Source organism: Typopeltis vanoorti, chromosome 5 (genome assembly GCF_054136105.1).
Source record: "Typopeltis vanoorti isolate ZY-2024b chromosome 5, IOZ_Tvanoo_1.0, whole genome shotgun sequence".
NCBI lineage: Eukaryota > Metazoa > Arthropoda > Arachnida > Uropygi > Thelyphonidae > Typopeltis > Typopeltis vanoorti.
The window spans coordinates 33,284,143-33,527,935 of NC_143553.1; the positions used below are offsets into that span (position 1 = coordinate 33,284,143).

A 243,793-nucleotide genomic window follows, 5' to 3' on the forward strand; every position below is an offset into this window, starting at 1 on the left:
CATTTCCTGTCGTTGTTCCTGACATAGGCACTATATCCAATAGTTCTTCAGTCACATTCATATCGTCATCAATGCCACGAATAAATATTGCTAACTGGGAAGTATTAATAATGTCTGTACATTTATCAACTGCAATGGAAAACGCTACAAAACTTTATTTTTTCGCGCAATATATCTTGGAAGTTCTCTGCTATATCTTCAACACGCTCTGTAACTGTATTTCCTGATAGGCTCATACTTTGAAATATTTGCTTTTTTCCGGACATATGATTTCGACTGCACTTAAAATACAATTTTTAATAAATTCTCCATCAGTAAAAGGTTTCGAAGGCGAGCAATTTTTTCACTTATGACGTAACTACATTTAAACAGCAACATCACTTGTGATAACATTCGAAAATATCCTCTTTTGAAACTTCAGTTCATTTTTTAAATCTTTGTCATCCCGCATCTTTTCTGTATATTTATCACAGCTTTTATGGTTTGTTTCATAATGGCGTTTTAGGCTATATTCTTTCACCACGGCGACGCTTTGTCTACATATCAAACATATTGGAATATTTTTTACTTCCACAAAGAAATATGCCTTCTCCTATTTTTCTTGAAAAGTTCTGCTTTCTTGATCTATTTTTCTTTTTTTAACTTTAAATTCAGACATTGTTATGGGCAAAAAAATATAAGTTATTGAGGTAACTTTTTATTAACACACTGTCATATTACAATGGCAACCTGTAACTTATTGACATTGTATCACGTGGCTTAAAATGGCTGCGTGACAAGTAACTTCCATTCAGTGTTACCCACATTTGATGATAGAAACATTATTATTATTATTATTCCTGGCATGGTACAAAGAATTTCAAAAAATTCAAACTTTTAAATGTTTTATTTAAAAGTTTGAATTTTTTTTCTGTTTTAATCCCCTCAAGATTTAAATTTTAGAAAAAGTTAGAAACATTGATTTTTAGAAAAGAAATCATTAAGGTCGCGGGCCGCCAGTTTTCGACCCCTGGTCTAGAAAATTAAGTTTTTTTTTATTATTATTATTAAAAAATGAGTTAATGCAAGAAGGTATTTTGAAGGTGACAATAACATTGTCAAAATAAAAAAATGCAGTCCATAAACCTTACAAACCAGCTGAGCATATATATTTTTAGGAACGTTTTTAATATGATCTTTCCTCCTAATCCATAACGACGTTTAGCATACGGAAGAAAATCTTAAAATCCCAATTCGACTGTCACACACTAATGACACTCGTACATTTCGTTTCGTATCAGAGACTTTTCTCGCGTGACCTAAATCTTCTTCAAGTAGGTAATGGGATAAAAACCTTCCGCCACGGATGTGCGAATGGGAAGATCTAGAAGCGAAAGCAATGACCTCTGTAATTTTTCCATATTGTGTATTTAAATATGGATGAAATTACACAATTGCCGTCGGAGTAATATCGACCTGCAGACCATATTCTGGTTTTGGTAAATGCGGAAGTGGGCGTGGTTACTTGGAGAAAGAATAATGACAGTTCTAGACTGAAATCTCGTATTTAAGTATAGAACTTTCAGATGGAGGTCTTTGAACCGATACTCAAGAGCAGCGAATCTCATTAACAATAAGAACATTTCATGGACAAAGATTTTCGATAAGTTCTTTTTGTTTCAAAACGAGCCAACAACGCCATTTTTCTGTATTTGTCGTAGTTTGGGCACCAGTGATAGATGATTTGCTTGGCTTGCTCTAGTTCTGGGTTATTACAAAAAAAAAAAAAAAAAATCAGGGAATATAATTATTCACTGATACTTTTTTTTTTTTTGTATTATAATATGAATAAGTGATAAGAAATCAACACTTTTCTCATGAAGTGCAATCTGGTACAGATATTATACAATGAGTAAGTGAGATCTTAACAATCGCTAGACCAACAGTGGGCAAAAAGTGGTCGCGGATCGAACCCGGTAGTAGTTCGATACAATATATTATACGGCTTAGCGTCATCTGAATATCTCATACAAAAATTAATATCTTAATATTGTGATCAAAATATACCATCCACAAAATAATTTAGCATTTTTTTGATACACAAAAATCTATGTACTCATTTTTTTGTAATGAGACATGTTGGCTCCGTATATTGTTTATTGTGGAATTATATGCGACATGCTCCACATGAGGTGCCCTGGTAAAATTCCGACTCGTGAGTAAAAATAACTGCCCACTTCTACTGTAGACAAACAACAGAATGTTATAGCATTTTAGCTGTAGTAGTGGTGGACGTAGCACCTCGTTGGGTGTGTGTGACTTGGAAACAAACCTTTCAGCTATTGTCATGTTTTGTAAAGGATATCATGCAAAAAAAAAAAAAAACTATAGTTTCCAATTAACTACAAGCAGATAACACTAAAATCAAAATAAAAAGCCTAAACGTAACTCCATTTGGCAAGAAGTATTTTGAGTGTAAACTTAGTTTAGATGTGACTTCCTCATTCCATTAAAGGAGAACCAATACGCAGAGTTGGAGGCAGGCTGATTTTAATTGTTCGGGACTTGTTCTATTATTTTTTTTCGGGGGGGGAAGGGAAGCTGATTTAATAAACGAAATAATTTGTAATTATTTTGTTTATTAACAAATTAGAATTAATATTATTTATTATAATAATGTATTATATTATTATAATAATGTATAAATTAAATTTCATTACTAAAAGTAATGAAACATTAATAAGAAATGGTTTATAAGCAATACAACCGAATAGGAAATTTTCATATAAGGCAGGATATATTTGCGAACAATGGATGCACTCAGTTATCCTTGTAGTGGGAGTGGAAACATTATGAGCGTCCTTCCAACGGGAAAGGCAAGCGGGTAGTGCAAATGGTACAATATGAAGGTTGTGGAAAGAAGAGAATTTGTGTTTGGGAGGAATTCGTCAGGAAAATAAGGGTCCGCATAAGAAGGAATGCTTGGTACATGAATGGCTTAATATTATGCATTTGGAGAATGCTAATGAAGAAATGGGATGAATTACAGGGAACAGGTAAAAGTGAGTGAGGTTCTGTCATCCAGAATTCACTGAATGAGGAATGAATGTCAGAAAACGAAGATATAAATAAAATCAATGGTTCTGAGGGGATCGTAGTAGATATTTCTTATAGGAGTAGGGAATAGTGGTTGTTACTTGAGAAAAGGAAGTTTAGACAAGTTCATTAGGATTAACTAATGAGCAAACAGGACATTGATCACCTTAAATGATATTTTCCCCTCGACTTTTGCCCGCAGCATTGGGCAAAGTGCATATGAAGCTTCCGACCCTCCATATCACACAATAGTTTTTTAAAGTACATAAATGCAGAGTGTTTCTTTTTAGTTAATGCCTTGTCTTATCTTTCTGAACTTCCATCAGTGTTAGATGGTCATTCAGTGTAAAACTACCGCATTGCTTATTGGAAGCTTGAAGTGACGACGAAGTTTCATATTTTACAGCAAGTTATCCGGATTATCCGATCCTTAACCTTTTTTAGGGTAGCTAAAAATTTGTATAGTACCAATACAAATGTCTAGCCTTTGTTACTAGCGAGAGAATACCAGCATTTCCTGAGTAGGATTAGCATAAAAAAGCCATTTTTAAAATTTTATTTTTACGTAACGATAGTGCCCTGTAGCTTTTGTGAATTTTTTTTTGAATTACAGTATTTGTTTCAAGGATTGTGAACAATTTACAAATAAATTTGGAGTAGAGAAAAATATAATCAAATATCTTCGCTGTTCTCACAAAAATGAAGTCTGCGAAATAGCGTGCGTGTTATATTTGAATAGCTTCCCTACGAATGGATAATCTTTAATTAGCAAAGCTTGTTAGAACAGTAAGCTTTCCTAATCGAACTCTTAACAACCAGCATCGAATTGCTGTCTTGCAAGTAAACTTCAGTTTTTTAGTTATATCGTATTCATATATACTCCATACATATTTGTGGCTTGATAGAGGTATTCCTTTTATATATTTTATATAAAATATTTATATTTTATCTTCTTTTATACATAATAGGTTCATCTAATCTTGAATTTTTCATGTTTATGCTGCATAATTGTAGTGATATTCAATAGGGAAAAATATCTATTTTTAAGTAAAATTAAGAAATTATCTCCATTCTTTTCAATCTAGAACTTGTCATTTTCTATATTTATATATCTTCAGAATTAACTAATAATTAATTGAGTTACTGGCCTTGACCATAGGTAAATGAACATTATATTCAGAAGCACATGGCACATACCTATTTGTTAGCAGGAAAAATTGCACTTAGTACATTATCAGAAATGTCAGTAGTCACAGTCGAAATATGAAATTCTACCTGTGTTTCAGAAATTCAACGCTAGCTAATATATGATACATTTTCGCTACATGTGTAAAGAATGTCGCATAGTTCGAGTTAAATTCTGTTGGGTAGCTAACTTGTGTTATACAATATGCACGATGAACCTTATTTGGAGCTTAATGTTTCCATCTGCAGGTGTTAGAATGCGCAGAATTGCAGCAACGCGCTTGTGGTATGTGAAATGGTGCGTGTCTGTCCTTTCGTTAAGTGACACCACTTCTTGCTTTTCTCCGTGTTTCGCTCTTCAAACCAGTATGGTTTTAGTTTGCACCACTTGTTTCCAAGCACGTGGTAAATATTGCTCAGGGAAGAGCGACAGTTAGCTAAAGGGCATCACAATCAGTCCCTTTAGAATTTCAGCTAGCAGAGCGTAAAGACATTTCTTTCGTGCCAGCAGAAACCGACTGTCATTTATTGTTGCTCGGGTTCCCATAGAGAAGAGGTGAATGGCTTTTGTTACGTGGACACTTCAAGTGAATTACTGTGATATCACTTAAAGAAGAATGAACTCGGACTGAGAGCTTACATTCGGAATTATTTATACGGTGGGAACAGATGATGGCAAAAAACGGTTGCTTTCTGTTTTGTCGACAGCATTTAAGCGGGTGAATTCATTTAAGTTTTATTTAAAATGTCTTCTGGAAAATACAACGTAGTGAGAAGTGAGTCGTTGCACCGAGTACGCGATGGAATACCAGGTAAGTATCGAACCATTTGTGCATCTCCTCTGCCACCAATTGGGAGAGACAGGAATGTGTCAGGCATCCATTTAAAGGAGTGGGACAAATCTTTAGTTACCGAAGGTGTTCAGACATTTGCAGGACGACCTTCCCATCTGCAAGAAGAAAAGGGAATTTCTCGAGGAAAATTTAAATACCGGATACGGCATAGGATTCCTATGGAACTGTTCAACAGCCCTCAAGAATCGCAAATCGATCCGGAAGAATGTAGCAGTGAACGAGTTAATGATCAGGATAATCGCGTTGGTCGGACTCAGAGTTTTACATACAATTCACAGGTGACTCAAAATAATCCAATTTCCGGTGCTAAAACAGTGTCTCGAAATGGACCAAAGTGGTTATCCCGGAACCAGCTAGCAACCTCACCAGGAAATAAGCGAATACCTCGTATCGCTGTTAAAGGTAGAATACTTAAAATAGTAGTTAAAATTACAACTTTAAAAAATCATCACATTAATGTTATTATTTAGTCAAAGTTAAAAATGCACTCGTTTAATTTTCTTTTAAGCGAAGTTTAATCTGGTACTTATTTTTCTTTCAAGCGAAGAGGTACTATTGCTAGATGGATGTATACGCATCCGCACGGATACGCAAATTAAAATTATCCGGTGAATTTATTCAAGGTTTCGTAATTACATATAATAATAGCCACACTAATACAATTGAAATAAGATAATTCAGGAATAGAATTTTGTTCGTATATGGAAATTTTTCAAGAATTTTTAAGCTTTTTTTTAATATATTAATCGTGCTGTATTTTATGAATTGGGAATCTATACATACCTGCCAGTATGTACTTCCGTCACCAAATGTCATATTTTCCAAATCGACCTCATTAATGAGTTGTGATGCCACTTTAGAATTACTCCTAACCCTCTTATCTGAATTACCAAATGGATCAGTTCAAATAATTATAATCGTAATGTTATTACTATTGCACTGATTCTGATTGTTTTTTTAAAAAAACTCATTTATGAATGTATTTTTGATTTATGCCTCGATAATTGTTAGTCAACAGTAATTTCACAAGTCTCAAAGGAAACATCGTCTTGGAGACAGTACGCGTTCTCAAAGATGGCATCAGAACGAAAGAGAGCGAGAGAAAAAATCTTTTTGGATTTTTTTTTTATCTTAGAAAAATTGAAAAATTAAAAATTAGGTATATGTATATTACGTTAAGGGAAAATAAATGAATACGCTCGCCTACAGATAGAAAAGACTTATTATTTCTTGCTTCTCTATCAAATTGATTATTTTAATATTTTGAATAATCATAACAGAAGTTAATTAATGTATTATTATTTCTCATTTAGTCAGTAGATTAATGTTATGTATTAGTACTAAAAAATGAAGTAACTTTCTAACACACCTATAAGCAGCGATCGTTTGATCTCGTTTAATTGTAATTAAATTACATTCGAAGCAACAAGTCATGAGGCCAGCATTTGTGCTGTTATCACAGTTGTCCGGTTTGCTTGTGCAGCCGCAAGGATGTTGCGAAATTTGTCCTTCGATTGAAAAGACCTACATTCGAATCTAGGATCTTTCATTTCGAATTGGCTTAGTCGGTTTAATACTGAAGTGGTAAGGTTTATTATTATTATTATTATTATTATTATTATTTTAAAAAAATCTCTCTTAATAGGCCAATCAGCCAGAAGAATACGCGCAGCTAAGATGCATAATGCGTTAATCTGTTGTTGCTTCAGCATTCCAACCATTTGGAATGGGGGAAAAAAGTTTCTTGGACCAACCAGAAGGATGAGAAAAACTTTGCTATGAAAATAAGAAGTATTTCAACAGGGAATAAAGTTGGGTCTTTTTATTTTTCAAATAATTTTTATACTTCCGTCTTTTATACTATCAACCTTGTAAAGAACAGAGAGAAATTAGCTGAGTGGATCATGCTTACGTAAACGCTTTGAAGCAGGGGTTGTGTTTTACGTATTATATTTTAAATATAATTGGTGTTAACGTTTATAATATGGTGTCGTACGAGAATCAACACGCCGCGTGTACTGAGGATTCACTTCTGTTGAAGAATGGGTGATTTTACTTCAGTCTGCTTGCTTCTGAAATTCTCTATAATCGCCTTGTAGGGGTTTCGTAATAGCTTGAATGGTATTTCTTAAAAATGTATTTCTCTCTCCATTTAAGCAATCTTTTAGACAAAAACCATCAACGATCGTCTGCATTTAAAGACCTTTCACTATGCTTTGAACTAAGACAATCATTGTTGGTTGCAGTTACTGCCGAAGTGAGTCCAGTCTACAACGCAATCTATGTGATGGATTGTGTTATTCTTCTTGCCAATTGGGCTGTTTCGCAAATTGAAAACAAGTTTCCCTGAAGGGGTAACACTACCACATCCTCAGGAAACTGGTTGAAAGTTCGCTTTCTAGATGGCATTCGAACTGAAGTCTTTCCACTTAAAGGGCATTCAATACCGACTAAACTACGGAGGACGTGCCAAGACTACTTATTTACTCTCGCACTCTCTTAGCATTGCCAGTTGCGGGAGATCTTTTCCATTCAAATCAGTTGTGTCAGTCCATCAAACAGCCGATGCTTCCTCTTCATCTTATTTAACAATTAGATACATCAGAAATGTTAGAGAATCCTGTGAAAATATAAAATATCTTAGGCCAAAGTTTCTTTTAGCATATATTAAGGATGGAAAGCTTTTATCTCTTTCAAAAGATTATTGAATGTCAGTAGTATTTCCCACACCGACTTAATGTGTACATCACTGATTCTTAATAACTTTCAGTAAGCGAAACGCTGCTTGATGGGTTCGGATGTGATCAATCGACCGTGAGATGCGGTGATTGATTCATTTAATCCAATACCCTTGGAGGGTAATGGATGGCAATGCTGTAGCCAGTGAAGTTCTAACTGAGGCGCGGCTATTGCTGTTACCCTCCTGCCATGATCACAGCTTTAATAGCTCAATAACACCTTATCCCTACACTGTCCTCTACAGATAACGGGGAATATGAAAAGCATTCTTGCTTCGCCCCTTTAAGCCAGTCCTTATAAGGATAAGGACGCTGCTTGATGAAAAAATGGCGGCTCGCATTGTAATCTCGCACGATGGTTGTTCTTGCGAAGAATGTTTTTTGATTTAAGTGGTGATTAGTGAGTTTTAGATATTTTGAATCTGCTTTATTTGCGGAATACGAGGTAAGTCTTTGACTTTTGATACAATTTTCTGGCCCTAGCCTGTTCTCTTCGCCATTGTAAATATTTTATACCTATTCAAGAATGGAGAACGTAAACGATATCAAAGACGCCACTCAACAGTTAAACAAAGATATGTCACTTGACATTCTCAAATTCCTCCTAAAGAAATTTGAAACAGATTATCCTGGTTGCTTGAATCTCTTCACTCAAGTAAATGACACTGAAGATGATGATTTGGACATTGAAGAGGACATTACACCTATTCTACCTACAAAGACTCCCCGACAGTTCGATTGTTCTCATGAAGAACATTCTAATAAAAGACGCAGAACATCGGAAGGTGGATTGGAAGTTGATGTAACAACTCAACAAAATCAGACCACCCAAGATAGAAAAGAAAAGGTCCCTCCAGTCATCCTTCGAGATAAAGACAAATGGACCTCAGTCTCAAGATCCCTAGGAGAACAAAATATCAATTTTTCCTGGGCAAGAAATACTGAAGAGAGTGTAAAGATTCACCCCTACCACTGTCACTGATTATCGCTTGATGACGAAAATGCTTGACAACTCTAAATTGCCCTTCCACACATTTGCGCTAGCTAGCGAGAAGAACTTAAAAGTAGTTCTAAGAGGAATGGCTGAGGGTATCACAACTGATGAGATCACAGTTGACCTCATCAATCAAGGTTTGACTCCAATCAAAATGAGTAGAATGTTGAGGTCAGATAAAACACCAATGCCACTTGTGTTGGTCGAAATCTCCAACACACAAAAAAGCATCTATGAAGTTATGGACATTTGTAAGCTTAAAATTACAATCGAACCTCTAAGGAAGAAGGCATCGGCAGGGCACTGCCACAGATGCCAGAGATTCGGGCATGCCCAAAAACTGTGCAGAGCTGCATATAGATGCCTAAAATGCGGTGAGGGTCACCAAACTAACTCCTGCACCAAACCCAGATCCACACCTGCTTGTTGTGCCAGCTGTAGAGGACCACATCCCTCTAATTACAAGGGTTGCCTTTTCCATCCAAAAAACGGTGGATCAACAAGAACTAACCACGTTCCTACAAGCAATGACACAACACACAACCAAGCAGTTCGCCCTCCAGATCATAATACCTCACATTCGACAACACAGGAAGGCACTCGACTCTCATCCATGTCCAAATCATATGCGGAAGTGGTAAGAACTCAGACGTTTTCATCACAAGAGCGAACAAGCTCTAATCTCATATCAGCTTTAACCTCGTCACTTGCAACAATGCTACATGAATTCAGCAAAGCAAGCACCTCACCATCCTCCAGAAAAAGATTCTACCTAGAAACCCAATCCATATTAACAGCTCTCTATAATGTTTAAAAAATTTAAACCAAATTCTCTCATGATAACAGTATGGAACGCCAATGGCTTAACAAATAAAATTCTCGAGCTGCAAGAATTTGCAAAAAGATACAATCCAGACATAATCTTGATCAGTGAATCCCACCTCAGACCATCAAACAATCCAAAACTAAGAGGCTATATTTTATACAGGACAGACAGACTTAACTCTAGTGGAGGTGGCACAGCTATTTTTATCAAAAATTATTTAAGCCACAACGCACTGACTAACCCCCAAACTCTAAACTTTGAGGTGATGGGTGTGAAGGTGCACACTAATAACGCAGGCAAACTCAAAATCTACGCAGTGTACAACCCTCCCAGTATTCCACTATTGACAGCAGACTAGACTCCATCCTCGGCTCCACGAATTCCATAATTATAGCAGGAGGCCTACACTCCAAACACACGGCCTGGTTCAGTTCGTCAATCAACTCCAAAGGCCGTACCTTATTCAACTATACGTTACTCAACTCATCAATAGTAGCTGGACCCACTGAGCCCACACACTACGGCCCATCAGGAAGTTCTGATGTATTAGACATAGTTATCCTCAGAAACATCAAATATCAATACAAGCTGGAGACAGTAGAAGAGCTTAACTTAGATCATAATCCCATCCTACTCTGGTTAGGACTTCAAGATCAGCTCTCCCCATCATTCTTTCATACCATGGGACAAGCTCTTTACGGTTCTCCCAGTCCACATCGGTCCGCCCCCTGTCATTCGTAAAAAAGAAGAAATAGATCAAGCTGTAAACAATTTAACTAGGCAAATAAACTCAGCAATAGCATCAGTCACTCAAACCACTGTCTTCCACGCTCCTAACTGGATCCCAGATGAGATAATGGACCTGATCAGGGCCAAAAATAAGGCCAGAAAGCGATATCACAATACTAGAGCCCAGCAGGACAAAGCAACCTTAAACACTTTGAACAGACAGGTTCGAGAAGCCCTCCAGATCCACAGGAACTCCAAATGGGAAACCAAACTCAAAGAAATCAACCCAGAAGATAACTCCATGTGGAAGTTTGTAAAATATCTTCGTACCAAAAGACAACCTCTTCCTTCTTTAAAAACCAATCTTGGAATTGCACACACACAGATGATGAAAAAGTAGAAGCCCTAATTGACAATCTGGAAAATCAATGCAGCCCATCTTATGCAAATTTAAATGTCAATCTTATTCACAAAGTTCATCGTAAAGTTAGAAATGCACTAAGTCAGCCTAAGGATGATTCAGAAACCATCACCAACAGAAATAATAAATATCATTTCCCATCTGAAGGATAAAAAGGCCCCCGGCCCTGATGGCATTACTTATAGAATAATAAAGCTTTCCCACGGAAAGCCATAACTCATCTAGTTAATATTACCAATTCCATTTTAAGATTCCAGTACTTTCCCACAGATTGGAAAATCGCGGACATTATACCTCTGAAAAAGCCTGGCAATAACCCACAACTTCCTCAAACCTACAGGCCCATCAGTCTTCTTTCCTGTCTTGGCAAAGTAACAGAAAAGGTCACTCTATCAAGACTACAATCAGCAGTGGACCAACAGAAAATAATCCCAAATGAGCAATTTGGGTTTCGCAAAGCTCACAACATGGTGCAACAAATTCACCGACTAACAGAACATATCACTCATGGTTTTAACTGGCACCTTCACACTGCTGCTGTGTTTTTGGATGTTGCCAAGGCCTTTGATAAGTTTGGCATCAAGGCCTTATCTTCAAACTAATTGAAAACAATATCCCAATTAAACTAGTGAAACTCATATATTCATATATCAATGAAAGATGCATGCAAGTAAAACTCAACGGAATTGTTTCTTCAAGGCGCAAAATTCTGGCGGGAGTACCTCAAGGTTCTCTTCTGGCACCAATACTTTTCACAACTTACATGGCAGATATTCCTCTCAATCCAAGAACAACTACTATGGCCCTTTATGCCGACGACACCGCTATTCTAGTTAGATCACTCAGCCCTCACCTAGCAATCACTAGACTCCAAGGAAGTATCAATGAGCTAGCAAACTGGTTCACCAACTGGAGGATTCAAGTGAACCCCCCTCAAAAGCTCAGCCATAATGTTTTCAAGAACAAAAATCTGCAACAAAGAAGGACATCCTGCTCTCTGGTCAAAAGATCCCATGGCAATCAGAGACCAAATATCTTGGGGTATTAATGGATAAGAAACTCCTTTTCAACCAACACATCAATCTCATTTGCTCCAAATCTTCCAAAGTCATAGCTAAGCTCTACCCATTGATCAACTGTAAGAGCAAATTGAACCTACATAATAAATTGCTTCTTTACCGGATGGTAATACGCCCAGTCATTACCTACGCCTCACCAGTATGGAGTCACACTTCAAGATCAAACATTTCGAAACTGCAGCGAATCCAAAACAAATGTCTTAGGATGATCCTGGATGCACCGTGGTTCGTCAGAAATTCACAGATTCACCGAGAAACCGGCACACCATACATCTCCTCCCTTCTTCGTGATCTTGCAGAAAAATTCTTCGTGAAGTCAAGTTCACATTCAACCCACTAATAGTACAAGCTGTCAATTACAACGAGACTGATTACTACAAACACAAAAGACCACGGCTATTCTTCTCTCAACCGACCATAGCTAACACAACTGTCCTCAGAGGGCGAGCTTAATTGCTCACAAATCTTCCACTCCCAAACAACTCTCATTACAGATAAAGGGGAATATGAAAAGAACTAGTGCTTCACCCATCCTGTCAGTAATGTTATTGGTATTAGTATTATTGGTAACGCTGCTTGATAAGCCTGCTAATACGCAGTCTTCCGAGAGAGAGAGAGAGAGATTGATCCATTGTCCAACGATAATTTTTTTTTTTTTTATTATTGTAGGCTTCCTATGAGCCCTTTAAATTCAACTTATACTCTATTTATAACTTGATATCGCGAAAAAAGCGGCCTAAATTAGTGCACGATGTTCTAATCTGCAGACTCGCAACCACTGCCAGAAATTGAATCCTCCGCAGTGCTTATTACACAATAAGTATTGACTCCAAAAGTACTCAGAGGTGTCGTTTCAATGTTGACCGCACTGAGTACAGTGCTTGAATGTTCCTACAATTCCATTGTTGGGTATTATTGCTAACATTGTATATGAACTGTTTATATGAATCAGTAGTAACATTCAATCCAGACGTTTGCCGAAACGCGTATTCTGCACATGCTCTAGATCTTCATTTAATATTACTAAATGGATTACTACTACTCCAAAAGTATGATTCTTCCAAATATCATATCATGTCCTACGGCGTTTACCACATTGCAAATTCTGATTTTGAAATATACCGAATTAGTAAAAGGCTCCATATTTAAATTACCCCTCGCCCATCTTCGAAACAGCAATATGTCCACACAAACACACGCGCATTCCCATTTTTTTATTTATGCAACTGTTAATAAGCATAATCACATTGAAGGAATCGTCTGCAAAGTAATACGGGAGCCAAATACTATATACAGTAAAACCCCGTTTTTACGTTCCCGCAATTTACGTTTTCCTGCCATATACGTCATTTTCCGTTGGTCCCGTCGTAAGGCCTATTCTTACGATATATTGTTTTCCCGCAATTAACAACTTGATGTGGACGTTATTTCCCGTGATTTGCGTTTTTTTTTTCTCTGGTGGCAATACTGATTTTCGAATCGATTTCTGCGGAAATATGCGCATTTCTGTTCCCAGATGGCGTTGCTTTCGGTTGTAGTTTCGTTTCCACCATCACGGTGACTTGCATGCTTGAAGCAGTAATGTAGTGATGAGCGATACCGTGCTTTTTCAATCACAGTACGAATTGATATTGCAGAATTTCAGCTACGTAATTTAGCGTGTGAAAATTGCTTTCAAGTTGCGGTGGTGGTTTATCCATGTTAGTAACATGGAGAAAAAAAGAAAAGAAAATGTATTTCGGTAGAAGAAAATATGATTGGACTCTCCGTGTCCACTTTGAACTCAATGCAAAGCAATCTGGCGCTATGTCAAAAAAAAAAAAAAAAAAAACGAAAAGCAAAAACAATCAACAATTAAAGATTTTTTTAAATAGATAAATGTAAGTAATTCTAGATTCATTTATTTTCACTTATTAAATTTTGTAATCGAGTATGTAGACTCACATACTGGCAGTAAGTCATCTTTTAGCCTTTTTTTAAATGTTTTTTTTTTTTTTTTTTTTACATTTCCTGCTATTTACACTTTTTTCCATCAGTCCCTGAAAAGTGTAAAACAGGGGTTTTACTGTATATGTATATATATATATATATATATATATATATATATATATATATATATATATTTCTGAAAGATAAGAGAGAAAATTGCCTATTTAATCGATCTTTTAGGCAAGTAGGCAGAGCTTCTCTCTCTCTCTCTCTGTCGCAGACGAACATTTTTATTTACTCTGATATATTCAGGAGATATTCAGTTTTTCTAGCAGCTGCTCAGCGAAATCGATTGTATAACGCACGAGTGCATACAAAGAAATACTTGTAATTATGACCATTGCCTTTCCTCTAGCAGAAGTGCACTCATCTCTGATAATAACAAAAGTTGAGTGCATTTTTACTAATAAGATGCCGCCCACCCTTTTAAGCAACGAGAAAGCGTTAGAGAATTTATTTTTAATATATTTTTATATAAACCTATTTCTGAACTTAAAAGTGATAATTCTGAAATAAATATTATTTAGTGAAAAGTTTAAGTAAATTATATTAATGAAATAAATCTTAAATGAAGTATTTATGAATAACCTGTGTGAGTGGGCGCTCTTAATACAGGATAAAATGTAAACTAGTGTGTGTGATTTATTTATTTATTCGTGTGGGGGTTCCAGCCGTTCCTCGACCACCCCTTAGGACTGGTTGAGCTCTCCTAATGAGGGATTATGTATTTTTGACTGTAGCCTATGTGGTCACGGGGCTGGTTTGCCTGCTTTCGGGATAAAAACTCCCAAGACCGGCTAACTTGGCTATGGCTGAGGAAGATCCGTCAGCTCCTCACGTCCTCGACGGGAATCGAACGTAGGACACTCCTTCCCCAGGCATATGGTTGCGAAGCGCACAGCCAATAGGCTAACTGCGTGGACAGTGTGTGATGATTGCATTTTACTTAGGGAAGTTTGCTAAATAATTTGAATTTATAAAGTTATTACTGTATAGTTGGAAAATGTCATATGATCAGTCTCATAATGATGATGATAGTAATAATTATTATTATTATTTGACACCTGCAGGGAGTCCATAGACTCATCGAGGGAGGGCATTTGCTCTACAGCTCTCTCCACCGCTCAATCCACCAACGTCATCTACCGTCGACCACCACCACTAGTTTTTCACAGACAATCACAAACATTCATGCACACGGCGGGATTCGAGCCCGCAGCCTTTTGGCTGGAGAGTGGATACACTAACCACTCGATCAGCCAGGTTACCGTAATTCTGTAATCCCTCTGGATACTATCAAAGAGCTCTGGTAGACCTCATTAAAATAATTTTACCGCTTTTAACTATACGAGATATTAATCGTATTTATATTCGCGCAGCCATTTATTACGGTATTTTAGAAAATGTTACTAAATTTGTTTGATTTGAGTGAAAATTTTATTTTTTTTACTAGAATTCTTGTTTATTGAGAAACGCTTAACAATTGCAAAAAAAAAAAAAAGTGACTTGGCATACCCTCCCTCGATGAGTCCTTGGACTCCCTGGAGGTTATGTAATTGTTATTATTACATGACACTTTCAGGGAGTCCAAATACTCATCGAGGGAGGGCAGCTACTCTACAGCTCTCCGTCTTCACCACTACTTTCATCATCTACATCAGTGATGGCGAGCCTATGACACACTTGAGGGTTTCAGGTGACACACCTTGGATGTTGAAAAATATTGGTATTCTGAAATGAAAAAACTAATTTCGATAATTTCAGTTTATTAAATTAATTGTATAATATGAATTCATAGATTGTATATCAATGTCCTATTAAATAAATAGCCTAATATGATATGTATTAAGTCACCATCTATGATTAAGTAGTTAAATTTATAATGCACGTATGCAAGTGGCACATCAACAACTTCAATATTTAAAAAAAAAAGATGTTTGACACACCTGGGTAAAAAGGTTCGCCATCACTGATCTACACCAACGCCACCGACCACCATTGGTATTTTCACAGACAATCACAAGCATCCATGCCGGGATTCGTACCCACTGCCATTTAGCTGGGGAGCCGATACGCTAACCACTCGGCCAACCAGGCCAGCTTCATAATTATTATTATTAAGAATTACAGCTTGCTGTTTATTATGTCATAATATAATCCTCCATGTCTATAGTTTCCCTTTTGTATATATTTATCTTCTTGATTTGGTGAGTTTTTTATTTTTTATTTTGTTTCTTGTCAAGCCCAGTCTTAACACCCAAGTGGCGATATACACTGTAATATATTGTCCTAATTCTTTTTTTACTCTTATTTTAGTATTGAATCGGTTAAAACGGTTCTGCTTTTCATTTGGATACTTTTTATTTAGTCGGTTTTCTTACAAGAAGAGGCTAGCAGTCATTTGCTTAGTTTCTAACCCGAAAGATCAGGGTGTCTTCTCTCTCTCTCTCTCTCTCTGACACTTCTTTGAGTTGTCTGGCTACTTCTGAATTTGTCTGTTTTTTTACAAGAAGAGGTTACTAGTTTTTTGCTCAGCTTCTAACCTGGAAGATCAGTGTCTCTCTTGCTCTGGCACGTCTTCCTTGACTTGTCTGGATTCATCTGAATTTGTCGTGAAGCACAGGACTGGCTTTAACTTGGTTGGATCGTTGGACCTATAACAAGCAATTTAAATTTTGATAAAATTTTACAAGATTTTGCTGAACACTAAGAAAAAAGAATTCTTTATAATTAGTTTTTCTCTTTCCTTTCCCTCACACGCAGAGGGGGGAAATATTTAATTTACATAATTGTTAGAACGGAAATATTCTATTTTTCCCCCGTCCACGTAGCATGCTGTAAATTTGCTGATTACACCTAATTACAAGAATGTATAAGAATATATTAGTATTTTAGGACAATGGTTCATCGAGAATCGTTTCAGTAGCCATAACACCAGTATGAAATTATTAACTAATAATTATTTTTCTTGAAAGACAAACGTATTAGATGACAGATAAATATACTTCTTTTGAATTTTCGATTTTGTATCCTCGCTGAAGTAATAATGCTTTTTAATTGCCGCTAATAGCAGCGTCCATCCGTTCTGCCTATTCTTTCCTGCAAGCAGTTTAATAGACGTATCTCGCTTCAGAGTTCGAAACCCTCCATTAAATTTGTTAATACTAACCGTAGAATAGCTCACATGATTGATTTCCATAGCAACCGAACAGCCGTTGATGTCAGGATTCACAGTCAGCAGCCCATATTTCCGTTTTGCCGCCAGTTGAGAAGTGTGTTAGACGGACGTTTGCGAATGGATTTCCTGTTGAAAACAAAAAGATGCATTTCACAGAAAATCGTGGTATGTGTTTTTTATTGTTGTTGCTGCTCATTTTATAAATTTTATATATCATCTGTATTATTTTATGAAGATTCCCGTATTAAAACTAGCACTTGGAACCTGAGTTAGGTCTATTGTTTCTCCCTCTGTCGGAGAAACGTTCCGTAACACGTTCAAAAGTGTTGCAATACTTTCTGAAGTATGAGAGTTTGGTAAAATGTTAATGAATATACAGGGTGTTTCAAAAAGAATGACCCGATTTCAAATAATTATATTTAATAATGAAAATGTGGTACAGTTACTAAATAAATTACCAAGTATGAAGTAAGGCCTAAAGTTTCACTCGCCACAATTACAAATGCTGAATGTCGCATTCATTTGTGGTTCGTGGTTGCAGAGATATACAATTTTCAAATCGGGACATTCTTTTTGAAACACCCTGTACTTCAAAAATTAATAATAAGCTCTTGTGGAATATAGTTATGTTTTACTAGAAGTAAAGCAAGCTTTTATCATAAGTATGTAAAACGTTTCTTCGTATTCATAATTTGGCTCCTCTTCAATTCTTTTTTATTAAATCTGGGATATAAATTACGTTATTCATCATCTGTATGAATATACGTATTCTGCAAAAGCACTTGAAAACTTTCAGTGATGCATTTTTATATCCATCCCTGCATGAGTGATGATAATAACAACCTCTAGACAGGGTGTTGCGCTACTTTCAATATCTCACCCACAGTATGGTTTTCCTGATTACGGCATGGTAGGACTGTGGCTGCCATTCCGTATTCAGTTATATATCCGTGGCATCTTGAAATCATTTCTCCATCTTTAGACAATTTTTAAGCCCATCACCCTCCACTTTCATAATCGTGTTCGTTGGCATTTTAAATGCCAAGTGGAATGATTTTCTTATTTCTGTACTTGCACTGAATGCATCACCGCAACAATTTTTATAGGTATAGAAACATTCACTCTTCATTCCCGTTTAGGTTCTCATCACTTTTCTTAGCCTTGACTCTTCGAGGAGTGTGCCAAGACTGTTCAAGTGAAGAATGAAGCGTATCACAACTAGCATTTGTCGAAATTTGTCTTTTTTTTTTTTTTTTTTGCATATATTAAATCTAAAAATACAGTCGTTGCAAAGCAAGTTATCAGTACTTTCAAAGCTGATTTTCAAAACTCCAAAATCAAGAGACGTGCTTCATGAGTAAATGATAGTCGTATTTTCTAATCCCCTTTCCAAAACTTTGGTCCGTAAAAAATAAAAATAAAATAATAATAAATGTATGGCATCTTATTTTCATCTGATTCATATATATAAATGTTCTCCTATAATTCATCTTCACAGCAGTCATTTTTTTAAGTTTGATTCTTTTTTTTTCCACCATAAAAATCAGGACACACAGAGAAAATAAAAACATGGTCAGGATCTGATATTTCCCTATTTGCTCCGTGGCTTTTGACTTTTTGTGTGTGTGTAGCATTTCAATTCATTTTTTCGCTGGTATTTACACAATAGCTCTGAAATTAAGCCAACATTCAGCCTGTTCCTAAGAAGGGCAACAAATATATATTTACCATTAAGCCACCATCGTGTGGATCTCATTTCATTCCTCTCTCTAAAGCAGTAAAGAAATCCTGTTAAACATGCTCTACCTGGAAACGGATATAAAGAAATTGCCAGTATGAGATAATCTTGCTTTTAGACAAATGCCGTGAAACGGTTGGAGAAACTTAAGTGGTTTTCCTCCGTAAAGAATTCGATCGAATGAGACACAAAACCTATAAATTAAGATCCTACTTAGTGGTTTCTTTACTTTATTTACTATGTTGATAGCTTTCTCTCTGGCCACATTATCTGTGATGCTGGCAGACTAATCTTTATCGCTCGACTATGGTCCCAAGGCTGCTTTCTTTCACTTAATCTCTTCCTTGTGCACATCAAGACTTGATCCCTTTGGCTGCAAATTCAACTTGCATCAGTAGCGTCATCAATTCTACTAATGCGAGTCCATTGCATTTCCGTTTCTTACCCGTGAAATCTTGCTCTACACAATGAATAAAACTTGCAGAATATCTACTCCTACAACTCTAAATCTAATCTTTAACTCACTCTTCTCCTCCATAATTCAGTCTGTTTCGAGGAATCCTTTTGGTTGGAAAATCCTTGGTTTGAATTCCTTAGGATTCGAAGAACTTTTAGTAGGGCTTTTCAACTGAAGGTAAGTCAGTTGGTTTCATACGGATGTGGCAGGGTTTTCCTCCTGGAAACACGAGTTTTTCATCTGGCATCCAGGCAAACCGACCAAAAGAACGCGCAATTTACACACAAAACTACATATTTAGGTATAAGCCTAACTACCTAATCCTAAAATTATAGTTACGAAAACTGCGTGAGCCCGAAGGACCTGTAAATATCCCTTTATCATCATTAACTCATTCTTCAATAGGGGACCTAACAGTTTTGTAACTAATCTGTAATCTGTCGTGACAAACACATTCACTTTGTCATCATCCAAGAAATTGGTTTTCCTCTTTCGCTTCAGAATTGCTTTGCTTCTAAAAAGCAGAATAAATGAATTCGTCCGGTTTATATATATATATATATATATACTAGGGGGACTCAGTGCCCCCCCCCCGAGTTCCTGACTGGTAGGCCGGTTCTCCTCGAATTTTGAAGAATCGAAAGGGGGCTTCCCCCCCAGCGCCTGCAGTGTCCCCCCCAAGTTGAGGACTGATAGGCCAGTTCTCCTTGAATTCTGATGACTCGAAAGGGGTCCCCCGACGCCCCGATATTTATATTATAGGGTGGATATATATATATATACACACACACATTTGGAGTCCATCTATTCACTCAACTCTTTTCAAACACACATTCAACTTTTTTCTTTGTATATTTTCTACAGATGCTTTCATGTTTCTTGGTCGTTGTTCATCGTAATCTCTTGCTTTCCTAAAAATTTGTTAAGATACATACCCTGCTTAGTTAGAGTTCGTGTAACTAAGCAGGGTATTTTTTTTTTTTACTTTGATAATTTCTTTTTAATTTGTTATCCTTTAATTTAATTTATTTTATTAACTTAATTTAATTTGTTATCCTTCAACAATTTACTTTCTTATGTGTTTTCTATAAAATATAATCTACATGTCTTCAAATCCAATTCTAACAAGTCCTTTCTCCTCAGCTTTCTGCCTCGCCTTGGTATAAACACACCGTAAAACAAACTTTGTGCCTTTCAATGGGTACTCCAATATTTTTTCAGTAGTCTGATATTGCAATAATATTGGCTGAGAATCCTAATATCTCGACTGCAAAATCGTAGAGCTAACACTATTATTTTACTTCAGGCTTAGTGATTCAAGTTGAAATAAGGAGAGATTCAGCATAATAAGCATAATTTTTCAGCGATATGTTTTCCCTATTTGCTGGAATTTTCCAGCAGGAATAAGAAATAAAGACTGTGAGCTATCTTCGACTACATTTTTTTTAAAGTAGTATTGTTAATGCAAATATAATATCACCCACTTTCATTTTAGTGAACTGATATTTCGGCTAATGTATATCCTTTTTGTGGGTGGGGAACAGTGGCGGTTCGTACATAAGCACTGCGACACTGCAGCACCCCGAAGGAAAAAACGAAAAAATTAAATTTTGTTTGTGTTTATAAATAATAACAATGCTTACAACATTATATAAATGCAATTTAGATTACGAAACAAATGCACTGCGATCTAACGCAGTATCAGAATAATCACGTTAGGCCAATTATAGCTAGCCAATGCGCTTCTCTTGCACGTTACAAGTGATTCCGACACTGCTCGTTTGGGCAGTGTATCGTATGCTTGCGCGCGTTATTTCTGTGAGATACGAAACTTTTATTATTGGTGTTTGTTCGTGGTGAGGGTAAAATATTTTTAATAAAGCAATTTTTTAATATGTAAATTTATTTATTAATAAATTGGTTACTGATTAGGAAAAAAAGAATTTTGTATATGGGGGTGCTTCGTATACAAAATTATTTTTTTCCTAATCTTAAAATTTTCGCCGGCCGCCACCGGTGGGGAATCTACTGGAAATACTTTTTTGGGAACCAACAGTCGATGCATTTAATCAACATAGTTTGAGCCAGGCACAGATCTGTTGCTCGCTACGCTGATTTCTCAGGGTTAGTTATGCACAGATCTCATAACGAAGCATTTCTTGATTTTTTTAAGGGGAATTTTCGTGAAATATTGATGTTTTAAATTATTGTTTAATTCTTTATCTAAGTGTAGTTAAAGTTTTTCTCAAATATCTTCACGACTAGGCTAGCTGCATATAAGGCTTTTGAATTCCCACCAGTTGTGCCTCGGTATCATATAATTCAAAGCACACTTCCATACAGACGTGTATGACTATGCATACTTGATATGAAGTCAACAGCCTCTATATAAGTAGCCTAATCGTGAAGATACTTCACGTGTAAACTTAGTTTACACTTGTATAAAGGATAAGAATATCATTTCTCGGCAAGTATAATTTACTTTGTAACCAAGCGGAGGGGAAAAAAAAAAACTTTCTTTCCTAAAACATAATATTAACAGTAATATGTATTACAAAAGAACTATTTAAAAGGGATGTCAACTGACGCCACTTTACTTTTTCAATGTACCTCACAAATCCTTACCAGTCTGCATGCTGTTATTGTTCCGTAGAGCCATTGTCTTCATTTTTACCTCTTGACCTCTTTCTCGAACTTAGATAATGTCTTAGTTCAGCTCATTCCCTACAGTCATTTTAGTTTGGTTTTAGTATGCCAAGTGTTATTACTTCCTGTTATAGGTGGGGTTAAACGTCAGTAATGCACATGTTTAACGACGTGTTGTTTTCGCACTCCCCCCCCCCCCCCACTTCACTGTGTAGGGAAGCAGTAACGTGAACAAACTTCGTCCTGTAATAAGGTTGAACCTTTTTGATGTTACGCATTAAAGATGTTCAATGTAAAAGATAAGACGAAAACAGAATTCAGGTACGCTAACGGACTACCTACTTTTAGAATATCTGTGTAATTAATCATGAATTCAAAAATTGTTACTCCACGGGTGAATTTCAATCATCTTGTTTATGATTGCATTCTCTTTACTTCTCTGTCAGAATTTATTGATATCATCACTTCACTGCTGAAAAGGAAGGCAGCTCTCATCCATCTCGATGATCCCCGATTGCTTCTTCAGGTAGATTTTTGGTGAATCCCACTCAAGAAAAGCCGTCAACTTATTGTAATTAAAAAGGGCAGATAATTTGGAAATCATGCTCTAACTATTTAATATCGCTCTTAATGTAGTCATTGGATCGAGAACTCACTTCACTTAAGCTCTCATTTGTTTAGTTATAGCTTTCCGCAAAATGAACATGCACGCCGAATCTAGAAACGCTACTTGTAAAACCCTCAGAGCCAGAATCAGATGGACAAACTGAAATCTTAATAAATATACATACCAGAGCGGGCTATTCGGATTAGTTCAGCATTTTAAGCATCATTAATGCGCTTTGTATATTTTACATCTACAAATTATACGTTGCGAAGGTTGTTAAATATATAAATATGTAAATGAATTTGCGATGGAAATAATTTATCTCCACCATAAACACGCTAATAAGTACTTGTGAAAAGATATCTAGATTAAAAGTTCCAGCCACGGACGGATTCTAATCTTGAAACCGCTCCACAGACAGGAATGTTATTACTGAAAAGACAAGAAATTGCAAACTCTAAAACAGCATACGTCAAAAATGAAGTTTACATTGAGATGACTTGACTTAAGTGAAGAGAATCTTATAGGTTGTATTCACTCGGTCATGCTGCATTTAAGGCTGTTTCTTAAAAATTTGGAATGCCTGCCTTTAACATCAATTTCAAAATGTAAAGCTATAAAGAATGCCTGCACTTATAAACATATTAAACGAGTTTATTTAAATTAAGGGGATATTAAATCCCATATTGTTTCAAAACCGAATAAACTCAAAGATCGGAATCAAAAGAGTTTCATGCCGAATATAGTAAACTATAACAGTATCGGCGAATACTAGCGTAAGCCAAAGCACGTAGTCCAATACTAGAGCAACTCGTTGCAAAGGTGGGGAAAAAAGTTCTGGTCACTATTCTTAGTATTTCCCATAATGTAAAACCCATCTCCATTATGGGAAATTAAAGTTCTGATCACTAAGAATAGTGATCAGAACTTTTCTTCACCTTTGCAACGAGTTGCCCTAGTATTGGACTACGTGCTTTGGCTTACGCTAGTATTCGACGATACTTTTATAGTTTACTATATTCGGCATGAAACTCTTTTGATTCCGATCTTTGAGTTTCTTATTCGGTTTCGAAACAAGGTGGGATTTAATATCCCCTTCATTTAAACAATGTTACTTCGCCGAAGTGAAGAAGCCTATTGGCTCTTTATATTTAAGTAATATTAAAAGAGTATCTGAACTTTGTGGCAGCATTTTCAGATAATTTACAATTAATCCCCCCCCCCTACCTCCTTCCAAATCAGACCTACTTGTTCTTGTCTTATGACAGTCCATTCAGAGGTGTAGCTGCTTTGGGCAGCACTTGGAACCTTTTTGAACTTTTGCAATTAATTCTAAAATACAGTCTCGAGAACTCATTTCCAAATATTGTAATCCTACTGCAAATTTTCCTCATAATTGCTGTAAGTGTTGCTAGTTGTGAGAGGAGTTTTTCTAAATAAAATTGATTAAGAATTACCTACATTACTATGAAATAGACTTCGCCAATGTCATCGACGATTTTGCTAACAGAAAAGCGAGATAAATAACATTTTAGAATGTTGGAATTAAAGTTTTACTTCAAAAATAAACAGTGTTTTAATTTATTTCCCTATACGTCGTTTTGACTTTTTGATTGTATCGAGAGGGGCGGCAAAAGCTCTAGCTACACCACTGAGTCCATTCCACCTTCTTCATGTTCCGTGCATTTTTAAGTGAAATTTCAAATAGAAAATGATTGAGAAAGCTGTGAATTGGAGCTTAAAAAAAAACTCATGGTACAAAATAAATAACATTTACAAATGATAAGTACATTAAAATAATTAGCATAACGAGGTCTCATGTTATTGCATTTTCCTCTTCAGGGTTGTATTGATTTACATTAGCCAACCACGCCAAAATGGGTAGTCAAATTAACTTACAGAATTCTATATGTTTTTGACTCATTAAGCCTCAAACTTTTCCTGAACTTCACAGAAACTATTAAGCTCTTAGTTCAATTTTAATCTTACTGTTTAAGCAGTAATATGAGAACCTTGAGATAAATCGCTTGCAGGTTTGTTTGGAAATTCCTTTTAAGAACAGAAGAGACGATGGGGGGGGGGAAACAGTAGAACAAACATGCAAGGGAAAGTTCACCTACAATGTCTAGCATTCTGCGCTTTGCGAGTTACGGTACATGAACGTACCTGTTTCTCGTGCGCTTTACATAAGGAGGTCATGCTTCGGACTAGAAGCTTTACCACATTGTTTGTTTCGCCAGGCCCGTCAGCATCCTGGGTCATTTGCTGGTTCTATAAGCTACTGAGACGCCGAGTTTGTTACAGATATGCGCACGCAGATGTGTCTGCTAAACAATGGACGGAAGGGATGTTTGCTGACGTGCTCCATGTGCGGATTGTTTCAAGTTTAATAAGTGACTAATAATTAGTATCGATGGACACAGTCGGGGACCCGTTTGCTATGTCAGCGTGACGAATTCAGTGCATAATACCGTCTCTGCAACGGTAAACTAAACTCCTCGGCGGAGGTCCGTGCATTAAGCTCAAGTCACCCATCTGGATAACAAGTGGTTGTAATAAATACAACATGAACGCTAGCCCAAATCAGGTAAGCTTGTACTTGTAACATGCGATTGAATTAATTGGTATCGAAATGGAAAGAAAAGCTGTATTAGATATGTACGCTCTCTATTTATAGTTGAAAATATGTTAGTGAAATAGCTAATATGGTCTTCTTAATTGTAGCATTTAGTAACAAATCAATGCAGTTTTATGCCCTTCTTCCCTCTTCTTCGAGTTGGACAGGTGTTTTTAGACGTTTCTTCGCACTTGTTTAAATAGCGCGGTGTGGCAGTATCTGTTATAACGCACGCCATTTCAAAGTTTTGTGATGTCGGGAGAACCTTTTGGAGTATTATGTTAAATACTTTATTTAAACACACACAAAATAGCCCTAAGGGGGCGTTAGCTTTATGAGTATATTTTTTTTTATGAAATGTCATAATCATACAAAAAAAAAAAAAAAATTCAAATCTTGTCTCATATTAGTGCCATGAGTAAACTGAAATTTAAGTAATCCGGTAATCTTCTAGAAACCAAAAATATATTCCCCCCACTCCATAGTACTTTGGACATGAAAATATCAGAATTGTGGCGTTATCCAGTACGATGAAAATCATTAATCACCTACAGACTTTGATAAAGATCAGTGGCCCAGCAGGATTCGTGTCCCACAATATGTTGGCTGGAATCACCTAAAGCTATCTAAATCATTGCATTGCGTGTGCGTCCGGCATGTTGCTTGGAAAGCAAATATGCTATCCATTCAATTCAGCGAAACGCTGCCTACTAAGAGCATCAATCATGATATATATAAAAGCGGCACGAATAACAATGAAATGGGTTGATATCGATAACTTTCAAGCAGGATTCCTTGCGTGTCGTTGTTGTATTCTGCGCCAGATAGAGAGAATACCTGAAGTCCTTTTGCAGGAATAACGAAACGTTGGTAGTGGAATTGAATCTGTCGTCCCATTGCTCAAATAATATTTGAAAATTATATATATGTGGGAAGTTTATGGTCCGTGGCACTTTAAATATAAATGCAAGTAATGATTTATTGGGATCTAGAATCAGATGTGATTAAAAGATGTCATGTGGAAAAAAGCTGCTGAACCTGACAAAAATGATGAAATATAGATGTGTGTGTGAGTAAGGCCACGAACGTTAGAATTGTCGAAGCAGTGGTATTTCTACTAGTGATGTATGGATGCGAAAGCTGGATTGTCAAGAAGAAAGACGGAAATCGAATTGTTTTATTTGAATTATGGGCGTGGAGGCTATTAAGAATCACATGGGCAGCAAAAATTACTCATAAAAAGGTTTTAGAGAGTATAAAGACAGAATGCTCCTTGGAGGCGATGATCGCTAAACAGAAGTTGATATACTTCGGGCATATTATGCAAGCAGATGAATCATTGGAAAAGGCAGTTATGTTGGAAGATTGAGGGAATGAGAAGAAGAGGAAGACCGCAAAAGAGTTGGATGGACAACATAAAAAAATTACCAACTTAAACTTAAAATTGCTGAAAGAAAGGACAAGAGGTTGAGTGGGATGCAGAACCTTCGTTCACAGGATCATCAAGAGTCGAAAATGACTAGATGGTACATAACAAGTGGTAATAATAATCAAGACGAATTTTCAGTTGAAGAGGCAGAAAAGGAAAATCATTAAGAGTACATTAAAAAAAAAAAAGCTATACTATTGAAGGTGTGGGAGGTGATAAGCAGAAATTTAATTGTGTAAAACTTTCACCTGTTTTTGGTATCACATCATATATTATGCTTTAGATTGCGTCCTCCACCCCTGCTTTGTCTTGATTTATAAAAAGAAAAAAAAGAAGCCCACTGCATGTTTAGAGGCCATAGCAATGAAATTCCTTTGTAATATAATACAGAAGGCCAGTGAGTTGGTGAAGAACTTGTTTACAGCAATTAACTCTGTTTGAAAAGGCATTCGTTGGGCAGTTTTGGGTGAAGGCTGTACAAGTTCTGTATGGCTGACAGTCATTCTGCTCCGAAGTAGCATGACCTTAAGCTGGCGTTACTTCTGACGTGGGCTAATATATTATTGAGGGTTTCTACTTTCAAGAATATTAAGCATTGTTTCGTTCCATGCTTTGTATATTTCAGAAAGTGTTAAAAAAAAGGTTTATAATAATACAAACTTCAGTTTTTTTCATCATATGGGTGCAAAATAAAAAGATAAAAGAGGTCAACTTAATCTCTGAAGCCTACAATGCCCTATCTTACGCTTCTTTGGGATATCTTGTAAATATCGTTCCTATCGGGTTGTCCTTTGTGGGAGAGCTAATTACAGTTATTTAGAAGATTATTGTAGTACTTCTTCTCTCTCTCTACATACAGAAACGAACCTCGCATCGTGACTTCTTGGCATGCTTCGGATGTGAAGCTTTGACCTCGAGGCTCAGCCGTCTTTAATGTGTCGGTAGGGTCGGTTGAGCGTCCCGTGTGATTTGACTTTGATACGTGAACGCTCCTAATCACTAGACCGAGCACGATAGATTAGCCACGCCGTCTTCTTGATGGTAATTATCAATCTGTGCTAGTAAGGGTCTCATGCTGGTAAGAAGTTCTTAAACCATCGAAAGCGACAACGCCATTGTCGTGAAAAAAAAAACGTAATAAAAATATCCCTAACTACTTAAGATGGTGTTAGCACTGTGCCCCCAAAGATGCGAGACTCCTCGACACTTCTGCGCATGCCAGAAGAAAGAGAATCCATTCCGATAATAGGGTAATCAATGCGTTTCGTGGGATGAGTGTTTATTTTTATACGTCAGACAAATAGCTTTTCTTTTATGAAAATTCTAGTCTTTAAAATTCTAGTTTTACAAGCAAAATAGAATTTTGCTTGTACAACAGTCGGAAATTTACGTATAAAGCACTTGATTTTGCGTGTGGGTAACGAATTCGTACCAACAACTTATTCCTTTCTACCCTTCAACATGAATTAACTCTTCTTGGCACATTGCCAGCCGTGGTCTCGTATCTGAAATAGTCAGACAGTAATGATGTCAGTGCTAACTATAAGCAAATATTGAATAACTCTTTAAGAATCCTGCTGATTAGTAATCGTCAAGTGTTGATCCCAATGGGAAAAACAGAGGATTTTTGAGAATTCATTAAGGACTTATTGTGGGTGCCCGTCTGGCTGAAGCAACGATTTTTAAAACAGCAGAACTGACTGCTTTCTCAAAAGGTGAGATATCCTGAGTGTTTAATCAGCAGAAAAATAACCTACATTACTTCTCTAAGAGACGTAAGTGTGGTCCTAAGACAGTCTGTCAGTAACGAGATCGCCGTCACTCAAAAAGGCTTGTACGGACAAACAGAACTTGCTGTGTGCAGCAGTTGAACCGATGCATTTAATGAAGGCTGTTCCTGAAATGCTCGCCGAACTATGCGCAGGGAATTGAAGAGGATCGATACTGGCAGTCGCATGCCTATACGGAAACCAGAGATTTCTGCGAAGAACCAGAAAATTCGTCTAACGTGATATCAGAAACACCGGCACTGGACCCCAGAAAACTGGAAAAAAGTCATGTGGGTCCGGCGAATCACGGCACCTTGTTCTCTACCGACGATAGGCAGAAGGTTTGGTGGGAGCCCATAAAGCTGTGAATCTAGCTTGTCTTGTAAACACAACTCAACGCAATATCGGGTCCTCTGATATTGCTTGAAGGTTGGGTGTCCTCCAAGAAATATCAGAATATTATTGCCGGTCAAGTCCATCCTCTAATTTTGACTTTTTATGCAGCAGGTGATGGTTGTTTCATGGACGACAATGCAACTGTCCAGCAGTGGTTCAGCGTACATGAAAGTGACTTCCATCATTTTTCTGACCATCACAAAACCCGGATCTGAACCCCCATTGAGAATATGGGACATGTTAGGAAAACAGATCCAGGAGCAAAGTCCTCTTCCGTCAAATCTAAGCCAGTTAAAGAACCGTCTGGTGAACGTTATGTTATAGAAGTAGATGCAGTGGCATAGCTGGGGGGAAGAGGAGGGGGGGAAGTCTGCCCCGGGCGGCACTTTTCACGTGAGATACAATTTTATTTTTCGACGATTCTTTCATTTATGTTGGCTTAGTAATTTTTATTACTTAATTAATAATTAGTTTTTAAAATTATACTTACAACTAAGATAAGCATAAACACAGTGTTTTTAATTTATTTCGGTATACGTAGTTTTGACTTTTTGTAGTATTTTTGGTGTATATTGAGAGGGGAGGCAAACGCAGGAACCGCCCGAGCGACAAAAGCTCTAGCTACGCCACTGTGTAGTGCAATCTGACATCTTGTGGAATCTATACCAAACCACATAGGTGCAGTAATTCAAGCTAAAGGTGGTCCAACACTGTATTAAATGTTTTTAATTCAGTGGCCTAGAACCTCCGTAGCTGAGTCGGTATAGACGAAGCCATTTGGTCGGAAAGATCTGGGTTCGATTGCTGTCCATGACGTGGGGAAACCTTTATCTGGTCTCTTTCGACTAAAGGTGAGTTAGCCGGTCTCATACGGAGGTAGAGGGTTTTTTCACTCTGAAACTCGAGTTTTTTCATCCCTCAGAACAGGCAAACCGGCCTTGAACACACGTATATACAGTTATAAATATATACTTAATCCCTCATTAGGAGGGATCATTAACACTTTCATTGCCAAGCTGAAAATTGGAATTTCGTGTGGTGGGCAAATTTTTTTTATTTTTGTATTTAGTTAGCGCCGTTCACGCGATAACGCGTGATCGGCCGTTTAGTGAGAGCTCGCATCGCGCGATATCGCGTGATTGGCAATGAACATGTTAAGGGATTTGTTGAGGAAACTGGGGAATCCCACGCGAATAAATAAAAATAAATTCAGTGTCCGTTGTATATAAAATTTAGCAGAAACGTATTTCATTTTCTTGCAGAGGAAAAATCTCAAATGTCTCGAACTACTCAAACATCGTTATATATGCGCGCGTGCACACCTACACACTGTTTGTGTGTGTCAACATACTGTGTATATACATACAGTGTTGACAAAAGCATTTGAACACCTTGCATAGTATGCAAATTTCGGATCCTACCACATGCGAATTCTCTGCATAAGTCTGGTAATAAAAGGTGGGATGTGCGGCATGTTTTTCAAAGCGGCATCTTGACACTCAATGTCAAGATGCCACTTTCAGCTGAATTGACAGACTTCCAACAAGGATTATAGCTGCGTGTCATCAGTGGTCTTTCTGTCTGTGACATTGCTACCCTTCTCAACATACCGAAATCGACCGTTGCTTATGTCATTTGTAGATGGATAGTACAACATAGCAGGAATGTTCGAGCATCCCGCGCGTCATCAGTGGCAGACTACTCAGTCAACCTGGAAACTGCTGCAAGGACATAATGTCTGCACTAGAACTGTTCTTGGAGACTTGCATAGGTTACCACAGCAGAGCCGCTACGAACAAGCCACACATCACCTCTCTCACCAGTCCAAACGTCGTTTGGACTAGTGTCTTTCACATCGTTCCTGCGCTGTAAATGATTGGAAAATAGTTCTGTGGAGCGACGAATCACGCTTCCAGATGTTTCACTCTTATGGTCGTGTTTGGATCTGGAGATTATCTGGGGAACGGTTCTAGCAGGACTACATCATTCCAACTGTCAAGTTTGGTGAAGGCTCGGTATTGGCATGGGGATGTTTCACTTAGATGGAGCTTGGTCCATTGGTGGACGTGTCCACAGCCATGACTTCTGATCGTTACCTGACATCCTGGACAACTTCATGATTCGGACGCTGTGGAAGTACTTCGGTATTGACCCTCGCATGTTTCATCACGATAATGCTCCATGCCATACTGCACTGTGTGTCCGAGGCTGGTTTCCACAAAACAACGTTGAAGTGTTGAACTGGCCGGCTCAGAGTCCAGACCTCAACCCCACAGAACATGTTTGGGACGAATTAGAACAACGAATTCCTTCCAGATCACAAAGGCCGTCATAGGCAATGGGGATAGCTTTGCGCGAGGAATGGAAGAATATTCCTATTGCGACGTACTAGAAATTGATTGCAAACATGGCCTTCGAGTAGTTGCTGTCATTCAGGCAAAGGCGATCCCACTCGGTACTAGATATGTAATTAAAACGCATTTTTTGACCACAACTAGGTGTCCAAATACGTTTGTCAACATTGTGTGTGAGTTAGTGCAGAGCAAGTAAGATTTAAGAAGTGGATGTGTTCTCAGATTGCTTGTATTTCTGTTTATAACAGAGACAAAAGGATCAAAACTCCTTTTTCATGAATGGCCAGTCATCTCCCTTGAAAAAGTTATTAAAAAATTCGTTGCATTTATGAAAGGCAACTCGGGTCTTTCCACTTGGGGGCATGAGTCTATTTCGAAAACGTTGTATAAAGATTCATTTTGAAGAATGTCACATTGTTAGCATAAGCGTCAAGTCTGATGCTTATGTTAAAACTGTGTGGGGTATTAAGGTACTAATAAACCACGGGTGGTAACATTTCATTGAAGATGTGTTTCCTTGATTTGTATCATCTGGATTTCTTCCGGCCCATGGCAAAAAGTCCCTTCGAAGGACATGGCCATCATGAAAAAGTGGTTTCAAGGAAGATGAAATTAAATATTGATAACCTTTTTTAATCCGAGAGATTCCAAAAGGTGCTTAAGCGAAACACCTAATTTAAAACCTTTCTGTTGCATAATTTTGTAATTGCCACGTTTTTAGTTTTTTTAATAAAATTTTATTTGTATGTTAACTATGCTATTTCCCTTAAAAAATGGTACGTTATAGAAATTCTAAAATTGGATTTGAATTCAGCGCACCGAAATTTATAAAAATCGTTGTAATAATAATAATGTATTTTTACTAACTGGAAGGTCGACGATAAATAGCTTTCTTGATAAACAGTAAATTGATTTCTGATTGCAAGTTCCAGTATGCGTAGCAGTGCCGTTCACATTAGAAAAGTGTTTAAATATCAAGCATCGTTCTGTCTGTTCTAAGAAGATGGCAAATCAGTAAAATTTAAAAAAATCGTATTTTTTAAGTACCTTCCAAGAAACGTAGTGTCCTATTTCGGATTATAGACTGTAATTATACATTTAGTTTAATTGTTTTCTGTGAACTGTACTACTTCAAGACCGGCTGTTAACATTCCCAACGATTTTTTTTCCCGCTTCTGTTCTTCACTATTATTAAAGTGGTCAATGACATCTCTGTACCACTGAACTACTTAGCACGCACTCTATCAGTCGCACTTCAGCTTATAAAAAATAAGCATTTGTATTCAGTCAGAACTGTCATCAGCTTTATCACTAAGTTTAACCATTCGTGATAAAAGAAATAAAATTGACCATTTATGGGCATTTATTTTTATATGTGGAAATGAGAAATATATAATTACAAATAATAACTTGCGCAATTAGTTATTCGTGGCGAATTTCCTTTGACTCTGATTTCAGGTATACAGATAAGTAATGCGGCTCTTCTTGATCGGCTGATAGTTCCAAGCTTTGCTGAGCCTTTGAACGTTTCTCGCGAAAGAGATTTAAAATGAGGTTGACGTGTGATTTAATAGTTGCAGAAGCCATAAGCTGAGGCCTGCAGATAGATTGTTATGCTGTAGTGTGTAATTCCAGGCAATGAATTAAAGATTGTCGTATCAATGTTAGAATTACACACAAATAGAATCCTTAAAAATTAGATCCTTAATCATCTTGTGTGTCAGTGATAACCAAATGGTGAAAATCCGATCTTGATAGCCCGAAGAACAGTGGAACGGTGCGTTTTTGTAAAAATTGTTTTTTATAATAGGTATACAAACATTATTTTAGCAACACTTGTTACAGAAAATCATATTTCTGTATGAATATTATTATTTATAAATAAAAGTCGTCCTGTGAGCCGTCTCAGTTTTTGTTTCAGTCGGACCATTTGCAGGCAAAAGACGTATCGAAATTATATATAAAAAGTTTCGTTTTGGTTGGATGGAATTTAATAAACTACTTGAGATGTAAAATAGAATACGTTCACGTGGTTCCAATTGCTTTCAACAGGATAATTTTTATTGGCAAAATTTGACGAATCAAACTGATTAGTGATTCAGCTCTACTGGTTAGATGAAAGCTAATTACATTTGGTTTAATTAAGAAATGTTAAATTCGTCGAGTTGTATCTATTTCAATTTCAGTTGATCATCTTGTGTTGGTAAAATGAGATAAAACTGAACAGCACAAAAACGGCTCCAGATTTAATTGATCACGAATGAGGTCATACACAAATGAGGAAATGATTGTTTTGCAAATCGAAGGAACAATACGATTCTTACTTTTTTCCAGTTTGAGTATCCATAATTTCTCTCTCTCGACATTCCTGGATAAAATGTTCTTATATTAGTATGCTTCAATACACTTTTACGAATTTCCCTATAATTTTTATTTGCCACACGCATATCCATTTAGCCTAATTGAGCTCAACACTACTATGTTCATTTCCCTTGCTATCGATTTTGATTTGTTCTTAAAGCGATAATATTTGACTAGTGTAAAGCTATTAACAGTTGAAATTGCAACTTCCTTCACTTCTCAATCATCGTTAACGCTTAGACCGTGCATTATCCTTACAGTATCTTGTTAATACCCCTTAGGTCTTTTCCTAGTCGTAATTTTCCTAGAAGAAAATTTTTCCTTTAGTTTCGTAACACATTCTAGAGTAAAACATTATGATCAGCACTTCCTGCAAGCAGCTCTATGACTGAAAATTAGACACATCAGACGATTTTCTTATAAGCACTGAATCTAAAATACTCTCCTTTATGACCTCTCTTGTATATTGATGTTAAAAAAAAAGGGGTGGGGGGGAGACGGTCATCTAAATAGATTTTTAAACAGTCTATGAGCAGAATATCCACCATGCCAGATTAATATTAAGGAAGTTGAAATTTTCCATAGCAATGCATCTGCTGTTGCTTGTCCATTTGAATTGCTTGTACGCCTCCCTTTTTAACCAGCTTTATTCAAATTCAGATTAGTGAATGTGAGGTTTTACCTATTGTGTCTGTCAGACCTACTTATATCTGGATTGTGTTTGATTATTAGCTGAAATTTATTATTCTAATTATATCTCTGATATTTCCTAGTCATCGCCTGCATTCATTTCCTTGTTTGTAGATATACAAACAAGGAAATGATTGCAGGCAATCATAAGGTACGTGTCATAATAGCATTTTTGTGTAGTTGAGAATTGGTTCACTATACCGCTTTTTTTTTTTTTTTCATTAATTCATTATCACAATCACCTAGAGCAGTGGTTCCCAACCTTTTCCCACTTGCGTACTCCTTTTAAACCCATTTCTATAAATTGTATCCCTTATTTTTAAAATAGCTGTTTTTAAATACTGACACTTTTGTTCAGTGCATATCTTAATGTAAACTAGTTTACTTTACTTGTTTTTCTGGCATTACTGATTATTTTTCGCGTACCACCTATTGGGAACTGATGATCTAGAGCAGGGCTGTTCGACCTTAAGTAATCCGAGGGATGCATTAAAAAAAAAAAAAAAGATTTATCCGAGGGCCGCATCCAATGCGTATCTAGTAATTAAGTGAGCAGCAGCGACACAACCTCGAAAGCTGAACAAACGAACAACATTAATTGCACATAATCGCGCTCTCTCGTTCCCCATGAGCGCCCGAAGCATGCGCGTTAGAACAAAACACTGTAAGAACTCTACTTGACTCATCTAATATCTGAAAAACATGTATTGGTATATAGTGATGTAAAAATACCAAATAAAATTACCAGCATCGAGATTATCGATTAGTAATAGAATTAAAATATCTAATACGCATTCGATTCAAATTGTCATTTTATTTTTTCGCTCGTGAAAATCAAAACCCACAGGTGGGCCGCACAAAATCGCTCCGCGGGTCGTGTTTTGGACAGCCCTGACCTAGAGCATTTTCTGCCACATATATTGCAGACATAATTTTCTTTTGGCTAATTTTGCCATTTAAATGAGTCCGTTTGAAACGATTCGAACAAATTTTAGATCTTAATTACCAAATTTCAATAAGTTCCATCATGTCAGGGAGGAATTGTCATTTCGAATTGTTTTGCCAAGAAAAACAGTGCAAATGTAGCGGGGGGAAATACAGATATAAAGCATAATTATCATTTCAAATCATTTTACTGACAAAAATGGAATGTAACGAGTAAAAAATCTTTCATTAAAGTCGTTAACTAAGAATTTAGCAAGGAAAATTATTGCGCAGTACCGATCAAATAAACATTAAAATGGGCAGCGCTTATACACAGCTGAAATTGTCCGGAGGTGAATGTTTAGTTGTCAATATTTTTGTTGATTTCGTTGGAACCATCGTGTAGTCTGTAACGGATTTACATTTATTCAAAGATCGAGAGGTGTACTCTGATTAAAGGGGAGGAAAATCCATCGTTTTTGTCAGAAGTTATAGTGAACCTGTCGATCTGTTTTTGGTTTTTATGTATTCCAGTTGTATAATTTTGCCACTACCCATGGTCCGAGAGAAACACTTCGACAACTTCTAACGAAGAATCTTAAATAATAAATTTCATTAAATTCCACTCAGTCACTGCGAACTTATCAGTTCAATTAATTTTTTCAATAAAACATAAGATCCGACATTCCCAAATGCTGTTCTCTCAGAACGAAGTTTACAGTATTATTGTATTTTGATGCTTCTTCGCTCCTTTGTGTCCATACAAATGATCCGATTGAAACAAAAATTGAAATATATCAGATAACTTGCGTATAGACGGACGAAACGATAAAGCTTACGCATTTTGCGAAGCAACAAACAAGTGAATGGTTTCCAGTTATCTATAGGCACACTCGTTATTAAATCCACAGAAATATTGTTCGCTGATTAATTTTGAGGTTCTTATTCCATCACTGAGCAGATTACAATAGTGCGTGTTTAATTTTAAATGATCTCTGTTTACTAATATACCTTGCAATTTAATTTTCGGTACATGGCTGAACCGCAAAGTAAGAAAGAAAGAAATGGTGGACAGTCCTTTGTCCATTATTTATTTCTTTTTTCAAGATTTCCACAATTTTCAGCTCAACAGCGTTCTCTTCATTTGCCAATTCCTCTTCAGTTGTCCATCGTTATTGAAGAATTCACGTCTATCAAAATATTATTTTCACCCTGTCGACGGTTCTATTCCATGTTTTAAGCGCGCTTCCTTCCTCCCCTAGAATTAATTAACAGATAGGACCAGGGCCGATCCGAGAGTATCTGATTCCCCTAGGCAAAGAAAATTTAGGCGCCCCTATACATTGTCTCTATATATTTTTCCCCGAACTATGTAGCAAAATGTGGTGCCCCGAAGTATAGCGTCCCTAGGCGATTGCCTTGATTTGCCTAATGATAAAACGGCCCTGGATAGGACCCTGAAACGTTTTTAGCTAGATTTCGCCAAATAAGTAAGCAACTGTTACATTCATTTTGTCTATACATGTACGCAGTTTATTCCTGGATTTTATTGAAATTTCGTATTTGAAAGAAAAAAAGAAATTTAAAAAAAAAAAAAAGTGCCCACTGCCATGCCGCTAGCATGCCTAGTATTACTATGGATCTGTAGGGTTTTTTAATTTTTTAAATTCTTATCATTTTTAAATCCACTTTTATTACCTTTTTTATTTGTCCCAATCTTCGTATTTTATCTTATTTATTGGTTCCATATCTTCACATCATTTCCAGTCTAATACTGTTTTCCGCACCATTGTCAAATCCAATATCAATTGAGGAATATTTTAACTTCATACCCTATCTCATACAAGAAATTCATTTAATTATGCAATTTTATTACTTGTACTTTATTCATACTCAGTAACAAGCTATTGACACGAGGCCTACCATTGGAATTCATAACGGCAGCTCCATTACATCTAAATTGACAATTGACATTTATGTCTTTAGGGGTGAAGCAAGATGCTTTTCAATTCCCCGCTGTCTGTTGGGTTACAGTGAGGGTAAAATTTATGGGCATGGAGATTATGCATCGCTATAGGAGGCTAATATAGCTTTTGGTCTTCTATATTTGAATATGTCCGTTGCCTCGTATGCTGCAGCTTGCTGAACCAAATCGTTGGGGTGTGTGGACGTCTTTAGGAAAAACTTGGATGCTAAGGATTGTAGAAAATATAAGGAATATTTGTATCTCTATGAAGTTGATTGTTTCTAACATACCACGGAGCGTTCAGAATCATTCGCAAGCACTTGTTCTGCACTCACATCTTGATAATGTTAGTATTAGAGGTGTGGCTCCAGGCTGGAGAGGCATAGGTGATTATAGGACGAATCGTCATCTGGTATAGCTGCAATTTGGTTCTGTTGATGAACTAGCTATTTCAATTAATTAGCGGATAGATCTGAACTATGGCTGTAGATGCCTTTGCGTACGTAGACTTCATGTGTTGGTTGAAAGATAGCTTTTTTGTCGAGAATTACACCCAGGTAATTTGTTTCTGTCTGCCACGGAATTTTAGTATTGAATAGTAACACATCTCCTGCAGGAGACATTGGCCTTTTTGAGAAAAGAGCTACTGAGCTTTTCTGGGGGTTGACTTCCAATCTCCATTTGGAGAACCAACCCTCCAGCTTTAGGTTTTCTTAAAGCTTTCTGGTAACGAAATGGGGTCGGAGAGATCTGGTTACTATTGCTGTATCGTCCGCATACAAGGCCAAAATGGAAGACATCGGGTTGTGCGGGATGTCCGACATGTATACAGAAAACAGCAATGGAGCCAGTAGAGATCCCTGCGGCACTCCAGCAAAGATATGGCGCTGGGACGATGTAGAACCGTTAATTTTTACTTGCATTGATCTATTCTGAAGATATGAATGGATTAGATGAACCACTTTTAGTGAGGTATCGGCTGAGATAAGTTTGTGTAGAAGTCCAAAATGCCAGATTTTGTCAAATGCTTTGGATAGGTCTAAGAAAACAGCTCCTGTGTACTGGCACCAGTTATAGCTGGTGGTGATGTATTCCACAATTCTGTGAATTTGCTGGGTAGTACTATGGTGTTGTCGAAAACCAAACTGTTCTTTAGGGAGAATGTTTAGGTCATTTACTGAGGTTTGGAGTTGAGAGGACGACCTTCTCCGCAACCTCACCCAGATTAGAGATAAGACTGATTGGACGATAATTTTACGGTAGGTGTGGGTCTTTGCCTGGCTTATGTATAGGAATTACATCAGCCAGTTTCCAGTTGGAAGGAAAAATAGTGAAATCTTAAGATTGCATTTATTATACTGGTCAGGTGCACTACAGCTTTCCGAGGCAGCAGCTTGATCACCCTGATTGAGATGCCGTCTGGTCCAGGAGCTTTATTGTTCTTAAGTTTTTTAATAATATATAATTCAACAGGTGATGTGAGTGCAATATGGTCAGCGCTGGTATCTGGGAGATTTAAAGCGTGTCCGACCTGTCTGTTGATTTTGTACAGGTGATTGAAATCTAAGTTGTTATAAGAGGGTTTGCACTGCTCCTCTTTAATATGATTCTTTAATATGGCTTCTGCCTTATCTACAACTGTGTGAACCAAGCCCTGGTTTGAGATTATGGGGGGGGACTGTTTTTATTTCTGATGTTTCTCAGTATGTTTCTCAGTAACTCCCAGATAGAGTGGTCAATAGGTGAGATAGAGGATAACTTTTTATCCCAAACTTGGTTTCTGAGTTTTAAGTGCATCTCTTACTGCCTCATTTATCCTGTTTAACACGTTCATTGCCAATCGCGCGATGCGAGTTCTCACCAAACGGCCGATCACGCGTTGTCGCGTGGACGTCGCTAACTAAATAAAAAAAATTTGGCCACCACACGAAATTCCAATTTTCAGTTTGGCAATGAAAGTGTTAAAAATGTTTTATCTTGTGGTGCACGCGTGTTACGGAATCTTTTCCTAGCTCTGTTTTTGTCTCTGATCAAGTTCATGATGTCTTCAGGCAAACGATCTGGCTTGCGGGCAGATTTGTAGGAGGTAGCTATCTTTATAGCAGAATTAATTTGTTGTGAGATTTGTAACTGCAGTTTCTACTTCTTCTTTTGTGCGTATGTGAAGAACAGGTCCAATATAATCCTTGAGTGCTGTTGACAGTCTTTCCCATGCAATATAGGAGTGAGAAGGAGGATACAGGTATCCTTGATTTCTCAGCTGCAGTAGAATTGGATTGTGATCGGATGATAGTTCATCCATAGATATGATGCTGTATTGAAGTTTGATATCCTGCAGGATAGCTATATCCAGGATGTCAGTAGTGCCAAACGTACTGAGATGAGTTGGTTCGGTGGGGCCTGCCACAACAGCGTTGCTTGATCCTAAGTAATTGGAAAGGATGCAAACATTCTTGTTGGTGGTTGTGCAATTCCACGCAAGGTGCTTGGAATTCAGATCTCCGGCTATAATGGTGGGCTCTCTGACGCATAAGATGGCATTTAGGTCAGAGTGAAGTAGAGATTTTTGGGGAGGGTTGTAAGCTGAGTAGATTTTCAATTTGCCAGTGGAGCTTATGACTACTTCCACGCCTGTGATCTCAAGGTTAGTGGTTGAAGGATTGCTCACAGAGTGGTGCTTAATATAGTTTTTAATGAAGATGGCAGTGCCGCCGCCTCTGTAGAGTAGTCTGTCATTTCTGTATAGGTGATAGCCCCTTATTGTAGAATTGCCTGAGGGTCTTAAATGAGTTTCACTGATTAATATAACATCTGGTTGATACCTATATGTGAAATTTCGGAGTTCCAGAATTTTGTTTTTGAGGCCATTTGCGTTCCAAACAACTATTTGAAGTGATGCTGGAATGAGTTTGTTACTATTCATTTATGAGAGCTGTGAGGATGACCTGAGTTTCACGAAGCAATCTTTTAGTGGAGATTGCAGTAGGGTTTGACAGGCTGAAATCTTGTAGCATGCTTGTTAGTGAGGCCGTAATAACAGCTGTTAGGTTTTTAGGTGCTATTGGTTGATTTTGTTCTGGTATTGGTCTATTTGTACGGGTCACATCGGCATAACTTCTTGTTTGCTTTTGGGTGTCTCTATTTTTGGAGGTTTCCGATTGTGGACGCTGAGTCTCCGGTTTTGATGCATGAGTTTCTGGAGTTCTTATACTGTAGGAGGAGGGCTGATTGACTGCCTCCATCCGTCTGTTCTTTGGGTGCTGAGTACATCCTTAGTAGTTCGCAGGATGAGGGCCACCGCAGTTGGTACATTTGGCCGAGGTGGTCCTCGGCTTTGTGCAGGTATTGGTTGGGTAGCTGTCCCCATCAAAACATCTATATTCTGCTCTACATAGATTCTGGGCATGGCCAAACTTCTGGCACCTGTGGCACTGCCCAGAAGATGATCTTTTCCGGAGTGGTTCTGATGTGACGATGAGTCCACAGACTGTTTTTAGATTGTAGATATTTTTGTAAATTTTATGATTCTCTACTAGGACTAATGTCATGGGAGTTTTGTCTGCTTTGTACATTCTGCTGACCTTGACTGGAAGCAGATCCTGAGAATTAAGATCAGCAGCTATTCTACTGTGTCAATGTCTTCACAGATACCGCGAAGGACCACTTTTAAGTTTTTTTTTCGAGCTGAGCGCAAAGGTATGATACTGGATGCCTCTATCGTCCAGTTCTTTGGTCAACCTTCTATAGTCTGTCACTGTCGCTGGCTGTATCTTTATGCCTTCATCCATGTTTTTGGCCTTAATGAAGCCAATGTGCAGATTGGACATTGTGGATCTTAAAGCTGCCCATTTCAGCTTTTCTCTAAGGATGATCGGAGGCACCTTTTCTTTAGGAGAAATAGCGGCGTCCGAACTCTGAGAATCCTGTTCCGTTTCGTTGTCATTGTGCGGTTCTTCTGTTGTTCTTCGCTTTTTGCGTGCACGCACTTCTACAAAATCTGAAGGAGTATAAGGCACCGATTCTGACTGATCTTCTGCGACAACGTCTGTGACACTTTCCGGGGGAAACGTGTCGTAAAGTTTCACTTTCCCCGGCCAATTGTTGTTAAGTAGTTCACCTAGTCAGAATCGGTGCCTTCTATTCCTTCAGACTTTGTAGAAGTGCGTGCACGCAAAAAGCGAAGAACAACAGAAGAACACCCGTTCTCTATATACCTCCTCAAATATTGTCTCATTTAGCTGTTTTTGCATAACTATCAATGTCAAGTATCTAAAGTTGATATTAAAAAAAAAAAACCGCTTACCACTGCTGCTGGACTTTGAACTGATTTGGTAAGAGAACTGATTCAAAAATTGCATGATCTTCAAGACACATAGTGTAATAAATGCACCACAATTCCAAAACTGACAAGTCGATCCTCCATAATCAATCCATACGACTACCTCGTGATCCATGATAATCTGATTACCCTCTACATCTAAATAAGCTTTGTTACATGTTTATATCTAATTTTTGGAGAGACGCGGGCTGTTTTTCAGACTCTTACTTTCGTATTTGAAATTCTAAAAATAAAAAAAAATAAAAATTGTTGCCCCGTTTCGATGTTTTCAATCGGATCGTTGATAGCGGATTCAATAAAACTTGGATTTCTTAAAAATTTGAACTGATAGTATTAAATTCATATGCGATGGAGGGGACTAGGGGCGGGAGGATATTGGACCTGGGCATAGGATCAGAAGAGCTATCCATAACCAAGGTGACCATAATCCATAACCACATTGCCTCCGATTGGTGAAAGTGACCATGCGGTCTTGACTTGGAAGATTTGTTCAATATGAAGAATATTCTGTCAAGAAGAGGGATATGTGGAATTACAAGGCAGATGATTATGACAAACTTAAATCTGTGCCATGACATAAAACACCGCAGGGTAAGGATGTTTGTATTGCAGGATATAGTTAAGGGTCATCTAGAGGAAGCAGTATTAAATTATATACCTAGCATAAGGAGGGTTAATCGGGTATGAGTTAGATGAATGTGTAATATCATTAAGCATGAGTTGCAGAAGAAGAAAATGCTGTGGCAGGTGTTAATATATAAAGAGCAAGGTGAACAGTACAAGGCTCGGGCAAGAAAGGTGACCTGCAAACTCGTGAACAGTACAAGGTTCAGGCAAGGAAGGCAAAATTAGATTATAAGAATTTAGCTGAGCAGGCTAAAGGAAATCCCAAAGAGTTCATTCGTTATGTGGCAAGTAAGAGGAAGAATGAATGACTATGAAAGAATAAACTTAATGAGCGATGATGGTCACGAGGAGACAGAAGCGGATAAAATAGTTGAGTTACTGAGCGACCACTTTGCAAGCATATATCTTCCTTGTGAGGTTATTGCTTTAACCTATGTGAGAGACACTAATATGGGAACAGAGGTGGATGAATTGGAGGTTCTTAGGATATTGCAGAATCTGTGTAAATACAGCTGTGGGTTTCATGGGGGATATCAGCTCAGGTCTTGTGAGAATGTGCAAGGGAACTGGAAATGACTCTTTCCAGGCTCTTTAATTTAAGTCTTAGCTCTGATAGAGTTCCAAGGGAGTGGAAAGAAGGCAAAATAATTCCCTTGCAAACGGGAGGTTCTAAGATTGCAGTAGCAAATATAGATCAACCAGTATCTCAGGAATGGTGGTACTAGAAAAGTTGGTCAAAAAGAGAATTCAAGAATGGGTAGATAAAAAATATAATACCATATGAGGGTCAACGCATGGCTTTGTGAAGGGTGGATCATGCTTTAGTAATTTACTGACGTTTTATAATAGAGTAACAGCTGAGTTGGATAAAGAAAATAGCTACACGATGATTTTGCAAAGGAATTTTACAAAATACCACATGGAACTCTGTTATGCAAATTAGAACAAATGGGGATGTATAAGAGGGTGGATGCTGGACAGATATCAAAAAGTAGTATACGGAGGGGCAGAGGAGAAAACATGTGGTGTCCAGCAAGATTCAGTGCCGTGACTATTGCTGGTTAATTTGTACATAAATGATATAGGAAATAACATGAAAGGAAATATTCAGTTGTTTGATGGTGATGCGAAATTACATAGAGTAATAGTTAATCAAGGCGACGTGGAGAGCTTTCAGGATGATTTTAATAGGCTGTCGGAGTGGGCAAAAGTTAATGAGTGTCAGTTTAATGTGGAGAAATGTAAAATTATGCATTTTGGGATAAATAGATTTACAAGCAGTGTATCACATTGATGGCACTGTACTCCAGGAAATAAATGAAGCTAGAGATTTAAGGGTGGTGGTAGAGAGCGAGTTGAAGTTTAGAGATCACACTGCTAAGGTAGCTCATAAGATTACTTGGCTGTTGAAGAACACATTAACAAGTAGAGATAAGGAAGTTGATTTTTCCATTTTATAAGACCTTGATACGCCCAAATCTGAATCATTGTGCTCAAGTCTGGTCCCCTGGGTTTCTTAGGGATGAGGAAGCGGTGGAGAGGATTCAGAGGCGAGTGACCAAGATGGTGAGTGGCCTGTGGAATGTTTCTTATGAGGATAAATTGAGGGTGTGTGGATTTCAGAAGTTGGTTGATAGGAGAAAAAAGGGGGGGGGATATGATAGAAACATTTAAGTTGCTTAAAGGGTTTTATAGGATAGATGCAGGGAAAATGTTTCTGCACTTGGCTAGAGGGACTAGAACAAGGAGGTCATCCCTGGAATTTGAATAAAGGTGTGGTTAGTGGGAGTGTGGCGACTAGATTTTTTGCTTGGAGTCAGTTGTGAGTGCTTTGGCTGTTAATGGATTCAAGGAGAGGTATGATAGATTGGGTCTTCCGAGATGAGTCTTCGGACTCCATGGAGGTGCTCGTATAATTATAATAATAATATTGTTAGTTAACAAATGAAATTTGGCATTTAGAATCTCTGTCTATTAAAATTTGTCGAGTTATTTCGATTTCAGAGGTGGGAGTATTCTATTCCTAGAAACCCCTGTTTGTCTTTACGCAAAACAGGCAACTATGCAAGAGAATACATGCAATTAACAGACTTGAACTGATCTCGTAGCTTTAATTACTTCGGCCGTAATTCGAAAACAAAACTACATTTTTTTTTTGTTGCGAGTCGCACCCACGAAGAATTGGGAATGTGAAGCACGGTGTAGCACCGTGTTCGTGTTCCCACGGTGCTACATCTATCAGTCAAAAATATCTTTTGACGAATTACTAAACAGAATAATAAAATAATTCGTAATTATTTTTATTACTCTGTTCAGTAATAATTTGCTATGAATTGTGGAATATCTCGAAGTGTATCACTTGTACTTCTAACTCTGTTAAGTATTTAATTGTGTTTTTGAGCTACATTATCTTAAGATCCTCGATATCATCACTAGCAGTAGTTGCATTATTTGGGCAAATGGCGTTCACTGTCATTCAGGACAATTATCATTGTCCTCCCCAGGACAATGATAGAAAGCGACAGAATTCATTTTTGCTAATAATGCGACTTGCAAAGGAGTTTATTAAATAAGTTTTCACCTTGTTTTTGCTAATACTTTTTGTTTATATATTTTCTGTAACCCAGACGCTATTCCTTTTACAGTAGTATCATCCAAATTGGCTGAATAATATCACTTTCGCGGTATATTTGCTTGTTCATTTTACGAAGCAAAGATCAGTCGGATCATGTTGCAGGAAACCATTCTAACGTCGTATATCAAATGCATTTGTTTCAGACACTCATCTAAGAATCCCGGAAGTTTTTTTTTATTATTATTTATTTCATGATCTCTGCATAGTAATTAAGTGGTGATTTAAAGCACGCTGTGACGAGAAGCGTGCGCACATTTTTTTTCCTCTTTTTTTTTTTTGTGCGAGTACACGACAGGTAATAACCATGTAGAGCAATCGAACGAAAGGGCAGTTACATTTGCTGCTGTCTTTAGCAGTTCGAAGAAGTTGGAAAGAGTAAATTGCTCGCAGATGTGCATCTGTATTTCTGTCTTACTAAAATTGCTCATGTTTCTATTAACAAAATAACAAATGAGTTACACAGATTTACTTTGCTGCAATATTTCGGAATGCTTTTACTTTTTATCATGGAATAAGTCAATTTTACATTCTCTAACTTTTCTACCCCGAATTGTTTTTTGCAGATTTATTACATAACTTCAGCCAGTGACCCGAAATCTTTCTTTAAATTTTCGAGTACTTCGGGCCTTAACATTTCTTCCTTTTGATTTCTATTCTGTAAATGTTTCTTTCGCAACTACCAGTAGAATAGAGAAGTCGCAATTTTGATAAATAATTAACAAGTTTTTACATTTGGAGAGAGAGAGAGAGAGAGCGACGCGTATAAAAAATTGATAAAAATAATTGGGCATGGATGTTTGTGATTGTCTGTGAAAATACTAGTGGCGGTAGATGGCGTTGGTATAGATGATGATGGTAGTTGCAGTTCATTGTAGTTGGTGGATTGAGTGGTGGAAACAGAGAGTTGTAGAGTATGTGCTCTCCCTCGATGAGTCTTTGGACTACCTGGAGGTGTCAGGTAATAATAATAATAATTTTGAGTGACCGAATGGATAGCATTTACGCTTTACTGTCGACAAGTCAGTATGAATTCGTATCAGGTAATTTGTGAATGTTCACAAACATTCATGTATATGTTTTGTGAATATTATTAGGTAGCAGATTTCATAGTGCACTGCGAGATTACAATGCTGTTTTATGGAATGCGTGAAATAGGCCTAAAAACCAGTTTGATTTCTAGAGCAAAGTTCCCGGGTTATTTAATTCTTTGCCATCCACGCTACAGATGAGCTGTAGATTTACATCCTTTTCGTGGATTAACCTCCCAGTTTCCAGGAAGCTGGGAGAATCGCAGTGGGAAGACTCCCTGGCTTTGACATCTTCTCTAAGTTGAAATACTGACCATAGCAGTGATTTTATGTAGTAGCTAATATTACGGATGTCCTCATTTCAATGTTATCTTCTGGCTTCGGTTGACCTTAATCCGTTAATTATCATAAAGCTGCAGAGGGGAAGTTTTGCTTCTTCTAGGATATCGGTTTCATCGTAAATAAATCACAGAAGCCTCGTGTAGTTAAAAAGTGGTTAGCTCGAATTACTGCCGCATGAACTAAGGCTATGAGACCAATCTGTTATTGTCTGTTAATTGCATGTGCTCTGCCGTTTGCTTGTTTGGCTGGATGAACTACTTAAAAGAAGGCAGCATGACATTTTCATGAAACCGGCATATAAAGCTAAGGTGACTGCAGACCATGAAACGATTCTGTGTTGCGAAATAGGGACTCAGGTCATATGAGCAATCTCCAGCAGTTTTTTTTTTTTTTTGTTTGTTTTACAATTAGAGATCGAAGGTTGGCGATCGTCTGCTGCCATTATGTGCATATCTTTTGTTTATTATTATACACCATGGACTGGCAGTTGGCTTTACGTATCTAGTAGTGAATAGAGAGCATCATTTTGAGGTCTTTTATATCAGCATCACCAGGGGAAGTAAAATTTGTTCTAGAATTAGAATTCTTAATAGTCAAGGATTTATTAAGCTATTTAAGCTTTTTTTCCCCATCAGTTTTTGGTATTTTATGTGGTATTGAGACTTCGATCTTAATTACAACAAAAAAAAAAAAAGAGACATCTTTTTGTCTTTGGTTCATGGTTTCTGGTAGATATTGCATTGAAACAGTGCTGGATTTTTAATAAAAATAATTAGTGTTATTCAGTATAATTGTTTAAGTTTAATGACATGCTGCTCGCGTTAAGAAAAAAAAAAGTTGTAGTGCTATTACGCGTATTGTTATTTTTCTTAACTACCTTGTTATTTTTGTGAATTACATAAAAAAAAATAATAATAAATATGATGATAATACCATAGATTGAGAACCTGTGGCGTCACCAAGAGGAAAGAGGGTTCAGGATCTCGAGAAATAATAAAATTGAAATAAGTTGTGAAATATTTTAGATTCACGACACAACACCTGAAAATGTCTTAGGCACGGAAATCTAATGGAACCTTAATGCACTTGCAGTGCTCCTCCATCACTGATTACTTCAATTATCTGTTTACGTACAGCTCTTTGCCTTCAAACTTGTCCTGTGACTTACGTTAATCTCGATTGGATATCCGGTATGCGAGATTGGTTTAATATGCTTTGTCACGTAATCGTAATTGTAGCATGAAACCACTGCCATGACAATGGATGACCTATAAATTGCTGGCTGGAGTTCTTAATCACCTCTATCTGTTTCCTCAGTTCTCAGAATATTTGATCTGTCATCTTCTGGATGTTGAAAATAACCGATTGCAGTACAGTAGTATGTTATATAATGAACGGTCATTTAATTATACTTGGTATTTCAAGCGGTTACTAACATTAACCTACATTTACAGACAATACTTCTTAGAAACTAACCTTGTTATAAACTGTAGACAAATCCTACAGTTTATAACAGATTAATCCCTTCGGATATTCCAGTGTAGCTTCTAAAACTTTATTTTATTATTATTTTTTGTGTGATTATTTCTATTTAAGAAAACTCTTAAAATCTTCAAAAATGTAATGCCGTAAATAATCTATGGCTAAGGCAAACAACTCTACAACCTTTATTTGTGACTTTTATTTATTATAGCCACCTCAAATTTCATACCCTGTTGTTTCTGATGTTAAAGAAAAACTACTGCTATGACCTTTCAATCTAACCTTGATTTAGCTTCTACCGAACATCGTCAAGCAATTCAACTACAATTTGCTGACTCGGTGTTCTCCTAATTCAGAGTAAGACGATCGAATACAAGCAGTATGTACGCTAAAAAGTATGCGCAGTCTCGGTATAATTTTTGTGTATTATGCTTGCTTGGGAATGCATATTCTCCACTCAATACATGAATGTTTCAACAAAGTGGAAAATCTTCGTTACAGATGTGTTTTGCAAAGATTTGCACAGTATTTCTCTACTTCAGATTACTGTGTTCTTTCAGTAAAGTGCACAATTTCAATCAACAGTCAGACAAAGACCGAATCTTTATCTGAGCCTATTTGCGATGCTGAAATGAGTTAGGCATTTATTTAAATTTTAAACTACTATTCACAGAACTGATTTTTGATTATGCGCTCATTGTGTAACCGTTATTTGGATTACAGAGGTATCTTTTGGGTTGAAAGGCGAATACGATTTCAAATTTTAGGTCGTTGACAAAAAAAAAAAAAAAAAAAAAAGTATTAATTGATCCCAGTATCACTAGCGATTAGAGATCAACAGATCATAGCCAATCTTCATGATGTCTGGAGCAAGCCCATAAATGTCAGCCTGAAAAGTTACATACGTGTTCAAACACCTAATGCGACGACAGCACAAACAGCCCTCTGAAGGAAAAAAAACCAAAAAAAGCTTGAACTTACAAGAAAATTAAAAAATTTCTTCAGTAGGCTTCGGTTTACAACTTGCGTTACCTTTTTGGCGACAAAAGGAGCGACGGAAATGTTGCCTTCCTTTTGTTGTTTTCATTTTCTCCCTCTCCCCTCGTCACAGCACCATTTATGTAGATTTCAGGATTATTGTGTGCCATTAAAGTATGATGTTAAGCACAAATCTCAGTAACAGAAAATCGAATGAAACATTCACGTTATTATCGCATTTCGAATCCTGTGGCCTACTCCTTTAACAGAGTTGCAGCTGATGAACAGTCCGCTTCCATGCCTCTCTGTCTTGCTTCTAAGACTCTTGCCCTTCCAGTCTTTGATGTTTCGGGAGATCTTCCTCTCCTTCCCTCTACCATCCCCTGCAATACTATTCTGGGGAGCTCTTCCGAAGAACCCCCCCCCCCCTCACCAAATGTCATGCAAGTGCTATTTTGACAATTGACAATTCACATTTATGTCTTTAGGGGTGAAGCAAAATGCTTTTCATATTCCCCGCTATCTGTTGTGGTTACAGTAAGGGTATGCTCGCCCTGAATGGGCATGGAGATTATGCATCGTTATAGGAGGCTAATATGGCTTTTGGTCTTCTATATTTGAATATGTCCGTTGCCTCGTATGCTGCAGCTTGTTGAATCAAATCGTTGGGATGTGTGGACGTCTGTAAGAAAAACTTGGATGCTGAGGATTGTAGAAAAGAGAGAATATAGGGAATATTTGTGTCTCTGTGGAGTTGATTGTTTCTAACAAACCACGGGGCGTTCAGAATCATTCTCAGGCACTTGTTCTGCACTCGCTGTATCTTGATAATGTTGGTATTAGAGGTGTGGCTCCAGGCCGGAGAGGCATAGGTGATTATAGGACGAATCGTCATCTCGTATAGCTACAATTTGATTCTGTTGCTGAGCTTGCTATTTCTATTAATTAGCGGATAGATCTGGGCTATGGCTTTAGATGCTTTTGCGCATGCAGACTTGATGTATTGGTTGAAAGATAGCTTTTTGTCGAGAATCACACCCAGGTAATTTGTTTCTGCCTGCCAGGGAATTTTAGTATTGAATAGTAACACATCTCCTGCAGGAGACATTGGCCTTTTTGAGAAAAGAACAGCTGAGCTTTTCAGGGGGTTGACTTCCAATCTCCACTTGGAGAATCAACCCTCCAGCTTTAGAAGGTTTTCTTGACGCTTTCTGGTAATGAGATGGGGTCTGAAGAGATCTGGTTAGTATTGCCGTATAGTCCGCATACAAGGCCAAAATGGAAGTCATCGGATTGTGTGGGATGTCTGACATGTATACAGAAAACAGCAATGGAACCAGTAGAGATCCCTGCGGCACTCCAGCAAAGATATGGCGCATGGACGATGTAGAACCGTTTATTTTGACTTGTATTGATCTATTCTGAAGATATGAATGGATTAGATGAATCATTTTTAGTGAAGTACCTGCTGAGATAAGTTTGTGCAGGAGTCCAGAATGCCAGATTTTGTCAAATGCTTTGGATAGGTCTAAGAAAACGGCTCCTGTGTACTGGCGCCAGTTATAGCTGGTGGTGATGTATTCCACAATTCTGTCGATTTGCTGGGTAGTACTATGGTGTTGTCGAAAACCAAACTGTTCTTTAGGGAGGATGTTTAGGTCATTTACTGAGGTTTGGAGTCTCGTGAGCGGATGACCTTCTCTGCAACCTTACCCAGATTTGAGATGAGACTGATTGGACGATAATTTTGCGGTAGGTGTGGGTCTTTGCCTGGCTTATGTATAGGAATTACGTCAGCCAGTTTCCAGGTGGAAGGAAAATAGTGGAATCTTAAAATTGTATTTATTATACTGGTCAGGTGCACTACTACTTTTCGGGGCAGAAGTTTGATCACCTGATTAGTAATGCCGTCTGGCCCAGGAGCTTTTTTGTTCTTTAATTTTTTAATAATGTCATATATCTCAGCAGGTTATGTTGGTGCAATGTGGTCAGTGCTGGTGATAGGAAGTTTGAGTGAGTGTCTGACCTTGCTGTGAATCTTATATATGTGGTCAAAGTCAAGGTTTCCATACGAAGGCCTGCATTGCTCTTCTAAAATGTATGCTATAACTTCTGCTTTGTCTACATCTGTGTGAGCAAAGCCCTGGTCAGAGAATATTGGGGGAAGGTATCTGTCTTTGTTTTTGATATTTTTCAGTAGTCCCCAGATGGAGTGATGAGTAGGTGAAATGGAGGATAACTTTTCATCCCATACTTGGTCTCTATGAGCTTTGAGTGCATCTCTTACTGCCCCATTTAATCTGTTTAAATTTGTTTTATCTTGTGGTGCACGCGTGTTACAGAATCTTTTCCTAGCTCTGTTTTTGTCTCTGATCAAGTTCATGATGTCTTCAGGCAAACGATCTGGCTTGCGGGCAGATTTGTAGGAGGAAGCTACTTTTATAGCAGAATTAATTTGTTGTGTGAGAGTTGTAACTGCAGTTTCTATTTCTTCTTTTGTGCGTATGTGAGGAACAGGGCCAATATAATCCTTGAGTGCTGCTGCCAGTCTTTCCCATGCAATGTAGGAGTGAGGAGGAGGACACAGGTATTCATGATTTCCCAGCTGTAGTAGAATTGGATTGTGATAGGATGATAGTTCATCCATAGATATGATGCTGTATTGAAGTTTAATATCCTGTAGGATAGCTATATCCAGGATGTCAGCAGTGCCGAACGTACTGAGATGAGTTGGTTCGGTGGGGCCTGCCACAACAGCATTGCTTGATCCTAAGTAATTGGAAAGGATGCAACCATTCTTGTTTGTGGTTGTACAATTCCACGCAGGATGCTTGGGATTCAGATCCTCGGCAATAATGGTAGGCTCTCTGATGCATAAGATGGCATTTAGATCAGAGTGAAGTAGAGATTTTTGGGGAGGGTTGTAAGCTGAGTAGATTTTCAGTTTGCCAGTGGAGCTGGTGACTACTTCCATGCCTGTGATCTCAAGGTTAGTGGTTGAAGGATTGCTCACAGAGTGGTGCTTAATGTAGTTTTTAATGAAGATGGCAGTGCCGCCGCCTCTGTAGAGTAGTCTGTCATTTCTGTATAGGTGATAGCCCTTATTGTAGGATTGTCTGAGGGTCTTAAATGAGTTTCACTGATTAATATAGCATCTGGTCGATACCTATATGTAAAAATTTCGGAGTTCCAGAATTTTTGTTTTTGAGGCCATTTGCGTTCCAAGCAACTATCTGAAGAGATGCTGGAATGAGTTTGTTACTATTCATTTATGAGAGTTGTGAGGATGACCTGCGTTTCACGAAGAAATCATTTAGTCAAGGTTTCAGTAGGGTTTGATAGGCTGAAATTTTGTAGCATGTTTGCTAGTGAGGCCGTAATAACAGCTGTTAGGTTTTTAGGTGCTATTGGTTGATTTTTGTTCTGGAATTGGTCTAATTGTACGGGTCACATCGGCATAACTTCTTGTTTAAGCGCTATTTTGCTTCTTCGAATACTAGCCATATAGTTTATTTATAATATATATATATATATATATATATATATATAATATAGGGGTGTATATTCAGAGTGTGCGGTGTACAGCCGCGGACTAGCAATATCACTGATATATTTTTGCATTTATTCCTGTTAAAGGCTCCCCTAAGTGATTCCTAAAATTAAAAACAATATACTAATACTTTATGAAGAGGACACTTTCGACGCGTAAACTTTGCACCGCATTCGCCTTAATAGCCCGTGTGTGCGGTCACAAATACAGACACCTTTGAGCCCTTTGAATAGACAATACAGATGGTGCAGCTGGTCAAATTCTTAGTGTTCTGGTGGATGTAAACAACCCAGAAGGCCAGGCAGGATATGCGTCGATATAATAGCACCAATAAATCAGTGGCTGTGATTGGCTTTTGTGTCAAGCAATGTAAATCGAAGGTTGTCATTTGTCATGAGTTGCTGTTTTTTTTTCTGAGTTTCGTCTATTTTGGGTGTGTACTGACATATTTACACACCTATACAAGTACTTTTCTATAAATAATTTATAACTATTTGCCCCACATTTACAATGGGAATAGTGACGATCTACTGAATGATCCGTTTTCTGACAGCGCTTTTGCGGATTGTATGATTGATTATGGTCGAAGGAGGTTGGAACTTATGTATAAATAAGTAAAACGTTATTTTAGCCTTTGTTTGGTTCAATTCGGGAAAATAATTTCCCAAGCGATTACTTTTCCGATTTCTGTGCGTATTATATGGCTGCATTTAAAAATCCTATCAGAATTCAAATTATCCATGTCTCACTCTAGTATTTGCCAATAATAATCTAATTTCACCACGAAGCGTAAGCCCTTTGTGCTTCTCACAAAAACAGCGCGCGTGCAGCATAGCTATTTATTTGACCTTTACGCTTTCCATATTTAAAATTATAATAATTGATAAAGTATTCAAAGTTATCCTCAATTAATTGCATCGAACCAATTAAGATGAGCGCTGATGCTCTAAAAATGCAATCATGCGGTCAAATTGACGTGAATTTTTGTCGTGCGGGTTGTAAACCACATGCCAGCACACCCTACATGGGCACGCGACGCCGCTGATATATATATATATATAGGGAATCAGGATGGCGGAAGATCAATACCGGCATGATTGTTGTTGCGAAGATTGTTTTTGATTTCAGTGGTGATTGGTGAGTTTTAGATTTTGTGAATCTTCTTTGATAGCGGAATACAAGGTAAGACTTTGACTTTTGATGCAATTTTCCGGCCTTTGCCCGTTCTCTTCGCCATTATAAATATTTCTCAGGTAAGCATATTTGAATACTTTTAAACATGAACAGTTTAAGTCCCGACGACTTTGTCCAATCTCTGGATAAGAAGCTGGCGCTCGACCTCCTCAAAAAACTGTTGAAGAAATTTCATGTAGAGTGGCCAGGGTTTCTAAACCTATATTCAGCGACAGAAGGGGACAACTCAACACCAGGGGAAGAAGGGAAGACGAACCTGATAATCTCTGCTCCCACTCCAAAACATGATACAGAAACCCATGCTTGGAAAAAACGTAAAACAGCGGAGACTCAGAGAAACGAGGGATGGAAGACGATAACCCCAACACTGACCTCCCCACACCCAACAACGAAAAAGTTACTCCAATTGTTCTACGGGGAAAAAAACGTTGGACGGCCCTTAGGCCTATTATGCAAAACCACCAAATTGCCTATTCTTGGGCAAAAAACGTAGACGACGGAGTTAAAATCCAGCCTGCCACAGTACGCGACTACAGACCCCTCACAAAAACCATGGATGAGTCAAATATTAAATATCATACTTATTCACTGAAGTCGGAGAAAAACCTAAAAGTTGTACTCAGGGGAGTAACAGAAAACATCTGCATAGATGATATAACTGAAGACATCCGCCTCCACGATTTCCCATCTGTCAAAGGCAGCAGAATGTTACGGGCCGACAAGAGTCCAATGCCCCTAGTACTCATAGAGATACCCAACACACACACACAAGAACATATACAACATAACAACGATCTGTGGTCTGAAAATCGCAACTGAGCCACTAAGGAAACGAGCCTCGTCGGGCCAGTGCCACAGATGTCAGAAGTACGGACACGCACAGAAACTCTGAGAGCAGACTACAAATGCCTGAAATGTGGGCAAAACCACCCCACAGCAACTTGCTCAAAACCCAGGACCTCACCAGCCAAATGCGCAAACTACAGCGGCTGCAATCACTACCCTAAGAATAAAACAGACAACAAAAGGAAACAGATCTCTCAACCCTGCCCACAGGCACCAGAGTTGAAGGCTCCCCAGTTGCCTGACACCCAACAAAAGACAACAAAATACCAGCTCTCACAAATGGAAAATACCAACAGTCTGGAAAGCCACCGTCGAGGCAGGACATACGCCGAAGTAGCCCGCTCATCCAAGGATATCCAGCAGGACCAAATTCTTCCAAACATGACAACAGTCATCACAGCCTCATTGGCAAACATGCTTCAAGACTTCAGTAAGTCAAACCCTTCACCAAACTCCAAAAAGATTTCTAAAAGAAACTCAAACCATATTATCAATGCTTGTTAATGAATAAAACTAGATTACTCCCAGACTCACTACAGATCGCCTCTTGGAACGCCAATGGCCTAAAAAACAAGACACTGGAGCTACAAGAATTCTATCACAGATACAACCCTGACATCATCCTAATTAATGAAACTCATCGAAGACCTGCAGACAATCCAAATCTGAGAGGCTACACACTATATAGAAATGACCGACTGGACTACAGAGGCGGTGGTACAGCCATATTTATCAGGAACAATGGAATACTCATCCCCCCCCAACCTCTAACCTAGAACTCACCAGTGTCAAAGTCCACACAAACTCAACTGGAAGACTTAAAATCTACGCTGCTTATAACTCCCCCGCTAAGACCCTGCTATTTTCTGACTTGGATGCTGTACTAGGCATAAATGAATCCATCATCGTCGGTGGGGACTTAAACTCCAAACATCCCTCCTGGAACAGCAGAACCACAAATAAAAATTGCCGTATCCTCTTCAGCTACACAGGATTAAACAACGCTGTCCTAACAGGACCCACCGAACCAACCCACCACAGCCCAACTGGTACAGCCGACATCCTAGACATCGCTATCCTACACAACATCAAATACCAGCACAGCATTCAAGCACTGAACGAATTATCATCAGACCACAACCCAATCCTACTTCACTTAGGGAACAAAGACCAGTCACTCTGCCCCCAAACCTCCATTGTCTGGGAGAAACTTAGGAAAGTGCTACCAGAACACATTGGTCCGGTTCCCCATATAAAAGCCAAGGAAGAAATAGACATGGCAATAAAGAACCTCACCAATCAAATCAATAAAGCCATAACAGCAGCCACAGTATCCACGATTACCCACAAACAAAACCGTCTCCCGGAAGAAATGATGGACTTGATAAGGGAAAAAAACAGACAAAGAAAAAGATACAAAAACACTCGTGCTCCCCAGGACAAAACAGCCCTCAACAGATTAAACAAATCTGTCCGAGAAGCTCTCCAGAACCACAGGAATCAACAATGGGACAACAAGCTCACCTCCATCTCCACAGCAGACCATTCCATATGGAAATTCCTAAACAACCTCAGGAAAAAGCGCAAATCCCCCCCCCCCTCTGCAAGCAGAACAGCACTTTGCATACACAGATGCTGACAAAGCCGAAGCCATAGCAAGAAACCTAGAGAAACAATGCAGTCCTGCATATGAGAACCTAAACATCAGCCATGTATACAAGATCCATCGTAAAGTCAGGTTCACAGTAAATCGTCCCGATGTCAATCGAAGCCCTATAATGCCTACCTAACCTACCGAAATAATCGGCATCATCAACCATCTCAAGATCAAAAAAGCCCCAGGTCCTGACAGCATCACTAACAAAGTCATCAAGGCACTACCACGCAAAGCCATAGCACATCTGGCAAACATCATAAACTCCATCCTCAAATGGCAGCACTTCCACCAGTCATGGAAAATAGCTGACATCATCCCAATTCACAAAACAGGCAAAGACCCACACCTGCATGTAAATTACCGTCCCATCAGCCTGCTATCCAACTTAGGGAAAACAGCAGAAAAAAATCATTCTCATCAGGCTCCAAAATCATGTCAACCAACTAAATATCATTCCACAAGAACAATTTGGCTTCTGTCAAAATCACAGCACCACCCAACAGATCCATAGACTGGTAGAATACATTACCACAGGATTTAATTGGAATCAGCACACTGGAGCCGTCTTCCTAGACTTCTCAAAGGCCTTCGATAAGATCTGGCACCAAGGCCTCCTCTACAAACTTATCATCGCTAACCTTCCACAAAACATGATACACCTGATCAAATCATACCTCTCAAACAGGAGGATGCAAGTCAAATTCAATGAAACAGTCTCAACTCAACGGAAAATCCTCGCTGGAGTTCCTCAAGGATCACTGCTAGTCTCGATCCTGTTCAACATCTATATGGCAGGCATCCGTCAAAATCCTCTCACATCCACCATCGCTCTTTATGCAGATGACACGGCTATACTAGCCAGATCCCGCCAACCACATCTCGTTACCAAAAAACTACAAGACACCATCCTGAATCTAGAAAAATGGTTTACCGACTGGCGACTACAATTAAATCCCCAGAAAAGCACAACGATACTCTTCACAAGAAGACGAGTATCCCACAAAGGAGACATCAACCTGTTCAACTCTAAAATTCCCTGGAAAACTGAAGCTAAATACCTCGGAATACTTCTCGATAAGCGATTATGCTTCAACAGCCATATTAAGAGCACATGCACTAAAGCTTCAAAAGTTATCGCCCAGCTATATCCCCTGATCAACAGACACAACAAACTAAGTTCAAGAAACAAAATTCTACTGTACAAGACAGTGATCCGTCCCACAATTATATACGTCTCCCCAGCCTGGAGCCATACCTCCAAGACAAACATCCTCAAGCTACAAAGACTACAGAACAAGTGCCTGCGAATGATACTGGACGCCCCGTGGTTCATCAGTAACGCCCAGATCCACCGGGACATAAATATCCCCTACATCCGTCCCACAATTATATACGTCTCCCCAGCCTGGAGCCATACCTCCAAGACAAACATCCTCAAGCTACAAAGACTACAGAACAAGTGCCTGCGAATGATACTGGACGCCCCGTGGTTCATCAGTAACGCCCAGATCCACCGGGACATAAATATCCCCTACATCTCTGCACTACTGCGCTCCTTAGCAGAAAAATTCTTTATGAAGATATCTACGCATCCAAACCAACTAATACAACAAGCCGGAAACTATGACGGTAATGACCACTGGAAACATAAAAGACCGAAAACCATCCTAACACTCAACGACGAATAACCACTTCTGCCCACTCAGGGTGAGCTAAAATAGCTCACAAATCTCTCCCATCACTGCTCCCGAAACAGACAACAGGGAATATGAAAAGCGTCAAGGTTCACCCTCTGCGCCATATATGTCCTGCATATATATATATATATATATATATATTTCATTTTACTAATCACTGAATAATTATATTTATTATATTGTAAATAAAGCATTAATTAATGAGATAATATGGGTAAATTATTGCCAGAAAAATCAAACTAGAGTCAGATTAATTCTCAGATATGTACGGCAAGACAAAATTGAAATAATTACAGTACTTTAAATTTACAAATTAAATTAAGTTCAAATCATTCGCCATTTGGTAAAAAATCCTTTAGCGGAGTTAGGTACGTCACATGCTGACTCTCTATTCTATAACTGCGGATTATTTTACTACCTCCGTAATGGCAAAATTGTACGATACCTTCTGCTTCGTTTAAACAAATTGCATATACATTCCTCTATGTATATATACAAAAAATAATAATAAAGGGATATATACCATTTAGTATATTATGGATTGTCATTTAAAATGTACTCACGCATATTTTAAGATTACATTCCCATATATGCATGCCATACCTGTGTTCTTATTCATACAGTATTGGTGTGTGTGTGTGACCTAGTTACATGTAAATAGTAGAGTTGTTTATAAACTATGGAACTCTAAAAAGTTCCTTTTGAAAGAAATCCTCATTATCTACCGAAAAAAAAATTATAAACCTGTTTTCAGGAGCTAGGGGGAAAAATACGAAACAGTTAAAGGAATTCTGTGTTAATAACAGTGTTGGTCGGCCTTGGATTCTGTCTCGTACTAATGAATACAGTAATATTCAGTCAGTTTGGCGAAACTAGTTTGCGTGAAGGAGGGAACAACCTCACTCGGAAAGTCAGTATATGCGTGGGGATGCGGGGTGCGTTGAGAGCTAGCTTAAAAGATGTTTTTTTTTTTTATTGATATGCAAAAGAGATCAGATCAGATCTATGGTCACTAAGTCAGAAATATGTAGATTTGAACTCACGATTGTGGTTTTATTTAATTTGAACCTATCTGACCATGAGCGTCCGCAGAGGGGGAAAACGGGACACTTCCCCCCCGGGATCGAGTAAAAAATTTCACAAATTATAATCGTAAAAGTGATTGAGATATATAACCTTACACCTCGATCATGGGACGCTTTGTCTGTCTTAAAATTTTATTAAGGGTTGGCCGGTTTCGGCCCTCAGCGGGGCGACCATAGAACACGTGAAAGAAGTTTCAGCACCTTGAGACGTGTGAAAACATGGTTAAGGTCCACTATCTCAGAAACGCGCTTATCAGGTTTATTTATTATTAGTGTGCATAGGAAGAAACTAGAAGAGGAAGCGGTAAAGAAGAAATTTATTGAAAATGTCATCAATAGGTTTGCAAGCGATAGACGGAGAATTCCATTCTTATAAGATACGTGATTACTGAAATTATATATAAATTCTTGTTTCCTTTATATTGTAAATTTATATACATTATCATGTGTTTTTGTATTGACGCAATACTGTATTCTATAATCTACTTGCCAAAAAAAAAAAAAAAAACAGAAAAATTAAACAAAAATATATTGCTGTAATTATTTGTCTCTAAGCATTGCCCTCCCCTCCCCTAGAAAATTTTCTGCGGATGCCCATGTATCTGACAAAATATTTTGTGCTTATTTTAGGTGTTTATTATTATTAAGAGAGACTTCCAGGGAGTCAGACTCATCGAGGGAGGCCACATACTACATACACCAGCTATCATTCTTGAATTCATTCACACTGCTTGCACTCACAATATCCAATGGCAATCCATTCCAATCACGCACCACCCTATGAGAGAAAAATATAGTCCTCACCCCCTTCATTCTCAGTTTCCAAGGATGCCCTCTCGTCCTTTCCGAATCCTCCATAAATTGAAAAATACCATCAATTGAAATCCTGTATGATTCTTTCATAAGTTTCTAAGTCTCAATCATCTCTCCCTTCTTTCTCCTGTCTGCAGTCTACAAATTCTCAATCTATCTTCGTAATCAGTATCCCACAATCCTGATATCATTTTTAACACTCTCCTTTGTACTCTCTCCAATACATTAGAATCACAACAGAAACCAAACCTGCGCACAATAATCCAAGTAAGGTCTTATCAAGGCCTTGAGATTCAAAATAACATCCTTATCTTTACATGTGAACGTTCGTTTGAGCATTGCAATTATCTTTTAAGTTGTATTTGCAATCTTTGCCACATGGCCCCTAAACTTTAACTTCCTATCTATTAACACTCCAAGATCCCTAGCCTCGTCAATTTCTTCTAGCCTAATCCCACAATTATAACACGACATTGGATATCTAATAACGTTGAAGTGAATGACTTTACATTTACTGACATTGAACTGACACCCATTTTCCCATGCCCAAAATTCCAGCCTATTCAAACCATTCTGCAAGTGTTGCATATCAGTAGCATTCCTGATTATCTCACCTATCTTTGCATCACCAGCAAATAGCTGTATGTTGCTTGCCAAATCCTTCCCAGTATCATTAATGTGAGATTGAATAACAATTAACCAATAACTGATCCTTGTGGTACACCACTAGTTACCTTAAATCTTGCGCGCGCACACACACACACATCCCCATAGACCACTATTTGATATCTGTTAATCAGCCATCTTCTTATCCATGCTAATATTCTATAACCTAGACCCATTTTCTCCAATTTATGCAGCAGTCTGCCATGCTGTATTTTGTCAAAAGCCTTAGCAAAATCCAAAAGTATCAAGGTGTATCCATTCCCGTTGTCTAGTTCAGTGGTAACATTTTGTTTAGCAAAATGATCAGTCCTGCCGGATTTGTTTTGATCTGCCCATACACGTTATGACATTCTGGCAGAACGAATTTCATCGAAGTTTGGTATTTGAGATTCGTGCATTTAAATCAGACAATTATTATTAACAAAAGTTTTTGACGCGTTACATAGTAAAGTGCTTTAACTTCTTAGAAAGAATTGAATACAGTGCAGTATTTAAACATTTATACTAAACTTTTGTGAAGTTTATTTCAATTTTGGTTTCAGTCGAATATTTTTAGTAACAAATATGAAATTATAACTCCACTCTAGCTGGACGAATTTCCCCTTCCCCTAAAAAAATAAATAAAAATAAAAGCCTTATGAACCCGAGAAGTTGTGTATCCAGCGTATTCTTTTATAAACGCACAGGTTTTAGGGGCCGAATCCACCGCCTTTTCAGTAAACAGCAATGCCTTTTACCAGCTTTCTTACGGAGGTAGGCTGTTTGGGATTGTAAACTACTTGGGTCTCATTTAGGCTATTTTAAGTGAAAAGATTGGCAAAGTGAATTAAATCGATATAAATGTGTATGTTACAAATTGTAGTTTGTCACATATAAATTTGCATCGTAACAAGTTAGATAATCCTAAAATCTTACTCGAAAGACAAACATGGAACTTTTTCAACTATTTTCCGGCCTCTAGTAATCAAGTGGTCTTTACACCGACAAAAATTCATTTACCATACTTCAAAGATACAGTTAAGACTTCTGTTGTGCGCGTATTCAATATACGCGGACTCTGACTTACCGCGACACAGAGTCGATTTTATCATTCGGCGAACCTAGGCAATCGCCTAGTGGCGCTAAACTTCGGGGCACCAGATTTTGTTACATAGTTCGGGGAAAAAATGTATAGAGCAATGTATAGGAGTGCCTAAATTTTCTTTGCGTAGGGGCTCAGATACCCTCGGATCGGCCCTGTCGCGACGCGATATTTAGCCATTTTTATTTTACGTACTTGCGCGCCCAACTCGAAGTCACGTGCTTAGAAACATTCCAGAAAACCAGAAACCGTTGAGCGCATCAGGCAGATGACTCATTCTCTCCACCTGCGCCCGTGTGACCTGTCCAACGTTTTCAGTTTTAGCTTCTCGTGCTTGAGCTGACGGCTAACGCAGTGTTCATGTGATTTAGTGCGACTTCATTTCACATAAACTAATAGAGGCTTATAATTGTGTACAGTTAATTGAATTAATCTATTAATAATTCACTAATAGTATTATTAGTATAAATTAATAAAAATAAAAATTAAACTGATATTTTTTTTATTCATATAACGTAATAATTAATATCGTTTTTCATATTAAGCTTAATATAAAGTCTTATGTTTGGCAGTAACTAAGAATTTTTGTTACTAGTCGATAGTCTTAAAAGTCACTTTAAAAAGCTCTTCGTATTGACATCGAAGTCTTGAGGCTAAAAGATTGTATACCGCTGCGTATTTGTGGTCTCGGTTCGAATCGCTCTTCTATCCAAGGAAGGGCTGAATTTCCCCGTTTATTATTATTATTATTATTTATGGCGTTAACTTCTTGCCACTCCTCTGCTTCTTTTCTCAAAGGCGAGTTATGTAAACGTGTGGATTTACGGGTCAGTTTGTCCGTTTGATTGGATGAAAAACCAGAGTTTCTGGGAGAAAACCTTTTCGCCCCAGTATGAAACCACCTTACCTTCACTTAAAAAAAAAAGCTCTTAAAATGCTCTTCCAGTCCCACTTGTTCGTTTGGTTGAAAAAAAAAAAAAAAATCAGTACGCAAAAAATCTCTTAGAAATAAGACTGCGTGTCACTCGTCTTTCCACTCATGTAAGGCTGTCCGTCCGTCCGTCCATTCCTATTCACCGTGGATGGATTAAAGATTAAATAACCCAGAAATCTTGCACGTCACTTCATGCTTCCAATAGGCAGGGTGATGGTCTCCCATTGAACAATGAAATTTTTCTACCACCTAAAAACATTTACAAAACTTCGATGCCCGCAGTGGGATTCAAACCCACTTGGTTGACTGGTTGGGTAGATTTCCTGTCCAGCTGGACCAGCATTTACGTTACTATCTAGATCCTATAGCTTCTTATTTAGTGAACTAGTTTATTGAGCTTTCCATAGTATATGATCAGCTTCCCTCTATTTCTTTCAATCAATTAGGATATGCAGCAGCGGTCTGTCCAAATTCTTAAAATTAAGCAATAGGAAATGCATTCCCCTCAACACAAACCAATCTAATTATTTTTATCAAGGGTTTTTTTTTTTTTTTTTTTTCGTATGTGTGTGTCTTGTATTAGGCACAGTAAGGCGATCTTTACTGTCCGAGTGATCGTCTCGCAATAACAGGCTCTCAGATTTGTGGTAGTTTGAAGGAGTTTTAAGCTGTCAAATTTTTAAACCTATGATATACTCCAGAACAGCCTCTTGAATTTAAAACTTCATCTGTATAATGATGTTTTCGGCCTTTCTTCTTTGGATCCATTGGGCTGATTCAGAGGAATGATTTACAGCACCACTAGCTAATTTAAGAACGATGTATTTTTTTTAAGTTCGTCCATAGGATGTTAGCAGTCCTTCCAGTCTTGCCAAAGTAAGCTAGCTTACATCACCAGAAGATGGAAATGACTAAACATGTATAGTTGCTCTCACAGTAGCAGCAATTATAATAACAAACTGCCCGAAATTCCTATCTAAAGAAAACTCCACAATGTTAAAGACAATTCGCTGTTACAGACTATTCACTCTAAGGTTTTTTTTATTTTATTTTTTATTTTTTATTTTTTTTTTATTGGAGTTTCTTTGGTGTTTGCTGTAGTCTGATTTTCAGCATATGCGTGTATGACAAGGCCTGAAGACAAGCTGAACGCCCTCCTTTTATTCTTTCTCTATTCACTGAACGAAATCGTAATAGCAGATCAGATGCACTCTTTTAGGGTAACCCGAGCACATTCTAATGTGAAAGTCTAATTTGCGTTTTGCTAAGAATGAATTCATATCCATAAATTTCCTTTTAGTTTGAGCGAGTCTCTTGATTTCTAAAATTTAGTGATTCGTATCGAGTAATCTTTCCATAGATAAAGGGTTCTTTACCGCGGTTGTGTTTTTAATCTTGGACGTATGCTTTAGTCTTGTTGATATTAATTGAGAGGCTTATCTTCATTATGATATTGATCGTATCCATTGGCATATCTTGTTCAGATATAACTAACAGTACCATGAAGTGAGCACATCGTAAATTATTAATAACAATGCGATCTACTTTGGTTTCTAACTGCAAGTGTTTTGTCGAAAATCTGTTATGAACAGAGTAGTCCCATTTTGGTCCAGCCTGTCTCCTTTTCATTAATTCTAACCTTCGTTTCATTCATTTTTAAATCGTGGTTAGCAGCATTCGTAACTTTTCTGACAGGACGCTCCCTCTGCATTCAATGCTCCAAGTAATTCACGAGAAGATCTCTTCCTTGTACATTATCGTAACTGTTTCATGAGATTTCTGTGACCGTCAAATAACTAGGTCACTAGTGCAGGTGTGTACTTACTATCAATAGACTGCTGCAGTCACGAACACTCCTCCAAAGCTTCAAAAAGTGTTGAGGGAATAATGGAACACAGCAGTTACTTCGCGTACTGCTCAACCAGAGGTGAGACTAATCACCAGCAACCCAGTCAAACTCGTGGTTACCACTGACCCCAAAAATTCCCAAAATACCCTTAAAAGCTTATCTGCAGCATAAATTGCTTTTGAATCGAGGAAATCCAGTGAGCCTACTCCTTCTGTGTAATGTCATTGCAAATCACTTTAGATAAAAATAGCAAATTCTAAATAATTACCCAAATAGCTAAGGCCATGAGACAATTGTTAATATTGTCTGACAACTGAATATATTCACCGATGATATTTATTTCTCTTTTGGCTGTAGAAAATGCCCACATTTTCAGAATTAAAAAACGTTTCTGAAATCGGTTAACGTAGCTTCGTTTTATGTGAAAAGAAACCGCATCTCATTTACTCATCCCATCTAATGATCTCCTTGAGTATTCGTGTAAAATATTTAGTGACTATCCATTTTATCTAGTCCTTTATCGCATCATCTCTTGTCATTAGAAAGTATCATTGCTTTGAAATCTATAAGAATACCTCTCGTATCCTTCCCATATAATAATAATAATCGTATGATGATACACGGCCGTGAGTCTCCTTTACGGGGAGGTACGGCACCATCTCAGTCCCACCAAATTTTATCCGGGCTCCGGAACCGGCATAGCTGACAAATCAGATCTATGGCTGGGTCAGTATTCCTGACTATAATCCGTGTGTCCTCAGACCGGTTTGCCTGCTTGCGGGATGAAAAACACCAGATAAACTGGTGGAAAAAGCCCTACTGTCCACGCCCAAGACCGGCTAACTTGGCTATGGCTGAGGAAGATTCTTAAGCTCCTCGGGTAGTCGACGGGAATCGAACCTAGGACACTTCTTCCCCAGGCATAATAGCTGACAAATCAGACCTATGGCTGGAAGGATTGTTTTAGGTATCGGTGTGTGTTCACGGGGCCGGTTTGCCTGTTTTGGGAATGAAAAACCGCAGCTAAACTGTGGAGAAAACCCTGCTGTCCACGCCCAAGACCGACTAACTTGGCTATGTCTAAGAAAGAGCCTTAAGCGCCTCACGTCAGGGACGGAAATCGAACCCGGGACACTCCTTTCCCAGGCATATGGTTGCGAAGCGCATAGCCACTCGACTAACCGCGCGGACATTAAGTAAATGAAAGTAAAATTAAGTAAACAAAACGACTGTTTCATCGATCGACTGCCACTGTGTGCGCACTAATAATTTTTTGTCGTTCTACCTCCCCCCTACTCACGAAGGTTGCAGACCCAGAGTATATTATTGTCGTGGGTGGGCTAAGGATTGTTTATTTTTTAAATAAACAATTATTTAAATTATTTACTGAAGCCACGCTCTAGAGCCCAAACAGGAAACTTTTTCAAGTCACTGCAGGCTTCTAATAAGTGGGGAGGTAGTATCGACACGCGACAATGACATTCATCTCTCACCTAAAGACTGTCACACACTTTCATGCCTATGGTGGGATTCGAACCCTGCCTGTGGTTGTGGAGCAGTTCGTTAATCAGTTGGCAGTCAGGCCGGCCAGATACAGAATAATTAGCATGCAGTGGCCTACCCAGAGGGGGGGAAACTAGGGGGCCCTGTCCCCCCAAAGGAAAAGGGAAAAAAAACACTACAAAATTTTCCAAAAATCTTTTCCTAATGAATAATTTATTTTTTATTTATGTCGTGTCGTGTCTTCCATTTCTATACTACTTATGAATTAGCGATCATCGCAGTTTCTCACGTCATAGGTCGTATGCGATGCGTAGTATGTATTCTCAAATCCCCAAGATTAAATCCTGAGTACGCTACTGTTATAATACAATATACTATAACAGATTAGAACAATTTAATTTAGAACATCAGCATCAGTCACGGTTATTTAAAATCATTAAATTGTTATATCTCGAAAGCGAAACCTAGGTTGTGAATCAGCGTAATTTGTTAATTTGAACGGCAGTACACCTGTTTTACGCTTGTTGGTCATGTTAACTGGTCAGCATTAGTTGTTCGAACCAAGTTCATTCCCCCTTTAGTTTCTTTCAGTCATAAAGAAATATGAAAAAGGATGAGTTTTATATGAACAAGTCTTTATTATGAGATTCCTATTAGAATCAAATAAGATTACAAATTAATATAGTACCACTTTTCACTTATTTAAATGTTTACGTTGCGTGCGCCAAAAGACATTCTTTACGGCAGAACTAAGCAATTAGGAATTTTCATTGCCATTACTAAACATCCCAAGGGTGAAAAGTTTGTTACGTAACTCGCTTGAGTTCAGTTGTTCAGAAGATTCTCAAATCATCTTGAATTTTAAGTTTCTGGGAAAACATCGAGACTTCATTGAAACAGTCCGGTCCAGCCCAGTTGGTTTTGGAACTACCAATATTCACAACAAATGTAGTCGGCATTTCTTTGATAGCCGATCATTTCGCATGACCGCACATCTCCCTCAGTCATGTACAGTTCCTTCGCTTTCTTTTTCATATTTACATTTTTAGTTGTTTTTTGGCTGTAAGAATTCTATATATATATTCCGTGTTTCATCACCACTCTTATTTTAATTTGAAAGCTGTCCCTAGTTACCAGTGGCCCGTAGACACTTTATGGCACGAAATACGTGATCTGAAGTGAAGGCCAACTGGTGAGCCAAGCCAGTGAACTGTGATTCACGTGGGAACGAGCAAGGGCGTGTGAACAGGGCAAGGCAAGTGAATTAAGTTGCTACAACAATATGTTCATTTCCACGCTTCTGAACATAAGGAAACCAGTCGGCTAACAGAAGCGGAGCATGTCGCTGCTAATGTGTGCCATTCATTGTGCTGATTGCGTCATATTTACTATTTTCAGCATTGTTCCATTAACGTTTTGAATACTTTATTGATCGAATCTTGCAAGACCGATTCACTTGTCGCAAAAACGGGGCCGTAAAATCTGCAGACTACCGCCTGAGGCCCTCGACACTCATCTGCGGCCCGTAGGAAAACATAAACCTTCAGTAATTTGTGTCTGGTATTCTAGTGTGTTCAGTATCAAAGTAATGAATTCATTAAGGTTTACTCTCCTGCAGCGAGGATATTCCAAATCACGTGTGCCAAAACTTCACACATCAACTCCGACAAAGGTTGGGAAAAGACTGAAGAAAAGAGAAGCGCCTCCGTAGCGCAATTGGAAGAACGACGGTATATTGCGCCCTTCGATTGGGAAAGGCCTAAGTTCGATTCTCGTCATAACGGGAGGAATCTTTATTTGGACTTTTTTAATTGAAGGTGAGTTAGCCGATCTCATACCGAGGTAGCAGGGTATTTTCTCCCGGAAACTCGGGTTTTTCATCCCGCATACAGACAAATCAGCCCTTCAGAACACGCAATTCACAGACAAGAAATACTAGCGGTGGTGTTGGTGTTTGTAGGCGGTAGATGTAGGTGATTGTAGTAGTGGAGACGGAGAGCTGTACAGTTGGTGTCCTCCCGCGATGAGTCTTCGGACTCCTTGGAGGTGTCATGAATAATAATAAAAAAAAAAGGATATGTTGCTCTGTAAGGATGCCCAAAGGGCATCCTTACAGAGCAACATATCCTTTGTGTAGTGTAGTGTACTGTAAGGATTGTAGTGTACTGTAAAGATCCTTACAGTACACTACACAATATACACGATCTCTATACACTACGCGGTATTTTTGTCTTTTAATTGCGTTTGTTCTCTGGCCCATTTTGTCTCGGGAGAAAAACTTCTCTGTAACCGGCTAACTCGCCTTCAGTTGAAAAAGCCCATATGAAGATGTCTCGCCTCATGACAAGAATCGAACCAAGGTAGTCTTTTCCAGTCGAAGGGCTCACGTTCGGCTTTCTTCGACCTAACCAAGCTATATGTGGATTTTTTATCGGCATATTTGTTTCTGGTCAGTCTTGCAGAGCGCTAATAAACAATTACAGTTGATCATCCATTAAAAAAAAAAAAAAAAGGAAAATCCGAAAACGTGCTTGTAGTACATTACAAGTATGCTTGCGTGATTAGATATATTAAATTTGAAATTCTACCAGTTTAGAAGACTTCAGCACCCAAGAAACTTTTTAATAAGGCAATACAACAAGAAAAAATGATCCCTTTTTCAGATTCACCACACAGTATGCTATAATGATATGATTAAATTATATTATTACTAACGTCCTACTTGCAATTTTCTTCCTGATTCTCAAATTTTATTATCTTATTCGTCATGTCTTCAATGCCGTTATACATTTAGTAATGTCATACCAAGAACCCTCCCCCCCCCTTTTTTTTTTTTTTTTTTTTTTTTTGCTATTCGGGCGTCAAACACCAGCTTATGTCAACTTTACATCACCCCTGCTCATTCTCTAATTTCACAAATAATTCTTCCTGAATAACTGAAATGCCTTCCTTTGGTTCGCCACTGAGAATGTCTTCCATGATCCTTAAAGTTTTTTAAGTTTATACCTATTTCATAGTTTTAGTAGTTTTTTTCATACCAATTTTGTTAACAGACTAATTCGATTTAATTAGATTTCCGAGGGCTCGTAGATTTATTTAGACATCTAACGTTATCTGCATAAAATAAAGAACTAAGTTTAATATATCTGATTTTTATAAGTTTGTAATTTTTCTTCATAATCTGAACCATATATGTAGTGTGCACTTTCTTCACATCTAATTGTACATCATTGAATTCTAGATGCTGATTTACAAATTAAGTGTGAAGTTTTTTATATATAGTATGCTGGCTTGGTTGGCCAAGTGGTTAGCATATCCGCTCTCTCGCCAAAAGACCTTTGGTTAGAATCACGCCATGGGCATGAATATTTGTGATTGTCGCACTAATTTACCCATGCATATATATACAAATATACGCTCTCCCAAGATGGACTGGGTCACCATGGGAGAAGTAAATCCAATCCACCTGCATTTGGTTATTGTGTCAAACCAATCCAATTGAACGTTGTCACGAGTTGGGCGATTATTGTATTCGATGGCTTTATTACAAACAACTGTTACACGTTTTCTGGAACTGAAAATTGGAAGTGGATGTTAGGAGAAAAATGCTAATTGTTTTTTCTTTTGCTTGTGCAGTATAATATCTGTTGAGGTTGCAAAGTTTTTTAACGGTATAGAGACATTTTTATTCTAGTTTTCGGAAACAACAGACAGTAAAAAATATCTATTCCTGAATAAAAATTAATATTCTGTGTATTATAAGACGTTATTGATCTACAAAAAAATACCAGCATATGTGAGATTGATAAGACAGATAATACTAAAAAAAAACCTAATGATGAATGTAGGATTCCCGAAAGTGTGGATAATTCCGATAATGATCGGATTTATAATACACTGAGTCTCAGTAAATAAACGAAAATTCTTGGAAAATGAAGCGAAATATACACATAACAGGGGCAGTGAACTTTATGAAATGATTTGCTGCTCCATCAAACCATATTTACTCCTGCCATACTCTGTCTCCTCGGAAGTTTTTTTTTTTTTAAATTATGCCATCATAAATTCACTTATTCATGTCTAGACTTTATAGCTTGATAGGATCATGCTATTCGCTCCGCCCAGCAACTTATAGGACACACACATATCGCAAATGTCAATTATTAATAATTCGTTTACCATTAATGAAAGTATTTATACTCAGTTATTCTTTCATCTCCTATTCTCACATGTCTTATAAATGATGGTTCACATATTTTCATCTTTGGGTATTTCAAATACACCAACCAAATATTTATTAGAAAACAACAATTCTCCTTAATTGTTGTTTTCTAATAAATCTTAAAACAAACAGATTGTTTCCCCACTCTACACAGTATTCAAAGTTATCCTGCAATTAATTGTATTGGACCAATTAAGATATACACTCAAAACTTTCATACATCGATAAAAATGCAATCATACCGTCATTCCCGTTAAATGTAGTGTGGCCATTGTGGAATTTTTTACTTGATCCCGGGGGGGTGCCCCGTTTGTCCCTCCGCGCACGCAGAGGGACAAACGGGGCACCCCCCCCCGGGATCAAGTAAAAAATTCCACAAATTATAATCGTAAAAGTGATTGAGATATGTAACTTTACACCCTCGACCATGGGATGCTTTTTCTGTCTTAAACGTTTATTATGGATTGGCCTATCTCGGCCCACAGCGGGGTAGCCATAGAACACGTGTTTTATTGCAGCAATAAAACAAGTGTTCCTGTTTTTGGTTCATCTTCTAATTTGTGAAGAGTGACTGGTTAGTTATCCCTCTGTGTCTAGTGAGTCACTGAGTGAAGTGTGAATCGTAAATTTATAGTGAAACAACTTTAAACAGAAAAATACATTTTTAAAAGGCAAATGTATGTAATTTAATATTATTATTATTTTACTTGTTAGTTTTATGACTTTTTTCTTTTAGACTGAAATAATTTAATTTAGGATTTTGGGATTAATTAATTTGTTGATTTTTAATAAAATATTCCGGTCAATTTTTTTTATATATGAAATTTTGCTAAAAATTGTATTAATTCCGAATACTTTTTTTCCAAGAATGAAAGATCATTAAAATCGATGTAAAATGAAAATAACGTATTTATAGTTTACACTAACAAATAATTACATAAAAAAAGCTAAAAGACGTTTATTGATGTAATTATAAAAAACTTATTGATTTAATTATTTGTCTCCAAGCTTCCCTCCCCCCCTCCCGGAAAATTTTCCGCGGATGCCCATGCATACGGTCAAATTGACGTGAAATTTGTAGCGCGGGTTACATAACCCACACGACAACACACCCAACCGAAATGGGCACGCGATGCCATTGATATATATATATATATATATATATATATATATATATGTATGTATGTATGTATGTATGTGTATATACATATGTATATATATATCATCCTGCATGGTTTTCGACTATTTATCCTAATAAAAAAATCTGGTTCCTTACAACTCATATTTGGCGAAAATTCGATTGTTTCCCTAAAGCTTGTTTTCCACTGTTTTTTTTTTGTCAGCTTTTCATGAGCATGATTGCATAAACCACCTGGAATACTATGTAAGGAAATTCCTTGTAATTCTCACAATGCCATTTTACTTGTTTGGTTTTATGAGAGCTCTACTCCAGTGATCTGGGAATTCGACCTTTTGAATTATGTAGTGCGGCCATTGTGAAACCTTTATACCTCCATATCTAATCATTTCTGTTAATTCCACATGTTAGATTTCTGATAGCATTTTCTACATCTAGTACTGAAATGTACTCATTACTACATCCTTCCTGGATATTTTCCTCCGCTGTAATGTCACTACTGGTTCCCTTTAAATTTCTCGAGGTAGTTTTTTTTTTTTTTTTTTTCTGTGATTCCTAACTAACCACTAAAGGTCTGAAACCTTGTGGTACCTCACCACTTTGAATGGGCTAAATGTTCTTGTTTTTTGATGAAACATGAAAGTTTTTTCCAAATGACTTCTGGTCTCCTGTAAGTGTGGTGGTCTCGCACTGAAAGATGAAATTCGTCTACCTGCGAAAAGTATTCAGAGACGTCTGCATGTGGATTGGAGAGCGTAAACTATTCAGCAGTTAGACCGAAGAGATGTTCAAAATATGCTTGTCTTCAGGTTTTATATCACTTATCATCTCTAGTATTCTTACAGTACATTGTCCTCAATTTTTTAGCAGTTTCAGTTGCTATCAGAATATTTTTCTGTCTTCGGGATATTTCTCACGAAAGTGAAAATTCTATGCTGTGTGTATATTCCACCAAAATCCTTCATTGAAACTTCCTTACATTTACACTCAGCTTAGCTTTCTTAGTTGTCACTAATATTCTCTCAAGGCATCTTGAAAATCCTATAACTACTTCTTGGATTCAAACGTTCCCAATATGTTTTCTTTTCAACGTGATGCTCAACTTAGTGGGGAAAAAACAAAACAAAAAACTTCGCTACCGATACCTTCATTTGGGTAAACACAAATAAATGGCAGTTTTCGATACTTGCCCACGTCCCTTTGCTTGAAACTTTATCCTGCTCATATCATGACTTCCTGTTTCAAATTTCTCCTCATAATTTTGTGACCTGAATCAGTATGAAGATACCACAGTCAAGAATAACATAAGTGATAATACGTCTGTCATTCATATTTTGTTATCTCCATGTGAATTTATTCATCTTTGTTAACAATAGAGTGTCATCAATTAATAGTCAATGTGCTGGACAAAAATCCTGCATACTTACCATTGTTATTAGCTTTGCTGTTTTCTCTCAACTCTCCAGAAGTATTTTTTCCATGCTCTGGAATTTATTCCCTACTTTTGCTGCTCAGATCTCCAACAAGAACCAGCATTTCTTTGTTCTTTGTCAGCTTTGCTGCTTTAGTGAAAAAAAAAAAATAATAATAATAAAATACTAAAATAAAATAAATACCGTACTTCGCTACCGATATCTTCATTTGGGTCAACACAGATAAGTGGAAGTTTTCGATACTTTGTCCACGTCCCTTGACTTGAAAGTGCCGTTCAAAAAGTTTATCATTGTATTTACCTCTTCCTTTCCTGAAAACAAACTAACTAGGCACACTCTTATTTTACGTTTTGGAGTTGAGCGTTTCCGTTCCATTCATAGAAAGGGGAAACATCCTTAAAATTCGACAAATTTTTTCTAAGAACATGCCAAAATACTGAACAAAATGCTTATTTCAAAGCCTGCTAGAGGATATGAACGCACTTTGAATCAAGCGAACTTCCTCATCATTAGGCTTTCATTGCACCAGGAAACGAATAACTATGTTGGTATATGTAATCTAAACCAAATATAAATATTCCGATAGGGTAGCCAGATTCTTTTTTTTTTTTTTTTTTTAAGTCTATAGAAATTAAAAAAAAAAAAAAACTTATGTGATACGATATTGAATTTTAATTTAATACTGATTGCTTAATACTTATGTTATAATAATAAATCAACCAAAAGAAAACAGTTGCATGTCAAAGTTCTAATCCAAAAGCACTCTAAGATGTTAATATTTAAACTCATCCAATGACAGAGCAAAAAATGGCAACAGAGAAATCTAAGATTGTCAACAAAGTTGATGGAATTGAGCTACATTAATAAGTTTTAACGTTTAAACGTGTTTCGTATTTTATGTTAATATAGGCACTGTAGATGTTAAATCTCAAACGTCCTTAGTAATCTAGGAATTGTTAATTGTGCACTACCAATTAGCTTTTGTGAACGGGATTGACATTCACCCTTTGCGTGCAGACAAGACCAAATACGAATTATGTCTCACTTCCAGCTAAAAATGCCTGTCATCATCAAAATTTTGATATATATATAATATATATATATCTTAAGGAGTGTACAATCTGTTATCTGTCAGGATTCTAGTATTCAGAGATTTCATATTTAAGTCTTCTAAAGCATTTATAACTATATCCCCCCCCCCCCAGATCTTGATCTTCCTCTGGGACTTTTTTTTGCCATGGTGTATCAAACACCTGTTTTTGTTAACCTTTTCTCTCCAATTCTGTTTAAATAACCATGCCATCTCAGATTAGCTTGAATCATATACACTGTCTGATCAAAACTATCTTGATAGCCCTTCGTAATAGTGGATATGAATCATAACCATGGCTCATACAGGTATAAAACGAAGCAAGCACACATTCTTGCAGTCTTCTTAGACAAACATTAACAGTAAAATGGGCTCTGCTGAATTCGGAGTCCGATGACTTTCGACGTGGCACCATCATAGGATGCCACCTTGGCAACAACCCAGGTTGGGGAATTTCTGTCCTACTGCAGCTGTTCCGTCAATCAACTGTAAGTGATTGTCGTTGTGAAGTGGAGACACTTAAGGCAACAACTGCACATTCGCGACCTGGTAGGCCACATAAAATTACTGAGCGGGACCTCGAAGTACGTGTGGTGACACAGGAAACACACTGTAGCTAGTTCCGAAATGCCTCTGCAAGCATCGCGAGCGCCACATTCGTCAGTGGCGCAGCCACACACAAGCCTAAAATCAGCAAGCAAAGAGCTCTGTAAACTCTTCACCATATAGCAGCCCGACGAACCAGTCTGAGCTGGCGGATGCCAGAACACTACTGCCCAAATGCATTGGGCCAACTGTAAAATTGGTGAAAGAGGAGGCATCATGGTCTGGGATCGTTTTTCAGCTCGGACTATGTTCTCTATTTCAGTAACGGGGAATCTTAATGCCTGCCTATAATGGCATTCTAGACAATTTTGTGTTTTCAATGTTATGGCAGCAGTTCGGTGAAGGGCCCTCTCCTATATCAACACGACAGTGCCCTGGTTCACAAAGCGAATTCTGAGCAGCAATGGTTTGATGAGATGGATGTTAAAAAACTTGACTGGCTTGCACAGATTCCCGTTCTAGAACCTGTCGACCTGTGGGATGAATTGGAACCCCGATAGGAGCCAGGCCGAATGGCTCAACATCAGTAACCGACCTCACTAATTGTCTTCTGGCATTAGTGAGGTCAGTTACAGCAACTTACCAAAATCTAGTAGAAAGCTTCTCAGAAGATTTGAAGGCCATTTTAGAAGCAAAGGATGGACTCTATATTAGTGCCTTTCATATTAGAGTGAGAGTTAGAATTAGCGGGCACGTGGATATTTTGATCAGCCACTGTCTTCCTGAATACTAACAGTGTCAAGTTCCTTCCTGATATCTTCATTTAGAATGAAGGAGGTACAGAAAGATGGTCTGATGTAAAGCCAGGTATGAGACAATGATGCACACTATTTCCAGCCTTGCTCATGATCTATATGGATCAAAATAGTGTGCATCATTGTCTCATACCTGGTTTTACATCAGACCATCTTTCTGTACCTCCTTCATTTCTAATTGATGATTTAAATTTTTCAAATTTAAGAAAGTGAACGATGGTGTAATGTTGCCATTGATACCATCGTTTACTTTCTTAATTTTTTCTCAGAACTTTGATATCTGTGGTTTCCAGTCTTTGATCAGCTGCTTTATATGTAACCCTGCTCACCTGTATGAGTTAAAATTGATTTGAACACTATCTTATATTTGATATTTTGGTGTTTTACAAATTTCTCTCTTATTCCATATAAATAATTAAATTTAATTAATAATAATTTAATTAAGAGAATGGGTAGACTTGTATTCGATTTATTTGATTATGACATAAAGTAAGAGATGAGATTAACATCTCCAGTTTTGATATCAAGTTTAATACCTCTTTCCTTCATATTATGATCCATATAGCAAGGCTGGAATAGTGTGCATCATTGTCTCACACCTGATTTTACATCAGACCATCTTTCTATACCTTCTTCATTTCTAATTGATGACTTATAACTCAATTATAAATTATATATTGCTTATTATGATGGCCTGATTACCACATAATTGTAGTGTTCTGAATGGCTTTTCTCTTGGCACCTTGTCACATGTTTTTTTTTTTTTTTTTTTTTCAGATCTACAAAACTTAAATACAGATTCCTGTTACGTTCCCATGATTTTTCAGTTATTTGTCTTGTAATGAAAACTGACTTGACAACTTTTATTTGTCCTAAACTTGGCTTGTTCTTAGCTGCTTCTCAAACATGCTTTCATAAATCCTATACAGGGACACTCAGTAGGGGAACATTACTCTGTAATTCTTACATTGAGTTTTATTTCCATTTCTATGGATGGGTACTATGAGAGCTCTACTCCAATTATCCGGAAGTTGATCTTCTGAGAAGTTTTATACCTGGAGGTATATATGAGCATTTCTGGTCGAATGCCATTTGCTCCAGCCGCCGCATTTCCACATTTCATTTTTTTTTTTAACTTGAAATATTGATATGTCAGGGCTTCACTTCTTGTTTCATGTAGATCATTCAAAATAAATTACTCTAAACATCAATCTATAGTCTTCATGTTATGTTTGATATATCTAATTCCTTTTGTAGTACTCATTTTTCCATGTTTAAGCAGTTTCAATACCTTCAAGAAAATTTTTCCACCTTCCAGATATTTATTTTTTATGTTCGTACCAAAGCCTTCCTGTGACTTGTTGCATTTTTCGCGTTCTTAAATGTCTCTCTGTATTCTCTCAAAGTACATGCTGACTTACTTGACAGTAAAACTTTCTATACACTTTTTATTCTTTTCCACGACTGCCTCATGAATTTCTGAGTTCTACCTTGAAGTTCAGATTTTTCTAGCCTTGCAGGTAGCTTCATCATTCAATGCGGCCGCTAAAAGTTTTATACTTGGAGGTATATATGAGCATTTCTGGTCAAATGTCGTCTACATCCCTCGCTGACTCATCATCTAGTTTATCAGTCAGTGTTTTCTTGAATCTGTCAGCGAGTCTCCAAGATTTGATTTCTATTTTCAAACTCTTATAAAAGCAAGAAACGCTCAAAAAGAAAAATAAAATTCATCAAACTTTTAAGAATATTTTTTCTTCAATATAATAAATATAAATAAATAAATACGTTCTTGCTTTCTCCACTGGACAAATTTCTCTAATTCTTCCATAGTAGAAGACGTTTCTTAGGGGTTTTAATTTTTATTTATCCTTTCTCTAAAAAACAGTACATTAAGAAATGCTAATAAAATGTCAAATGAAAAAAATATATATATATTTGCGGCTCTGCCGCCAAATGCCTAATTACAAATATTTAGTCAGTGGTAACCATTGCACCCGAACTGATTCTAATAGCAGGCTTTGTTAAATGAAAATGAAGTTCGCATTTTTATTTATTATTATTATTTTGAAGCAGCGTATAAGTCATCGGATGTTTTACATTTTTGGTGAGCTACTTGCCTTCATGTAATTTTTATCGACAAATCTGTCTCAATAATTTTATTAATTCGAATTAATACTGATAGCTTGATCTGGCGTAAGTATCTTTTTTCAGTAACTGACTAAGCAATTATCTTTTCATAATTACGCAATTGAATATTTGGATGGTTTGGAAAAATTGTAAATACGAGTACCCAACAAAGCGTTTTCAAATGTGTATTATTTCTGTAGTGGCATATTTCGTTAAAAAAACAAACAAACTTTCATAGTGTATCAAGTGTTCCTTAGTTGCCGACGTTCGTTCATAAGATGTAAACTATGCAGTTACATTATGCTCTTTTCCTAAAGAACAGACTTTTCTCATTTCTGGTGTTCGTTAAAACCACTATCTACTATAGCCAAGTCCAAGAAGTATATCAACGCGCCCTTTCACCATTAAATTACACTCATCAGTGACGTTTTTGACTTCCAGAAGGAAGTTATTTCATGGGACATTCACACAAGATAACAAAAACCTGTTGCATTTATGTTTGCCGACGCCTTCTGTTATTGTCACGTTCGTTTACCTTTCCCGCAACCCCCCCCCCATCTGTCCTTTCTTTTTTTTTTTTTTCTTTTTTTGTTGTGGGATAACTTGTTAAAGTGGGTAGACTTTCCTTTGTACCAGTTTCCAAGCGTACGTATTTTGTGGTTATTTGTGATCATAGCAATATATTCGTTTTTACCGCTTCGAATTCTGAAATGTGTAAATCAATCCTTTGTTCAGGGCTGTTCAACGTAAAGGTTTTTTTTTTTTTTTTTTTAAATTCCATTTTTGACAAATTGTTTGTCAATAAAAAATGAATTTTAGTGTGTTTTTCCTATGGCAAAACAATTCAAAATGATAATTTAATTTAGCTTTAGTTTCAAGACTGATCGATGAAAAATTCCTCTATTTTTTTTCTCGTTATTATTCACAAAAATGTTGAATTTTTTTCTCTATAACTGGACTGTTTCCCAGCAAAACGATTCGAAATAATTTTTTCTTCATATTATAAAAAGAACTAATTCAGAACTTGTGTTTAAAGCTAAATTATTATAATTTCGAATGGTTCTGTCAATCAGCGAAAGAAAAATGACTATTTTAAATTGTTTTGGCAGTTATAATTATTTCAAACTTCTGCCAATAAAAATTGACTTAAAACGTTTTTTATGTTTTCGTGTTTTTTATTGTGATAACAAAAAATACGGCAATGAAGTACTTATCAAACAAAACTCGGATCAGTTAGTATAGCACCCTCTTATGATAATTTACATACAAAGCAAGCTGAAATGGTTCAGAACTGAATTTTTGTTTACTGACATTTCCATTTTGTGAGAACTATTATATCTGCGAGAAAATTAAGTTATTCAAAGATCTCTGCCGAGTAGCAACAGTATTGCTGAAAAAATATCTGAGTATGTTAAAAGTAACATGTTTTATTAAATTCGATCTGTTTTTGGCTAAGGTAATCTGAACATAAATAATTTTGTTTGCCACTACAAATAACTCGATTATAACCAAAATTGAAATAACTGAATTAATTTTAATAGCAATTCTAAATAGTAAATTTCATTAAATTCCATCCATCTAGTTGAGTTCTCTGCTAGTTTACGGAAGGAAAAACCCTAAGCTCCATATGAAACCAGCTAACTTATCTTCAGTTGAAAAGCCGTAATAAGGTTCCTTTTATCCCAGATGGTATTCGACCCCAGTCTCTTTCCAAATGAAGTGCATATCCATATCTGATATCCAATTATTCGAACTGATATTCATAAATCAGCCAGCGCTGATTTATGAATAGCAGTTCAAATCATTGGGCCATTAAAACTGCCCCGATTGTAATCATAATTGAGCCAAATGTGAATATCTCATGCCTTAAATTTTCTTAAATTCCATCCAGCCAGAGCGGAGTTATTGCAGTATATAATTTCAACACGTTTTGTTCCTTTGTGCCATTAATTGATTCAACAAATAATAACTCGACACATTTTGTAAACGTTCCATATTTCACATTTTAATAAAATCTGTTCAATTTGTCCCAAAATAAACTTGTTTTTGAGAAGACGAAGCAAGTGAATATAATCTTACGCATTTTGCAAAATGTTTAAAATGAGTCAGAACTAGTGAGGAACTCTAATTTTGTACATAGTATTGTGAAACCAAAAGTATTTTGAAAGTTTTTTTTCGTATAAGTAATCACAGAACACGATCAGAGGATAAAATTATGGTTTTGAGATAGATTATTGCAGACGTTTTCAAAATACAAAGTTTTAGCAGTTTTTAGAAGCTGGAAACCTCTCTAAAACGTTTGAAGGTGGACAGTGAAATATTAGGAACCAAACAGGATTGAATTAATATCTCCAGCATAGACATTTCAAATGTGGTAATGACAACTAGGAAGGAATGTCACATAGGAGAAACACAACGGAAAAATGTTTCGGTCGCCTAGCCTTGCTATATGAATCAGTAATCATACTGTTAAACTGTATTTTATATGTGCTGCTCAGTTTCCTTTAACACGCGTTAGTAACATACTTAGCCCGAGCTGTGAATAAAATACGTTTCAGAGAATATCCTTAAAATCGAGAAGAGAAAGAAATCTGGTGAATTCAACTCGACATAGTAGATTATGTGACTTTGTTTGATTGGTTTAACACTGGGTAATATGTAATATTATGCAAATTACAAGTGTCCAAATGCAAAGAGGAACGTTCTTTTTTATACACAGATCATCTGAACATGGCCAAATATTGCTTAATAATTATCCAGGTCGTTTTTGTATTTCAAGACTCAACGGTCTAGTAGTTTCTTCTCATATCACTACTCATCGTTGAACTTGAGGGTCACACGTCCTATGGGCTCGAAGATTACTGATGCGTAAATGGGATACACCAGACTTGACCACCTGCAGCCACCAGTTTTCAAGGGAAAAAAAAGTCAATGTTTCGGTGATGATTTAATGGGAAAATGCCAAATACAGTAGAATCCGCTTATTGTGACGGCGGATAATATTATCAATCGACTATTGTTATCAAAATCAGTCGGTTCCAAAACACATTATTTCAAATGAATTAAAAAATAATCCATCTAATATAATTACGGTGACCATACATCCTTTATTTAAGAGGACAGTCCCTTATTTCACTGCTCTACCCTTTAGATTTATTTATTTTTTATCTAAAATGACCATTTTGTCCTTTATTTTGTGAATTGAAATAGTAAATTGAATATTGGGGCGCAGCACACGGATTATAGAAACATGAAACGGTCATTTCACCGGCACTCGCTGGTGGCGCGTCATATATGGTTGCGTCGTTTATGTGCGTGTGTACATATTGTACTTCACCGTGAAGCTGTGGTAGGAGTGAGTGGATGTAAACACATATCTTTTAAAAACATTTTAAAAATTGTTGAATTATGCTTATGTCTCCCTGGATCGAATGCCCCCACTGAACGAGTATTTTCATTAGTGAACAATATGTGGATCAGTGAAAAATCCCAATTAAAAATCGAAACAGTGAAAGCATGCATTTCTACCAAATGCAACTTTGACACGAATTGTGTAGTAATTTTTAAAACACAAACCTGATTTAATAATAAAAAAAAAAGTTCATTCTTGTGAAAAGTATCAAAATTAAATTTTTAAGTGATTGTTTTAATATGATTGTTTAAAATGCTATGCACATGCTTATATTTTATAATAAATGTTATAAAGCTTTTTAGTTTTAGTGAAACTAATAAACGCAACCTACTTTTTTTTTAATTATGAAACAATTTCTGATTTGTCCTTTATTTTCTCCAAAAAAATATGGTCACTGTAATTATAATCAAAGTTCCGGTTATTGTTATCAAAATCCTCGAATGTTTAGCCTTTTGCATCTCAGAATTAAGAACTTTAAGGGTTAATCAGGAGAAAATTTGACGAAGTACATTTGTCGAAATCTGACTTTTGTGTTAATCTTCTTTTAATCTTATTCTTCCGTAAATTTTATATCTTCCAGGCAAATGCAGGTAGGTTATCTTCTTATAATTTTAATCTTCAATAAATCTTAACTCTTCCAGGCAAATGCAAGGGGGGGGTTATAAATACAGTCGAATTGTGATTTTTCGAGTTTGTTTTCGTTCTTTCTTTCAGGAAGTGAATTTGACTTTAAGTGTTCGTTAAAACAGTCTTAGCATTATGGCAGAAGCAAGTAAAAAAACGTGAAAATTTATATTTTCAAGAAAACCAAAGAATTTTGGAGTGATATGATAAGTTGCCCAAAATGAGTCAGCGTAGTGTGGCTGTACATGTAAATATTTTACAACCACTCTTGGGTAAGATCGTAAAAAATAGATCAAACATTGAAACTTCAGCTTTTACTAATGAGAACATGGATTGTAAGAGAGTCCGATCTGGTAAGGATACTCAAGTTGAATCAGCATTAGAAATTTGATTTAGTAATGTTCGTGAAAAGAATACCTCCATTAATAGGCCTTTGATAGCGAGTAACAGGTCTTTGACGCATCAAACGTCAAAAAGCAGAACTTGCAAAAACAATGGGCAAAGAAAATTTCATCGCAACTGATTGATTGTTTAACAGGTGGAAAAAGTGAGAGAATGTTGTGTACATGCGTATTCATGGTGAAGAAAAAAGTGCTGATTTTTTATCAGCTGATGCGTGGATTAAGACCGAGTGGCCAAAATTTATTGTTGAATATTCTCCCAAGGATACAATGCAGACAAAACAGGACTCTATTTTCGTGCAGTGCCTGAACATACTTATATGTTTAAAAAATGTAAGTACTAAAGGATTCTTCAAAATTCAATCTTCAAAAGAACGAGTGACAGTTCTTTGTTGTGCTAATATGAAAGGTGAGAAACCAGAGCTCCTAGTGATTTGAAAAAGTAAAAATTCTCGGTGTTTTGAAGGTGTCAAAAGTTTGCATGTTGACTACTGTTCTAGTGCAGATATTTTTTAGGCCACAATTTCCTGCTCTTCAATATCGCAGAGCAGAACCTGAAGCAGAAGCAGAACCTGAAGCTGAAATCTTGCCTGCCAAATTATACAGCTAACAAAGCAAGCAGGGTAAACATATAGATTCTAGACCAATGATGAGCGGGCCGCATTCGGCCCTCCAACTACTAACCTGCGGCCCGAGCGAAACGTTGCACATCATTTAGCTGAACTGTAAAAATTTTAGCAAAAGACACAATGTGTTATCAATAATGAAGCACGCATTAAGAGATCACGTGAAAAATATTTGCTGGCGACGACAGTTCCCACGATTATTCCATTCGACTTTACATTTTCAATCGCGCACGAGCGATCGTACTTTAACGATGTATGAAAGTAGTTGCATTATTCTTGAATAAACTTATTGACACAAGTTCTTTCAAAACCTAAGCAAATTATAAATTTATAATGGTAATATAATTTTTTTCTTTTAAAAAATTGCGTGATTACATTTTTTTTTTTTTTTTTTACAAACAGAACTCTTTGTTTAATCAATGAGTTCAAAATCTAGAAAACGCAAAGTTGACGAAATTCGTCTTTTTAACGAAAGATGGACACGAGATTTTTTTTTTTTACTTGCATAAAAGACAATGCTGTTTGCTTGATATGTTGTGAAAAGATATGTTCTCAAGGAATATAACATCAAGAGGCATTATGAAACTAAACATTCTTCAAAAATTTGACAATTTGCAAGGACAGTTGCGCAAAGACAAAGTCTTTGCGCAATTATCAAAAAAAAATCAAAGAAATCTTAAACAACGGCAAAATGTATTTAGAACTGCTTCATTAAATGTAGATATTGTAGTTCGTGCAAGCCATTGTTAGTCAAATTTTGGCAAAAAGAATGAAATCATTCTCTGATGGAGAAATAGTAAAAGAATGATTGCTAGCGGTAGCAGATGCCGCTTTCCCTGATAAAAAAAGATATAATTTCGAAAATCAGCTTGTCACGATCAATCGCAAGAAGGATTGACGATCTTTCGCAAAGTATTGAGGAAATTTTGCAGGGACATATTTATAAGTTAGAATGGATTTCTTTGGCTTTAGATGCAAGTGATACGACACAACTTGCTGTCTTTTTTGAGAGGAACAGGTTCTAGTTTTAACATTACCGAAGCATTTGCATTTTTAGTTCCATTGAAAGGAACTACTACCGGAAAAGATATATAGGGAATTGAAAAAACTGTTCTTAATCAATTAAATATCCAAATAGAAAAGATCGGTATAACAACAGACGGAGCTCGAGCCATGTTTAGTATAAATGCTGGTTTGTGATTATTATTCAGAGACATAAAAAGATTAACAGGACGCGAAATAATTATTTCTCACTGCATTTTGCGCCAAGAAAATTTCAGTGTAAAATGGTGAGCGGTAGATGGCGTTGATGGGGATGATTGGTAGTAGCGGTTCGGTGTAATGTCTGAAACAGTTGTGTAGTAGGTGTCCTCCCGCGATAAGTCTTCGGACTCCTTGGAGGTGTCACGAATAATAATAATAATAAAAATTTTGAAAATGTCCAGTGTTGTTCCACCTGGAGATCTAATAAAATTGTAAATTTTATTAGATCTCCAGGACTGAGTCATCACGGATTTAAGGAATTTTTGAGCGGTATGGAAAGCGAATATGGCGATAACCTTTTTAACACCGAGGTTCGATGATTAAGTCGTGGCACAATGCTTAAGCTTGTGTACGATTGGGAGAGCGAAATTCAGTTATTCTTAGAGATAAAAGACAACCCGTTTCCAGAATTTAATGACAAGGACTGGATGTGCGACTTTGCATTTTGCGTTGACGTTACTCAACATCTCTTCAAGGACAGAACAAACTTATTAATGAAATGTTCGGTAAAATAAAAGCTTTGAAAATAAACTAAAAATTTGGACTCTAATAATACGGCTCCTTTTCCAATTTTCAGAAAAGAAAATCCACCTGAAATGAAAAAATATGCAGAGAAAATACAGACTACAAGAAGAATTCAGTTCGCGGTTCAAAAGCTTACGCGAAAATTAAACTAATTTTGATATGTTCTCATCACCCTTTCATATAGACGTTGAAAAGGTTCCCGAAGAATTTCAAATGGAAATAATTGATTTGCAGAGCAACACTTAATTAAGAAATAAGCTTCAGAATGTTAGTCTTATTGACTTTTATAAGTTACTTTCCAACTGATAAATTTCCATTGCTGGCTACCCATTCCAGGCAAATAATGAATTTATTTGGTAATACTTATCTGTGTGAGCAACTCTTTTCGAAAATGAAAATTGTAAAAAATGATTGGCGAAATCGCCTTGATGACGAACGACTAAAAAATGTATTAGAGTCGTAATTGCAAACATACCTCCCAATATTGAAAAACTTGTTGATGAGAAACAGAGCCAAATATCTCATTAATTAAATTTCAGTAGCTATTTAATTTCTTTTGATTAAAAAAAAACGGACGTATACCTGTGTGTGTATATATATATATATATATATATATATCATGGAGGCACCTTATATAATAATAATTATTACTAATAAAAAGTAAATGAAATTAAAAAAAACTTTTCATTGTAAAACTATGTCGAAAATAACGGATTCCATCCCATAAATTAAATTTCTTTGATTAATATATTCAAGTATTTAATATTATGTTCGTTGCGGCCCGTATGGAATATTAGGTTTTCAGTTGTGGTCTACTGTCTTCAAAGGTTGCTCATCACTGTTCTAGACTAGGGGTCGGCAGACTTTTGAGACGGAAAAGCCAAACCTGTCCCTCATAACAATTTAAAAATTATTCAAGAGCCATAAATATATTTTTTCAAATAAGGAAAATTTATAGTAATATATAACAAGTTATAATATTAATTATATCTTTATTAAATGAAAAAAAAATCGCACAAAAAATTGCTTTCATTGGTTTTAATCAGTGTGAGCAATGAGCTTGCATTTCCTTACAAAGTTTCTGTATGTCCGGTTTGTAACTAGTCGTTTTTAATTTAAGGCACGATTCCAAGTTGGCATCAGTATTTGGCTCCTCAATTTACATTTAATGAAATTCATGTTAGAAAACGATTGCTCACATAAATATGTAGAACCGAAGATACTGAGAACACCAAATGCAATTTTTTTCAACTCATGATATGAGTCCGGAAGACTATTCCAAGTATTGAAAATCATTGAGTCTGCCTGCGCTCACTTATTAGTCACTCTGTTACTCTGCAGATGACCTCAGATGTCGAGGTATCCTAAAACCTAATCCTAATTAGTTACATTGTTTAGGTACTCTGTCTACCATGTGCTCAACCATCCCCTCCCTCTGTATACCCCCCCTCCACGCTCACCTTCCCCTCTCTGACATCGCGCAGTGCCACAAAGTTTTGCGAGACCTATAAAATAAATGAAATCGCCATTATGTGAATAAAATCCTTTAAAAAAAAATTTATAAATGAAACTATGATAGTTTTATTTTCATTTTCAATTTTACTTCAGTCACATGTACGTACCCAAAGAGCCGCAGTTTGCCGACCCCTCAAAGCAAACGCTGCTATGAGAGCATATTCGATTTCCTAAGAACAAGTGAACCACAACTAGGGGGAAAAAATGCCATTCTGTTCTCAAATCTAGCAGAAGCCAAGCGCTACCCAAGTAGGAAAGATCTGGCATAGAGAATTGCGTATGGAAAATTACCAGTTAACGCAAACAGATGGCGGTACACACGTTACGGAGACTCTAACTGTGAGGTATGTCCTGTACTAGACACTGTGGAACATGCCTTCTTTCAATATCCTTGGGCCATGAAGATCTTCGTGACCAAGGGCTAACAATAGAAAAAGTGCTCTATTTACAGTTCCTCCAGCCATTTTAAAAAGCAGACAAGATTAGAATAATCATTATTAATGAGTTGAAATTTCATATCTGGAAAATCCGGAAAAAGTCTCCCATCTTTTATAAAGATGCCAACATCCGACAAGCTTTCACCATTTACATTACGGATGTTCTACAGTTCAGTTAAGCAATTTTTACACGTAGAAAGAAGTATAGGAAATGAGAAGTTTAAGAAAATGTGGTGCATTTCCCCGACACTTTGTACAATAAGAAAGGGTGAAACAAAATCTGCTTACTCATGTTCTGAAAATCCCAAATATCGCCAGGATTTAGCTTTCCGGGGATGATTGGGTTACGAACCTCGACAGCGCAGACCTACTCGACGCAGTTGGTCCGGAAGGGACCGATCACTCAGGAGCCAACCATTCCCCAGTTAGGGTAAGCCCACCTAAAGACAAAGCGGGAAAGAACACTAATGTGACAAATACAGGAAACATAATGGCAACAGGAACAAACTGAGAAAAGAACGGCGAAAAATCGACTAGAGAGCAAGGTAACTTTGAAAAAAACAACAGGGAACTGACGGGGTTTGAAAGATGCGTTGTGATAGGATGCCTCGTCAACAATCAGTGATACTATACTGAGATGGAAGCGCAGGAGTCAAATGCAAGTGTTATCCGCAGTGGACGACTCATCACACTCACTGAACGTGATCGTAGGATGCTACGAAGAATAATATGTAAAAACCGCCATTCGTAGGCCGACACGTTGAATGCAGAGTTCTGGGCATCGTCTGCAACACGAATCTGCACAAAAACATTCAGAACCGAGGCTCGCTACATGGGTGTCCATCGTTGGTCCTGAAATATGCAAACCGCACATTACCCTAACCAGCATGCAGGGTCATCTTCAGTGGTGCAAAGTGCACTTGACAGTGGGATGGGGAAGCTTGGAAAGCTGTATTATGGAGTGATGAGTCATGCTACACCCTCTACCGAGCAGATGAACGGGTGTGAGTGTGGCGGATGTTCGGTGAACGTCTCTTACTAGAGTGCGTAACTCCAACTATGAAATTCGGAGGTGGCGGTGTGAAGGTATGGTCCTGTGTTTCCTGGTTTGGCCTCGGATTTCTGTGTGGTGCCACGAACATTGAACTCTGAGAGGCCTGAACATTTTGGAAAATGCAGTGCTTCCTATTTTGTAGAGTTTCTACGGAACTGATCATTGTCTCTTTCAGCAAGACAATTCACTATGTTACAAGGCTGCTGTTGTGCGTGGTTTGTGGTCATGAACGTCACCTCACTCGACTAGCCTTCACAGAGTCCTGAACTCAATCCCATTGAACATTTGTAGGATGAACTGGAGCATCAGGTGAGGGCAAGGGGAACCATCCCACAACAGTCCAGGACCTCATTATATGCCTACAGGAAGAATGGTCCAAAAATTCCCATTGATCACTATCGTACGTTGTGGAAAAATGCCCCATAGGATTGCTGCATTCATCGCTGCGAAAAAATTCTACATATTAAGATGGGCGCTATGTCTGTTTGTTCCTCACACTATAGTGTTCGTTAACTTCTTTCCAAGCAGTGTATATTCCGTATTTAGGCTGAAATAGGTGAATGTAGAATGTATCTCACAAAGAAAAAAATCGGTGCTTTTATTTTTAAGGCGCTTTTCGCATTTTCTAAAGTGTTGTAGTATTTTCATTGATTGGATTTAATTCAAATTTGGCATGTCTTGTTAAATACTTCCCTTCGAGTAAAGACAGACCAATAACTTTCAACTTAAGACTGGGGTTAGAGCAAGTCAATTTTACTGTCATAATAATGCTTGTAATAAGAACTGTCAGTGACTCTACAGTAGTTGGCTTTCAAAAGTAACTGCCACAACTCTTCAGGAATTAAAAAAGTTTTATAATATGAAAGTTTTATACTTGTGACACTACCTTCTCACCCTGTGGTAGTGGTCTCACACTGGGCGATGAAATCTAGCTTCCACCTAAAGATAATCGCAAAACATCCATGTCCACGGCAGGATTCAAATCATCAACCTATTTAAAGAGCGGATACACTAACTATTCAACCAACATGTACCTATGGTAAAAGATAATTATTATGCGGAAAGGAAACTGTTAATGGCACATAAATCAGCAAGTGAGGAAATGATCATAGACAATAGTAAAAAAACCGAGGAATTTTTGGAGGACCGTCAGTATTACATACATGCATTCGTGCCAGCCTGGTTGACGAGTGTTTAGCGTATTCGCTTTCCAGCCAACAGGCTGCGGATTCGAATCCTGTTATGGGCATGGATGTTTGGGATTGTCTGTAAGTTGGTGATGAATTTTATCGCTCGGTGTGAGACCCCCCCCCTGCTTATTGGAGGCTTGAAGTGCCTGAAGAAGTTCAATGTTTGGTCTCTAGAGTAGGGTTTTCGGACTATGTAAAAATACAAATTGTGCGTCACGGTCCGGAAAGAAAACGACATTTCCGGTATTCACAAATAAAAACAAAATAAATAAATTATAAAAATAAAAGTCCTTAGCCTGGTACCAAATGTACTATAACTGACAGCTTTTATGGGTGGGAGGCAATAAAAATTAACACCATATTCGTAATATCAATATGAGATTGCAATTGTTTATTATTATTATTACATGGGGCACCTACTCTACAACTAACAGCAACTACACAAACCGCCCACCACTAGTATTATTCTTTTTTCTTTCGAAAGACAGACTAAACGATCAACCAAGCCTGTCAAAAATGCTACACACTAAGCTCCTAACAAAATATTATTTTTTTATGCTTTTATGAAAAAATATTTGCTATTCCTGCAGTTTAGTAGTCTGTTTGTGCATCAGTACAGTGTATTGGACTGTGATGGCACACCACCAGATATTCTTTAGATATATGAATCATTGCGATCAATATAGGTGAACATAGTTACTGAACGTTCGCTGTGCCAAATTTTATTAATGAGCTAATGTAATGAGATACTGTAATTGCCAGAATTGGTTGTGAGTTGCCGGATGGTGAATGGATTTAAGGAGGTATAATGAGATTTGTGTGTATGTTGGTTGATGTGGGTCTCCCGCGATGAGTCTCTGGACTCCATGGAGATGGTAAAATAAATATATAAAAAAATAACAATGACATGTTTTCATGTTTGTATGTGTTTATTTGTTCAAATTCGATCCATAACTCACAATATGAGTTACTACGTATACCAGCCAATGAATTAGAAACCTTTTATGCAGATATACGTAAACATCACTTATGCCGCGTATATGCAAAACGCTTGATCACATGTTTCTCCAAATGTTCTTAGGCAACTCTTTAAGAGTGCTGCTGGTCAGTAATCATCAATAGTGTTGGTCACAATGGAGAAAAACAAAGGATCTTTCGGAGTTTATTGTGGGTGTCCGTCTGGCTACAGCCACAACTTTGAAACCAGCAGAGCTGACTGGTTTCTCAAAAGGTGAGATATCAGGGTATTTAATCAGTGGAAAAATAACCTACATTGCTTGTCTAAGAGGCGCAGTTATGGTCCTAAGACAGTCAGACACGAGATCGCCGTACGCGTCTTCTGAGAAGGCGTGTATAGACAAACAGAACTTCGTGTGTGCAGCAGTTAAACGAAGCATTTAATGAAGGCTGTTTCTGATCCATATCTCACCGAACTAAGATTAGGGAATTGAAGATGATCGGTATTGGTTTATAAGTTTATAATTCAGTGGCGGGTATGTGTATCTAATATATATAACGGTTTTGTTTATGCCAGAAAATCTATCAGCAGGCTTATGCTCTGTGTGACATGTATCTTGTTTCACATTTCCGTCTGATGCACTAGTACGATAAATGTAAGGAAATTACAATGTGATTAATATTCATACAATTTCCAGCGGAGTTCGCTGGATATTGTATGAAGGTGAGGAATAATGTTTTACTTCACTGATGGATAGGTAAGTGGAATGCATTGCCAGAGAAAATATTAAGAGCATGTAATTTAAGACAAGACACGGTACACAGATATTGTACCTACTAGATTTACAGTTTCTTCCCATGATAAGCTTTCAACTCCAAGTGGTGTGTTCTTTAATGATATAATAAAGACTCTTATTAATTGTAATTATTTCACTTCAGAGATATAATCAAAGATTTCCAGTTATCTATAAGGGGTTCTGTTGACTTAATTGCATTTATTTGTTTTATAGTTAGAAAAACCCATCCTGATAGGACCAGTCCTCACCCATTCAGTTATGGGGAACATCTTGCTGTCGAAAAAAAATGCCAGTTAAATGATACTGAAACTGAGTGCCACTGCTCACTCAGGCGACAGAGTAAATCATATCCCACTGTGTGTGCCACCTGTCAACATACTAGGTTGCACCAGCAGTGTGAAGACTCAGTAGAAATCAAGCAGCAAAGAACTGCCATTTTCGAAAATGAAAAGGAGTTGCTACATATTTCTGGGAGGCTAAATACTTCACCTCAATCACGCTCAGATAAAACTGTGCTACCCTCTGACTTGACTAGCAGAAGTCCGCAGGTTTATGGTAATCATTTTGTTTCAGTAATACAGGACGTGCACGGAGTTCACTACCTCTCAACACGAGGCTCCCACCGGTCTTCCATGACATCACAATCGAATGTTGGAGGAGTGACCCCAAAAGATTCAACTGTTTTTAATTCTAGTACTTTCGTACCCTCTCAGTTGTCTGATAATTCAGAGTTAATTTCTTATAAGTTTAGAAACATAAGTGATCCTGCATCATCCTGTAAGCCCAACTTATTTTCCAAGAGCAGTACCATCCCTTCTAGTGTGCACAGCAAGTTGCTTTCGTTGGAAAAGCCTACTTATGAAGGTTTCACAAATGCCATCTCATCACGCAAACAATCTCTTACTGAATGCCTTAAAATTGTATCCAGTGGGATAGCTAGGATTCATGTGAACGACATTACATCCTCTGAAAATGAATTGGATTTCGGAGAACAACGGCCATGCACATCTGTAGATTATAGCCATAGCGATGACATTAATGAATGTTATAACGTCAAACTGAATGCTCCACAAGAAGTAATTGTAGCTGGTTTCCACGATTTCTGCCATACAATGTTATCTATAGAAGACACAGCCACGGATCATTCAGAACAATCAAATAGGTCCAAATTAGCCTCTGACAAAGAAAATGCAAGTTTAAATGGTAGCATATCAAACACAACAGGGACATTTTATCTAGGAGAAGAGTTCTCAAAAAAATCACTTTCGCAATGCATATCAAGGATACCAATCCGCAGTTTTAAGAAGTTTGGAGATTTAAAGAAAGACGATTATAATCCTGGTGATGAAGAAGTGATGGCAGTTATTCAAGAACTGGATAACTCTCTTGTAGACACGACAGTAAACTGCGATCAAACTTATAACGAAAACAAAATATCACTTTGCCAAAAGCAGGAACACTCTGCCCAGATGTCTGTGCGATGCGGACTTTCGAACTCGACATCTGCCCAAAAGATCCAGGAACGTGGAATACAAAACGATAATTTAATTGAAGAAGTCGTTTCTCATAATAACCAAAAGTTGCACTCCCCCTTGCCAAGTACTACTTATTTAACAGGAAGACTCAAGCAAGAAATCGATCCTCAGTTATCCACATCCAGTATGTTTCACAAAAATGTCATTGAAATAGGAATCAACACTGAACTCAATATGCTATCATCAGCAAACGAATCACACATGTATACTCAAGCTGCTCCCGAAATTGTATCCAGACATTCATCATTCAATTTAGGAGAGACGCGCTTTCCAGAAAAGGAACAAGAAGAACTTTCAGATTGTTCATCAACTCGTAGAATTTCAGCAATAACTCCGCTATCTTCAGGTAAGTAAATCTGCAAGACTTTTTGGACTTTTTTTAAAAAATGCTTAAATAAATAAATCTATTTTATTTGTTTGTATAAATTGTCAGAAGAAGAATTTATAAAAATAGTGTCTTTATGGCAAAATTTCTAGTACCATAATGCTAAAATCGCATAAAAAACCAGTTATAAGTCTATTTTGGTCACTGACTTCAGGAATTCTTTCTAAATCGTTTTTTTTTTTTTTTAGTCCCTTCATGAGTCATTTTCTTGCAGAGGCAAGTAACTTGTCAATAAATTATATTCTTTAATCTTTTATCCAAGTTTAATTTAATTTGCAACCAAGTGAAAAAAACTTTCTACAACTTTCTCCGATCCAGATTATTTTAATAATAAGAGGATCATTTTTACTTCTTATATATGGGAAATTGTCAAGCATCTTAACAACAAAAAAGCTCCAGGTCCAGATGGCATCACAAACAGAGTCATCAAATTGCTACTGCACACAGCTATAGTGCATCTCGTCAACATCATGAATGCAGTCCTAAGAATACAATATTTCCCTCCTTCCTGGAAAATCGCTAATATTATACCAGTTCACAAGTGGGTCAAAGATTCACATTTGCCTCAAAATTATTGTCCAATCAGTCTGCTATCCAATCTAGGAAAAATTGATGAAAAAAAATTATCCTTTCCTGACTGCAAGAATCGGCAGACAAATTAAATATCAACAAGCTACAGATTGCAATGAATATGACCTCTATAAACATAAAGGGCCTAAATCCATTTAATTTCCAATGATATCATTTAATCCCTCAGCCTCCACAGGGTGAGCTTAATGCTCATAAATTACTCTGAACAACACATCTTCCGTATATACTCAGATAATAGGGAGTATAAAAAGTGGCAAGCTTCACCTTTTGCAACAGTATCATTATGTGTGCGTTACTTTGGTGCAGATTTAAAGATCAAAACAGAAACAGACAATGATAAAATTATAAAAGTAACAAAATAAGACTTACATTAGGAAAAAAATTAATATTTGTAGAATTTTTGGCTAAGTTTCCTAACCATTGTTAAGTTGAAAAGAGATAAACACAATAAGAACAACACTTAAAAGTACAAGCACATGACAATATATGCTATCAAACTACAGTAGGATAACTCCATCTGCAACTATTAGAATTGAAAGAAATAAATTTAAATAATTACAGTTATCTACAGGATCTATTAGCTCACTAGACATCACTAGACTATTTGAGCATTGTTTCCAGTCAGACTTCTTTCACAGGAACATTGGTCTTCCTAGACATTTGGACTAGTAATGAGCTGTCTCTTATCCCCCCCCCCTTTCCTAGTGATCACTTTAAGGAAACCTTTGAGATGCATTATCAAACTACAACACCTACTATATGGTCGAAGTATGTTGATGACATTTTCATAGTCTGAAGCATGACATTTGTTTTACAGCTGTTTCTCCTTTCTCTGAATTTCTTCTATTCTAATGTACATTTCACATTGGATTAGGAGAATGAAAGCAAACTTCCTTTTCACAATGTTTTAGTTACAAAAAACAGATAATAGCATTTTGTTAAAGGTTTCACATAAACTCACCATACTAGTTGCTATCTTCATGTTTCATCCTTCCCAAAAACTGGGCATATTCCACACCCTGAGTAGTATCTATTTTAAATAATCAAGACAAAAGAACTTCAAACTCTTCTCCACCATTTGTTCTTAATCGATAAAAACACAGTTAAACTTATTAATTTAAAATAACCACCAAAATCTAGATAACCAGTAAAGAGATTTGGTTTCAATCCCATATATTGGTAACCATCCCTCAAGTCTGCTATCGTTCTCAAAAAGCATGACATTCAAGTGGCATATAAGTGAATCCAAACAGGTTGCAGATCTCAAAGACAGTATTCTCTTTTACAAGAATCCAGGTTAGGTATTTATAGAATCTCATGTTCTTGTGGTGTATCCTATATAGCTCAGGCAGGCTAGTTTTGAATTGAGAAGAAACTGCAGCATTGATCACAAAAGAGAAGAAATGTCTAGCCTAGCTCATCAGATGTTTGTGAAACACACTACTGATTAGGGTATAGCCACCATCTTCTACTTAGAAGAGAACTTTTTTTTTTCCCTCACCAAATCAAGGAATCTTCTGCAGCCATTCACTGATATAGCTGCCTTAATAAAAACCAAAGCCTCATCCTGAATGATATTTGGAAATCGCTGCTTAGATGTCTTGACACATCAGAATTTAACTTTAACAACCATCTACAGACTCTCCAAGGAGATAGCTGGTGCATGTCACAAATTACTGCCATCTCATTTAATTTCTTTGATTTTTTTTCTGTTCTAATGATTTATTTGTGTTTTAACATCAGTTGCATTCATCATTTTTCCTGTTTATAGTTTTGCAAAAGCTACCAAAATATAGATGTGTGAAACTAGTCAGTATATACTCTACACCATCCAACAAATATAAAATTTTCTCTATTACTTTTATGTATTTTAGACAATAAAGTAACATTTAAATGTAAGATTTTTTGAGATTAAGAAACATTAAGGTTGCACACTGCTGCAGATAATGGAAGTGTCATATTGTGAGACAAGAGTTTACATGCTGTTTTTTTCATTTAAAGGTTATAACAGTAGTGGCAAAAATAGTGCAAAATGTATAGTTAAAATATTCTGCACTATGTTTTTGTGAAAAGCAAAAACAAATAAGAGCTTTGATCAGACCATATCAGAGCTACTGTGTATATGTATATATATATATATATATATAATCTGATTTCTTGGAATTCACGATGAGGAAACTGGTTCAGAGAGTTGTTGTGAAGAGCATACCAGATATGTTGGGGGATATATTTCAGAAGATATTCCTGCATGATTTAGTCCTATTGAAATTATTTCTATATAATTATCAATAGGATTGGATTTAGTGTATTAAATTCTTCAAGGAGTAGTTGTTGACAAAATCAACCTGCAAAAATCGGATTTAACAAAGAACATAATAACAAAAAAAAAGTTTAGAGGGACTTGTGGATGCCAATAAATGACAGAGAAAATAGGTGAATTTGATAGAACTAATAAATTATACTTAAAATAAACTCTAAACTTAAAATCTGGATCATCCAAATATATGCTCCCACCTCATCCCACACTGATAAAGAGATAGAAGCATTTTATGACTCACTGCAGCACACTCTAGACAAAAAAAAGAAATAGCAATCAAAACTTTATTATAGTAATGGATGATTTTAATGCCAAAGTAGGTCACCCCATTCATCAAGTAGACACAATAGGACCATACATATATGGTACAAGCAACAACTTAGGAATGGCTCTTACAGAATTCTCTATTAGTAACAAGCTTTATATTATGAATACATTTTTTAAGAAAGCCCTCAAAAGAAAATGGACATGGAGAAGTCCAAACAGAGAAATAAAAAATGAAATAGATTATATACTGTGTAATAATAAAGAAATAGTTCAAGATACCTCACTACTAAATCAAGTAAAAACAGGAAGTGACCACAGACTGGTCAGAGCCAAAATTAAAATAAATCCCAAATTGGAAAGAATAAAATCACTAAAAACAAAAAATCAAGAAGTTTTGACTTAAAACCTATCGAAAACAAGAAGAAGGATTACAAAGAAAAACTCAATCAGAAACTAGACAATAAATATATTTGAAGAAGACATAAATAAAATAAGCAAAAACCTAACAGAAGTAATAATCTTAGCAGCCAATGAATTCAAAAGCAACAAAAAGACCATAAACTTTCAGAGGAAACCTTACAACTACTAAAAAAGAGACGAAATATGAAACAAGACAAAAACTTAATTTCTAAAATAGAATATGCAGAACTATGCAAAACAATAAGGAAAAAGATAGAAAAACAACAAGGAAATGAAATAAGATCTTATAACACTAAAAAAATAAAAGAAAGAATTGAAAACAATAAAAATATGAAAATACTAAGAAAACATTTATCAGTGGGCAAAAGTCAAATAACTCCAATAAAAGATAAGAATAGAATTACAATAAGGAACCAAGAACAAATCCTAAGCAGGCTAGAAGAATTTTATAAGAACTCTATAGTGATCCTTCAATAGATAAATCAAATATAAATAACTCTTCTCCATCGCATATGGAATTCATCCCCCAATTCACTTCAGATTAAATAAAACAAGATTAAAACAAATGAAAAATGTCCTGTTGAAGAGCTAATTTAGATAGAATTAATTAAATGGGGAGGAAACAATATAATTCATCATGTCACAAACTTACTAAATCTATGCCTAGAAGAGGGGAAGATACCAGAAAATTGGAAAAACGCCACTCTGATACTGTTATTTAAAACAGGGGACAAAGAAGAAGTAAAGAACTATAGACCAATTAGTATTCTCTCTAATCTGTACAAAATTCTCACAAAAATAATTAAAAAAAACAGGTTAACCCCTCTTCTAAACTCAAATCAATCAGTAGAACAAGTAGGATTCCATAAAGGCTTGAACACAATTGATCATATTCATGCAGTAAAACAAATAATAGAAAAAGCAGAAGAAAACCAATTGCCTCTCTATTGATTATGAAAAAGCATTTGATTCCATCAAAACTAATGCAATAATCAAAGCACTCCAGAATCAGGGAGTTCCTGGAGAATATATGGACCTCCTCCAGGCAATATACCAAACTGCAACAATCCAACTTCACACGAGTAGCAATAAAATATCAATTGAAAAAGGTATCCAACAAGGAGACTCTCTCTCACCCAAAATCTTTACAGCAGTCCTTCAAGAAATATTTAATAATATAAACTGGACAAACCTTGGTATAAAAATTAATAAGAGAAACTTGACACACCTAAGATATGAAGATGATATCATAATTTTTACAAACACTCCAGAAGACCTTAATATAATGATAGAAGACCTATATCATGAAAGCAGAAAAGTTGGTCTAAAAATAAACAGAGAAAAAAACTAAAATCATGTTTAATCATTTTGTAACACCAAAAAACATAATAATAGAAAACAATTTCTTGGAAAGAGTCTCTTCATATACATACTTAGGGCATCTCATTGATCTAAACTGTGGACTCCAAAAGGAAATAAATAGGAGAGTTCAACTTGCCTGGAGTGCATTCAGAAAATTGAAAAGCATTTTTCAAAACAATGATATCCCACTCTGTTTAAAAAGGAAGACATTTACCCAATGTATACTTCCAGTCATCTGATATGGTTGTGAAACTTGGGCACTAACAAAAACACTGGCAAATAAATTGACAACAACTCAAAGAAAAATGGAGAGGTTGATGCTAGGCATCACATTAAATGATAAGTGAAACACCTGGATAAGAAGCCAGACTCGCATCACTGACTTCATTCTTCACCATAAGCGACTAAAATGGAAATGGGCTGGACATCTATCCAGAAGAGATGAGTGATGGACCACCATACTAACGAACTAGATTCCGAAGGAAGGGAAACGAGGCCGAGGACGTCTTAAAAGAAGGTGGAGTGATGAATTGCCAAATTTTGTTGGGGAAAATTGGTCAACCATTGCCAAGAACAGAGAAAGGTGGAAAGAATTAGAGGAGGTCTTTGTTCAGCAGCAGACAGAAAATGGCTGAAAAGAAGAAGAATAGAATTCCATAGATTTTCAATAAAAAAAAATTGCAACTTTACCATATTACATTGTCATCATCAAATTCCTGATATGTAACCCTGAAGGTTGAACAAGATGCCATGATAGTATTGCATAATAAAGTAATATAAAAAAAAAATCTGTTAAAGACTTTTATTCCCCAAATGGAGTAGGCAGAGTTCCTTTAGCACTTACTTACTTTTTAAAGACAGGTGAGCAGCCAATTTCTAAACTTCAAGTAATTGCTGAGTATGAGCCAAAACCACCAGTCAATCAAGACTTTTCAGGGGGGGGGGTCATAGACAAACTACTGCTATCCCATGGCCCTAAATTCTAACACTCAAATCATTGTCTGCAATAATGAGTAGCACTGTTTATAATGGTCAGTTTTTAAGGTGCAGAGCAGTGGCAGCCAGTGAAAATTTTAAGTAAGGGTGCTACATATAGAAAATAAGAAAAAAATTCATTTTTTCCTTATCAGTAACCAATTTATTAATAATTAAATTTACATATTAAAAGATTGCTTTATTAAAAATATTTCACCCTTACCACGAACACACACCAATAATAAAAGTTTCTTACACAGAAATAACGCACACAAGCATACAATTTATCTGTAGCAACACTGCTCGTCAAGCAGTGTCAGATTCGACATTCCGACGCATTACTGATGCAGTACATTTGTTTTTTTCATATTTTCAACAGTGACACTAGTCATAATTCAGCCTTGTATCTATAATAAATAAATATGTTATTTTAACAGAATAAAATAAGATTTACCAAAAATATTTCACCCTCACCACGAACACACCAATAATAACAGTTTCGTATCTCACAGAAATAACGAAACGTAAAAAGTGCAAACGAATGTCAATGAGTCTAGCCGGAACTGACTGAACGTGATAATTCTGACACTGCGTTAAATCGCAGTGCACTTGTTTCGTAATCTAAAGCGTTAATCAAACAATTCCAATTATTAACTATTCGATCAATGTTGAAACATAAGCTGTAACCTTTAACATGTTGTATTGCATTTATATAATGTTGTAAGCATTGTTATTATTTATAAACACAAACAAAATTTAATTTTTTCGTTTTTTCCTTGGGGGTGCTGCAGTGTCACAGTGCTTATGTACAAGCTGCCACTGATGCAGAGTTAAAAACCCCAGTTTCAGAGAGAGAAAATCCCATTTTCCAGTGCCAAAGAGTAATTGATTAACTCGAAGCTGAAGAAAGGCCTAGAAAACAGTTTCTCTAGTTGGAGTCTAGATTTGACCCTATTTATTATTATTGTTATTATTTGGGTATCTCCATGGAGCATCAAAAAGAAATCATTGTGGTAGGCCAATACTTACTATTCCTCTCCTTAAACTCATTCACAACTAATTCTGCGATCTATTCCACTCATTCACCGCTCTCGAAGAAAAAATCTAGTGTGCACATCCTTACTAATCACACTCTTATTCAAGTTATAGGGGTGATTTCTGATTTTCTCTCTCTCTCTCTCTGTTCTTCATGAAGTGACAAATTGCCTGAAGGTCATATAGAACCCCTTTAATGAGTTTCTATCATGTCCCCTCTTTTTCACCTATCAACTAAATTTTTCAACCAATGCATCTTTGACATATCCTCATGGGGGAGCATTCCACATAGCTCGATCACTTGTCTATTAAACTTCTCCACCACCTCCTAATTCCCAAGAAACCCAGATGACCAAATCTGTGCATAGTAGTCAAGATGCAGACAAATCATAGCCTTATAAAGGAGGATAATAAACTTCCCTATCTTTACTTATTAGTGTTTTTTCAACATTGAAGTAATCCTTTGACCTATTTTGCCAAATTTTGCAATGTGTGCCCTGTGAACTTCAAATCTCTGTCCACGATTACCTTCATCAATTTCCTGCAATCCTACTATCAGTGTGATACACAGTATATAATCTTTTCAACCCGAAGTGCATAACATTACATTTTGCAACATTAAATTGACAACCACTACCCTTCACCCATGCCAATTTATTTTAATCATCCTGTGAAATATATACAGCACTTTTATCAGCTATTGTCCTCGTCAGTTTTGCATCCTCAGCAAACCATGAATATCCCCACTATAGACCAGTATGTATAACTGCAGACTGCAGTTATAGTCAAGGTGTTGGAGAGATTAATTATAAATAGAATTTTGGTTTATAAATAGAATTATAAATACAAGATTGGTTGATGGATGTAGTATTCTTTATAATGGTCAGCATGGATTTTTAAACATTAGGTCTTGTTTTAGCAGTGTATGTACTTGCATTTTATGATAAGGTAACAAACATATAAGGACAATCATATACAGTGATATTTTTGGACTTTGCAAAAGCATTTGAGAGATTATCACATGATAAGTTGGTATACAAGCTGCAGAGGATGGTAATAAATAGTATATTGGTTCGATGGATTGGTGATTGGTTCTCGGAACAATATCGGCAAGTTGTGTATGATGGAGCAGTGTCTCAAAAAAAAGGAGGAACCAGTGGCGTGCCCCTGATGTTTAACTTGTTTGTAAATGATATATCATTTACAAACATTTTGGAGTGCAGAAATATAAGGCTGTACTGGAAGCAGTGGATGAGATTAGAGATTTAGGAGATATTTGACAATAGACTGAAGTTCAGAGGGAATATTGCAAAGACTGCACATCGTAATGCTACTATGATAAGTACACTGACATGTAGAGATAAGGAAGTTGTGCTGCTGTATAAAGCACTGGTCAGACCACACTTAGACTATTGTGCTCAGATTTAGTCACTTGGATTTCATTGTGATGTGAAAATTTTGGAGAGGATCCAGAGATGAGTGACTGACAATATCAGGACTGGAATGTTGGCTATGGAGAGAGAGGTTGAAAGAATGTGGATTTCAGAGTTTTGTGGATAGGAGGAAAAGAGGTGATATGATAGAGATGGTTAAGTTAGTGAGAGGATTTTATCAGATTAATCCAGAGGGGATTATAAAGAGTAGAAGGTGAGAGGGGAAGAACCAGAGGCTATCCCTGGAAGTTGTGTAAGAGTGTAGCGAAGAGGGATGTGAGGAGTAATTTTTTACATGGAGAATTGTCAGTGAATAGATTACATTACCTGAATATGTTGTTAATGCAGGGAGTGTTAAGAATTTTTAGATTTGATATGTTCAACATGTTGTCAGTTGAATGTACCTTGCACAGTGAGTCTGCCAACTCCATGTAGGGTGTAACAATAATAATAAATCATTCCCTGTATCACTAATATACAAATTAAAGAGTGGTAGCCCTAGTACAGAGCCCTGAGGCACTCAACCAGTCACTCTCATTCTCCAAGATTCCACTACACCATATACTGCTCTGTGGTGTCAGTTACCTACCTATCCATGCCATCAGTTTATATCCATTCTCATTTGCTCCAACCTCTATCCTGCACCACACACCTTCAAAACCATTGGTGCTATTTCCTTCTAAATTCTCCATTCTGAGAGGATTCAACTCATCATATATCATAACACTCTCATTTTCCCTCCCTATCCTGCCAAAATATGCTATACCCTTCTACTTCTATTTCCGTCAGTATATTACCTTGATGGACTTGTGATGTGAGTCAGGATTTCTCCATGACTGCAGGTCGTAAAGAGTCCAGCTGTTTCTGTCTTGGGCCTTTCTTCTCCATTTTCTTCCAACTTTCTTAATCATCAGGTCTTCCCACCTTAAGGCTGGTCTTCCAGGTTTCCTTTTGGTATCTCTAGGATACCAATTTCTTACTCTGACTGTCCATCTGTTGTCTCTCATTCTGGCGAGATGTCCTGCACCTTTGAGTCCAGACTTCTTCCTGATTTCTGTGTGTCTTACGTGGTCTATTTTATTTATGTTGCACATTCTTCTTTCTATTGCACGTTGAGTTGCTATTAAGTTTTGTTCTTCTTTTAAAGTTGTGTTCCATGTTTCGCTGCCAGAGGTTAATGCTGGTAGGATGCGACTATTGAAAAGGTGGGCTCTTATTTCTATATCTATGTTTTGGTTGGTGATGGTTGATTTTATTTTGTTGAAGGCTATCCAAGCAGCTCTTTTTCTCCTTGCTATTTAATTTTGATATGTTGTTATTCGTTTTTATGGACTGTCCAAGTAATCTTCAACTTTTTTGATGGTGTGAGATTCTAGAGTGATCGTGTTAATCTTTACAGTATTCGTTTTTCATCCACCTTGTTTTGTCTGGATGTATTTCCAATCCAATTTTTTGGCAGTTTTGACTTATGTCATTCAGCATTGATTCTAATAGCTCGGGAGAGTGAGATATTAATACCACATCGTCAATGAATAATAGGATATTTAACATTTTACCATCAGTGTTTATTCCACCTTTCATGTCAGTTTTACGAATGATGCTGTCCAGAGTAGATGTGAAGAGATTAGGTGATAAGACATCACTCTGATGTACTCCTCTACTTAAGTTAATTTTAATTCTACTTAATTTCTTTCTTTAACTTTAATTTCTAATTAAATTTCTTTTACATAAATTTAATTTTACTTAAGTTAAAATTAAATTAAGTCAGTATATTTTCTATCAACCATATTTCAGTTATTCCAATATTTATATTTGGACAGGCTTTCACTGCCACCAGTTTCGCTCCCTTTATTCCTGATAATCCTGGATTTCCATAAAGAAATGTCAATGCATTGCTGCTATTTCTATACCTATTGTTATTCTCTAAAAACTGCATTTGACTCTGCAATATACTATACATTCTCTCATCTTTTGAGTTATTATCCACCCTGGCAACTCTAGTTTTCCTAGTCCTCAATTCTGAATTATCATATCTAGACAGTACACTCACTGTCTTCCTCAACATTTTTCTCAAATCTCTTGCCACCCAATTCACACTACCTCTCATTATTTGTAACCATCACTGTCAACTCATCCACATTCTGCCTTGCTTGCCATAGAGATATACTCTCTATCGCAAATTCTTCATACTACGTTGTACCATTCTATTTTGCATACCACAAATCACTGAATCTCCATACATCACTCCCCCTTCATAGATCCATTCATTCCCTTACCTACATCCCTCTCGCTCTCCTTCAACACTCCCCTTCCTTGCTCTCTCATTAATCATCTGCCATCCTTTCATCTCTTTTTTCCTTGCTTATGCACTCACTCTAGACTTTCTCTCGTTCCCAGGTTCACCTATTCTCTCTCTCCTTGTTCCCATAACTTTCTCTCACACCAGTTATTCATCTGACATAGTCAGCATTTTCATGTTTTCTAATCTCTTCCTTCACATGATAAACTCATTTTTCATGCCTTCCACTTCCTTTCTCGGTAGCTCTGTCTCCCTCTCCAACTATCCTAGAACTATGAAAGAAAGGATGCTATATTTTTAAATTTTTTTTGTTGGGGTTTTGTTTTTTTCTCAGTTTAAATTATTAATATTAGCACTCCATGCTGTCAAAAGATCATTGCAGGTGTTATCCCTGTCACACACACACACAAGCTCGCTGAACCCTGCCTCAAGCTCATTTGCCATTTCCGCACTTACTGTATTCTTAGGTAATGCATTCTACTCACTTACCACATGCAAACACCTTCTCCATACTCCTCTACTAACACCCTCCTTATATGGCTTCCAGGAATGTCCCCTACTTCTACCTTTGCCTCTCTCCATTTTATAAAAATTTTTCTCTGGTAATAACTTGAAAAAGTTATAGTAACAAATTTAACCAATAACAGTTCCTTACTAACTTATATGTTCCAGTTATAAATCATATTCCCTCCTTCTATTCAGAAGGTTCTGAATAGAGGGAATGCAAACAGCATTCCCTCCATCTGTGTTATACCTAGAATTCCTGAGACCTGGCACCATCTTATCTTATTTTCAGTAGTTTTTTAAAAAAAAAAAAAACCAGAGCAATATCTGTACCTTCATTTCATTAAAGTTAATTACTGTAGTTATCGTGTAATTTATTATTTATTGACACCATCTTTGTTAACATTCTCTGGGCCTCATCCAGTATATCCTCATCTCCTTGAAAATCAGGTGCCATCTGCACACATTTCTTTAATTTACTATTAATTATTTATCTAGAAAAAATTCCACAATGCTTACCATTGTTTTTTTTTTTTTTTTTTTTTTTTTTTTTTTTTTAAAAAAACTAGACTGCAATTCTCCAGTGTTGAAAATTTTAAGTTTGGATATTGTGTAATCTTGTAGGGATTGGGATTAAAAATTGAAAACTTTTCATCTAATATACAAATGAATACAACTTCAAATTTTCAGATGCCAATGCAACTTCCAGATCATCTACTGATGACTGTGATATATCCATTGGAATTCATTCAGTATCAAATAATCCTCCTAATATGACTTCTTACCATCGCATCAGTCCTTGTTCTGTTGATTCTGGAAATAGTTCTCATCATCAAGGTTACTTTGTTGTAGTGGCTATAGACTTTGGTACAACATATAGTGGTTATGCCTTCAGTTTCACTCGAGATCCAGATAATATTCATATGATGAAGAAGTGGGATGGTGAGTTGACTTTTATTTTAATATTAAATTTTTTTCAGTATTTATGGTAAATGAAACTACAGCTTATAACAACAGAGTAATGCATCGTTGGCACTAATAATAATGAGATTTACTATTATACAGGTATCAACATGGAGTCAGATGACTCTTTGCAGGAGATCCATTATCACACACATAGCAATTATTCACACAATATCTATCACAGTGCTCCTTAAATTCATTCACTGACAAAGCACTCACAGCCACTTCTGGCAACCCCTTCACTACCTTCCATGCAGAACATCTAGGTCCTAACACACTGGCTGTTAATTTATTTTCACAGTATTAATTATAGCACAGAAAGATAAGAAAATAATTAATATTTATTTGCTGTTATTTTGCTGGTATTATATCCAGCATCTTCAGAGCACAAGAACAGTTGTCATAGTACACAAAACAACAATTTGGTATAACAGTGGGACTATTTTAAAAAAAATTGTAACAGACAACACAGAGAACTAAAGTCCTAATTAGGTACCATCTGTGTTAGAAAAAGAGAGAAAAAAATATTAATTAGATCTTAAAATGACTGTCTCCCAAATTTTTGGTAAATTTATGCAGCCATATGTTGAGGTTTGGAATATGGTTTAAAGCTGCTGTTGACTCCAAAAATAACCTCTCTGACTTATAATGACTTTGTGTAGCACTTTTGTTTTCTTCCATTTGATCCTGTGTGAAGGGATATCCAAGGCATGGTCTGCTAGCCCTGGATGAATTTCTATGTTCACCAAGGCAGATGTCAACAGTTCTTCTTGTCTGTCCACAGTAAGCCAGGTCACAATAACAGGGCACTTCATAAACTCCTGGAATCTAAATACCATTTAATAAGGTCATCATCACGAACCATGGGCTCACTGCCTGTTGGTGTCCGATGCCTCCTTCAGTATCTTCTTCCACCTTTCTTTGTCCAGTGCACAGTGTCTGTACACCCATTCCACACCAATCCTTTATGTTGTCCATCCATTCTCTGTATGGTCTACCTCTTCTGTTTACATCATCCATAATACCAAACGTGAATATCTTTATCTTTCGGTCTTCACTCATTCTGCAGATGTGTCCAAATAATTGCAGCTTCCATTTTATAATCTTCTGCATAAAGTTCTCCTTTGGTTATATCTTCCAATAGAACTCTTCATTTGTGACTTTCTGTACCCATCCTATTCTTAGAATCTTGCTGTAACAAGTTCTTTCAAATGCCGCCAAAATTGTTTTTCTCGATTCCTCACTTATTACCCACGTTTCAGATGCTAAAGATGCATGTTTCAGCACTCTTAGTTTTGTTTGCGGGCTGATCACTTTACTTTTCCAGATGTTATCCATGGCCTTCACATTTGTTCTTCCTTTTACAATCCTAATTTATTTCTTTATTTCAGTACAAGTCATATATCATTTTACTCCCTAAATATGTGAATTCTTTTACATTTCCTATAGCAGTTCCATCCAACCACATTGTAACTTTTGTGTCATGTTCTTCTCATCAAATACCATTGTCTTCATTTTTTCCAAGTTCATAACAAATCCAGATCTCTTTCCTTCCTCATTTAACAGTTTCAATGTTTTTTGTAGTTCTCTTTCGTCTTCTTTGATAATAACAATGTCATCTGCAAATCTCAGATTGTTAATTCTCATCCCATGCACTAATATTCCTTTTGTGTCTTCCTCATTTTATCCATTGCTCTTTCTAAATGTGCAATGAAAATGCTTGGTGATATTGGATCCCCCTGTCTAGTACCACTGCTTTGGAGTATGTTTTAAAGCTGCTATTGACTCCAAAAACAATTTCTCTTTGTTTTAAACCATTTCCCCAAATCATCACCTATTCTAGCTGCTGCAACTGCATTCTTATATCTATTAATATAGCTATTAGTTTTCTGTCAATTCCATAGGATTCTAGCACACTACTAATGTCACTTTCTCACCGATGCTGTCAAATGCCTTCTTAAATCAACAAAGTAAGTATATATGTTTTTGTTTTTTTCTCCTAGCTTTCTCTGCTATTAACTGCATTGTCAAAATCTGTTGAATTGTAGTTCTATCTTTCCTAAATCCTGCTTACTCATCTGCAAGGTATGCTGCCAATTGTGTTCTCAATCTTTCTGTCAATCTCATCATCATCACCTTACCAAGGTGACTTGTCAAGGCAACTGTTCTATAATTTTTACATTCTAGCTTATTTCCTTTCTTGTATAATGTCACTAATATCAATTTCACCCACTCTGGCATTTTCCTTCTTTCCATACCATATTACATAGTTGGTGCATTTCTGTAACCATACTTTCGCCACCATATTTATTTAATCATTTCTCCAGTGATGTTATCATCACCAGGACTCTTGTTGTGTTTTAGCCATCCTATTGCTTTTTCTACCTCTACTCTTAAAATGTTCATATTATACTGATTACATGGTGGTGATATCTGCTTCAATTCTTCAGTCAGTTTCCCAACTCTAAATCTGGTTTTTCTTTATATAACTCACTACAGTATCTTGTCCACTGCTGTACAATTTTATCTTTACTCATCAATACTTTGCCTTTTTTTCATCTTTAATTGTGGTCTGTTTTGGTTGCCACCTTCTATTAATGGTTCTAATCATTTTGTACACCTCCCTAGTTTTATGCTCTCCATAGTGCTGTTCTATATTATTGCATAGAATGGGCTATTAACCATTTCATCTTATCCATTCTGACTGCTTTTTTTCACCTCATTACGCTTTCTTCTATATTGCTCCTCTATTTGTTCTGATGTATCCCTTCTTATCTTCAACATTCTTTTCTCCTGTACTAACTTCAATGTTTCTTGTCTAATCCACTTCTTGATCTTCTCTTCTTCTGGTACTGTTTCTTCAACTGCATCTTCTATCGCCTTCATTACTCCTTTCACTCTTTGATTCAATTTTTTTTTCTTTGTCCACACTTTTAAGTTTCTCTTCTAACACTGTTCTGTACCTTCTTCCTATTTCTGCTAGAGTTATTTTTGCTGTATCTATTCGTTTCTGATGATGGGGTTTATATTTTCTTTTTAATTTCAACTTGATGTTTGCGATCACTAAACTATGATCCGAGTCTATATATGCTCCTTGAAAAGTTCGACACGGCTGTACTGATGTTATCCCAAAGTCCTAATTAGGGATAACAGCAGTACAGCAGCCAATAAGTTACGAAATATTAATTATTTTCTTATCATTCTGTGTTATAATCAATACTATGAAAATCAATTAACATGTACTGCCAACACAGAAGCCTTTCCACGTGTTTAACACACTGGCAAACCACACTCATACATAATTTTCATGGGTGGCCCTTGTTCTCTCCCTTCTCTTCCTTTCCCTTGTTCTCTTCAGTGTCAATCCTATGAAACCTTTAATAATTTATATGCTTCTATCATGTCTTCTCTTTTTCACCTATCAGCTAATTTTTAAAGTACACAGATCTTCAGTCTGTTCTCAAAGGGAGCATTCCATAGACTTTGTCACTTTCCTTTGGATCCTCTCTGCCACTTTTTCAACCTCACAAAATCTGGGTGACCAGATCTGTGCTCAGTAGTCCATATGTAGCTTTAAGCCTTATAAAGGAGAACAATAACTTCTCTATCCCTGCTTGTTAATGTTTTCTTCAACAACCATGTCATCTGATGTGCTGTTGTGACTGCTTTTGTAATATGTTCTCTAAACTCCAACTTCCTGTCCATAATCATCTAAAATCCCTGGCTTCATCAATTTCCTGCAGTTCAGTTTTATCAATATAATACATAGCTTGTGATCTCTTCTTCTCAAAGTGCATCACCTTACACTGGGCCACTAAACTAGAAACCATTTACCTTTGTCCACACTGCTAGTTTATTTAAATAATTTTCAGGATCTCTACATTACTTTCATTTACTATAACTCTTTCCTGCATCATCAGCAAAAAACTGAATATATTCCATGAAATCATTTTATTATTATTATTACCCAAGACCCCATGGAGTCAAAGACTCATCTGGGAGGTCCTTTTATCATACACACAGCTCATTATACTGTGCTTTAAACACACTCAAATTCTCTGCAGACACCACACTCTCAGGCAAGGCATTCCAATCATTCACAACTCTGCATGAAAAAAAAAACCTGCTTCTCACTCCCTTACTCACACCCTCTTTATATAGTTTCCAGGAATGACCTCTGGTTCTCCCCTGATCTCCAACTATTTTCTGTAGAACTTCTCCAGCATTGACCCTATAACAACCCCTTACCAACTTGTAGGTATCTATCAATCTCCCCTCTTCCTCCTATCCACCAGACTCTGCAAGTTGCATCTTCTCAATCGTTCCTCATACTTGACATTCCAAAGGTTAGAAACTACCTTAGTCAGTCGCCTCTGGACCCTTTCCAACATCTCTTCATCCTTCTGAAAACCAGGTGACCAGATCTGGGCACAATAGTCCATGTGTGGCCTAATTAAAGCCTTATACAATGAAACAAGAATCTCCCTACTTCTACAAGTCAGTGTCCTCCGCATCATTCCCAGAAGCCTTTGTGTTGTCTTCACAATTTTGGCTATGTGTCCCCTAAATTTCAGATCCTTATCCACTATCACCTCCAGATCACTTATTTCCTCCACCTCCGACAATATATAATTCACCAAGCATAAATTCTGCATCCCATCTTTGTTTTCCAAATTTTCAAACCTTACATTTAGCAACGTTGAACTCGCATTCCCATTCTCGCGCCCAATCTCTCAATTTATTCAAGTCTCCTTGTGAGGCCACATCTTCAGTGATCTCTTCTTATGAATATACAAGTTAAACAGTAATGGCCCTAAAACAGACCCCTGAGGCACACCACTAGTAACTTTCCTTTTCCTGGATATCGCTCCTTCTTTTGGGAAGAGACAGAAGTCAGCAGGAGCCAAATCTAGAGAATAGGGTGGATGTTCCAACAATTCATAGTGTAGATCCCTTAATTTTCCCATTACCAAAACACCTTTGTGGGCAGGTGCCCTGTTGAAAGATAATTTTTTTCTTCTGCAAACCTGGTCTTTTCTCATGAATTTTTTCATCTAGTCTGGTTAAAAGATCGGAATAATATTCACCGGTTATTGTTTTACCCTTTTCAAGATAATTAATAAATAAAATGCCTTTAGCATCCCAAAACACCGATGCCATGACCTTGTGATCTTTGGCGTTGAAGTTAGGTGTTGATTGGGTGTAAAGTAGCCTTTTGAATGAAAGAGAATGCCTAGTTTCTTGGATGCCGAGGAGACTATTGATGTATGTATTTATGTCAGGAGAGACTGCAAGTACACTTTAGTCTGCACAGAGAGAGAGAGATCTGATCTTGTCTGATGATTGGTGTGTTACTGAGGGTAAGGGTAGGTAAGTTGAGTTCTCTTTTGTGAGAGAAAAGGTAAGACTGTGTTTTGGTGGTGTTGAACATGATAATGTGTCCTTACCCCATTGAAGAACAGTATGAAGATCAATGTTTAAAGCACTGGTTGAATATGAACTTGTAGCCTGAGATGTCAGAATATTGCATGGTTCACAAAAAGTAGGAATGAGAAAATGAAAACTATGGCAGAATGAGAGGGAGTGAGACTACGGGAGTAACAGAGAGTGAAATTACAGGAATGCAAGATTTGAAGAAAGAGTTATTCAAAATGAAACGAGGAATATGCAAAGTGATATTAGCCATTTAGTAGAAACAAAATAAGAGTGCAAATGGATAGAATGAAAGAATAAAGAGGTGATGAATGACTTGAGAATAGTAGCATATGGATATTGCATTATTAGAGGATTAGTTAATGAGAGAGTCCATAAGGTCTGCTTTCCATGAGGGAGAATGAGCTAGATAATTCATTATCTGGATATGAGTGAGGAGGAAATGAGCAAGAGAATTAGTGGTGGTTATGGGAACAAATATTTAAGTGGACATAAGGAGAATGTAAGGGTGAATATAAGGTTATTGAGGAGAATGAAAGATAATAGTATAGTGGGAAAAACTGTCAGTGTATTTGTTGCTGAGGTCAGGGCCGCAACGTGCGGTTGTGGAGATTGTGTGCTGCACAAGGGCGCTTGAAGATAAGGGTGCCATTTCACCACGGGAAATAATAAAAAAAAAATATAAATTTTCTTTTTCTTGAATTATATCGTACTATATAAATTACACAATTACAAATTATAGTTAATGTAATAAAAATGAAATTTTAAATCAGTCAAATTATTAAGAATTCTTAATAATCTAACAACATTTTTAACTTAATACATCGTCAGTTTTATTATATGTTTGAAGTGAAATGTTATAAATATTACCACAGATTTTATTTCACAGAGTAAGTATCGACTCAGCGAAAATTTTATAAATATTCTCGATTGTTTATTATATTTTTAGTGGAAATTATTAATTTAAGACAGACCGTGAATTCATTCTTACACTGTGCTTTGCCCAGTACCGTTGACAGGATGTAGCAAAGAGGCAGCCTGCCTCATGGCGCTGCTTAATAAGGGCGCTTGTTCAGCCGTATTACGGCAACAAAAACGGCAACAACAAAAATACAGCGTTTAGTTTACCAAATAAAAAAGGTGCCATTTCCCATTGACAGTTAAATATGTTCTTATTATATTTTATTAATAAAAAATTATAGTCATACATACTAAAATTAAACATTTTAGAACCCACTTATTAGATACTTAAGGAAACAACCCATAAAGTATCATACGATGTGAATTTCATAAACTTTTATAGTCTATATATATATATAAAATTATATTATGCATGAATTCTCCTACTCAAATTGCGCGTCTCTATCGCCCCGAATTTCACATTGGGTAAACGATTCTGCCATCCCCAACAGTCATTATACTGTAGAAACAGGAAAACCAATTAGTTTTATCATGTCACTGGATAAGGTTCACAGATATTTGCCGACTGTGTAATATATTTCTCAACAAATAATGCAATTACAGACAACTGGGAATATAAACACTAACTAATGAATCACATCTTCCCTCCAACAGAAACTGCTATATACACTCAAGCAAACCACATGTTGCAGGTGCTACATATGGTTTTGCTTGATGCTACCCTGTCATGAACGTGTTAAAACTAAGAAATATATAGTGAATGCATTTCAGATATTATGGAAATCGGTTTAAGAGAATTAGCATTTCAATTCAATTGTCAGCTTGTTTTGTTTGGTCGCACGATCTTTTGTTAATATCGCACCAATCATATGCACTTCTTAATAGTTGCTTTTTCTCTACTGTCCTACAATCGTGCACACTTTCACTTCTCATTAGTAATTTGTCAAGGATTGTTCATTACATATCTCAAGTCTTAAATTACTGGTAATTTTTGCTTGATATAATGGGAAAGAAGATGACTATTTGGTTAGATAACTTTGATTGCACACAAGGAAACTGCTATTGAGGACAGAAGAAGTGATGGAGAATAGAAGCTTCTTGGTAAGTCATACCCATTTTCAGTTTTTTTTTCCTGAAAACTTTAGTTTCCAAAAATCCCTGCATATATCTCGCAGCATGATTTTTTAGCTTTAATTTTGGAATAATTTTTTAACTTTCAAATTGTTAAGTATGGATCATTTGGTTAAAGACTGGATTTATAAAACTCACAAAAGAGAGCAATTATTTCTATATAGCAGATATAGAAATAAGCAATTTCACTCCTCTCATTGATGATAAATTATTTATATTAAGTAAAAATGTATAGTATCTTTATAAATTTTGTTCTATTAAAAATAAATCTTTTTTTTTTTGTTTAAATGTACATCTAAATTCAAATAAAACAGACATTTACAATGAAATATATTTTTATTTATTATTATTATTATTTTGAAAAGGTACTTGGTAATAATGAAAATTAAAGAGGGGTACACGATATCTGAAGTTTCAGAAAACTGATCTATCCAAAAATATTTAGTCTGAAACATGTTTTTTTCTTAAATTCCGCTTCGAATTTGGATGGCATCTATCCAAATATGCACTTCTTACATTTTTTTCAGCATCATTTCAATTTTGAATGTGAAATGTATTGAGTGTATTGCGTATTCTGTGTATAAGTGACTTTGGACAATTTTTGACTTTGATTTTAATTGTGGACTTATTTTTGGATTTTTGATAGACAAATAAAATTTTAAAGATAATAGTTTATAAATTATAAACATATTAACCAGCTGAGGAACCATAGCTAAAAATCCCATATATATGCGGGATAGACTATTGGCGCGAATTAAATGAATAAATATAGGTTATTTATGAGCTATAAAACTCTTTAGATGGTGTAAGTTTGTTTACACATACTGCAGTTGGCCCTTTCTTGATACTTTTTTGGTGTATTTTTGCATCATTTCATTTTGTGCGTTACAGTAACAGTGCTACTGTGCAGTTGCCTTTTGTTTAATAAATTTTTTGTGAATTTGGATTATTATTCACATAAAGTAAGTACATCTATTATTATTATTCCTGACACCTCCAAGGAGTCCGAAGACTCATTGTGGGAGGACACCTACAACTGTCTCAACCACTATACTGAGCCTCTACTATGAATCATCATCAATGCCATCTGCCACCCACCTCCACCATCACCATAACTAGTATGCTATGTCTGTATGCAGGATGAAAAACCAGAGTTTCCAGGAGAAAAAAACCCTGCTACCTCCATATGAGATTGGCTAACTCACCTTTGATTGAAAATGGGCCAGATAAAGATTCCTCCCGTTGCAACAAGAATCGAACTTAGGCCTATTCCAATTGCGCTACGGAGGTGCTTTATTTTATATTTTTGTTAAGTTTGAAAATCAGTTAAATTGTTTTCATTTTAGATAATTATCTTATTTCAAAAACAAGAGATTTTTATGTTATGTTGGTAGACGTCTAGAAAATAAATAATTTTCAATAAAAGATTTATATATTTGTTCTTGTTTTGGTTGGAAGACATCGGGGTTGGGGTCCTTTTACTAATTACTTTAATAAATAATTTTAATATTCTAGAAATTTCTTAATTATTAAACAATTACCAGAATGCAAAAAATATTAAATGAATATCACCGAGAAATCAATCAGTGACTAATATCTCTACATGTTAATTTTCAAAAAATACCTAAAATGTAAGCATATTTATTATTCAAAACATCTGAAAAAATCAAATTCTGTAATAAAAAAAAAAGATAGTCAGTCTTGGACCTTAAAAATAATAGTCGGTTAAGGGGTTAAAAAATAAGTTTAAGGGAAAATATCAGAAATTATTATTTATTTTGGTGGACAACTTTTAACGCTCTTCTTATTTTAAAGTCTAACCAAGTGTGTTAACCCTTCGATGTCAGGGAAAAAAAGCCAAAGAAGTTATCTGGTGCACAAAACAGGAAAAGACAATTGCAACGAGAACAACTGGAACATAAATTGGTTGAATCGCTGAATAAATTTTTAACTTCAGGACCACATAAAAAAACGAAGAACAGAAAGTTCTGACGAAGCAAGTACTCCATGTAGCTCTACTACAGAAAAAAGAGAACACAAGATAACTATGAAGAAACAAATGTTACATGTGAAAATGAAACTGGCCTGACTGGACTGTCTACAGAAGTTGCAGCAGAAGAAATATTGGATTCCGATTCAGTGAAACACAAAACTTCAAATTTTACTATTAATGATCCAGGCACTTGGCCTAATCATATAACTACCAAAGTTAGAGATTGTTTCGCTGAGCATTGCCCATGTCAAGTAGTTAATAAAGAATCTCCCAAAGATGAATCTGGCCGCAAGTTTTCCGATTCATACTATTATCGAACTTTAGCAAATGGAGAAAAACTTTTACAAAGTTATTTAGTTTATTCAGAATAGCGAAATTCAGTTTTCATTTATTATTGCAAAATATTTGGTAGTCAAAATTCCCAACTTACGAATACGGTTGTAACGATTGGCAACAGTTGAGTCATATATTAAAAATACACGAGACAAGTTCCACGCACATTAAAAACTGTTCAAAATACAGCAAACTTAAAATGTCATTGATTAAGAAATGCATTATTGATTGCACACAATAAAGATTATACAAAACTGAGAAAAAATATTGGCAATCTGGTATAGAACAGTTAATCTACATAATACAATATTTATCAAGACGGTGTATAGCTTTTAGAGGTTCTTCACAAAAACTTTTTGAAAATGATAACAGCAATTTCTTAAAATTAATAGAAACTGTCGCTAAATTTGATTCGATAATGGCAGGACACTTGCATCGCATCCAAACATCACAAAAAAGAACATTGCTCATTATTTAGGTGATAAAATACAAAATGAAATCATCCATATAATTTCTGAAGCTATAAAACAAAAAATTTTAGAAATGGTTAAAGAGGCAAAATATTATTATTATTATTATTTCCCAAGACCTCATGGAGTCAAAGACTCATCTGGGAGGTCCTTTTATCACACGCACATCTCATCATACCGTGTCTTAAACACACTCAAACTCCTTGCAGACACCACGTTCTCAGGCAAGGCATTCCAATCATTCACAACTCTGCACGAAAAAAACCTGCCTCTCACTCCCCTACTCATACCCTCTTTATACATTTTCCAGGGATGACCTCTGGTTCTCCCCTGATATCCCACTATTCTCTGCAGAACTTCTCCACCATTGATCTTATAACAACCCCTTACCAACTTGTAGGTCTCTATCATATCTCTCCTCTTCCTTCTCTCCACCAGACTCTTCAAATTACATCTTCTCAATCTTTCCTCATACTCAACATTCCAGAGGTCAGATACTACCTTAGTCAGTCTCCTTTGGACCCTTTCCAACATCTCTTCATCCTTCTGAAAACCCGGTGACCAAATCTGAGCACAATAGTCCATGTGTGGCCTAATCAAAGCCTTATACAATGGAACAACAATCTCCCTACTTCTACACGTCAGTGTCCTCCGCATCATTCCCAGAAGTCTTTCTGCTGTCTTCACAATTTTGGCGACATATCCCCTAAATTTTAGATCCTTATCCACTATCACCCCCAGATCTTTTATTTCCTCTACCTCCAACAATATATTCTCACCAAGCATAAATTCTGCATCCCATCTTTGTTTTTCAAATTTTAAAACCTTACATTTTGCAACATTGAACTCGCATCCCCCATTTGGTTGCCCTATTACTCAATTTATTCAAGTCTTCTTGCAAGGCCACATCTTCACTACTCTTTATGGTTCGTCCCAACTTTGCATCATCTGCAAACAACTGAATATCTCCATCCAAATCTTCGCCAATATCATTAATATACAAATTAAATAGTAATGGCCCTAAAACAGACCCCCTGAGGCACTCCACTAGTGACTTTCCTTTTCCTGGATATTGCACTCCCATACACAACTTGTTGATAACTATCAGATTTCCAGTCTCCAATCCAATGCACTAATCTAATATCCAACCTCATATGCTCTAGTTTGACTGTCAACTTATCATGAGATACTCTATCAAAAGCCTTTGCGAAATCCAAGTATATTACTGTGTATCCTTCTCCTCTGTCCAAGGAAGCAGTCACTTTATTGTAATAAGTAAGTAGATTACTAAAACATGACCTCCCTTTAGCAAATCCATGCTGTCCATCAAAGATTATACTACTGTTGTCAACCCAGCTCTGGATCCTAGTTCTCACAAGCTTCTCCAACAACTTAACCACAACACCTGACACAGAGACCTATAGTTTGATGCTTGAGTTCGATCACCTCCTTTGTGAAGTGACACAATCTTGCCCTCCTTCCACTCTTTAGGAACTTGACCAAGTGCAAGACTCGTATTAAAAAAATATGTCAAGGCAGGTGTTAACTCTCTGGCACATTCCTTCAGAATACGCGGTGATATATTATCAAGTCCCACAGCCTTATTTACATCTAGTTTACTCAACTCCCCATACACCTCTTGCTCACCTACAGTCAGTCAGACCTCCTCCCCATCATCAACTGCTCTCAATCTCTCCACGAAGTCACATTCACAAGATTGAAAGATCTTTATGAACTGCTCATTAAGTATCTCCACCACACATTCTGCAACAGCTGTCTTTATACCATTTCCTCCAATCAATGTCATCCTTCCATAATCATTCTTTCTTTTGCTGGCTACATATCGAAAGAATTCCCTAGGATTCTTTTTGGCTTCATTAGCTAACTGCTGTTCATACCTCTCTTTAGCTACTCTCACCAACCAAGTCATCCTCCTTGCCTGGTTTTTGTAGACCTCATGAAATTGATAATTCCACTTCTCTTATGCCGCCTCCACAATGCCCTTTTTCTCTGTATCGCATGCTTAATCTCTTTATTCATCCATCTCACACCTATCTTATTTAACCTTCTCACCCTTGGAATACATTTAGACATTGCATCTACTAAATAGTTTTTGAAAATCCCTCAAACTGCATTGATCTCTTTTCCAGCTAACTCCTCATTCCATGCTACACTTGCAAGCTGTCTTCTGAGCTCTCCATAATTACCCCCCTTGTAGTTCCTTGATATAGGAAAAATTACAGAAAATCTTGATTATGTTGTACAAGAATTAACTACTCGCCAAACAGACCAATATTTTGAAAATATTATTAGAACTGCAAAAGAAGTAGCAAACGATCTTAATATTGATCCTATTTTTCCAGACATTTGCAAAAGAACAAAAACAAAAATGTTTGGTTACGAAGCATCAGATGAGACAACGCATGATCCTAAAAAAAATTTTTAAATAAATTTTTTCTTTGTGATTTTAGAAACGACAATAACTTCAGTCACAGAAAGATGCATACTCTTAAAACAACATAGCAAGGACTTTAAAGTTATAAGAGCCATTAGTAAATTAAAAGATTGGAGCGATGAAGATTTAATGAAACATTGTAAAGATTTGCACTTAAAACTGAGTGACAATCAAGATTCTGACAATCGCTATATTGATTTTATGACTTTATTTGAGGAATTAAAAACTCTGCAATGTTTTATTAAAAAAGAGTTGGCTCTTCAGGATGTTTTACAGGGGCTGTTCAATAATTAATAAGACTAATTTTACTGTGGTGAAACCACTACATCACAATATTAATTTCTATGGAATAAAGAAATGTTGCTGTCTGTATTAACAAAAGAGGTTGATAGATGGCGTATACGGGTTGATGTGCCAGTGTCACGTGACTAAACGCAAGCTTGTTTCAGAGTACCTAATAGGCACAACCAGTCTTCGAAATGAAAGCATCCTTGGAACAGTGTTATGCGATTAAATTTTGTGTGCATTTGCAAAAATCGGCATCAGACACGCGAAGCTTTACACGATGAAGCAATGTCGAGGGCAAGTGTTTTTTGCTGGCATAAAACTTTTAATGAAAGGAAGGCAAAATGTAGAAGATCTTGAACGTGAGGGAAGACCTTCAACGCCCATCACAGAGACAATGATCAACACAGCAGCGATTATCATCAAGCACGTCAAAAGGAAGCGTCCATTGCTGAAGAATGGCTTCTTACTGCACTGCGATAATGCAAGGCCACATATTGCTGGAGTGTTTTGCAGAAGAACAACACAGGTATCCTACCACACCCTCCATACAGTCCTTATCTCGCACCGTGCGACTTCTGGCTGTTTCCTCAGCTCAAGAAACCACTAAGAGGCTGCCATTTTGAAAGCAACAAAGCATGTGTAAAAGCTGCAGAGGCGGTTTTTTGAAAGAACTCTCAAAAAACCGACTTTCACATGTGTTTAAGAAGTGGACGCAACGTTGGGACAAATGCATCGCGTCTCATGGTTTTCTGTATAAATATAGTCTTATTACTTATTGAGCAGCCTACGTAAATTATATATATGAAAATAAATTAACCGACACGTTTCTGAATACTGTGATTGTGATGCATATTTATTTAACATTACCAGTATCCATAGCATCAGGGGAAAGAAGTTTTTCAAAACTGAAACTAATAAAAAATTATTTGCGGTCAACAATGTCTGGAGAGCCTCTAACGGATTTATCAATTGAAAATAATATTATGGATTCATTAGATATTAAAGTTATTATTAAAAATTTTGTGGCAGCTTAAGCAAGACGGATAAATATGTAAAATAAATATATATTTATACTAATTGTTATATAGTTAAAAAGCATATATCCAAATTATCTTTGTTATGTAATATTTCTTTTTATATTAAAATAAAAGTAATTTTTGTTTATATATATATTCTGTTGTATTTATATATTAAGGAATAAACATTTTTGAAAATTTTTATTATTAAAAATTCCTTATTAATGAATTTCAGTGATTACAATTTTTACAATTTACATAATTTTAATTAATTTAAATTTCAGTGATTACAATTTTATTTAAATAAACTGTTTTGTACTTTTAACAAAGTAAAATTTTTCATGGAAGCTTATTTTATGAGGGTGCTGAAAAAAGTTTTGCACAAGGGCACCTCCTACCTATGGCACTGGCTCAGGTAAGACAGTGATGAGCTTAAATGTAGAGCAATAATCATGAATGTTATGCTGGAAGATCTGTGTGAGGAGAAGGGAGTGCAGTTTGTACATATGTGGATGTATTTGGGAGAATAGTGAAGCGAGAAATTGCATTTGAATGTCTTTGGAGTGAGCAAACTTGAGACACTCTACTCATTTACTCTACTGCATACTATGATTATCCACCTTCTGTATTTACTAGTCGAATGCCTATGAATACTGGAAATTTATTTTGTGAGACTGCGCCACCAATATATCATTTCATTGGCATAAGACTAAATAAAACTTCCGGTAGATTTCTCTCTCTCACGAGCGAAGTTTCTTTCATCAAAGTTTACTTTAACAGTCGTGGTTCATAAGTAATTGAACTGCGTTTTTGTTGCCTTAAATTATTTCCCACTCAAGTCCGATTTATTTAAGAACAGTGCAGCTGTAAAATAAAAGTTCAGGCAGCACTCTTTTAACAAATAGTTAAAACACATTTATTTACAAATTATACATGAATTAAACAATAGGGAGATTGCTTTCTCTATCCATTTATAACATCTTTAGTATAAATTATAACCTATTTACTTTAACCCTAATTAACTTCTTTAACTTCTAGTTTACTTGCAAAGAGGTTAGCTAACTCTCTGCTAAGTTATCTTTACAAATTTTATATCAACTTCCAACATGCCAATTGATTCTTTTAAAGACACTTATTACTCATTACTTATTTTTTCACGGTATAAACAACACCACAAACACTTTTATCAACAAGGATGTTTTATTAACACTAATATTTCGCTGATTTTCAAATCAGCATCATCAGAGCACAACACACATGTAAACGCGACAGTGAGTGAAACAATATAATTGCAGAAAGACAAAAGATCTAAAGTCCTATTTTTGGCGCCCTCTAACGAGAAAAAAAAAAAAAAGCAGCTGTGACTGTGACTTGGCCTATTATGGGCAAACAGGAAGATCAGTGAACATCCGCCTGGAAGAACATGAAAGATACATTCGCTACTATTACTATGGCAAGTCGGGACTGGCAGACCACGCTTTGGACACTCCTTCACACAGGATTAGATGGAGAAAAACGAATGTGCTATTTAGGAGTCGTTATAGATCTGAAAGACTATTTTTTGAGTCAGCAATGGCTTTGAAGAATTCTCCCAACCTTAACAAATATGGTTGCATTAATTTGCCAAAAATTTGGGAGACGGTTATCCTAAGAAAAAACTCCTGGATAACTGCTGCTTTTTTTTTTTTTTTTTTTTTTTTTTTTTTTTTTTCTTGTTAGAGGGCGCCAAAAATAGGACTTTAGATCTTTTGTCTTTCTGCAATTATATTGTTTCACTCACTGTCGCGTTTACATGTGTGTTGTGCTCTGATGATGCTGATTTGAAAATCAGCGAAATATTAGTGTTAATAAAACATCCTTGTTGATAAAAGTGTTTGTGGTGTTGTTAATACCGTGAAAAAATAAGTAATGAATAACCAGCAACGCCTAAGCTTATCAGTTAGACACTTATTACTATTGAACAATCTCTTAAAAGTCCATCTTATGGCATTTCTTTCATCTCAGATTACGAGTTTCCTCCAGGAATGTCTGGCATTCAGCAGTATCTCATTGGGAAAATAGTGGGCTGTGGACTGTGACCGGCAAAAGGTTGTTCTCCCATGGTGTAAAAGAAAATCTTCCGTGCGAAGTTACCTCAGGTAATTTACATTGCCTTTTCTCCTCTGCTTTGGCTCGCCGAAAATGCCTGGATGACTGCTGTCTCCAATAGCTAGAACTGCCGCCTCCAAAAAACTGAAACTGCCACCAACTCTCAACCAGGATCCCTCTCTCCTCTCTGGCATCTGGAAGCCTTTCCTTTTTTGACAACGTCTGGAAGCCCTCTCTCTGGCCTGGAAGCTCCTCTCTTCTTGCGACTGGAACCGGGAAGCCTCTTATGCTTGGCTCAGTCCCTTTTTATTCTGCGATCTCGGAACCTTGCACTAAGGGTAGTAAACCCTGAAGAATTCGGCATGACTCTTTCATTTTCTTTTAAGTTTGACCTGATCTTTGTTCTTCTCCATGCATTCTTTTGATCGTATTTTGCTGGCGCGGAAACTTGTCTCTAAAACTAGCGGACCTCTTTGATACTTTGCTTGTCCTTTCAGGCCTGCAGAAACTTCACTAAACCTAGCGGCACTCTTGAAAACTAACTTTAAAGGTGTTAGCACAGAGCATGTAAGCCTTTCCCATACACAAAACTAATAAACAACCTTCCTGCGCTCTTAAACATAATTATATACAAACAAAGTTCCGATGGCAAAGCATTGCCTTTGTTTTCGATGTTAAAACAGTAAATACATTCACTTCTCACAGGGTTAACTACATTAATATTTTGCAAAATATACATAGAAACAAACAAGATTATTTAGTTCTCATGGGACTTGACCTATGTAAAAAATCGATGTAAAGCGCTTTGAAAATTTTTTTTTACAGTAATAGTAGTAGTAGTAGTGTGAGTGATGAATAGGGAATGGGAATGAAAGTGTAACAGGGAAACGGGTGGAGCCCAGGCAGACAGAGAGACATGGCATAGGGAGAGTGGATGTTGGAAGTAATAGAAGTAGGGGAATGTGTCTATGGGGAGGATAAGCATAGAAATGGAATGAATCAGGATATTATAGGGGTAGTCGATACTGAGGAGATAGATGGGTAAGTAGTGATCAAGTTAAGTGGGCAAGAGCAGGTATGGTTCAGAAATCGCAACCAACAGGTGGTTTGGATAGAACTGGTAGTAGACATAAAAGGAAACTAATGTGTTTATTTACAAAAGCCTCAGAAATAGGGGATGAAATTGTTTCATTGTTTGTGTTTATTCACCCAAAAATTGTTGGAATAAGTGAAACATGGTTGAATGTAGATATCTTGATAGGAATAGAAATGTAAGGGTGCACTATACGGTATTATTATGATCACTTCCAATGTCAGCACCTGGTAAAGATCTAGTTCTCTGAGGTATACAGGTTTTATATTTAGTTTTTATTAGTACATAATAAATTAGGTTCTGAGTTCTTCTAACTGGGGAGAACCAGGTCCATTTTCATGATCTTTTAGGAAAGTGTGTTGGATATGGTATTACAAACTCCCTAAATGAGACAGTTATTTGCTATAAAGAAAAATGGAAAGAACACATACTGAGAATTAATAGAAGCAGAATACCTAAACAAATTCTAAATTACCACGCAAAAGGTACCTGATGCAGACGAAGACCTTTAAAAAGATGGAATTTAGTTTGGAAAGGCCACTTAGCCTATAAGCCTGGAAAGGAAGAAGAAGTGTTGGAGATGGTGAGATCATTCTGCAGAGCAAATTCTATCAGTTTTATACCTAGTCATTTGTTTCTCCTAATCCAAAAGGGGAAACAGTTCTTGAGATCCTTTCTATATCTATTCTGATTTTTGCATTCCAATCTCCCTGTACTAATAGATCAGTCTATCTATCAGACTATCTACTAGCAAACCAGTAATCTATCAAATGCTTTTGCAAAGTCTAAGAATATCACTGTATATGATTCTCCCTTATCTAATACACTTGTCACTTTATCATAAACCAACTATCATAAACTAACTATCATAAACCATGCAATGTCCATCAACCCAATTCTGTATTCTATTCTATTCCTTCTCAGTCTCTCCAACATCTTGACCACAACTGCAGTTATACAGACTGGTGTATATTGGAGACTTCTGTCATAGAACTATGCTTGAGGAGTGGTACTATTTTGCCTTCTTTCCACTCCTTAGGAAACCTATCCACTGCAAGACTTTCATTAAATAACCAGAACTAAATAAACACACGTAAAACCACAGTAATAGGTTTTTTTTTAATACGTAAATATAGGGGGTGCTTAAGGGTCAAAGCTGTATAACTGAGAGGAGACCTCCACATAGCCCTTAAAGGAATGCGGAGAACCGACCAGGGCTTCTGACCTAATGTCCAATCCTCACCTTCTCGTGGTGCGCCCTGTTGGGTATCTACTTGGATACTGAACGAACGAGGATGGGCTGGCAATTTGGGATTTAGCCGACCAAATTGTATTCTTATTGGTTAAACCAAAATAAAAAATCATGGTACAACATGACAAAATTTCATGCTGGCTGGGGCGTCGCCCGGTTAAACAAGGCCCTGGTTGTTTTTGCCAGGGAACCAGGGCGAACAGCGATAAGTCAGCTACCAGAACAAATCTGAAAACAAACCCCAACTCAACATCACCAGAGTTAAAGATCGGTACTACTATCAACGTAAGAAGCCTGAATGGCAAAGAAATGGAGCTAGCTGAGGAATTAGATAAGTACCAGATCGACATAATAGGAGTGACTGAAACAAAAAAGACCAAAACTGGTGAGATCTTTCTGAGCAATTAATACAAAATGTTATATTCAGGCAATGACAATCAAGGAAAAGGAGTAGACATAGTATTCAACACAAAATACGAGGCTAATCTTCTTGAATGGCAGTCAGTCTCAAGTAGAGTAATGTGGGCAAATATGAGAATGGGAAACTGGACAATGTAACTTATTTGTGCCTATGGTCCCACAGACGGTTCTACTAAGGTAGAAGTGGAGGAATTTTTTGAGGCTTTAGAAAAAGCAACTGACACAATGAAAAAGGAAAAGTTGGTCCTTGTTGGGGATCTAAATAGCAGAGTAGGAAATGATTGTGAGACATACAAAAATATTTTGGGAAAATTTGGAGAAAAGAGCAAAGCTAATAATAATGGCAAATATCTGTTGGATTTCTGCTCGGGACATGGACTGGTTATTACTAACACCATGTTCCAACATAAAAATGTGCACAAATTCACGTGGAGAGAAGAGGCTAGGAATAAGAAAAGTCTCATTGACTATGTTATTGTTGATAGTGATGTTTTCTCCCTGGTGCAGGACACCAGTGTACAGAGGATTTGAAATTGGAAGTGATCACTATTTAGTCTTGAGCAGGATAAAATTGAATTTCATATTGAAAAGAATAACATGTAAGAAAGTTTTAAAGCGAATAAAAGTTGAGCAGCTCTCAGATGTGAACTGTAGACTAAAATACACAAAGATTATTGAAGATAAAATGAAAGAGTCTGAGAACAGGAATCAAAACTTGGAGATTCAGTGGCAAACTCTGAAGAAAACATTGATTGATTCTGCCAGAGAGGTATTTGGTGAGGTTGTCTGCAAGGATAAAAAATTCAGAACTTCCTGGTGGACACAGGAAGTTAAAGAGGCAGTGAAGGAAAAGAAGAAAGCATATCAAAAGTTCCTGGCAAATAAGTCAGCTTGTGCTCTTAGAGAATATAGAGACAAATGCAAGAATGTTAAACACTGTGTAAAACTAGCTAAACAAAAGTCATGGGAGGACTTTGGCAAGAATATAGAAAATAAATATCAAGAGGGTGGCAAAATATTCTGGAGGTTGTTGAAGAAGCTTAGGAATGGAGGAAAGAGTGCTGTAAAAGGAGTTAAAGATGATAAAGGTGACATGAAAACTGGAGAAAAAAGATATCCTTGAAGTATGGAGTAATTACTTTGAAAAACTGCTAAATGAAACAAGCAGTGATGACAGCACAGTGTTAAAAAAACACTGACCAGGCATGCAGTCAGGAATACATATCCATACTTGAAGTAGAAAAAGCCATCAAAGACTTGAAATGTGGAAAGGCAGCAGGAGTAGATGATATTCGACCAGAAATGCTGAAGTATGGTGGTATAAGAGTCTTGGAGTCTTACAGTGGCTGCACTGCATAGTTCAGAAAGCCTGGACAGAGGGACGAATTTCTGATGATTGGAGTAGAGCTCTCATAGTACCCATATATAAAAAGGGAAATAAAACTACATGTGAGAATTACAGAGGTATTTCCCTACTGAGTGTTCCTGGCAAGATCTATGCAAGTATACTTGAGAAACGGTTGAGAAGAATTGTGGAAGAAAAGCTTGGTGAAGAACAAGCTGGATTCAGGCCAAACAGAGGCTGTCAGGAACAGATCTTCACTTTACGACAAATAGTCGAGAAAGTATGGGAATATAACAAAGATCTGTATTTAAGTTTTGTCGATTTGGAAAAGGCATATGATAAGGAGCCAAGAGAGAAGCTATTCAATACGTTGCAGTTATATGGTGTCAATGGGGCATTATATCAAGCAATACTTAGTCTTTATTTGAGTTGTAAGTCAGCAGTTAGAATTGAAGGAAGTACAGGAAGATGGTTTAATGTTAAATCTGGTGTGAGACAAGGATGTACGTTATCCCCTCTGTTATTCATTATCTATATGGATCACATTATGAAGGAAAGTGGTATTAAACATGATATCAAAATTGAAGATGTTAATGTCAGCTCTTTGCTTTATGCGGATGATGTTATACTTCTAAATAAATTTGCTACAAGTCTGCAAGATTCTCTGACTAAATTGAATAGTAGTTGTAATAGATATGGTATGAAGGTCAGCAATAAAAAGACAAAGACAACGAAAATGTCAGCTGTGTTTTGAATGGGGAACCTGTGGAACAAATAAAACATTTCAGCTACTTAGGCACGGTTTTTAGTGAAGATGGAAATTAAATATGGAAATAGACAACAGAATCAGCAAAGCTGGTATGGTGGGAAGTCAATTGAATAAATTCATATGGAATAAGAGAGAAATTAGTCGCAACACTAAATTAGCTGTATACAAGACAGCGTTCAAACCAGTTTTAACTTATGGATCTGAGAGCTGGGTCAGAAGTAAAACATTTGACCAAAGACTAGATACTGTAGATATGAGAGTCCTGAGAAAGATTATAGGCGTGAACAGATGGCATCAATGGCAATATCATATTAAAAACGAGAATAATAGGAAAGAACTTGATATTGTCAGCATCCAGGAATGCGTTAGCAGAGCTAATCTCGGGTGGTATGGTCACCTAAACAGAATGGGCGAGGAAAGATTAGCAAAACAAGTGTTCTCTGCCAGGTTGGCAGCAAAACGACCCAGAGGAAGACCAAAATACAGGTGGATTGATACGGTACAAAGTGCCTTAGACGATAGAAATATAAGATGTGATAATGTTGGAGTCTTGACAAGTAACAGACTGATTTGGAGGAAAATTGTAGATAGGAAGTTAGTAATGATATAATTTTTTCACGTAGTACTATCATATCCTGTACAACCCTTGTGGGTACATGGCAGGAATTTGATGATGATGAAGATATAGGGAACAGCTATGGGGTCCCCCTTATCACCTAACTTGGCAGACCTGTCTGGAGTCATTCCGAACAAGAGCTACATCTGTTTCTAGATAAAATAAACTTTCTTCACGCCCGCATCAAATTTCTATTAGAAAAAGAATATCCACAGGGTATCTCTTTCCTGGACTTACACATCCAAAGAAAAGAAGACGGTTCCATCTCCACTTCTGTCTATTGAAAGCTGACCTTTTCAGGCCACTACATCCACAACTCTTCTGCTCATCATCCTTCTCAAAAATTTGGCATCATCAAATCACTGGTAACCAGAGCACACAGATTTTGCTCCTCTGAGGAATCTCTAAACCAAGAATTGGAAATAATCAAAAACATAGCCATTCTAAATGGATACAATCCTAAAACTACTCAAAAAATCATCAGCCACTTCTCCACACATCAACCTAGACACAAGAACAAGCCCATAGGATTCCCATACCTTATGTCAAAGGCATCTCAGAGCGACTTTCAAAAATTATGAAAAAATACAATCTTGCTGAGACCTACAAACCCATCAACCAGATCTACAACTTGTTACCTTCGTCTAAAGACAAACACCGACCTCTGTTACTGCCTGGCACGTACGAGGTACCATGCTCCTGTAAACTGTCGTACTATGGGCAGACAGGCAGATCTGTTCTTAAACGCATCTCTGAACATCAAGATCACATCTGTCTCATCAAACCACAGAAATCCAGCCTCTCCCAACACGGAGTTGAAAACCCAAACCATAGGATCCACTGGGAAAAGACCAAACTTCTACACAGATCTTCATACAAACATGAACTTCATACATATAAAGAAAGTGCTGAAGCCCTACTTCACAGACCCAATCTAAACTGCAATGATGTTCTTGCCATTCCTAAAATATGGGAAATTGTCATACAAAATTGTGTAAAATAATTCAATTTTAATTTTAATTTAATCTAAATAATCTAATGTATTTTTTTTAACAGAAAGCTCTGCTGCATGCATTTGGATTCCACTGTATTCATGCGCTCTATCTGTATGTTATTCCTAGTATTGTTCTCAACTGTACTGACAATGTCCTAAGACACTCAGGTCGACATATTTACGTATTAAAAAACCTATTACTGTGCTACTTAAATATAAAGAGCCAATAGGCTTCATTTCAGCGATATAAACATTATTTTAAATTAAGGGGATATTAAATCCCACATTGTTTTAAAACCGAATAAGAAACTCAAAGATTGGAATCAGAGAGTTTCATGCCGAATATAGTAAACTATAAAAATATTGGCGATTACTGGCGTGAGCCAATGCAAGCAGTCCAAGCACGTAGTACAATACCGGGCAATTTATTACTGTGGTTTTACGTGTGTTTATTTAGTCATGAGTTCACCACAGGTTTCTTTATATAATCATTAAATAACCAGATCAAGGGTATAACCGACTGTGGTGCATATTCCTTAAGAATACGTGGTGATATTTCATCCATTCCCACAGCCTTATTCACATCTAACCCAACCAACACCTTATACACCTCTGTTTCTTTCACTTCCAATTCTCCTAATACTTGCCTCTCTTCTATATATTGTACCAGATCATTTACACCAGGATGATATATGCTGATAAAGTGCTCGTTCAATAATTCCACTATATCCTTTGCAGCTGTTAGTCTGCTGCCATGACTATCTACCAATGTTAGGCTGCCATAATTATTCTTCCTCTTGCTTGCCATGTAGTGGAAAAATTCCCTTGAGTTAACCTTGGCCTGACCAGCCAATCTCCTCTTATACTGCACCTTTTCTTTCTTTACCATGCTCGTCACTTTTCTAGCCTGCACCTTATACTCTTCATGGATCTGATCACCACCAACTGCCTTGTACTTCCTCCATAACATTTTTTTTTTCCATCACAGCTTGCTTGATTTGGCTGTTCATCCATTTCACTCTTCCACCCTATTTATTTGCTTAACCCTCTGTATCCAGTCATACATTGCTTTTGTTAGATAGTTTCCATGTGAGTTTCCATGCATTGTCAACATCTTTTCTGCTCAGCTCATCTATCCAGTGTACTGATGCTAACTGACTACAGAGCTTCCTATAATCACATGCTTTATACTTCCACATGTATCCATTTTTGGCAGTGACCTTTTCTAGTTTCATCACTTCCCAAACAAGTACCTTATGATCACTCTCACCAACCAGCAGCAGTGTCAACACTTCATTAACAACTACATCTTGTGACGTTATCACTAAATTCAAAACATTAAAGCCTCTAGTTGCTTCAATCACGTGCTGCTTAAAATGCTTATCTCTCAGAAATTCCACAAAATCACTCTCCTTGTTCCCATACACTATCTCCTCCTTCCAGTCTATATTTTGGAATTCAAGTCTCCCATCAGGATCATCTTTTTTTTTTACATGCCCAACTAATCTGCCTAAACATTTCACAATCCGTATTCTCTGCATTTCTTGGCCTATAGTATATACTATGTACATCTGGAAAAGATCCTGTGAGACCTTCATCTCCCATCGCAATCAGCACCCTAGACTGGTTTTGGTTGTAATGGGATTGGGTGCTATTTCTGCCTATGTTTCCATCTTTCTCTCTCTCTCTCATACATATGGTACTATTGTAACATAGCTCAAATTCAAGGCTGACCTCTTGGCATAATTTTTCTACCTCATTTCCTGCAGAGTTAACTAAGGCAAAGTATCATCTACTTTACAGAGAAGAGCTCATTAGAGATGTCTTATTAGAAAAACATCTGAAGAATCCTTCATAACTTGCCAACAATCTTATACTCCTGATGGAATCCCTCACTTGTACTTAATAGTTGTGCTCCAAAATTAACACTCATTCTTACAGTCTTTCATACTCATCTGTCCTATCTATCCTTGGAAACAAGTATATAGTCAACTCATCTCAAAGAAGAAAATTAGAAATCAGCCATCATTCCATTGTCCTTAGTTACTTACTTCTCTCTCATCAGTAATCAACTTTTTCAGCATCTGAAGGCCAATCGATTAATCAGCAACACCAATATGGATTCCAATCTGCTGTAGATTTTTCAGTCTACAGCGAATCTCCTTGCCAACATTCCCAACCATTGTATACAACCTGAGGAAAGGTTTGGAGAAACTTGTGTGGTCAGTTTTGACGTTCTATGGCATTTGATTTGATCTGACATCAAGGCCTATTTACTTAACTACAATCTTCTGGTTTGCTGCTTGCTTTTTGTAACTGGATTGCCAGTTTCATTTGTTCTTCTGGTTATTCGCTGTGTGTGTTGTTAGATGACTTCATCAGATTTCACCCACCAAGGTCAGAGTATCCTAAGACCACACTCTTTCTCCTGTTCATAAATGATCTCTTACTGACCTGAAATTTGATTCTTAGTTTTGCTAATGATATCCTACATTCCATTTCACATACCCAGAGGTGTTTAGATATTTACCTGATTCTCCCATACCAATGCATACTGATTTCCTTGGAGATGAGGCAAAAATTGCCAACTTTAATGCCGCCAAAACAGTCCTTTATTTCATTCAAGACAGATAATGCTTTGCTAATATTCAATCGTCACTAGATCAGATCCCTTTGTTTCTCTTCTTGGGCTGGTTTGTGCCTCTAGTTTTCCTGACATATGATATATATCACATCCACAGCATCCTTTGCTTCCAAAAAAGCAATTTCAAATACTGTATATATCCCAAATTATTATTTTAGCATAACATCTCCATAGAATCATAGAACTCATTGTAGGAGGCCACACTCTACTTTAGAATATTGTTCTCATATTTGGTATGGGGCACCAAAAAACTTCGCTAAAAATACTTGAAGCTATCAGTAGAGGCCAATCTGTTATCTAATCACATTTTCTCTCTCTTTCTGTGTCGCTTTCAATTCAGACTTCAGAATTTTTTTTTGAAAGATATTCTGTTTCTGTCTTATACTTCTTCTGTAGGTATTTGCACGAGTGCTATTCTGCAGAACTGGCTACTGCCAATTCTTCCACTTGCATGGGATATCAGCACAGCACAATGCTAAAGGAATGTTCAAGAGAATTAGCAATTTCTGATCTGCTTATTTAACATGATTCCTAACATAAACACAGTTCCTAATAATTGGAAGAAGACAATGCAGTCAGTTATAGACCAATCAGTATTTCTGGAGTGGTCATTATGGTAATATAGGCTAGTTAAAATCCACATCCAGAGGTGATAAGATGGCACTTTCTTCCTCTGTAGAGGCTAACATTATTTTACTAAATGTATGGCTTGCTCAGTAATCTGCTTACATTTTACAAAGGAATGACAGCAAAGTTGATGAGGAAGGGGAAATTAATATATCATAATACTACTGGGCTTTGCCAAAGGCATTTGATAGGATTCTGCATGGAAGCTATTATACATATTCAGATGGATGGATATGCAAAATAGGCTTGTCATATAGATAACAGCTGACATTAGAAAGTGATGAATGGAGTATTACTCACCAGACTCCAATAACATTGGAGTCTGGTGAGTAATACCTGATTATTTGCTGATGATGCAAAGTTGGGATGATTAAGGACATAGCTAATACAGAATCCCTGCAGAGCTGATTTGAATGGACTGATTCTATGGGCAAATAATAATGAATATCAGTTCATTATCATTTGCATATATCTGAATGTTAGTTCAATTTTTATAAGTGCAAAGTTATGCATTTTGGACATTGCAAGGTGCTGTGTATATCATATTGCTGCAGTTGGTGCAATTAGTAATGAAGCTAGAGACCTAAGAAGTTATAGCAGACACAGTTAAGGTTCTCATTTAGCCACATTGGATAAATGCAACATTGAAGAGAACATTAACTTGTAGGAATGAGAAAGTTATTCCCCACTGCACTTTGATAACACCATGTATTGATTACTATTCTTAGATATTACTTAATGTTCTGGAGTTGTGGAGATAGTTGAAAATATTCATTAGGAGGTAGCTATGATAACACCTCACCTATGGAATTTTGCATAAGTAACAGATTGAGAGAATGTGTCTTCAAACTTGAAGAAGAGATAACATAGAAACATAAGTTGATAAGGGGACCATACAGCCCATTATAAAAGGGAAAATTTGCAGCATGGAAGGTGAGGGGAAGTTGAGTACCTTGGCTACCTCCTTATTTAGTGTGGCTAAATAAGGAGGTAGCCAAGAAGAATGCAAGGTTCATGTTCTTTTCATGGTAAGTGATAAGTGAGTGGAATAAGCTGCTAGTAGGAGTTGTGATGCATTTCAGAGAATATTTTTAAGGAGAGGTATGATAAGTTTAGGTATTATGTGACCTAGATAGAGGATTCCTTCCTAGAGGAGTCCATATATTAATAACATAAGTTTTCTTAAAATTACAATTCCTACTGTAGTAGCCTGTTTTGTGAGAGGGGAAAAAACCCACTGCCTCCATAAGAGAGTAGCTAACTTGAAAAGCTCTTATAAAAATTTCTCACTTTCTAGACAAGTCAAATTCAAATCCAGGTCTTTCCAGTCAATGGCTATCATAATTATTGACTCAGTTAAGGAGGCCCATTGTGAATTATTTTATATGTCGTGCACACTCGTGTAAATAATTGCATGATTAAATTACATTTTTATTCATTATTGTAGAATCAGGGTTAATAAATACCAAACTTTTTTTTGATGTTGAAAGTTTATTTTTCACTTGGTTAGACTATAATAAATTTAGTTTAATCCTTTATCCAAGTGTGAGCAAACAAAGTTTGCACCTGAAAATATCTTCAGGACTGGACCAAGCTCTCATCACTCCTTGTCTCAGTATCTCCCATAATGCAAAGTACATCTCCTTGCAGACATGTATACTGCTATGCATTAAGGGAAGGGCCACTATCCAGACTAGTTTCGACCTTTATTGAGGTCTCTTCAGTGGGAGTCACGCCCAGAGGTGGAGATACCAGGCAGAACCAATAGCGAGGTCATCTTTACCTATAGGAGTTGCCAAAAGGTGTGCCACCTTTTTATTAAATTACTCTGGATTTAGAGAAAGATATTGAAAGTTTATTTTTCACTTGGTTAGACTATAATAAATTTAGTCTAATCCTTTATCCAAGTGTGAGCAAACAAAAAAAGAGTAATTTAATAAAAAAAAGGTGGCACACCTTTTGGCAACTCCTATAGGTAAAGATGACCTCACTATTGCTTCTGCCTGGTATCTCCACTTCTGGGCCTGGCTCCCACTGAAGAGACCTCAATAAAGGTTGAAACTAGTCTGGGTAGTGGCCCTTCCCTTAATGCATAACATTATACATATCTGCAAGGAGATGTGTTTTACATTATGGGAGATACTGGGATATGAGTGATGGTAACTTGCTCCACCTTTGCTACGAGTTGCCCGGTGTTGTACTACCTTACCCCAGTCCTGAAGATATTTTCAGGCACAAACTTTGTTTGCTCACACTTGGATAAAGGATTAAACCAAACTTCATTAACATTTTTGACATTTGAGTAGGTGGGTAAATAAAACATTATAGATGCCACATCTATGGCTATTTTTTTTTTTGAAGAAAGTTGAGCAAAGGGTTTCCAAAAACAGATTTATGTATGTAAAACAATTTTTCTAGCATCTTTTTTTCTGATTATTCATAACTCATTTACATTATGCATAAAACCAATTTTTCCATATTCTTCTAGGTGGAGATCCTGGTGTAATTACACAAAAGACTCCAACCATACTTCTCCTTACTCCAGAAGGAAGTTTTCATTCCTTTGGCTACTCCGCAAGAGATTACTATCATGATTTAGATATTCAAGAAGCCAAACGATGGCTATACTTTGAGAAGTTTAAAATGACACTTCACCATCACAAGGCAAGAGATGTTTATATTCAAATAATAATTAAGTAAATATTATGATGTGTAATATTACATAATTTCATATCATCATATTGACATGTACCCTCAGGGAGTGAACCAGATTTCATGATAGTATACTACATAAAATGGTTACATCATTACTAACTTCCTGTTGACAGTTTTCTTCCAAATTAATCTATCTGTGAAGACTCTGGTATTATCAGAACTTATATTTCTGTCTTATTAGGCACTTTTTACTATATCAGTCCATCTAGAACTTGGTCTTCCTCTGGATTATTTTTTCTGACATCCTGGCAAAGAACACTTATTTTGCTAACCTTTCCTCTTCCATTCTGTTTAAGTGATCATACCACCTGAGATTATCTACTAACACATTCCTGAATGCTAAAATGTCAAGTTCTTTCCTAATATTCTAATATTATACGATACCACCACTTAAAAAAAAAAAAAAACCATCTGTTCATTCTCCTAATATTTCTCAGAACTCTCATATCTGTGGTCTCCAGTCTTTAATCAAATGTTTTATTTCTAATCCAGCTTTCAGATCAGTAAGTTAACATTGGTTTGAACACTGTCTTGTATACAGCTAGTTTTGTGTTTTGACTAATTTCTCTCTTATTCCATATAAATTTATTCAGTGGACTTCCTTCTATACCAGCTTTGCTAATTATGTTGTCTATTTCCATATTTGATTTGCAATATTTACAAAAAATTGTGCTGAAAATAGCTGAAATGTCTTACTTGTTCTATAGGCTCTTTATTCATGTATTGCTGATTTTCACACCAAATTTATTACAACAGTTATTCAATTGGTCAGGGAATCCTGGAGACCTGTACTAGATTTATTTAGAAGTATAACATCATCAGCATAAAATAAAGAGTTGAGATTAACATTTCCAGGTTTCATAACAAATTTAATACCACTTTCCTTCATAATAGGATCCATATAGGGAATATTCAGGAGTAACAGAGGTGATAATGTACATCTTTGTATCACACCTAATTTAACATTAACATCCCAACAGCCATGATGCCTATAGCCGTCCAGCAAAATCTGGATACGATTCTGTAACACCTATTGTATTACATGGATAAGAAGTGCAATTTGGTCTCACTATTTCATCCACTACGGCCAGTAGAGAGATTAAACCATCTTCCTGTACATCCTTCAATTCCAACTGCTGACTCACTCAAATTTAGACTAAGTATTGCTGGATAGAGTGTCCCACTTACACCGTATAACTGTAGTGTTTTGAACAACTTTTCTCTCATCACTTTATCATATGCCTTTTCCAGATCTTCAAATCTTAAATACAGATCCTTGTTATCTTTTCATGATTTCTCAACTATCTCTTAAAGTGAAATCGGATTCTAACAGCCTCTGTTTAGCCCGAATCCAGTATGTTCTTCTCGAAGCTTCCCTTCCACATATTTCTTAGCTCTTTCTCAAGAATATTTGCATAAATCTTACCAGAAACACTCAGTAGGGATTGTCACCTCTGTAATTCTCGTCTTCAGTTTTATTTTCCTTTTTATAAATGGGTACTGAGAGCTATACTCCAATCATCCAGAATTTGACCCTCTGACCAGGCCTTCCAATTTGTGGAGTGTTGTCACTGTGAAACTTTTATACTTCCATGTTTGAGCATTTCTGGTCAAATATCATTTATTCTGCTGCTTTTCCACATTTCCTGTTTTTGATGTCTTTTTCTACTTCAAGTATTGATATGTATTCCTGATTGCATTCCTGTTGAGTGTTTTCTACTACCATGCTGTCACTGCTTGTTTCATTTAGCAATATTTCAAAGTAATTACTCAAAACATCTAGAATATCTTTGTCTTTAGTTTCCATGTCACCTTTATCATCCATGATTTCTTTTAAAGTACTCGTTCAGCAGCCTCCAGAATATTTTACCACCTTATTGATATGAGAGTAGTTGGTGATGAGGAGGAGGAGAGATTGACTTGAGATATACCTCTTGAGTATACAATTCTCCATATACCTCTGAGCAAGAGGTATGGAGAATTGAGCAAACTTGATACTAATAATGCTGTGGAACTTGATAATAAATCACCACGTATTTTGAAAGAATATGCTAGGAAGTTGGCATTTGCCTTGATATATTTTTTTAATATGAATCCTGCACTGGATTGAGTTATTCCAAAGGAGTGGAAGATTGTGCTGCTTCATAAGGGAGGTGATAGACCTTAAGCATCAAATTATAGGCCTATCTGTTCAGATGTTGTGATTAAGGTACTGGAGAAGCTGGTGAGAACTAAGATCCAGAATGGAGTTGACAATAATGGTATTATTTTTGATGGACAGCATGGATTTGCTAAAAGGAGATCATGTTTTAGTAATCTACTTACTTATTACAATAAGTAATACCACTTATTAAACAGACCCCTAAGGCACACCACTAGTGGTGTGCTTTAGGGGTCTGTATGTTAATGATATTGGCAAAGATTTGGATGGGAATATTCAGTTGTTTGCAGATGATGCAAAGTTGGGAAGAACTATGAGGAGTAGAGATATGTTGTGGCCTTACAAGAAGACTTGAAGTAATAAATTTAGTTTAATCCTTTATCCAAGTGTAATTTGCACCTGAAAATATCTTCAGGACTGAGGTAAGGTGGCACAAATAAACTCCCAAGACTTGAATAGATGAGTGAATGGGCAAGAGAATGGGGATGCCAGTTCATTGTTGCAAAATGTAAGGTTTTAAATTTATCAAATGATAATTTCAATGTTTCCAGGTTTTAAAATTGTAGAATGGGTGTATGCTAAACTTTTTTAACAGAGGATGTTGTATAGGCGGGAATAGAAATGGGGTGAAATATCTTCTGGGAGGACATGAACAAGAAAAGAAGAGAGGAAGTACTAACTCTCAATAATAGTAAAGGAATTAATAATAATAGTAAATGTCTGTTCTCAATAATAATAGTAAATATCTGTTCAGAATGGAGGTCGAAACCTGCATGTGATGACAGTATGCGTAATGCCTTTTGAGGTTGTAATGAGAAGAGTAGTGTGTCTAATGGGATGTTATAGGTCTGGGACTGTACAGAACTATGATCATGGAATGTTTAAACAAATTTTGTGATCATCAGTCTCTTTTTACTTGAGAAAATAAAAAGAGACTAATCTTAATGGGGATTTTAATTATAGAAATATGGAATGGAAAGATCGGTAGCACATGGAAGTAAAGAGAGTAAATTTCTCATTTCTGATGAATTATAACCTTAAGCAACATGTGACTTGGGAGATGGCCAAGCAGAAATGGTTTTAGACAAAAACTTGATATACATAGAACTGTGGGATATTATGGAAATCTCTGTATTCAACTTATATCCGTAACAGAGGATGATTAGCTGCAAGGTGAATAGAACATGGGAATTCATTAAGACGCACCTGACTGTAATGTGCAGCTGCATACCATGTCAGGTGACCAATTAAGGTGGGACTGAAATTGATGGAGACAAAATTATAAAGTAGTATATAAATAGAAGTTGTTATGAAGGATCAATGAAATCTATTTTTGGAGTTGAGCTAGAAGAAGAATAATTACAGAGGGCGATACTGGTTGATGGAATTAGGATAGAATACAGGATTGAGTGTCAAAGGGACTACTGCAGAGGATGTACTAAAATTAGTAAATGAGTATTTTGTTAGTGTATTTCATGAATATTTCTTGTATAAATGATGTGTATTTCTTGTATAAATGATGCTGTATAACACAAAAGGGACATTACAGGAATTAGAAGTGACCTAAAGTAAAGCTGTATGAGGTGAGTAGACTTAATCTTAATGCTAATAAAGCCATGAGGTAGATACAGTATATTCCTCGGAGTAGACAGAATTGAAGAAGATAAGTTGTTTTAGTAAGTTTAATCCTAAAGTGTATATAGATGTTGCCCAGCAGCTGTTTATGTTTTCTGCATGATTAGAGAAAAGTGGAAGAACGATGGCAACTAATTTGGTGGAGCAGTACTAATGAAAAACACCACAGAAAGGGAATAATGTAGAAACAAGAATGTCTATGAGAAAGTGACTGAACTGAGTTATGAAAGAGAGGGTTTTACCTGTTATGTGGACTACCATATTCTTGGTAGCATTGCATAGTTTCAGAGAATAAATTAAACATGCCAAGAAATTATATTCTTGGTTTAATCATTTATACAAGTGTATACAAATGCTCTAGATCAGAGCTAGTTAGAGCTCTAATCCAGAGTATTTCAATAATAAGGTGTCACACATTTTCCCTATTTGCATATGAAAATATGACTTATGCATTACTTCAACCTTGGTATCTTTTCTGGGTCTAGCTCCCACTGATGAGACCTCAATTAAGGTAGAAATCAGTCTGGGTAGTGGCCCTTCCCATAATGCAGAGCATTATATACATGGCTTTGCTTTATGAGGTACTAATGCAACTGAAGTCCTCAGCCTCTATATAAACAATCTACCGATAATTGTCCAGACACTTTAGCAATTTACAGTTGATACCAGCAGGTGAACCCTAATATCGGGCATGTTTGCCTTTTGGCTTTGATCACCTCCTGCACCCTTTGAGGGAGGCTTCCCACTAATGTGCGGCAGACATCAGGTGGAATTTGTCTCCATTTCCTCCATCAAAGTAGCACTGAGTGACAGATTGAGGACATGCTGCTCTGTACCTCAATAACTGCTCCAATTTGTCCCACAGGTAGATTGGATTGATGGGGGGGTTGAGGTTAGGACTCTGCACATGACAGGGCAGTTGTTTAACACCCATCTCTTCATACCATTCCATAACAGCTGCAGATTTGTGGCATGGGGCATTGTTGTCTTGATAGTAACACAGGTCAGTTTCATAAAAACTCCACAGTGCAGGCAGCACCTGATTATCCAGAATATCAAAGTACTGAGCTGCATTCATGGAAACACGGACGACCAGCGGTCCCACTCCAAACCAGCTGAATGCACCCACACCGTTACTCCTCCACCACCAAACTTTACTGTTGGTACAACATGCTTTGGTAACAAGCGTTCACCAGGCTGGTTCCACACCCTGCCATCAGACAAAACAGGCAAACCTTGATTCATTGCTCCAGAATACCGTTTTCCACTGGTCAGCTGTTCAGTTCACATGCTCTTTGCACCATGCCAGACAAACTGCCTTGTTTGCTGTTGTGATGTTCAGCTTGTGTGCTGCTCTTCCATGGAAACACAGTAAAATGGAGTTCTTTTTGTATAGTATTAGTGCTCACCATGGTGTCACTGGTACTCGTCATGGATGGTCTGTGCCAATTGTAGCAGTTTTTTTTTGTGTACTACCTGTTTTAACACCCTCCTGTCCCTGTCAGTCATTTTCGACAGCTGCCCTGGGTGTTTTCCTGTAGTAGTGATCCCAAAATATCTCCATTTGTTGATCACATCACCTGCAATTGAGTGGCAATGGCATGTATGGACATGCCATGAATGTGACAACTCACAATGACACATCTATTGAAGTCACTGAGCTCATGTCATGTTCCCATACCATCTGTATTCAACTGCTACGATGAAATACCTTGAATTTTCCCGAGAAATACGATGAATTTTCCTGTGATATCCACTCTTTTACATGGGGAGCTGTATATTCCATTTTGAATATCATGATGGAAAATAGAGCAGTCTGACTGGTTCACTTTTTCCCCATAGAAAAATTTGATTCTGTGAATTCAGGCACAAACTTTGTTTGCTTACATTTGGATAAAGAATTAAACTAAATATATAATTTATAGTCTAACCAAGTGAAAAAACTTCCAACATCTTTCACAGAATCAAATTTTTCTATGGGGGAAAAGCGAACCAACCAGATTGCTCTATTTTCCATCATGATATTCAAAATGGAATATACAGCTCCCCATGTAAAAGAGTGGATATCACAGGAAAATTATTACCTTCTTATCAGTTTTTATCAATTTCCCACTTAAACAGTAGGAAGAGAAAGAGTGAGCAGAATAAGGCAAATGCAATGGATGTTCAGACAGGTATATAGAAGGTGTTGCTTTCTGAGTTTAAGAGAGATTTTTGTTGCCAAGCATACATTCTACAACCCTCTCTCTCTCTCTCTCTCTCTCTGATAGTATGTGCACTACTCCAGAGTGCACATCCTATCGTTTGCCATCCCCCTATGGATTGACAAATGCAATGGGAGGTCATCAAAGTTTGGGATATATATTTATCAGGTGGTCAGTAGATGCAGTATATTGTAATAAGAGGTCCTACTCTGGATGTTTTAACCAAAAAGGTGTCCTAAACAGTTTTTTAAACAGATTTCTGGGATCTTGCCAACCCTTCTAGATAAATAAAGGTGACATTTTCCTAAATATTTGCCTATCAAATGTATTATAAGGAATGATGATATAGTAGTAGATGTTGTTGATGTTTTCTTATTTTTGCTATCTGTTGATGTGGCAGTGATTTCTAAAATTGCTCATCCATCACAGAGCCACATATGTAAGCTTAAAGATGTAGAAAGCCAAGGCTAAGTTTGATGTTATACAAGCACCACAGCAAGCTTTGGACCCTACATCCAGACTTTGAGGAAGGAGGCCTTATTACAATACTGCTGACCCTCATAAGTGAGCCTACCAGCTGAATGATCCAGACAGGATCATCCTGGACTGCTTGTCTTACTAAAGTAGGGAACAAAACAGTGCATGACCACTTGGATTCCCCTTTCTGAAATATTTGCTGTTATTATTCACACTAGCCAACCAATATGGCAGCAGAGCAGTAAATTCCAATGATGATGACTATCAGAAAAGTAGAGTAGAAAAGATTCAAGAGAAGTACAGCAAAGGATGAGAGCAGAAAAATAATATCAACAGATAAAAAATGAAAAGGGTGAGTACCATCACTGGTAAGTCTCACTCTGCTGCAACCAGATGTCTCACATGGATTGGGGGGGGGGGGTGTAAGCAAGTTTCTCAGTCTAGATAACATATTCCTCTCACCCAAACCACATTTGCATTTGAGAATTAAGACCATTTTACTGACACGTAAAAAAAGCAATACATGCATGCACAGGCTGTCATTCTTTCCAGTCATTTACTTGGGAACATGAAAGTCTGTATCCAGCCCATCACAAAAAAGGACTAAAAGTTTAACATCAAACTATTGTCTGAATGCTCTCACTTCAGGACTCTCAAAAAAGAATGGAGAAGTAATCACCAGTATGGAATTTACCACTCTCACTCCACAGCAGATATCCTAGCCAATATTATCCCTCTTTCAACACAAAACCAATGAAAAAGCAATTATGTGGTTTCTTGATGTTTCCTGGGCGTTTGAACAGGTCTTAATCTTAAGACCTGTTCAAACGCCCAGGAAAACTCTTCAAACTATTATTATGATCTGCTCTGCATCTCTTGTAATTGAGCCACAAGTTTCTTTTCTGATTATTTGCTTCATATTGAGTGGTTCATCTCTTCAGTATTATCACTACTTCAGTATTTTCCCACTAATGTTGGAAAATATTGTAGGGTACTTTTACCAGTGAGCTTCATTCTATACAAAAATTACTTGCCCTTCAAATCTTACCATAGTTTTGGCTGATAATACACTCCATTTTTCTTCTTTGTTTGACAAACTTTACAGTGCTCAAATAATCCACATCTTCCATAAGTCACTGGTTATGTCATTCACAAGTGGGATGAGGACAATCTAGTGCACATCAATACTACAAAAACACAGTCCTGTCTTATTTCTTAGGAGAAAGATTTTGCCTTCTTACACCTTTGGATAATACCCAAATTTTTATTCTAGATAAAATTTCTCTTCTTGGACAGACTTACACTTCTAGCCTCTCCTAGAAGAAGCAATCGAAAGATTTTGAAAAACTCCTGACATTCACAGCCTTAAAAAAAAAAAAAAAAAAAAAAAATAGTAACTTTACAATTTAAGAACTACTTATCACATGTACAACTCTTAACACAATATAATTTCAAACTCTTCCCAACCTTAGAATACTGTTCTCAAATTTAGCATATGTACCAAAAACTTCTCTGGAACTACTTGTTGCAAGTTTTTTTTCACTTGGTTATACTATAAATTAAAGATGCCAAGAAATTATATTCTTGATTTAATCCTTTATCCAAGTGTAAGCAAACAAAGATTGCACATGAAGTATCTTCACAACTGTGCTACTTGTGCACTATCTACCAATAATTATCTGGACACTCCTAAGTTATGGAACATTATAGGTTTGTTAATATCATAAAAACATCTCGATTGTTAATATCATAAAAAACTGTCATCCGAGAAAAATATCTCGGATGACAGCGATAATACAAAACAAGTTTGTAATGACAGTTTGTGTGTAGTTTCTGAAGAAAAAGAGGTCTGTAACGAATCCACAGAAACACAGAATTCCCATCAGTTGTAATGCGATAATATTAATACGCTTAACGAAAGGAAAGATTTGCTGACATGGTGGACACGCGACCAGTGGATCGCATTCAAAGGTAAATACAATTGGTTATTTTGTAGGAACATTTTTCTGTTTTGAGACTTTTCTCCCTTTACGGTAATTATGTCTATATTATTGTGTTATTATTCAACAATTGTTTACAGTTTTGAATGTGTATATAAAGTCAATATCAACAGTAGCCTGATTACGAATGCATGATGAAAGGGACGGAGAGGTTTGGAGCTTCCCCAGATAGTATTCAAAAGGTAAATACAATTGGTTATTTTGTATAGGGCCCTGAAACTTAATGGTTTAGAATTTAACCACTGGGAAAGGGTTTGTGTCCACCTCAAAACTCTGAAACAGAATTTGGAAACATTTTCCGAATAACTTTTTATAAGAAATTTCTGTGATTTCACAATCCATTTCAGGCTTGCAGTCATGAGAACGACCTTTTGTTATCGAAAAAAGAGCAACTAATTGAGCTTTCAAGTGACAGTGGGCTTAAAATGCAATTCAGTGATCGTGGTTTGGCTCGATTCTGTATCTCACCTTCAGTGAGAAGTGAATTTCCTGAATTATTTGAAGAAGTCGAAAATTGACATGCAGTTTTCTACAACCTATCTTTGCGAGAAACGATTTTCATCGCTCCTTCAAATAAAAACAAAATACAGAATTCGTCTTTGTGTGTGTGTGTGTGTATGTGTGTGTGTGTGTGTGTGTGCACGCCGATCTTCGACTGAAGTTGATCAATATTGAGCCAGATATCCAGCAACTCTGCAGAGGCTGAGAAGCTGAACCATCTCATTAAAAGTAAATAGTGACATAATTATATCATATTATTTATTTGTTTAATAAAAATTAAAACTTTGTTTTAATTTTTATTAAAATTTTATTTAATTTTAATTTTAATAAAATATTTTATTAAAATTTTGTGGATATAAATTAAAACTTTGTTTAAATTTTTATCCACAAAATTTAATTTTTTATCTATATATCCAGCCTGGTTGGCCGATTCTCCAGCCAAAAGGCTGCGAGTTCGAATCCCGCAGTGGGCATGGATGTTTGTGACTGTCTGTGAAAATACTAGTGGTAGTGGTTGGAGGTAGACAGCGTTGGTGTAGATGATGATGATGATTGTAGTTGTGGTTAGTGAAGAAGGAGAGTTGTAGAGTAGGTGCCCTTCCTCAATTTGTCTTTGGACTAACTGGAGGTGTTATGTAATAATGATATCGACAAGCTTTATATGTTCATTGTGCATCACATAGTGTGAATTTGGCACTTGGAAATGCTATATCTGTGACAAATAAGAAATTGCATTGGCATAATCGAAAAGGTACACAATTTCTTCAATACCCCTAAAAGACAGGACGTCCTTGTTGTTTATAATATTAATATCTTTTAAGATTTATAATATCTTTATTTAGCTTGCAAAAAATATTTGCGTGCACCTTACCATTGTCTTAAATAATGCAAAAATCTGACAGTGATCTCTTAATTGTCCTAAATTTTGTTGATGCTGTTGAAAGTTTGAAAGTTTTTTATTTTTCACTTGGTTAGAATATAATAAATTTAGTTTAATCCTTTATCCAAGTGTGAGCAAACAAAGTTTGCACCTGAAAGTATCTTCAGGACTGGGGTAAGGGGGTACAACACCAGGGCAACTCCTTGCAAAGATGGAGCAAGCTAACATCACTTGTATCTCAGTATCTCCCATAATGCAAAACACATCTCCTTGCAGATATGTCTAATGTTATGCATTAAGGGAAGGGCCACTACCCAGACTGGTTTCGACCTTTATTGAGGTCTCTTCAGTGGGAGCCAGGCCCAAGTGGAGATACCAGCCAGAAGCATCAGCAAGGTCATCTCTACCTATAGGAGTTGCCAAATGGTGTGCCACCTTTTTAATAAATTACTCTGGATTTAGAGAAAGATGTTGGAAGTTTATTTTTCACTTGGTTAGACTTACCCCAGTCCTGAAGATACTTTCAGGCACAAACTTTGTTTGCTCACACTTGGATAAAGGATTAAACTAAATTTATTATATTCTAACCAAGTGAAAAATAAACTTTCAACATCTTTCTCTAAATCCAGAGTAATTTAATAAAAAAAAAAATAAAAGGTGGCACACCATTTGGCAACTCCTATAGGTAGAGATGACATTGCTAATGCTTCTGGCTGGTATCTTCACTTGGGCCTGGCTCTAACTGAAGAGACCTCAATAAAGGTCGAAACTAGTCTGGATAGTGGCCCTTAATGCATAACATTAGACATATCCGCAAATAGATGTGTTTTGCATTATGGGAGATACTGAGATAGTAGTGATGATATCTTCCTCCACCTTTGCAAGGAGTTTTCCTGGTGTTGTACCACCTTACCCCAGTCCTGAAGGTACTTTCAGGCGCAAACTTTGTTTGCTCACACTTGGATAAAGTATTAAACTAAATTTATTATATTTGTTGATGATGTTGTGGCTCAATTAAATACTGTTCGTGAAACTCCAGATTCTTCATTTAAGGATATTTACGATGAAGCATGTATAAAAGCCAATAATTTTAATATTGACATTAAAAAGCCTGGGACTTCAGTCACTTCATCAAAACAAACATTAAGGTCCAATGTTCCAGCCGATTCTGTAGAAGTTATTTCAGGAGAACTATTTCATTCCATTTATTGACCAAATATTGACTCAACTTAATGAACGTTTCACTCGGCACCGCAACATTTTGAAATTTTTTTTTTTCTCTTCTACCAAATGGAAAAGATGCTCCAACAGCAAGTGCAATGGAAGATTTTTGTCAATTATGTGAATTTTATGCAGGTGATTTGCCTTATACAAATCCAGCAATTAATAACACTGAATTCAAGTTGTGGTATAAGAAATTTGAAATACCGTTTGCAATAGCTCCATGCAAAAATGCCGTTGATGCAACTTCAAAGTGTGACAAAATGATATACCTAACATCTATAACTTATTGAAAATATTTGCAACGCTTCCAGTAACAACATGCGTCAGTGAAAGGTCATTTTTTAACTTGTGCCTTTTAAAAACCTATTTAAGATCTACTATGACACAATCACGATTGAATGGACTGGCTTTGCTATATATATATATATGCATGCACATAGAGAGAGATTAATGTAACCACGACTGAAATAATTCAGGAGCTTTGTAAAAATAAAAGAAAACTGGAAGTTTTCTTTTATTTTTACAAAGTTTTCTTTTATTCTTTAAATAAATTTTTATAATCACCTAATGAATTTTATTGAATGAATAAAATTTAACGAATTTTAGTTGAACGGATAAAAATATTTTTAATGCAAATTTATTGTATTAAAAATATTTTTATCTGTTCAACTCGCCCCCCCCCCCCCCAAGATTAAATCCTGGGTTCGCCACTGTTCAGAACTGAGGTAAGGAGGTACATCCCTTGGCAACTCGTAGCAAAGGTGGACCAAGCTCTCATCATCCCTTGTCTCAGTATCTCCCATAATGCAAAGCACATCTCCTTGCAGACATGTATACCGCCATGCATTAAGGGAAGGGCCACTACCCAGACAGGTTTCGACCTTTATTGAGGTCTCCTCAGTGGGAGGCAGACCCAGAGTGGTGATACGAGGTGGGATCAAAAAGTTTTGAGACTAGCTCTGTTTATGAGAAATTACTTTATTTATCTACGTTTACACACTATCACCTTCAAAATAGTCCCCTTGCATATCAATACAGCACTCCCAGCGTTCTTGCCACTTCTGGAATGTGTCCTGGAAGTCTTCTTTTCGAAGCATGTCAAGCACCTTCTGCGATTCGCACTGGATCTCCACAATGGTGTCAAAACGGTGACCTTTGAGCTGGATCTTCATCTTCGGGAAGAGGGCAAATAGTAGTGTAGGGTAGGGTGCGGAAGTGAGTAGGGTGGGTGCAGAAGTGAGATCATGTTGTTTCTGGCGAGAAACTCACGTGAGGAGAGCTCAGTAACAGGGTGCATTGTTGTTGTGGAGCAACCAGTTTTTCGCGTACCACAGATCCAGTCGCGTTCAGCGAATGTCCTCCCTCAGATGCCTTAAAACCTGGCAGTAGAACTCGCTATTGACGGTCTGGCCCCTGAGGATGAATTCTCGATGCACAATGCTGCGAATGTTGAAAAAGATTATAGCATGCACTTGGTCGAGCTGTGGACTTTACTCACCTTTTTCGGTCATGAAGATGATGGGCTCTTCCACTGTGAAGACTGTTGCTTCGTCTTGGGGTTGTACCAGTACACCCAAGTTTCGTCACCAGTAATGATCCTCGACATGAAGGATGGGTCATCCATGGCACACTGACGGAGTTCTTGGCAGACTTCGACACAGTGTTCCTTCTGCTCTTGGGTCAGCAGCCTGGGGATGAACTTGGCAGCAACACGGCACGTTCAAATCACATGTGAGGATTGCCTAGACTGTTCCGTATGACACGCCGACAATGGCAGCAATGTTGTGGAGTGTTCTCTGATGATCTTCATGCACAAGTTGCCGAATGGTTTCGACATTTTGGGGGGTTGAGCTTGTTGAAGGTCTTCCTAATCTCTCATCATCTTCCGGTGATGTTCTTCTGCTCTTGAAGCACGCGTGCCACTCAAAACACCTCGAATGACTCATTGCAGCATCGCCGTAAACTTGCCGAATCATGTCAAACGTCTCTGTGGCAGATTGGCCCAGTTTCATGTAGAATTTCACGTTTGCTCTTTGTTCTAACTTGCTGTTCATGATGAAATCGCAGATGCGGTTACGCAGGTGGTCAGAATAGCATCAGTTGCACAGCTCCCGATGTACACAGGACAATGTCTTTTGGCCGACTTATGAAGGTAGGTGCTCCCTGTGACTGTGCGTGCATCTGTTGGCGTGTTACAAACCCGGTCTCGAAACTTTTTGATACCACCTCGTACTAAGGCAAAAGCAATGGAGAGGTCATATTTACCTATATGAGTTGCCAACTGGTGTACCACCTTATTATTAAAGTACTCTGAATTTAGAGAAAGATGTTGGAAGTTTATTTTTCACTTGGTTAGACTATAAGAAATTTAGTTTAATCTTTTATCCAAGTGTAAGCTTGGATAAAGGTGGATAAAGCAAGTTTATCCACCTTTGCTACGAGTTGTCAAGAGATGTACCATCTTACCTCAGTCCTGAAGATATTTTCAGGCACAAACTTTGTTTGCTTACACTTGGATAAAAGATTAAACTAAATTTATTATAGTCTAACAAAGTGCAAAATAAACTTTCAACATCTTTCTCTAAATCCAGAGTAATTTAATAATAAGGTGGTACACCGGTTGGAAACTTGTATAAGTAAATATGACTTCTTTGCTTTTGCCTTAGTATCACCACTCTGGGTCTGCTTCCCACTGACGAGACCTCAATAAAGGTCAAAACCGGTCTGGGTAGTGGCCCTTCCCTTAATGCATGGCAGTATACATGTCTGCAAGGAGATGTGCTTTGCATTATGGGAGATACTGAGAGCTTGGTCCACCTTTGCTACGAGTTGCCAAGGGATGTACCACCTTACCTCACTCCTGAAGATAATTTCATGTGCAAACTTTGTTTGCTTACACTTGGATAAAGGATTAAACTAAATTTATTATAGTCTAACCAAGTGCAAAATAAACTTCCAACAGTCTATAATTTGAAACTTGAATTTTGTCATCTCCTTTATGAAGTGGTACAATCTTGTGTTCCTTCCACACCTCTGGAACTTGGCTCAGTGTAAGACTCATATTAAACATATATGCCAAGGTTAGTGTCAACTTCCTGACACATTTCCTCAAAACACGAGGTAATATATCATCTCGTGTTTTGAAAGAATTAACATAGAGTTTAACCAATTCTTAATATAGCTCCTGCTCACTTACAGTCAGTCTCTCCTCCTTTTCACTGCACTCAAACTCTGCATGATGTTATATTTACAAGGATGAAATACCTTTATGAACTTCTCATTTAATATATTCTACAGTGGTTATCCTTTTACCATTTTTATCAACCAGTATCATTCTTTTTTCTGCTGCATATTGAAAGAACTGCCTGGGAGTTTTTTGTTTCATTACTTCACTGCAGTTTTGCTACCCTTACCAACTGAGTCATCCTTCTTGCCTGTTCTCTGTACCCCCTCGTGAAACTGATTATTACCACTCATCTCATGCTGCCTCCATAATGCCTTCTTCCTCCAGATTGCATGCTTAATATCTTCGTTCATCCATTTCACACCTACCTTATTTAACCTTCTGAACCTTTGATCAGATCATTCAGTTTTGACCTCTGAAATCAAAACTGAATGATTGCTCTCACCAATTGGTGGTGATATAGCCATCTTAGTTATAGACAGATCCTCAGATGTACTTCCATTTCCTTCTGCCCATGTGACCTTTCCCCTTTCCAGTCTATATCCCCATAATAATTGTCCATCCTCCACTTATCAAGTTTGATACATATCACTCACATCATCCTTTTCATTACTGGCCTATAGCAGCAGCCAGGGCAGCGCTACAAAGGGGGTGCTGCCACTGGGGCATGGTTCATGTTAATTTTTAAGAAACAAAATTTTTATTATAAAAGCAAAAAATTCTTATAATGATCAATATTAAAATAAATAAGGCCGGATACATCAAATAAAAATTGTATATTGCCACCTCTTTGATAAGCCAGCTGTTTAAAATTTTGCAGCGAGAGCAGGCTAAACTTGCCTGCAGAATGGTGTGTCTACTGCAGTCCACCTAAAGTGAAACGGTGAACGGTTTTTATGCACAGAAACGAATTTTCATACAAAATATTTGTTCCTAGTTAGCCAGTCATATGGCACTCCTCTCAGTAGGCTACTGACAGCAGCGCAGTGCGGACTATTATTTTGTCTCTGTGTCGTCTTGTGTAATAATTTCTTGTGGGTATAAAATAGAAAAGGAATCAAAAATTAAAAAAAGTTATCCAGTGCACAAAATCATAAGCGTCATGCAGCGAAAGAAGCAGTTATTAAGAAACAAACTGGGGCTCTTAATAAATTTGTTAAACTATTAAAATATTTTGATGCAGATTGTAACCTACGCGATACATCAAAAATCAGATTTGAAGAACTGTGCATATCATCCAGTTTTCATGAAAGTACTATTGCAACTATTGAACAAGATAACAAGAGCATGATTTAAGTGAAAAACAGTTAGGAAAAGATTTAGTTGTAGTTGACCACGAAACTAACACATTGTTAGTCTCTGTAAATTTAGAAGATCCAGGTGAATGGGGAAATATTGATGAAAAATTACGAGTTGCTTTAATTGAAATGGGGCCTGTTCAAAAGAAAAATATAATATATCCCAGAGATACATATGGTCGTAAATTTGGCAACACATATTATAATAGAAAAATGGAAAACGGGGAGCTTGTGCCAAGAATATGGCTCATTTATTCCAAAACTTTAAATTCTGTTTTTTGCTTTCGTTGCAAACTTTTCGCACCTACTGAATCAAGTAGTCTTGTAGAAGGTTATAACGATTGGAGAAATGTAAGTACAACTTTGCATAGACATGAGACTAGTTTAACTCACATGAAAAATTTATTAAAATGGAAGGAACTTGATAAAAATTTAATAATCAAAACTACTATTGATTGCCAGACTCAAAACATGTATGAAATGGCAAAGAAACATTGGACAAGTGTTTTAGAACGCTTGACTGAAATTATAAAATTCCTTGGTAGCCAAAATTTAGCTTTTCGCAGATCATCTGATAAATTATATGAAAGGAATAATGGCAATTTTTTAAAATTAGTCGAACTGTTTGCGAAGTTTGATCCCGTTATGGAAAAATCATGTTGAAAGGACCCTACATCGAACTAATAGAGTACACTATTTGAGTAAAGACAGACAAAATGAAATATTGGAAACTTTAAGTAATGCTATCAGGGATATGATTTTATTATCAATTCGAAAATCTAAATATTATTCTATAATTTTAGACTGCACACCTGATGCAAGTAAAACAGAACAAATGACCATTATTATTCGCTTTGTTTCCTGTGACAATGGAATTGTCAAGATCAGGGAAAACCTTTTAGGTTTTGCAGATATATCAGATTCCAATTCCACAGGACGTGGTTTATGTGCAACACTAGTGGAACAACTGGAAAAATGGAACATTCCCGTTGAAGACATGAAGGGTTCAAGGCTATGACAATGGGGCAAATATGAAAGGAAAAAAATATGGGCTCCAAAATTTGCTTTTAAACAACAATCCTCGAGCTTTTTACGTGCCATGTGCTGCTCATACTCTAAATTTAATCATTAACAATGCAGCCAAAGTGAATGCAGATACAATTAGCTTCTTTGCAATTATTCAAGAAATATACAATTTCTTTTCAATCTCTTACAAATGTTGGGCAATCCTTTTCCAGTTCGTAAAAAATTAACATTGAAACAGCCATCAGAAACACGATGGGAAAGTAAAATTAATGCAATCCGCCCTCTACGATATCAGTTAGGAGAAATTTACGATGCACTTTTTGAAATTTTAATAAAGAAACTCAGTATGAAGCACAAACATTATGTGCTAAAATAAAGGACTACAAATTTATTTGCTCTCTTATAACTTGGCAGGATTTACTTAATAGAATAAACCTATGAGTAAAATGTTTCAAGACAAAAATATGAACATTACGCTTGCTTTACAATCTATCGCAAACTTAAAAATATTCTTACAAGAGTATCGATCAGATACAAATTTTAAAGAAGTTCTAAAAATGGTAAAAGAACTGAGTGGAGAACAAGAATTTAAAACGGTACGGAAGTTCGACGACGAAAGAATACACGACAATTTGACTACGAGCATCATGATGAAACGTTACAATTGCCAGAAGATAAATTTAAATTAATAAAAAAAATACACTGCTACACGTGGCAATGTGTTCGTTAATAGAACGTTTTGAACAACTAAAAACATATTATGATAATTTCAATTTCTTGTATAGATTACTACGAATTAATAACGAAGATTTACGAAAAAATTGTGACGATTTATGTCCTTTCTGGGATATTTTTCGGAAGGATAATTTAAATATTCAAAACCCTTTCGATATTCTTAATTTTATTGTGTCCAATAATTTATCTTTCCCTAACTTTTCAATTGTTTTAAGAATACTATTAACCTTACCTGTTAGTGTAGCGAGCGGTGAACGTTCCTTTTCCAAGTTGAACTTGATTAAAACCTACTTAAGAACAAGTATGTCACAAAAAAGGCTTGTTAGTTTGGCGATAATAGCTATTGAAAATGATATATGTGCGGAATTAGACGTTAAGAACATTATTTCTAATTTCGTGAATATTAAATCAAAAACCCTAAAATTTTAATTTAAAAAAAATTCAAGTATATTTATGTAATTTAATTTATTTTCTGTTATTCTGTAAAGATGTAATTTTTTGAATACTTATATTAAATGTTCTAATTATTTCTGAATTCTTTTCTTATTTTCTCATCTATCTCGAGTTTCTTTTATTTTCCTAAAAGATGGTTCTAGTTATAAAAATTATTAAAAATTTTTTACAAGTTACTAAGAATTTACTAACTTGTAAAATGAAAGAAATTTTAAACTTTAGTTCAAATAAATTTTAACTTTAATTAAAATTCATTTTAATTTTGTTAGCGATTCAGATCGGTGAGAAGGCTATAATCCCTGTATCATTATATCGATTAAAGTGAAGTGTCTTTATCAAAATTTGCTTTAACTTTTGAGAATTTTTTGAATATTCGGGTTCTTAACGATTATCCTGCCTAGTCAACACCCCCGGTTCATTACATTTAGCGAACCAACGTGTGGCTGTTCTGTCAAAATTTATTTAAGAAATTTCAAATAATTTAAATTTATATCATCGTAAAAGAACCACACACGTCCGGATCGTTACAGGGGCACTTAGATAGAAATTGCATGCGGGCACCAAAGACTCTAGCACCGTTCTGGCAGCAGCTAACTAAATACTTTGCCCTGTTAGTCTGCATTTCACATGCCCAGATACACTGTTTTCCATCTTATTGACATCTTGTTATACTCTCATTCTTTTTGGCTGCAATTCATCTGCTTTCATTGGCAATATCTCTTCCTAACATCTTATTTGCTCTATCTGCCCTAAAAGTACTATATCCATCGCATTTTATACCAATAATTATATCATCCTCTGTCAGCCATATCTCACTAATATCAATAACTTTTGGCCAATAGGAACTAACCAAAACTTGTTCCTAATGCTTTTGGCATTAGTATACATAAATGGTATTATCCTCATGGGCTGCTTTGTACTCAAATTCCATTCCTATTTCCTGCCTCAGGAACTGCAGTAAACATTTTTCTGTCCAGTGACAAACTCATTTGAATTATTAGTACCTGCATGATCCTTCACCTTCTTTACCCTAACAACTTTAGTTTCCCTGATTTTTCAGATCCAATCCTGCTCCAGTTAGCATCACTTTTTCTGAACTCCTAATGCCAAATCCGTTCAATTGCAAACTGTGTCTGCCTTATATATGTCTTTTCAGCCATCAAAATCATTCTGCACATCATTCTTTCTACACAACCTATGCATTGAGTCATTTGCAATAATGGCCCTCTGCAACTTGTCTCTATCATATCACAGCAACAGACTCACTATCTTTACTCTCTTCTCTTTTGCTACTGTCCGTAACACTTTCATGCCTTGTTTATATCATACTTTTCGACTTTCAGATCATTATTACCTGCTAAAACAATCAACTCTTTCACTTTACCATTCTGCATCCTAATACCTCACTAACATCATTAGTCTTTGCACCTGGAAAACATGATTTCATCATACCCTCACCAAGCTCTCCTCTTATCATGGCTTCTCCATATAAAATTGTCACCCTATTCTCTCTCTCTCTCTTTGAACATTCCTTTCTCTTCCTTGGTACCTTTCTTTCTTTGTTTTCTATTCATTCTCTACACCATCCATGCTTTTATTTTCACCTACACTAGCATATTTCTCTCTCTCTCTCATCTCACATCTTGCATATATTTGCATGTCATCATGTCTTCCATATATCCCTACTTCACATACTCTCTTTTCTTGGAACATTCTCATTTCCACTCTAATCCTTATACTTCTCCAAGATTTCATTTATTTCTCATTCTCTTGAATGAGAAATAAATCACTCTTACATTCACTCTTTAACTTTTTATATTAACTAATCTTATCTGAAGCATCCTAATCTCTCCATTCACTGTCTCTATCTGATTACTCATATCTTCCACTTCATTTCTGAATACCTCTATTTCTTTTTTCATGGAATGAAGAATAAACAATGTAGGGCCAAAAAGAAAGAAATGATAGGGCATCTTTATGGCTCTTAGAATCCATAGTAAAAGTTTGCTTTAGTACAGCCAGTGTAGATGTCTTCAAAAAGCCTTCTGGAGCCAAAGTCTGATTACTGTCTCCAAATTTCTCAAAATGCATTGAATATAATCTAGGAGGTGAAGGAAATGGCAATCCCAACACTGAAGGTATTATCTTGAAGTATAGATTGATAGAAGAAATATCCCTATGAAATATTTGATGATTACTTGGCCCAGTGTCCCAGAAATATCATTATGCATCATCGTGGAACTACTGCTTCCACTATCTTGATATAAAATATCAATAAAAGTTGAAAGACGAGGCATTTCAAATAACACAGGGGTCTTAATATCCTCAGGTCCTCCTGTTGTTACCAGCTCTATGGTTCTTGACTTCACTTGTTCCTTTATACATTTACTAGTCAGGAAGAAATCTTCTCCAAGGTCTCCCTTTCCTACCTACCTAATGGTGGCAATTCTCTCCAATGTTGTTTTTATTGTACCTCAGTAAGAGGAAAGGCCTGTAAACCTAAGCTAGGAACACATTCTTCCTGCAGATAATGGTTGACTGTTAGCTAATCCAGCAGTGGAATAGTTCATTTGTGACTGGAATTAATGCAGCATCTTGGTGCAGACTCTCAGAAGATACAGACATTGTGCGTTTTTCTGATTTTCTTATATAGTGAAACCTGTGGGGTATCCGTAACTATAAAGTAACATGCATGCCACAGTAAATAACTTTTTTATTATGTAAATATTTCATCTTATGTATCATAAGACGTCAGTACAATTTTCGAGCAACAATAGAAATTGAATTAAAAAAAGTAGTACACATGGTTAGATTGGAATCTAACCACGTGTGTTTATGTATACAGTGATGTGTTCATGGCTTAAAACTAATGGGCTGAAATTAAAACTAATTAAAATTAAAATATAACAGCTAAATTTATTTAATACAATTGAAGATAACAATTTCCGAAACTTTTGGAACAGTGAGAAAGTCCCAGAGAAGAAGAAGCACACAGGACTCCTATACCATATGTTAAAGGCATGTCTGAACACGTGGCAAAAATTATGAAAAAATATCAACTCATTGCTACCTATAAACCCATCGATCAAATTCGCAACTTGCTACCTTGTCCAAAAGACAAACGCTCACCAATCTTTGTATGAGCATGGTACTTTGTACTATGCTCATGTAAATTGTCTTACTCTGGACAAACAGGAAGATCTATAAATAAACATATCTCTGAACATCAAGACCTCATCCATCTCATCAAACCTCATATAATCTGGCCTTGCACAACATGGAATTGAAAACGCTAACCACAGGATCAAATGGAATAACGCTAAGCTGTTGCATGTTCCCCCTCTTTCCACCCCTTAGGATTAACCCAGAGCCGTGACTTAGATTAAACAACATGGTCAATGGCATTGCCAATTCCATAGCACCTTCTTGTAACACTTGAGCTAGTATGCCATCTAATCCCACAGCTGTATTCAAGCCTTTGCATCTCTTGTTGCTGGAATGTCTTCATCTGGATGATATACTCTTGCAAAGTGTTCACTTAGTAATTCTACTATTTTGTCTGATTCAGTTACCTCCCTGCCATCAGCATTCATTAAAATCATTCTGCAATAACCACTCTTCCTTTTACTTGCAACATACTAAAAGAACTGTTTGGGATTATCTTTGGCCTGCACTGCTAATTTCCTTTCATACTCTATGTTTGCCTTTCTTACCACACTGATGTTACTCTTCTAGCCTGCTGGTCACCTTTCTCCTTGAATTCCCTCCTCAAATTTTTCTTTTTTCATAGCTCCGGCTTAATGATGGTATTCGTTTAACTCCCACTTGATTCATTCTCCTGACTCTAGGTATGCAGTCCGCTGCTAATTACCATGCACTATCAATATCCAGCCCTTGCATGGATAATGCCAACTAATGCCAATAACCTTTTGTTCTGGTGGCCACTATCTCACACAGATGGCCTCAAATGTGAACTTCTACTCTCTTTGTTGCAGTTCATCAGCTATCATCAATAATACTCTCCCCATTCTTTTCTCTGTATTCTTCCTGAACACACTATACCCTTCACATTCTATCCCATTAACTATATCATCTTCTGTCAGCCATGTCTCACTAATGCCAATAACCTTTGGCCAGGATGAACTATGCCCCAAACTCCTCCCCTTGTTCAGAATGCTTCTGGCATTGCCATACACAAAGTTCAAAAAGCCCTTAGGCTCACTGCTGTCCTGACGCTTTATTACCAACTATTCCATTCTGGTTTTTGTTATATTAACTTAGGCATTTTTGTGCACATTCTTACACTCATCTGCTTCACTGTCATTTGTGTGCCCGCTCAACATCCCCCCCCCCCCAAAAAAAGCTCTAATTTCCCTGATTTTGCACATCCACTTTCACTTCATTCAACAACACCTTTTCCAGACTTTGAATATCATGCAAACCATCCTTCCTGTACAAGTCCTTTCATCTGTCAAACTCACTCCACACATCCATAGATTCCACATCATTCCTCCTGCATAACCAATGCCTAGAGTTTGCTATTATAGTTCCCCCTTCTCAGGTCAACTTTGTCATACTGCAGCAGTAGACTCATTATCATAACTCTCTCACTCTTTTCTTTTGCTACTTTCAGTAACTCTTTCATGGCATCTCTCATACCATACTTTTCTCCTTTCAAATCATTCATTCCAGCCAATATCATTGATATAAAGATTGAAAGTAATAGTCCATGCTGCTTCCCCATAAACAGCTCTCTGATATCTATCAAAAAACAAGTTATGAATCCAGTTTACTAACCTGATATCCAAACTCGTGTTGCAACTTAAAAACGAGCTTGTTGTGTCACACCCTGTGAAATGTACTACCTGTTCTTCAGTATACCTTTAACAACAAAGAGATATCCCCATCCAATGCCGTGTGTGATCACCCTTGGGTGTCTTCATTACCTTACCAAATACCCACCCTTCTCTCTCTTTTACATCAGTCAATTGCTTCTTCAAACAGTTAATTTCATTTTCTCTATGATTTATTCTCATTAACTGTTGCTAATTTCTCCATCATAAATTATTTTTAAAATGAATATATTATTTTGCAAAATGTAAATAAGTCATTTTTTATTACATTTAGCACCTAAGTCTAAACACAGAGATAAAAGCAACAAATGGGAGATGTATGCCTGCTGTGACAGTTTTTGCTCATGCATTATGTTATTTTAAGGAGCAAGCACTCCAAGAATTAAGTGACCAATCAGCAACAAGAATACTCAATGAAGATATCAGATGGGTTGTGACAGTACCTGCTATTTGGAAACAACCAGCAAAACAGTTTATGCGTGCTGCAGCATATGAGGTCAGTTACTTTTTATATATATATATATATATATATATTCTGTTCAAAATGTGAAACTTCTTGATTAGAAATAATATTTGTATATATGTATTTCAATTTATATTTTTAAATATTTGAATTTGATAGCAAAATGCTAATGAAATAACCTTCCAAATTTAGAAGAAGAGTTATTTTCATTTGACAAAAATGCTTAAAGGCATCTCATTTTGTTTCATCTTACCATTTACAGTCACTGTCTATTTGCATGGGTCACTAACTCTTGTGGATGGATGACAATGCCACATCATACATGAGCAGTGGAAATACTTCTGGAGACCAGGGATATTAATTGAATCAAGTGGCCAGCATGCTCCCCAGATCTCAATCGATAGAATATGTTTGCAAACAAGGTCTTATCCTTGCTCTGAAGGTGGAGTGGGCCAGCGGGCTTCAAGAAATCTCGAATTACTTGGTGCTAAACATGGTACGACATTATGAGAGCTGCATTGCAGTTCAGGGTGGGCATATTCCATACTATACTGAAACGTCTCTCTGCATAATTTTTTGTAAGCACTGTACATTAATTCCTTAACTATCTACGTAGGAAATTTGCAAATTTTGCCAGAAATGTATTGCAGTTTGTACAAAATTTATTATTATTACCCAACACCTCATGGAGTCAAAGACTCATCTGGGAGGTCCTTTTAACACACAGCTCATCATACTGTGCTTTGAACACATTCAAACTCCCTGCAGACACCACACTCTCAGGCAAGGCATTCCAATGATTTATAACTCTTCACAAAATAAACCTGCCTCTCACTTCCTAGTGGATAAGGATCTAAATTTAGGGGACACATCGCCAAAATTGTGAAGACAACACAAAGACTTCTGGGAATGATGCGGAGGACACTGACGTGTAGAAGTAGGGAGATTCTTGTTCCATTGTATAAGGCTTTGATTAGGCCACACATGGACTATTGTGCCCAGATTTGGTCGCCGGATTTTCAGAAGGATGAAGAGATGTTGGAAAGGTTCCAAAGGCGACTGACTAAGGTAGTTTCTGACCTCTGGAATGTTGAATATGAGGAAAGATTGAGATGTAATTTGCAGAGTCTGGTGGAGAGAAGGAAGAGGGGATATATGATAGAGACCTACAAGTTGGTAAGGGGTTGTTATAAGATCAATGTTGGAGAAGTTTTACTGAGAATAGTGGGAGATCAGGGGAGAACCAGAGGTCATCCCTGGAAACTGTATAAAGAGGGTGTGAGTAGGGGATATATGATAGAGACCTACAAGTTGGTAAGGGGTTGTTATAAGATCAATGTTGGAGAAGTTTTACTGAGAATAGTGGGAGATCAGGGGAGAACCAGAGGTCATCCCTGGAAACTGTATAAAGAGGGTGTGAGTAGGGGAGTGAGAGGCAAGTTTTTTTCATGCAGAATTGTGAATGATTGGAATGCCTTGCCTGAGAGTGTGGTGTCTGCAAAGAGTTTGAGTGTGTTTAAGACACGGTATGATGAGATGTGTGTGTGTGATGAAAGGACCTCCCAGATGAGTCTTTGACTCCATGAGGTCTTGGGTAATAATAATAATACAGTTAAAATGTGGACGTTAAAATCTCCTAGAAGATTTCGCTGTTGAGAAAGTGGGATTGGAGAAAGCCGACTTTTAGGGAGAGGAAATTAAAGAGCTCAGGGTGGTTGGTTGCGTTGGGGGAGCAAGAGAGGTAGCAGATGAATTGAACTGAGTGGGGAAGGGATATTTTCATCGAAAGAGGGTCAAAGCTGGGCGATTCTAGGTTAGGTGTGTCTGAGTGGATGTATGTGCAGACACCACCCTTGGGGTGAAAGTTGTTGAAGAGCGAGTAGTTTGTGAGGTTGAGATAAGTGGTGCTGGGGGGAGGTGAGATTTGGGTTTCTGCCAGGAAGAGTAGGTGGGGTTTGGTAGGCTGTAGGTGGTAGTGGACACTATTCAGGTTGGAGTTTAGGCCATGGATGTTGGTGAAGTGGATGTGTAGGGTTTTATGGGACGTTTGTTGGACTGCATGGGTCTTGCACATTTCCTATGCGGTGCCTGCCTGCTGGTCTCCATGGTGGCTGCTAGTGGCATCACTTGGTTTTTTCACCAGTTTATCTTGTCTGTAGTTGATGGTCCAACTGTTGTCACCATTTTGATGTTTTTCTTCGAAGCTGGGATCTTCGTTTTCTTTGTGTAAACGATAAGTCTGGTTGTGCACACATGCGCGATTGGAGGCAGGAGTCTTTGAACTTGTTGTTGATCGCTGTTATTATTTTTGATGTGCTTGTCCGCATGTCGTAAGTCACTTTTACTAGGTGTGGAAAGTTCGTCCTTCCTTTTATTTATAGGCCCAAAACGATGACACCTGAAGATATTCTCGGGATTGATGTTGCATTCTTCAGCTAGTTTCTTGATGTCCTCTTGTAGTAATTTTCCGTTTTCCATTGGGAAGTTCAGAATGATGGTGTTGAGTTTTTTGTGTTCAGCCTCCATCAAGTCGTTTACCGTTAATGCGATTAGATTGCAAAGTTCCACTGGCCGAGTGGAGCTTGCGTTGTGCTGGTTTTCGATTTGATCTAGCTTAGCTTCGACTGCACGTATTTTGTCGGTAAAAGTTTCATTTAAAGCATTGATGTGCTGTTCGAGATTTTCGTCACGTTTGCCTATGTTCAGAAGTTGTTTTACTGAAGGAAGACACAGCGAACAGAAGAATGTCTGGTTAAGTTTGATAAGTAGCTTATGTACAGCTTTGTCAATTTTAACGCAGGAAGCGTGCAGCCAGTGGCAACAGAACTCACAGAATATGCCTTTTTTTTGTCTGTAACACCGGTTTTGCAGCTGCAGCATGTAATAGGATTGTCTGTGGTGGTCGACGGCACTGTGCCGGCAAGACACATGGTGCTCGTTCGCTGTTGGCTTTTAGTGCTGCCATCTTTGCTGCGTACGGTAGGCATCGTGAGTGCTTACACGTGGCTGATTTTGAATTGGAAGGATAGCTGTTTTAATACTCTAAAAGTACTTACAGGATGAGACCTCAAAAAAGGTTGAAACTGGTCTGGGTAGTGACCTCTCCTCATAATATAAAGCAGTTTTACATCTCCTAGGAACTGTGTGTTTTTACATTATGAGAAAATATCAAGAATAGTGAGGGAGCTTGCTCCACCTTTGCATCGAGTTACCTTGGTGTAGCACTACTAGGTAGTCACTTATGCTTGTATTTGCCGATAATTCGTTGGCATGAAATGCTTAGATTGTAGTTTTCGATCTTGGAGTTTTGCATACTGGCTGAAAAACAATAAGGGATTTTTTTCCCCTTAATTTATCAACTTCGCCAGAAAAAAATAGCTGTTTGGCTTTTCTTCTTAAGTACTTACAGGTTGTACTGAAGTATTCTGTGTGCTCGGCACCTGCTGTTAGGTTTCCGTTTGATGGTTAATTTCAATGGAAAAACACTCGCAATAACTGTAAATTAGGGAGCACAATCTTATAGATCTGCAAACAACTGAATACCTCCATCCAAATCTTCACCTGTATCATTAACATACAAGTTAAACAGTAATGGCCCTAAAACAGATCCCTGAGGAACTCTGCTAATGACTTTCCTTTTCCTCGACATCGCTCCCCCATACACAACTTGTTGATACCTATCAGACAGCCAATCTCCAATTCAATGCACCAATCTAATATCCAACCCCATCCACTCCAGTTTGACTATCAATTTATCATGAGGTACTTTATCAAAAGCCGTTGCGATATCTGAGTATATCACTATGTATCCTTCTCCTCTCTCCAAGGAAGCAGTCACTTTATTGTAATAAATAAGTAGATTACTAAAACATGACCTCCCTTTAGCAAATCCATGCTGTCCATCAAAGATGATACCATTGTTGTCAACCCAACTCTGGATCCTAGTTCTCACAAGCTTCTCCAACAACTTAACCACAACACCTGTCACACAGATAGGCCTATAGTTTAATGCTTGAGTTCAATCACCTCCTTTATGACGTGGCACAATCTTGCACTCCTTAGGGACTTGACCGAGTGCAAGACTCATATTAAAAAAATATGTCTAGATAAGCGTCAACTCTCTGGCACATTCCTTCAGAATACGTGGCAATATATTATCAAGTCCCACAGCCTTATTAACATCTAGTTTACTCAACTCCCCATACGCCTCTTGCTTACTTACAGTCAGTCTCTCCTCCCCATCATCTACTGCTCTCAATCTCTCCATGAAGTCGCATTCACAAGATTGAAAGACCTGTATGAACTGCTCATTAAGTATCTCCACCACACATTCTGCAACAGCTGTCTTTATACCATTTTCTCCTATCAATGTCATCCTTGCATAATCATTCTTTCTTTTGCTGGCTACATATCGAAAGAACTCCTTAGGATTCTTTTTGGCTTCATTAGCTAACTGGTGTTCATACCTCTCTTTAGCTACCCCTGACCAACCAAGTCACCCTCCTTGCCTGGTCTTTGCAGACCTTATGGAATTGATTATTTCCACTTTACTTATGCTGCCTCCACAATGCCCTCTTTCTCTGTATCGCATACTTAATCTCTTTATTTAACCTTCTCATCCTTGGAATATATTTAAACATTTCATCTACTAGAATAGTTTTTGAAAATCCCCCAAGCTATATTGATCTCTTTTCCAGCTAACTCCTCATTCCATGTTACACCCACAAGCTGTCTCCTGAGCACTTCATAATCACTACCCCCCCCTGTAGTTCCACGTATATCCTTTTCTCACAGAGGTCTTCACACTGCTGGCAACCACCCAGGTAACCACCTCATGGTCACTCTCACCAATTGGTGGATTATTTGACACCTCGTTGTTTATTATTTTAACGTTATAATAGAACACAGAAACTAAGTAAATAATTAATTTATTAACTTGATGCTGATATTTCGCTGGTATTATAACCAGCATCTTCAGAGCACAAAAACACTGTTTGTCACAATACGCGAGACTAAAACAACATGGTGTACTTAAACAAAATTGTAGCAGCAACACAAAGACTAAAGTCCTGATTTTGGTGCCCTCTATCTGGGGAAAAAAAAAACAAAAAAACTATCATATATTACTAGAGTCCTAGAAAAGTGCTAGTTTTTTCTTAATATGACTGTCTCCCAGATCTTCGGCAAGTTAATACAGCCATATTTGTTGAGATTTGGAGTGTGTTTTAGGGCTTCTGTCGCCTCTAAGAACAATCTCTCTGATTTATACGGGTTTCTGTGTAGTACTTTTGTGTTTTTCCAGTTGATCCTGTGTGCAGGGGTATCCAGAGCATGATCTGCTACGCCCGACTTCCCATAATGATAATTCCGGACGTATCGTTTATGTTCGCTGATGCGGATATATACAGTTCTTCCTGTTTGACCGTAGTAGGCTTGATTGCATGAGCAGGGTACTTGGTAGACTCCTGGATGTGATAAAGGAGGAATGCTGTCCTTGGGTGAGCGGATGAGGGTGGCTAATTTGCTACATGGTCTGAATGTAGTGCGTAGTTTGTTTATTGAGAATTCTTGAGATCTTTTCGGATGTGCCTTTAATGTAAGGGATGGTGACTGTTTTGTTGTAGTTCTCTGTGGTGGATGGTGGGAGGGGTTTCTTAGGAGTGTTTAGTATTTTGTTTATTTTATGTGGATTGTAGCCGTTGGCCAAGAAGGTGTGGCGTAAGTGAGTCAGTTCAGCAGTAAGAGCCTTGTCATTGGAACAGATTGCTCTCGCTCTATGGGTTAGCGTTTTTAATATGCCATATTGTTGAGAAGGATGATGGTGTGATTGTTTGTGTAAGTATCTGCCTGTATGTGTGGGTTTTCTAAAAACTGAAAATGATAAGGAACCATCTGGGAGACGTGTGATGAGTGTATCCAGGAAGGGCAGACACACCCCTACGCCCAATTGTGGACAGTATAAATAGTCCCACATACAAACTGGCTAGACATTTAGCGAAGCTACTAGCCACTCTCACTAACACAATTCTCCCTCCTTTGTCAAAAATTCAGCACACCTAAAAAGCATCTTACAACACACCTTACCCTAAAAAGCTCAGACTTAATAGTAAGCTTTGACATCACTTCACTATTCACAAATGTACCACTAATAGAAACCCTCAATCTACTGAAGTCGCACTTCCCCCCTGATATATTTAAACTATTCAAATTCACAATACATGCAGGATATTTCACATGGAAAGGGAAAATATACAAATTGATGGGACAGCCATGGGCCCCCCCTTTCCCCCCCTAGCCAACTTTTACATAGAACACCTGGAAAAACAAGCAATCAATACAGCCACTCTCAAACCAACACTTTGGCTATGCTATGTTGATGATGTGCTTGCTATTTGGCCACATGGCCCTGAGACATTGAAAACATTCTTAGCACATTTAAATAACCAACATCCAAAAATCAACTTTACTATGGAACTGGAAGCCAACAACTGTCTGCCCTTCCTGGATACACTCATCACACGTCTCCCAGATGGTTCCTTATCATTTTCAGTTTTTAGAAAACCCACACATACAGCCAGATACTTACACAAACAATCACACCATCATCCTTCTCAACAATATGGCATATTAAAAACACTAACCCATAGAGCGAGAGCAATCTGTTCCAATGACAAGGCTCTTACTGCTGAACTGACTCACTTACGCCACACCTTCTTGGCCAACGGCTACAATCCACATAAAATAAACAAAATACTAAACACTCCTAAGAAACCCCTCCCACCATCCACCACAGAGAACTACAACAAAACAGTCACCATCCCTTACATTAAAGGCACATCCGAAAAGATATCAAGAATTCTCAATAAACATAAACTACGCACTACATTCAGACCATGTAGCAAATTAGCCACCCTCATCCGCTCACCCAAGGACAGCATTCCTGCTTTATCACATCCAGGAGTCTACCAAGTACCCTGCTCATGCAATCAAGCCTACTACGGTCAAACAGGAAGAACTGTGAATATCCGCATCAGCGAACATAAACGATACGTCCGGAATTATCATTATGGGAAGTCGGGCCTTGCAGACAATGCTTTGGATACCCCTGCACACAGGATCAACTGGAAAAACACAAAAGTACTACACAGAAACCCGTATAAATCAGAGAGATTGTTCTTAGAGGCGACAGAAGCCCTAAAACACACTCCAAATCTCAACAAATATGGCTGTATTAACTTGCCGAAGATCTTGGAGACAGTCATATTAAGAAAAAACTAGCACTTTTCTAGGACTCTAGTAATATATGATAGTTTTTTTTTTTTTTTCAGATAGAGGGCGCCAAAATCAGGACTTTAGTCTTTGTGTTGCTGCTACAATTTTGTTTAAGTACACCATGTTGTTTTAGTCTCGCGTATTGTGACAAACAGTGTTTTTGTGCTCTGAAGATGCTGGTTATAATACCAGTGAAATATCAGCATCAAGTTAATAAATTAATTATTTACTTAGTTTCTGTGTTCTATTATACCGTTAAAATAATAAACAACATGTTCGATGAACACATAAGTCTGTCCACACGTATTTGACACCTCATTTGTAATTACATTCTCTGATGAGATGACCAAATCCAAGACCCTCAATCCTCGCATGCCCTCTGTTACATTCTGTCTGAGGTAGTTATCCCTCAAAAACTCAAGAAACTCATTTTCTTTACTTCCAGTTGCTATCTCATCATTCCAGTCTATATTGCCATAATTAAAATACAATGATCACCCTTTTCTTATTTGCTTGGCTAATTTGATTATACGTTTCATTATCACCACCACCCTCATTTCCTGGTCTATAACAACATCCAACCAAGTATTTGATTCCATTTACCTCTGTCTCACACCATACTGCCTCAAAACCACTGGTACTATTTCCCTTTTGCATCTCTACTTTGTATGGACATAACTTTCTCTATCAATAGCACTCTCCCCCCTTCCTTTTTTTACCCTTTCTATCCTCACGAAACACATCATACCCTTCCATCTCTATTCCTGTTAGGATGTCATTGTCTTCCAACCAAGTCTCACTTATTCTGACAATCTTTGGGTGAACAGATGCAATTAATGCAACTATTTCATCTGCTTTGTTTCTTATACTTCTAGCATTTGTATACAAACACAACAGCTCATTTCTGGATCTACAGATAGTTCCACTGATACCACCCACTCAATGTGATCTCTCAATGCTCGACTGTGGCCATTTCCCTTTCTGCTTATTCATTTTAAAACCCTTTTCAATTGCAACTGTTTCCTCTTGATCCCAGATCATTTCATTCCTTTCTACACATGCTCTCACCTCCTCTCAGAGCATCCACCTTTCTCATGCTGTGTACCCCTGTCCACCCTGAGCCTCCCCGTTTTCCTGTTCCTCTTGCACACCCATTCTCTCATTTTCTATATATATATATATATATAGATAAAATGTTTATCTATATATATACTTATTTGTTTATTTATAAATGTAATTATTAATTTATTGTTATAAATTATTTATAACACATTTTTTGTGTAATATAATTTATGTCCACATTTGGCTTTAGTAATTGAAACTTTTTTTCAGATACAGGTAAAAATGTAGTTTCGTCCTTTGCATACCTGTGTCTGTGTGTCTCCATAGGTCGGTCAGTAGCATTTTTGTACTTGTACTATTTTGGGCATCAGGAATTTTAAGAGCTTTCAACTAAAGACAAGTGGTCTCAGTGTGGAGCTAGGAATGATTTTCCTTCTGAGAACTCTAAGCCTGTAATGGCCAAGTAACTTTATCATCATTCTGATAATTACCCTCCAGATGTTATTAGTATACTATAGTACTGATGCACAGTTAAGTTTACCCTATTACTAGCTTCTTTTCAATAGTTTGCTTCCAATTCATCTACTGTTTAGCAGGTCTTCATATTGTTAGTATTACTTCCAAACCTGCATAGTGTCTGTAGACTAATTGCGGAAGGCCTACGATAATTATCATATCTTGCTTTGAACACATTCAATGTTGGAACAATCATCGCCCACTCCAGCAGTGCATTCCACTTGTTCACCATCTGCCAAGCAAAAAAAAAAAAAAAAAAATCTCTTTATTCACATGGCTCTTGTATTTTCCAAGGATGACCTAATATTATTATTACTTAATCATCAGATCTTATATTTTAAACTTATAAGAAGATATGGCTGCATCATTTCACCTAGATCTGTTATTATTATCCCAAGACCTCTCCATGGAGTCAATACTCATTGGGATGTCCTTTTGTCATGCACGCAGCTCATCATAGTGTGCTTTAAATACATTCAAATTCTCTGCAGACACCACACTCTCAGACAATGCATTCCAATCATTCACAACTCTCCATGGAAAAAAACCTTATACAAGTTTTTTGCATGGAGAATTGTGAATGATTATATATATAGCATCCAGGGATGACCTTGTAAATCATAATTTAAAATTCTGAATATTTTTACAAATTGTTTATGTTAGTACATTATTAGTTTTGGTTTCATAACAAGTATTATCGGCACTTGAGATGTGCCAGTTGTTGATGTTATTTTGTCAAAATGAAATGAAAAGCATTTAAAAAATTTATGTACTTATTGAATTTGGATAGCTGCGTTACTTTCCGAAATTTTATTGTAGTTTAAAATTATTAAGTGTTGTGTTTTATAAAGACATTCTCATTACCTTAACGGAGACATGTCAGTCATTCTATGTAACTTCTCACTTGCCATTTTCGTGGAGCACACATGCTCAAGCATGACAGCTGACAGAGAGAGAGAGAGTGTTCAGTATCGAGGTAACAGGGAAAAAATAAGAGCTAATGGAAGTTTAAGAACACGGACCGGAGCAATTTTGTTCTTATGAAGATTATTTAGTTTTATGTGACAGTCGGAAGAATATTAATAGTAGATTCTGAAAAGGCATAGTAAAACTGCGAATCTTTAAACTGGAAGAGTTGAGACTGTTAACAAGTAATTAGTAAATAAAAGAAGATATTGTAGTTGATGTTCTAAAGGAATGTTCAAGGAAACACTGATTGGAAAGTTTCATCTGTCTTAAGGATGCCAGATATATTTGCTATTTCCACTGGAAAGGGCGACGGAATTAGCTTAACTTAGATTATGTTGTTTTTGAAGTAGTAGAAGAACCTTTTCTCCAGTACAAATATTAATAAATTGTGCATCAAACTGAACTGCAAGAGGTAAGAGTATTTATACTGTGAGTCAGTGAGGAATAATATTGTATACTACTGTACATAAGGGTAATAAGAAAGGATCCCATGGAAAAGAAGAAGAGAATTTTTATATTTTCAGAAAAAGGTCCTAACAAAGAAACTGACTATGAACATTTTTGTTGTTGTGAAAACAAGGTGTTTAGTTTGGTAGACGTGATTAAGTATATGTTAAACAATCCAGTAATAGAATGAGTCAGAGAATGGGTGATTTTTGGATAAGAAAATTGCTAAAGCATAGATTTATTTTAGAAGGCCTTCAATCCAATATTTTAGTGTTGTTATTTTATTTAAAGTGTATATATTGTTTTAATTTTATTAAATGTGCATACCCCCCTTCCTTTTTTTACCCTTTCTATCCTCACGAAACACATCATACCCTTCCATCTCTATTCCTGTTAGGATGTCATTGTCTTCCAACCAAGTCTCACTTATTCTGACAATCTTTGGGTGAACAGATGCAATTAATGCAACTATTTCATCTGCTTTGTTTCTTATACTTCTAGCATTTGTATACAAACACAACAGCTCATTTCTGGATCTACAGATAGTTCCACTGATACCACCCACTCAATGTGATCTCTCAATGCTCGACTGTGGCCATTTCCCTTTCTGCTTATTCATTTTAAAACCCTTTTCAATTGCAACTGTTTCCTCTTGATCCCAGATCATTTCATTCCTTTCTACACATGCTCTCACCTCCTCTCAGAGCATCCACCTTTCTCATGCTGTGTACCCCTGTCCACCCTGAGCCTCCCCGTTTTCCTGTTCCTCTTGCACACCCATTCTCTCATTTTCTATATATATATATATATATAGATAAAATGTTTATCTATATATATACTTATTTGTTTATTTATAAATGTAATTATTAATTTATTGTTATAAATTATTTATAACACATTTTTTGTGTAATATAATTTATGTCCACATTTGGCTTTAGTAATTGAAACTTTTTTTCAGATACAGGTAAAAATGTAGTTCGTCCTTTGCATACCTGTGTCTGTGTGTCTCCATAGGTCGGTCAGTAGCATTTTTGTACTTGTACTATTTTGGGCATCAGGAATTTTAAGAGCTTTCAACTAAAGACAAGTGGTCTCAGTGTGGAGCTAGGAATGATTTTCCTTCTGAGAACTCTAAGCCTGTAATGGCCAAGTAACTTTATCATCATTCTGATAATTACCCTCCAGATGTTATTAGTATACTATAGTACTGATGCACAGTTAAGTTTACCCTATTACTAGCTTCTTTTCAATAGTTTGCTTCCAATTCATCTACTGTTTAGCAGGTCTTCATATTGTTAGTATTACTTCCAAACCTGCATAGTGTCCTGTAGACTAATTGCGGAAGGCCTACGATAATTATCATATCTTGCTTTGAACACATTCAATGTTGGAACAATCATCGCCCACTCCAGCAGTGCATTCCACTTGTTCACCATCTGCCAAGCAAAAAAAAAAAAAAAAAAATCTCTTTATTCACATGGCTCTTGTATTTTCCAAGGATGACCTAATATTATTATTACTTAATCATCAGATCTTATATTTTAAACTTATAAGAAGATATGGCTGCATCATTTCACCTAGATCTGTTATTATTATCCCAAGACCTCTCCATGGAGTCAATACTCATTGGGATGTCCTTTTGTCATGCACGCAGCTCATCATAGTGTGCTTTAAATACATTCAAATTCTCTGCAGACACCACACTCTCAGACAATGCATTCCAATCATTCACAACTCTCCATGGAAAAAAACCTTATACAAGTTTTTTGCATGGAGAATTGTGAATGATTATATATATAGCATCCAGGGATGACCTTGTAAATCATAATTTAAAATTCTGAATATTTTTACAAATTGTTTATGTTAGTACATTATTAGTTTTGGTTTCATAACAAGTATTATCGGCACTTGAGATGTGCCAGTTGTTGATGTTATTTTGTCAAAATGAAATGAAAAGCATTTAAAAAATTTATGTACTTATTGAATTTGGATAGCTGCGTTACTTTCCGAAATTTTATTGTAGTTTAAAATTATTAAGTGTTGTGTTTTATAAAGACATTCTCATTACCTTAACGGAGACATGTCAGTCATTCTATGTAACTTCTCACTTGCCATTTTCGTGGAGCACACATGCTCAAGCATGACAGCTGACAGAGAGAGAGAGAGTGTTCAGTATCGAGGTAACAGGGAAAAAATAAGAGCTAATGGAAGTTTAAGAACACGGACCGGAGCAATTTTGTTCTTATGAAGATTATTTAGTTTTATGTGACAGTCGGAAGAATATTAATAGTAGATTCTGAAAAGGCATAGTAAAACTGCGAATCTTTAAACTGGAAGAGTTGAGACTGTTAACAAGTAATTAGTAAATAAAAGAAGATATTGTAGTTGATGTTCTAAAGGAATGTTCAAGGAAACACTGATTGGAAAGTTTCATCTGTCTTAAGGATGCCAGATATATTTGCTATTTCCACTGGAAAGGGCGACGGAATTAGCTTAACTTAGATTATGTTGTTTTTGAAGTAGTAGAAGAACCTTTTCTCCAGTACAAATATTAATAAATTGTGCATCAAACTGAACTGCAAGAGGTAAGAGTATTTATACTGTGAGTCAGTGAGGAATAATATTGTATACTACTGTACATAAGGGTAATAAGAAAGGATCCCATGGAAAAGAAGAAGAGAATTTTTATATTTTCAGAAAAAGGTCCTAACAAAGAAACTGACTATGAACATTTTTGTTGTTGTGAAAACAAGGTGTTTAGTTTGGTAGACGTGATTAAGTATATGTTAAACAATCCAGTAATAGAATGAGTCAGAGAATGGGTGATTTTTGGATAAGAAAATTGCTAAAGCATAGATTTATTTTAGAAGGCCTTCAATCCAATATTTTAGTGTTGTTATTTTATTTAAAGTGTATATATTGTTTTAATTTTATTAAATGTGCATATTTTTTGTATTTGCTATTGAGTCGGTGAATTTTCTGATCCTAAAAGAAACAGCTTGATGGAGACCAGACTCTTACCAGGCGCATCCCTTGAGTGGCAGATGAGGGAAGCCCCAACGGGTTACTCCGAATAAAGAATAAGGAGCTGTGGACCAATGGGGTGTGGCAGAGGAATGGCAAGCTAGCCACACTAAAATGTCAAAATCTTCCATGGATTACATGATTACTGGGAATACATCTCACATTACTGCGTACGGGGTAGACGACGTGCCAACATAAGCCTCACATAGTGTTGGTGAGAAATCTTCTATGTGGTCAGCAAAATGGGATAACTATATGGCTACTGTAAATATCAGATCTCTATACAAAGCAGGAAAACTCCAAATTCTACAAGAGAATCTGAAAAGGATAAAATGGGATATTATAGGAATCTCAGAAACTCACTGGACAGGGATGCCTAAACATACCAGAGGGCAAATTATTCTATTTGGGAAGAAGAGACAATTGTACATAGAGAAGGAGTTGCAATTCTAATAAAACAAAATCTTACTGCAAGTATAACAGATATTAAACCTATCTCGTCCAAAATAATAGGAATTAGACTAAAAGCCAAAGAAAAAGGATTACGCATTCAGATTTACGCACTGGACGCAAGTCACAATGAAGAAGAAGACATTGAACTATTCTACAATGATCTCCAAAAAGAAATAGACAATACTAATTCCAGAGACATCTTATTCATAATCGGAGATTTCAATGCTAAGATCGAAACTTTCAGAGAAGAACTAAAAGATGTAATGAAATTTGGAATGGAAATTTGGAATTGGAACCGAAAATAAAAGGGGAGAAACTATGCTCAGTTTCTGCAAAGAAAACAACCTTGTCATCTCAAACACAATGTTTTACCATAGAACTAGTTTTAAATACACCTGGACCTCACCAGACAGAGAAATACAAAATTGTACAGATTATATCCTAATTAGAAATAAATTGAAAACCTCAATCAAAAACATAACCTAGAGCTGGATACAGACCATGAACTCCTCTCTGCAACAATACAGATAAAATTCGGACAATTATAAAAGAAATAGAATTGATAAACTCCCCATGGAAAAGTTAAAAAATAACCAAATAAGATTAGACTACATTAGGAAAATTGAAGAAATAAATAGGAATCAAACAGATGAAACTGAAAAACCTTTGGAAAACAGGAAAAGAAATATTAATTAACTCAGCAAGGAAAACTTTAGGAATTTTCAATAGACCCAAAAATAAATGGATAACATCTGAAATTTTAGAAAAATGTGAAGAAAAAAGAAAAAAAATAAACAGACATACCTCAGAAGAAACAAGAAGAAATACAAACAACTCAAAAACGAAATTGATAAACTCTGCAGACAGGCTAAAGAAAACTGGCTAAACAAAAAAAGCAGAAAAATGCAATGAGGCATATAAACACCATAAGTCAAAAGCATTACATAACACAATTAAAGAAATTACAAAAAAACTTTTCACCACTACCTCTAACAATGATCAACCATCAGGACGAGGAAACAGGAAATCCAAATGCAATAAAAGCAATATGGATGGAACACTACCAAGAAACCTTTAAGAATGAAAGCAAAAACTACCTAATAACAAAGCCCCACATTAACTCAAGACATGACGCCTTAATGATCCTTCCATCGGAAGCGGAGAATGCTCTAAAGCAAATGAAATCTGAAAAAGCACCAGGGATAGACCAAATTCCATCAGAACTCTGAAAAGAAGGAAAAGCAAACAACTTTAAATTCCGTACCACACTTTTCAACAAAATCATTAAATCAGGAGAAATACCAGAAGATTGGAGAACAGGAATTATCATACCAATTTACAAGAAAGGTGATAAAAAAAATTATAAAAATTACAGACCAGTCACATTACTTAGCCATGCTTACAAAATATTTACAAAAGTATTACAGAACAGAATAAAAAGCACATATCAGATCATTCTTAGTGAAGAATAGGCAAGCTTCAGAAAGAATTGCTCCACATTGGATTAGATCTTCATAATACAAAGACTAGCAGAATTATACTGGGAACATAACAAAAATATCTATTACTGTCTTATAGATTTTAAACAAGTGAAGAAAAACAGAGTAACTTTATTAAGTATATTAAAACAGAAACAAATCAATGAAGATACCCTAGATTTCTTAGAAAAATATTATAGTCTCACAGAAACAATAATTAAATTCGACAGTATAATAACAGATAAAATAAATGTCAGTAAAGGAATAGCCCAAGGATGCCCCATCTCCCCATACCTTTTTAACATCTACCTAGAGGATATGGTTAACCAAGCCCTGGAAGGAGAAAAAGGGGTCAACCTAAATGGTTATAACCTTAATAATATAAAATATACAGGTGACATTGTAATGCTAGCAGACACCAAAGAAAAAATGGTGAACCTAATAACCAAACTAAACAATACAGCATGACCATAAATACAGACAAAACAAAAATCTTGATAATTGGAAAAAACAAAGAAAGAGTAAACTTCTTGAATAGATCAACAGTTGAACAGGTAAAACAATTCAACCATTTAGGAACCATGACCACTATTAAACATAGAATATCGATTGCATGGTGATCATTTAGTAAGCTAGGAAAAATCTGAAAAAATAATAAAATCTCCACACTGTATCATCATCAAATTCCTGGCATGTACCCTCAAGGGGTGTACAGGATATGATAGTACTACATGAAAAATTTACATCATTACTAACTTCCTATCTACAATTTTCCTCCAGATCAGTCTGTTACTTGTCAAGACTCCAACATTATCAGATCTTATATTTGTATCGTCTAAGGCACTTTGTACCGTATCAATCCACCTATATCTTGGTCTTCCTCTGGGTCGTTTTGCTGCCAACCTGGCAGAGAACACTTGTTTTGCTAATCTTTCTTCGCCCATTCTGTTTAAGTGACCATACCACCTGAGATTAGCTCTGCTAACACATTCCTGGATGCTGACAATGTCAAGTTCTTTCCTAATATCCTCGTTTTTAATATGATATTGCCATTGATGCCATCTGTTCATGCCTATAATCTTTCTCAGGACTCTCATATCTGTGGTCTCTAGTCTTTGGTCAAGTGTTTTACTTCTTACCCAGCTCTCAGATCCATAAGTTAAAACTGGTTTGAACACTGTCTTGTATACAGCTAATTTAGTGTTCCGACTAATTTCTCTCTTATTCCATATGAATTTATTCATTTGACTTCACACCATACCAGCTTTGTTGATTCTGTTGTCTATTTCCATATTTAATTTACCATCTTCACTAAAAATCGTGCCTAAGTAGCTGAAATGTTTTATTTGTTCCACAGGTTCTCCGTTCACAATGCAGTTGACATTTTCAGCAATTCTGCCTATTTTCATTGTCTTTGTCTTTTTATTGCTGACCTTCATACCATATCTACTACAACAGTTATTCAATTTGGTCAGGAAATCTTGCAGACTTGTAGCGGATTTATTTAGAAGTATAACATCATCCGCATAAAGCAAAAAGCTGACATTAACATCTCCAATTTTGATATCATGTTTAATACCACTTTCCTTCATAATGTGATCCATATAGATAATGAATAACAGAGGGGATAATGCACATCCTTATCTCACACCAGATTTAACATTGAACCATCTTCCTGTACTTCCTTCAATTCTAACTGCTGACTTACAACTCAAATAAAGACTAAGTATTTCTTGATATAATGCTCCATTGACACCATATAACTGTAGCGTATTGAATAGCTTTTTCCAGATCTACAAAACTCAAATAGAGATCTCTGTTATATTCCCATGATTTCTCCACTCTTTGTCGTAAAGTGAGCATCTGATCCTGACAGCCTCTATTTGGCTGGAATCCAGCTTGTTCTTCACCAAGCTTTTCTTCTACAATTCTTCTCAACCGTTTCTCAAGTATACTTGCATGTAGAGAAATACCTCTGTAATTCTCACATTCAGTTTTATTTCCCTTTTTATATATGGGTACTATGAGAGCTCTATTCCAATCATTGGGAATTCGTCCCTCTGTCCAGGTGAACTATGCAGTGCAGCCAATGCAAGACTTTTATATCACCATACTTCAGCATTTCTGGTCGATTATCATCTACTTCTGCTGCATTTCCACATTTTAAGCCTTTGATGGCTTTTTCTATTTCAAGTATGGATATGTATTCCTGACTGGCCTGTTCAGTGTTTTTTACCACTGTGCTCTCACTGCTTGTTTAATTTAGCAATTTCTCGAAGTAATTACTCCATACTTCAAGATATCTTTTTCTCCCATTTTCATGTCACCTTTATCATCGCTAACTCCTTTTACAGTACTCTTTCCTCCATTCCTAAGCTTCTTCAATAACTTCCAAAATATTTTGCCACCTTCTTGATATTTATTTTCTATGTTCTTGCCAAAGTCCTCCCATGACTTTTGTTTAGCTAGTTTTACACAGTGTTTAGCTTTCTTACATTTGTCTCTGTATTCTCTAAGAGCACAAGCTGACTTATTTGCCAGGAACTTTTGATATGCTTTCTTCTTTTCCTTCGCTGCCTCTTTAACTTCCTATGTCCACCATGGAGTTCTAATTTTTCTATCCTTGCAGACAACCTCACCACATGCCTCTCTGGCTGAATCAATCAAGGTTTTCTTCCAGGCTTACCACTAAATCTCTAAAGTTTGGTTCCTGTTCTCAAACTCTTTCATTTTTTCTTCAATAATCTTTGTGTATTTTAGTCTACAGTTCACATCTGAGAGCTGCTCAACTTTTATTTGCTTTAAAACATTTTTACATGTTATTCTTTTCAATATGAAATTCAATTTTATCCTGCTCAAGACTAAATAGTGATCACTTCCAATTTCAAATCCTCTGTACACTCTGGTGTCCTGCACAAGGGAGAAAACATCACTAACAACAATAACATAGTCAATGAGACTTTTCTTATTTCTTGCCTCTTCTCTCCATGTGAATTTGTGCACATTTTTATGTTGGAACATGGTGTTAGTAATAACCAGTCCATGTCCTGAGCAGAAATCCAACAAATATTTGCCAATATTATTAGCTTTGCTCTTTTCTCCAAATTTTCCGAATTTGGAGAAAATTTCATTGTGTCACTTGCTTTCTCTAAAGCATCAAAAAATTCCTCCATTTCTAACTTAGTAGATCTGTGGGACCATAGGCACAAATAAGTCTCATTGTCCAATTATAAAATAAGTTTTATTTATTTAATAAAACTTATTTTGTAACTTATTTAATTATTAAATAAGTCCCATTCTGATATTTGCCCACATCGCTCTACTTGAGACTGCCTGCCATTCAAGAAGATTAGCCTCATATTTAGTGTATGATATAGCTACTCATTTTCCTTGATTGTCATTGCCTGAATATAACATTTTGTATTTATTGCTTAGAAAGATCTCACCAGTTTTTGACTTTTTTGTTTCAGTCACCCCTATTATGTCGATCTGGTACTTATCTATTTCCTCAGCTAGCTCCATTTCTTTGCTATTCAGGTTTCTTATGTTGATAGTACCGATCTTTAACTCTGGTGATGTTGAGTTGGGGTGTTTTTTCAGGTTTGTTCCAGTAGCTGACTTTTCGCTGTTCACCCTGGTTCCCTGGCAAAAACAAAGGGGCCTTGTTTAACCGGGCGACGCCCCAGCCGGCATGAAATTTTGTCATATTATACCATCATTTTATAATTTGGTTTAAGCCAATAAGAATTGCAATTTGGTCGGCTAAATCCCAAATTGCCAGCCCACCCTTGTTCGTTCAGTATCCAGGTAGATACCCAACAGGGTGCACCATGAGAAGGTGAGGATTGGACATTAGGTCAAAAGCCTGGTCGGTTCTCCTCATTCCTTTAAAGGCGACGTGGAGGTCTCCTCTCAGTTATACAGCTTTGATCTTTAGAGTGTTAAAAATAAAATTATATAATGCAATTATAATACCCACTGTGCCATATGCTTCAGAAACTTGGACACTCAAGAAGACAGAGATATGAAAACTGGAGGCTTTCGAGATGAAATGTCTCAGAAAAATAAATAAAACAAAACAAATGAAACTGTAAGACAAGACCTAAAATATATACTCATTAATAGAAAAGATCAAAAGAAGAAAACTTCAATGGTACAGACATGTCGAGAGAATGGCATCAAAAAGGCTACCCAATCTTGCTCTGTATGCAAGATTAAAAGAATAAAAAAAAGGAAGACCAAGAACTAAATGGATAACATCAATAAAGGTCAACTCCGAATTACAAACATATAGACAACTCATCGGCCATGTGAGAAATCGAGACTCCTGGAGATTGTTGTGGAAACATGGAAGGCTCAACCCATACCTGATGGAAGAGGACAGTAAGTGAAAGAAACAGTTAAAGTCATTGCGCCAATCGGAATTGAACCGCTGTGTAAATAATAATAAACACTGGAAGTATAAAAATATCTTAATAGATATAATCTCATAACAAATGACTATTAATAATTTCTTCTTAAAACATGGAGATGGGGACAGAACCTCTTGTTCTCTCCCCATCTCCCACCCCTATGAAAAACCTCTTCAACATTAATCCTATAATAACCCCTTACCAACTTGTACACCACTAGAATCTGTAAACTTCTTCTCAATCTTTCTTCATACTCAACATTCCAAAGGCAATTCACTAGGAAACTACTTTAGTCAATTGCCTCAGTATCCTTTCCAACATCCCTTCATGCTTTTGAAAACCAGGTGACCAAATCTGTGCACAGCAGTCCATGTGTGGCCTAATCAAGGTCTTATACAGTGGAACAGGAATCTCCTTGCTTCTACAAGTCATTGTCCTCCACTCAATTTTATTAGACTACAAAAGCCATTAAAAACTCTTCTAAGTTCTACTCTTGGTGGTGATATATTGTTGGAGGAGGAGGAAATAAGAAATCTTGGGGTGATGATGGATAAGTATCTAAAATTTAGAGGACACATTACCAAAATTGTGAAGACAACACAATGAATTTTGGAGTCTTCACAATTTTGGTAATGTGTCCTCTAAATTTTAGATACTTATCCATCATCACCCCAAGATCTCTTATTTCCTCCTCCTCCAACAATATATCACCACCAAGAGTAGAACTTAGAAGAGTTTTTAATGGCTTTTGTAGTCTAATAAAATTTATTAGACATATATATTCACGAGAATATAATATTATATTTTTAACATTTTTATTATTGCAAATATTTAGACCAGAAACTAACTGGTCATCATCAAAGGGAAACTAGAACAAGGAATGTTTATCCTATTTATTGAGCTGAGCCCCATGTTGGAATGCTGCCTAGCAGGTGGTTACAAATTAAGTGATTTGAAATAAAATAAAATTTAATTTAGATAATGAAATGAATGACATAGCATTATATTAATCAAATTTTAAAAATTTAAATCAATTAAATTACATGGGGAATGCACAATTGCTTCTGGATATTTTTTTTCTGATGTACTACAGACACATTTTGTATTGTATTTCTTAAAAAGATACAAACTTTGTTTCAAGCCCCACTTAAAACTAGCTACCCTTATTTGCTCCACTAAAGACAGACTCCCTCTCCTCTCAGTTCCAGGTGTATAGAGTTCCTTGTTCCTTCTATTTATATATATATATATATATATATATATATATATATATAAGCTAATGACTTCACAGCAATTGCCTTAGTATACCATAAGGCAAAGCACCTCCCCTCCCTTTGGGACATGAATAATCCAGATATATAATTATTTTAGGCACTATAGCATAATTGTCATCTTTCACAAGTACTGAAGTTTCAGCAGGAGTGAGGGAATGTCCAGATATCTGGCTTAATAGCTGGGAAAAACTCATGAAAAAAGTTTAATGGAGTGAAACGGCACTAAGAAATTATTAAAAATAGTATTTAATCCTTCCAATATTGCATGTCAGTTACAGAGACATTTTATGGAGTATGAGACTTGTAACACACACAGAGGCAGCACAAAACTACTGAAACATATGGACAAAAGACCTAACTAGGTGGGATGCCCTCTATGGACTGTTCACAGCCTAGGATGTAAACTTGGATCTTGAAGTATTAGTGTTTCTCATATTTTGGGAAGTTTTATGCAACCATATTTATTCAAATTAGGCTGATTTTTTAAGAGCAGTAGCAGATTCTAAAAACAGTCTTTCTCTTCTCAATTTACTGTGGTAGAGCATGATGGTCTTTTTCCAATTGATTCTGTAAACTGTATTAAAAGCATGGCCATAGTCATGACTGCAGATGTACTTTTTTATGTTCTTCCATTCAGATGGTAACTGATCTGCCTTCTGTCCATAGTAGTGTAAGGGTGGTCTAGTAGTTGAGAAGGAGGAAGGGACTTGTTTAATTGGATGGTATTCCATTTAGCATACCATTCGATATATTTTATACCATCTTATCATTTGTGGTTTAAGCTAATACAAAATAGAATTATTATTATTATTTGACACCTCCAGGGAGTCCAAGACTCATTGAGGGAGGGCACTTACTCTACAGCTCTCCATCTCCACCACTGAACCTCATCTGCCAACTGCTTCATCTACACAAATGCCATCTACTGTCCACCACCACCATTACTATTTTCACAGACAATCGCAAACATCCATGCCCATAGTGGGATTCGAACCTGCAGCCTTTTGGCTGGAGAGCAGATATGCTAACCACTTGGCCAACCAGGCCAGTGGGAATTAGGTTCAATTAAGTTTAAAACTGCCAGCCTACCTTCACTTATTCAGTTTCCAGCTAGATACAGTAGACCACAGGAAGATGTGGAGTAGATATTGGGTCAGAAGCCTGTGTTATATGTTCCTTACTGGCTGTATGCAGGTGTTCTTGCTGGTTATCTACCTTTTTTTCACTTACCCCCCCCCCCCCCCTCCCTTGGATTTCTAGAAACCTAATTCATTCTCTGATAGGGCAGTTTATGCTATCTGCATATTCTGCTGTACCTAAATAGTAGACAGTACTGACTCTCAGATTAACTGTAGCCAGGTTATCCATCTTGCAGAATGAAAAACCTGCTACTTTTATAGGAAACCAGCTAACTCACTTTCAATTAAAAACCTACTAAAAGTTATGATTATTATTTTCTTGACCTCCATGGAGTCACAAGACTCATCATGGGAGGTCAATGCTAGTCAATATAAAGTATATTGTACCACTCCTTAAACTCAAACACCATTTGTACTTTAATCTCTTGAGCAATGCATTCTATGTTCCTACCATGCTTCATGAAAAAACGTACTTCTTACCCTTTTACTCACCATTCCTTTCTGCAACTCACAGGGATGGCCCCTCGTTTTATCATATGAAAAATCTTCCTCCCCCAGTGTTAATCTGATAACCCTTTAACATTTTAAATGTCTCAATCATATCCCCCCCCCATGGTCCTGATATCAATTTTGTTATCTGTTTCAGTACCCTCTCCAAAGTTACTTTTTTTTTTCTTCTATCTATCTATCAGTGGCTCTAACAGACACTTAAGCACCCATGGACTGCCAAGGATCCCTGGATTTCCAAACCACAAAATGAAAATAAGGTAGTTAGCCCAATGCCTCTAAGTATTCTTGTCTGTAAATTGCATGTGTTCTACTAGCTGGTTTGCCTGTTCTTAGGGAGCAAAAAAAAAAAAAAAAACCTGAGTTTCCTCGAGAAAAAACTATCTCCATGTGAGAATGACTAACTCACCTTCAGTTGAAAAGCCCTGAAAGAGGATCTTCATATTGTAGATGGGATTTGAACCCAGGTCTTTCCAATCAAAGGGCTTCATCTATACCGACTAAGCTACAGAGGTACCCAAGGTTATTGTTGTTGTTATTATTATTATTAACATCCGGCCTCCATGAGGTCCTGAGACTCATCATGGAAAGTACACTATTGCACACAAAGCTCATCCTATCATTCCTTAAACTGATTCTATCTGTCTACATTTATAACACACTCAAGCAGTGCATTCCACTCACCATGTAAAGAACCTGCTCCTCACTCTATCTCCAAGTACAGTTTCCAGGGATGGCCTCTTGTTCTACCCCCCCCCCCCCTCTCATTCTATGAAAAACCTCTTTCATGTCAACCTGACAACAACCCCTGACTAGCTTATATGTCTCGATCATATCTTCTCCCTCTTCCTAATCATGAGGCTTTGCAATTTACATTACACATTTTCGGATCAACAAAATTTCTCATCTGCTGCCATCTACAAAAGGCAAACTGGCACCTCTATCATTAGCTGGCATTTACCAGATACTGTGTGAATGTAATCTAACATACTTTGGACAAACAGGGTGTTCTGTAGAAAAAAGAATTTAAAAATATCAATATTATATTGAATACATGAAACCTCAAAAGTATGGCACAACATAGTATTGACAGTGAACACAATATCCAGTGGGATAAAGCTAGTCTTCTCCATAGATGCAGGTTTAAATATGAACGCCTTTTCAAAGAAATCTCTTTCATGTCAACCTGACAGCAACCCCGACTAGCTTATGTCTCAATCATATCCCCCCCCCCCCCCCATGTGAAGCCCTTTTACATTGGCCAAAATCAGAATGATTGTCTCTCTCTCTCTCTCTCCCAAAAGTTTGGGAGATTCTTATCTTATGTAAACATCATAAATAGTTGTTTAATAATATTTTTAATAATATTATTTATTAACACTAATTTCTAGCATGTGGCAACAGTTTTTACTTGGTAAACCACTGACTGCTGTATGTACTTTGCAATCCAGTTCCTTTGATTGCTTGTTCTACACACTGATGATGTACTGTTAATTTCTGTATGAAATATCTCTACTTTAATTTCATTAAAATTAATTATTGTGGTTATCATGTAATTTATTATTTATAATTTACATTATCTCAATCTGTCCTCATATTCCACATTCCAAAGACCACTGACCACCTTTATGAATCTTTTCCTGGACCCTTTTTTTTTAACATATCCTCATCACCATAAAAACCCAACGACCAAATCTGTGCACAATAATCCATATGAGGCCTGATCAAGACCCTTATACAATGGTATCATACCCTTTATTTCTGCATGTCAAGATTCTCCACATCATTGCCATTATCTGATGTCACATCTTCATAACTTGTACAATGTGGCTCCTGAATTTCAGGTCCTTGTCCACTACTACTCCCAGGTCTCTCATCTCCTCAACCTCCTTTAAAGTTTCTCCTACTAAGTGCATAGTTTACATCCCATTGCTTACCAAATTTCAAAACCTTACACTTTGCAACATTGAACTGACAGTTCCACTTACTTGCCCATACATGCAATATATTCGAGTCCTCCTGCAAAGCCATAACATCTGCTTGACTCTGCATTGCTCTCCACTTGCATCATCTGCAAACAGCTACATATCACCAGCTAAATCCATTCCAGTATTATTCATCATATACAACTCTCTAATACCTATCTGACAGCCAGTCACTGATCCAACTCAGAAGCCTGTTATCCAATCCCATCTGTTTTCAATTTATTTAAAAGCTTGTTGTGTGGTAGTCTATCAAAAGCTTTTACAAAATCTAAGTACACCACTGTATATGCATCTCCTTTGTCCAAGGTATTTGTCACTTTGTTATAGTATATAAGTAAGTTAGTAAAACATGATTTCTGTTTAACAAACCCATGCTGATAACCACAGAAAATACTCCTGTTATCAATCCATTTCTGTATCCTATTTCTCTCCACCACAACTCCAGATATGGTGTCTAGACTAGATTTGTTGTGTGAACAATGGTTACAGGGGACTTCCATGAAAAATCTTTGACTCTGGAGAGGTCTGAGAAATAATAATAATGATGTAACTCACTCCACAATAACCCTTGGGCCTCCAGCTTCATTGACTACTTGCAGCAGATTCCCATTTATATGTTAATCTGCTTGCAATGATCTTCATCCATAATGCATAACTTTAATTTAGAAACATTACTAACACATTAACATTTATTCATAGATATTAATCTGATCAAGTCAGCCTGCAGGGATTCTGTATTGGACGTGTTGTTTATCACTCACCCCAACTGTATATCTCCATCTAGTCCATCCTGAGTAACATTAATATATAAGTTCAATAATAGCCTGAGTACAGAATCCTATAGTGCATCATCAGTATCACCAATACATCACTTTCTGATATCTGTCATTTAATCACTCTCCTATCCACATGTCACAAGTGGATTTTGCATGCCTATCCCTTTGAATTGGTATAACAACTTTGCATGTGAAATTCTGTCCAATATCTTAACAAGATATTGGACAGAATTATTCATAAGTATCATAATATATCCATCCCCTATCTAACTCTGCTGTTGCTTTGCTCTGTTATAGAACTTGAGCAGTTTGTAAGGTAGGTCTTTATCTACCTTTATCAATGTTGCCCCTATATAGAGGACTGCTTCTGGGTGCATTTCCTAATCAACCTTTCTAAAACTTTCATCACCACACAAGAGATATGCTGACTAATCTAAGTAATTTTTTACATCAGTCCCAGTCCCACCCTTGCATAATGGAATTATCTTAAATATCCCATTCAATTCAACAGCTATATTCAAATCAAGCTCTTGTAATTGTTTTACTACCTATACTACCTCTTCTATTTTTTCATCTACTTTTCCTTTGAATGAATCTGATTACAGCAGATTCCCATTTATATGCTAATCTGCTTGTAGTGGTCTTCATCCATAATGCATAACTTTAATTTAGAAACATTACTAATATATTAACATTTATTCATAGATATTAAATGTGAAAGGGCTGGAGCATAAGGAAGGCATTGAAGTGATGGTTATGAATGAAGTGAGTAGCATGAGTATAGAGAATGAGAGAACAAGTGTGCAAGACAAGCAGGGAAATGGGGAGGCTCCTTGTGGAACCCAGCATTAGCTGAATAGTTCCACTTGAAATTCACCAAACTTTGACATTTGTCCAGAGATGGGGATGGGTGACGTGTGAACAGATCTCCTGTTAATTGGCAGCGACGGAATCCATACTGGCAGTCATTTATTAGGTGGGTGCCTTCAAGTAGTGTAGGAGTTGGGAATTGATGATTTTTTCCATTACATTAGCTGAACCCCATTGGAGAATGACTTGGAGATCAAAATTGAGGGCAGTGGTGGTTGACGTTCTGTAGATACACGGTACTAACGTACTATAGGTTTATACCAACCTCTTGTGTATGGGCTCAACATAAAAAAAAAAAAAAAAAAAAGTTAGATAGCAGCGATTTGTCGCCCTTCTTGGGAATGAGTTGAATATATGCCAATTTCCAGGCTGTGGGATAGATACCAGTGTAGTAAGAGCATATACAGGCGACATAGATAGGAGTCAGTTCTGGTGCTCCAAATTTCAGGACAATTGGAGGAATGCCATCAGGGCCAGGAGACTTTTTTTCTCTCTCCTGGCCATGTATTTTTCTGATCTCTTTCTGGAAAAATGATATTGGGGACATTGTATGCTGGGCATCTGGAATGGTTGGGGACCATTGTTAGTTATGCGTGCATTGGAAGCAAAGTGTGAAGCCAGGAGATTGGCTTTTTCTGTGGGTGATGATGCAATAGAGCCATTTGGGTATGATAGAGTTGGGAACAGTGCTAGCTCAAGGGTATATATGGCACCCCTAAGCCAATTTTATCAATGCATTGTTAAACAACACATGCATCATAAAATTCTTTGTTAAAAGCAATTTATAGTTATTGCCAAAACAGTGCTTATAGAGCATTTTGGGGATACTGCTTGTACCACCAACACTTTGACTCTCTGGTCCTCTTTAATACTACTATTTATTTTGTTTTTTTATGATGTTGGCACCTTCAAGTAGTGGCTTAGGCACAACAGGCCCTGGCATAGGAGAGAGCAATGGCTTTGGCTGTTGTGCTAAGCCTAGAACTGGCCCTGGGTCGGAATAGTGTTGGGCAGAAGTTACAACCAATTGCTTTGGTGAGAGACCAAAAGGCTTGGCTGCCGTTTTGACAGGCTGCTATTTTTCTGCTTTTTGGTCTTTCGAACACTCTTTTGGAAGCAATGATAGTTTTTTTGCATCTGTTTCAGGCTTGAGTATAAGCTTTAAAGGCAGATGGTTTGAGCCAGTTATGGTATCTTGATTTTTCATTTGTACAGCCTTGGCACATCTTTTGAAGAACCAAGGTTTAGTTTGGAATGGCATTTGAGAGTAGTGTGGGGAATTTATTGCTGGTGAGGATTACTTTGGTGATAAATTCGGTGCATATGCTTGTGTTTGGAAGGCCAGAAACAATAGTCTAATCATGGAAATGAAGCATAGAAGTCGCAAAGCCTATCCCACAGGCACTGTTATAATGTCAAACTACTCTTGTATGGGAGTGGCTGTGTAAGTGTTGTTGCATGGGGGAGGAGATGACAACCATTTGGGTGTAAAATGGCTTGTTTATAGGTAAATTTCTTCTGTTGCCTGATGTAACACTTTCTCATATCTTATGTCTCCTATATCACATACTGTTTTAAGTAATCATCCTTCAGTATAAACTGTATAAATTCCATTTCCTTCCTTCCTCTATGTGTCCTTTCCTTCTTCCAGGTTCGGTATTGCTTGCATTACCTTAATCTCTAGGCAAGATAAAATTTTCCTTCATGGGTAATGCTGACCTCTAATTTTCATATTTCACATTTCAATCAATATAAAATCATATTTCATATTGATCACATTCATTTTGTACAGATTTCCACATTCACTATTCAAATTAACATTAGTCATCCTCCAATTCGCTCATGTAACTCTGTTAAGGACACATGCATTCAACTGGTTATCATCCTTTCACAGTTCATCTCCAAATTTATAAAAATTCTACTGCTGTCTTATGGAGCAGACTTCTCTTTTATGTATTTCCTAAACAGTGTATTCTGCAGATTTCAAATTCAATATTAACAAGCTTCTTCTTTTTCAACAGTGTTGGTATGCTACTGGTTGAATAATTTCTTGAGTGTGAGATTATCATAAAAATAAATTTTATTTATTCACCTGTCTCCTGAGATACAGCTGTACATTGCCTATTTTAGCTATAGTATAACTAATTTTAATGTTGTATCAATCACTTTCTACAGATTTCCTCCCTACTGCTTGTTACTGTATTGTATGGTGGTGGTTTTCCCTTTCAGTCGTTCCTGACCATAGGTGACTTTGTAGGCATTTCCCCCAAAGCACTCCTGGTGAGATTTTCACAAGGTAGTTCACCATTGCTTTCACCAACACCCTATTTTATCCAGGCTCAGGTCCACATATGGCTGGGACGTATTCATGACTGTAATCCATGTGTATTTACAGGGTCAGTTTGCCTGTTCTGGGAGAATGAAAAAACCTGAGTTTCCAGGTGAAAAAAATCCCCTACCTTCATATGAGACCGACTAACTCACCTTTCATCGAAAGAGAGCAGATAAAGGTTCCTCACATCACTGACAGGAATCGAATCCAGGTCTTTCCGACCAAAGGGCTTAGTCTATACTGACCAAGTTATGGAGGCTCCACTGTGTTGTATATGTAAGCTTAAAACTAAGCTTTTCATAATGATCCTCTTTATAGTTTGACATTCCTTTTTCCACTACTTAGACACCTCCCTACTCTCACCAACTGATGTTAATTTTATACCTCATGCACAGTTACTAAACCAATGCTCACAAACTGGCAGTGCTCCATCACATGAAGTCTAAGGTTCAAAGAACTGAAGAAATTAATTCTATTTGCTGTCACATTATGCTATCTGCTCTTTCCAGTCCATAGTTCTATAATTAAAATCCCCATTAGGATCGCTCTTCTTGTACAACTGACATGTCTGAACATTTTCACTGTCATCTTCAGCGATATTTTTTATTAGCTATTGCTGAAATTAGTTTAATTTGAAGTAATATTAGGACTTCCGATTCCATTCATTGGACATTGTCACTCATTTGCTTGATGATGTTCTACACTAGCCCTCGCCATATGGTCATGCTGTTTGCTTTTCTGGAGGACTCAACTCTCTGAAGATCATCCACTCCAGACCCACCATCTACCCTTTCCTCTGTTTCCAGGAACTTTACCTTCTAATACTGTTTTGATAAGTCCTCCTACTCTTTCAGTGTGTCCAAAGGATTTCAACTTTCTTCTGTCAATATGCTTAAGGAGCCTTAAAGTTCTATCAATCCTTTCTAGCACCCATCCCTTTGTCTGCCTTTCAGTATGTGATATCCTCAACAGCCTTCAGTAGCATCTCAAAAGCAGCTATCCTTTTCCAAGTCTCACATCCATAAGTCATTGTTGAAAAAACAGCTACATCCAGAATCCTCAACTTTGGTCCAGTGGAGATAGATCCATCCTTACAGATTTTAGACAGTCTCTGAATGTTGTTTTTGCCACTTCCAATGACTTCTGAACAGCAATTCTTCACATTAATAATGGATCTGAGGTACTTGAACTTGCTGACTACCTCAGTTCTTTCTCCATTAAGGCACACTTGTTTCTCAGGAACTTCCCTGTCTGTATTTTCTTTGAGAACTATAATCTTTGTCTTGCTAGGACTGAGCTGAAGTTATTACTGATCTCATACTTTGATCTGACTTAACTTTATCAAGGATTTGCCCTAGTTTTTTTTATCATCACAAAGGAGTACTGTATCATCAATATACCTCAGATTTCACATACTGTGTTCAGCATGTGAAATCTAATTACATAACTAAATTAAATCTAATGTTTTAGATTTAAAAAAGTTTTTAACTTGATTTCTGAATTTTTGAATATAATAAGAATCATTATATTAACTGACAATAATTAATTTTAGGCAGGCATTGCAACACCAGATTTTCCAGATCAACTGTTAATAGCATTGGAACCTGAAGCTGCTTCTATATACTGCAGGAGAATCAGACTTCACCAGTTAATTCCAGAAATGCCTTATGCCCAGTCATCATTTCAGTGGCAGCAGAATAATGTTGATTCATTTCCTACTGACTCTTCTATAGGTAGCAATAAAGGTAATAAGTTGAATTTTTATTAATTCCATTTCATCTTCCTTTTATATATTAGCAGGGAAATGGGGCTTAATATTTTTTAACCTAAGGCAATATTTACCACTTTATCTTTTTCTCTTTCAAGACTGGGTGAATCTCTTATGAATAAGAGTCTTCTGCCCCTCTGTCCAAAGCAAGCACTTTCATATGCCAACGGTTTTGAAGTCTAGTGCAGTTCTAAGAGCTTTATGCCATGCTAATTTTGGTCTTCCCCTGAGTCTTGTACCATAGTGTCCTCAAATACCAGGCGAGGAAGTCTGTTTAGTTCCATTCGCATAAATGTAGCCAAACCAATGGAGTTGATGCTTTTTTTTAATTATTATTATTATTATCAACACCCGACCTCCATGGAGTCAGAGACTCATCGTGGGAGGTACTCACTATTGCATACAATGCTCATCCAACCGCATCTTAAACTGATTCAATGTGTCCACAACACACTCAGGCAATGCATTCCACTCATCAACTACCCTCCATACAAAGAACCTTCTTCTCACTCCTTTGCTCACACCCTCCTTATACAGTTTCCAGCAATGGCCTCTTGTTCTACTTCCCTCTCCACTTCAATGAAAAATCTTCCATATCTACCTGATGACAACCCCTGACCAGTTTATATGTCTCAATCATATCCCCTGCTCTCCTTCCTATTCACGAGGCTCTGCAACTTACATTCCCTCAATCTGTCCTCATACTCCACATTCCAAAAACCTCTGACTACCTTTGTGAATCTTCTCTGTACCCTTTCGAACATATCTTCGTCACCATGAAAATCCGGCGACCAAATCTGTGCACAATAATCCATATAAGGCCATCATTGCCATTATTCAATGTGATGTCTTCACAACTTGTGCAATGTGGCCCCTGAATTTCAGGGCCTTGTCCACCATCACACCTAGATCTCTCATCTCCTCTACTTCTGTTAAAGTTTCCCCACCAAGTGTATACTTGGCATCTCATCGTTGCTTACCAAATCTCAAAACCTTACACTTAATTATGTTAAGAATTGTTGAATTAGGGATATTCAAATCTTGCAGCACTCTTGTGCATTAGTGCATCTAGTCAATTCTGTTTATTTTCCTGAAACATTTCATTTAAAAAGTCGACAGTTTCTTCTCTGCTTATTTTTTTTTTTAAGATTCAAGGTTCTGCCCCATAGAGAGCAAGAACTGTTGGTAATATTATACTTTTGTTTGTATAATTTTATTTAGAGAATTGTAGATCTTTGCTGTTTATCCAAATTTTATTATTATTATTTGACACCTCCAGGGAGTCCAAAGACTCACTGAGGGAGAGTGTGCCAACAGCATCGAACGATTGGCCCCTTCCGACTACTAACCGCGCTCAAACTTACTTAACTGAGCCATTAGTAGCAGAGGCTCTACCAATCGACCAACCTTTGCCGGCAATTATGTTTATTCATCACTGACCATTTGAGACTCCGTAGCTCGGTTGGTATAGATGAAGCACTTTGTTCGGAAAGACCTGGGTTCGATTCCCATCTATGACATGAGGAACCCTTATCTGGCCTCTTTCGACTAAAGGTGAGTTAGCCGGTCTCATACAGAGGTAGAGGATATATTCACCTGAGAAAGTTGAGTTTTTGTCCCTCAGAACAGGCAAACTGGCCTGTGAACACACACACGGATTTACAGTAATATATACATACTTAATTCCTCGTTAGGAAGACTCGACCAGTTCTAAGGGATGGATGAGGGGTGGGGGAACCCATATGAATAAATAAATCACTGACCATGCTGTGGAGAGTGTGTTTTATTGTTATGTCATTTAAAATTGAAGTCAAATATCCTCCTATCCACTTATTACTATTCTTTGTTTCAATTTGAGCAGTAATAATACCAATTTTTGATGTTATGTCATTAGTGTACACCATTATTTTACACTTATTAAGCTTGTATGTTGGCAGTTCATGTTGATTTATTTAACAGTATTAATTCACAACAAGAATAATAAAAAAAATAATTAATATTTATTTAACTTATTTGCTGATATTTCACTGGTATTATACCTAGCATCTTCAGAGCACAAACACAGTTTGTCACAGTACACAAACAGCAACAATTTGGTTAAAAGTGAGACCAGTTTCAAAAATTGTAATGGATTGTGGTGTGCCCCATTAGTATGTATCTGCTGTGCACTGAACAAACGAGGATGGGCTGGCAATTTGGGACTTAGCTAACCAAATTGTACTTTTTTTTGGCTTAAATTATAAATGCATATGATGGTTCAACATGATGAAATTTCATGGTGGGTGGCGCATCATCCGATTAAACAAGCCCACACTATTTTTGTCAGGGAACCAGGGCAAAAAGTGAAAAGTTAGCTACTGGAACACGCTCTAACTCAACATCTAGAAGTACCCTTGGTGGGATTCAAACCCACAGTCTTTTGGCTGGAGAGAAGATACATTAACCACTCTGCCACCAGGCCAGCCTGAAGATAGAAACCATCAGCATAAGAAGTATTAATGGAAAGGAAATCGAATTTGCAGAAGAATTGGAAAAGTACCACATGGACATAAGTAGCATTACTGAGACAAAGAAGACAAAAACAGGTGCGATCTTACTAAATAAGTATAGGATGTTATTTTCAGACAATAATGATCAAGGAAAGAAAGGAGTAGAATTACATTAGATATATCGATATCCGACTTTGTTGCTCCAGGAACGGGGAATGAATGTAGGAAGACAAGTAGTGTGATAGGAGAGAATGAGAAAATAATAGTTGATAGTGTGGAAGGTGTGAGTGACTGTGAAAGTTTAGAAGATGGTTTTGTTTGGGAGAGTGAATTTAGATTAAGAGTGACTGACCTGCAGAGGGAGATAGATGAGTTGAAAGAGGAGGTGGAATGTCTTGTGAATGAGAGCAGAAGTATGAAAGATAAGATTAGGAGAATGGAAGAGATAAATGCAAGGCGAATCAGAGTAGGAGAGAGAGAGAATTTAGGGAGTATGAGTGAGAGGTATGGGGGTGCTAGAAGAGGAGAGAATGGAAACAGTAGAAGAGAGGGAATGAGAGAGAGGTATGGGAATGCTAGAAGAGGAGAGAATGGAAATGGTAGGAGACATGGAATGAGAGAGAGGTATGGGAATGCTAGAAGACGAGAGGATGGAAACAGTAGTAGGAGAGACAGAATGAGAGAGGGATATGGAAGTGCTAGAAGTGGAGAAAATGGAAACAGTAGGAGAGAGGGAATGAGAGAGATGTATGGGAGTGCTAGAAGAGGAGAGAATGGAAACAGTAGAAGAGAGAGGTATGGGAATGAAAGAAGAGGAGAGAATGGAAACAATAGGAGCGAGGGAATGGTAAGAGGTATAATGTATGGCGACTCAATGATCCGTGGTGTTCAAGATAGGATGCGTGAGGAGTGTTTGCCAGGAGGAACAATAGAAAGGGTGGCTATGGCAATTAAGAGAGGTGAAAGGGTGGATGAGATGATTGTGATGGTAGGAACGAATAACTTGAGTGGTAATGTAAGTCAGGCAGTGAGAGATATGAGATTTTTGCTTGAGACTGTACGGAAGAAGACAGAGAGAGGAAAAATAGTGTGCGTGTTGCCTAGGTATGATAATGATGAGCTGAGCAGAAGAGCGGTGATATTGAATGGCATAATAGCAAGAATGTGTGACAAGAGAGGACTGGTATATGTGGATGCTTGGAGTGCGTTTGAGGAAAGAGAGGAAATGTATGCGAGAGACCGTTTACATTTGAATGAGGAAGGACGTAGGCATCTGGAGAGATTGCTGTTCTGAACGAGTCAGTGTGTCCCAGGGAGGATGATAGCAGGTGTGGCCTCTTGTGGGAATGGATACTTGGGAGAAGGGAGACAATGTCAGGTAACACTGAGCCCAGTGGAGTCTAGAAGGGATAATGCCGGGTATAGAAACAATGGCATTTATATGCTTGATACTAATGCCAGGAGTATCCGGAATAAGGGAGAGGAATTGGTGGCGCAGATAGCATCAGCCTGGCCAAAAATTATTGCGATCACTGAGACGTGGTTGACAGAAGGGGATATAACAACAGGATGGGTATAGCATTTTTCGTCAGGATAGGAGGGGAAAGCGTGGTGGTGGGGAACTGCTTATGATAAGTGATGACCTATGTCCTCTACGAGTGGAGAATTTGGAAGGAAGTGAGACAAATGATTTTGAGAGCGTATGGTGTGAGGTAGGCAAGACAGGATACTTAATGGGGTGTTGCTACAGACCCAGGAGCACAGAGGATGGGGACCAGGAGATGTTTAGACAGCTAAGTTTGGCAAGTGCAAGAAGAATGATTGTTATGGGAGATTTTAACTTCAGTAGTATAAATTGGAGAGAGGAAGATGCATGTAGCAATAGGGGAATGGAATTTCTAGAATTCTTGAGGGACAAATGTCTTAGGAAAAATGTAACAGAGGGAACAAGAGGTTCAAAAGTTTTGGATTTGGTTATAGCATCAGAAGAGTTGATAATAACTGTTTAGACATCTCTCCCACCAGTTGGAGAGAGTGCAGGTGATTATAATAGTCTTAGATGTCAACTTCGGGAAGTTTCATGGAGGGAGGAATTGGAAGGCCGGGATATCACTAGTGCGTGGAAAATTGTGAAAGAATATTTGTTATCAGCAATGGTAAGTTGTATACCACAAGTGAAGAAGAGGACACAATTTGGAGTAAAGTGGATGACAAACAATATTAAACAGGAATTGCATGCAAAAAAGAGGCTATGGAAGAGATATAAGGAGACAGGTGAAGAGATGCATGAGGAATATAAGACACAGGCCAGAAGAGTGACTAGTGTGGTAAGGAAAGCGAAACTGGAATATGAGAGGAGATTGGCCCTAAGATCCAAAGAAAATCCTAGGGAATTTTTTAGCTATGTGGCCAGTAGGAGGAGAAATGACTGTGGAAGAATGATATTGTGGGATAAAAATGGGAATAGAGTGACTGATGCAGAGGACATAATGGAATTGTTCAATGAACAATTTATGGAGTATTTCATCCTAGAGGAGTCAATTTTAATGCTAGAGGGATAGGACTGGTTCGAGGTCTGGAGGTACAGGAGGAGAGTGTGTTTCAGATACTGAGTACTCTGGATGTCAGTAAAGCTGTGGGACTGGATGGTATTTCACCAAGAGTTTTGAGAGAATGTGCTAGGGAATTGACAGTGCCTTTAACGTGGCTTTTCAATGAAAGTCTGGCTTTGGCAAAGGTGCCCAGGGAATGGAAGGAAGGTTAGATAGTGCCATTGCATAAGGGTGGTAACAGACTGGAAGTGTCTAATTATAGGCCAGTCTGTGTGTCATCGGTAGTTGTTAAGATCTTGGAGAAAGTAGTGAGGGCCCGTATACAGCATTGGGCAGATGAGGGTAATGTTATCTGTGAGAATCAACATGGATTTGTGAAAGGACGCTCTTGTTTTAGCAATATGCTAGCCTTTTATAATAAAGTTACAAGAACATTAGATGAGGGAAAGGCATATACTGCAATTTTCTTAGACTTGGCGAAGGCATTTGACAGGGTGCCACATGATAAGCTGATATTTAAGTTGCAGCAAATGGGTCTGGATGTCAGATTGGTCAACTGGATTCAGGATTGGCTGTCTGATAGGTATCAGAGAGTTGTGTATGGTGGAGCAGTTTCCAGGAGGCAGAGGGTTACAAGTTGGGTCCCACAGGGCTCAGTACTAGGACCTATATTGTTTAACCTTTATATCAATGACATAGCCAGTGGATTGCAGGGGGATATTCAGTTGTTTGCAGATGATGCGAAGCTGGGAAGGATTATTAGTAATAGTGCAGATGTGGTAGCCCTGCAAGAGGATTTAAATAAGCTAGATATATGGGCAAATGAATGGGGGTGTAAGTTTAATGCAGCAAAATGTAAGGTCTTGAGGTTTGGGAAACATCGATGGGATACTGCATACTCTATGGGAGGAGTGATACTGGAGGAAGTAGGGGAGACAAGAGATCTGGGGTTGATGATTGATAGAAACCTGAAGTTTAGGGGACATATTGCAAAGGTGGTGAAGGTAACACAGAGAATTGCTGCTATTATGAGAAAGACACTGACCTGCAGAGATAAGAGGGTTATCATTCCGTTGTATAAGTCTCTGATCAGACCACACTTGGACTATTGTTCTCAGATTTGGTCCCCAGGATTTGAAGGGGATAAATTAACTGTGGAAAGGATACAAAGACGGATGACAAAGATGGTTTCAGGACTGTACAAGGATAGTTATGAGGATCGGCTGAGAGAATGTGGACTGCAGAGTTTGGTGGATAGAAGAAGGAGAGGTGATATGATTGAGACTTTTAAACTGTTGAGAGGTGGTTACAGGGTTGACACTGGGGAGTTCTTTCGCTTGGTTGAACAGCAGGAAGGAGTGATGACAAGAGGCCATCCCTGGAAGTTACGAAAGGAAACTGTGAGCAAGAGGGTAAGGAGTGGTTTCTTTGTGTGGAGGGTGGTTGAGCCGTGGAATGCATTGCCTGATGGAGTGGTGGGAGCGAGAATGGTCAGTGAGTTTAAAGAGTGGTATGATAGACTTTGTGTTTCTCAGGGGGGGGGGGAACCTCCCCTTGATGAGTCTTGACAGACTTTATGTCTTAGGAAGGACCTCCCTCGATGAGTCTTTTGACTCCTTGGAGGCCTTAATAATAATAATAATAATAATTAGCATTCAACACCAAACATGAAGATAAACTTCTAGATTGGAAAGTGGTTTGAAGTAGAGTTATGTGGGCAAACTTCAAAATGAAACTTATTTGTGCCTATGATCCCACACTTGAAAAAATTCCTCCACTTGATCTTCTAAGGAACAAGTGAAGGAATTTTTTTAGTCATAAGAACAGGCAGCTGACAAATAAAATTGAAAAAGTGGTTCTTGTTGGAGATCTGAACAGCAGAGGAGGAAATGAATCCCACCAGGCATATAGGAACATTTTCAGAAAAATTTGGAGAAAAGGGCAAAGGTAATAATAATGGTAAGTATTTATTGGACTTTTGCTCAGGATATGGACTAGTCATTACTAACTAGTTTTGTAATGACTAGTCCATATTTCAACATAAAGATGTGCACAAGTTCATGTGGAGAGAAGACAACAAATTAAAAAAAAAAAAAAAAAAGCCTCAGTAACTATGCCATTGTTGACAGTGATATTATTATTGTTGTTGTTGTTCTGGGAAACTCCAAGGAGTCGACAGACTCATCGAGGGAGGCCCTAACATCATGCCTGGAACAACTATTCAACATTCACAGAGTATCTATCATATCTTGCCTTGAACTCATTCATGGTCGTAGCACTCACAACAGACTCTGGAAGCTTATTCCACTCATTCACCACTCTCCAAGTAAAAAACCTAGCTCTAACACCCCTGTCAACCACGCTCTTGCCCAGCTTCCATGCATGGCCCCTAGTCCTCCCACCACCAGTTATATTTTCAAAAATATCTTCTGGATCAATCTTATAAAAACCCTTCAGTAATTTGAATGTCTCAATCATATCACCCCTCCTTCGCCTATCGTCCAATTTCTGCAACCCACAAATCCTCAACCTATTCTCATAAGGTTCATTCCACAGACCTGCTATCATCTTGGTCACTCGTCTCTGGACCCTCTCCACTTCCTCCCCATCACGAAGAAACCCTGGTGCCCATAACTGGGCACAGAAGTCCAGATGGGGTCTTATCAAGGCTCGATACAGAGGAACAACAACTTGCTTCTCTCTGCATGTTAAAGTATTTTTCAGAAGCCAAGTGATTTGGTGAGCTGTTTTAGTTACTTTTGCAATGTGCCCCCTAAACTTCAACTCCCTATCCACCAGCATTCCCAAATCCCTGGCCTCATCAATCTCCTGGAGTACGGTTCCACCTATGCGATGTACTGCTGCTATTCTTTTCACCCCAAAGTGCATAACCTTACACTTTGCCACATTAAACTGACATCCATTTTTACTAGCCCAGTCCTCCAAACTATCCAAATCATCCTGTAAAATTTTGACATCCTGTGCACTCACAATTGCTCTACCCAACTTTGCATCATCAGCAAACAAGTGAACACTTCCTCTCAAATCCTTTCCAATATCATTGATGAACAAATTGAAAAGCAGTGGTCCAAGAACAGAGCCCTGTGGCACTCCACTAGTCACAAGACGTCTTTTTGACTCCACTCCTGCATAAACCACTCTCTGGTATCTCTCCTTCAACCACCCTCTTATCCATCTTACCAACCCTATATCTATCCCCATCTGCTCCAGTTTACTGATTAGGGTTCCATGTGGTATCCTGTCAAAGGCCTTGGCAAGGTCCAGTAGTATCACTGTAAACCCATTACCCCTATCCAGTTCAGCTGTCACTGTGTTATAAAACGTGAGCAAGTTACTGAGGCATGATCTACCCTTCACAAAACCATGTTGTCCCCCATACAATATCCCATTTTCATCTATCCAATCCTGTATTCTTTTCTTGACTAATTTCTCTAAGACCTTGACAATGATTATTGATATGCTAATCGGTCGGCAATTTACAACAGCGGTCTTGGAACCACCTTTATGCAGTGGAACTATTTTCCCCTCCTTCCACCCGCTCGGGACTAACCCAGACCCGAGACTCAAATTAAACAAAATGGTCAAGGGTACTGACAATTCATTAGCTGCTTCTCGTACTACATGAGCTGGTATACCATCCAACCCCACAGATGTATTGACATTGAGGTTATGCAATAGACTACTCACCTCCACTTCATTCACCACAATTCCCGTATAATCTACTGGTTTATTCGTTTCTGCAATGTCACCACCTGGATGATATATTCTTGCAAAGTGCTCACTCAGTAACTCAGCTATCTCAACTGATTCAGTTACCTCCCTACCATCGGCATTCTTTAAAATCATTCTGCCATGTACATTTTTCCTTTTACTTGCTACATATCTAAAAAACTGTTTAGGATTCTCTTTAGCCCGCATGGCCAATGTTCTTTTGTAATCCTTTTTTGCTTTTCTTACCACACTCGTCATCCTTCTGGCCTGCGCTTTATACCGTTCATGTGCCTGCCGGTCACCTTTCTCCTTAAATTCCCCCCATAGTTGTTTCTTTTTTTGCAGCTCAAGCTTAATGGTGTTATTCATCCATTTAACCCCTACTTGATTTATTATTCGGACTCTAGGTATACAGTCAGCCATTGCTTCATGCAAGCACTTCTTAACCACCTCCCATGCACTATCAACTTCTAGTCCTTGCAGTTGTACATGCCATGGCACTGAGCCAATCAAACTCCTAAGCTTGTCATACTTTCCAGCCCGATAATTCCACATGTACCCTGTCTTAATTGAAAATTCTACACCTTTAGCCACCTCCCAAGTCAAGACCCTATGACCACTCTCACCGATTGGTGGCAACGTGGTCATATTTGTTACAGCCAAATCCTCAGATGTAATTACTAGGTCAAGCACTCTCTGACCCCTAGTATTTTCCATTACATGCTGTCGCAGATAGTTATCCCTTAATAACCACATAAAATCCAATTCCTTCCTCCCGTGTGTCCTCTCCTCACTCCAATCAATGCGACCATAGTTGAAATCTCCCATAATAATCACCCTCGTTCCACTCATTTCTTCTATTTGCTTGTGCATACTGTCACCACCATCTTTTCCATCACCTGGTCTATAGCAGCACCCAATTGTATATTTAGTTCTGCTAGCCACAATCTCACACCAAATGGCCTCAAATGTGCTCTTTTCTCTATCCTGCAATTCAACTTCTATTCTCCTTGGCTGTAGCTCATCAGCTATCATCAACAATACTCCTCCCCCCATTTGATTCTCTCTGTCATTCCTGAACACACTATACCCATCACATTCAATCCCAATAGCTATATCATCTACAGTCAGCCATGTTTCACTAATACCAATAACCTGTGGTCTGGAAGTGCCAACCATGGCCAAAAACTCTTTCTTCTTGTTCCTAATACTCCTAGTATTAGTGTACATGAATTTAAGACCCCCATTAGCCCCAACCCTACCTTGATGCCTTATATTAACTATCCCACTCTGGTTTGTTGTCCTTATTTGCTCTAGCATATTATATTCATTCTTACATTCAACTGCCTCCCTAAGGACTGTATATCTACTCCCCCCCCCCCTTAACGAATGATATATATTTGTGCAGGTTCAAGATACAAGAGTGTACAGAGGAACTGAAATTGGAAGTGACCATTACTTTGTGCTAAGCAGGAGAAAAATGGATGCAACATTGAAAAGAATAGTGTGTAAGAAATTTGTTACAATTATGCATGAAAATCAGCAGTAAAAAGATCAGAACTATGAAAATAGTTATTTAGGTACAGTATTTAGTGAAGATAGCATGGTGGGTAGATAGATGAATAAATGTATATGAAATATGAGAGAAATTAGTCAAAATTACCAAACTAGCAGTATACAAGACAGTGTTCAAACCAGTTTTAAGTAATGGATCTGAGAATTGGTTAGAAATAAAGCACCCACTCAAAGACTAGAGACTACAGGTATGAGGGTTCTGAGAAAAATTGAGGGAGTAAACAGATGGCATCAATGCCAGAATCATGTTAAAAATGAAGACATTAGAAAGCACTTTGACATTATTAGCATTCAAGAATGAATCAGTAGAGCTAATCTAATGCCCACCTAAATAAAATGGGTGAGGAAAGGTTAGGAAAACAGGTGTTTGATGCCAAAATGGCAGGAAAGAGATCCAAAGGAAGACCAAGGTCTAGGTGGATTGATTCAGTCAGAAGGGTCTTAGAAGTACAGAATGTTAGATATGACAATATTGGAGTGCTCAAGTAATAGACTAATTTGGAGGAAAATTATGGATAGGAGATTAATAATAATGTAAACTTAAATCATGTAGTGTTGTCATAGTAACCTTGAACACTCGTACATATCAGGAAATTAATGATGGGATTTATATTGCTTCTTTTCATGCCAAATTTGCTAAATCTGTTATTCAATTTAGTTAGAGAATCCTGAAGACTTTCTAGATGTGTTTAGGAGTATGTCATCTGCATAAAGCAGAGAGCTAACTTTGACATCTCCAATTCTAATATCAGTCCTAATGTCACTTTCTTTCATAATATGATCCATATAGATGATGAATAAGAGTGAAGATAATGAGCATCTTTGTCTTACTCCTGATTTTACATCAAACAATCTTTCTGTATTTCCTTCAATTCTAACTGCTGACTTACAACTTAAATATAGATTATGCATTGCTCTGTATAATGTTCCATACCCAATATAACTGTAGTGTTTTGAAAAGCTTTTCTCTGGACATCTTTTCATATGTCCTCTCCAGATCTACAAAACTTAAGTACAGATCCTTGTCATATTCCCATGATTTCTCAGCTATTTGTCATAAAGCGAAAATCTGATCTTGACAACCTGTATTTGGCTTGATCCCAGCTTGTTCTTCTCCAAGTTTCTTTTCCACGATCTTTCTCATCCTCTTCAAGTATGCTTGCGTAAATATTACCTGAAACACTTAGTAGCAAAATTCCTCTGTAATTCTCACATTCAGCTTTATTCCCTTTTTTATAGATAGGAACTATTAGAGCTCTACTCCAATAATCTGGATTTTGATTTTCTGACCAGGCCCTCTGAAATATCCTGTGTAACCACTGCAAAAGTTTTATACCTCCATATGTAAGCATTTCCGGTCGAATATCATCTACCTTTCCACATTTCAAGTTTTTGATTTTTTTTTCCTACCTCAAGTATTGATATGTTCCTACTTGAAAATGTTCTAGTACGGTTCTGGTCAATCCTTATTTCTTAACAATCTTTTAAAGTAATTACTTCAGAGCTCTAGGATATCCTTATCTTCGGTTTTCATGTAACTTTGATTTGATTCCTTTTTACAGTACTCTTTTCTCCATTTCTAAGCTTTTTCAATAGCCTCCAGAACATTTTGCCTCCTTCCTGATATTTATTTTCTATATTCTTACCAAAGTCTTCCCATGACTTTTGTTTAACTACTTTTACCTACAGTTTAGCTCTCTTACATTTTTTTTTCTCTGTATTCTTTTAGGGCACCTGCTAACTTATTTGCTAGGAACTTTTGGTATGCTTTCTTCCTTCCAGAATTGCTTTTTTAACTTCTTGTGTTCAGCACATACCTGCCTAGCTGAATCAATCAATATCTCTTTCAGAGTTTGCCACCGAGACTCCAAGGTTTAGTTCTTATTTTCAAACTGCTTCAAATTTCTTCAATAATGTTTGTATAGTTAAGTCTACAGTTTGCCTGTAAAAGCTGCTTAACTCTAATCCTTTTTAAAACTTCTTAGATACTGTTCTTTTTAATGTAATATCCATTTTCATCCTGCTTAGAAAATGGATGAAAATGATTTTCATCCATTTTCATTAGTAATGAAATGATTAGTCCATGTCCTGAGTAAAATTCAGCATATACTTATCATTATTATTAGCTTTTCCCTTTTCACCAAAATTTTCCAAAGAAGCGTTCCTATATAATATACCTGGTGGGATTCATTTTTTGCTCTGCTGTTCAGATCTCCAACAAGAAGAACATTCTCCTTACATCAACTGCCTGTTCTTATGACAAAAAATTCCTCCACTTCTTCCTTAGAAGAACGAACCTTCTGTGGGACCATAGACACAAATAAATTTCATTATTCATTTTGCTCATTTTGAAGGGTGCCCACATAACTCTACTTGAAATTACCTTCCAACCATGTTTGGTGTTGAATGCTATTGCCATTACTCCTTCCTTTTCTTGATCATTATCACCAGAATATAACATCCCATACTTATCATTAAGTAAGATCTCCTGTTTTTGTATTTTTTGTCTCAGTAATGTCAATTACGTCCATGTGGTATACTTTTCCAATTCTTCTATCTTGATTTCTTCTGATGCTGGGGTTGTTCTTCTTCTTCTATATGTTGAGTTAGAGTTTGTTCCAGTAGCTGACTTTTCACTTTCTGCCCTGGTTCCCTGACAAAAACAGCAGTGGCCTTGTTTAATTAAGCAGTGGCCCAGCTAGCATGAAATCTCATCATGTTGTACCATCATCTACATTCCTAAAAGGTGATGTGGAGGTTTCCTTTAAGTTATTTGGCTTTGATATTTAAGTAACCCTGAAAAATATTACACTCCATATATTCTCCCAGTAATGGTATCATCCTCTGTCAACAAAGTCTCATTAATTATTTATAACTTTTGCCAGATGGAACTAACTAATGCGAACAACTCCTCCTGCTTATTCCAGATGATTCTGTCATTAATAGACATGAATTGGAGTATCCTCTTAGACCCACAATTATCCTTGCATTGGCTGTCCAACTCAATTTCAGACCTTGGAAACTGCATTTTTGTTCTCATACTTACTTCCAAACTCTCACTGAATAATACTTTTTTCGGATACCTAACTATAAATCTATTTCATTTTCATTTCAAGTGTAATCCATCACTCCACACATTTTGAAACTGCATGTATTTCCTCTTGCACTGCATTAATTCATTTGTTATAATTACCCTTCTTTTAAACTTGCCATAAACTTTTTAACTTGTTTCAGCAACTGCTTCATATTTTCTAGCATATCAGGCATGTCATTTGCCAGATTTTTATTACAACATTCTCCTTCACTTTCCCTCTCTACATTCTAACAGCCTTACTAATATCCTTAGTCTTTACATTTGGGAAGCATGATTTTTTTCGAGCTCTCGTCAGGCACTATTTTTATCATGGAATCATCGCACAAAACTCTCTCCATATCCTACCTGTTTCACTTATTCTGCTTTCTCTACCCCCTCACAGCTCTTCTTTCACTTCTTTGCCATACCACTCACCAAATTTTTATCCTTTCCTCTGAGTTTCATTTTGTACTATGAAGAGCTCTCTCATTACCACCTTGGTATTTTAATCACCTTCCATCACTTTTTTCATGCTTATTATCGCTCACATTCACATGCATTATTCACTTCCAGCATCATACAGCAATCCCTCGATTAGTGCACCTAATCCGTTCTTTAAAATAGGCGCATTAATCGAAAATGCACTAATCGAGTATAATAACCTATGGAAAAATCAAGGGTTATAAAAAATAACCCTTGATTTTTTTTTATAAAAGAATTAGGGTATGTCTCAGGGCCTAATTAAAGGAAAACTATGAAGCTGAAAGACAATAAAACATATTCAAAATATAAATCTATTATTCTGGCAGGTATTCGTTTCTTTTTTTCATACAACTGCCTCTTCTGCAAATTTTCCTGCTTCTCTCTTCACAAGGGCCAGTCTCTAAGCATTGTTACTTAAAAGTTTTGGTTGCACAAAAAATATTTTAAATTTGTTTCTGTGAAATCTCTTTGGGCTTGTCAGTGATTAAATTTTCTTAATATTCTTCAGGATCTTCCCGCTGTGCATCTAAATTTAGCAGGTCGGAATCACTCAATTTCTTAGAATGAGACTTAATTAACTCAGATTCATTTGAAAAGCCTCTAAAATCATTGCACAATGTGGAAGAATGTGCTTCCAAATGGAGTACATATTGCTAGCAGTAATTTCATTCTACTTTGCAACTTTATAACCAGGCTGAGATTTCTGATTTAGCCAGAAAAGTCTTGGAAGGCATTGGCTTCCAAAAAAAGGCCAGTGTCATCGACATTAAATATTTGTTGGTCACAATAGTCCCCTTCTTATACAATTTTATTCAAATCTCTGAATAATTTGCGGCCACCTCCTTATCGGCACTTGCAGCTTTGCCTGTGATTAGAACATTATGTAGTCTATTTCTCAAACCACCCAGCACTAACGTGGAATTCTTCTTTTCCATCATTGATAGCCCTTTCTTTCAAGGTTGCAAAGAGACTTAATGCTTTTGATTTAATAAGGTCAGTTCTTAGCAGGATCCGTTTTTGGTTACAATCTTTGATCCGTGTACAAAGAAGTGTCTCTAATTCAATCATTATAATACTTTGTATTCAGCAGCTTTGCTTAAAATTGTTCTTATAGTTGATTCACCCATTTTTGTGTTCTTGTCTTATCTTTGCTCTGGACTCACCTTGTTCACTTTCTTTATTATTTCAAGTTTTTCTTCCAATGAGATTACTTTTTGAATAATTTTCACACTTTCACTTTTTTGCTCATTAATTCTTTTACTCATGATGCAAGATCGGGAAAATACTTTAAAAAAAAAAAAAAAAAAGTAAGGAAAATAATTGCAAAGGAGGTACAAGATATGATCAGGAAAATACTATGTAATTAGCAGACGACATAAATTTTGGCAGTAAAAATTTGGAACATAGTCTACATAGCATACATGGAAGTAGTGTAGTATACCATTAAAAATAACTTTGTAAAATGTTTTAAATCAGTAACTAAATTATTTCATTCTGGTGAGTGATTTTTTAAAATAGTTAGCCATAAAAAATGTATAGATAGAAAATTTTTAAAATCTGTAACATTTATTTTTAAGATGTATACAGGTGCACTAATCGAATTTCTTCTTCTTCTTCTCTTCCGTCTAAGACGGATTGAGTCTTCTCTTGAGCAGGATCTTCCAGTCTTCTCTATTCCTTGCTGTTCGAAAAAGTTCCTTATATGTTCTGCATCCCGAGATGTTCTTTATTAATTTCAGCCAGGTAATTCTTGGTCTTCCAGGTCTTCTTTTTTCAGTTGGAAAAGTATTGATTAGAACATTAGGAAGTCTGTCTGCATCCATGCGTACAGTGTGACCAAACCATCTCGGTTGTTGTTTTCTAATTTTTTCTATTATTGTCTTTTTATACAATAGTTCTTGTCTGACTGTGATGTTTGTTTTCTTTTCTATCCAACTTGTTCCATTTATTTTTCTTAAGCATTTCATTTCAAATGCCAGCAGTTTTTTCTCCTCTCTTTTTTAACTATCCACGCTTCTGCTCCATAGATGACTGTTGGTATAATTATTGCTTCATATAATTTGATTTTGGCTTGTTTAGATATCTTGTTTGTTTTCTAGATTTTCTGTAATTTTCCCATGGTGGTCCATCCTATCGCTATTCTGTGTTTGATTGTTTTGAGTTCATCTATTGTTTCTGTTAGTTTTGATCCAAGGTATATGAAGTTGTCTACTTGTTCTAATTGTTCTCCGTTTAGGGTGGCTGAGATGGTAGTTCTGTTCCTCCCTATTTTCATCACTTTTGTCTTTTGTATATTTATTGTCATGTCATATGTTTTACAGGTTTCGTTTAGCTTGTTGATCAACTTTTGTAGTTCATTTGGGGTTCTTGCAAGAAGGACGAGATCATCTGCATATTTGATATTATTTATGTTTAAACCGTTGACATTGATTCCAGGCTCATTGTCTATTGCTTTCTTTACAACTTCTTCTAGATGTATGTTGAATAGGCATGGGGATAATGGGCATCCTTGCATTACTCCTTTTTGGATTTCTATGGGTTCTGTTGTGAGTGTGTCCTTTTTAATTATTGCATTTGTCTTAGAGTAATATTTTATCAGAAACTGTATTATATATTTGTCTATTGCTTTTTCTAGTAGAATTTTGAGAAGGATTTCTCTGTTGATGTTATCGAAAGCTTGTTTAAAGTCCACAAAACAACAATATAGTTCTTTATGGTCTTCCCAGCTGAGTTCTGCTAGTTGGTGCAATGTGAAAATTTGGTCTATTGTTGAATAGTTTCCTCGGAAACCAGCTTGTTCTATGCCTATCATTTCTTCGTAGGTGTTTTTTAATCTATTTTGTATAATTCTTATGAATATTTTATAGGTGTGAGGGAGTAAATTGATTGGTCTGTAATTTCTGCAGTCTCTTTGGTCTCCTTTCTTGTATATTGGGATGATGTTTGCAGTTCTCCAGTCATCTGGGATCTCTCCTGTTTGTAGTATTTTATTGAATAGGGTTGTTAAATATTCTATTGATATGCTGCCTCCATATGACCACAGTTAAGTAGGGATAGTATCAATGCCTGGTGCTTTATTGTTTTTCATCTGTTTTATTGCGTAGCTAACTTCTTCTTGTAAAATTTTTGGGTGATCATTATTTTCTTCTATTGTTGGCACCGTAGTTTTGTTTCCTTGGTGGAAGATAGTCATAAAATGGTTTGACCAGATTTTTCTTATATTTTATTGCGTATCTAACTTCTTCTTGTAAAATTTTTGGGTGATCATTATTTTCTTCTATTGTTGGCACTGTAGTTTTGTTTCCTTGGTGGAAGATAGTCTTAAAATGGTTTGACCAGATTTTTCTTATATATTCAATATTCCCGGTTTCAGTCATCTTGTTGTTTATCATTGTTACTGCTTTTGCTGAGAATTCCTTTGTAATTTCTCTTACAGTATCATGGAAGACTTTTAGGTTGTTTTGTTGGTATGCTTCTTAGCTTTTTCTTCTAACCATTTTTCTTTGGCTTTTTTGCATAGGTTATTAACTTTATTTTTTAGTGCTCTGTATTTTTCTCTATTCTCTTCATTGTTTTGTTGGTTTACAAGTATCTTGGCCTCTCTTTTCTCTTCTATGGTAGCTATGATTTCTTGGGTTATCCACTGTTTGTTTATTTTGGGTTTGGAACCTAGAGTGTCTTTTGCAATTGATAACACTGTTTCTTTTCCTTCTTCCCAGAATTTTCCGCTGTTCTGTAAGATGGAGGGTTTTAATTTCAAGCACATCTGTCCTAAAAATCGACTTCTGCTTGAGCTATCTTTTAGTTTTGATAGGTTGATGTTTTCTTCTTTTCCTGATATTATTTTTCCTGTTGAATCTTATCTTCACTTTGGCAGTTAATATTTCGTGGTCAGTGTCAAAATCAAAACTTCTTAATGTTCGTACATTATTTACTGATCTTTTCCATTGTTTGTTTATGATGATATAGTTTATGCAGTTCTTTATATTACCATCTGGGGATGTCCATGTATATTTATTATTAGGGCGTTGATAGAACAATGTGTTTGTAATCATTAGATTGTTTGCTTTACAGAAGTGGAGTAATTGTTCTCCTCTGTCGTTAAGCTATCCGTATCCAAATTTCCCCATCACATCTTTTTTGTCTGCTGTGAACTGTCCTATTTTAGCATTAAAATCTCCCATCACTATCATGAGTTCTCTATTTCCTGTTGTAGTTCTTCATAGAAATTTTCTATTTCTTCCTCTGAATGGTTACTGTCTGGTGCATATATTTGGATTATTTTAATTGTTTGACCTTTTTCTTTTGCTTGAAGTATGGCTGTTATTATTCTAGGAGACACTGGGTTTATTTCAATTACTGAGTGTATAAGTTTCTTTTCAATTAGTAATGCAACTCCTTCTCTGTGTATGTTATCTTTTCTTCCTGAGAAGTACAGTCTTCCTTCTGGTAAATCCATGAATCCATCTCCGCACCAATGTGTCTCTGATAAACCTAAAATACTCCATTTCAGTCTTTTTAAATTTTCCTGGACTAATTGTAATTTTCCAGGTCGGTATAGTGATCTTATGTTGAGGGTGGCTACATGTTTCACATCCTTGGCTGACCACATTGCTGATTTCTCACCTACTCTATGTGGTCTTTGAGTAGGCGCGTCGGTTGTCCCATACACAGTAGCACTATCTCGGTTTGTAGACTTTCTCCTGCTCATGAAAGTTACTGGCATAATAATGTAGCCAGCTTGCCATGCCTCTGCTACATCCTTTGGTCCACGGCTCTTTATTCTTTATTCAGAGCAACCCATTTGGGTTTCCCCCATCTGCCACCCGGGGGACGCGCCTGGTAGGAGTGTGGTCTCCCCCAATTGAATTTGGGTATCGAAAAAAATGATGCACTAATCGGAGGCGCACTGTACTTGCATCTACAGTCTTGCCTACACTTATATTTTCCAGCTGTTCGCTGTTCACCACATTGTTGTCATGTTTCTTACTCTCTCCACACCTCTAGCATTCATAATGAAATATATGAAGTTTCTGATGGAGGAATCTAATCTATGGAATTTCAGTTCATAAATTATGAACAATTGTAGAAAGAAAGAATGAATATCAGTATTTCTTAGCAAGTCATGATCAACAGAAGTTTATACTATGAAACAAGAAAATATTTGATTGTAAAAATCTATTATATGTATTTATGCTAAGGCATTATTATTATTATTTTATTTGGGACCTCCATGAAGTCATTAGACTCATTGTGGAAGGCCCATCTTAAATAAGACAGTCTATCTTACTTTTCCTTAAACTCATTTACTATTTGTGCTCTCACTACCCTATCAGGCAATACATTCCAATAATTTGTGATTTATGTTGAAAGTTTATTCACTTCGTTATAAATTAAATTACAAATGCCAAGAAATTCTATTCTTGTTTAATCCAAGTGCAAGCTTGGATTAAACAAGAATTTATCCAGATGTAAGCTAACTAAGTTTGCTTCCAACTTTGGATAACTTCACAACTAGGCTACTTGTATATAGAGGCTAATGACTTAATATTATTAATTGTTTTATTATCCCATAATGTGCAAAGAGCACATCCTTTTGGATGTGTATAATGCTATGAACTATTGGAAGGGCTACTAGCAAGGCTGGTTTCAACCTTTATTGAGTTCTCGTCAGTAGCCAGACCCATAAGAGATATTATTATTATTACGGGTATCTCCATGGAGTCAGTAGACTCATTGCGGGAGACCCAAACTAGCAAAACAATATCTGTCATATCTCTTCTTAAATTCATTTACAGACGAAGAGCTCACAACTAAGTCCGGCAATGAATTCCACTCGTTCACCACCCTCCAGGCAAAAAACCTTGTTCTGACACCTTTGTTAACCACACTCTTCTTTAATTTCCAGAGATGACCTCTTGTTCTTCCATCACTATCACACAGCTGAAACATTTCCCCTGCATCAATCCTATAAAAACCTTTCAGTAATTTAAATGTTTCTATCATATCCCCTCTTCTTCACCTATCAACCAATCTCTGCAATCCACAAGCTCTCTATCTATCAATGTAGGGGGCATTTTTTATATCACTCACCAACTTGGTCACTCTTCTCTGAACCCTCTCCACAGTCTCCTCATCTCCAAGGAATTCAGGTGACCAGACCTGAGCACAGTAATCCAAATGTGGAAGTATCAATGCCTTATAAAGGGGAATAATAACCTCTTTATCTCTGGATGTCAGTGTGTTCCTCAACAACCAAGTAATCCTATGTGCAATCTTGGACATAGCAATGTGTCCTCTGAACTTCATCTCCCTATCTACCAACACCCCCTAAGTCCCTAGCCTCATCAATCTCTTGGAGTACTGTTCCATCAATGTACTACACAGCTGGTAATCTTTTAATCCCAAAATGCATGACTTTACACTTTTCCACATTGAACTGACATCCATTATCTTTTGCGCATTTTACCAACTTATTTAAATCATCCTGCAAACTTTCAACATCAGCTTGATTTTTTATTGCACTACACAACTTTGCACCATCAGCAAACAACTGAATATCTCCCTTTAAGCCATTTCCTATATCATTTATATACAAATTAAACAACATTGGCCCAAGCACAGAGCCCTGAGGCACACCACAGGTCACCTGCCTCATTCTGGACTCGGCTCCTCCATACACCACTTTATGGTATCTCTCCCTGAGCCATTCTCCTATCCATATCACCAACTTAATATCCATTCCCATATGCTCCAATTTGCATAATAGTGTTCTATGGGGTATCCTGGCAAAAGCCTTAGCAAAATCCAGAAGTACCACTGTGTAGCCTATTCCTTTGTCCAACTCAGATGTTATTCTATTATGAATAGTTAATAGATTGCTAAGGCAGGATATACCTTTAACAAAACCATGTTGGCCTCTATAGAGTATCATATCCTGATCCACCCATTCTTGAATTTTGTCTTTAACCAACTTTTCCAATATTTTTACCACTACTCCTGAGATGGTGATTGGTCTGTAATTAACTACCACAGTTTTAGAGCCACCCTTATGCAAAGGAACCACTTTGCCTAACTTCCACTCCCTAGGGACCATACTAGAGTTCAAACTTAAATTAAATATCCAAGTAAGAGGGGTTGACAATTCATTTGCACATTCACGCAACACCCGAGCTGATATTCCATCTAAGCCTACAGCAGTGTTTGCATTTAAATTTTGCAATATATTAAATACCTCTGATTTCTTAACTTCAATTCTCACATTAGTTATTGCTACAGGTACAGAGATATCCTCACTTGGGTGATAGACTTTCGATAAGTGATCACTCAGTAACTTGACTATTACATCTGATTTTGTCACCTCATACCATCAGCACCCACTAAAGTTTTCCTTCCGAAGTCATTCTTCCTCTTACTTGCCACATAGCGGAAGAACTCTTTGGGATTACCCTTGATCTCTTTGGCTAAGGTCTTCTCATAATCTGATTTAGCTTTTCTTACTATGCTGGTAATAACCTTCCTAGCTTGAGCCTTGTACTGCTCATGGGTGTACTGGTCGCCTTTCTCCTTGTAAATTCTCCATAACCTTTTCTTTTTTTGCAGATCAAGCTTGATACTACTGCTCATCCATTTAACGCCTGCCTTGTTTGACCTCCTGACCATGGGGACACAAGCTGTTATTGCTTTCCTCAGATACCCGCTGATTTTATCCCATGCACCGCTAACATCTTTCCCTTGCAATATATTCTGCCATGGGATGGCTGCAAGCTCACTCCGAAGCTTGTTATAATTGCCTAACCTGTAGTTTCGTATATACCCCTTCTTAACAGAAAAATCCACAGATGTTGCAACCTCCCAAGTCAATACCACATGATTGCTTTTACCAATTGGAGGTAACGAGGACATCTTACTTATGCATATAACCTCTGAACCAATAACCAGGTCCAACACTCTCACACCACGTGTCCCTTCAGTTATGTGCTGTTTCAAGTAATTATCTCGTAGAAGATGTATGAACTCCATTTCCTTTTTGCTACGTGATATTTCCTCCTTCCAATTGATATCACCATAATTAAAATCCCCCATAATAATCACTAAGCCTTCACTCATTGCACTAATTTGCTGATGCATGAATTCAATATCTCCCTCTGTACTTCCTGGCCTATAGCAGCATCCAACTGTATATTTGGTTGCATTGGTCACTATTTTGCACCAGACTGCCTCAAATGAACTGTCATTCACATGTCTATCATCTTGATATACTACTTTCCTTGGCTGCAACACATCAGCTATTATCAACAGTACTCCTCCCCCCTATTCTATCTTCTCTATCCTCCTTGAAAATACTGTACCCATCACATTCAATTCCAGTGATCACATCTTCTTCAGAATGGGGAACTGGACAATGAGACTTATTTGTGCCTATGGTCCCACTAAGGTAGAAGTGGAGGAATTTTTTGACGCTTTAGAAAAATCAACTGACACAATGAAAAAGGAAAAGTTGGTCCTTGTTGGGGATCTAAATAGCAGAGTAGGAAATGATTGTGAGACATACAAAAATATTTTGGGAAAATTTGGAGAAAAGAGCAAAGCTAATAATAATGGCAAATATATGTTGGATTTCTGCTCAGGACATGGACTGGTTATTACTAACACCATGTTCCAACATAAAAATGTGCACAAATTCACATGGAGAGAAGAGGCTAGGGATAAGAAAAGTCTCATTGACTATGTTATTGTTGATAGTGATGTTTTCTCCCTAGTGCAGGACACCAGAGTGTACAGAGGATTTGAAATTGGAAGTGATCACTATTTAGTCTTGAGCAGGATAAAATTGAATTTCATATTGAAAAGAATAACATGTAAGAAAGTTTTAAAGCGAATAAAAGTTGAGCAGCTCTCAGATGTGAACTGTAGACTAAAATACAGAAAGAGTTTGAGAACACGAATCAAACCTTGGAGATTCAGTGGCAAACTCTGAAGAAAACATTGATTGATTCTGCCAGAGAGGCATGCGCTGAGGCTGTGTGCAAGGATAAAAAAATCAGAACTCCATGGTGGACACAGGAAGTTAAAGAGGCAGTGAAGGAAAACAAGAAAGCATATCAAAAGTTCCTGGCAAATAAGTCAGCTTTTACTCTTACAGAATACAGAGACAAATGTAAGAAAGCTAAACAGTTTGTAAAACTAGCTAAACAAAAGTCATGGGAGGACTTTGGCAAGAATATAGAAAATAAATATCAAGAAGGTGGCAAAATATTCTGGAGGTTGTTGAAGAAGCTTAGATATGGAGGAAAGAGTGCTGTAAAAGGAGTTAAAGATGATAAAGGTGACATGAAAACGGTAGAAAAAGATATTCTTGAAGTATGGCGAAATTACTTTGAAAAACTGCTAAATGAAACAAGCAGTAATGACAGCACACTGATAAAAAAAAACACTGACCAGGCATGCAGTCAGGAATACATATCCATACTTGAAGTAGAAAAAGCCATCAAAGGCTTGAAATGTGGAAAGGCAGCGGGAGTAGATGATATTCGACCAGAAATGCTGAAGTATGATGGTATAAAAGTCTTACAGTGGCTGCACTGCATAGTTCAGAAAGCCTGGACAGAGGGACGAATTCCCGATGATTGGAGTAGAGCTCTCATAGTACCCATATATAAAAAGGGAAATAAAACTGAATGTGAGAATTACAGAGGTATTTCCCTACTGAGTGTTCCTGGCAAGATCTATGCAAGTATACTTGAGAAACGGTTGAGAAGAATTGTGGAAGAAAAGCTTGGTGAAGAACAAGCTGGATTCAGGCCAAATAGAGGCTGTCAGGATCAGATCTTCACTTTACGACAAATAGTCGAGAAAGCATGGGAATATAACAAAGATCTATATTTAAGTTTTGTCGACTTGGAAAAGGCATATGACAAGGTGCCCAGAGAGAAGCTATTCAATATGCTGCAGTTATATGGTGTCAATGGGGCATTATATCAAGCAATACTTAGTCTTTATTTGAGTTGTAAGTCAGCAGTTAGAATTGAAGTAAGTACAGGAAGATGGTTTAATGTTAAATCTGGTGTGAGACAAGGATGTACATTATCCCCTCTGTTATTCATTATCTATATGGATCACATTATGAAGGAAAGTGGTATTAAACCTGATATCAAAATTGGAGATGTTAACCTCAGCTCTTTGCTTTATGCGGATGATGTTATACTTCTAAATAAATCCGTTACAAGTCTGCAAGATTCTTACTAAATTCAATCTTCTGACTAAATTCAATTGCTGTTGTAATAGATATGGTAGGAAGGTCAGCAATAAAAAGACAAAGACAATGAAAATAGGCAGAATCATTGAAAATGTCAACTGTGTTGTGAATGGAGAACCTGTGGAACAAGTAAAACATTTCAGCTACTTAGGCATGATTTTTACTGAAGATTGTAAATTAAATATAGAAATAGACAACAGAATCAGCAAAGCTGGTATGGTGGGAAATCAATTGAATAAATTCATATGGAATAAGAGAGAAATTAGTCAGAACACTAAATTAGCTGTATACAAGCTAATCATATATACAAGACAGTGTTCAAACCAGTTTTAACTTATGGATCTGAGAGCTGGGTCAGAAGTAAAACACTTGACCAAAGACTGGAGACTGCAGATATGAGAGTCCTGAGAAAGATTAGAGGCGTGAACAGATGGCATCAATGGCAATATCATATTAAAAATGAGGATATTAGGAAAGAACTTGACATTGTCAGCATCCAGGAATGCGTTAGCAGAGCTAATCTCAGGTGGTATGGTCACTTAAATAGAATGGGAGAGGAAAGATTAGCAAAACAAGTGTTCTCTGCCAGGTTGGCAGGAAAATGACCCAGAGGAAGACCAAGATATAGATGGATTGATACGGTACAAAGTGCCTTAGACGATAGAAATATAAGATCTGATAAAATCCTCCGTAGCGCAATTGGAAGAACGACGGTACATTGCGCCCTTCGATTGGAATAGGCTAAGTTCGATTCTCATCGCGACGGGAGGAATCTTTATCAGGTCGATTTCAATTCGAAGGTGAGTTAGCCAATCTCATACGGAGATAGCAGGGTTTTTTCTCCCGGAAACTCGGGTTTTTCATCCTGCATACATACAAAGCGGCCCTTCAGAACACACGCAATTTACAGACAAAAATTACTAGTTGTGATGGTGTTAGAGGTGGGCGGTAGATGGCGTTGATGGAGATGATTCGTAGTAGCGGTTAGGTGTAGAGACAGTTGTAGATGTCCTCCCGCGATGAGTCTTCGGACTCCTTGGAGGTATCAGGAATAATAATAATAATAATAATGTTGGAGTCTTGACAAGTAACAGACTGATTTGGAGGAAAATTGTAGATAGGAAGTTAGTAATGATGTAATTTTTTCATGTAGTACTGTCATATCCTGTACGCCCCTTGAGGGTACATGGCAGGAATTTGATGATGATGATGATGTTTATTATCTCAAGTTCTACTTCAGCTTGGTTTATATCAAATAGCCCACTAATTTTATTTGAAATTTCTGTGATGTTCAAGTTTTCTTGAAATGGATTATTGATAAAAGATACAATAATTTCAGTTTTATTAAAATCTTTAAATCTTGAATTTATTTCTTTCACAAATAAATTCATTTAAATCATAGCGAAGCATTTCTTGATTTTGTTCAAAAAATTTTAATAAATATGGGAGATGTCTAAAATCACAGTCATTTATATTTTTCTTTAATAAAAGTAAGTATTGTTGGAAAGTTTTTATTGAACTTAACATATCAATTAAATTTTTATCTCTACCTTGTAACTCTAAATTGCTTAATTTCGTACAGAAATCTACTAAAAACGATAAGTGTAACAACCATCTTTTATCACTCAATTGTGGATAAATATCTCCTTTTTCATCAAGAAAAAATTTTATATCGTTAATTAATATAAGAAATCATTCTAAAAATTGACTTCTGCTGAACCAGCGAACATTATTGTACAACAGAAGTTCCCTATCATCATCTGCCTGTAATTTAAATAACCACCATTGCAGGGCTTTTCCTCGAACAGAATTTACAATTTTAAATGTAATATCCAAAACATCTTTTGTGTTTAATCTTTTACTACACAGTACTTGTTGGTGAATAATACAGTGGTATGTTAAAAAAATCTGGATATTTGTCATCGTTTTTACATAATGAAATGAGTCCTGATTTATTACCTATCATTGCAGGAGCACCATCAGTAGTAATACGCACAAGTTTAAAAAAAGCAGAATTTTTGTGTTGTTTCACAAATTCATCAAATGCCGAAAAAATGTCTTCTCCCCTAGTCCTTCCCAATAATGGTATAATTTTCAAAAGTTCTTCTTTACTTGAATAATCTTGAAATACCATGCGAATAAATACCATTAACTGAGCAATATCAGTGAAGTCGTTTGATTCATCAAATTGTAATGAAAACAACACACACTGGTGAATGTCTGACATTAACCTGGCCTGGAACCTTTTCTCCGTCAATTGGAACTCTTCCTTTCGGTAATTTGAAACCTTGTCTGCGGCCTGGAAGTAGTCTCTCTCTAGTGACGTCTCGAAACGAGAAGCGCCTTTTTGGAAGCGGGAAACTCCTCTCTAAAGCAATGTGGATCCAGGCAGCCTCTCTGACGTCGACTTTGGACCGGCGGCCTCCTCTCTGACAGGAATTCTGGAACCGGGACCCCTTCTGTACATGCCACCATGTACAACTTCGGCGACAAAAACATTGCCTTTGTTTTTAACACTCTAACATATTCTTATTAAAGCAGTATATACAGTTAGCTTTAAAAGAGTTATTTACAAAAACATCTATTACAAACTATACCGAGACAAACAAAGTTTATTTTTTTACGAAGGGACCCCTTCTGCTTGCTTCAGTCCCTTTTTATTAAGCCTCCTCTGAGACCTCACATGAAGTTTGGCAACCCCCAAAGAATCGGTATGAATCTTTCATCTTAAGTTTCAAGTTCGGCACGCCTTTTGTTCTCCTCCGCTTTCTGTTGATTGTAAGTTGCCGGGCCATCGGAAAGTTGTTTGAACTCTTTCTGACTGACTTCGGAGATGTTTACACTTAGAGCCTGCAAGCCTTTCTCGTACATACAAGTTTCAATAACAATCTTTCTAATGCTGCCATGTACAGCTTCGGCAACAAAAACATTGCCTTTGTTTTTAACACCCTAACATATTCTTATTAAAGCAGTATATACAGTTAGCTTCAAAAGAGTTATTTACAAAAACATCTAATACAAACTATACTCAGACAAACAAAGTTTATTTTTTTACAATATTTACATGAGACTTAACCTAAGTAAAAAATCGATGTAATGTGCTTTGGAATATTTAATATTTAAGCTACAATCGAGTTTTTACACTTTGCTTATAATCGTATTCACTTGGCTCGCTGTTTGACTTCTGCTGATCCAAATTAATTCATTTACCCAAACTTATAAGAAAATTACTGATTTGACAATTTTAACAAAAAATAAATAAACAATAGCAATACACTTAAAGCAAATTAAAAATAATTCAATAATGATAAATAAAATATTATGTTTTCAGTGAATAATATAAGCACGTAAACACAAGAAAGATATTTAATTAACCAAATATTTCAGTCTAGAAATAGCAGACCATCTTCAGTGACACTACAAGAAGAGTTTTAAAAAAAAATACAAGGTGGAATACTAACAATAGATGGTCTGCTATTTCCAGACCGAAATATTTGGTTAATTAAATATCTTTCTTGTGTTTACGTGCTTATATTATTCAGTCTTTATGTCACAAGTATCCTTAAAACATCAAATTATGTTTTCAGTTTTAATTAAATTTGTAAGTAAGGAGGAATAAACAAGAGATCGACCAAAAATCGCTCTGCGATCGACGGGTTGAAACCCCTGTCTTATAGCATGCCTAAAGAATTTTATTTTCTTCTTCCTGATCTTATTCTGTAATTTTCTTTTTTAGTTTTCTTTCAAGTACTTGTTTGTAATCTTTCCTATCCAGTTAATGTGCATCATTTTCCTTAGTAACATCTCCAGAGGCGTGTCTTTTTTTTTTTTTTTTCCCATTTCTTTTCCAAAGTCCATTTTCTAAGATGTACATTAATGTAGACTATATATAGCAAGTCATCCATATTCTTGTATTTATATTGACTTTTCTGTTCATAATTATTTGTTCATATTAAGAAAGGCTGGTCTATTGTATTATTCTTCTTCTTGTTTCTTAATTCACATATTTTATCATCAGAGATTAGTTTTCTCAGATATATAAGTCTACTTATTAAGTCTGCTAGTCTAGGTATATATCCACATTATCATTGTTTTTGTTTTCTGTGTGTTTATTTTTAGTCCACATTTATTGCAGTTCACTGTTAGTTTATTAACTATACTTTACAAGTCCTCTTCATTCACAGTGATTAGCACTGGGTTGTCTTAGATTATTTATGTTTCTTCAACCAATTGAGATGCCTCTGTCTTTCAATTTCTTGATCCTTTCCAAGGAGATTCCAAACAAAAATTGTGATAATGCATATCTCTATTGGACTCTTCTTCTGTCCATTGTGAAAATATTGTTTATTTTTATTACAGATTGTTGATTCCAATATATGTTTTTTTTTTATTATCTTTAAATCCTTCGAGCCCAGACCAATGTTTTCTAAGTTACTATAATTATTTTTTAATATTGTAAAATATCTCAATCTTTTAAATATTTTAATAGTTTAGAATATAATTTTTTTTTCAGTATTATATAATTAAATTTATTGAAATGAGAAAATATATTCTTAATTTTGGATGTAGCCTTTATTGCTGCAAAATTCACAACCTGCCACCGGAAAAGAGGTTTAGTTTACAATCTATCAAATGGAAATTTGAAATTCTGGATATGAATTCAGAAATTGAACATGAGGATGGAGTAAGATGGTTGAAATTATCTGCAAAATAAACTTTAAAAATTTTTTTGAAAGAAATAATATTTTATGTATTCTCTATGCAGATCACAAAAACTGAATTTCTCTTTTTCTAGAACATATGTCCACTTCAGCTCAATCAAGAGACCATTTGGAAAATTCGTTTAAGAAAGGTAAGCTTGACTTTTATAACATTTTGTTTGAATGTAAAGTTATAGTTACAAATATATGCCATTTTGTTGTTTGGATTTTGGCAACAGTTGATCAATTTTAGATAATTGAAATTGAAGGTCAGTAATACAGCTAGCATCTTGAAAATTCTTTTCAGTATATTAGTCTGAAAACTGAGCCTCATATAAAATAAAATATATAAAGCTGTAAAAAGTAGTAATAAAACTTGCAGAAAATGTGTAAAATAACAGATTTTACATGAAAATGCTATGCATGGACTGAGTATTACATTCAGTACTACTTATGAGTATAAATGACTGGGTCATATAACAAAGAATGCTGAAAGATATAATAAAATTAGGTTTTACCACCTTACCCCAGTCCTGAAGATACTTTCAGGCGCAAACTTTGTTTGCTCACACTTGGATAAAGGATTAAATTAAATTTATTATACTCTAACCAAGTGAAAAATAAACTTTCAACATCTTTCTCTAAATCCAGAGTAATTTATTAAAAAAGGGTGGCACACCATTTGGCAACTCCTATTGGTAGAGATGACCTGCTAATGCTTCTGCCTGGTATCTCCACTTGGGCCTGGCTCCCACTGAAGAGACCTCGATACAGGTCGAAACTAGTCTGGGTAGTGGCCCTTCCCTTAATGCGTAACATTAGACATATCCGCAAGGAGATGTGTTTTGCATTATGGGAGATACTGAGTAAGGAGTGTTGGTAGCTTGCTCCACCTTTGCAAGGAGTGCCCTGGTGTTGTACCACCTTACCCCAGTCCTGAAGATACTTTCAGGCGCAAACTTTGTTTGCTCACACTTGGATAAAGGATTAAACTAAATTTATTATACTCTAACCAAGTGAAAAATAAACTTTCAACATCTTTCTCTAAATCCAGAGTAATTTATTAAAAAAAGGGTGGCACACCATTTGGCAACTCCTATAGGTAGAGATGACCTGCTAATGCTTCTGCCTGGTATCTCCACTTGGGCCTGGCTCCCACTGAAGAGACCTCAATAAAGGTCGAAACTAGTCTGGGTTGTGGCCCTTCCCTTAATGCATAACATTAGACATATCTGCAAGGAGATGTGTTTTGCATTATGGGAGATACTGAGATAGGAGTGTTGGTAGCTTGCTCCACCTTTGCAAGGAGTGCCCTGGTGTGTACCACCTTACCCTAGTCCTGAAGATACTTTCAGGTGTAAACTTTGTTTGCTCACACTTCGATAAAGGATTAAACTAAATTTATTATACTCTAACCATGTTAAAGTGAAAGAATTTGTGTCAGTTTTACACTGACACAAATTCTTTCACTGTGTTACAGTGTAGAAATTTTGGATGTGTTAAATTAAGAAAAGGGAGGGAACCCAGACTCTTTTAATTAAAGGTTTAACTAACATGTATCTTTATGTTTTGTGCTAAAATAAACACATTTCTTTGAGTAATCAATGCTTTCTGTGGATTGAATTACCGCTTCGAAAATTACGAGCCGTGCATAAAAGGGGAATACACTAGTAATATATGTAACAGGACCACGACTGCATACTTCATGATCCCTGTATTTTAATTCTATGTAATCTTAGATAGTATATCAGAATTCAGTTGCCGGCTGGTGCAGTCATTAAATAATACAAATTTGTCGGCAAAGGAATTAACTGATAATAAGAAAAATACAAAATAATAATAAAAGATAAGACGCCAAAGACGAAAGATATAACAGTATGAAAAATATCTTGGGACTGTCAAGATATAGACACTTTAGATAACTAAAAGATTTTTGAGGTCTCTAGTTCAATTTTCACAAAAAATGTTGTGACATCAATTTGGCCTAGAAATCGCCCATAATACACCTCTTCCTGCTTTCTGAAAAAAAACTGATTCTAAAATGTCTGAACACGTGAAGTGCCTTTTTTTTTTATCTATTAGAAAGCTAACAGATTAAATAATTTTAATAGAATAAAAATGACATGAAATGTAAAATATTTGTCAGTTACTGCTGATGTCATTAATCAAAAAAAACTAGTTAATGAAATCAAAGATGCCAGCAACGAGTCTTTTTCTAGTTGCTTCCAGATATTGCAAATGAGGAGAAACTCGTCCATAAATAAAAATCAGAGGAGACATTTGGTTACATAACTTCTTTCCGAAATTCAGATGCAGTGTGCTTTGATAGATGAGAGAGTGAAATGAATAAGTTTTTCTTTTCATGGAAGGCTGGTAATTGATTAGCAGGTAGTGGAACGGATATATTATGCAACATGTTTGCATGTGTGTGGTGGTGGTAGGGAACCAATGGACTAGTGGCAAAATTAGAGACATGCCAGATTTTACGATTGCATAGAATTTGAATTTGGCTCTTTTAAATACTATTAAGGATGTGTTCTTGTGGCAGAAAAATGACCATTTAAGTATAACTTTAGTGATGCAATAATTTGTAAGAGATTTGTGTGCAATAATTATATACAACATATATATAATATGAAATGATATATTAGCCGGCCTGGTTGGCCGAGTGGTTATCATACCGCTCTCCAGCCAAAAGGCTGCAGGTTCGAATGCTGCGGTGGGCTTGGATGTTTGTGATTGTCTGTGAATATACTAGTGGTGAGCAGTAGATGGTGTAGTTGTGGTTCACTGTAATTGGTGGATTGTGGGTGGTGGAGATAGAGAGTTGTAGAGTAGATGCCCTCCCTCGATGAGTCCTTGGACTCCCTGGAGGTGTCAAGTAATAATAATAATAATAATATTATTATTATTATTATTATTTCATATAATAATATTATATTATATATTATTCTAATATACCATAATGCATACTGTTGGCAAGTAAAAAATTTTTTATGACCAGTAGATTTAATTGGTATTTCTGGAACCCTGCCTTATTGACAGAAGAAAGCTGAAATACATTTGACACATTGAAATACTGGATGGAAGACTTCTCAAAACAGTAATAGAAGGTGAATTTTCTGGAATAAGGTTACACGGTGGTCAGCATTCATAGTGAAGAATTTATGGAGACAAACACACATGTTGGAATAATTCTTCATAGTGAATTCATAGTGATTCACAAGCATTCTTCACTATGAATGCTTCGATATTGAAATATCGAATATTTCAATATCGATATTGAAATATCGAATATTGTTTTCTTATAATTAAGAAAATAATATTCGATATTTCAACCTCTATATTGAGACCATTATCAGGAAAACATTCTCAGATTCAGATTCATCTTACTTCTGTGTAGTGTCATGTAGCTTGTGTCCTTTACATATGTGTTTTCCTGATGATGGCCTTAATATAGAGGTCGAAACATCAAATATTATTTTCTTAATTATAAGTAAAGTCATTATTCCAATATGTGTGTTTTTGTCTCTATAAATTCTTCACTTCAAAGAGATTGATGGATAGTGAATGGTCTTCAGAGAATTGAAGCCTTCAGAAAAGTATAAAACAGGACCACCTGGCAAAGACTGGTATGGCATATCATCGAGGATGGGAGTGACCATGTGGCATCTGATGAATCTATTGAAAGAATGTGAAAAGTTTTTTTTCCTAGAATAGGAATGGCAGGGTTAGAAAAAGAAGCTGCTCTGAAAGCTGTAGAAGGGAGGGCGAGTCATTGTCTCTAATCACACTCTCACATGTGAGAGTGTGATTAGAGACAATGACCAAGACAGTGAAAATAGGTATAAACATTGAAAACATCAACTGCATCCTGAATGGAAAACCTATAGAACAAGTAAAACATTTCATATTTATGAATTTAGGGACACAAAACACACATGTTGAGATGATTATTTTAATTATTAATTATTAATAAAATAACACTTGACGTTTCGACCCCTGTATTGAGGTCATCATCAGAACGATACATGTATAGGGAACCAAGCTACATGATCTTGCACTCTATACCGGTAAATTAAATCTATGCTGTTAATTAATCTTTTTTCTTAGCCTGACTTCTAGCAATAATAAAATAAAATAAAAATTGAAAAATAATAATAAAATAAATAGATTAAAAAAAATTAGTAATTAATAAATAAAATACTACAATAAACTCTGCTCAAGTCCTCATGTACTAAGATTCTTCTGGATTTGTACAGTTCAGATTGTTATACTATGATTTTCTTCAGGAATTGTACAGTTCAAGTTGCTATTGAATGTTAAGGGAAAAAAAAAAAACACTTCAAGTCTTCTTGTAGTGAGATTTTTCTTCGGCTTGTTCTGGTTGCTATAAAGGTTGCAAATGGGTCCTCCACATTCTTGGAATGGTTAGGCCATCATTTTTGTTCAGATTTGGGTTATGGTTGAGCATTTCACATGCTTCTTTAAATTTCCTCTTGAACATTATGCCCTGCCTAAAATACACAAAGCAGACACACCACTATGTCCAATTGTTGAAGGAATCGACAGCCCAAATTACCACTTAGCCAAAAAATTAGCTGCCACACTCAAGGAATTGGTAGGTCAGTCCCCTTACTACATAAAAAAATACACAATTTTTCATAAACAAAATTAAAAACATTACTCAACAACCCAGATTTATTAGTGAGCTTTGACATAACTTCCCTTTTCACCAATGTCCCGATCAATGATACTATCTTGCTCCTACAAAACATATTTCCACACGACATCATGGCCCTCTTTGTCCACATACTCCGCTCCAGATATTTCGTGTGGCAAAACAATTTTTACTTCAAAAAGAAGGTACAGCTCACCACTTTCCCCCCAATTGCTAACTTTTATATGGAAGACTTTGAGCAACGAGCTCTAGAGTCAGCGTGCCTAAAACCCAAAATTTGGTGCAGATACGTCGACAATATTTTCGCCATTTGGCCTCACGGCCGCAAAGCACTAAATACATTCCTTAGCCATCCGAACAAACAACACAAACGTATCCAATTCACCATTGAAATAGAAAAATACAACTCTCTTCCGTTTCTAGACACTTGTCACATGTCTTCCCTCCTCAGTCTACCGCAAACCTACACACACAGGCCAGTATATACACAAAAATTCTTATTACCACCCAACACAAAAACTAGGTGTCATAAGCACCTTTAAACACAGTGCTCAAACTATTTGTTCAAATGAACAAGCTCTAAACCAGATACAAGATAATCAACAATACATTTATAAAAAATGGATACAGTAAAAAAACTGTTCACAAGATCCTCCACAGAGATACTAGTAAAAACAAAAAAGATTTCAAGAATGCAACTGCTATACCTTATGTTAGAGGCATTTCTGAAAAATTCGACAGAACACTACACAAATACAACCTCAAAACCACCTACTCAGTTCTTCCAAAGATCCTCTTCCACACTTACATCTAGCCCACCCAGGAGTATACAAAATACAATGCACATGTAACCTACCATACATAGGGGAAACAGGGCGAACCATCCCAATTAGGAAGGATGAACACAAACGACACATTAAATACCTCCATTTTGGAAAAACCGGCCTTTCTGACCATGCACTCCAAACATACCACAGAAATGATTGGAAAAATACCAAGTCCCTACACAGCACCAAAACCTGGTTCGAGAGGAAATTTAAAGAAGCATGTGAAATGCTCAAACATAACCCAAATCTAAACAAAAATGATGGCCTAACCATTCCAAGAATGTGGAGGACCCATTTGCAACCTTTATAGCAACCAGAACAAGCCGAAGAAAAATCTCACTATAAGAAGACTTGAAGTGTTTTTTTTTTTCCCTTAACATTCAACTTGAACTGTACAATTCCTGAAGAAAATCATAGTATAACAATCTGAACTGTACAAATCCAGAAGAATCTTAGTACATGAGGACTTTAGCAGAGTTTATTGTAGTTTTTTATTTATTTTATTTATTATTAATTTTTTAATCTATTTATTTATTTTATTATTATTTTTTCAATTTTTATTTTAATTTACTGGTATAGAGTGCAAGAGCATGTAGCTTGGTTCCCTATACACATGTATCCTGATGATGATGACCTCAATACAGGGGTCGAAACGTCAAGTGTTATTTTATTAATAATTAATAAAATAATCATCTCAACATGTGTGTTTTGTGTCCCTAAATTCATAAATATGAATGCTGATCACTGTGTAACCTTAAAAGAAAAAGTAAAACATTTCAGCTATTAAGGCACACTTTTTAGTGATGATGGCAAATTAAATTAGAAAATAGACACTAGGATTAGCAAAGCTGGTATGGTAGGAAGCCAATTGAATAAATTTATACGGAATAAGAGAGAGATTAATCAAAACACTGAACTAGCTATATACAAGACAGTGTTCAAACTAATTTTAACTTATGAATTTGAGAGCAGGGTTAGAAATAAAACTCTTGATCAAAGACTGGAAACCACGGATTTGAGAGTCCTCAGAAAGATTGCGGGGACTGAACAGATGGCATCAGTGATAGTACCATATTAAAAATAAGGATTTTAGGAAAGAACTAGATGTTAACATTCAGGAATGTGTTAGCAGAACTAATCTCAGGCAGTATGGCCACATAAACAGAATGGGAGAGGAAAGATCAGCTAAACAAGTTCTTAGCCAGGATGACAGGAAAAGTACGGAGAGGAAGACCAAGATGTACGTGGACTGATAAGTAAAAAGTGCCTTAGAAGACAGAAATATAAGATCTGATAATATTGGAATGCTGAGAGATAACAGGCTAATCTATTTAGAGGAAAATTATTGATAGGAAATTTGTAATGATGTAACTTTTCTTGTAGTACTATCTTAAAATCCATTCCTTGAGAGTATATATCAAGAATTTGATGATGAGTGTGGTTAGTGCTGAGATGGAGAATTAGTTTGCCTTACTCATTCACATGGTTTGATGTGTTTTGTGTGTGACAGTTAGGACCTCCTGCAATGAGTCTTTTGACTCCATGGAAGTCTCATGATGAGAGAAATGCAGTGGAATTTCTCTACTTGGTCTTCTGCTAAAATTTATGAAAGTATACTTGAATAACCACCTTCAGTCCACTGTTTTGATTGCTGTTTAGATTCTGGTGTGTAATGGTGAATCCAAGTCTCATCCATAGTAATAAATCGATGCACAAAATCAGTTTTATTCTTGTTAAAATACTCCAAGCACTTTTCAGAGATTTTCATGTGAGTGAGTTTTTGATCTGCTGTGAGAGCGTGGCACCCATCTTGCACAAAGCTTTTTCATTTGCAATTCTTCATGCAAAATATATCCTACACGTTCTTTTGAAATGCCTATAGTCTCAGCATTTCACACACTTTAACTCGCTGGTTATCCAATACCATATCATGCACTTGACCAATGATTTCTGGTGTTGTTACACTTTTTGGACGTCCTTCACGTGGATCATCTTCAAGGCTGGTATGGCCACGTTTAAACTCAGCAGCCCATTTCTTAATAGTCGAAAATGAAGGAGAAGAGTGCCCAAAAACTTTAACGAACTTCGAATGAATTTATTTTGGCGTTAAACCTTCTTTTAAAAAGAATTTTATAACCGCACGATACTCAATTTTATCCATTTCAAGGGATACAGACAACACTTTTGCTTCAGACAGCTGTATGAAACAAATCACTTAAATATAGAATGACCTGCAATTTCACATGAATGCTTATAACAGATGTACCAACATAGAAAAAAAAAATCTTGCCGATAGTGTTGCCATCTATGTTCAAGGTCAAGAATGTTTCAGACCACCCTCATATATGATTCTCCCTTATCTAACACACTTGTCACCTTATCATAAAATGCAAGTAAATTACTGAAATAGGACCTATCCTTTACAAATCCATGCTGACCATCATAAAGAATGCCATGTCCATTAATCCAATCTCTCCAACACCTTGACCACAACTGCAGTTATACAGACTGGCCTATAGTTAGAGACGTCTGTCTTAGAACCATGCTTGTGGAGTGGTACTATTTTGCTGCCTTTCCACTCCTTAGGAACCCTGCCCACTGCAAGACTTTCATTAAATAACCAGGTCAAGGGCATAACCAAATGTAGTGCACATTCCTTAAGCATACGTGGTGATATGTCATCCATTCCCACAGCCTTATTCACATCTAACCCAACCAACACCTGATGTACCTCTGTTTCTTTCACTTCCAATTCTCCTAATACTTGCCTCTCTTCTATATATTGTACTAGATCGTTTACACCAGTATGATACATGCTGATAAAGTGCTTGTTCAATAATTCCACTACATCCTTTGCAGCTGTTAGTCTGCTGCCATGACTATTCACCAATGTTAGTCAGCCATAATTAATCTTCCTCTTGCTTGCCATTTAGCAGAAAAATTCCCTTGAGTTAACCTTGGCCTGACCAGCCAATCTCCTCTCATACTGCACCTTTTATTTCTTTACCATGCTCATCACTTTTCTAGCCTGCACCTTACACTCTTCAAGATTTTTACATGCCACTTCACACTACCATCCATTACAAAAGAGTGCCATGATTAAACATAAAAAAAACCAAAATCTGATCACCACCAACTGGCTTGTACTTCCTCTGTAACATTTTCTTTGAAATCAAGCAAGCTATGATTGAACTGTTCATCCATTTCATTCTCACTCTATTTACTCGCTTAACCCTTGGTATGCAGTCATACATTGCTTTTGTCAGATACTGCCTTGCGAGTTTCCATGCACTGTCAACATCTTTTCCGTTCAGCTCATCTACCCAACGTATCGATGCTAACCGACTACAGAGCTTCCTATAATCACCTGCTTCCACGTGTATCCATTTTTGATGGTGACCTGTTCTTGTTTCATCACTTCACAAACAAGTACTTCATGATCACTCTCAGCAACTGATAGTCTTACACTGGAATTCCACATGCAGTGCATGCGTGCACACACACAATAACAAAACGAATGCCTTAATCAAAAAGTTAATTAATTGGTCAGAAGAATTGAAAAAATCTCTAACATTGAAACATCCGTTTAGTCCCAAGAATTTATGGGTACCAAAAATCCACAAACAGGATATTACATTATGCCCTATTGTAGATGGGAGAGATTCCCAAACCTCAACTTGGTGAAGTAGCTGTCAAATCTGATAGTTCTGCACATAGGAAAGATGGAATCATATGTGAAGAATACCTTGCCTTTTATTGAAGAGTAAACGACTTAAATATAGAATCCTCAGACATCCTAATTAGTTCAGATGTTGTTAATCTGTTCACCAATGTCCTAGTGATGACACAGTGGATCAAAAACTTCTTTAAAAACTTTTGAAGAAGTTAGACTATTCAAACATTGCATAGAAAACACATTTTTCACATTTCAGGATAATAACTATTGGGAACAAACAGAAGGACTTGCTATGGGTTTTCCCTGTCACTAATCCTATCAAATCTCTTTATGGAGAATTTCAAAAAGAATGCTACTGAAAATTATCGTAAAAATCTAAAAACTTGGTTGCATTATACTGACATTTTTGTTGTTTGGTCAGGAGAAACAGATGGTGTAAATCAATATTAATCTTGTAAAAACCTTTCAGTAATTTGTATGTTCCAATCATATCATCTCTTTTCTGCCTATCAACCGATTTCTGTAAACTACAAATCTTCAACCTCTCCTCGTGAGATTCATTCCATAGACTGATATCATCTTGGTCACTTACCTCTGGATCCTCACCACCTCTTCCTCATTCCCAAGAAAACCAGGTAACCAGATCTGCATGCGGTAATCAAGAGGGGAGTCTTACCATGGCTCTATAAAGAGGTGTAATAACCTGCTTGTCTTTGCTCATCAGGGTATTCTTCAGTAATGAGTCATCCGATGACCTGCAATATACCCTCTAAACTTTAACTCCGTATCTATTCCTGGAGTACAGTTCCATCAATGTGGTATACAGCTGGTAATCTTTTCACCCCAAAATGCATAACCTTACACTTTGCCACATTATACTGACATCCATTCTCCTTTGCCCAGACTGCCAGCCTATCCAAATCATCCTGCAAAATTTTAACATCATCTGTATTGTTCTACCCAATTTTGCATCATCGGTAAACAACTGAATAGCTCCTGTCAGATCCTTTCATATATCATTAATGAACAAATTGAATAGTAGTGGCCTAAGAACAGCACCCTGTGGCATGTCATTGGTTACGGACCTTCTAATGGACTCTATTCCTGAATAAACTACTCTCTGATATCTCTTCATCAACCACCCTCTTATCCATTTCACTAACTTTATATCCATCCCATGTGCTCCAGTTTACCGATTAGAATTCCATGTGGTATCCTCTCAAAATCGTTTGCAAAATCCAGCAGTATCACTGTAAACCTTTATCCAACTCAGCTGTCACTGTACTATAAAACATTATCAAGTTACTGAGGCATGACCTACCCTTTACAAAGCCATGTTGTCCCTCCCCCCCCCCCCTCCATATAGTATCCCATTTCTGTCCATCCATTCCTAGATTTTGCTCTTGACCAACTTTTCCACTAATTTGACATGACTTCTGATATGCTGATCAGTTAGTAATTTACTACATCAGTCTTGGAGCCTCCTTTATTCAATGGAACTATTTCCCCCCCCCCCCCAGGACTAACCGAGAGCTGAGACTTAGATTAAACAACATGGTTAAAGGCACTACGAATTCCTTAGTACCTTCTCATAAAACTTGAGCTAGTATGCCATCTAATCCCACAACAGTAATATACTTTGCACCTCCAGTTCATTTACTTCAGTTTCCATATAAGCCTTTGCATCTCTTGTTGCTACAATGTCTCCACTTGGATATACTCTTGCAAAGTGTTCACTTAATAATCGTATTATTTTGCCTGGTTTAGTTACCTCCCTTCCATCGGCATTCATTAAAGTCATTCTAACATGAATATTCATTTTATTTGCAACATACCAAAAAAAAACTCTTTGGGATTATCTTTCGCCTGCACTGTTAATTTCCTTTCATATTCTGCTTTTGACTTTCTTACCACACTGGTTGCCTTTCTAGCCTGAGTCCTGAGAGACACCTGCATAAGCAGAAAGATCTGAGAGAAAATCAGTCTTGACAGAAGGCAATCTGTCAAGAAGCCAACATTGCCAATCCCATCAAATTCCCTGGAAATGTCAAGTGCAACAGCACAAGTTTCTCCAAACTTCTCTATGGCATGTGTTCAGAGAGGACAGTTGCAATGTAGGTGAGGTGATTTGCTGTGGATCTTGAGTGATGGAATCCATACTGGTAGTGACTGATTAGCTGACAATTCTTCAAGCGTTGAAGAAGTCAACTGCCAATGACTCTCTCCATCACCTTAGAAAAGCACTGATATGAGAGCAGTAGGTCAATAGCCTGATCTGGTAGACACCTATCTCATTTCCTCATTTTTAGAATTGGCTGCACTGGTCTGTCTCTATGCTGCACGGCAGTTTAGGAACATGCTTGAGTGCAACTTGTGGGATACAATTAGGACCAGAACCTTTTTGGCATCCAGGTTGTTCAAGATTCTTTTGATAACCTTCTGGCTGGAAGGCCATAGAAGGCATGTGATTCAGTGTTCTGGGTAAAGTTGGTCATTTACCTTAATCATTTATGTCAGAGTTAAAACTGAAAAATGATCCCAAGAGATCAGTTTTTTCTTTAGGTGATGTCGCAATACTGCTATTTGGGTGTGTGTGTGAGAGAGAGGTAGGAGCATAGATACAAGGTGTTCGGGATAAATTTGACAGTTTCGTAAGGAAAAAGAAAATCTTCTTTGTATCTATTAAATTTAATGAATTGACAAAAAAACATTACAGGCAGAGTTAATTACAATACTATCAACAAGATTTACTCAAAATAACCACCATTAGCATCGATCACAGCTTCAATTCTGCTTCGGAACCTCGAACAAGCTGATGCCACAGTCTCCCTGGGAAGGGCCGCAAAAACTGTTTTAATTTTATCCATTAACTGGGCTTTTGTATTACTGGAAGTGCGATTGGTGTCTTTTTCAACTGCGCCCCATACAAAATAATCCATGGGGTTAAGGTCTGGGGAGTTTGGAGGCCAAACATTTGGACTGGTGAAGTCGTAGAAATTTTCAGACAACCATTTTTGACTTTTCCCAGAGGTGTGGCAAGGGGCCGAATCCTGCTGCCATACATACGGCCTACCATTGGCTACCCTTGTTATCCAGGGCTTGACTACAGTTAGCAACTCCACGAACAAAGCCCGAATTCCAATGCCAGGGTTCTTCAACACCTGTTCCTGCAGATTTGCGAGGAATTCTGCTGTACGAACGCAATCAGATCATCTGCTAGGGATCTTTCTTCTTGCTACATCCTCGTAGTCACCATTGCAAGTCTCTAGTTCATGCCTGGTTGTTTTTACTGTATTCAGGGAGCATTGGGCAGCAGTCGTAATATCCTTATTTTGATGGCGGGCACGAATCATCATGATACAAGTTATTCTCTTCCATGATTCAGGTGGGTTCCAGCTATCCATCCTTTCTGACATCTTGTATATGAATGAAGAAGGGTCCAAACTTTTAAATGAAGAGAAGTGTGTGATAATACATGTAACTTACGGAAAAATATAATTAATTATAAATATGTCAAATTTATCCCGAACACCCTGTATGTGCAGAAATCGCAGCCAACAGCTTTTTCAAGGAACTAGAAGGTATGACTGCCACTGTCATAGAAAACATACATTTAGCCTTTTCAAAGTCAGACTATTAATGATTGTTTGCAGTGTTATAGACTTCAGTGTAGGTTTTGTATGAGGCAGGAGTTTCCATCTTAAGACACTTATGATATGTTTTTATTACCACAAAAAACCAAAACATCTCTGGAACTAAACATGTGTATATGTATATATATATAAATATTATTTCTCAATCACTGAATCTTCAAATGACCAAACCTGCAATTAACCAACTCTTGAATGTACATGTCAGCCAGCCAACTTCTGGTACAGCTCCATGTAATTGTGTCACCAGTTATCTACACAGCAAATTGTTTTCTTGCTATAGTTAAATAATTGAATAATTATTGTATATTGTAAAAAACTAAACTGTTTAGTCACATATACTTATCTGTACATTTAACTACAACATTCAAACGTCAAAGTGTATGCTAAACCAACTGAGATATTTCAAATGCTAAGACTATGGCCTTTCTCAAACACTCCGTTATAATCTGTGCTTGATAATAAAGACCTTGAAAATAAGGACTGCTTGTCAGAGAACTCATCTTATTCCAGCTGTGACTACCTGGCTATTCTTTTTGAAAAGAAGAAGAGACTAAAAGATTATGTAAGGAGACAAAGAGTAGGGTTGTTTGAAAAGTTTGGTAACTTTCCAGTAGACAGCAACACAATTCATTCATTCATACCAGTGTCAGCACATATCATCTTTTTCATGACCCCTGGCAAAATTTTAGCCACTTGCAATGTGTAGTTCTCATTTGGCAAACATTTAAAATAACCATGTTCCTGTTTTTTTATAAAAATGGAGAAAAATGAGTTTCATGCAGTGATAAAACACTTTTATTTAAAGAAGTGGACGGCTGTGCAGATCAAAGCCGAGTTAGATGCAGTTCATGGGGACTCTGAACCAGCATTAAAGACTATTTATTTTGGATAAATGAGTTTAAACATGGTCGTAATCCATCGAAGATGAAGCGCTCTCCGAACGCCCGACTGAGGTCACTATGAAAGAAATTATTGACAAAATCCATGGTATCGTTATGGAAGACACTGAGTGAAAGTGCGTGCCGATGGGTGTCATGATTGTTGACTGTCGATCAAAAACACATGTGAAAAACATTTCAATGCAGTGCTTGGTGATGTTCAATCACAATTTGGATTTTTTGCACCAATGACTGTAGACGAAACTTTGGATCCACCACTACACACCTGAGTCCAAGCAGCAGTCAAAACAGTGGACAATGCCCAGTGAAAGAACACCAAAAAAAATGAAGACCGTTTTGTCAGCTGGGAAGGTGATGGCCACTGTTTTTTTGGGATTCCCAAGGAATTATCATGATAGACTATTTGGAAAAGGGTAAGACAATAACAGGAGTCTATTATGCATCATTGTTGGACCATTTAAAAGAAGAACTGAAGAAAAAAACGGCCAAGATTGGCGTACAAAAAGTGCTCTTTCATTAAGACAATACACCATCCCACACATCGGCCATCGCAATGGCAAAATCGCACAAATTGAGGTTTGAATTGGTTCCACATCAACCGTATTCTCCAGACTTGGCCCCATGTGATTTCTTCTTGTTCCCAAACTTAATAATTCAGCTCGGTGGGAAAAATGTCTTCGAACGAGGATGTTATCAATGCTGTCAATGACTATTTGCATAATTTGACAAATCCTACTTTTTAGATGGGATGAAAAAATTGGAAACTCACTGTGGTGACATTTTCTGGACCAAACGTGCAGACTTCGATGGGGACTAATAAAGGTGATTTTTTCCAAAAAAAATGTGTTTAACTTATTTTTTTTACCAAGCTTTTCAAACAACTCTCGTAAGCTTACTACAACATTATATAGTAGATAAATCTCCTATGCAAAGAAGGTAGTAGGAAAGAAAAGCATCAAAAGGAGCCTAGTTTTCCAGTATTAATTTCATCAATTTCCCTTTAAAACTCCCTAAAACATCCAATGAATATCACTCCTAACATGATTCTCAATGAGAACAAACAGAAAAACATGATACTAAAAGCGTATCTTTCTTAGTCCAAAAAGGGTAATAAAATATAATAAAAATCCTGTGTATGGAGTGGACAATATCTTAGCAGTTTTCTTAAGGAGATGATGGAAAATGGCCATCTGTTCTCTTCCATATCAAAGCAAAAATACAAAGTGAGCCCCCAAATATCTAATAAATATACCAAACCAAAGGAATAACTAAATTCTTAGAATGGAATTATCATGAAATACATCAAGATAGAGAGAGTGATGATAGGCACGGTGTGTGTGTGTGTGTCTTGATTACATTAATACTATAGTGAATTTAGTTCAGCCTGTATAGAATAGAATACAGTTTGGTCAACTAAGTTTCATATTACTTGTATTCAATCCATCTTCATTTATTCAGAAGCAACTGGATACTAATTAAAGAAGTGCACTGTAAGGTGAAGATCTGATATTGAATTCTTTGCATTTTTTAAAAATGAATTATTTGGGAATCACATAATTCAGTCTTCTGACCAAGTATCAAAATTATTTAAGACTCAATGTCTCTGAACTATTTAAGAGTCAAATCCAGATAATCACCTAATGGTTTAGGCTTGTCAAAGCTGCTAAGCTTGAGTGGGCATATAACATCTGTTAACTGCTGTTATTTTCCTGAAAGCAAAATTAAAGATTGTAAGAGAAAAAAATCCTGCCATCTCTGTATGAGACTTGCTAACTTTCCTTCAGCTAAAAATAGCTTCTGTTTTTTGCAATTTAAACAAACTCTAGTCTTTCAAACAAAGCACATGCATCATTTTCCGACTATACCGTTGGAGGCTTCACTAGAACGAGATTCTACATACCGATTCAGTCCTGAAACTATTTAGTGCAGTGGTGGCCCATGAAGCTCTAAGTGGGGGTGCTGCCTATACAAAATAATTTTTAAAAAAATTATTTTTTTCCTAATTAGTAACCAATTTATTAATAAATAAATATGTAGATTTATTTACTAATAAATTTGGTTACTGATTAGGAAAAAAAGAATTTTTTTTTAATTATTTTGTATAGGCAGCACCCCCACTTAAAGCTTCACGGGTCACCACTGATTTAGTGTAAACTGGAAAAAAAAAAAAAAAAAAGCTTAAATTTGCTATTTCGTTTTTTATTGTACTTCAACTCTACTGTCACAATTAAAATATATTTTATTATTTAAAAAAATTTAAGTGATAACTGCTTTTCAGAAATGGCCCTTAATAATGTAATGCATTTTAATAATTTTTGAATGATTATATTTTATAATTAGGTACCCAATATATGGTGGTTGACTGTGGTGGAGGTACTGTAGATATTACAGTGCATGAGCTACTTGATAAACAAGGAACTCTGAAAGAAATACAGAAAGCTACTGGTGGACCTCATGGCTCAGTAGGAGTGGATCTTGAGTTTGAAAAACTACTACATGAGATTTTTGGAGCAGATTTCATACAGCAGTTTAAAACAAAAAGGCCAACAGGCTACATAGACCTTATGATTGCTTTTGAAGCTAGAAAGAGAAATGCAAGTCCATACAAATCTAACCCTCTTAATATATCATTGCCATTTTCTTTTATTGACTACCACAAGAAGTATAAAGGACATTCGGTAAGTAAAATATATATCATTCTCTTAAGATCTTTAGTATATTTGATTCTAAATATGATATGCAAATCTTTCTTAAGATATTATGCTTACTTCAACAACAACAATCGCACAGGAAATCTACATAGCTGATAAAAAAAAAAAAAATTATATTATTGTTTACATGTATATTGTTTTACCATAGCATAAAGCAAACAGTAAACATTTGAGCATAGTATATTACCATAATTAGCTATTTGTATACTGAAAACAGTATTATTATTGCACCAGCACTTCCATGGAGTCCAAAGACTCATTGCTGGAGACCCAAACAATTTATCATACCTCTCTTTGAACCCATTAACAGACAAAGCTCTAACAACCGAATCTGGCAACTTATTCCATTCATTAACAACTCTCCAAGCAAAAAAACTTAGTTCACATGCTCCTGCTAACCACACTTTCACTGAACTTGGAGGGATGACCACTTGTTCTGCTCACTCTAGCCAAGTGCTGAAACATTCCCTCTTCATCAATCCTGTAAAACCCTTTATGTAATTTAGATGTTTCTATCATATCCCCTCTTTTGTGATACTGAGCATACTTCTTTCCATACTAAATTGTGTTGTCCTTAATTTTTGAATTTCCATTGCATTCAGTGTCCATGTTTCACAGCCATATGAAGAACCAATACATTGGTTAAAAACTCTTTCTGCCAAATGCTTTCTGCCCAAGCATCGTGCACCTTTTAATTTCGTCCAAGATATTTTGTTCCATTGATATCTGTTGTCTTAAGTATATGTAATGATCTACTTGTTTAATTTCCTCATTATTGACTTTTATTATTTCTAGTTAGGCATAAAGAACATAACTTGGGTTTTCTTTAGGTTTGCCAGCTGTTTGCTAGCAATTTGAAGTTCATAGATACGAGTCTGTAATTCATGTGCAGTTGAAGTAAAGATAACTATGTCATCTGCAAACCATAAATGGCTTAAATATCTTCCATTTATCTTCAGACCTTTCCCTTCCCAATCAAGAAGTTTGAATATTTCTTCTAGTCATGCTGTGAATAATTTTGGAGATATTGTGTTTGCTGCTGTGGCATTGGTGTATGCTGATTTGATGGTTCTGATGTATGGATCCTCCACTTGTTGGTTTCGTAATGCTTTAAGTATTGCACAAGTTTTAAGTGAATCAAAGGCTTTCTCATAGTCAATAAAACCAAGACATAGTGGTAATCGATATTCATTACACCATCCAATAATCTGCTGTACACCTTGAATATGGTCCATTGTACCAAAGCCCCTTCGAAAGTCTGCCTGTTCGTTTGGTTGTGCTAGGTCTAGAGTTGCACAAAGCCTATGAGCTAAGACTTTTGTAAGCACTTTGTAAACCACTGATAGTAGACTGATAGATCAGTAGTTCGTCAAGTCTTCTATCTCACCTTTTTTATGTATCAGAATTAGGGTAGCCTTCTTCCATGTTGTTGGTACATCATTTTTCTTCAGGCATAAAGTAAATAGTTTTGCTAAGAGTTTTTAGATTATTTCTCCACCTGTTTTTAGAAGTTCAGCTATAATTCCATCCTCACCTGCAGCTTTCCCATTTTGCAAGCTTAGGATGCTCGAACTAACTTCTTCTGGTAGAATCTGTGGTATTTCAGCTGTGTCGTAGTTGTCTTCTTCTTCATTTAATTCATCATCCTGATATAATATTGAGTAAAATTCTTCAACTCTTTTAGATATAGCATATCTATCTCTGGTGATCGTCTCGTCTTGTAGTTTGACTTTGATTGCAACCATCTGTTTGTTGCTGTTCATATTAATTGCTGTTTGGCTTTTTGAGACTATGGTTGTTTTCAATTGTTTGTTGTATGAATTTTTACAATTGAATTTTCTTATTTCTTCTGTGATACGTTTTCAGATCATTTTGCACAATTCAGTATATTCAATTTTATTCTGCAGGTTAATTGATTGCTTCATTTCTCTTCGTTTCTTCAGATATTTTGTCTTGTTTCTGTTCTGTAGTACCAGCTATTTCAAGTGAGCATTGTAAAAGATTTTGGGTAATAATGTCATTACTTTCTGATAGATCAGTATTATCATCTATAATAAGATGTTTAAATCTATTGTTTAGTTTGTGTTGTTATATATCTTTTTTTTTTTTTTAATGTTGAGTTTGTGTACATCTATGTTTTGCTTTGATCTACGAAACATTTTCTTCTTTCTTTTTGGCAATTTATTTGGATTTTACTGCATACCATACGATGGTCACTTCCAATGTTGAAGGTGTTTATAACAGCAGTCTTGAAAGATGTTTTTCTTACTGCTGAGGATAAAGTCAATTTCACTAGTTTCTCCATTTGGACTTTTCCAAGTCCACTTTCTATGTGTTTTTTTCTTGAAAAAGGAATTCATGATACACATGTTTTCTTTTTCTGCATATTCTATTAACCTTGCTCCTCTGTCATCTCTCATGCCATAACCAAAATTTCCCATTAAGCTTTCATCTGATTGTTGTATACCAATTCTAGCATTAAAGTCTCCCATTACAATTCTGAAATGATGTTTTCCTTTATTGTAGAGTTGGGATACATCATGATAGAAAGCTTCAATTTCTTCATCAGTATGACTTATTGTTGGTGCATAGACTTGGATGATCTTAAGAGTGTATCTTTGAACAACAATACTTGCTATTCGATCAGATACACTGTCAAATTCTATTATGTTGTTCTTCAGTTTTTTTGTTGATCAAGAATCCAACTTCACTGATTCTTTCCTTATCTTGGCCTCTATAATATAGTATATCTCAATTTTTTAATTGAAGAATTTCTTCACCATTACGTCTTTTTATTCTTGGACTTTGCACAGTCCAAGAATGTTCCATTTTAGTCACTTTAGCTCTTCAGTTAGTTCAGTTAGCTGTGCTTCACTGCTCAGAGTCCTACAGTTTAGTGTTCCAATGTCTAGTTTCCAATGGCAGCATGATCTGGTTATCTGGAGATTCTTAGCACCCTCTGCCTTCATGTTTAACCGCCTGCTGCCATAGATAGACAATCTGGCCTACAGGGAATGAGGGCCATTTTATTTCTGTCAGATTCATCTTGGAAGGTTAGGCCATAAATTCACCATGCTGGCCAAATGCAAGTTAGTGAATGGCAATATTTTCACATGGGATCGCCAGTCCCCAAAACCACTGGTCCATGGCTCTTTATTCAATATATTCAGAGCTGCCTTGATATCCAACGAATGGTAGTCAGGGTTTCCCCCCATAATCCAAGCTAAATTTCCTCCCGATATCTCAGCCCTATTTCAGTTCACAATGAACTCAGGCTATTTCGTTTGGCAGGAAAAATTCTACAAACAGATAGAGGGGACAGCCATGGGTTCACCACTTTCCCCACCCTTGGCCAACTTCTTTATGGAGACTTTTGAAGAGAAAGCCTTAAACTCAGCCTCACAAAAACCTACCATATGGCTTCACTATGTTGATGATGTGTTCGCTATTTGGCCATATGGCCTGGATACACTCCTCTCCTTCTTAACACACTAAAACAATCAACACCCTAGAAAAAGAGAAAAACAATAGCCTCCCCTTCCTAGACATACCGATGGGAACCAAGGTTCCATCAGTATGTCTAAGAAGCGGAGGATTGTTGATTCACCAACAATCCCCCCCCCCCTCACAATAATATGGAGTTATTAAGACACTATTCAACAGGGCAAAACTTATCTGTTCAAATGATCAAGCCCTAACCACTGAATTAAATCACATCCTTAACACTTTCTCAGCCAATGGCTACCCCCCACACACACAAAAAAAAAATCCAAAAAATACTTAAACCAGTTATCCACAACCCACCTCCCCCTCCCCTCCTTCACAAGAAAGATTACTCTAAATCCATCACCATCCCCTACATCCGAGGCACCTTGGAAAAAATCAAAAAAAATCCTAAAAAAACATGACTTAACCACCTGTTACAGACCATATGGAAAATTGGCATCCTTTATCTGCTCCACTAAAGACCAACCACTTCCCCTAGACCTACTTGGTGTATACCAGGTCCCTTGCAGCTGTAAATTGTCCTACTTTGGCCAAACAGGCAGGACAGCAAATATCAGAATCTCAGAACACAAGGACTACATCCGATTTCACCAGTACAGTCACTCTGGGCTTGCAGACCATGCTCTAGATACCCGCCACAGAATAAGGTGGAAGAAAGCCACAGTAATACACTGCAGTAAGTTCAAATATGGAAGACTATTCATGGAATCAGCCTCAGCCCTTAGGAACATGCCAAACCTCAACAAATTTGGGTGCATAAGACTACCCCAAATTTGGGAAACATATATCAGAAGAACTTCAGCCCAAAGGCCAATAATTACCAATATAGACCACCATGGGGCACCATCAGGACTTTAGGAAAATGGTAGCTTCCTCACTTCGGTTCTCATTTGCTGTTATGTAGCACTTGCGTGCACCTGTTCTTTATTTTAAGTTCCCAAGAAGATGCCAACGTGACGTTGCCGAAATATCGGAAAGTATTTATTAAAGTTGCTTTTAATTTATATTTCTAGTGTACGCTGTCAATTCCTCAATTGCTATCATGTTTAACCAGCGTATAAGCCTTTCAACAGAAGACCTTCAGCCCAATTGCCCAAGAATACCAACATTGCCCGCTAGGGGACACCATCGGGACTTCAGGAGAAATAATAGCTTCCTGCTTCTTCCTCGTTTACTGTTTGTTGTGCCTGAGTGCACGTGTCTTGTTCTTAAGTTTCTTGAAAATGCTGAAATATTGAAGTATATTAAAATTTATTTTAATGTATATCCTAGTTGACATTGTAATTTCTTTAAATTACTTAGTAAAAAATGCATAACCAACGTCTAAGCCTTTCCATGAGAATTGGGAAATATGGTCTTGCAGAACATGGAATTTCTACTAGCCACATGAAACATTTCAAGGATCTTTTGGAACAATAAAAAAAAATCCTTCATATAAGCTCTTTCAAATTTATGACCATTGCTATGAAGTTCTTTTTGCCATCAATCACATTCGTATTAAATGGTCTTAAAATTTTCAGAATTTTGGGAAATAGTAACTTTGCTGCTAATCTGTTAAATTAACTTTTTATTTTATTTTATGTTAAAAGATTGACAAGAGATGGAAAAAGCTGAAAGGCATAAGTAGGTCACAATTCTGCAGCCTTACCAAATGGCAAAATTATATGAGGTAGCAAGGAAAATATACGCTAAAAGAAGGAAACAAAAAAAAATGCAATAGGAGATAAAAAGGACTTGTTGCTAACTAATGAGGACAAGATCACTGAAAGAAGGAATTAGCAAATTAATAACAAAGAAAGCCAATCTCACTGAATGTGAAAACTGGAGGGAACTCAACTGTCCACATTGAAAAACATTTTTATAGAATTCTGATGAATACAATTAAAAATCAAATCTTAGAACAGATATTAAGATGTAAGCAACTTGATTTTAGAACAAGTTTAAGTGCAATAATCACAATTTTATTTTAAGAAATATAATTGGACAGAAATTGGAGTTTAGAACCTCCTTAGATCGAAATTTTTTAACTGGTTTTTGACAGAGGAGCACTCTTTTGATGAGTCCTTGGAAAAGCCATAATAATAATTGGTACTGATTCATGATGAAAATTCTGTGACAAAAATGATATGAAAGTGGAATGAAAATAAATAATTTACTAACTGAATTATTTACAGGCCAGTGTTTTGTCAGTTCAGGCTAGCATTATTAAGGCAATTTAATGATATACACTCAGCAAAGACTGAATATGAAGTGACCTTGAAAGCAAGAAAAGTCACATGCACTGGAGGATGGGTGGCACTCTTCGTGATTAATGCTGATGAGAAGATGACAATTTTTGAAGAATCACAGTATCATTTTTATTGCAGGTAACTGAGCTCTGTAGAGCTTGAAGGAATAGCTTTGGATTAAATTGGATATTGCATAATAGCTTGGCTATCCCCCCATCTGATGAAATGGTCTTCATCTGAGCCATTTTGTGGTTACCTATACTGAAGGATCTTTTTTTTCTGAACAAGGTGAGTGGGGGGGGGGGCTATGTATCATCTATTTGAAATACAGAGTCTCTTGTTGACACCTGAGAAGAAGAAAAAAACATCCTAATGGCACTTGATTTGTTTACAGGTTTGTAGATTGTTCTGTTTTAGAAGCAAGCACAGTCTATGTATTGTACTTTTGATGTTGGGTAAAGATATGGCATGTGTTATACTCTGGTTGAGGGGCAGGGATTCTTGTTCTTTTTAAGAAGTTTGATTTTTCTGTTGTATCTTGTTTAGATGATGTAAACAGAATTTTTTGTTCCAGATGTTTTTTTTTTGGATTTGCTCTTCCTAGGAGGATAAAATTTAGAACATTCCAAGTTTCTGGACAGGATGGTGATGCAAAATGGTATTTGCCTGTGTGTACTTGTGGGCGAGGCAACCTGAATACAAGAAGGCCCTATCCATTTGCTTTGTAACCAAAGTAACTAGGAAAGCCAGTCTTTTCTTTTTAGTCTTAAATGGTAAAATTAATGTTGGGTTGGATATTATTCAGGAACAGTAAAAAGTTAGCAAGAGCCTGACCATACAGCCAAATGGCAAAGACTTGAGGGGGAGTTGACTTTAGTAGTGCAAAATTTCGAAAGATTCCATGTATAAGTTAGCAATAGGAGGTGGAAGTTGAGAGCACATTGCTACACCTTAATTTGTTTAAAGAACTGACTGTTTCAGCTAATACACCCTCGTGCTTACAGTCTGCAAATGTCGGGAAGTGGGGGGGGGGGCTATGTATCATCTAGGAAGTTTATTTTCCACTTGGTTAGACTATAATAAATTTAGTTTAATCCTTTACCCAAGTGTAGGCAAACAAAGTTTCATTTGTTTAAAGAACTGACTGTTTCAGCTAATACACCCTCGTGCTTACAGTCTGCAAATGTCGGGAAGTGGGGGGGGGGGCTATGTATCATCTAGGAAGTTTATTTTCCACTTGGTTAGACTATAATAAATTTAGTTTAATCCTTTACCCAAGTGTAGGCAAACAAAGTTTCATTTGTTTAAAGAACTGACTGTTTCAGCTAATACACCCTCGTGCTTACAGTCTGCAAATGTCGGGAAGTGGGGGGGGGGGCTATGTATCATTTAGGAAGTTTATTTTCCACTTGGTTAGACTATAATAAATTTAGTTTAATCCTTTACCCAAGTGTAGGCAAACAAAGTTTGCACCTGAAGTAGTTCAGGACTGAGGCAACTCGTAGCAAAGGTGGACCAAGCTCTCATCGCTCCTTGTCTCAGTATCTCCCATAATGCAAAGCACATCTTCAACAATAAAAAAAAAATAAACTGAAAATTAGACAGGAACGTTGAAAATATCAAGATTTGTAATGAACCTATAAACAGAGTAAACTATTTCAGCTATTAAGATTCAATATTTAGTTAAGATGGCAAAGTAAATATGTAAATAGATAATAATATTAGTAAAGTAGAGAGCTGGATAAATTAATTTATACAAAATGCCTTTCCCTTAATGCATAGCATTATACATCTCCGCAAGGAGATGATGAAAGGGTCCAGAGAAGACTGACCAAGGTGGTAACCAGTCTTTAGGATGTGAGATATGAAGAAGGATTGAGGGAATGAAGACTGCAAAGCCTTGTGAATATGAAGAGGTTGAGAGGATATAATTGATAAGTTTAAGTTCATATGGGGTTGTTATTAACGTGGAAGAAATTTTTCATGGAATGGGAGAAGGGATAGAACAAGGGACCATGTCTGGAACTGTGTAACGAGCAGGTTTTTTACATGGAGAGCAGTAGATGAGTGGAATGCATTGCCTGACAGTGTGGTGAATAGGAATGCAGTCAGGCGTACTGTCAGTATATGAGGTAGAAAAGTCATCAAAAGGCTGAAATGTGGAAAGCCAGCTGGAGTAGATATATATTTGACCATCCTTAAATATGGATGTATAGAAGTTTACAATGGTTGCCCTGCATAAATCAGGAGTCTTGCTCAGAATGACATATTCCACGTGTGTGTGTGTGTGTGTGTGTGTACACACACACACACACATTGCTTGGGAAGAAGTCAACAGACATCCCCATGGGCACAGTGCATCATGCCATGTAATGAGTTGTGTGTTTATAACCAGTATATGGTTACAAGAAGAATGTAACCAGTATATGATGATCCCAAGTCACTGCAACTGTGTCCAAATGAAATGGCTGCAAGAAGGGAACTGATGGAGTTTGAAAAAGGCACAGTGATAGGATGCCATGTTGCGGGTCTATCTCTTTGGAAATTGGGCCATCCTAGGTCAACAATCAATGATACCATACTGAGATGGAAGCACAGGGAGTCGACTGCAAGTGCTACCAGCAGTGGATGACCCACCACACTCATTGAATGTGACCATAGGACAAAGAATGTAAAAACTGCCATTTGTTGGTTAACACATTGAATATGGAGTTCCAGGCATCATCTGGAACATGAATCTGCACAAAATATTCAGAACCGAGGCTCGTAACATGGGTTTCCATGGAAGGACCACAATATGCAAGCCACACATTACCTGAACCAACATGCAGCATTCTCTTCAGTGGCACAAAGAGCGTGTACAGTGGGATGTGGAAGCTTAGAAAGCTGTGTTATGGAGCAATGAATTATGCTACGCCCTCTACTGAGCAGATGGATGGTGGCAGATGCCCAGTGAACGTCTCTTACTAGAGCACGTCACTCCAACTGTGAACATTGGAGGGGGCAGTGTGACGGTGTATAGTCCTGGTTTGGCCTTGGACCTCTGTTTGTGATACCACATGAACTCTGAGAGGTTTCTGAACATTCTAGACAGTTGAATGCTTCCTACTAAACTGACCATTGTCTCTTTCAGCAAGACAATGTACTGTGTCATAAGATTGCTGCTGTAACTGCGTGGTTTATGGTTATGAACATCACCGTACTTAACTGACCTCAATCTTACTGAACATCTGGGGATGCACTGGAGCATCAGGTGAGATTAAGGGACATCTACCCCACAACAGTCCAGACCTCATTACATGCCTGGAGGAAGAATGATCCAAAATTCCCATTGATCACTATCATGCCTGTATAAGATTGCTGCAGACACTATAGCGAAAGGAGGTCCTGCATCTTATTAAGATGGGTGCCATGGCTGTTTGTTGTGTCTGTTGACTTCTTTCCAAGCAGTATATATGATTAAAAAATTTAATGGGTGTTTAAAAGTGTAGAGATACCAGAATAGAAAAAAATACTATTTATTATTTGAGTGTACAGCTAGTTTTGTCTGGTAATTCACTTTTAACAAATTACAGAAAGGTCTTAACTTGAAGGATCAGTGCTATTTGTGATAAAATTTACTATCCAAACCTTCCATTGTAACAAAGTATTATTATTATTATTATTTTTTTTTTTTTGGCTCTGCAAGTTTGGTATAGCGAGAGCTTAATGTTCTCTGTTTTCTAATTAAATATATGAAAGAATGTTTGTAAATCTGGAATTTTCTCACTAACAAACTATAGGAAAGTCTTGACTGATCACTGCAATACTTAAGAAAATTTACTAGAGCAAACCTTTCACTATATACGAGGGTGGTCTGAAAAGTTCTCAGCCTAACAATGAAAAAATGAATTTATAATTTCAAAATTATTTTTATTTTTCAACATAATCTCCCTTAAACTAATATATTTATTCCAGTGATGCTCCAGTGCCATTATCCCATCCCTGTAGTGGTTCTCAGTAAGATCTGCAAAATACTCCTCTACAGCTGCATTCACCTCTTGATTCGAAGAAAAACAATGACCAGCGAGGAAGAGCTTTAGTTTTGGGAAGAGACAGAAGTCAGAGGAAGCCAAATCTGGGGAATAGGGTGGATGTTCCAACAATTCATAGTGCAGATCCCTTAATTTTCCCATTACCAAAACACCTTTGTGGGCAGGTACACTGTCCTGATGAAAGATGATTTTTTCTTCTTCTGCAAACCGGGTCTTTTCTCACGAATTTTTCATCTAGTCTGGTTAAAAGATCAGAATAATATTCCCCGGTTATTGTTTTACCCTTTTCAAGATAATTAATAAGCAAAATTCCTTTAGCATCCCAAAACACTGATGCCATGACCTTTCCTGCTGATGGAACCGACTTTGTCTTTTTTTTTTTTTTTTGGTGCTGAACAACCGGCTTCTGTCCATTGTTTTGACTGCTGTTTGGATTCTGGTGTGTAATGGTGAATCCAAGTTTCATTCATAGTAATAAACTGATACACAAAATCAGTTTTATTCTTGTTAAAATGCTCCAAACACTGTTCAGAGATTTTCAACTGAGTGTGTTTTTGATCTGCTGTGAGCAAGTGCGGCACCCATCTTGTGCAAAGCTTTTTCATTTGCAATTCTTCATGCAAAATATATCTTACACGTTCTTTTGAAATGCCTATAGTCTCAGCAATTTCACACACTTTGATTTGCCAGTCATCCAATATCATATCGGGCACTTGATCAATGATTTCTGGTGTTGTTACACTTTGAGCGTCCTTCATGTGAATCATCTTCAAGGCTGGTACGGCCATGTTTAAACTTGGCTGATTCAACCGATGCTATATTTCTTAATTGTCAAAAATGAAGGAGAAGCGTGCACAGAAACTTTTATGAACTTCAAATGAATTTCTGTTGGCTTTAAACCTTTTTTTACAAAGAATTTTATAACTGCATGATACTCAATTTTATCCATTTCTAGGGATACAGACAACACTTTTGCTTCATACAGCTGTATAAAACAAACTACTTGATAGAATGACTTGCAATTTCACATGGATGCTCATGACAGATGTACCAACTTGAAAAAAAAAATCTTGCCGATAGTGTTGCCATCTATGGTCAAGGCTGAGAACTTTTCAGACCACCCTCATATCATATTAGTTCTACAAGTCTGCTATAGTGTGGAGTTGACCATATTTCTTAATCCTCTTCACGTTCCCATTAAATGTTAAAGAATGTGTTTACAAATCTGGATACATATAACTGTGAGTTGTATTATGATTTTTATATTTACATTTACGTTTTTTTCTTTTAATCTAGGTTGAATCAGCAATTAAAAAATATGGAAACAAGGATATAAAATGGTCATCACAAGGAATGCTAAGGCTTGAACCAGAAGCAATGCAGAAACTCTTTCACAAAACAATTGAAGAAATCAAAAAACATATTCTTTCTGTATTAAATGCATGCAATTATGCTATAACTTATTTGTTTTTGGTAGGTGGTTTTGCAGAGTCACTCATTTTACAAAAAGAGGTGAGAGATGCCTTTTCTTCACATATCAGAGTTATTATTCCACAAGGTGTAAGTCTTGCAATTCTTAAGGGTGCTGTTTTATTTGGATTAGATCCAACTGTAGTTAATGTTCGACGCTTAAGGATGACATATGGTGTCGGCATATTAAATCGCTTCATTCATAATGTTCATCCACCAGACAAATTAGTGATAAAAGATGGCATACAGTGGTGCTCTGATGTTTTTGACAAATTTGTCACAGTGGACCAATCCGTTGGACTAGGAGATGTTGTAGTACGGAGCTACACTCCTGCTAAAGCTGGACAACGATGTAGTGTGATTCACATCTATTGCACTGATCATGATAATATTCATTTTATTACTGATCCTGGTGTTCATCGGTGTGCCACTCTTATTTTGGACCTATCTGACAAATATGTTCATTGCCGGGAGATTCAAACAAGGATGATATTTGGGGATACAGAAATCAAAGTTAGTGCACTAGATGTAGCTACTGGAAAATGTGTCAAAGCAGAAATTGATTTTTTAAGTCACTAATTAGCATTTAAGAAAATTGTGCAATATGCTAATTAAGTCGCTATTTATTTAACTTTGTGAATACAGTATGTTTTAAATAAAACTTGTACAGACTGTTTCAGTTAAACTGTATAGCAAACTCTTGTACTCTGCTGCACTTTACCTAATAAATATTTATAGTGAGTATAATGTATATAAGTAACGAGCATGGCTAATGTAAAGGAAATGATATATATCAACCATTAAAATAAATTTGTATTTAACCTTTACTTTTGTATGGAAATTTTTAGCAGGATATAATATTTAATTAATAATTAAAACAGAATACATACAGGCAGTTCCCGATTTATATAAATTTGGACTTATACAAATTATAGTGAAGGGCTAGAAAAATGGTGAATTATAAACCTTTTACTTAACCTGCCATCTAATGGTAGCCTTCTGCAAGACAGATGGCCAATGTAGTGTGTGAATCCATTTTCTTCAGTTTTTCTACATTTTTAGTCTTTGCATGTATCCTAAACGTCTTGCAGTTCTTAAAAGTGCAAAGAGATTATGAAGAGGTTAAAAACAAGCCACTGTGTCATCTCTCGATATTTCATAAGGGTGAATGACATGACCAAGTTTAACATTTTTAAAATATTTTTCTATTTTCTATGAAACTAACAGAATAACCTTTAAAACATGTTAATGCACTACTATATACACATACCATTAACAAGTAACAGGCAAAGAGATTAAAACCGACTTATGCAAAATTTGAGTTACATATGGACTTATGCAAATTATAGCAAAAGGAGTAGAAAAATGGTGAATTATAAACATTTTACTTAAGTTGGGGAATGCTTGTAGATTTAAAATTTTTCATTCTTTGAACCAGTTACTATCCTTTAATTTCTAAGAGATTTGAGATCTGCACTACAAACTCATCTCAGTTTGTAATGTTTTTCAATAAGGTTTTTCTCTGCTTCCACCCATCACACACACAAACAAAAAAATTTTTGTTTGCATATTTTTGTATTTCTGTAAATGGGAAATACAATATACTATGAAAGTTTCATGGTGTATTGTATTCCCATTCACAGCACTTGCGATATCCTCAGACTTTCTTTGTTTA

At 36.7% G+C, this 243,793-nt stretch overlaps 1 protein-coding gene across 1 annotated transcript; it reads left to right on the forward strand.

Annotated features, from left to right (window-relative positions):
* The first annotated feature begins 90,135 nt into the window (after positions 1-90,135).
* On the forward strand, positions 90,136-242,801 carry LOC150106300 (heat shock 70 kDa protein 12A-like). The gene is made up of 10 exons (XM_090392973.1): positions 90,136-91,384; positions 103,317-103,568; positions 131,966-132,141; positions 155,098-155,319; positions 185,355-185,449; positions 188,402-188,414; positions 214,528-214,584; positions 214,686-214,701; positions 230,509-230,846; positions 241,945-242,801. Exons 1-10 carry the CDS (start codon positions 90,136-90,138, stop codon positions 242,695-242,697), a joined length of 3,171 nt encoding a protein of 1,056 aa, XP_090249099.1. The 3' UTR covers positions 242,698-242,801.
* The last annotated feature ends 992 nt before the right edge of the window (positions 242,802-243,793 follow it).

Coding starts and splice junctions, on each gene's coding strand:
- LOC150106300 (XM_090392973.1), top strand. CDS start 90,136: ATGACATCACAATCGAATGTTGGAGGAGTGACCCCAAAAGATTCAACT. Junction 103,569..131,965: donor TATGATGAAGAAGTGGGATG/GTGAGTTGACTT, acceptor ATATTCTTCTAG/GTGGAGATCCTGGTGTAATT. Junction 230,847..241,944: donor AGAAGTATAAAGGACATTCG/GTAAGTAAAATA, acceptor CTTTTAATCTAG/GTTGAATCAGCAATTAAAAA.